This window comes from Heterodontus francisci, chromosome 15, assembly GCF_036365525.1.
Source record: "Heterodontus francisci isolate sHetFra1 chromosome 15, sHetFra1.hap1, whole genome shotgun sequence".
Lineage (NCBI taxonomy): Eukaryota > Metazoa > Chordata > Chondrichthyes > Heterodontiformes > Heterodontidae > Heterodontus > Heterodontus francisci.
Genome location: NC_090385.1, coordinates 50,275,639 through 50,563,996, shown reverse-complemented (window position 1 = coordinate 50,563,996; position 288,358 = coordinate 50,275,639). Strand labels below are relative to the sequence as shown.

Here is a 288,358-nt window from a genome sequence, read left to right as displayed (position 1 = left end):
GCAGACAACTTTCTGATCTGTTTGACCCTATGCCAATTTGCACGTGACACAAGTAGTCATCCAGAGATTGCTACCTTTGAGGTTCTGCTTATTAAATTGGACACTTATGTTGTATGATCGCCTTAAGAGTTATGTCCCTTTAAGATCTCAGGATGCTAAAGTGCAAAGTACCAGAATCTAGTCATCTGCCTACAAGCCAGAGCCACTCTGCAACTCATTACAGCCTTGGTTCAAACATGGACAAAAGAGCTGAACTCAAGAGGTGAGGTGAGAGTGACTGCACTTGACATCAAAGCAGCATTTGACCGAGTATGGCATCAAGGAGCCCTAGCAAAACTGGTCAATGGGAATCAGGGAGATTCTGCTGGTTGGAGTCATACCAAGCGCAAAGGAAGATGGCTGTGGTTGTTGGAGGTCAATCATCTGAGCTCCAGGACATCACTGCAGGAGTTCCTCAGGTTAGTGTCCTACGCCCAACCATCTTCAGCTGCTTCATCAATGACTTTCTTTCAATCATAAGGTCAGAAGTGGGGATGTTCACTGATGATTGCACAATGTTCAGCACCATTCGTGACTCCTCAGATACTGAAGCAGTCCGTGTAGAAATGCAGCAAGACTTGGACAATATCCAAGCTTGGGCTGATAAGTGGCAAGTAACATTTGCGCTACACAAGTGCCAGGCAATGACCATCTCCAACAAGAGAGAATCTAACCATCTCCCCTTGACATTCAATGGCATTACCATCACTGAATCCCCCACTATCAACATCCTAGGGGCTACCATTGACCAGAAACTGAACTGGAGTAGCCATATAAATACCATGCCTACAAGAGCAGGTCAGAGGCTAGGAATCTTGTGGCGAGTAACTCACCTCCTGACTCCCCAAAGCCTATCCACCATTTACAAGGCACAAGTCAGGAGTGTGATGGAATACTCTCCACTTGCCTGGATGGGTGCAGCTCCAACAACACACAAGAAGCTCGATGCCATCCAGGACAAAGAAGCCCGCTTGATTAGCACACCATCTACAAACATTCACTCCCTCCACCACCGACGCACAGTGGCAGCAATGTGTACCATCTACAAGATGTACTGCAGCAATGCACCAAGGCTTCTTCGACAGCACCTTCCAAACTTTCGACCTTTACCAACTAGAAGGATAAGGGCAGCAAATGCATGGGAATACCACCACCTGCAAGTTCCCCTCCAAGTCACACACCATCCTAACTTGGAACTATATAGCTGTTCCTTCACTGTTGCTGGGTCAAAATCCTGGAACTCCCTTCCTAACAGCACTGTGGGTGTACCTACCCACATGGACTGCAGCGGTTCAAGAAGGCAGCTCACCACCACCTACTCAAGGGCAATTAGGGATGGGCAATAAATGCTGGCCTGGCCAGCGACGCCCACATCCCATGAATGAATAAAAAAAACTGCAACACCCAGATGAAGGTTCTGGAAATAGTTTGCTCTGTAGTGTATTTAATAGTTTGTCTGTAATAAATCTGTAAGAGATCTTCAACAAAGTGGGCTCCATGCATCTCATTTATGTTGCATAAGACAATATAAAAACTCATTATATGGTGACAGCTGTGGTGAAAAGACAAAATCTAAGTTGAAGACCACGGGTTAAAACAGCTGTGAAAATGACCCTTCCTATAACCACAAGAGAGAAAGTCCAAAAGAAATACTGGCCCAAACAGTGGAAAGAAAAAGAACTTACCTCCAGCTGTAGAAGACAAATCTCAGAACGGCAGGCTGTAAGTAAATTCCTGCGGTTGGATAAGTCATTGTGATGACGGTCAAGGAATTCCCATTAAAAAAAAACTTTGAAGTGCTTAAAAATTAATTTTTTTCCAAAGGCTCCATTACAAAAGGGGGAAGACCCGATTCCTCTCCCGGGCTGATCAAGGTTGATAGCATTACAGGAGACACTCGATAGCAAAAAGCACGAGAAAAGTCCGAACACTGCAGTCTCCAATCATCAAGCCAAAGTTTAAAAAATTCTTGAAACCACTCAAGTGTGAAGAAGAGTCCACATTCACACAGCCAAAGTTTGAAAAAAACATTAGACCACTCGAGCGTGAAGAACATAAAAGAACTCTAGCAGGGATTATACAAACTCAATGGCCGGAATTTTTCGCATGGCAGACGGGAGCCATCCACCAACCGAAAAGTCGGTGGCGATGCCGCCTCTGCCAGGCCTGGGGATCCAGTCTGAATTTTACGGTCCCCTGGGCCTTAATTGGTTTTAGGCAGGTCTTCCACCTCATTGAGGCAGGAAGTCCCACCTAATGGAGCTTCTGGCCAATCAGTGGGCCAGCAGCTCTTAGTCCCAGCAGCGTTATTGGGAGCAGTGGCTTCCACATGAAGAGGAACGATGTCCCCAGAAATGATAGGTTTTTGAGGCCTTGCTGGGGGTGATTGATTGGATCCCGGTGATGCAAGGGATGTCGATTAGGGGCGGGGGGGGTGGGAGGTTTGGGGGCGTGTTGGGCATTAGATGTGTTTGGTGCATCGGGGACAGCCCTCTGTCAGACACAGGGTGCCCAATCAGGGTTTCCCGCCGCCGCCCCAGGTAAAATGGCGGTGGAGGTGTGCGTGGGTTGGGAAGGGCCCCCTGAGCCACCCACTCCATATAATGCCCCCCCCCACCACCATCAGACTGCTCTTTGGGGGGTTAAAATTCTGGCCAATACTTCTGGCTTATCTGAAGAGGAGCAGAAAGATCCTGCAGTGATATGGAAAGTATTAGAAGATCACCTCCAATTAAGAGTGAATTTTACAACTCACTGCCTGGAATTGATGTCCTACAAGAAACAGCCGCAGTAATCAGGAGATTACTTTCTCAGTAGATGCCGTAGCAAGAGCAACGAATGAGATTTTTCAGAAACTGAGCTGTCAGAGCGACTAATGGAGCTGATAATTGTCTCAGCACTCATTGAAGCATTCCAGAAAGACCTCCTGGGGAAAAAGAAAGGTCACAGCATTGATGCGCTGCTAAAAGATGGCAGGAAGTACAAAGCCATTGTAGCTGGACAACAGCATCTGCAAGCACTCGGTGCAACCAACAATATCAGCATGATAACCGGGGCGAAAAGAGCAAGCAAACTGTGTGATAAGTGCAGTTTGTCCCACTCACCACAAAGTTGCTCTGCATTTCAAGATCTGTGCAAGGCGTGGGGTGCAAAAGGACACTGGGAATGCCTATACAAGACATCTGGCTCCAAAGACATGGCCAGAAGTCAAAGCAGGACACAGACAGACAGAAGGTAGTGCAACAGCAGCAAGGAGAGTGCCAGAGACCTGCGTAATCACAAGCTGATACATGAAATCCACAGCGAAACAGATCTGAGATAAGACTCAGGGTGGAGCAATTCTCAGCCAAAAGACGAGCAGGCATTTCACATTGTGACCCTGACACATTGTGTTGATGAAGTCAAACAAATGGTAGATTTCGTTAGTATTAACATCACATGCCAAAAGAAAGTTAGTAAACACACACTCAGGGTTATGATTGACACTGGGGATAGTGCAAACATCCTACCAGTCTGGATCCTGAAGGAAATGTACCGGAGTCATTGGAAATTCATGATATAACCGATAGCTGCAAATTTATTTGCATACAAGAGGTCACCCATGCCTTGCAGTGGCATACTGACAATGTAATGCAGCTACGGAAAGTCAGCATGGAAACCACAAATATTTTACCTGGTAGATATGAGCGGACCAGCAGTGGCAGGACTACCAGCGTATAAGGGCCTCAACATTGTGACCATCCACGAGGTCACCAAAGTACCCATTACAACAGGAGAGACCAAGGGTACCCACATTGAGTCACAGTTCCTCCAGTATCTCAGTGGTTCTGGTTTGGAAAGTATCAGCCCCTTCTTAGAGACACCACACCAAGAGAATGAAGATCCATATTGAGATGGTGCAAATAGTTTGTCAACAGGCAGTATTTCCTCGCGCTGCAGCGACTCAGAAGAAGAAATTGACGTTGTAACCGCTGAGAAGCAAAGTTTGGCAGTGGGAAGCATTCCCAAGGGGAAATCTCCAAAGACTGGAACCCGCTCACAGACTCTGTCCAGCATCAAACGGTGCAGTCTGGACATCCAGCGACAGCACAATTATGCCACACCCTCACCTCTGCTATCCAGAGAACCACCAGCACCACAACGAGCCATAACGGACAGGTACCGCCATGAGGCCAAGTACTCCTCAGCCAACACGTCCTCGACCTTGAGCCCCAAGCCTTCAGATGCAGAGGATGAAGAGAGGCGAAGGACACGCCATGTCCTGAAGAGGCAGAGGAGGAATGAAGCATTGTCTGTTAGCTCTTCGAGATGAGGTGCCGGAAATTTCCAAGAATGACAAGGCCTCAAAAGTGGTCATCCTGAGAAAAGCAACAGAGCATGTTAGCAGGCTGAAGGCAGAGCAACAGAAACTGAATGCAGACAGCGAGAAACTTCAGAAAAAACAGCAACAGCTGACATGCAAATTCTCTGAGCAAGAGTTATCAAACCACCAAAACGATATGTGGACTCTTAAGCCTCTACACACGTAAATTTTATAATCTCTATCCCTGTGTAACTAGTTTTGATGTTATCTAATTTTATGTGTTTTAACTTGTAGCATGCGAGACTTAGCTTTGGAAAGGGGATGTTGTATGATTGCCTGAAGACTGATGTCCCTTTAAGATCTCAGTATGCTAATGAGCTAAGTACCAGGATCTAGTCATGTGACTACAAGCCAGAGCCACTCTGCAACTGTAACACCCAGATGAAAGTACTGTAAATATTTTGCTCTGTACTGTATATAATAGTTTAGCTGTAATAAACCTATTAGAGATCTTCAATAAATTGGACTTCACGCATCTCATTTATATTGCATAAGACAACATAAAGAACTCATTACATCTAGTTCCTCAAACCCTCAGCAGAACCTCATTCTCATTCCAGTTGGTTCCTTTGTAGATAATGGCAACTGGATCCTCCCCTCCCACTCCAAGTTCTTTTCCAGTCACGAGAAGATGGTCTTAATCCAGGCACGAGGCAGACAACACAACCTGCGGAACTCCCTGTCGTGACTGCAGAGAACAGTATCTATCCTCCTCACTATACTGTCCCCTTCCACTACTACCACATTCCTTTTCACTCCCCAACTTCTCATGGTCAGTTTACTCATCCACCCTGCAGACTTTGCCCTCATCTGCACAGTCAAAAAGAACCTTGTATCTTTGGATAAGGGCAAAAACTCCCCAGCACTGCACCTGGGGTCCCCTTACTTGCTTGATTCATAGTCACACCCTCCTGTCCATGATGACTATCCAGATCTGTACTATTTCTTATCCTAAGAACCACTGTGACTACTTCAAAGTGACTACTTCTGATGTCCCGCAATGTCTACACCTGGGACTCTAACTCAACAACTCTGAGCTACGGTTCCTTGAAACGCAGACAGTTACTGCAGATATGCTTCCCCCGGCTCGCAATGCTCTCCACAATCTCCCACATGCTGCAGTTCCAACATACCACCTGCACTGCCATCCCTATCTAACGTTGTTTTATTTATTAAATTAATTAAAGTTTATGTACATAATGAACTTAGCTTACAGTTTTTAGTTTTTTAAACTAATTACTCGATTTAGTTCAAATTACAGACAGATTAAATTATTTAGCAGTAACACAAACCACAACAGGTATTGAAGTAAAAAGCAGCATCTCCTTCCCACTCTCACCAAATTCCCACTCTCACCAAATTCCCAACTTTTACACTCAGTTTATGATGTCCACTGTTTATATCCACTCTGTGCATTAGCAGGTAACTGTTTACTTTTATACACCTTTTCGAGCAACCCCCCCCCCAAGTTACAAGTGCTCACTCAGCTTCCTGCTCATAGCAATTAACCCCTATTCTGGGAACCATTTACAGCTGATTGACTGTTATCTGTTAGCTGCTGCCTACAGGCAGTTTCTGTTAAGTATTGACTAACATGTAATTTCTTTTACAGCTTTTAAAGCTCAAAATGTTAAGCTAAATTTCAGTTGTTGGGATTTCTTTTTGAAAGAGCTGATACAGGCTCGATGGGCCAAATGGCCTCCTTCTGTGCTATACTTGGATGAGGAAGTCGAAGGGTGGGTCAGTAAATTTGCAGATGATACAAAGGTTGGTGGAGTTGTGGATACCGAGGAGGGCTATTGTCGTCTGCAAAGGGACTTGGATAGGTTGCAGTGCTGGGCTGAAAAGTGGCAGATGGAGTTTAACCCTGAAAAGTGTGAGGTCGTCCATTTTGGAAGGACAAACACGAATGCAAAATACTGGGTTAACGGTAGGGTTCTTGGGCATGTGGAGGAGCAGAGAGACCTTGGGGTCTATGTGCATAGATCGTTGAAAGTTGCAACTCAAGTGGATAGGGCTGTGAAGAAGGCATATGGGGTGTTAGCGTTCATTAGCAGAGGGATTGAATTTAAGAGCCGTGAGGTGATGATGCAGCTGTACAGGACCTTGGTAAGGCCTCATTTGGAGTACTGTGTGCAGTTCTGGTCGCCTCATTTTAGGAAGGATGTGGAAGCCTTGGAGAGGGTGCAGAGGAGATTTACCAGGATGTTGCCTGGAATGGAGAATAAGTCTTACGAGGAAAGGCTGAACATTCTAGGCCTCTTCTCATTAGAACGGAGAAGGATGAGGGGTGACATGATAGAGGTTTATAAGATGATCAGGGGAATAGATAGGGTAGACAGTCAGAAACTTTTTCCCCGGGTGGAGCAAAGCGTTACAAGGGGTCATAAATTTAAGGTGAAGGGTGGGAGATATAAGGGGGATGTCAGGGGAAGGTTCTTTACCCAGAGAGTGGTCGGGGCATGGAATGCCTTGCCTGGGGAAGTTGTTGAGTCAGAAACTTTAGGGACTTTCAAACGGCTTTTAGATAGGTATATGGATAAAGGAGAATGATGGGGTATAGATTAAATTGTCCTTGACAGAGGACAAAGGATCGGCACAACATCGTGGGCCGAAGGGCCTGTTCTGTGCTGTATTTTCTATGTTCTATGTTCTATATACTATTCTATGATACTATGATTATATTGCTATTGTTGGCCAAAAAACTTGTTTTATTAAATGCTTTGTAAACCTGTTGTGCAACCTTCAACGATTTGTGCACAAACACACCCAGATTTCTCTCTTCCTGCACCCCCCTTTAAAATTCTGATATTTAGCTTGTATTATCTCTCCTCATTCTTCCTACCAAAATGTATTACCTCACATTTTTCTGCATTGAATTTCATCTGTCATGTGTCCACCCATTCCTTTTGCTTGTTCATGTGCTCTGAAAGCCTATTACTATCTTCCTCACTATTTATTATACATCCAAATTTCATGCCATCTACAAATTTCAAAATTGTACCCTGTCCCCATTAGTCCAAATCATTAATATATATCAATAACAGCAAACTGAAATTTAAGGAAATCCACTGTATTCCTCCATTCTGTCTGTGAAACTGCCATTCACAGCAATGCTCTGTTTTCTATCAATTAGTTGATTTTGTATCCATGCTGTTACCGCCCCTTTATCCTACAGATTTCAACTTTGAAGCCATGTCTAAGATAAGAGCAGCTCTGACAGAGACTGTGAAACTGTATCAACCAGCTATGCCAATGCTATACCAAGTCCAGACTGAAGGTTTAGGAATAGAGACTCCTGACTCAGGTAAATCAGGTCAAAGTGGACTACTGTGCGTTGGATTGCGAGGTTTCAACAGTCCTAGCATATCACAATGGACATCTCCATTGTAGAGTGCCCTGGAGTAGCTATGTTCCCCAATGTAGGAGTGATACAAGATGCTGTGAGCTGTTCAATTTTGTCAGATGGTCATGCACAGATGTGTGCTGATGATTTATCCATAGATGCTTCCAAATTGTGCCAGCTGCTTGGTTAGAATTTGAGACTAATGTTGAGCCACCAAAATGCATTTTTAGCTAGGCTATATCCCTGGGCTCAGCAACTCCTGCAATTCTACATGCATTGCTGCTTTTCATTGTGTCCTGTATTTCGTCATGCTTCCTCCTGACTTCCCTCAGCCACGGAAGATATCTGGACCCTGTCACTGGAAGAGTGGATGACATTATATATTTCAAGGTGCTTGTTGAGACAGTACTTTGAGTTCTGTCACCTTCTGCTCCACTGCATCTAGAGGGAGCAGCGAAAGAAAATATTTGGAATGTCAACAGTAAAACATTGTTTGAAAGAAAGCTTTTCATGCAATATGTTGCTGTGAGTTAGGCTTTAACGTTGTAGTTGAAGACATCTGCGTATGGATACTAAGATTGCCAAAGGAAGCCATAACAGAAAGTTATAATGTCTCCCTGAGGGAATTACTGAGTAAATAGAGAAGGATAGGAAATGACAAACAAAAGATACTAGCTCTGAACATGGGTCAGGCCCGGGACTTCCGCCTCCCTGTGGGGCGGCACAGTGGCGCAGTGGTTAGCACCGCAGCCTCACAGCTCCAGGGACCCGGGTTCGATTCTGGGTACTGCCTGTGCGGAGTTTGCAAGTTCTCCCTGTGTCTGCGTGGGTTTCCTCCGGGTGCTCCGGTTTCCTCCCACAAACCAAAAAAAAGACTTGCAGGTTGGTAGGTAAATTGGCCATTATAAATTGTCACTAGTATAGGTAGGTGGTAGGGAAATACAGGGACAGGTGGGGATGTTTGGTAGGAATATGGGATTAGTGTAGGATTAGTATAAATGGGTGGTTGATGGTCGGCACAGACTCGGTGGGCCGAAGGGCCTGTTTCAGTGCTGTATCTCTAATCTAATCTAATCTAATGTTCATTATTGTTTCTACACCAAGAAATTCTATAGCCTGGATTTTCTCAGGCCCATGTTGATGGGCTTGGAACTGGGGAGGGCCAACAGCATCGGGGCAGCTCTCCAACACATTCCCGCTGCCAGGGACGTTGCCCAGGATTGGTCTAGGAAGTGGATCGTGTGCCCGTTGAATGAAAGTGGGCAGAAAATTTATATAATTAAGGCCCTTATTAGGGGCAATTTTGAGGCACCTCCAGCTTTGCTGGTGGCTGAGCAGCCCATCCAGCCATGTGTGCAGGCTGCTAGCTCCATGGAGATGGCCTCCCTGTGGCGGGCAGAGTGGACATCGGAGCCAGAGACTCCATACCCTAAAGAGGAGGCCACTAGCAGGAAAGGCCACAGTTGTTGTGGTGGATTATAATCCTAGCCCCTTTTTGAGCCTATCCCAGATCAGGCGCACATCTCAGGTGATCACTCTCAACTTAAGGTTGAGAAAGGCAGCTCCTAAAGACATGGAATGGGTCTGAAGGACTGATCGAACTCTCCCTAAAGGAAAGGAACCAGCTGAGAATATTATAGTACTCCAGATAGCCTTCTTAACAAGTTTCAGCCAGATCACATAATAACCCGGATATTATGAGTGTCCGGGAATCTGTCCTCAGTAATGTACCTCCCCACCAAAGAGTGTACAGAGACAGGTTCACGAGTTAGCAATACAGAAGACTATGAGAGACAATATAAATTCTAAACTATATTAAAGTTTATTAAAGAACTGAACATGTGATTCACAGTTAGAGAGACAGTCAATTGCAATGTTAATAGTTCTAGGAAAAGATAAAAAGTATAATCTTATTCTAGTAGAGAATTCAATTTTTAAATCCAAATATTGTTACAGTAAAATATTTAAGTCGGATAACCATCAATTATTAAAGTAACGTTTACCTTAAATCCCTGAGTAGAAGATACCTTTGTCCCAGTTAAGGGCAGAATTATCATTGCCTCACTCCAACAGTTATACAATTACCATGAGAGACACTGGCGCAAGTCCAACAAATCTAAAAATCCAATGTGTGCTTCCAATATTGTTTTTCAAGTTGCAAAAGTAATTTCTTATATATAGGGGTATTACCTCAACTATAAGTAAGTTTGTCCCTTTTTATTTCCCATATAAAGTTGTATAACTCTTAATTTCTGGCAAATGTATGATTCCTAAGAAAGGTTGTATAAGTAGTCATTTGGTAGTACAGAACTTGAGAATTGCTGAAAATAAAGACCTGTTGTCGAAGCTTTTCATCTTGCACTCATCAGGACAATCACAAGAATAGCCAATGTAAGGGAAAACAACAACTTACACTGCACGAGAAGAGTATGCTGATTGGTTGGCAAGTGAACCTGATTGGTAGAGATGTTGCCATGGAGAATGCTCCAGTTTACGGTGACTGACAGTTAACTGCCAAGATTTGTTTGAAATTTAAACCAAGCGGCTTGGTTCTGATTGGTCAAGGCATTGCCCCGAGGAGTAAACCTGTGAATGGCTGTCCCTTATTTCATTCAACTATAACAGGCGCAGTGTGTGTACATGTTCTTTCTGTCTGCAAAGAACTGAGCCCTGTGTATTAATATATGTAGCTTCCAGTACGTGCAAAAGCTTCAACAACATGTCTCTATTTTCAGCAATTCTCAAAGGTTGTGTAACTGCTAATTTCTAGGTAAGGTCTGTGAGTCTGATATCTAAGAAAGCCTAGCTGCGAGCCTCATAATGTTAAATTTTTCATTAGTTATCTAACTGTGTTTCAAGATTATAATCCCATTTTTTGGGTTTAGTTAGTTTTGTCAAAAATTCAGTTGACTGTGCTTTAGGGCTATCAGCATAAAGCCATCTTATCAAATATTACATTGTGGTAGCTTTTGTGACAGTATGCAAAACTATGTTAGCAATGTTTTACCATGGGTGAGGTTTGTGACATTGGGAGCGGATCCCTGTTATCAGAAGCTGCCTTTATCATTCTAAGATGAGGCAAGCTTTTTAACACAGGCTCATGTCCATTTGGTATTATAGAGATGAACCTTTTTAAAAAAAAATGTAATCCCTCATTCAGAGGAAAATAACTCTTTTAACCTTATAACCCCTCATTATAGCCAGATTCCTTCACACTGTGGCCCAATCACTTCCGCTGGAGGAGTTTTCCCTCTGCTCCAGTGGGTTTACTGGCTTGGTTCCTCTGAATTTTTCATTTAGATTTATGCCTCCGAGTGCACCTCTCTTGGTGGGGCTGCTGAGGCTCAAGAGCTGCCGGCCCACCCACTGCCCTTAATAGGATGGCAAGCACGGAGGCAGCCAATTAGAAGGCCACCTCCAGGAAGATTGCAACACCAGTCTTGCTCCTGGCAAGTGCAGGCTTGGGACCCCCATTTGATCCTGACATTAGGGTTCCAAAGCCTGCAGGAAAATCCACCCCTTTGGCTCTCTCCAGATGAGGAATCATGTTTTAATGATCCTCCTTTTGTCTGCTTGCATTGCCCCCTTTTATGTGCAGCTTTCCTCTGCAAGCAAATAAGAAAGGACAAATGTTGGCAAGAGAAATGCAAGAATAGACCTTTGGACACCGTGAAACGCTTCACAGCCAATGAAGTACTTTTGAAGTGTAGCCATTGCTGTAATGTAGGAAACATGGCAACGAATTTGCTCACAGCAAGCTCCAACAAACAACAAATGACCAGGTAAGCTGTTTTAGTGAGGGATAAATGTTGGCCAGTATACCAAAGAACTCCAACGATATACCAGGAGAACTCCCATTCTCTTCTTCAACAAGTCCATGGGATTGTTTCTGCTATCTGAAAAGCCAGACATTTAGTAGAAGAAGAAGGGTCACTGACCCGAAACGTTAACTCTGCTTCTCTTTCCACAGATGCTGCCAGACCTGCCGAGTGATTCCAGCATTTCTTGTTTTTGTTTCAGATTTCCAGCATCCGCAGTATTTTGCTTTTATTTAGTATAACATGTCAGCCAAACAATAGAGAGCCAATCTTTGAAAGCATATTAAATAATTATTTTCTAGAATAAGTTGTTTTTTCATAAGTTCAAAAGTCTTTGATAGTCAAATGCTTTGCCAAGTTTTATTGTCATATTGTCCTTTAGTTGATATAGAGACACACATAAATGAAACAAAGCCTAATCATTCATACATTTCCATGCGTGACTCATCCGTTTCTTGAGTCAGAACATAAGTAAGTCACCATGACCTGGGAAGGGGAGGAGACCTCTATCCAACACATGGTATGGTACAACTGAGAAAGGCATGCAAAGAAGTATGCAACAGAGCAGGTCCTTTGTGTGCACCTGAGGAAGAGGCAGGGAACTCCTAATAAAACCCCTAATAAAAACAGAAAGTGCTGGAAATACTCAGCAGGTCAGACAGCATCCGTGGAGAGAGAAGCAGAATTAACGTTTCAGGTCTATGACTTTCATCAGAACTGGCAAAGATTAGAAAAGAATTAGGTTTTAAGCAAGTGAGGGGGCAGGGGGAATGGTGGGGAAGAGAACAAAAGGGGAGATGTGTGAGAGGCAGAAGAGATTAAATAACAAAGCTGTCCTGGGACAAAGACAAAAAGTATGTTAATGCTTGTGATGAAAGACAAAGCATTAGTCCAGAAAGAGTGTTAATAATGGAATAATAAGCAGTTCTGTCTACATGAAAAACAGGCACGTGGTTAAAAAAAAAAATTTTTTAAAAAGGCCAGTCATGCTTTGAAGTTATTGAACTCAATATTCAGACCGCAAGGCTGTAGAGTGCCTAATTGAAAGATCAGGTGCTGCTCCTCAAGCTTGCGTTGATGGTCGCTGGAACACTGGAGCAGCCCCAGGAAAGAGATGTTGGCATGAGAGCGGGGTGGGTGTTGAAGTGGTTAGCGACTAGAAGCTTGGGGTCATGCTTTTGGACTGAGCGGAGGTGTTCCGCAAAGTGGTCATCTAATCTGCGTTTGGTCTCCCCAATATAGAGGCAACCGCATTGTGAGCAGCAAATAAAATATATGGCGGCACAGTGGCACAGTGGTTAGCACCGCAGCCTCACAGCTCCAGCGACCCGGGTTCGATTCTGGGTACTGCCTGTGTGGAGTTTGCAAGTTCTCCCTGTGGCTGTGTGGGTTTTCGCCAGGTGCTCCGGTTTCCTCCCACAGCCAAAGACTTACAGGTTGATAGGTAAATTGGCCATTATAAATTGCCCCTAGTATCGGTAGGGGGGATGTGGTAGGAATATGGGATTAATGTAGGATTAGTATAAATGGGTGGTTGATGGTCAGGACAGACTTGGTGGGCCGAAGGGCCTGTTTCAGTGCTGTATCTCTAAATAAATTGAAGGAAGTAGAAGTAAATTACTGCTTCAACTGGAAGGAGTGTTTGGGGCCTTGGATGGAGAGGAGGTAAAAGGGTAGGTATTACAAGGGTATTAAAAGGGTAGGTCAATTCCGAAGAAGGGTCACTGACCGGAAACGTTAACTCTGCTTCTCTTTCCACAGATGCTGCCAGACCTGCTGAGTGGTTCCAGCATTTCTTGTTTTTATTTCAGATTTCCAGCATCCGCAGTATTTTGCTTTTATTTTAGGTATTACACCTCCTGTGATTGCGTGGGGAGGGGACAAGGGTGATTGAAGAGTGGACCAGGCTGTTGTGGAGGGAATGATCCCTTTGGAATGCTGACAGGGGAGGCGAGGGGAAGATGTGTTTGGTGGTGGCAGAAATGGTGGAGGATCATCCTTTGGATATGGAGGCTGGTGGGGTGAAAAGTGAGGACAAGGCGAACCCTGTCGCAGTTCTGGGAGGGAGGGAGGGACAGGGGTGAGGGTAGAGGGTTGGACACCGTTGAGGGCCATGTCAACCACAGTGAGGGGGAATCCTTGGTTGAGGAAAATGGAAGACACGTCAGAAGCGCTGTTGTGGAAGGTTGCATCATCAGAGCAGATGCGTCGGAGATGGAGAAACTGGGAGAATGGAATGGATTCCTTACAGGAAACAGGGTGAAGAAGTGTAGTCAAGGTAGCCGTCACAGCTTATAATGAATACTGGCAGACAGCCTACCCTCAGAGATGGAGACAGAGAAGTCGAGGAAGGGAAGTGCTTGAAATAGACAATGTGAAGGTGACAGAAGGGTGAAATTGGAAGCAAAGTTGATGAAGTTTTCCAGTTTGAGGTGAAAGCAGGAAGTGGCACTGATACAGTCATCAAAGTACCGGGAAAGGTGGTGATGGAGGGGGTCTTCCTTCGATCATAAGATCAGAAGTGGGGATGATCGCTGATGATTGCACAATGTTCAGCACCATTTGCAACTCCTCAGATACTGAAGCAGTCCGTGTAGAAATGCAGCAAGACCTGGGCAATATCCAGGCTTGGGCTGATAAGTGGCGAGTAACATTCACACCACACAAGTACCATCTCCAACAAGAGAGAATCTAACCAGCTCCCCTTGACATTCAATAGTGTTATGATCACTGAATCTCCCACTATCAACATCCTGGGGGTTACCATTGACCAGACACTGAACTGGAGTAGCCATATAAGTCTGTGGCTACAAGAGCTGGGCAGATGCTAGGAATCCTGCCGTGAGTAACACCTCCTGACTCCCCAAAGCCTGCCCACCATCTACAAGGCACAAGTCAGGAGTGTGATGAAATACTCTCCACTTGCCTGGATGGGTGCAGCTCCAACAACACTCAAGAAGCTCGACATCATCTAGAACAAAGCAGCCCCCACGATCGGCACCTTGTCCACAAACATTCACTCCCTCCACCACCAATGCACAGTGGCAGCAGTGTGTACCATCTACAAGATACACTGCAGCAATGCACCAAGGCTCCTTGGACAACACCTTCCAAACCTACGACCTCTACCAAGGCCAGCAAATGTATGGGAAGACCATCACCTGAAAGTTCCCATCCAAGTCACACACCAACTTGACTTGGAACTATATCGCCATTCCTTCACTGTCACTGGGTCAAAATCCTGGTACTCTCTTCCTGACAGCAGTGTGGGTGTACCTACGCCATATGGACTGCAGCGGTTCAAGAAAGCAGCTCACCACCACCATCTCATGGGCAATTAGGGATGGGCAATAAATGCTGGCCTGGCCAGCAATGCCCACATCCCATGAAACGAATAAAATTAAAGGACTGGAACATGGAATGTTTGGCATATCCCACAAAAAGACACGCATAACTAGGACCCATATGGGTATCTATAGCAACACCTTTTATTTGAAGGAAGTGAGTGGAGTTGAAGGAGAAGTTGTTCAATGTGAGAACAAGTTCAGCCAGGCGGAGGAGGGTGGTGGTGGATGGGGACTGGTTGGGCCTCTGTTCAAGGAAGAAGTGGAGAGCCCTCAAACCATCCTGGTGGGGGATGGAGGTGTAGAGAGATTGGACATCCATAGTGAAGAGGAGGTGTTTGGGGCCAGGAAACTGGAAATTGTCAAAATGGCATAGGGCCTCAGAAGAGTCACAGATGTAGGTGGGAAGAGAACGAACCAGCGGAGAAAAGATAGAGTCAAGATAGGAAGAAATAAGTTCAGTGGGGCAGGAGCAGACTGACACAATGGGTCTTTTTAGAATTAGAATTAGAATTAGAACATTACAGCGCAGTACAAGCCCTTCGGCCCTCGATGTTGCGCCGACCTGTGAAACCATCTGACCTACACTATTCCATTTTCATCCATATGTCTATCCAATGACCACTTAAATGCCCTTAAAGTTGGCGAGTCTACTACTGCTGCAGGCAGGGCGTTCCACGCCCCTACTACTCTCTGAGTAAAGAAACTACCTCTGACATCTGTCCTATATCTATCACCCCTCAACTTAAAGCTATGTCCCCTCGTGTTTGCCATCACCATCCGAGGAAAAAGACTCTCACTATCCACCCTATCTAACCCTCTGATTATCTTATATGTCTCTATTAAGTCACCTCTCCTCCTCCTTCTCTCTAACGAAAACAACCTCAAGTCCCTCAGCCTTTCCTCGTAAGACCTTCCCTCCATACCAGGCAACATCCTAGTAAATCTCCTCTGCACCCTTTCCATAGCTTCCACATCCTTCCTATAATGCGGTGACCAGATCTGCACGCAATACTCCAGGTGCGGTCTTACCAGAGTTTTGTACAGCTGCAGCATGGCCTCGTGGCTCCGAAACTCGATCCCCCTACTAATAAAAGCTAACACACCATATGCCTTCTTAACAGCCCTATTAACCTGGGTAGCAACCTTCAGGGATTTATGCACCTGGACACCAAGATCTCTCTGTTCATCTACACTACCAAGAATCTTCCCATTAGCCCAGTACTCTGCATTCCTGTTACTCATTCCAAAGTGAATCACCTCGCACTTATCTGCATTAAACTCCATTTGCCATCTCTCAGCCCAGCTCTTCAGCCTATCTATGTCCCTCTGTACCCTACAACATCCTTCGGCACTATCCACAACTCCACCGACCTTAGTGTCATCCGCAAATTTACTAACCCACCCTTCTACACCCTCTTCCAGGTCATTTATAAAAATGACAAACAGCAGTGGCCCCAAAACAGATCCTTGCGGTACACCACTAGTAACTAAACTCCAGGATGAACATTTGCCATCAACCACCACCCTCTGTCTTCTTTCAGCTAGCCAATTTCTGATCCAAAGCTCGAAATCACCTTCAACCCCATACTTCCGTATTTTCTGCAATAGCCTACCATGGGGAACCTTATCAAACGCCTTACTGAAATCCATATACACCACATCCACTGCTTTACCCTCATCCACCTGTTTGGTCACCTTCTCGAAAAACTCAATAAGGTTTGTGAGGCACGACCTACCCGTCACAAAACTGTGCTGACTATCGCGGGTCTGCTGGGACACTCCCGTTTGTAGATTTTGGGAAGGAGGTAGAAGCGGGCTGTCCTGGGTTGTGGGACTATGAGGTTGGAAGCCGTAGAGGGAAGATCTCCATAGGAGATGAGGTTAGTGACAGTCCTGTGGACAGTAGCTTGATGTTTGGTGGTGGAGTCATGGTCCAGAGGGAGGTAGGAAGAAGTGTCTGTGAGTTGGCGATGAGTCTCTGCAAGGTAGAGGTCGGTACGCCAGACAACAACAGCACCATCCTTGTCCGCAGCTTTGATCACAATGTTGGGGTTAGACCTGTGCCTCAAGTTCAGAGGGGGACAGGTTAGAGTGAGTGAGAGGGGCAGAGAAATTGAGATGACCAATGTCTCACCGACAGTTTTCAATGAGTAGGACTAGAACGAGGAATGTTCAACATATTCTACAAAAAGACAGGCATAACTAGGACCCATGCGGGTACCCATAGCAACACCTTTTACTTGAAGGAAGTGAGTGGAGTTGAAGGAGAAGTTGTTCAATGTGAGAACATGTTCAGCCTGGTGGAGGAGGGTGGTGGTGGATGGGGACTGGTTGGGCCCCTGTTCGGGGAAGAAACGGAAAGCCCTCAGACTGTCCTGGTCAGGGATGGAGGTGTAGAGAGATTGGACGTCCATACTGAAGAGGAGGCGGTTCGGGCCAGGAAACTGGAAATTATCAAAATGATGTAGGGCGTGCGAAGAGTCACAGATGTAGGTGGGACGAGAGTGGTCCAGAGATAGAGTCAAGATAGAAAGGAGTAAGTTCAGTGAGGCAGGAATAGGTTGAAAAGATGGGTCTGCCAGGACAGTCCTGTTTATGGATTTTGGGAAGGCGGTAGAAGCGGGGTTGTGGGACTATGAGGTTGGAAGCTGTAGAGGGAAGATATCCAGAGGAGATTAGGTCAGTGACAGTCCTGTGGACAGTAGCCTGATGTTCAGTGGTGGGTTCATGGTCTGAGGGAGGTAGGAATAAGTGTCTGTGAGTTGGCACTGAGCCTCTACAAGGTAGAGGTCGGTACGCCAGACAACAACAGCACCATCCTTGTCCGCAGCTTTGATCACAATGTTGGGGTTAGACCTGAGAGAACAGAGTGCAGCAAGTTCAGAGGGAGACAGGTTAGAGTGAGTGAGGGGAGCAGAGAAATTGAGATGGCCGATGTCACACCGACAGTTCTCAATGAAAATATTAAGAGTGGGTAACAAGCCAGAGGGAGGGATCCAGGTGGAGGGAGAATGCTGGAGGTGGATGAAAGGGTCTGCTGGTTGGGGGGAGGACTCCTGGTCAAAGAAGTAAGCCCAGAGGCAAAGACAACGGACTAAGAGCTCAACGTCACGCCGAGTGTAAAATTCATTGAGGTGGGGGCGTAAGGGGATAACACTGAGTCCTTTGTAAAGTACGGATTGTTCAGCATCAGAGATGGGAAGGTCAGAGGGTATTATGAATACATGGCAAGGGGTCAGATTAGGAGAAGGGATGGGGTCAGAGGTAGGTTTAAGGGGAAGAAGGATCTCGAGGGGCATTGGTACCCATGAGTTGCTGGAATTTGCTTCTGCTTCGCTCTCCTGACCTGCTGAGTATTTCTAGCACTTACTGTTTTTATTTCAGACCTCCCCTTTTGTTCTCTTCCTTACCATCACCCCACCCCCAAACACCCTTCACTTGCTTAAAACCTAATTCTTTTCTAACCTTTGCCAGTTCTGATGAAAGCTCACAGACCTGAAACGTTAACTTTGCTTCTGTCTCCACAGATGCTGCCTGACCTGCTGAGTATTTCCAGCACTTTCTGTTTTTATTTCAGATTTCCAGCATCTGCAGTATTTTGCTTTTATTAAGAGCAAACCCCTGGCTGATTACTCACTCTTGAGCCATGGTGATTTTGAACACTATTACAGTCACCTTTGCTGAGATCAGCTCATTTACCATAGGCCAGAATTGACCTGAAGCTTTCTTAGTTTGTATGGTCTCTCTACCACACTGCATCATGCCTTTACATACTGAGTTGCAAGTGGAACAATTACCCACTTAAACCAACTTTATTTTTTTCTTAAACAATAGGCTTATGTTGGAGGTTCTCTGTTCCAGAGGAAAGACTAGTTACTTTAAATATAGAGAGTGAGCAAATGACAGCGAGAATCTCCTCCAGGTTTTTCTCAGACGCCTCCTACAACTGGTTCTTAATACTATTGGTGAAAGATTGGAAGTTTGCCTGCTCAGTCACAGTTGATGCATTTCACAAAGAGACCAGGAAAGAAGAAACAAACACCTGAAAGAAAAGGAAGTCTTAACCTTATTTTTTTAAACTTCATAATTAAGTTGTTAAAAGCAGCGTGTAACTGAGCTACATAGACTAGCAAGGTTCAGATTTGATGGTTAGACAGTGCTGAGTTAACTGATTTCAGCTGGAGAGATATTTGGAGTGCTACAATTGGCTTCTGGAGTGTTGGGATAGGAGGGGAAAATTCAGCCAATTTCTGATCCTGATCACAATTCATTTGCTGCTGCTGCTGCAAAGTATTTCTCTGCTGTAGTGGTTGTTCAGCTCTTGTTCAGCACGGTCCTTCTGTCTAGCTAGATTGTTCCCACAGCCTCTGGCTGGATACTGGCTTTCTGTGATCTTAAGCTTGATCTTCCCTCTGTCTCCAGAGGGCAACCTTTTAAGGTAAAAATCCATCATATTTGAGTCTCTGTTAGGTGTCACAGGGCCCTCTCCCCTGATGTGATCACACAATGGTCCAGGATATGGAATCCATGGCGATCTATTGATGTCTGAATGTGGACCGTTCTGTTATACCTATTCATTTTGGTTTGGGTTGTGAGCCAGTCTGTCTCCAGAGCCCTTTGTTAGTTCATTCATATAGATAGGAGCCATCAATATGCAATGATGCTCCTTTCAATTTCAATGGGTTCTCCCCAGAGCGATTTCAGACGAGGTTAACAAGTTTCATCCTCACAGACAGAGGCATGTATTTCCAGTACAGGAGGGGGTCACCTGACCACTACTCCATTTTTTTCTGTGGCACAAGAGTCCATGTTCTTGTGCTTCAGTTTAGCGGTTGACTTTTTATTTTCATAATTCCTCCAATTCATTGTTTATTTCAGCATGGCTCCTTTGGGGCATGACAGTACATTTGGAGGTTTTAAGTTCCTTTCACACAAGTGACAAGTATATATCCATTTTCAAACTCTCATTTTAACAGCCATTCAATATGGTCAGGTGAATGATTAACTTTCCTCTTTCATTCACTGTTACACAAACAACATCAAAGACTTCACTTAAAAATGCTTCCTCAATCCTAAGCACAGTGAATCCCCCAAGCAAAGTATCAATTTCATAATATTTTCAAACTCCTACTTCCTCGCATTATACAATTTTGCAAATTGTATCTAAACGTCATTTTGACTAAGTACAACTGACATAGTCACCTTGTTACAGATTTATCAGTGACTCATATTTACAATATCTTTACAACTGAGCTCAAAAAAGCCTTTGTTATATTTATTGTTGTGTTCCTTTTAAGCAAGTGGGAGAACAAACAATAGTTTTATCAATCATTGTCACTGCAAACGATTGTTAAATAGCACGCAGTGACCGAGAAGTCCTAACGTGCTGCTGGAATTTCCAGACTCCATTGAAAGGGCAGCAATAAAGGGACTGTGTCATGGAGTTTCAGTTCTTGAAACTATCAGTTTAAAAACTTTCTGGTGAAGAACTGCCATTTTAGTCACAGTAACAAATTCACATTCAATATTGAATCAGGGTCATGGACTCATCCAAATTAACATAAGTAAAATAACAGTAATGAAGAAATTAATGGCACTAAACAAGAGTGACAAATCCCCAAGACTAGATGGTTTCCAACCGAGGGTTTTAAAGGAAGTAAGTGAGAACATTGCAGGTGGCCTAACTATAATCTTCCAAAGTTCTCTCATTTTGGGTATTGTTCATTTAGATTGGAAAATTGTGCAGGTCACACTGCTATTTAAAAAAGGTGAGGGAGGGATATCAGGGAATTATAGACCAGTTAGCCAACATCTGTTGTCAGAAAATTACTAGAGGCTATAATTAAGGACAAGGTGACTGAACATCTTGAAAATTTACAGCTGTTCAGAGAGATCGAGCATGGATTTATAAAGGGTAGGTCATGCCTGACAAATCTCATTGAATATTTTGAAGAGGTGACTAAAGTAGTGGACAGGGGAATGTCTATGGGTGTTATTTATATAGACTTCCAGAAGGCATTTGATAAAATATCTCATAAGAGACTAAAGTTGAAGTTCATGGAATTGGAGGCAAATTATTGACCTGGTTAAGAAATTGGTTGAGTGGAAGGAGACAGATAGGAGAAATAATGGGCAGGTAGGCAAATTGACAGGAATGTGACTAGTGGTGTCCCACAAGGATCTGTGTTGGTGCCTCAACCATTCATTGAATTCATTAATGACTTAGATGTTGGGATAGAAAGCCACATATCCAATTTTCCAATAACACAATGATGGGCAACATAGTAAGATGTGTTGGTGGAAGTGTCACATTACAAAGAGATATGGACAGGCTAAGTGACTGGGCAATGCCCACATACACTCACATCTCACTGCTCACAAACTGCTAGCTATTCAATCATGACAGCCATATTACCCAAAGGATTTCACAACACTCCCTGACACACTTCCAGTTCTCTTGCAGGACAAGGTGATGCACAACTGAGACAACAAAAGCTAACTGGAAGGGGACAGGTCTGCCTGCATGTCATGACCCCCATGGAGGAGAGTGTGCTGGCCATTATTGGGATGGCTGTTGCTGAGGCTGTGGTCAGGGGCAGGTCTGATTTTTTCTATTCATTCGGGGGATGTGGGTGTTGTTGGCCAGGCCAGCATTTATTGCCCATCTCTAATTGCCCTTCAGAAGATGGTGGTGAGCTGCCTTCTTGAACTGCTGCAGTCCCTGGGATGTAGGTACACCCACACTGCTGTTAGGAAGAGAGTTCCAGGATTTTAACCCAGTGACAGTGAAGGAACAGTGATATAGTTCCAAGTCAGGATGGTGTGTGGCTTGGAGGGGAACTTGCAGGTGGTGGTGTTCCCATGAGTCTGCTGCCCTTGTCCTTCTGGGTGGTAGAGGTCGCAGGTTTGGAAGGTGCTGTCAAAGGAGCCTTGGTGAGTTGCATTGAAGGTGATGGTATCCTCAAACCTAATCCTCCCTCTCACATCCCACTTGCCACTCATTCCACACTCTCTCCTAATTTATAAGCTTCAGATGGTGTAAACATACACCTCTTACTTTTTCCTCACTCCCTGCATCACAACCTTAGCCTTGTGCCTTTTTCCTTTCAGATACTTAAGAATTACAACCTGGCCAGGCAGTGGAGCAACACTAAGAAGAGAGTGATGATGAAGACACAGCACTGTCAGTTGATTTCGTACTCACAGCCACTAGCTCAGATACTGACACTGCATGTATCTTAGAGGATAGATTTTTCATAGTCATAGAGTCATAGAGTTATACAGCACAGAAACAGGCCTTTTGGCCCATCGTGTCTGTGCCAGCCATCAAACACCTAGCTATTCTAATCCCATTTTCCAGCATTTGTATGCTATGGCATTTCAAGTACTCATCTACATACTTCTTAAATGTTGTGAGAGTTCCTGCCTCTACCACCTCTTCAGGCAGTGCGTTCCAGATTCCAACCACCCTCTGGGTGAAAAACATTTTCCTCAAATCCCCTCTAAACCTCCTGCGCCTTACCTTAAATCCATTTCCCTTGGTTATTGGCCCCTCCGCTAAGGGAAAAAGTTTCTTCCTATCTAACCTATCAATGTCCCTTATAATTTTGTGCACCTCAATCATATCTCCTCTCAGCCTTCTCTGCTCGAAGGAAAACAACTCCAGCCTTTTCGGTCTCTCTTCATAGCTGAAATGCTTCAGCCCAGGCAACATCCTGGTGAATCTGCTCTGCACCCTCTCCAGTGCAATCAAATCCTTCCTGTAGTGTGGTGACCAGAACTGTACACAGTACTCCAGTTGTGGCCTAACTAGCATTTTATACAGCTTCATCATAACCTCCCTGCTCTTATATTCTATGCCTCGGCTAATTAAGGCAAGTATCCCATATGCTTTCCTAACCACCATATCTACCTGTGCTGCTGCCTTCAGTGATCTATGGACACGTACACCAAGGTCCCTCTGACTCTCTGTACTTCCTAGGGTCCTACCATCCGTTGTATATTCCCTTGCCTTCTTAGTCCTCCCAAAATGCATCACCTTACACTTTTAAGGATTAAATTCCATTTGCCACTGCTCCGCCCATCTTACCAGCCCATCTATATCATCCTGTAATCTAAGGCTTTCCTCCTCACTGTTTACGACACCACCAATTTTCGTGTCATCTGTGAACTTACTGATCATACCTCCTCTATTCACGTCTAAATCATTAATGTACACTACAAACAGCAAGGGTCCCAGCACCAATCCCTGTGGTACACCACTGGTCACAGGCTTCCACTCGCAAAAACAACCCTCGATCATTACCCTCTGCCTCCTGCCACCAAGCCAATTTTGGATCCAATTTGCCAAATTGCCCCGGATCCCATGGGCCCTTACCTTCTTAACCAATCTCCCATGTGGGACCTTATCAAAAGCCTTACTGAAGTCAATGTAGACTACATCAACTGCTTTACCCTCATCTACACATCTAGTCACCGCCTCGAAAAATTCAATCAAGTTAGTCAGACACGATCTCCCCTGACAAAGCCATGCTGACTATTCCTGATTAATCCCTGCCTCTCCAAGTGGAGATTAATCCTGTCCCTCAGAATTTTTTCCAATATTTTCCCTACCACTGACGTTAGACTCACTGGCCTGTAATTACCTGGTTTATCCCTGCTACCCTTCTTGAATAATAGTACCACATTCGCTGTCCTCCAATCCTCTGGTACCTCTCCTGTGGCCAGAGAGGATTTGAAAATTTGTGTCAGGTGCCCTGCAATCACCTCCCTTGCCTCACATAACAGCCTGGGATACATCTCATCTGGGCCAGGAGATTTATCCACTTTTAAACCTGCTAAAACAGCTAATAATTCCTCCCTTTCAATGCTAATAAGTTCAAGTATATCACAATCCCCCTCCTTGATCTCTACACCTGCATCGTCCTTCTCCATAGTAATCATTTAAAACCTCACCTGTGTCCTCTGGCTCCACACACAGATTGCCACTTTGGTCCCTAATGGGCCCTATTCTTTCCCTGGTTATCCTCTTTCCCTTAATATACTTATAAAACACCTTAGGATTTTCCTTTATCTTGCCCGCCAGTGTTTTTTCCTGTCCCCTCTTCGCTCTCCTAATTACTTTTTTAAGTACCCCCTACACTTTCTATACTGCTGTAGTGCCTCCACTGTTTTCAGCACTCTGAATCTGCCATAAGCCTCCTTTTTTTTACTGATCCAATCCTCTATATCCCTTGACATCCAGGGTTCCCTGGACATGTTGGTCCTACCCTTCACCTTAATGGGTATGTGTTGGCTCTGAACTCTCACTATTTCCTCTTTGAATGACTCCCACTAATCTGATGTTGACTTTCCTACAAGTAGCTGCTCCCAGTCCACTTTGGCCAGATCCTGTTTTATCATCTTAAAATTGGCCTTAGTCCAATTCAGTACCTTTATTTTCGGTCCATCTTTGTCCTTTCCATAACTACCTTAAATCTTATTTGAGGCAGGATCTGTAGCTGGTGAGACACTGGATACAAGTGGGCTGTAGCCAGAACGGGGCAAGGATAGCACAGGTACCAGTTCGCTGGAGAGTGAGTTTGCACCCAGATTTTGCCACCGAGGACTCAGATGAGGACTTGATGGGGCAGCCTACAGAAGAACACTGATGTATATACAATGAAATATTTGGCGCATTGGAAAACTTGCCAGAAAACCTTCGGTCAATATCAAAGAACATGGAGGAGTCAAGCATCAACATGGTACAAGGCTTTGTGCAGAGCTTGGAGTCCATCCTTCCCAGCATGAAAGTGTTGACCAACTCTGTTCACACACTTGTAGACCCAACCATGATGCAGCATCTGATGGCTGATGCTGCAGCTTACATTGCCGCACAAACAGAAACCACCTGACATCTAAGCGCTGCAGTGGAAGCTCAGGCTGCTGCATTATGGCTGTGGGTCACAATGTAAAAAAGGGCTTGCAGGGTGTCACAGCAGTCCAGTAGTCTCTCCTCCAACAGATTACTAGGATTGCTGAGGTACCATCCCAGGGGAGTGGCAGTAGCTCCATAAAGTATGAACCTGCTGTCCTCTCCAAGGATAACAGCATTTGTCCTCCCATCACTGTCACTCTGCCAGTGTCCTTGCAGTTGTCTGTCAGCCAGCCAGCCCAACCTGTTGCTGCCCATGCCAAGATGGTGCAGTTCGCAGCTAGGCTTTCTAGGCTCAGAGCTGCTTGAGGTTGTCCTCCAAGGCCATCTGCAGTCTCCTCCACTGAAAGTAATCAGTCTTCCACTAGCCATGCTGCAGCCACTGGGGTGGCACTGTGTAGGAGCATGAGGACAGGCAAAGGCACATGGAAGACAGACACTAACGGAATGCACAAGGGGATTAGTTATTAGTTTTGTATGCAACGTGGCATAATTTAATATATAAATTTGGTTTGTGGTGACTTTTACTGCTGCATTGTGGCCAAGTGGATGCTGTGAAGGTCAGTGTATGCACGCTATGCACTTGTGTGTTGGTTGTGTGCCAGAGTCATTAGGTATGTTGTCAGCAGATGGCCCTTGTTGCCCAGAATCCATCTTTTAGTTTAGTTTCGAGGATACCAGGCACTGACCTGTTTGATGCACTCTCTATGTTTACACAAAGCTAGACTTTGCAGAAGTGGAATCCCTTTTGGTTCCAGGATATGTCAGAGTTTAGCACCGCAACCTCACAGCTCCAGCGACCCGGGTTCAGTTCTGGGTACTGCCTGTGTGGAGTTCGCAAGTTCTTCCTGTGACCGCGTGGGTTTCCTCCGGGTGCCCCGGTTTCCTCCCACATGCCAAAGACTTGCGGGTTGATAGGTAAATTGGCCATTGTAAAAATTACCCCTAGTATAGGTAGGTGGTAGGAGAATTGAGGGAAGGTGGGGATGTGAGGAAAAAATGGGATTAATGTAGGATTAGTATAAATGGGTGGTTGATGGTCGGCACAGACTCGGTGGACCGAAGGGCCTGTTTCGGTGCTGTATCTCTCTATGACATGTGGTGTGTGTGCAGCCAATGGTACCCTGCACCATCGGGAAGCCTGTAATCCTAGGGAAGCTGTGTGTTTGCTCGGCCTAAAGGCTGGCTCGGGTCTGCAAGTGAAACCCGATCTGAGCCCGACAGAACCACATCCGAGCTGAGCCCAACCCGGCCTGAGTCCTTTCAGTTTTTCCCGCGCCCGACCCGACCCAACCTGACCACCGGAATGTTCAGTTAACCTAGCTTCCGTTTTTCACTTTGTTGCTTATCTGCACAAGCTTACAAAAACTGTTACTAAACAAACTTTAAAGTCCAAAAAGTACATTAACATTGGAGCCACTTACCTGAGGTTGTGACAGAGAATGTCCGACCTGGCCAGACCCAAACCGAGCCCGAATGCCGGACCCGGATGGGCAACCCGAACCTGACACGTCATCAGGTCTAGTCAGGTTCGGGTCGGGTAGCCATGCTCTAGCTCAGCCTGCTTCTCACTTGGCAAGAGAGAATGAGATGTAATTAGCTCTCAATGAATTGATAGCATCAGTGATCGCCCTACAAAAACTAAGGCGTACCATATTGCAAAGGCCAGTGGCAGGCTGGAAGATTGGGAAACTTTTAAACATCAATAAAGGGTTACTAAAAAAATAATAAAAAGAGCAAATGTAAATTATGAAAGAAAACTGGCGCAGAATATAAAAACAGATAGCAAAAGCTTCTATAAGTATATAAAAGGGAAGAGAGTAGCTAAAGTGAATGTTGGTCCCTTGGAGGTTGAGACTGGGGAGTTAATGGTGGGGAACACAGACATGACGGAGACACTAAATCAGTATTTTGCCTTAGTTTTCACGGTGGAGGACACTAGTACCATCCCAATAGTAACAAGTAATGCAGACGTTATAGGAAAGGAGGGACTTAGAACAATCATCATCACGAGGAAAAAAGTACTGAGCAAACTATTGAGATTGAAGGCAGACAAGTCCCCAGGGCCTGATGGCCTACATCCTAGGGTCTTAAAGGAAGTGGCAGCGGAGATAGTGGATCCATTGGTTATAATATTCCAAAATTCCCTGGATGTGGTAAAGGTTCCAGTGGATTGGAAAAATGCTAATATAACACCGTTATTCAAAAAAGAAGGGAGGCCGAAAGTAGGAAACTATAGACCAGTTAGTTTAACATCTGTCATTGGGAAATTGTTAGAATCCATTATTAAGGAAGTATTAATAGGACATCTAGAAAGTCAAAACGCAATCCATCAGAGTCAGCATGATTTTATAAAAGGTAAATCATGATTGACTAATTTGTTAGAGTTCTTCGAAGATGTAACAATCAAAGTGGATAATGGGGATCCTGTAGATGTAGTATATCTGGACTTCCAGAAGGCATTCGATAAGGTGCCGCACAAAAGGTTAATACACAAGGTAAGTTCACCTGGGGATATTAGCTTGGATAGAGGATTAGAAACAGAAAACAGAGAGTTGGGATAAATGGGTCCTTTTCTGGTTGGCAAAATGTAACTAGTGGGGTGTCACAGGGTTCGGTCCTTGGGCCCCAACTATTTACAATCTATATTAATGACTTGGATGCAGGGATAGAAGATACTATAGCCAAATTTGCAGATGACGCTAAAATAGGTGGGATAGTAAGTTGCATCAAAGAAATAAGAAATTTACAAATGGATATGGATAAGTTAGATGAATGGGCCAAAATTTGGCAGATGGAGTTTAATGTGGATAAGTGTGAGGTTATCCATTTTGGTCAGAAGAATAGAAAGGCAAATTATTATCTAAATGGAAAGAAACTTCAGAGTGCTTTGGGGCAGAGGGATCTGGGTGTCCTCGTGCATGAATCACAGAAAACTAGTATGCAGGTGCAGCAGGTAATAAGGAAGGCAAATGGAATTTTGGCATTTATTGCTAAAGGAATAGAATATAAAAGTAGGGAAGTGTTGCTGCAATTGTACAAGACATTAGTGAGACCAAACCTGGAGTATTGCGTACAGTTTTGGTCCTCATACTTGAGGAGGGATGTAGTTGCATTGGAGGCAGTTCAGAGGAGGTTCACTAGTTTGATTCCAGAGATGAAGGTTTTGTCTTATGAAGAGAGATTGAGCAGTTTAGGCCTTTACTCTCTAGAGTTTAGAAGGATGAGAGGAGATCTAATTGAGGTATATAAGATGATTAAGGGGATTGACAAAGTAGATGTAGAGAGGATGTTTCCTCTGGTGGGGCAACCTAGAACAAGAGGTCATAGTTTTAGGATAAGGGGTAGCAGATTTAAAACAGAGATGAAAAGAAATTACTTCTCTCAAAACGTAATGAGTCTGTGGAATTCACTACCCCAGAGTGCGGTGGATGCTGGGACATTGAGTAAATTTAAGGAGGAGAGAGACAGATTTTTAATTAGTAAAGGGTTGAAGGATTATGGAGAATGGGCAGGAAAGTGGAGTTGAGGCCGAGATGAGATCAGTCATGATCGTATTGAATGGCGGAGCAGGCTCGAGGGGCTGAATTACCTATTTCTGCTCCTAGTTCTTATGTTCTTATGTACACAGGTGGCCTTGGAGGGCAACCACAAGCAGCTCTGAGCCTAGAAGGCCTAGCTGCGAACTGCACCATCTTGGCATGGGCAGCAACAGGGCTGGCTGGCTGACAGACAACAGCAAGGACACTGGTAGAGTGACAGTGATGGGAGGACAAATGCTGTTATCCTGACAGAGGACAGCAGGTTCGTACTTTATGGAGCCACTGCCACTCCCCTGGGATGGTACCTCAGCAATCCTAGTAATCTGTTGGAGGAAAGACTACTGGACTGCTGCAAGCCCCTTTTTACATTGTGACCCACAGCCATAATGGCAGCAGATGAGCTTCCACTGCAGCACTTAGATGTCAGGTGGTTTCTGTTTGTGCTGCAATGTAAGCTGCAGCATCGGCCATCAGATGCTGCATCATGGTTGGGTCTACAATTAACTCTCAATGAATTAATAGCATCAGTGATCTGCCTACACAACAGTGGACAGCAAACTGCAAAATGTTGAAAATATCTCCAGCTGCAGCCTGGGAGGAGCCAGGTGCATAAAAGTTCATCACCCGGTCATCTTCACAGACACAGGCAATGCAGGCCTTGCCCTCCTCTGAGGTTGCAGTTTTGGCTGCAGCAAGTGGCAGATTTCAGTGAGGACCACCTTACTGAAGCACAGATCTCTCACACATTGTCCCTCGCTGAGGTTCAAATAAGTGAATTTCTCCCTTCACACCCTGGGAAGAAATAGCCTCCTGCTGAGAGCCCTTCTCCTCCTATTTCTCCTCCCTCTTCCAGCAACTTGACCTGCTCCGTATGCCCTTTGTTCATTCTCCAAGTCATTTTGTATTCCAAGGGAAATGCCTACTTGTGCACCCATGTATGGGAGCAACAGATTTGTGCAGAAGCCTTGAAGTCAGCAAAATGAGAAGGTGGCATAGTGGTAATATCACTGGACTAGTAATCCAGAGGGCCAGGCTAATGCCCTGGGGACAAGGGTTCAAATCCCACCACGGTAGCTGGTGGAATTTAAGTTCAATCCACTAATAAAAATATGGAGTTGAAAATTAGTCTCAGTTATGGTGCCATGAAACTATCATCGATTGCTGTAAAAACCCATCTGGTTCATTAATATTCATCCTCTGAAATGGCCCAGCGAGCCACTCAGTTGTTCAAGGGTAATTAGGGATGGGCAGCAAATGCTGGCCTTGCCAGTGACGCCCACATCCTATGAAAGAATAAAAAGAAGTCCTTCAGCACCTGCCACACCACTCCCTGTAGACTTTGGCAACTTAAACAACCAGAGAAAGTGCCAAACACATAGAATTATAGCATTAGTCAGAAGAAATTAACCAGCAACAAAACTGTAAGTAGTTGATGATCCCTTTAAATAGCGCTAATGGGAGGTCCTTCCTGCTGCTGATTGCATATTCCGCTGTTTGAGGTTAAGAGAGGACGTTAGCTGGAGCATTGAGCTCCAAAATGGCACCGCTGGCATTAACTCACTGTAGCACGCTGATTGATTTCAATCTGCCTGCTCTACATACTTGCAGTGGATGCTCCCTGTGCGCTAACTCCCTCACCAATATGGAATCTGGTGTGATTTGCCCCACAAGTGTGTGTGCGTGCTGCTGACGCTATTTTGGAGCTCCAAGGGCATTCATAGCACCCAAAATATGGACACTAACAAGCCCAATTTTTCACCCCCTTTTTTTCAACCTGTGACATCAGCCATGATGCATCCGATCTGTGAATGTTTGATGCTGACACCAGACATCTCAACTGGAAAATGTCAGACTTCGCAGCATTGACCCCTTCACTATAAAGAGCTCAAGAAAATCATTGAAAACAACTTCCTCGTAATATTTAGAATTAAAATAACTCATCTATTTAACTTTTGAGATTGTAATTTTCTATTGTAAATGTAATTTCTTTTCCTTTTGGTATTTCTGTGCTAGATACTACCAATGACTAAGGTGGGATTGCCCCAGTACAGCACTGAGTTCATTTCCTAGGAGATGTACAAGAGAATCCTAAAGTAACTCATCTTCTGATTTTTTTCTCCCTCTTTTGAGGAAACACATGCCTGCCCCCAAGAACTCAATGGGTGGAATTTTGTGCTGGTGGTGGGGTTTCGAAATCAGGGGAAACTGACACTGAGATCCCTATGCCAGCTCTTGTATGGAAGTCCCACTAAATTTAGTGCCAATCAGGTACTTAACTGGACAATGGCGGGCCTTCCGTATGATTTAGGACCCACGCTGCCGGAAGTCCGGCCTTGATGAGCTACCAGCCAATCAGAGGAGGTGGTGGCTGCTGCTGTAGCTGCAGCAACCAGACACTTAGCAGCGGTGACGGAACCAGGATCAAGATAGGTTAGGACGGGAGGGGTCTTGTTGGGGGGGCGGTGGGTGTTCGCGGAGGAGGGGTGTAGGGGGGTCAGCAGCAAGGGCAACGGATGGCCCCTCAGCGGCCCACTACCCCCACCGCCCTTGCCCTTGCCGATACCAGGTCCCTCATTTAGGTCCTGAGTGCCTTTGAATGAGGGACCCCGTCCCCCTGTAGCTGGGAAGCAGCCCGCTCGTTTTTTTGTGCCGTGCTTCCTGTGCTGCGACAGGGCCACCCGCCACACAGGTAATTGTGGCTGTGGCAGGACGACCCCTCCCGCCCTTAATTAAGAGTAAATTACCCAGTTAAGGGCTTCAATAGGCAGTGGGGCGGGAAGGCCTGTGAATGGCCTAAATTATGGCCAAGACGGGTTGGTGGCGGGGACCCCACCCCCATCCCCCCGTATTTTATGCTGACCCTGTCTCCAAACCTACCATGGGGGAGAGCATAAAATTACATCCAATGTGTGTAGAATTGTGCCACATCACATCCATCTCTGACAATGGCATAATACCTTTAAAAATATTTTTTTCTCTTTCCTTCCTCTCTTCCTGGCATTCAGTTAATTCCTTGCTTTAGATTATTTCCTTATTGTGGTTCCATGTCAGCCAGTTGCCCTACAGTATCTTTTTATTTGCTGCATTAGCCATGGAAGCACTTATAAATCCATCTGAAGCAGATTATAAGCATAAAACCATAAAATCAGCTGTGAATATCACACGTTTCATTGGTGTAATAAAGATACAGCCCATCTAGCAATATGACAATCAGAAACCGCAGGGATGGTAATTGATTGACAGAGTTTATAACAATAGTCTCCAAGGTAACAATAAAGCTACTCGAGAAATCTTTTAACCTCTTTTTTCCTCTATATATTATTTAATGAATTTTATGCTCATTAAAGCTAGGGAATGAAGTGTAGAAAGCTAAAATATGGCAGATTTATTATTATAGCAGAGGAAGAGTAGTTTTCTAAATTCTAGTTTTGCCACCCAATGTCAGAGTTAAGCATGCTCAGGTGAGTTACAGCATGGTCTAGACATAGGGTAAAACTTCCTTTATACAACCCATGAAACACTTGTAGGTGCAGCTTGGTTTAGATGAAAAGTAAAGCTCCCTTTACTTAACTACCTGGTCTCTGGTGAATTTCAATTCTGAGTGTAATTTATGGCTTCCTGTCACATTTTTAAAACAACTCTTGCACTGTTCTCCTGAAGGCATCCAAAAAAGGCTACAACAGGAACATTACAGCTCTATGATTGCATTAACTTTTACAACCAGTTACAAAGGTCATTTCAAATGATAAGAGTGTACATTAAATTGGTTATAAATTAAGCATTATGTGAGACATTTGATGGACTATGCATTCCCATTTAACATTTATATTGCTTCATTACTGAACCCATGTAATTGTGTGCTGTACTAATTTGGCTCCCTTGCTTCTTAACCCAACTGATCTAATTGAATACACTTATTTACATGATATGTTTAATTGCTTGAGGATTTGCTCCTGACATCGATTGCTGAGATTCTATTAGTCAATTTTACGCTTATCTCTCTGGATCTGGTATCAATTCATTAAGATGCTTTGCTGTGATGACCCTGCACTGTGAGCTGAACAAACAGGAGATCTCAAGAAACACAATTTAGATGTTAAAATAAACATTTTTTACATCAATTTTGGATAGCACTTTTACATTTTGCAGTCCAAATTCAAAAACTGTATGGATTCTGGGAAATTTGGAGAGAACCAATAGACAACAAAGAGAGAGGATAAAAGCAAAACACTGCGGATGCTGGAAATCTGAAATAAAAACAAGAAATGCTGGAACCACTCAGCAGGTCTGGCAGCATCTGTGGAAAGAGAAGCAGAGTTAACGTTTCGGGTCAGTGACCCTTCTTCGGAACTCACTTCGGAACCCTTTCTTCAGAGAGAGGATAGTTTGTTGCTATTTATTTCATCATAATCTTTTGCAATCTTGAAGATCTCTATCAGGTTACCTCTTAACCTTCTCAGTTCCAATAAATAAAAGTCTAAACACTTCAAGCAGTGCCCATGTAAATGTTGTTTTATGCACTAGATGCAGTGAAGTTTGAGACAGTGGGTCTAGTCATATCAACTCCTCTTTCTCCAGCACCAAGCATAGAGGAGACATTGATAGCCAAGACACTTCTGCAGCTGGTGCATGACTGCAGATCTGATGTAACCACTGCAAGTTTATCAAAAAAAAATTCTGCTACTACCGGCAACTAACATGATCAGTTCATGTAAGGGATGATCTTCCTCTTCCAGTGCTGTATGGAATCAATTATTGCAGAATGTACTGGAAGTGCACCCCACCAGACCAGGAGCGGAGTATCTGAACTTGTTCTAGGGTCTAAGTTAAATAAAGGAGGCAACACATAGGGTGTGCAGCCATAAAGTGAAGAGGAAGTCTGGGTGCTTCCCGGTCTATAAAGGTGTCAGCAGCATTAAAGGATCCAGTGCAGTTAAGAGCTAGAAGGGAGAGCCAGAAGGATATTTTTTTGGCTGGTAATGAGGCAGGATTATTATCTGGACACCTTCAGATGACAAATGGTGAGCTTTTAAATAAATGTTGGTTTATGTACCATATGCTTAAATTGTATGTCACTACTCTCTACGTTTCTTAAAGGTCCCTCCTGCTGGGCGGCACAGTGGCGCAGTGGTTAGCACTGCAGCCTCACAGCTCCAGTGACCCGGGTTTGGTTCTGGGTACTGCCTGTGCGGAGTTTGCAAGTTCTCCCTGTGACTGTGTGGGTTTCCTCTGGGTGCTCCGGTTTCCTCCCACAGCCAAAAACTTGCTGGTTGATAGGTAAATTGGCCATTGTAAATTGCCCCTAGTGTAGGTAGGTGGTAGGAGAATGGTGGGGATGTGGTAGGGAATATGGGATTAATGTAGGATTAGTATAAATGGGTGGTTGATGGTCGGTACAGACTCAGTGGGCCAAAGGGCCTGTTTCAGTGCTGTATCTCTCTATGACTCTAAGATTGGCACAAACAATCAGGAGGAGAAGAAAGCACCTAACGTATATTATATATTCCTTCTTTAAGTATGAAAATTAAAGTCTCAAGCCATGTAACTGTCAGTCATGCATATTAGGCACAGCATCTTTAATAACATGCAATTGTGGAAGCTTTTCAATTCTTAATGTAATTTATACTCATGCCATGAAAATGTTTTCAAAGAAATAGAAAAGACATTGCAGGTTTCAGTTAGGATAATTTTTTACACTGCTCAAAACGTTTTAATAAAACAAAATAAAAATTACTTTATTTCCTACTGCACCTAAAATTCTGAGTTTAATTTTGCACCCATTTTGAACCAGTGTAATTGCAGGAAATTTGCATGCATGGCTCATTAGCTTGGTAGCAGAATGTTCATAATGCATCGATATGCAATGCATTCAGGTGCAGGGATCCAGAGGCAGGTGTAAAAGTGTGAAGAAATTTGTGTGTAGCATAATTATGTGTGTAACATACTTGAACCTGAGTTTTCTTGATCTTTTGCACTGGGTATTTGCTTTATGGCCCATTGACATGTATCTCTGTGTGTTAGTCCACAGGAAATTCCACCCCATTATTGGTACCCATTGAACCATCTGTCAATTTCCATATATTTTGTTTGAGTACTGATAACATCAGCAGCAGTTAGTAAACCTGGACGCCAAAAGAGATTGATGCTATTTGCAGAAGTACTCACAAATTAAGGGATACTTGAATTGAGAGCTCCCTCACCTTGTTAGGCTTAGGAAATAATACTGGAAGTAAATCAACTAAAATGAGTTCTCTTCAACTGTTTAACTTTTGCAAGGAGACTGACATCTCCAAAGAACCTATTCAAAATTATGTTGTCTTTGTTGTAGTGTATATCTCCTTGGTCATGCCTGTGTGTCGAAGAAGTCAAAAAATATAAAATGGGTGCCTGGAGGAAAATATACCACCTGGGGACCAATAAAAACAGCTCTACCGTGACTGCTGTGAAAGTCTGAAAATGTTTGGAATAAAGCAACATTCTGATGAAAAAATGCTGCTGTGCAGGCAATCCCGGACCCAAGAAAACAATATTCCACTGACTACAAGATAGATTAATAAGTAAAATGGAAGTTGCCTCCTTTAGCCTGGATTGTAATCTGTAAGGTAGGCATTGGGCCCTTCCAACATACATGTGTACAGAGCTCAAGAAGATGATCCACAATCAGGATAAGACGGACAGCAATGGTTCTGACATGAACCAGGGAGCTCAATAGACCACTACCACAAGAAAAAATGTGAAAATGGGGATTGTGTGAGCTGGAATTCACATCTTGGAGAGACAAAAGCAGTACAATGAGGGACAAAAGACAATCTTCACAATGGAACTAAAGATGGTGTTGAATGTCTCTGCAACTGTGACTGGGAAGCAGAATGAGAAGGTGCTTAGGAATGAGTAAAGCACCAAGCCAAATAGAGAAAGGCAAGGGCAATTTATTTAGAAAAAAACAAAGTAAAATTATTGATTGGGTTATCAGATGTGGAATAATTTATCCATTTATTTCTTCTGACACATAAAATGGAAAAGAATCAGAGAAGACAATAAACCATTCAGTGATTCATGTGTAGTAAGCAAAATACTATAATAAGAATGTACTCATTAACTGCAAAGTAGTTATTTAGCCAGGGAAATGCATTTATTTAATTTTGAATAAAAGATGGACAGAAGGAATAGTAACTATTATTAAGGGCAGGATGAAATTGTAGAATAAATTAGCTAATTCGCTTATTAATGTGGAAGACAAACTGGATATTAATTATTAACGAAACAAATATGAGAAGAGATGACAGGCCTCACTAAAGTACTGTTTTACTGACCACAAAGTGAGAACATCATCAAATTATTCAAGAGATATATCTTCCTGATAGAAGCAAAGACTGATTAATGCATTCATTTGTTGATGGGTGCTACAGCTTCCCCACTCAGGCCACAGATAAAATTGTAGTCATGGCCCAATGATCTGCATAGGTAAAGAAAAACCCTGCCGGCCTCAGATAGGTGCTTAGGAGAGTAGGGTTAAAGTAGAAGATGGCGAGATACAGATGGGACTTTATTTTATCCTGTGGGATCACATTGCAATACACTCACTGACACTCTTCCCTCTCTCTTGCAGGAGAAGATTGCACATAACCATAGGGAGCAGCAGAGAACCAGCAGGGTACAGGGCTGCCTGGATCTCATGAGCCCTTTGGAGGAGACAGTGCTTCATATTATAGGCTAGAAGTGGCTGAGGCTGTTGCATCTAGCCCTATAATGCAGAGAACATTCAGGATGATGGTATGTTCCTGTTTTATGTACCTTCTCAACCCCTACCACACTCATCCTGCTATCTGGCATGAATGGAAGCTGTAGTGTAACCATGGGCCTTCTGCTTTCCATTCCGCTCCTTCCCATTCTCCAACCCTCCCCTTCTCCATTTTTGCTTCTAGCTACGCAAGGCTTGTCCAACCAGTGCAGCCTTACCATGAAGGGCACAAGCAACAGCATAAATCTGATGAAGAAGTGGCATCACTTGATCTGACACTTGTAGACACCAGCTCAGACACTGGCACTGTGTGTACTTTAGAGTATAGAGTCTGCATCTGTGCATGGTGAGTCACCAGGCATGAGTGGGCTGCAGCCAGGGCAGGGGGAAAGGATAACCTGTGTGCCAGCTCACTGGAGGGTGAGGTCGCAGTCGAGATCTGCTGCAGGGGACACAGATGAGGACTTTGATGGGGCAGCATACAAGAGAAGGTTGATGGATATGCACAATGAAATGTTTGATCCATTGGCAGGTCTGCCGCAGAGCCTGTTGTCACTATCAAGGAGCATGGAGGAGTCTGGATCCAACTTGGCACAGAGCTTGGAGCCCATCCTCTCCAGCGTGGATGTGGTGACAAACTCCATGACAGCACTTGCAGACCCAGTCTTGATGCAGCATGTGTTGACTGATGTCTCAGCTTCCATTGCAGCACTGGCAGAATCCACCCAACATCTCAGTATTGTTGTGGAAACTCAGGCTGAGGTCATGAGATCCATGGTTAGTGCCACATAGGCTCAGACTGCTATCATCTTGGCTGCGGATGAAAGTGCTCAAAGGGGCCTGAGCTCTCACAGCAGTACAACAATCTGTAGTGCAGCAGATTATTAGGTATGCTGAGGCACCACCCAAGGGAGTGGCAGTGGCTCTGTGGAGCACAAACCTGCTGTCCTTTCTCAGGATGACAGCATTCATGCTCCCACCACTGCCACTCCATCAGAGCCCTTGTTGCCTCTTTACCAGCCAGACAGACCTCTGCCGTCCATGCCAAGGTGGTGCAGTCTGAAGCCGGGCCCACAAGGCCCAGAGCTGCTCTAGGCCATCTGCAGCCTTCTCCACTGAAAGTCAGCAGCCTTCCACCAGCTATGCTACAGCCACCGGGGTAGCACTGTGTAGGAGCACTAGGCCAGGCAAAGACAAACACTAAGGGAATGTACAAGAGTGAATAGTTCATTTTTGTATGTATTAGTGAAAATACATTGTTGGATAAAGTTGTTATGGAATGGTTTATCAGGGTGTCTTTTCTTTCAGGATTTTGGCCAACGGAATGCTGTGATGGTCCATTGCAGAGGGTTGGAAAAGTGGGGAATTATGGAGCAGTGGTGATGAGATTTTAGGAGAACTGGAAAAGAAAGAAAAAGAAAGATGTCTCAAAACACTTTACAGCCAATGAAGTACTTTTTGAAGTGTAGTCAATGTTGTAATGCAGGAAACATGGCAGCCAGAATGCACCCAACAAACTCCCACAATCAGCGATGTGATAATGACCAGATAATCTGTTTTTTTTTGTGATTTGATTGAGGGATAAATATTGGCCGGGACACCAGGGATAACTCCCCTGATCTTCTTCAAAATAGTGCCATGGGATCTTTTACATCCACCTGAGCAAGCAGATGAGGCCTTGGTTGAACACAAGGTTGTCCTACCTTTTCGGGTGGAGGACCGCATTATGATTTTTGCTCAGCCCAGGGGGCTGGTGAGCAAATTGCGAAAGATAAAGGCATTAAAAATTTATCTAACTAATAAAAACAACAAATGTGCTTTTTTGTGAGGAAGCTTTAAATGAGAAAACTAATTTATTGATTTACCTTCTCGTCACTATATTGAAAACTGATTTAGTGACATACCTGGCATTGTTTTTGCTTGCATAAGTAGTCAATCTCTGCCTGCACACTTGATGTAGCAATGCAGAGCATTCTGGATAGATGTCCATCTGTCAGGAGTTATCTTGATCTCCATCTCTGTCTCTGCCTCTGTCTCTCTCTCTTCCTGTGTTCCCCCTCTCTGTGTTGTTCCCCCCTCTCTGTTTTGTTCCCCCTTCTCTGTGTCATGCTCACTCTGTGTTCCCCCCCCTCTCTGTTCCCCACTCTCTCTGCCACACTCTCTCTGCCCCCCCTCTCTGTCTGTTCACCCCCCCCCGGCCCTCTCTGTCTGTTCCTCCCTCCATCTGTTTTCCCCTCTCTCTCTGTTCCCCTTTCTCTCTCTCTGTTCCCCCGCCCCTCTCTCTCTCCCTCTCTCTGATATTTGCAGGGAGCGGGAGCGCTCAGCAAAGCGGTTTTGTAGTTGGTCAGTTCGATTTAAAACATCGCGCTGTCAGTTTCACAGCTGACAGCTGCTGATGCAGGAACGCGCTTTCCAACATTGGACAGATGCAGGGATTTCCGGCGGGCTTTTAAAAATCTGTCTGGTTTTGGGAAGTGCATTCCTTCTTCAGCAGCTGTCATCTGTGAAACTGACAGCGCAATGTTTTTAAAAAGGCCACTCTGCAAGAAGACGATAGAAATTTCCCATTTCCAGACACGGAGCTCTGTAAGGATGAGGAACGGCCCTGGATACAGTTTATAACCGTGGGCCGGATGAGAACCTTTGGCGGGCCAGATCCTGGCCCGCGGGCCATATGTTGGACAACCCTGGTTTAACATCTCAACTGAATGACAGCACCTCTGACAATGCAATGCTCCCTCAGTACTGCACTGGAGTACCAGCATAGATTTTTGTGCTCAAGCAACGGGGGTCTCAACCATTGGCTGAAGAGCCAGCGATAGCCCCGCATCGCCTCCTCTGGGGATGGCCCACCACATTATGTGCCAATTAGCCACTCAAGTGGACAGCGGCGGCCCTTCCCCAGGATTAAGTCCCACCCACTGAGAGCTGTGGGCTAATCAGAGGCCGGCAGCTCTTTTGCTGTGTAGCACCACCACGGAGGCAGTGGCCGCTGCTTGTAATGCACTGGAGACCAGGAGCATCGAGAATCCCAGGCCACAGGTGAATCATGGGGGGAGGGAAGGTTTCGCAGGGTGGGGGGGGCGTTGTAGGGGGTTCAGCAGCAAGGGCATGAGCTGAGGCTCTCGGCAGGCCCCCCGCTTCCCGATACCAGCTCCATCGATCAGGCACTAAGGTTCACTAATGTCCTTTAGGGAAGGAAATCTGCTGTCCTTACCTGGTCTGGCCTACATGTGACTTCAGACCCACAGCAATGTGGTTGACCCTTATATGCCCTCTGAAATGGCCTAGCAAGCCACACAGTTGTATCTAACCGCTACAAAGTCAATAAAAAGGAATGAAACCGGACGGACCACCCGGCATTGACTTAGGCACCGGAAACGACAATGGCAAACCCAGCCCTGTCGGCCCTGCAAAATCCTCCTTACTAACATCTGGGGGCCTGTGCCAAAGTCGGGAGAACAGTCCCACAGTCTATTCAAGCAACAGCCTTACATAGTCATACTCACGGAATCATACCAGACAGACAATGTCCCAGACACTGCCATCACCATCCCCGGGTATGTCCAGTCCCACCGGCAGGACAGACCCAGCAGAGGTGCGGCACAGTGGTATACGGTAGGGAATGAGTTGCCCTGGGAATTCTCAACATCGACTCTGGACCCCATGAAGTCTCATGACATTAGGTCAAACATGGACCAGGAAACGTCCTGCTGATTACCACCTACGGCCCTCCCTCAGCTGATGAGTCAGTACTCCTCCATGTTGAACAGCACTTGGAGGAAGCATTGAGGGTGGCAAGGGTACAAAATGTACTCTGGGTGGGGGACTTCAATGTCCATCACCAGGAGTGGGTTGGTAGCACCACTACTGACTGAGCTGGCCGAGTCCTAAAGGACATGGCTGCTAGACTGGGTCTGCGGCAGGTGGTGAGGGAACCAACAAGAAGGGAAAACATACTTGACCACCTCCTCATCAATCTGCCTGCCGCAGATGCATCTGTCCATGACTGTATTGGTAGGAGTGACTACCGCACAGTCGTTGTGGAGGCGAAGCCCCACCTCACTTTGAGGATATCCTCCTTCGTGTTGTGTGGCACTACCACCGTGCTAAATGGAATAGATTTCAAACAGATCTAGCAATGCAAAACTGGGCATCCATGAGGCGCTGTGGGCCATCAGCAGCAGCAGAATTGTACTCAACCACAATCTGTAACCTCATGGCCCGGCATATCCTCCACTCTACCATTACCATCAAGCCAGGAGACTAACCCTGCTTCATTGAAGAGTGCAGGAGGGCATGCCAGGAGCAGCACCAGGCATACCTCAAAATGAAGTGTCAACCTGGTGAAGCTGCAACACAGGACGATCTGCGTGCCAAACTGTGTAAGCAGCATGCGATAGACAGAGCTAAGCGATCCCATAACCAACGGATCAGATCTAAGCTCTGCAGCCCTGCCACATCCAGCCGTGAATGGTGGTGGACGATTAAACAACTAACTGAGGAGGTGGCTCCACAAATATCCCCATCCTCAATGATGGGGGAGCCCATCACATCAGTGCGAAAAATAAGACTGAAGCATTTGCAACAATCTTCAGTCAGCAGTGCCGAGTTGATGATCCATCTCGGCCTCTTCCTGAAGTCCCCAGCATCACAGATGCCAGACTTCAGCCAATTCAATTCATTCCACGTGATATCAAGAAACGACTGAAGGCTATGGGCCCTGACAATATTTCGGCAGTAGTACAGAAGACCTGTGCTCCAGAACTTCCCAGGCCCCGAGCCAAGCTGTTCCAGTACAGCTACAACACTGGCATCTCCCCTGCAATGTGGAAAATTGCTAGGTATGTCCTGTACACAAAAAGCAGGACAAGTCCAACCCTGCCAATTACCGCCCCATCAGCCTACTCACAATCATCAGTAAAGTGATGGAAGGTGTCATCAACAGTGCCATCAAGTGGCACTTGCTTAGCAATAACCTGCTCAGTGATGCTCAGTTTGGGTTCCGCCAGGACCACTCATGACCTCACTACAGCCTTGGTTCAAACATGGACAAAAGAGCTGAAGTCAAGAGGTGAGGTGAGAGTGACTGCCCTTGACATCAAGGCAGCATTTGACTGAGTATGGCATCAAGGAGCCCTAGCAAAACTGAGGTCAATGAGAATCAGGGGGAAAACCCTCCGCTGGCTGGAGTCATACCTAGCACAAAGGAAGATGGTTGTGATTGTTGGAGGTCAATCATCTGAGCTCCAGGACATCACTGCAGGAGTTCCTCAGGGTAGTGTCCTAGGCCCAACCATCTTCAGCTGCTTCATCAATGACCTTCCTTCAATCATAAGGTCAGAAGTGGGGATGTTCGTTGATGATTGCACAATGTTTAGCATAACCATGAATGAAATAAAAAAAAGTGCCTTTGAATGAGCGACATTCCCCACCACCCCCCAGAGCCGGCAAGCAACTCACACAGGTTTGCTTGGTATGCTCCCTGTGTGGTAACAGGTCCACCTGCCACTGGGCTAACACCAGTAGAAGCAGGATGAGGCCCTTAATTGGGCATTAATTTCCCACTTAAGGGCCTCAATTGACAGCAGGGAAGCAAGGCTGTCCACAGACTTAATTGGGATGGAGGCAGGAAGGTGACAGGGCTCCAACGCTCCCCCCCACCCCCAGCCACTACCCGCCACCTGATTAAATGTTCTCTCTGCCTCCAAACCCGCCGTGGGGGAGAGCATAAAATCACACCCCTGGAGTGGGACTTGAACCTGGAACTTTGTAACTCAGAGGCAAGAATGCTACCAACTGAGGCACAGCAGTTTGAAAAGCTGCTTATAGCCTGTCTGAAACTCGTGGTGGGTTGGGGGGGTGGTCCTTCACGTAGCTGAATGCATGTTTGGATTGGAGTGTTTAAGAGAGGATGTTGACAGGATCTGCAAAGTCCAAGATGCCTGTGTTCATGTCCTTACAGTCATGGCCCCTCTCACAGGCCACACCAGAAGTGGCTGGAAGTGGTGCAGGTGCCATATTATGAGCTCCAAGATTCTGTAGCACCAGCCCCAGAAGTGCTATGGAGTCGAATTTTGCGGCCATATGTAACTTGTGAAATTATTTAGGGTATTAGCCAGATAGAGTTGTTCCATTTTATCATGTTGCTCTGTTCCACAAGGTCATTGATTGCCCTGTGAGCTCCAACAGTGAACTCTTTGAATTTTCTCTCCACTTTTACTCACTTAATTTTTAAATTGTCTGTGCCCCGCTGCAAAGGATTCTTCAGGTGAATGCTAACTCTGCAGGCAACTATCATGATACCTCTCTGCTAAGGAATTCCTGTATCCTTGATTTAATTGAGAAAAAGAGTCATTGCTCAGGCTGACTTTTGGTCAGTAAGAATAACAACTTACTGAAAAGATCTCTGAAAAGACACAAAACCCATACTGCCAAATTGAACAAGAAAATATGAATCATAGATGGGAAAATGATGCCCTTGATGAACCGCTTTAGGGTAAGGACGCATTACTCTCTGTTTGGCTATTTGCTGGATCTCTGACTACATGGTGCCAGTGCTGGTATTTTTCCAAAATGTGACACTTCGACCAGCTCAGATGGAGAACTGGGCAGGGCTTGGTTAAAAAAAAAATGCCAGCGGTTGAACCTGTTGCCGACACAATGTTGTATCTGCATCAATGTTGATTATACATAGGGAAGACTTTTGAATTCTGTTGAACAATACTAGTTGTTGTTCAGAAGCAGCCAACCATGGTAAAGGTACATGCTATAGCTTATTCCTGATAAAAGATTTATAGCTACTATTGTCCATTTCAGATTTCAACCAATGCATCTTTGACAGATGTAAGACAGCTTTTCTGATTACCTGTAATAGATAGACACCCTACCTCATTTTAGCAGTAAACACAACCACAGTAGTTCCACCTCATCACCTTTACATATAATCGTATCACAAAATATGATGGAAAGCTGGGCCCTTGGGTCATTTGACTCATTTGTAATGGTAAGTACTTTATATTCTGTGGTTTCAAACACAATGTTCCATCTCTTACCTCACTGGCAGAATGCTTTGGAATCCTGCTTCAAATCTAACGCAGTGTTTTCTGAGTAAAGCATAAATTATGAGATTGAAGTAATGGAACACATGACAGATGTCATTTAAGTGCGCAGCAAAAATGCTTGTCCCAGGATACTTCATTGAGGAACACCAGCATTCATTTTACATGCTGTAAGAATTAAACCATTCATGACAACTCAGCTGGAACAGTTTGACAAATGTGAATTAATCCACTTATGCAACTGGTCGCAAATACCATGATGTTAACTTGACCTTCAAACTTTGGTGGCATGCATGCCAAAAGCCCCTTGATATCAAGTATTACAAGTTTGATGTCATGCCAATAAGTAAATGGCTCATACATATTTTCATTTTCACAATAAAATTAGCACATTTGATTTATTCTATGTGGTTGCTAAAATATGAAGTCTATCAGATGGTAACAAATAGATGTTTATGTAAAGAATTGTTGATGATGTACCCCATTATATTGTTAACAGCACTCAAACATTCTATGCGTTATATTGACTCCTTTCAGACTTCAGTACTGGACCATCTAATACTGACCAGCAGTATTTAATGTTGACAGTCAGCACCTTGGAACCCAGAGGGCAGAATTTTGGTTCTTGCGTCTTGATCCCACTGTGATACTGAAATGTAGTCGGGAACCCGGAAATGCTGGCGGTGAGGCCCTGAAAGTGATTTCTGAGTAGGCAACCAATTAAGTGGCCTCCTCCAGAAGGACAATGGACAGGCTTCCAAGTCTGGAGGGTCAACAGGAGGCCATCCAGCACTGAAAGATTAGCAGCAGTAGAGGTGGGTGCTGCTGAAGTATGTACGGAGGCACAAGGGTGACTGCATTCCCAGTTGCCAGCCACAAAGGGGGAATTAAAGAAGGGTCAAAAGGGAAAGGGCCATCGGACAGAAAGGGGAGAGCACCCCCACAGTAATTAGCACTGCAAGGGGTGTAATTGGCTACCCGCCATGGCCAGTCAGGTAACCAGGCCTGCCATCACCCCGCCTCCTGCAGAATCCCGTGGAGGCGGGAATGTATTGTTGACCCGCCTTCAAGGGCCCTTTAAAATTCTGCCCTTTGTCTCAGTGTTTTCTGACAAAAATCAGTACCAGCCAGGTCTATCACCCATCAAGACTCCAGAACAACATTCAGCAAAGAGTGGTAAAAATTCTAATCACTCTATCTACAATTACCTCATAATACTGGGGGGAGTTTCCATCCGACTAACCCTCTCTTTATGCAAAAAATGGAGTGGTAGGCAAACGAAAGTTTAAAAATAACCCCCAAGACCACCACCCCGAATCTATTTTTGAGTAAACCTTGAAATGGGTAGAAATCAATCCTGCATGCAATATTACACTATTTAAATCAGGTCCTGCACCCAGGACCACTGGAGGCCACTCCAGAAACATTGTTGTTCTTCGATGTCCTCTTCGGGATTGCTTCCCCATCTTTTGTGAATACACTTGATCGGTTCTGTGGAGCAGCGGCTGGATTTCCCGCTCACTTCTCCTCCCCCACCCCCTTTCAGTGCTGGCCGCTCGCTGATCATACTCAAATGAAATCGACCATGAATATGGTTTGGGCCTTTCACTTATGCTATTGGGCAGAGGGTTCAATTACTCTGCTCACCGTGCTCCCATGTATGCTATAAATGAAAATGAGGCACATTATCCTTTATGCCAGCTAAGTTAAGATTATTTTCCTTGATTACCTACCCCACAGACCACCAGCTTTTCAGGCAGGAAATTGCTTCCCAGGATATGTAGTGAGATCCCATCAAGACCAAGAGCCTTCCTGATGTCAAGGCCACACAACTTATAATGAAGATCCTTTGGTCTGAATTGGTACTGTTAAGTGCATGTATTATTTTTAATAGGACGGAAAGAACGTCATCTACAACTGTATAAATGTTGGAACTGTTTTGGGAAACGATGCTGTTATGACCTCCTGCTACAGCCTGAAACTTAGTCCTGGGTCCTTGTTATCGGTGCCCTTTGAAGATATACTTGTGTTTACCTCAAAAAACTTTTCTTTTTCTGTTGGAGAAGACTGCGCCTGTAAAAATACAATGTCACCTGATGAAATTTTAATTTAAATGCTGCCACTATGGGCATATCAATCAGTGACCCAGCTTTCAACCAGCATTCATTTGGAAATAAAAAATGAAACATGGAATGCCCTTCATTGAAGGTTTCTCATCAGATGCTTATTTTCAATACCCTGCCATTGTAAACACATCTGTATTACCGACCATTTAAGTTGGATGGTTTTTGTTTGGGGAGGAGCTTTCACTTCCTGTTGGCAATAATGACAAGTGTCTACGTGGCACTGACTGTATGTTCTCCAAATCAGATCAACCATGTTAGAAAATAACTCAACATGAGAACTTTGAAATTGCAGCATGTACTTGTTTCCAAACTTCAAAACTATCAAATAAATGAGGAAAAAAACAGCAAAATCTAAAAATACTGTACAACATTATTAGAAAGTGACATCACACTACAGCTTCTAAAAGAAATTTTTCTTTGAAGCATTATAACTAAATTATGGCAACACTATGATGATTTAATGAAAAACTGTGTGTACATATTATATATACATATATATACACACACAGCATATACCACACCATCCTCCTCTAATGCTTCTCCTGTCCAGCTACATGGAACTGCACTCACCTGGTTCCTTTATTTTACATCTTTTTCTTATTCACTCATGGGATGTGGGCGTCGCTGGCCAGCCCAGCATTTATTGCCCATCCCTAATTGCCCCTGAGAAAGTGGTGGTGAGCTGCCTTCTTGAACCACTGCAGTCCATGTTGGGTAGGTACACCCACAGTGCTGTTAGGAAGGGAGTTCAGGATTTTGACCCAGTGACAATGAAGGAATGGCGATATAGTTCCAAGTCAGGATGGTGTGTGACTTGGAGGGGAATTTGCAGGTGGTGGTGTTCCCATGCATTTGCTGCCCTTGTCCTTCTAGGTGGTAGAGGTCGCGGGTTTGGAAGGTTCTGTCTAAGAGGCTTTGGTGCATTGCTGCAGTGCATCTTGTAGATGGTACACACTGCTGCCACTGTGCGTCGGTGGTGGAGGGAGTGAATATTTGTGGATGGGGTGACAATCAAGTGGGCTGCTTTGTCCTGGATGGTGTCGAGCTTCTTGAGTGTTGTTGGAGCTGCACCCATCCAGGCAAGTGGAGAGTATTCCATCACACTCCTGACTTGTGCCTTGTAGATGGTGGACAGGTTTTGGGTAGTCAGGAGATGAGTTACTCGCCGCAGGATTCCTAGTCTCTGACCTGCTCTTGTCGGCATAGTATTTAAATGGCTACTCCAGTTCAGTTTCTGGTCAATGGTAGCCCCTAGGATGTTGATAATGGGGGATTCAGCAATCATAATGCCATTGAATGTCATGGGGAGATGATCAGATTCTCTTTTGTTGGAGATGGTCATTGACTGGCACTTGTGTGTCGCCAATGTTACTTGCCACTTATCAGCCCAAGCCTGGATATTGTCCAGGTCTTGCTGCATTTCGACATGAACAGCTTCAGTATCTAAGGAGTCACGAATGGCGCTGAACATTGTGCAATCATCAGCAAACATCCCCACTTCTGACCTTATGATTGAAGGAAGGTCATTGATGAAGCAGCTGAAGATGGTTGGGCCTAGGACACTACCCTGAGGAACTCCTGCAGTGATGTCCTGCAGCTGAGATGATTGACCTCCAACAATCACAACCACCTTCCTTTGTGCTAGGTATGACTCCAACTCCCTGATTCCCATTGACTTCAGTTTTGCTAGGGCTCCTTGATGCCATACTCGGTCAAATGCTGCCTTGATGTCAAGGGCAGTCACTCTCATCTCACCTCTTGAGTTCAGCTCTTTTGTCTATGATTGAACCAAGGCTGTAATGAGGTCAGGAGCTGAGTGGCCCTGGTAGAACCCAAACTGAGCATCACTGAGCAGGTTATTGCAGAGCAAATGCCACTTGATAGCACTGTTGATGACACCTTCCATCACTTTGCTGATGATTGAGAGTAGACTGATGGGGCGGTAATTGGTCGTGTTGGACTTGTCCTGCTTTTTGTGTACAGGACATACTTGGGCAATTTTCCACATTGCAGGATAGATGCCAGTGTTGTAGCTGTACTGGAACAGCTTGGCTAGGGGCCTGGCAAGTTCTGGAGCAAAGGTCTTCAGTACAATTACGGTAATATTGTCAGGGTCCATAGCCTTTGCATTATCAAGTGCCTTCAATGGTTTCTTGATATCACACGGAGTGAATTGAATTGGCTGAAGTCTGGCATCTGTGATGCTGGGGACTTCAGGAGGAGGCCGAGATGGATCATCAACTCGGCACTGCTGACTGAAGATTGTTGCAAATGCTTCAGCCTTATTTTTCGCACTGATGTGATGGGCTCCCCCATCATTGAGGATGGGGCTATTTGTGGAGCCACCTCCTCCAGTTAGTTGTTTAATTATCCACCACCATTCATGGCTGGATGCGGCAGGACTGCAGAGCTTAGATCTGATCCGTTGATTATGGGATCGCATACTCTGTCTATCGCATGCTGCTTACGCAGTTTGACATGCAAGTAGTCCTGTGCTGTAGCTTCACCAGGATGACACCTCATTTTGAGGTATGCCTAGTGCTGCTCCTGGCATGCCCTCCTGCACTCTTCATTGAACCAGGGTTGGTCTCCTGGCTTGATAGTAATAGTAGAGTGGGGAATATGCCGGGCCATGAGGTTACAGATTGTGGTCGAGTACAATTCTGCTGCTGCGGATGGCCCACAGCGCCTCATGGATGCCCAGTTTTGCATTGCTAGATCTGTTTGAAATCTATTCCATTTAGCACGGTGGTAGTGCCACACAAAACGATGGAGAGTATCCTCAACGTGAAGGCAGGACTGTGTGGTGGGCACACCTACCAATACTGTCATGGACAGATGCATCTGCGGCAGGCAGGTTGCTGAGGATAAGGTCAGTATGTTTTTCCCTCTTGTTGGTTCCCTTACCACCTGCCGAGAACCCAGTCTAGCAGCTATGTCCTTTAGGACTCGGCCAGCTCGGTTATTAGTGGTACTACTGAGCCACTCTTGGTGATGGACATTGAAGTCCCCCACCCAGAGTTCATTCTGCTCTCTTGCCACCCTCAATGCTTCCTCCAAGTGATGATCAACATGGAGGAGTACTGACTCATCAGCTGACGGAGGGCGGTAGGTGGTAATCAGCAGGAGGTTTCCTTGCCCATGTTTGACCTGATGCCATGAGACTTCATAGGGTCCGGGGTCGATGTTGAGGACTTCCAGGGCAATTCTCTCCCAACTGTATAACCATTGTGACGCCACTTCTGCTGGGTCTGTCCTGCCAGTGGGACAGGACATACCCAGGGATGGTGATGGCAATGGTTGTGGGATCGCTTAGCTCTGTCTATCGCATGTTGCTTATGCTGTTTAGCATGCAAGTAGTCCTGTGTTGTGGCTTCACCAGGTTGACACCTCATTTTGAGGTATGCCTAGTGCTGCTCCTGGCATGCCCTCCTGCACTCTGCATTAAACCAGGTTTGATCCCCCCCCCCGGCCACTAATCGTAGCCAGAGTATCACTTGCAAGGCTTTTCTTCCTGCTCCCGCACCATTACCTCTGGTTCGCCCTTGGCCCCCTTTTATTTCTCATCTACATGCTGCTCCCCGGCGACATCATCCGAAAGCACAGCGTTAGTTTTCACCACCAGTTCTGTCCAATCCTCCACTGTTGCAAAATGATCAGACTGCTTATCTGACATCCACTACTGGATGAGCAGTAATTTCCTCTAATTAAATATTAGGAAGACTGAAACCATTGTATTTAGTCCCTGCTCCAAATTCTGTTCCCTGGCTACTGACTCCACCCCTCTCCCTGACAATAGTCTGAGACTAAGTCAGTCTGCTCACAACCTTGGCGTGATATTTGACCCTGAGATGAGCTTCCCACCTCATAATTGTGTCATCACTAAGACTGTCTATTTCCACCTCTGTAACATCGCTCGAATTTGCCTTGTCTCATCTCATATGCTGCTGAAACCCTTATTCATGCCTTTATTACCCCTGGACTTGACTATTCCAATGCACTCCTGGCTGGTCTCCCACATTCTACCCTCCATAAACTTGAGGTCATCCAAAACTCTGCATCCCATATCTCAACTCACACCAAGTCCCATATCCCCTATCACCCCTGTGCTTGCTGGCCTACATTGGCTCTCAAGCAACGTCTGATTTAAAAATTCTCATCCTGGTTTTCAGATTCCTTCCTGGTCTCGCCCCTTCCTATATCTGTAATCTGCTCCAGCCCCATAACCCTCCAAGATCTCTGCGCTCCTCTAATTCTGGTCCCTTCTGCATGCCTGACTTTAATCCCTCCACCGTTAGTGGCTGTGCGGTCAGTTGCCTAGGCTGTAAACTCTGGAATACCCTCCCTACACCTCTCCACCTCTCTAACTCACTTTCCTCCTTTAACACACTCCTTGAAACCTACCTCTTTGACCAAGCTTTTGGTCATTTGATCTAGTATCTCCTTTTTGTGGCTCGGTATCACGGTTTATTTTATAATGCTCCTGTGAAGCACCTTGGGACGTTTTATTAAAGGTTCTATATAAATATAAGTTGTTGTTTTATGTATATAACAGAGCACCTTATCACAAATCCTAGAAACTTCTCAAAACACTCAATACCGTTAACTATTTTGAAATGTCAGCCTTGTTTCAATGGTAGCACTCTCACCTCAGTCAGAAGGTCATGGGTGGCAGATCTCACATTGTCGATCTGCTGTTGTAAATCTCCGGAAGAAACACAACTTCTGGACTGCTGCTGTAAATTGAAACTTTATTATCCACTCCCTCCAGTGGCACGTACAATGTACGTCACATGTACGATGGCCTCAAATAAAACAATACACAACATATCAAATGAACAGTAGATGAGCAATACAATCGGTTCAAGTCCTACTCCAAAGACTTAAGCACGTAATCTAAGCTGACACTTCAGTACAATACTGAACCAGTGCTGCACTGTTAGAGGTGCCCTCTTTTGGGTGAGAAATTAAGCTAAGACTCCGTCAACTGTCTCGGCTGGATGTACTTTTATAGAAAAGCCGAGGCATTTTCCTCAATGTCCTAGCTAATATTTAACTCTCAACTAACTAAAACTCACTAAATTATGTGGCCATTTATCTCATTGTTGTTTGTGGGATCTTGCTATGCACAATTGCCTGTGATGTTTGCTCACATTACATGAGTGACTACAATTTAAAAGTATGTCATGTGAGACATCCTGAGGATTTGAAAGGCACAATATAAATGGAAGATAATTCATTCAAATGCAGTGACTGTCACGTAGGCATACTCAGCAAGATCCCACGAATAGCATTCAGGCAATTGTCTTTTTATAGGCAGATCTTTTCTTTGTGTAGCCATTCATTTTCCAGAGGCACAGGATGGACAGGAGCAGAATATTATCAGGGTGTGGAGGGGGGGCAGGAAACCAACCTGCCACATCTCTGTCCATTTCTGCCCTTGTCGTGATTTTCTGGTGTAATTTTCACTGGCCGCGTAAATGCCAATCCAAAAACTAAAAGGTATATTCAAATAAATCTTTATTTGTTGTGTGAATTCATACATCACACATTTCATCACTAATGTCTTAGCAATGCTGGCCTTTAGTCTTGCTGGCATTTTACGGGTGTTCAAAGTTTTTAGGGTCAGTGGGGAAGATTTAAATTTTAAATATTTCTCCCCAGCAAGATTGGGCTGGTACACTTTGAGCTTATGGTGACTGACCCCTTTAACCTTCTGCAGACGTGACACCATTGGAGTCCTGCAGCAACAACTGTGTTCCTCTCTAACCCTCCCTGGAATGGTTGAAAACATCTCCTAGAATCTAGCAAACAAATTGCATATGGAAGACCCCTTTAAGATTCTCCAGGGTCAGCAGCGAGTCAGTTGGGTGGCACAAACCCTGCTATGCCTGAATGCTGGTGATACCAGGGAAAGGGCAACTTGTAAAATTCTGCTCTTAGTGATGTTGGTCAAAGGATGAATGTTAGCTTGGATGTAGGGATAACTCCCTGCTCTTCTTGAAACAGCACCATGGGATCTTTATTATCCACCTGAGTTATCAATTTAACAACTAATCTGAAGGAAACAGCATCTCTGACAATGCAACATATCTTTAGTAATGCACACAATGTGCTGATCTCATGAAGTGAGTGCGAAATCTCAACCTTCTGAGGTGAGAGTACCATGTACTTAGCCAAGCTGACACATGATGAGAAATCAAAATGCTTATCATGACTTACTCAGCTTGTTGAGATATTTCATATTGCACCTCTCGTGCTGACATCTCCTAGGAAAACTAACCTCCTGCATATTAAGGTTGTGGTGTTTGGACAGGCTTGCCTTAAAGTCATAACCAAAGAGGGTTGAATGTAATCACTCACTATGGTGCAATGTATTATCTGGGTTCTCTGCCTTAAATTCTTCACACTTTGCGTCTTGTTTAAAGTGTTGGGAGGGTTCACAGACTGAAAGAATCAAACTTGCAATGCACAATGTGTGCTAGCCTAATGAAAGTGCTCCTCATTGCACTGCAAACCTCGTCATTCCTATTCTCAAAAATGCTGAACAGGATTTTGCCAAAGATGCCAAGACCTCATCTATTGCCCATCCCTAGTTCCCCAATAAAGGCAGTGATGGGCTTTTCTCCTTGAACTGTTTTTTTTATTCATTCATGGGATGTGGGCATCGCTGGTGAGGCCAGCATTTATTGCCCATTCCTAATTGTCGTTGAGAAGGTAATGGTGAGCTGCCTTCTTGAACCTCTGTAGTCCATGTGAGGTAGGTACACCCACAGTGTTGTTAGGAAGGGAGTTCCAGAATTTTCACCCAGAGACAGTGAAGGAACTGCGATATTGTTCCAAGTCAGGATGGTGTGTGACTTGAAGTGGAACTTGCAGGTGGTGGTGTTCCCATGCATTTGCTGGCCTTGTGCTTCTAGTTGGTAGAGGTTGCGAATGTGGAAGGTGCTGATTAAGGAGCCTTGGTGTATTTCTGCAGTGCATCTTGTAGATGGTAAACACTACTGCCACAGTGCTTCGGTGGTGGAGGGAGTGAATGTTTGTGGACGGGATGCCAATCAATCGGGCTGCTTTGGCCTGGATGGTGTCGAGCTTCTTGAGTGTTGTTGGAGCTGCACCCATCCAGGCAAGTGAAGAGTATTCCATCACACTCCTGACTTATGCCTTGTAGATGTTGGACAGGCTTTGGGGAGTCAGGAGGTGAGTTAGTCGCCACAGGATTCCTAGCCTCTGACCTGCTCTTGTAGGCATGGTATTTATATGGCTACTCCAGTTCAGTTTCTGGTCAATGGTAGTCCCTAGGATGTTGATAATGGGGGATTCAGTGATGGTAATGCCATTGAATGACAAGGGGAGATGAGCAGATTTTCTTTTGTTGGAGATGGTCATTGACTGGCACTTGTGTGGCACGAATGTTACTTGCCACTTATCAGCCCAAGCCTTGATATTGTCCAGGTCTTGCTGCATTTCTGCACGGACTGCTTCAGTATCTGAGCACCACAAATGGTGCTGAACATTATGCAATCATCAGTGAATATCCCCACTTCTGACCTTATGATGGAAGGAAGGTCATTGATGAAGCAGTTGGAGATGGTTGGGCCTAGGACACTACCTTGAGGAACTCCTGCAGTGATGTCCTGGAGCTTAGATGATTGACCTCCAACAACCACAACCATCTTCCTTTGTGCTAGGTATAACTCCAACCAATGAAGAATTTTCCCCCTGATTCCCATTGACTTCAATTTTGCTAGGGCTCCTTGATGCCATACTTGGTCAAATGCTGCCTTGATGTCAAGGGCAGTCACTCTCATCTCACCTCTTGAATTCAGCTCTTTTGTCCATGTTTGAACCAATGCTGTAATAAGGCCAGGAGCTGAGTGGCCCTGGCGGAACCCAAACTGAGCATCACTGAGCAGGTTATTGCTAAGCAAATGCCGCTTGATGGCACTGTTGACGACACCCTCCATCACTTTACTGATGATTGAGAGTAGACTGATGGGGCGGTAATTGGCCGGGTTGGACTTGTCCTGCTTTTTGGGTACAGGACCTGGGCAATTTTCCACATTGCCGGATAGATGCCAGTGTTGTAGCGGTACCGGAACTGCTTGGTTAGGGGCGCGGAAAGTTCTGGAACACAGGTCTTCAGTACTATTGCCGGAATATTGTCAGGGCCCATAGCCTTTGCAGTATCCAGTGCCTTCAGTCATTTCTTGATATCATGCGGAGTGAATCGAATTGGCTGATGTCTGGCAGCTTATGGTTCACAATGGTCTCGGGTAGGGAATTCTAAGATATGGAGCTAATGATGATGAAGCAGGGTGTGGTACATGTTGAAGTCAGGATGGTATGTGACAAGGAGGGGAGCTTGGAAGTGATGGTGTTCCCGAAACACTACTCTTTTTCTCCTTTCTGATAGCACATGTCCGAGGTGAACGAGATGTTGTCTAAGTAATCTTGATAAGTTGCTACAGTGCATACGGTGGATACTGTAAACTACAGCCACAGTGAGCCAATGATGGAGGTGGGGGATATTGAGTCCCATGGCAGGGGCAGCGATCAAGCAAGCTTCCTAGTGTAAAAAAAGCAGTGTGTCTTTATCAAAGTTAACAAAATTGCAAATATTCAAACATTTGCAATTTAAATTAAGAAGGGATTAATAGTTACCAGTATGTTTTTGAAATCAAAGAGAGGTAGCTAGTGGCAACAAGGTGTCAGAGGAGCACCATAGAGGTTGATTAATAAGTACCAGATGAGCACTGGGGCGGAAACTAATATAACAGCGCCAAGTGAGCGTGGGACAGGGAGTGACAGCAAAGAACAGTGTGAGGGGACGCCCTGTTGAACACAGCTAGTATGTAAGTGGTAGAGTATAGAATAGCGGCAACCTTGGGAGTTGAAAGGACTGGAGGGGTATTGAAAAAGGTAGGAATTAATCCTGGAAAAATTCACTGAAAGAATGATGAACTGATTTAAATTAAACTGATTAAGCTTTAGAAAGGTTCATTATGTACAAACTAGGAAAGAATTGAAACGTTTACCATTAAATTGAATTGATATCTGTATGCCAGTCTGTAGTCTGATAATAACCTATTAGTCCGTCTGTAAAACTAAGACTAAAGCTTTGATTTTAACTGGGGCTGGGAATCAGAAGCTGAAGCAGGCAGCAAACATCAGTTTACCGGAGCATGAGGTGCGGGAGATTTTAAATCTCAGGCCTCATTTGAATGTTCCGACACTGACTTCTGCCTGAAGCCAGTGGGGGTAATGTTAAGGGTGAGAGTGGAGGTTCATGCGGGGTCAGGTTGCTAATGGAAATGGTCCCCAGCAAGGTAAGTAAGGAAAGGGGGAAATCGGTAAAGTGAGCAATCAGAGAAGCGCTCCTAGTGCATCGAGCTCACAAGGAACCTTTAAAATGTAAACAAAATGCCTAGATATATGACACCTGCCACCAGCTTACGCTGGAAGATTGAGACTGTGCGGGCCTTAGTTAGAGTCATAGAATCATTTACGGCACAGAAGGAGGCCATTCGGCCCATTGAGTCCATGCTGGCTCTCCGCAGAGCAATCCAGTCAGTCTCACTCTGCCGCTCGATCTCCATAGCCCTGCAAGTTTATTTCCTTCAAGTACCCAATCAATTTCCTTCTGAAAATTAGTGCGCAGTTAAAATAACATGCGCACCCTCATGGGTGGGCAGCCTTCCTGCATCTGATTTCAAGTAAATTAAGATGGTGATGGTTTCTGGAACACATTTAGAATGTGGCACGAACTTCCCCTACCATGTTAATCCAGCTCTCGCTTGCACCATTCCTGCTGGGATAGGGAGGAGGCTTTATGACTGCTATTGGGATGAAGAATCAAATAAACTCTATTGCATGTAAACACTCTGTTACTGAACTCCCTATTTAAATCCACCCAGTCTGGAATCTACCCTTACCACAGCATATAAACAGCCCAAGCCAATGTCACAGTGACATTGCCTGTGACTATGCTGCATTATTACTCTTTGTCCTTCTCGATCTTTCCAATTCAAAACCATTGACCACTGTCTCTCCTGCATCATCCTGCTCCATTGGATTGAACTTGCATGATTCCATTCCTACCTAAATGCCAGAGCATTTCCAGCAATCCCTTCTCTTGTCTCCCACACCATTCTCTCTAGAATTGCCCAGGGACCGAGATTTGATCCTTTCCACTGATTTCATCTCCTTCCCTGGCCACACTCTTAGGCTGAACAAGACGATTTGTATGCTTGGTGTCCTGTTCACCATGAGCTGAGCTATAAAATTCACATCCTATTCCCCATCAACACCACTTACTTTCACCTTTGCAACACTGCCTTGTCCAGCATTGCTCTTACCTGAGCTCCTCTGCTACTGAAATTCTTATATTGGCCTTTGTTATTTCCAAACTCAACAACTCCAATGCCAGCCTCTTATCCTTCTCGCTCAATAAATTGCCCAAAACTGCAGCACATATCCTGTTCAACACTACGTTTGCTTGCCCTACACCCATGTCCTCGCTGACCTACATTGACATCCTGCCTCCCAATGGGTTAAATTAAAAATCATTGTTCTTATCTTTTAATCTCTGCATTCCCTTCCCTTATCTCTTCAATTTCCTACTGCCCTCAGTAAGCTATTTTAGCATTATAGTCAGTTCCAATCGTGCATTCATCTGATGGTCACAGACATCAGGGTCAGTGATAATAAACAAGAGTGAATCCCTGGCTGATTTTTTCACCCTTAGTCTAGGAAAACTGTGGTTGTTTGAATAATCTCCACTGCTGTGTCAACTAAGTTGAAAAAAAGATTTTTAAGATTGAGTCCCAAGCTATACAAAGGAGTTTTTACAACATACGAAGAAGACTGTAGCTTTAGTACAAATTATGTGTACTGTGGACCCAGAATATAATATCTGTTTACTAACTACAATAAAAAGTCCATTTCCTTTTAGAACTTGGCTTTCTAATTAACTTTGGACACAATTTCAGTGAATGTAAAGTCAACAGTTTAATTCTGGTTTCGACAACCGGTGTGTATGTGTGCCTTTCAACATGAAAGAGAAAGAAAGAAACAAAGAGAATTTATATAACAACTTTCATATTCTCAGGACATCCCAAAGCATTTCACCGCCAATTACTTACTTTTCAAGTGTAGTCATCGCTGTTATGTCGGCAAATGTGGCCGCCAATTTGCACACAGAAAGATCTCACATACAGTAAATGAGATAAATAGTCTTTTTTTGTGCAGCATTGCTTCGGGAATAAAGGTTAGACAGAAAACCAGGAGAACTCCCCTGCCCTTCTTTGAATCGCAGAATGGGATCTTTTATGATAAGAAACACTGATGGATACTTATCTCAACACAGCACTACTGTATATGTAGATGTCTTTTCAGCATGAGTAGTCCTGCAATATTCCTATGGCCTTAAGGTGCTGGCTTCTCCACACCCCTAATGACCCCCATGGAAGTCTGGCAACTTGGCTACACAGAGCAGGCTAGAGGGCCTAATACTGCTCTTATTTCTTACATTTCATCTCTTGTGCCATCCAACATAACAGGACGGTGGCAGTGACATAGCTCTTATTGCAAGTCGCAACTCAGCCTCCAAGCTAACTCTTTAGCATCCTGCTTGTCTCTTGCTTAAAATCATCATGTACTGCTCGCCCAAATGGCATGTCCAACTCCTCAATGCAACCTTCTCTCTTAGCTTCAGCAAGGAGCAACACCTTGTGCTCAATCTACAACTAAATCCTATCCCCCACAATCCCTTTATCTCACAATGCTATTTAGTTTCATATAAACACTCCCAGTCATTGGGACTCATGCTGGGCCTGAAGAAAGACTGCTGCTCCTCCTGGACCACAAGCAGTGCAATAAAGGTACTTACCAAATAGCCCTTCTCGCCTCCTTTTACTTGCTGGAATTCCCGTGGCCCAGGAATCTCCACCTCCATGAGTTAAAAATAAAAATATTGTTAAAATAGAGGCATGCAACCTCCTTGAAAGATTTTAGTGACCAGCCTGCCTTCTGAGAACAGGTTGGTTGCTGCCTCCAGTGGAACTGAAAGTGAGCAGGTTGTGATCAGGTTTGAGAATTTAAAACATTTTACCTTCCCACCCGTCCCCAACCCACCTGTCTTTGGGGGCTAAAACTCCCCATGTTGTTTCCATCAAACCATTTACGATCTCCCACCCCTGCCCTTCCCTATATTACAGTACCCATTTTGGCTCCCCTAATTTTGAGGGCTGCAAATCTGATTGCATCTGGAGCACAACTGATTTTATTCATTCATCGACAGTTCTGGCTCAACCATGTTAAACACTGCCATTTCTCAGTCAAATCCTCATATTACCCCAGGATTATTCTGGAGGGCAGGGACAACCCAGGGCTCCTTCCCGACATGTTGAACCACCTCTTCAAATCCCTTGGACCTCTTCAAACTTTCCATTGCAGTATGATATGGTCAATCATGCTGTTCTCTTCCATAGCCTGTCCTCTGTATTCCAACTCTGTGAAGCTGCCCTTACATAGGCCCACTCCTTTTTATCCCAGCACAGTCAGTGTACCTCCAGCAGTGTCTCTCTTCAAGCACCTGGACATTCACCTCCAGTATCTCCAGAAGACCGGGCCCTGGCCCTCTACCTTATCTGTGTGCTACTCCTCAGGAGCATCTTCCAAAAGCATGAAGTCAGCATTTATATTGTGCTGACAGCAGCCAGCTCCATCTCCTCACCACTTCTCTCAATCCCACAATTTCCTCTGTCAAACTGACCTTACGCTATGGATGTATCAAACTTTATTGCAACTCAACACCAGAAAAAAAGAAAGTTAGCCTGTTTGCATTTATGTAGCATTTGTCACGTCCTCAGAACATCCCAAAATGCTTTATAACCAATGATGTACTTTTGAAGTGTAGTCACTATTATAACATAGGAAAAGTAGCAGCCAATTGACATACAGCCAGCTCCCACAAACAACAATGAAATAAAAGACCACATAATTTGTTTTAGGTGTTGGTTGGTGGTTAAATCTTGGCCAGGACACTGGGTGAACTCCCTTGTTCTTCCATGAATAATGCTGTTGGATCTTTCACCTGAGAGGGTAGATGGGAACTTGGTTTAACATCTCATCCAAAAGACTGTACAAACAGATGTGTCAACTTTGATTTTGTACCCAAGTCTTTGGAGTGGGATTTGAACCCACAACCCTCTGATTTAGAGGTGTGAGTGTTACCACTGAAACGAGGTTTAGTTTAGTTTAGAGATACAACACTGAAACAGGCCCTTCGGCCGACCAAGTCTGTGCCGACCATCAACCACCCATTTACACTAATCCTACACTAATTCCATATTCCTACCACATCCCCACCTGTCCCTATATTTCCCTACCACCTACCTGTACTAGGGGCAATTGCTAATGGCCAATTTACCTATCAACCTGCAAGTCTTTGGCATGTGGGAGGAAACCGGAGCACTTGGAGAAAACCCACGCAGACACAGGGAGAACTTGCAAACTCCACACAGGCAGTACCCGGAATTGAACCCGGGTCGCTGGAGCTGTGAGGCTGCGGTGCTAACCACTGCGCCAAAGCCTTCATTTTTTGATCTCCCTCATTAAATCTTCTCCCACTGTGGCCACTTGCTCAGACTATAGCAGGCTGAGTGAAACCTTGGTTGCTTTTTTAACTCAGAGCTGAGCTTCAAACGCCAGGTCCTTTATATTACCAAAAGCACTTACTTTCAACTCCACAACATTATCTTCCTCTGCCTTTAGCACATCATCACCATTGGCAAAACTCTAATTCATGCCTCTGCTGCTTTTAGAATTGATATCTACAACATCTCGCTTGTTAGCCTCCCTTCATGCATCCTCGTTAAAGTCCAATTGGTCCAAACTCAACTGCCACTATCTTGTCCCACACAAAGGGTGGAATTTAATGCCCCCCACTCCCCGAATCGGGCTAGGAGGTGGGGGACCTACAGAATTGTGACAAGAGGTAGGGGGGAGGGCGGGGTGCCTGTCACCTTCCTGTCACATCGCGATGAAGTTGTGGGCTGAAGATGGCGGGGGCCACTGTCAGTACTGCAGGAGGCCTGGGAGCAGGCCCAGTGCTGCAGAGCTTCCTATGCAGAGGGCAATTGAGGTCTTTAAGTGGCTACTAATTGGAATTAATCCAGCGATGGGGGAGCCATCCACCACGCAGGGAGGTCACCCAGTAAAACAAGGCGCCCTCTCTGCAGGCTTGGGAGTGGGGGGGCCTCTTCCATGGCAATCTGTGGCCCATGGAAGGCTCCTGATGGCAAAGGCCACCACTGTGGCAACACCCCCTCTGCCCTCAATGCTCACCTCCTCCCCCCAATCGCCAGGCCCTGCCGGACTGGCCCCGGTGACCGTAACTCAGTTAACCCCCTCTGCGAGTCTGCAGCACTGGGCCTGCTCCCAGGCGTCCTGCAGTAATGACAGTGGCCCCCGCCTCTGGTGACGCTGCCAATACTACTGAGCTGCCAGCCCTCTGATTGGCTGGCAGCTCTTGGAGGTGGGATCCCCTTCCTTAAAGGGACGGGGATCCCGGCACAAGGTTACTTAAGTGCCTGAGCGCATTGAATCACATCGGGGTGGGGGGGGGGGCGCGGAGGTGGGGGACTCTGAAAGGCTGAGGCGGGTTTTCCATTGCCTTTTTGGCCCGGTGCCTGAAGCCTCGCTGGCATGACTATATTCAGCCCAAAATTGCACTTGCCTTTCAGCATCATGCTCAATGACACAAATTTGCTCCATCTCCAATGCATTCAGATACCTCCATAACCTTGCAACCCAGCCTTAAATCTCTCATATACCCTTTGATTCTTTGACTGACCATCTATTCATCTTCCTTCCCTTGAACTGCCTTGGCTGTACTTTCTGGAATTCCCTCTCTAAACCCCCTAAGTCTCTTTACTTCTCTTTCCGCATTTAAAAGCCTTCTTATTCTATCTTGATGACCAAGATTTTGAACAACTTTCCGAGATTTTCCACAATGACTTAGCATCCTGTTCTCTTATTTATTTATTGCCTTCATGCTTTAAAGCATTTTGGGACACTTTGGTGGTGATCTTTACAGAACACTTTAGGTGCTAAAGAGGTAAGAAGGTGGCCAAGATGGAGTCTTAATCTGGAACACCTGTTTGGCCCACATTTAGGGCAAAACATCATCTTGGTAAAGGAGTTGAGGCCTGTGCCAGGAATGGTCATCCAGAGGCTTCATGTACAGCCGATCGTCATTTAAAATGTTTACTAGCGCTCATTAAAGAGGCTGCACGGCATTTTTGTGGCTGTCGCTTCAACCACTGCCCTTTCCTAACAGCAACCCAGTGCTACTTAAAGGGATTTCTTCTTTTTCTTCTTCGTCGGCCTCCTTGTCTCGAGTGACAATAGGTAAGCACTTGGAGGTGGTTTGTGAAACAGCACCTGGAGTGGCTATAAAGGCCAATTCTAGAGTGACAGACTCTTCCACAGTTGCTGCAGATAAAATTGGTTGTCAGGGCTGTTACACAGTTGGCTCTCCCCTTGCGCTTCTGTCTTTTTTCCTGCCAACTGCTAAGTCTCTTCGACCCGCCACACTATAGCTACGCCTTTATGGCTGCCCGCCAGCTCTGGCGATCGCTGGCAACTGACTCCCACGACTTGTGATCAATGTCACAGGACTTCATGTCGCGTTTGCAGACATCTTTAAAGCGAAGACATGGACGGCCGGTGGGTCTGATACCAGTGACGAGCTCGCTGTACAATGTGTCCTTGGGGATCCTCCATCTTCCATGCGGCTCACATGGCCAAGCCATCTCAAATGCCGCTGGATCAGTAGGATGTATATGCTGGGCATGTTGGCCGCCTCGAGGACTTCTGTGTTGGAGATACGGTCCTGCCACCTGATGCCAAGGATTCTCCAGAGGCAGCGAAGATGGAATGAATTGAGACGTTGCTCTTGGCTGAGATACATTGTCCAGGCCTCGCTGCCGTAGAAGAAGGTACTGAGGACACTGGCTTGATACACTTGGACTTTTGTGTTCCGTGTCAGTGCGCCATTTTCCCACACTCTCTTGGCCAGTCTGGGCATAGCAGTGGAAGCCTTTCCCATGCGCTTGTTGATTTCTGCATCGAGAGACAGGTTACTGGTGATAGTTGAACCAAGGTAGGTGAACTCTTGAACCACTTAGGGATCACTCACCACTTAAGAGGATACTTATCACTTAAAGGGTTACTCACCATCATTGCTGTTGGAACTATGAAAAGGACCTCTGAAACATATTGAGAGACTTTCTGGGATACTTTGTCAAGATTTCACCAACACTGTAGCAACATTTGTTCCAGAAATTCTCTGAAGACTTCACCTGAAAGAGGTAAGTGCTGTGCTACTCCATCTTACTGGACACTTTATAGGAGTCACCAGGATAAAGGGAATGCTTGGTCATGGGCATCTTGCTAGGGGTCCCCCTTGGCCTGGACAAGGAATGGGAGGAGGGCAGGTAGAGCAGCATCAGTTGCTGCAGGATACAGGGACAGGAAGTTAAAGAAGGTGAGGTGGTGTCCTTCTCCCCTGTGGGTACAGGACAACTCTTCTCTTCTGGACCTCCTCCACCAGGATTTCCAGTGCCACATCCTCTCCCTTGGTCCCTGAGCCACCCTGCAATGTGTCACTGTGTGCAAGCCAAAGCACTCCACACCTTCAGTGGAAGTGGGTGTGTGGAGCCCACATATACTGCTCCATCAAAATTCTGTCTAATCCGCACTTGACTGTGAGCACCTCCAGGCAAGTGCAAATTATGGTAATCAGCAATTAGGACTACAATTGTGTCCTAAATCAAACTGGCCAGTCTTATCAGCACTACACCCATGGCTGGACTTTCATGATGAGGCGGTGCTATTTTGCGTAGCTCAGGCAATTAATTGTCTGCATTCGTGGCTTCTTCCCCTCTGAGGCAGGATATCCCATCTCCAAGAGCTGTTAGATAATCAGCAGGCTGGCAGCTCTTCAGTCATTGCTGAATGGTATTGGTTAACAACTGTTTCTCCAAGTGTTTTGTAATTTCATCCCACATTAGAAACTGTAGATAAAAACAAAAAATGCTGGAACCACTCAGCAGGTCTGGCAGCATCTGTGGAAAGAGAAGCAGAGTTAACGTTTCAGGTCAGTGACCCTTCCAGTTCCGAAGAAAGGTCACTGACCCGAAACGTTAACTCTGCTTCTCACTGACCCGAAACGTTAACTCTGCTTCTCTTTCCACAGATGCTGCCAGACCTGCTGAGTGGTTCCAGCATTTCTTGTTTTTATTTCAGATTTCCAGCATCCGCAGTATTTTGCTTTTATTTTAGAAACTGTAGAGTTTGATCTTATTCTTTGCCACAAAGTTAGTGAATCTTCATGTGGATCCTGCCTGCCCTGGATCTGCATTCCTGGCTCCAGTCCATTTCTTGGTGTAATTCAAATAGTTGGAGTGTCTCCTGGAACCATTTACAGCTCTTCTGGGGTATGGAGCATCAACCCAGGTGGATGGGAATTTGATCTTGGTCATCTTTTTAACCTTTCTGTGTCTTTATTATTTATTCTTCTGAAATTACTTTCTCTTTGGAACTATCTATGCCTTCTTTCTTTGCCTCACCCTGACAAAGAAGTATTTTAAAGGATCCCTCACAACACTAATTAATATCTCCAGAAAGGCAGCACAGTGGCGCAGTGTTCAGCACCGCAGCCTCACAGCTCCAGCAACGCGGGTTCAATTCTGGGTACTGCCTGTGCGGAGTTTGCAAGTTCTCCCTACGACCGCGTGGGTTTTCGCTGGGTGCTCTGGTTGCCTCCCACAGCCAAAGACTTGCAGGTTGATAGGTAAATTGGCCATTATAAATTGCCCCTAGTGTAGGTAGGTAGTGTGGGATGTGGTAGGAATATGGGATTAATGTAGGATTAGTATAAATGGGTGGCTGATGGTCGGCACAGACTCGGTGGGCCGAGGGGCCTGTTTCAGTGCTGTATCTCTGAAAAAGAACTTCACCTTAGCTGCATTTTGATGTCAGTTGTCCATTGATACAGCTTACTCCTCTCCCACAACTGTCTGAAATTCACAGAAAGCTGAACCCTTAACTCCTCCACCACATCTCTAGCCAAACATCCACCTCCCCAATCTGGCTGTTTAAGAACTGGCTACCCTGACATTGGTCAGAATTTTGGCCCCACCCACCGGCCAAAATGTCAGGGACCAGCCCGCCTCCGCTGGGCCTGGGAGCCATGCTGCAATTTTACGTGGCCCAGGCCCTTAATTGGACTTGGGCAGGACTTCCACCTATTTGAGGTAGGAAGTCCCGCCTAATGGAACTGCCAGCCAATCAGCAGGAGTGGTGGCCACTGCTGGGACTGCACCCAGCCAACAGCAGGATTGTGGACGCCAGCCCAAAAAAAAAGTATGTCCCTGGGGCTTCACCAGAGACTATTGGCTGGGCCCTGCCCAGGCAAGAGGTGTTGGTGGGGGGGGGGGCGGTGGTGTTGTTTAATGGGGTGGTTGGGCCGTGGGGGGTGGCCCTCTGTGGGAAGCACGGTGCCCAATCAGGAGGGGCCCCCCCCCACCCCTTGCCTGCAAGGAGGCCACCAGATTTTACCTAGTGACCTCTTGGGGGACCTCAGCCGCCTGTCTGTTGTTGGTAAAATACTAGTGGTGGTGGGAGGTGGCCTTAAGTGGCATTCATTGGCCACTTAAGGGCCTTGATTGGCCTGGGGCGGGCCGGCCATTTCACACTGTCGCCACCCCTGGTAAAATTGCCGTGGGGACAGGAAGGCATTGGTAATGGCACCCCTCTTCCCACGCAATTTTACGACCCTCCCTGCCACCAACCCGCTCCTGCGGTGGTTCATAAAATTCCGGCCATTTTCTTTGAGCCCATGCTTCTTAAATCTACTTGCTAACTTCTGGCACTTTTGCAGGACTCTAATCTTACCACTTCCAATGTTATTGGTTCCAGTATGGACCATGACTACCAGCTGATTCTCACTCCTCTCAGAGACTTCTGTACCTGGTCTGTTCCATACTTTACCCTGGCACCTGGGAAGTAACACAGCTTTTTGGTACTTCACTCTTCCTCCTAAGGCAACCATTTCTTCCATGATGTTGCTTATGAAGTAGGTATTCATTATTAAAAATGTATCTGCCAAGGCAATGCTCTCAGAGGACCCCTACATCTCCTTTCTACTCCTTGGTTCAACTTAATGCTGCTTCCAAGCTTTGTCTTCTACCACTCTATCTGCCTAAGCATTGACTACCTCTTGGAATGTGTGTTCCAGAAATAACCCTCCCCCAGCCATCTCTCAAGCTTAATGTCTTTGAGTGTGAGTAAATACAGATGGAGACACTTTGTGTAAGTGTACATGCGCTGGTTGCTAAAACCACCCAGGAATTCCCCCACGCAGCAAGAATCTCAAAACATTGTAACACTTCGTATTGCATTTAAAATTACAATGGATCAGAAGTGGCATGCCAAACAATGTCTGGCCATTGTAGCTTTTAAAATCTTCATCTAATTTAAGCATAAAAATATAATTTGGATGCAGCAACCAATGAACAGAATCTCCAGTGGACCAGTAACAAAGACTCATCACTATAGAAACATTTTAGAGCTTAATCAACAGTCTGTTACAATCGTTTTAAGAAAGCGAGTGTGCCTGAAAACCCCCCAATATACCCGTGGCTTTCATTAAACATTAAGATTCAATATGGCAGCACAGAAGCAGGATGTGTTGGAACTCTGTATTCTGCAAGATTACTAATGCGGCCTGCACAGGCCAGGACATACTGTATGGAGCCTGCAACATTTCCTGCATGGGGATGGGGCAGGGGAAGCAAAGGAAATCAAATGGAGGTGTCCTGCTTTATTGGGAACTTGCACCTCTCAGTGTGTGATTGAAGGGGGCAGTGTCAGAGGTTGGGGACAGGCCTTCTCAGCAAAAGAAACAATATTCAAGTGAACTGAAAAATGTTAGTTAACTTACATAGGGGAAAATTACAGATGTTGAAAACAATCCAAACATATTTTTGGTAGAAGGACAAGTGAGTAGTTAAATTAGATGAGGTCAAACTCAAGAGTATCTTCTGAGATCTTCCTTCGCTAATTTTGATGAAGTCCATTTGCCTTGGAATGGGTCCCAGCAAAATCACTGGCATGGAGCAATAAATATTATAAACAAAAGTGGACAAACACCTATTGCGAGCTCTGGCTGATACGATTAAGAAGCTAAACTTGTTACTGTTGCATGAGCATGTGACGGAGATTAAAGAAAAACAATCTTTCCCACAACAAATTAACCATTTAAGTACCAAACTTCATTCAACATTGCCATTTAAAGAGAGAAACATGTTTTCGCATCAGCTAACTTAAGAAAACCAGGCTCCAACGACTGTTGATTAATATAGAGTTACAAATTAGGGTAAAATGCACTCTGCATTAAAATATTTAACTTTCTGGTGGTGCTTAGTGTATTCTGTATTACAGTATATAGAGCACAACAGAGGATTTAGAGGGATAAGAAACATCAGTGATCTACACATAAAGAAAGGATTTTAAATCACTTTCACTAATCATGAATTAACGCATTAATGGCAAATATTTTGTAACTTTGAACAACATCAGAAATTTACATGCCAACATTCATGGTTTTCAAAACTTGCAACAATTTAAAGTTTGCAGTAAATGTGGTGCTTCCCCATCTAATCTGTTTCAGAAAATCTTTATTTTAAATTATTTTAGGCACACATAGTATTGAATACAGTACTATGGTTTGGTACTAGTTACTAATGGGTAGTAAAATCTTGGCAGTCGACCTCTGTTGCTGCTTGGGTGCTACCCAGGACCATCCAGAGACTCGTTTTAAATTGCAGTTTCCTCACCGAGGCCCGTACGAGGTAAGCAAAGCTTGTTCTCTTTTTGTCCTAGATTAAATAATAAACGAGTGATAATATATTTAGAATGAAGCATAATTATGCTTGGCGTGTTGTAAGCTAAAGCATCCAGGAGCAACAAACTACATAATCCATAAAGTTGTAGGGGTTTGTATTAGGTTTTCAACAACGAGAGAACATTGAATTGCAGACTGGAATCCTCTGTTAAGTGCACAGAAACCTAGCAAAGGGACAATTTAGGATAGATATCAAGAAGGACAGCTTCATGCAAAAAGTCATGCACATTTTTGGAATAGTCTTCCAGATAGGGTGGTAAAAGCCAAAGCCTTAGATTAATTCCACAAACAGTGACATGATAGGATGAATGCATGTCAATGGGCCAAATAAACTAACATACGAACATATGAATTAGGGGCAGCAGTAGGCCACTCGGTCCCTCGAGCCTACTCTGCCATTCAACAAGATCATGGCTGATCTGATTGTAATCTCAACTCCACATTCCCCCTCCTACCCCCAATAACCTTCCACCCCCTTGCTTATCAAGAATCTATCTACCTCTGCCTTAAAAATATTCAAAGACTCTGCTTCCACTGCCTTTCGAGAAAGAGAGTTTCAAAAGCTCACAATCCTCTGAGAAAAAAAAATTCTCATCTCTGTCTTAAATGGGCAACCCCTTATTTTTAAACAGTGATCCCCAATTTCAGATTCTCCCACAAGGGGAAACATCCTTTCCACATCCACCCTGTCGAGACCCCTCAGAATCTTATATGTTTCAATCATGTCAACTCTTACTCTTCTAAACTCCAGCGGATATAAGTCCAACCTTTCCTCATAAGACAGTCTTGCATTTACATAGCACCTTTCATGACCACCGGATATCTCAAAGTGCTTTACAGCTAATTAAGTACTTTTGAAGTGTAGTCACAGTTGTAATGTAGGAAATGTGGCAGCCAATTTGTACACAGCAAGCTCCTACAAACAGCAAAGTGATAACGACCAGACAATCTGTTTTTGTGATATTGATTGAGGTATAAATTTTGGCAAGGACACCAGGAAGAATTCCTCTGCTCTTCTTCAAAATACTGTCAGAGAGATGGACTGGGACTTGGCTAATATCTCATCCAAAAGACAGCACAGTACTCCCTCAGTACTGCACTGAGTGTCAGCCTTAACTTTTATGCTCAAGTCCAGGAACGGGACTTGAACCCACAATCTTTTGACTTGGGGGTGAGTGCTACCAATTGAATCATGGCTGACACTTTATTTTAAGTAAAATACTGACCCAGCCCATTTCGATCATGAAGAACAGAGTGCAAACAGTCTATCTATTTATCTTATTTTCTGATATTAAGGTTGAATTTCCATGGGGGTTTTCCTGCTCTACCACGTAATTTGACTGAAAAACCACAGACACCCTGGACACATGCAGATAAGTGAGAAAACCTTCACAGAAATTAGTCTTTAACTGAAACAGCATGCTCTTCTCCTACCTGCTTTAATACAAGCTAAGCCTGAATATTGTACGAGAGTCCATAGTTTTTGTTCAAACTTTGAATCTATATTTTTAAAAACTAGAAAAATGATTTCATGGACATTGAAACATCTGGAGATAGCTGAACTTTATGGTTGCTTTCAATAAAAAGCAAGCTCAACAAGAGGTTCCTGGATTTGACCAGTAAACAAATACTGGAAACCAGGTAACTTCGAAGAAACCACAAGGGGTTTGACTTAAGAGCTATACTTTGTTGTGACAATACAGCATTTATGACTAGCATGAGACCTGCTTGGAAAAGCAGTTTCACTTTTAACTGTTAATAAATACTGGCTTTTGGACTGCTAAAAGCAGTCAGGCGGAATCAGCATATGGGCCTGCCAGGAGATCAGAAGAAAAACCAGATAACTGTTACCTGCATCTTTAAAGAATCCTTGCTCTGGAAAAGAAAAAGCTTGTATGAAGTGGTACTGTTGCCTCCTTTAATTTTGAAGACAGCCTGAATACTTGCAGAAATCTTGCATTTTTAAAAAAAGGACTTTTGCATCGAATGTGTGTGAGAACTGACACCTCTGTTGCTGCATACTTGATAGATGACCTATGTGAAGCCTTCTGCCATTGAATTTCTTTGAACGCCTACCCAAACAGACTCTTCATTAACCTCGCCTGGAAAAATTCCTAGTGGCCACCAACTATTCGACTTTGGGACACCTTTCCAATAAAGGACTTCCATATCTTTTCAGTAAAAGTTTTTTTTATTCCTTTTATTCCTTTGAAACAGCCGTAAACAAAAATCCCTTTTTTTCTTGCTTAACCGGTTCTTGGATGTGTGTGCGTGTGCGTGAGGGCTAGGATAATAATATAGGGCTTCAATATTTCAATTCGCATATAGATTTACTTCATCATTGGTTAAAACTTGGTTTTATAATAAATGGATAATTTTATTGTTTATTAAAGAAACCTGGTTGGTGTGCTTTATTGTGGGGACAAATAAAGTATCGAATTGGCTGTTTCGGTAAGTGGGAAAATTTATTGATATGTTATGACCTGTGGAGAAGTGAGACTGAATGAATTAACAGTGCACTCCTCCCACCTCAGTCGTAACAATATATAGGAATACATTTGTTGGCAAATGACGTGTTATGTATTCACTTCAAAAACGTACAGTCAAGATTCCACCTCATGAATTTAATGGTAAATTTTATTTTATTCAGAGTGTATTATAGTTTCATTTATCTGTCTGTTTGTCCCCTTGTCTTGTTTACTAAACTCTTTTGCTCAATTTTATTCTGCTGCTAATTGCAGCATATGCATAGGGGAACAGTCCCGGCTCCAATAATAATTATATCTCTCGACTTGGATTGAAGCACGGTAAGAAACTATGCAGTGCACATTTAGTGGAATCCCTTTCTATTCTATTCATGTTCTTCGATCATTACCAGTTCTTCCATCATTACCACCCAACCACCTAATTTAAATATTAACACTGCTTAAGAAATGGGCGGAGGAAGCTGCCGCTTCCTCACCCAAACTAGAAATTCCATTGGTCTGAAAACAGGATGGCAATATGGAGAAACAGGTCCATATCCAATTTCTGCTGCAATAATGAATAATGCCCTGCCGCTATCACACTACAGCTGGGATTTTACCATGGCGGGGGATGGCTGGAAGATCGTCTGGCAGCAGCCAGTCACGGAGCCCGTTCCAGGAGGGCCGGGCCCGATCTTCCTGGCGACAGCAAGGCCCCGTGGCGCACCCCCGCACCCACCCCCCGCCCCGCTGTTGAGTAACTGGACTCAGATTAAAATATTCTAATTAACAGAATGCATAGATTTAAATAAAATTGACTCTCCAATCTTACTGTCGGGCTGAAATCTTCTGAGCGGCAGCAGGCACTCACACGCCTTCACTTTCCCGTCTGGGGAAAGCAGGCACCACACTGGTACGAGGGGGGAACTTAAGATTTTTAGTGTGGGTCGGGGAGACGGGGTCACATTTGCATCACTAATGTAGGAGACGGTAGGAAAGGCACTTTGTTCAGTTTGCGGGGGGCGGGGGTAAGGTCAAGTGTAAGTGTTTTGGGGGTCGGGGGGAGAGGGAAAATAATTAATTTCATTGCTAGTGGGGGGTGGGAAAGCAGCAGCAGATTTTAAATCAATACAGTGGGGGGGGTATAACTTCAAAAATTTAAAATAGCTGGCAAGGCTTTAAAAATGGCGCCAGCACCTGCGCACAGGCAGCTGATGCCATTGCTGGCGTCAGAGAGCCCACCCCCTCCACGTGATTGAGGGGGGGTGGCGGCCCAGCTAGCATATTATTGTGGGCGGCTGCAAGGAAGATCGTGGCAGCATGGAGGTGCACAGCCTGCACATGTGGGCCGCCATTTTTTCTGCCTGCCATTACTCGCAGCAGTGGGTGCATAAAATCCACCCCTATAAGTGCACTAACAATAAGGAGAGTTTTCCCAGTCAAGGTGATGCGGGATTTGGTGTGTGTGGGGAGTTAGCTCCCCTGAAATTATTGTTGGGTCGGGATCCCAACATCTTTCCATCCTCGGGCTGGATTTTATGCAGCTGCCGCTTGGAATGGCGGAGGGCGATAAAATGGTAGCCCGCATGTGTGGTCCGCGTACTCCCATACGGCCACGATACGCCGGTCAGGCCGCCCTTCACAATCACATGGAGGGGGTGGGCTCTCCAACGCTGGCAATGGCGTCAGCTGCCTGTGCGCAGGCACTGGCGCCATTTTTAAAGCCTTTCCAGATAAATTACATTTTTTAATTTATACCCCCTACTGTACTGATAAAAATCTGCCACCCCATTCCCACCCCCCCCCAATAACAATAAAATTCATTATTTGCCCTCTCCCCCGCATACCCCCACCAAAACATTTACCTTCCACACTTGACCTTCCCCCCCCAAACAGAACAAAGTGCACAGGTCACCTCTTCCCATCAGCTCCTGCACTAATGATGTAACTTTGACCCCGTCTCCACCACCCCGCACTAAAAATGTCCAGGTCCCCCCTTCCCCACTGCTGTGGTACCTGCTTTCCCCAGACGGGAAAGTGAAGACGTGTGAGTGCCGGTTGCCGTTCAGAAGATCACGGCCCGATGGTAAGATTGGAGTCAATTTTATTTAAATGCATTCTGTTAATTTGAATATTTTAATCCGGGTCCTGTCGCCCAGCGGCGGGGGTCTCCATGGCCACGGGGCCTTGCCACCACCAGGAAGATCAGGCCCAGCCCTCCTGGTGTCGGGTTTTCGTGGCGGGCCACTGCAGGAACGATCTTCCGGCCGCACCCACCTACCACAGAGCCCAACGTCTTTCGTTGCTTTCAAAGATCCCAGCCCTCCTCTGGATTTCCCCCGCGGTGAGTTCTGAGGCCAGCAGGAAACCCCCTTGGAGCTGGTGGAACCCAATTAAGGCAATTATGAACCTCTTTATCCCTGCGTTCTGACTTTTCCAGCCAGTGCATGGGTTAGCCACAGTGAAAGACTAGCGCTGACAAGGGCAGTTCTTTCAGCCTGAATTCACTGATTTCTTTGGGAACAGCAACTTTGTCCAGTGATTTCCGAGTGCCTTGGAGACTACTGAGTCCAATCCCAACTTCTTGCCTGCGAGACATCCTGCAATATGGGGGCTACCTATTCTGCAGTAGCTTGGACCTCTAAAGAGGAGCTCCAGCTTGCTCCAGCCCAGCAGCCACAGCAACAGGACCAGCAACTCCAGCAGCAGCAGCAGCTGCCTTCTCCACAGCCACATGCAGCTGCATGGGACAGAGGGGATAGACACAGAACTACACCTTGAAGGGGGCGATATCCCCCAGCACAGCATCTGTAGACCAAGGGTCAACTTCCCTGACCTCTCCGAACAACAGTGCCTCAGAAAGCTCAGTCAGTGCGACTGGTAGCCGCCAACATCTGAAGCCTTTTGGAAGCAGATCTCTGCCCAAGAAGAGCAGGTGGCCATGCATTGCCCCGGCTGTTAAAGTCCTCTGGTCTGGTTCCTTCCAAGGATCTGCTGGTGGCATCTGCAGGATTTCACAATCTGTAGCCCACAACTGCATCACCCAGATTACCAATGACTTCTTTACAAAGACCTCCAACACTAGACATTTTAACACAGACGAGACCTGTCAAACTGAGAGGGCTGTCGGCTTATCTTCACTTGCAGGATTTCCATAGGTTCAGAGGCCATAGACTGCAATGAAAACACCATCAGATCAGCCAGGCATCTTTGTTAATGGGAAGGGCTTCCACTCCTTTAATGTGTAGCTGGTGAGAGCATCATGCAAGTCTGTGCCAGGTAATCCGGGAGCTGCCGTGACTCCTTCATCCTTCATCTGTCACATGTACCACAGGTGTTCTCTGCACCAAACAGCCACAGTGGGTGGCACTTGAGAGAAAAGGGATATCACTCAAGACCTAGCTGCTGACCCGAGTGAGGAATGCAGCCACAGAGGGACAAGAGAGATATAACAGGAGTCCATGTCAACAATAAAGCAAGCCATTGGCTTATTCAAGATGAGGCGACAGATGTGGAGGTGCCCTTCAATATTCCCAGCAAGGGTCTCCAGGATTGTGTGGTCTGCTGTGCCCTTCAAAACATGGCACTGCAGAGAGGACTGGAGCTGGTGCAAGAGGAAGGTAGAGAGCTCCTGGCATCCAAGGAGGAGAAGGAGGAGGAACCAGATGCCCCGTTGGTGCCTGCAGCTGCAGACTTGGCTGCCAGATAAGCCAGAGACAGACTCACCCAGGCATGCTGCACTTGAAAAGTGTGCTTGCAGCATTGTAAGCTTTCCATTAAGACCCCTGTGCAACCACCGCCTCCAACCCCACCTCAACAAAGCTCCTTCCAACAGTCACCCAGTCAACCATCACAGTCATACCATTTCCTCCTCATCAAGGCTGCTCATTCCATTCACCAGAATGAAACTGACCATAAACTCACTCCTTCATTCAAAACAGACCATTAATGAAACAGTAACTCTGTAATAAGCAACCAAGTAAATCCCTTTGTGCAACTAAGACATCTTCCTCTCACACTTTCTGTTACATCTATGTGGTGCTAACCCTGTGGCCTCAGATCTGGAGGTAGGCTACTCATTCCCCTGTTCTGACACATGAGATACCCATCGCAGACTTCCTTTGGGTTTTGATCCCATCAGGATCCTGCCAGAGACTGTTCCATCTGCACCTGGTCATCAGGACAGAAGGCAGCATGCGCAGCTCTGCCTGCAGGAAGGCCAAGGCCCGAGAGGTGGGGGCCCCGTGAGAAGAGTCCCCGTTGCAATCAGCCCTTTCTCCATCTTCTCCCTCAGGGTCTACCTGCATTTCCCTGTTAACCAAGGCACCTTGTTCAATCTGCAAGTTCCCCTCCAAGCCACACACCATCCTGACTTGGAACTATAGCGCCTTTCCTTCACTGTCGCTGGGTCAAAATCCTGGAACTCCCTTCCTAATAGCACTGTGGGTGTACCTACCCCACACATACCCCTACCCCACACCTACCCCTATGGGGAGGCGGTGGCCTAGTGGTGTTATCACTGGACTAGTAACCCAGAGACCCGGGTATTGATCTGGAGACATGGGTTCGAATCCCACCACAGCAGAAGGTGGTATTTGAATTTAATTAATAAATCTGGAATTAAAAGCTAGTCAAATGAAACCATTGTCGATTGTTGTAAAAACCCATCAGGTTCACTAATGTCCTTCAGGGCGGCACAGTGGCGCAGTGGTTAGCACCGCAGCCTCACAGCTCCAGCGACCCGGGTTCTGGGTACTGCCTGTGTGAAGTTTGCAAGTTCTCCCTGTGTCTGCGTGGGTTTCCGCCGGGTGCTCCAGTTTCCTCCCACATGCCAAAGACTTGCAGGTTGATAGGTAAATTGGCCATTATAAAATTGCCCCTAGTATAGGTAGGTGGTAGGGAAATATAGGGACAGGTGCAGATGTGGTAGGAATATGGAATTAGTGTGGGATTAGTATAAATGGGTGGTTGATGGTCGGCACAGACTCGGTGGGCCGAAGGGCCTGTTTCAGTGCTGTATCTCTAAATTAAATAAATAAATAAATACATCTGCTGTCCTTACCTGGTCTGGTCGACATGTGACTCCAGACCCACAACAAAGTGGTTGACTCTTACATGCCCTCTGAAATGGCCTAGCAAGCCACTCAGTTGTACCTAACCGCTACGAAGTCAATAAAAAGGAATGAAACCGGACGGACCACTTGGCATCGACCAAGGCACCGGAAACGACAACGGCAAACCCAGCCCTGCAAAGTCCTCCTTACTAACATCTGGGGGCTTGTGCCAAAGTTGGAAGAGCTGTCCCACAGACTAGTCAAGCAACAGCCTGACATGGTCATACTCACGGAATCATACCTTGCAGACAACGTCCCAGACACTGCAATCACTATCCCTGGGTATGTCCTGTCCCACCGGTGGGACAGACCCGGCAGAGGTGGCGGGACAGTGGTCTACAGTAGGGAGAAAGTTGCCCTGGGAGTCCTCAACATCGACTCCGGACCCCATGATGTCTCATGGCATCAGGTCAAACATGGACAAGGTAACCTCCTACTGATTACCGCCTACCGCTCTCCCTCAGCTGATGAGTCAGTACTCCTCCATGTTGAACACCACTTGGAGGAAGAACTGAGGGTGGCAAGGACACAAAATGTACTCTGGGTGGGGGATTTCAATGTCCATCACCAAGAGTGGCTCGGTAGCACCACTACTGAACGAGCTGGCCGAGTACGAAAGGACACAGCTGCTAGGCTGGGTCTGCGGCAGGTGGTGGGGGAACTAACCCGAGGGAAAAACGGACTTGACCTTGTCCTCACCAATCTGCCTGCCGCAGATGCTTCTGTCCATGACAGTATTGGTAGGACTGACCACCGCACTGTCCTTGTGGAGACGAAGTCCCGCCTTCACAATGAAGATACCGTCCATCGTGTTGTGTGGCACTGTCACCGTGCTAAATTGGATAGATTTCGAACAGATCTAGCAATGCAAAACTGGGCATCCATGAGGCGCTGTGGGCCATCAGCAGCAGCAGAATTGTACTCAACCACAATCTGTAACCTCATGGCCCGGCATATCCCCCACTCTACCATTACCATCAAGCCAGGAGACCAACCCTGGTTCAATGAAGAGTGCAGGAGGGCATGCCAGGAGCAGCACCAGGCATACCTCAAAATGAGGTGTCAACCTGGTGAAGCTACAACCCAGCACTACTTGCATGCCAAACTGCATAAGCAGCATGCAATAGACAGAGCGATCCCATAACCAACGGATCAGATCTAAGCTCTGCAGTCCTGTCACATCCAGCCGTGAATGGTGGTGGACAATTAAACAACTAATTGGAGGAGGTGGCTCCACAAATAACCCCATCCTCAATGATGGGGGAGCCCAGCACATCAGTGCGAAAGATAAGGCAGAAGCATTTGCAACAATCTTCAGCCAGAAGTGCCAAGTTGATGATCCATCTCAGCCCCTTCCTGAAATCCCCAGCATCACAAATGCCAGACTTCAGCCAATTCGATTCATTCCACGTGATATAAAGAAACGACTGAAGGCACTGGATACTGCAAAGGCTATGGGCCCTGACAATATTCCTGCAGTAGTACTGAAGACCTGTGCTCCAGACCTTGCCGCATCCCTAGCCAAGCTGTTCCAGTATAGCTACAACACTGGCATCTACCCGGCAATGTGAAAAATTGCTCAGGTCTGTCCTGTAGACAAAAAGCAGGACAAGTCCAACCCGGCCAATTACCGCCCCATCAGTTTACTCTCAATCATCAGTAAAGTGATGGAAGGTGTCATCAACAGTGCCATCAAGCAGCACTTACTTAGCAATAACCTGCTCAGTGATACCCAGTTTGGGTTCCAACAGGGCCACTCAGCACCTGACCTCATTACAGCCTTGGTTCAAACATGGAAAAAAGAGCTGAACTCAAGAGGTGAGGTGAGAGTGACTGCCCTTGACATCAAGGCACCATTTGACCGAGTATGGCATCAAGGAGCACTAGTAAAACTGGAGTCAATGGCAATCAGGGGGAAAACGCTCCGCTGGTTGGAGTCATACCTAGCACAAAGGAAGATGGTTGTGGTTGTTGGAGGTCAATCATCTGAGCTCCAGGACATCACTGCAGGAGTTCCTCAGGGTAGTGTCCTAGGCCCAACCATCTTCAGCTGCTTCATCAATGACCTTCCTTCAATCATAAGGTCAGAAGTGGGGATGTTCGCTGATGATTGCGTAATGTTTAGCACCATTCGCGACTCCTCAAATACTGAAGCAGTCCGTGTAGAAATGCAGCAAGACCTGGATAATATCTAGGCTTGGGCTGATAAGTGGCAAGTAACATTCGTGCCACACAAGTGCCAGGCAATGACCATCTCCAACAAGACAGAATCTAACCATCTCCCCTTGACATTCAATGGCATTACCATTGCTGAATCCCCCATTATCAACATCCTATGGGCTACCATTGACCATGAAACTGAACTGGAGTAGCCATATAAATACCCTGGCTACAAGAGCAGGTCAGAGGCTCGGAATCCTGTGGCGGGTAACTCACCTCCTGACTCCCCAAAGCCTGTCCACCATCTACTAGGCACAAGTTAGGAGTGTGATGGAATACTCTCCACTTGCCTGGATGGGTGCAGCTCCAACAACACTCAAGAAGCTCGACACCATCCAGGACAAAGCAGCCCTCTTGATTGGCACACTATCCACAAACATTCACTCCTTCTACCACCGATGCACAGTGGCAGCAGTGTGTACCATCTACAAGATGCACTGCAGCAAAGCACCAAGGCTCCTTAGACAGCACCTTCCAAACCCGTGACCACTACCACCTCAAAGGACAAGAGCAGCAGATGCATGGGAACATCACCACCTGCAAGTTCTCATCCAAGTCACACACCATCCTGACTTGGAACTATATCGCTGTTCCTTCACTGTCGCTGGGTCAAACTCCCTTCCTCACGGCACTGTGGGTGCACCTACCTCACATGGACTGCAGCAGTTGAAGAAGGCAGCTCACCACTACCTTCTCAAGGGCAATTAGGGATGGGCAATAAATGCTGGCATAGCCAGTGACGCCCACATCCGATGAATGAATAATAAAAAAAAACACAGACTGCGGCGGTTCAAGAAGGCAGCTCACCACCACCTTCTCAAGGGCAATTAGGGATGGGCAATAAATACTGTCCTAGCCAGGGATGCCAACATCCCATGAATGAATTTAAAAAAATCCTTTGTAAACTGGCAGCCAGCATGCACTTGGTGGCCAACTGCATCTGATTCTCCATGAGGTTGATCACTCTTTCCATGCAGGTGGTCATCAGCACAAATGCCTGAGACATCATGGCACTCACACTAGAGATGGACTCTTCCATTTTCTGTGCAAGGTTGCTCACTGCCTCTGGAAATGCTGACAGAAGCACACATATTTCCCACTGCTGCGTGCTGTCTGTTAGCACCGATACATGCATCTCGGTGAGTCCAGCTTCTCAGATAGATAGGGTGGCACATGGTGAGGCACACATCACATGTGAGCAGAAGCACACATATTTCCCACTACTGTTGCACAAGTTCACTTTTCATGGATGACCCCCGAGGCTCAGCATCTGTGTCCATCTGAACAGAGCTTGGAGTGTCCAGTGCCCTCCGACGGGGACTCTCCACTGCTGTCCCTGTTTCCAACACCAGTACCTGCTCACATGTGATGTGTGCCTCACTATGTGTCACCCCATCTATCTGAGAAGCAAGACCCACCGAGATGTATGTATCGGTGCTAATGGAGAACGCACAGGAGTCATGTGGCAATGCATCCTCAGAGTGCTGGTCCTCCTCTGAGAACTTCTTGGGCTCCTTCCTCATCTTCTCCGTCGGGATCCACGATGGAACTATGGGAGATGAAATAGAGTGGGTGAAATAGAGTTCCAAGTTAGCATTGTGCAGATCATGATATTTAATGTATTGATTCAATGTGAGTAACAGTTAAGTGCCAAATGGCAATGCTTCATTTAAAGCTGTCACCAGGTCTCTGGGCCACCCCCATCTCTCTGTTGCTAATAGCCTGTACTGGTACCACCCTGTCGATCTCAAATGTGATCCTTCATCGCGGTGTGAGTGGCCATGGCTGCAGGTCTATCCTTGGGTCTCAGCCTCTCGCTGGAGTTGTGGGCTTTCTTCTCCTGTAGACAGAAAAGGCAAGAGAGTTATGAGTGTGAGAAGTGAACTGATTGTTGAGGATGGAGGGTAAACATTTGAGGAGGGTGACTGTAAGGAATGGGAGTGAGAGGGCAATACGATGAGGGTGAGTTTGAGTGTTGTCTGCTGAGGTGGAAATTTGAGGAGGAGGCTGGAGAGAAAGGAATGTGTGTGACAGTAATGTGTGTCAGTCAGAGGAGTGCTGTGCAGGGGAATGCTGGGGAAGTGAGAGGTGATGGCTGCCAGCTGAGAGTTGCAGGACACTCACCTTTCCGGACGGAATGAGGTTATTAAACCTTTTGCAGCACTGGATCCAGGTTCTGAGCACCACACTCCTGCTGCTCACCACCTCTGCAACTCACAGGCCTCCTCCTCCTTCTATCCTCAGGAAAGAGGCCTTCTCTTTGTGCCCTCACTGCATTCAACATGACCTCCAAGGATGAGTCTGAGAACTGGGGGTAGCCCTCCCATGTCTTACCTCCATGCTGCGGTTGTTACCCCCTTCCTATTACTTTCTTGAATTCTTCACTCAGTGCTGCCATTGTGAGCCCTGCTGGGGTCCCTTTAAATAAAAATCCTTCATTGCTTGTTTAGGCACACCATTCCAGCCATCCTCCCTGATTAGCTGGGGAACCTGGAAGTGGGATGATAATGCCATGGCTCTGGGAAAGAGCCTCGCAAAGCCCGCTAATTAATCAAACAGGTTCCTGATCTGGAAATATTCCCGCCATTCCGGCAGTGAGTAAGTGCAGAAAATTCCACTCAATCAGTTTACTGTCGGGTCTCACAGTGTAATCTGGGAATCATCAATTGTTCCCTGAATTTTGGGGGACTAAAGCAACAACTTGCATTTATATAGCACCTTTTACGTAATAAAACGTCCCAAGGTGCTTCACAGGAGCATTGTAAACCACAATTTGACACCAAGCCGCATAAGGAGATATTAGGGCAGATGACCAAAAGCTTGGTTAAAGATGTAAGTTTTAAAGAGCTTATTAAAGGAGGAAAGTGGCATAGAGAGGTGGAGAAGTTTAGGGAAAAAATTCCAGAGTTTAGGGCCTAGGCAGCTGAAGGCATGGCCACCAATGGCGAAGCAATTAAAATTGGGAATGCTCAAGAAGCCAGAATTAGAATAGTGCAGAGATCTTGGAGGGTTCTGGGGCTGGAGCAGATTACAGAGATCGGGAGTGGTGGGAGGAAGCTCGTGTGGATCATAAACACCAACATGAACCTTAATTTAACTTCTCATCTTAAAGATGGCACTGCCAGTGTGGGCCAGACTCTCTCTGGGGTCAGGAGTAAGTTATTAATGATGCTGTGTGTGTATTAAAATTCTTGAATTCAGTTTTCCTATGCTCCAGGAATTGTGGTGATCAGTTACCTCCTTCAAACGTAACAAGTGAGAAACCACTTTTTTAAATGCTGAATGCAAATTGCACGGATGTAAGTGGATTGTCAGTTGGTAATAAACATCTCAGACTGTGGTGTACAACCCCCTCAGTGTGATGAGGGAGTTAAAGTTAAGTTAAAAGAGTTAGTGCTACCCTCGTTAAAATAAAAAGCAAACAATCCTCTTAAACTTTTCTTCTTTGAATATGAAACAAAACCTAATATCAGCTTTTTGTGGAAGTTCAATAAAGAACATTTACTATTTGCAAAGCTTAATTACTGCAGGTAATTGAAGGGCCAAGGTCATTTTTGCAGCTGTTATCAACAAATCTTTAATCTTTATGGTTTCAGAGAGACACATGAAGCCAGGTGACTAACGGGAGCAACAGGCATTTGAAGCAGAATTTTATATTGGAAGCATGCTGTAAGGACACAAGAGCTACTTTTTTTGAGTAAAACCTATTGAGTTTCACAATGGCTAACACTGCTATGCAATTGGTAGCCTTGATTGTGTGCATAATCGGCATGGTTGGAACATTATCAGCTACTATTATGCCACACTGGAGGATCACAGCGCACATTGGAGCAAACGTAGTAACTGCTATTGTCTATATGAAAGGGTTGTGGTGGGCATGTGCCATGTTCAGCACCGGCGTCTTCCAATGTGAAACCTACAACTCCGTCCTCGAACTTCCAGCAGATCTGCAAGCTGCTCGTGCCATGATGGTCATCTCAGTTGCTCTCTCATTGCTCGCTATAACAATCTCTGTGGTTGGAATGAAATGCACTGTGTGTGCTAAGGGTTCTCCAATAAAAGACAAGGTTGCTGGCACTGGAGGAGTCTTCTTTATCATCGCTGGGCTGACGGGTTTGGTGCCAGTAGCATGGACAATGAACGGAGTGATACTGAATTTCCACAACCCTATAATTCCAGGTGACCTTAAGTTTGAAATTGGTGAGTCCTTGTACCTCGGGGTCGTTGCTGCTATGCTGAGCGTCATTGGAGGAGTCATGCTGTCCCTGTCATTTATAGGTAGGAGAACTGAGTCCTACAGTAGACGACCAATGTCCTACCAGAATCCCACAGCAAACCGTTCCGTTCCTGTAGCATCAGCTGCATCTGTTCATTCAAAAGCTGCAAAATCGGAGTTCAACTCTTACAATCTGACTGGTTATGTGTAGATTTGGAATTGTGTATTCAGTGGCAGTTAGGTAACTCAGTGGAATTGCTTTATAGAGTAATGATAAAGATTATTCATTAGAACATGATAGCTTGCTTTGAGAGAATAATTTATATAATTTTACCGATAAAGATTAAAACTTCCCTCCACCCATACAGCATACAGGTGATAGTGTACTTTTTGCACTAAAAAAATCTGTCATCTCACTGTATTTGAAATTGAGAAAAGTACTTTACTGGGTTTGCAGATAACAGGTTGGTTAGAATGGAGCTTGAAGTAGTATAGTTTCTTCCTTTTTTGAGATCCTGCTTTTACTGCACACCATTCCTAGGTGGAGAGTTGGTAGGTGAAGGGTTCAGGGGGCTTGGCCATCTTAGAAATATCTTCAGGGTATGTGAATAGGTTGAATTTCATTTTTGCAAGGAAAAATCATGGATTTTAGGGCATATTTTCCTCATGGATGTATTTTTATCGGAGGTGGAGTTAAGGGGGAACATTGGGCGGAATCTTACCACCTTTGAAAATTTTTTGAGGTTGGAACCAAAAGCAGGTCCCAACCCTACTGGTGATGCTGGCGTCATCTTACTGGAAGCGGCAATTAAGAGGCCACCTCTGGGAACGCCATCCAATTAAGGATGGCGGACAGAACATGCATCTGGCTAGGCCTATGGGAGGGCCCACAGTTGTCCTGATGGCAACCCCACCAGGAGAGGTGGGCACTTCTGCAGCAGGCACAAAGGGGCTTCAAGATGGAGAAGCCCTCTGAAGATGTATGAAATCTTTTAAATTATTAGTGCTCACAGCTGCCAGGCCAGCATTGTGAAGGAGGACTCCCTCCAAAAGGATGACTTGTGGCTGCAGCTCTGGCCCTGTGGCAGAAGCGGCTCCAGGGGTGCAGGGATAAATAAAGGAGGCTTTGCTGCACTCCCAGCTTGCAGCCGAGAGAGCACCTCCAGGCACCTGCTGGGCTTTGCCCCCAGTTGGGACTCATTCCCAACCGGTAAGATCTTGGCACGTGACCAGTTAATTAGCACTAATTGGTTACCCGTCACTACCAGGCAGGTAGCCACTTCAGTTGCTCATGAGGTGGACTGACATACTATTCTGCAAATATTCCCCCCCCCCACCCCACCCCACCCCCTGCCTCCAAAACCACCTCCACGTAGCTGGTAAGATCCCGCCCATTGTGTCTAATCTGCATCTGTTCAAGACAATGTACACATGTAGCATAAAGAACCAGCATCTCATCACCCAACACAGAGGCCACTGGCTTCTACCTCCCTCGAAGGCAGTGGACAGCGCTCAACTGAGTCCACATAGAGCAAGGAAGATGTGGCCACCTGCTCCACAAGTGGAAGACCAGGATGACCTGCAGTGCGATTGTGGCCATGAGTCCCAGACCAAGGAACACATTACATCAACCTATCGACTAAGATATGTTATGGGAGGCACTTCATTTCTCCACTCAACATCTCAAGAGGCGATCGAATGGATAGCTAAGCTAGACATTCCATTGTAAGCTTTTCCAGTCATACGAAAGTAGTAGCCCAAGACAATTTAAAAAATATATTTTTCTTTCAATGTCTTCATGAGATAGGGTTTGGTCTTTTTTGGAAGGAACATATCAAAATTAAGGATTAAAGGAAAGCCCATTTGGCCCATTGAAGCTAATCCTCTAGTTTACTGATGCTCCCTTTTTAGCAAGCAGCTTCACCTTGAATGGCTTTAATGAATTTTCCCCTCCTACTTTCATTAGGAGACAGTTCTAAACAATTCGCATTTCAACAAAATGATTTTTCACTGTTTATTTAAAACAGTTCTTGTAAATTTAAATTTATATCCTCTGTTTTGAAGTTCCTGGCTGAATTTGAATATACAAAGTTTACCCTGTCTGTATGCTCTTCAATATTTCATATTACATATACACATTAAGGGCATCCTGTATGGCCTGATGCATTATGCACCTAACTTCACTTCTGATAAAGTCCTGGAAGTGGTGTCAAATGCTGGGGAACCAGTGTAACAGCTCCCTACCTAATCCTCCTGCCCTACCCATCCAAGTTACCCAGCCCCGCCTGTTCCAGAACCAAATGTTTTAGCTGGTTTAATTTCAGTTAACGGCTTGATCATTTTTCTAATTTAGAATATCTGATGATCTTACAATGTGGGACAGTCAATATTCCACCTTAATTACTATATGTAGAATTCAACAAAGACAGGTCAAGGTAATCTCATGGGAAGACTTAAATGTAAACATTTTTGTTAATTCAAAAGTTGGTTAGTTTGGTGACAATGTAAAAGAATTGCTAATCTTTTTAATTAAGTAATATTTGAATGCAACAGTGGAATATCAAGTTTCTTCATTTCAATTACTTAAACTGGCCACCTATGGTATTATTTGTACAATGATGCATGTGTTCAGTTGTATGGTGTCTTTTTGGAAAGCAGTCGAGCATTTTTATTAATAATTGTAAAATCTTACCACAATATTAAACATTACTCACATAATAAAAGTGGCTTTGGAGAACGTATCAATGGTTTAGTGTGTAATTGAACTGCATGTACAGTACTGAGCTATCCAGGGCTCAGGTTCAATCCCTGCTCTGTACTGATTTAACTGATCTCACCCAGGGTGACAGTATGTAAACTTTAGCTGAGAAAAACTCAACGGGACTCCTGCCCATGATTGGCATCCAATAATTTTTTTCTGAAATGGCATGGGTGTACACACTGGGTGAAGACAGGTGAGGCTTGAGTGAAGCCTGCTGCAGTTGTACAGTCTGGCAGTATTCACTGATAAAGATCACATGGATAAAATAGCCATTTGAGTGAAATTTTGGAGAGCCCTAATGCATATGGAATTGTATTCAGCTCGAGTGCTTCATTGAAGAGTGAGTAATACTTGATATCTGTGTTTCTGTTAGAAGTAAGCTGCTGATCAAATCTATAGGTTTTGTTACTGAGGCAATAATGTGTCCATAGATTCAGATGAACCATCATAAGTCACTCAGGGCTGGATTTTTTAAAGCCCACTAAGTGCGGGTGTGGGGGCGAGCGCGATTTAAAGATTGCCTTCCCGGGGCTCGGCACTGGGACCCACTGTCTCCAGAATATGAAGCCATTTTTAAAGGGATGGTCAGAGACATGGAATGTCAACCCTGCAAACCTTCAATTAATTGCCTGTTGAGCTCATTATGGAGCTCATTAACAGGCTTGCTAGCAGAAGATTTTAAAGGTAGCAAACGGTGAGAATGCCAAGTAGGGAACATGGCTGGGTGTACAAGATGTGAACACTGCGGACAACCATGAGGGCCATGGGAAGGGGTGATTAAAATAATGCTGAGGCACAAAATTAAGCTTAACTGCTTCAAAAGTGCCACAGAGTAGCCTTTGCCAGAGCTGTAAGACCAGAGGAGCAAAGTGGTGGGCTACAAGGGGAAGAAGGCATCACCCAAGACATTGGGTCTACCACCCAAGAGTCAGCTACCTGCAAATGATGGAGTGCCAGTGTCGCAGTAGGCTGTGACTATTCAGGCAGATGGTCTCAGACGTTTGTGCTCTGATCCACAATGTCCTGAGGCCTCTTGGCCCCCATGTCCCTTACCTGCAGTCATCAAGCTCTCCATCATCCTCAATTTCTATGCAACTGGGTCATTCCAGGGAACTTGTGCGGACCTTGGTGGCATCTTGCAGTTGGCAGCCCATCATGCCATCAGGCAGGTCATAGATGCCATACTCCGGAGGGCAGGGGACTACATCCACTTTGACACAGATGGACCAGCACAGGCACAGAGGGCGTTGCCTCCATTGCTGGATTCCCACAGGTGCAGGACATTAGTGATGTGGCCATCAAGGGATCATGTGATTGGCCAGTGAAATCCATCAACAGGAAGAGCTTCCACTCACTCAACGTCCAAGTTGTCTGCGACCACAACAAGAGTTTCCTCCATGTGTGCGCTCCCTTTCCGGGCAGCTGCCATGACTCCTTCATCCTCTGCCAGTCCAGGTTACCTTGGATCTTCACTCTAACCCCCAAGACGGGTGGTTGAGAACAAGAGATATCCCTTGAAGAGATGGCTACTCAACCCTCTAAGAGAGCCCAGACAGAAACACGGAGACGATACAACCAATGCCATCTACTCAACAGGCCAACTATTAAGCAGGCTATTGGGCTTCTGGTGCCTGGATCGGCTGGGTGGCACCCTCCAATACCCTGCTGCAAGGGTCTCGCTCGTTGTGGTGGTCTGCTGTGCTCTCCATAACATGGCCCTCCAGAGAGGTGTGGACCTTGAAGACAATGAGGCCTGGGAAGGGGACAGTTAATTGGGGGGTGGTGGGGGAGCAGGAGGCAAGAGAGGAGGAGGAAGAGGAGGTGGTGGGGGATAACACTGAACAGAGAAGTGCCCCTGTTGCATGACAAGGTGGCCTCCTCCTGCCACTCTCTGGGAAGAGGACCTCTCTGCTCTCACTCACGGCCTCCAGCATTAGATCCAGGTCAGCATCGATGAAGCGAGGGTCTGCCCTGTCCCTAGTGCCAGCCCTCCAGCTCCCCTGTGACATCTCGCTTCCCTCTCGTTCTGTGGAAGGCAGATCTCTCCCTCATGACAACAAACAGCTTCAGTGATGACTGCTGTGGGAGTCTACGAGTCCCACACATGATCTGACCCACCTCCAAGCTGGGCTCACTGCCTCTAAGTGGACACGAAATCTGTCTCAATACTAATTAAGGGCTTGCCCATTTGAAAATTGCAATCTGAATCAGTTTTCCACTGAAGGCGGGTTTCCCACCAGAGGCGGGTTTCTGACCCAAAACCAGACCCGGGGTTCCTGTTTCCCGTCTTCTTAACAAAAATCCAGACCTCAGTCTTTGTTTTTGTGCTTTGCACTGACAGAATAATGTCAAAGACAACATAAAACTTTCCAGGGCATCTATCATGTTATGTGCATTCCATAATGAGAGCCTGCACCACAGTTTATTCACTGGAATTCCCATGTCACAGTGACATGAATTGATTGCTCAACCAATTACAGCCTGGCCAACAACACCATTGTCTTAAATTCAATCCACTACTATAAAAAAACATGTTATGGCTGAATCTAATTTGGACATTATGTGATGTTCTTATATGTCTAAGAAGTACTTGGGTATGCATTTGTTCTGCCACTTTTCAACTGCACACATGGAATCCTCACCTCCTCACCCAAATTTGCCATCTCATGACTGCAGAGTTCTGGAGCTGAGTGGCTGAGATATTCTCTGTTGTGTACAGGAAACGAGAAAAGTCTGTCACGCAGAATTAAAAATGTGTGTTTTCCTTCTTAACGTATTTTTAAAAGTACAGACAAGAAAACAACATTAAATTAAGTGTACATGAATATTTTTAAAGGCCTTCTGAAAACAAACCTAACAATGAATGCTTATGATCAATTCCTCAGGGAAACAAAAGTGTATCTGGTTGATAATATAGATATTGAGTCAATGACTAGCATTCTCAAGACTTTTCAATACTAAAGGATCAGCAGGTTACATCAATTTATTCTATGAGCTCTAATCCATTTTTCATAAAATTTGATTTGAACTATTGAAAATCATAATGTTCCTTTTTTCTAGGCATAAGAAAAAGAGCTTCAAGATATTAAGCAGAACATTTTAAATGGACTAAGATTTTTTTATTAAAACTATGGGATATTCTGTTGTTACTGATTGGTTTAATTACCAAGTAGTATTGTTACATGAATGTACTTTGTAGTTTAATTTTTTTCACTTTCTGATGCTTTGGTTAAGAGAATAACATTATAAAAATGTAAAACTCATTGAAAATTAGCAATTGTAATCACCAATCTTTAACTGATTGCAATAAAATATTCTAATCATGGTTCTTGTTTTAAACTTGGATCATTTCTATGTCTATCACTGACTACTTAAATTAGAGTAGATACAGGTTCATTGAATCTGTTCCTCTTTGCCGCTGCAGATGGGTCAGGGGATAGATTCCCAGGCTACCTGCCCTACATTGAATCATGCGTTGGATTCCTTGCACTGATTCCTTCAATCAGATAAAGTTTGGGTTGGATTTCTGGAGATGTTTGTTGTGAGTGGATCATGAATTAAAACTGCAGGGCTGCCAACCTGTAGTCAGATATGCTGGGGGTGGAGAGCCCCCACTACTGCCAGTCAGATTGACAGGCCTAAATCAAACAACTTATGGGTGCCCTGTCCGCACAGATTATGGGTGACTTCACCTCACTCAGATTATGCTCATACTGATCATCAGGTGGCAGGCAGTAAAATCACTGCAATGTTTTGGCTCCAGGACTGCACATTATTTAGCACTGATGTTGAAAGTGTACTCTGTGCCCAATGAACTCAATGTCCAAATGCAGGCAGACAGCACCTAGCACAGTAGAATCTGCCACAACAAGAGCGCAAAAGGCTCATTAGACCTCAGAATTTATCTAAATTAGGGGTCCCTTGTAGTGTTTCTCATTTTCAGGTACAAATGGACAGGATGTCTGCTGCACATGTTTAGTTTAGTTTAGAGATACAGCACTGAAACAGGCCCTTCGGTCCACCGAGTCTGTGCTGACCATCAACCACCCATTTATACTAACCCTACACTAATTCCATATTCCTACCACATCCCCACCTGTCCCTATCACCTACCTATACTAGGGGCAATTTATAAAGGCCAATTTACCTACCAACCTGCAAGTCTTTGGCATGTGGGAGGAAACCGGAGCACCCGGAGAAAACCCACGCAGACACAGGGAGAACTTGCAAACTCCACACAGGCAGTACCCAGAATTGAACCCGGGTCGCTGGAGCTGTGAGGCTGCGGTGCTAACCACTGCGCCACTGTGCCGCCCAAATGATGGGCTGAACTTAGTGCAGATGTTTGGAGCAGGAATGGTAGCATGGGGGGACAGAGAATCACATCAGAAGCGTCCATCCGGAAATCCGGCATTGCAGCATTGGTTCCGGATTTAGTCAGCGGCAGAAAAACACCAAGGCGGAATCGCTGCCCCGACGTGGCGAGAATGTATTTTTACTTGCTGAGAACTTACTTTTGATATATTTGCATCTAATTCACGACACTTCAATGCGGGGGCTTGGGATTAACTGGACAACAGGCAGCACTCACGTGCCTTTAGATTCCCAACTGTTAAAAGTGGGCAGCACCGAGGCAAGGCTTCAGTGCCACGATGGGTGGGCAGCCATGTCCAGCACAGCATAGGGGAAGCGGGGGTACAGAGGCCATTGTCAGCCTGCAGTGTTGTGTGCTCTGCAAGGTGGGGGGTTGGGGTTGTCTGCTGCTATGCAATGGTGGGGTCTTGGGTTTGGGTGGCTGTATTGGGTGACCAAACTGTTGGGTGAGATGTTTCGTTGCCCATACTGCTGGATAAGAGGGTCAGCTATCAGCGAGGACGGGCACTGAGGGCCATCAGGGAGTCTGCCATGAGAAGTAGCAAAAGCTCAGTTGCCAATGCAGGGTCTTCTCTGCATCAACAGCGCTCTGTAGGCCCACAGGTCACCTGGCATCAGTCTCATACACCCTGTCTTCTTGGATCCCTCTGGTGTGATGCAGTGCCTCCGAAAGAGGGAGGGCCAAAAGGTAGCTGCACCTGCCTTAAAGCTCCAAGACGAGAGCAGCAGCAGAGGATATACCGGATTCAAATCAGCTACCTCCAAATTTCCGAAGAGCACTGTCAGCAAAGACTGTGGCTCTCCAGGGAGGCCGTCACCAACCAATGTGCCATGCTGCAGGACAAGTTGCGATCTATGGGATTTGAGGGTCACCCTATGCCAGTGGCCCTGAAGATCACACTGGCACTGCACTTTTACACATCTGGCTCTTCCAGGGACATATGTGGGGTCTCCCAGGCAGCAGCCTACCGTTGAATCAAAGAGGTAACCAATGCCCTGTTCAAGAGGGTCAGTGACTATGGTCGGAATTTTACGCTGGGCGGATGCGAGCCGGACTCCGACGTAAATGTCGGTGCCGATCCCACTCCTGCCCAGCCTGGGGATCCGTCCTGTATTTTACGGATCCCCCTGCTTCAATTGGCCCGAGGTGGGTCTTCCACCCACTTGAGGGAGGAGGGCCCGCCTCAGTGAGCTGCCGGCCAACCACCGGGAGCGGTGGCCACTGCTGGGACTTCAGCCCAGCCGACTGAGGAGGACGCAATGGAACCGGGACAGAAGGTAAGTTTGGGTAGCCTCACCAGGGGAATCGGTCGTGCCCTGGTGAGGCTAGGGTGGTCATTTGGGGGGAGGGAGGGGCGTCCTGGCTCCCAGGGTTGGGGTGGGAGGTGGGGGTGGCTCTCAATCGGGCACCCTGTGCCTGATTGTCAGCTCGCACCCCCCACTCCCCGGGGTGCGGAAAGGCCGACAGCTATGGCTGGGTGGCCTTTCACCTCCCCGGCACACCTGCTTGCCATGGGTAAAATACCCGTGGAGGCAGGCGAGGGCTCTTAAGTGGCCGTTAAGTGCCACTTAAGGTCTTGATTGGCATCGGGCCGGTGGGCCGTCTCTCACCCCGCACCCCCCCCCCCCCCACCCCCGGCTGGACCTCCGTATACTTGGTCAGAGGCGGAATCAGGGCGGTTAGACGTACCGCAGCCTGCCGCTCAATTTTACGCCGCCACCACGCCACCATCCGACCCACTGGGGAGGTGTAAAATTTTGGCCTATGTCCGCTGCCAGACCGACCCTGACAGTCAGCCCAAGAGGGCCATTGGATTTGGGACCATGACTGGATTCCTCCAGGTGCAAGGTGTGATAGATTGCATGCATATGACCATCAAGGTTCCAACGGACCAGCCAGTGCCTTCATCAACAGGACGGGTTTCCATTCAATCAAGGTTCAAATGGTCTGCGACCACTGAAAGTGTTTCCTACAGGGGTGTGTCCGCTTCCTGGGAAGCAGCCAAGATGCCTATACACTTCAACAGTCCCAGGTGCCACAGCTTTTCAGACTACCCACTCGCCTTCAGGGATGGATTCTCAGGAACAAGGGTTACCCATTGAAGACATGGCTACTACACTTGTGAGAAACCCTCACAATGCAGCAGAGGAGAGGTTCCACCTGAGTGACAATTGAACAGGCCAATGGGCTGCTGAAGATAAGATTCTGGTGCCTGGATCGATCAAATGGAGCCCTGCAGTATGTCCCAGCAAGAATTTCACATATCGTTGTCATCTGCTGTGCTCTGCACAATCTAGCACTGCAGAAGGGACAGGCCTTGCATGACGAAGACATGATTGAGCAACACTGCTCCCCCAAGTATGTCTAGGTGCTTTTCTTTATACATTTTCGAATGCTTCTACAAGGAGTGACCCCTACACTAGCAGCTGCGCTGGAGGCAGGCTCATTGGCCTGTGACGACTTTGATGGCCGTCCTCTGGCTGCCTGAGGCCTGGAGGGCCCCGGCTGCCTGAAGGTTTCCTGCATGGGTGCAGGACTCTCCTCAGGCATCATGGCTGCTGGAACTGGGCTTACTTGTGGAGGGCTGAGGAGCCACTGTCCGTACTCAGAGCACCCTTATGCGAGCCCCCTGTGGAGGTCAGCCTCTCCTCCTCCCTTTCAAGACTCACTTGAACCTTCCTGCTGACCAGAAAAGGATGAGGAGTTGAAGAAGTCCTTCTCTCGCCTTCCCACTGCTGAGTAGCGATCATGGCCAAGGCAATGGTGTACAGGTCTGCGTGTATCTGTGGGATCTGGCTCTCTATGAGGGTCACCAAACTCTTGATGGAGGAACCCATGTGCTCAAATGCCTGATACATGGCAGCACTCGACATGAATGGACTCCTCCATCGTCCGCTTATGGCTCCCCGTTGCCTCTGGCATCTCCGCCATATGTTGCCTTACATCTCTCTGCAACTCAGCATGCCCTGTGCTGTCGACACCAGAGGCTCATCATGAGTCTGAGGCTCAACCTGGGCCTGGCCACCCATGGTCCTCTGACTGTCAGAGGCCTTGGCTGTCTCAGCCTCAGCCAGCTGCTCGGGTGCGTGTGCAGTGCTCTCACCAGCTTCTGACCCTGATTCTACAGCCGAATGCAAACCCACCGAGGTGCAAGTATCTGTGCTGGTGGAAGGTGCCGGAGTGTCATGAGACAGTGCATCCTCTGAGTGCTCCTCCTCCTCCTCAGAGGTGGTGGCTGTCCCGCTTCTGCTTGAGTCTCCTGCAGGCGCCAAACTGCATGAGAGAACACAAACATGTGTGGGTTAGGCTGTGCAGATCTCCTTATGCCAATCAGACGTGATGTGGGTCTCCAGAAGTGAACTGCATGTCGATGGAAGCCAATCTCCACTCTCTTGCACGGAGTCTTCAGTCTCTCCATCTGAAATGGAGCGGCCGCCCTGGGTTCCTGCGAATTCTAGTACATCCTCCTCTGCTGTGGAGAGAGGACTGATGTTTAGGATGTCTCCGCCAGTCCGAGCTGTCTCCTTCCTGTTATGGGCCCTCTTGTCCTGAAAGTGGAAAGAGGGAGATAGTCATACTTTGCAGAGAGATTAACAGGATAGTTCTGCTCATGTCAGCCCCTTGTCCCCTACTGGGGTATCTGATATAGTGCTCCTGTCCACTCTCAGGGGGTTAATGGGGGTGATCTGTGAAAGAAGCAACCATGCATCTGTCAGGATTAGGTGCCGCCTAACATCCTCTGCCATCGCCGTTGTAGTGCCTCCCTCCCCATGTCCCATTTCCTCCTGCGTAGCCACATGTAATCACTAAAAAGGAGAGGTGTGGAGCATCGACCCTCTTGCGGCACTGTACCCAGTTCCGGGGGTGACCTCACGGCTGCTGACCACCTGTGCGATCTCCATCCAGGCTTGTTTGGTCAGCGGGGAGGAGAATCTTGAGGGAGGTATTGCGAAACCGTGGGGCCACCCTGCATCTTGCCTCTGCCATCCTGTGGGGTCTGCCTCAGGGTGGGGGGGAGGGGTCCAGAGTCACTGCAACACGTGTCTCAGTTTTGACAAGCTAACAGGAAATGAGTGCAAGTCAGCATTGCAAGCAGGGCTGGCAGGCCTTGAAATATGGCACCAGCACCTGCTCCGGAGTCATCTGACGTCATATTTGACGTCTCGCATCCCACCCCCGCTGCATGATCGGACAAGCCCTGCGCCTCCATTATGCATAATGGCAGCCTGTCATGTGATCATGATGGGGCGACCACCCACATGACTAGCAGCAATGGTGCCCATTTCCGGGTCCGCCTCCGGGGTTTCTAAATTCAGACTGACCTGTGCATTTGTACCAGGTAGTCAGAAATGTTTCCTTTAAAATTTAGTGTGTGCCAATTTTTTTTAGTGTGCAGTCCCTTTAAATTTTTTGCATGATATTATCCTGGAGTAAGACCTGCATGGTATCTTTGAGGCTGCGTGGCCATGTTTCCATGCAGCATAGTAGGAACATTGGTCATAATTAGGGCGGCACAGTGGTGCAGTGGTTAGCACCGCAGCCTCACAGCTCCAGCGACCCGTGTTCAATTCTGGGTACTGCCTGTGTGGAGTTTGCAAGTTCTCCCTGTGTCTGCGTGGATTTCCTTCGGGTGCTCCGGTTTCCTCCCACATGCCAAAGACTTGCAGGTTGATAGGTAAATTGGCCATTAGCAATTGCCCCTAGTATAGGTAGGTGGTAGGGAAATATAGGGACAGGTGGGGATGTGGTAGGAATATGGAATTAGTGTAGGATTAGTATAAATGGGTGGTTGATGGTCAGTACAGACTTGGTGGGCTGAAGGGCCTGTTTCAGTGCTGTATCTCTAAACTAAACTAAATAACCTAACCAGCTGTCTTTAAAAGGATTACTGAAGGCCGCTCGCAAAAGGGCCCAGGCAATTTACAAATGTATTTTGATCACCACAGGAGGAACAGGAATGCTCAGCCTGGACCAACAATAAAACTCCAACCCACTGCCGGCCCATTTGGGGCTACCCACCCCCACAACTAGGATTACCTCCCCAACCCCCAGGCCCAACCTGCTGGCTGCTTTAGCATAGGAGCTGGCCAATTTCCCATCCTGCCAGCATCATCGGCTGCAGTGGGGTGGAGAGCCAGCTTGGTGCCCACATCTTGCCAGCGGGATATTCATGAGGCCCAGACCTCAAAGTGGTTCAGGCCCCACGCCAGCATGGTCCACCGGGCAGGTGGACCAATGGCTCCAACAACTTCATGTCTGCTTTAGGAGCTCCTTTCAAATACTACCATTTCACTAAACATTCTAGTTGAAAGTGGCAACCGGAGGACAAATGCTGAGATATTAGACCAAGATGCCTCTCTGCTGTTAGTAGCTTCTTGGTAGGATCAGCAGCCAGAGTTCTCCAAAGAAAAAACAATGCTTTTTCTTCTTCATATAATGCATACCCAGTGGCCCACTACAACACGAATGCATCATGGCTGCTGCCTGGATAATGGCCACTGCCCTGCATAATGATGTTTTTGTGGTCCAATGTCATCTGAATTTGAATTGTGCAAACTTTTTCTCTTCATAAAGGGTAAGAGGTCAATATGAAGTGCCCTGATGCTTACATCAATTCCAGGTCCTGCTCTTAGGACTTGAGAGAACTTTGAGCCCAGTGAAAGCTACATGTTCTGTATACCTGATGCTTCCTTTCCACAAAAAATATGATGAAGGTGTTAGTCCTTGCAAACATTATAGTTGTCACTTCCCTGACGTGTGTGCATGGTAGGATGCCAGGTGTGGCAGAGGTGTCCTGCGGTGGCTTGGAAGGATGCATTGGCATGAAAGCTTCACATCTACAAAATGAGGAATCTCTGATCCAGATGTGTGCAGATTATTGAGTAATAGATGGCAGGGCCACTTGTGAACTAAACTTATCAAAGAGAGGCATCCGCTGATACATTTAGGTGCAGATCCCAGAATAGTGACCAAATTGGACACAATGCAAGCCTGCATCTGAGGTCAAAAAACCTGATTTTTGCAAGCAACATTAGCTGCATGAGAGACTGGTGGTACAAATCTCTGAAAATTTTGTCTTAAACATCAGAAAACAGGTTGATGAAAGTGGACATTGTAGGCAAGTCCCATTTGTTTTCACTAAACATCAATACTTTCCAACACCGAAGCCAATTTTACTGCCCAGTTACTATCCAGCTGAGATCAAAAGATCAAACCTAAAACCTCAGTCTGATTAGTTCAGTACCTTTTATCAAGTAGGCCAATGGAGCAGCAGGAGAGGAAAGGGTTAATGAATACATTTGAGTTAGAGGTAGATCCTCAGGGAGAATCAGAGTACATGTTGCAATTGTATAAGAACTCTTTGTACAGCAAGTTAAAACTGGAAGGTGTGGGCATTTATTGTGTCAAAAGCAACTCAATAAAAATAAAAAAACAGTGGAATCCACATACATCATAAAATTCCCTTTAACCACTGAACCTTGTGAGAGGAAAAAGTTCTCTCAAGTACATAAAAAAGGTTTTGACAAACAACTTTTTTTGAGGAGGAAAACCATTGGGAGCCAATTTAATCATTAGCCGAGTAATCATGACTGCACAAAGCGTCCTGCAGAGAACGTATTAGATGCATTTTGGTAGGAAGAATGAGGAGACGCAATATAAATTAAATGGTGCAATTTTAAAGGAGGTCCAGAAACGGCATATGTACACAAATCTTGTTGATAAGCTTGTTAATAAAGCATATGGGATTGTTGGCTTTATGAAGGCATAGGAAGCATGAAGCAAAGAAGTGATAGTAAACTTTCAAAATCATTGGTTAGGCCTCAGTTGCAGTTTTGAGTCCAATTCTGGGCACCACAATTTAAGACAACCTTGGAAAGGGTGCAGATGTGATTTATTAGAATGGTACCAGGGATGAAGGACTTCAGTTAGGTGGAGAGACTGGAAAAGCTGGCATTGTTCTCCTTTGAGCAGAGCTGGTTAAGCAGAGATTTAATAAAGATGTTCAAAATTATGAAAGGTTTCGATAGAGTAGATAGACAGAAACTGAGGTCACTGGCACAAGGGTCACTAATCAGAGGAGACAGTTTTAAAGGGATTGGCAAAAGAAACAGGGAGTGGATGAGGAGAATATGTTTTTTAAAGTGTGTTATTATGATCTAGAACAGTGGTTCAAACTGAAGACCACTTGGGGTTGGTAAAGACTTTCCAGGGGTCCATGAAATGAAAATGCTTATCAAACATTTAAGCGGGTGAGCAGCGGCAAGAGGCAGGTTTGGTTTGAGTCAGGCTGTGGCAGTGAAGTGCGGCCGTCACATGTGCAGTGCAGGTTGGGATAGCTGTCTTACCCGGGAGGGGAACGTGCAAGGATAGACAGACTCAGTGAGAAGCAGGCGCATCCATCTCACTGACACCTATTTTCTTAGAAGCATTATTAAAAGACTCGCTACATCCAGCCCATTCATATTATGAGTATTATATATTATTCTAATTTAGGTGGAGGGTGTCCATGATATTACTTAATCCATTTGAAAAGGGGTCATTCAACCAATAAATTTTGAGCAGCACTGGTCTAAAATGCACTGCCTGGCATTGTGATGGAAGCATATGCAATAGCATCTTCAAGAGGGAATTGCATATATATTTGAAGAGGAAAGTTTTACTAGGTTAGTTAGAGAATGGGACTAATTAGATAACTCTACCAAAGAGCCGGCACAGGCTGATTGCCTTCTTCTATACTGAATGATTCGATGAATATAACTACAGTGTATTCCAATAGAGCAAATCTTCCAATTCAAAAAATAAAGTGAAAGCATCAATAACTTCAAAAATGAGCAACTTTTGATACAGATCTGAGGACTTTTGTTTAGGTATTGTGAACTTTTTTTCCCTTTGTTTCACATAAACAACTTTCATCCCCTGGAAACGTACAATGTGAAATGGATGAAACATTTTCAAAACTCCAGTCATGACTCAATCATACCAATAAGATTTTACCTCTTTCACAAATTGGTTTGCTTTTCAAACTTGTGACTGAAACTGGATTGTTTTACTGCACACAGCAAAATGAGAAACTAATTCATGTGAATTGATCAATAAAATCATAAAATATATTTAATGATTGTTTTATCTTTATATCACCAATGCAACAGCACTAATGCACTATTTAAATCCCTCAGACAACCAGGGACATTTTGTACAGGCAATACCTCTTTCACCTCTAGTCTGTAATCTCTCCAACACAATCTACTTTTCCTCTCCCTAGCTTATCCCTAGTTTAAGCACTGCTCCATTGATCTTTCCTCTTTTGCTTCCCGAGTGCCAGATTTGCTCAAACACACACATCCGCTTCCCTGAAACTTCATTGCAGCTTTCTACTCTAAATCCTTCTCTTCTAGCATATCAAAACATGGGGTGCTTTATCTCCCTCAGTTTTTCCTTCTTGCTACTACTTCAAACTTTTAAAAAGCCAAACTCATTATTATCTTATCTTCTCCTTTTCTCTTTTCAGTCTTGGTGGTGTAAAAAGCACCTAGGATCCTTAATGGGGGAAAGAAAGTTCAAAACACACAAAGATTTTTTTTATGCGGAAAATATTCTGAAGAGATATCATACTGTTGAGAGCAAAACTTTAATTAAAGTATTCACATCTTCACAGGTTCTGTGGAATTGGGTTTGAAGGGCCTTACACAATGGGTGGAAATTTATGAGTGCCGCGGCATTCCCAACGGCGGGACCGGAAGTTGTTGTAACTTTCGCTTCCGCCACAAATCCTGTTTCCCACACAATTTTGTATTTAAATTAGCCATGCAGAAAAGGCACGAGGAACATGTGCGATCATGTGGCGAGGGTGGTCTTTCATTGGTGGAACCCGCCGTCGTTGCCCCATGATCACCACAGATATAAAACATTCTGTTCTTGCAGTCTTGAGGATCAGCAGCCTTCCTTTCATATAAGTATCTTCAGACTAACTTAAATTGAAGCTATTACTTAAATCAAAATGTTTTTGCCTCCCTTATTTTGTGAAAGTCACCACCAACTTCACATCATTTATTTTCCCTGCAGCCAAAGTGAATAAGTAGTCAGCCAGTATCCTCAATTTGCCCCACAGATACCTGACATTAACAGCGCTCATCCCTCCCTTTAGACCCTTGCTTAATATCTTCACACAATACTGATCTAATCCACCCACCACCCCCACAACCAACAACATGCATCTTCACCATCAACATCAACCATTCAACAACCTGGACGCTCCACTCTACCCTCCTCCGCTCCTCCTTGCACCTGACCAACCCCACCCTTCCCTCCTCGACTACCCTCCCTGCTCCTCCATGCATCCAATCAACCCCACCCTTCCCTCCCCAACTACCCTCCCCTGCTCCTCCATTTAGCCCCTGCCTCTCCATGTAGCCCCTGCCCATGCATTCATCACCATCCCCTGAGATGATTCACCCTTGCTGCTGCTGAGCCTGGAGAAAAACATCTATTCCAATGCTGGCGATGAGTTAAAGAGAGAAGAGCACCGTCCTGAGACTCGACTGCACAAATCCAACTGTTGCACGCCACATTGAAACATCCGTGAATCGGGTGGCATGGGAATATAGCTCACCGTTCAGTTAATCTGGCCGGTAGGTCAAAATTGTAACTATGTGTAGGGTAATGAGTATTCATGTTAGCTGCAATCCGCCACCGCACTGGGGGAACCCGAGATGCCACAAACCCACCGTCAACTTAATTCCTCTAAAATATCCTGTCGTTGGGAATCTGAGAAAACACCTCCCATCTAATTATAATATCCTGCACGCCACCAAATCTACCATGGTGGACAGCATAAAATTCCTCCCAATGCTTCCATTTGTTGAGCTATGTCTGCACCCCATTTTGTTTCTTCATCTTTTGAAGGTGGTGACTCACACAGTGGTACAGGGCAATGGGGAGTAGCAGCATTACCCAAATAACTATTCTCCATGTGTACACATGAACAATGCGTGTAAACAGCCAATTCAATTGTGATACGGGGTAAGTTGAGTCAGATTGTATTCTCGTTCAATACCTACATATAGATATTTCAGCAGCGCAACTAAATAATAATCCGTAATGCTTAATAATATTTCCCTGATTTTCCTATCGCTACCTGGAGTACACTGACTAACTATAATACCATCCTATCTGAGATCAGATCATTAGAAGCTACAAATAACACCTGATGATCTGTATGGTTCAATACTGTACTACATGATTTATTTATCCACTGAACCATTGGAACAGCTGCATTCTAACCATCTTTCGAACTCCCCAGTTCGATGCATTATTCCATGGCCAAGAGACCACAGACCTGAATTTCCACACCATTTTCAGTGCTTTATCCTGTGCAAAATGAGGCATCTTTTTGTTCTGAACAGCAAAAGCTATTAACGCAGGTTATTCACCCCAAGATTGAACACCTCAAGTTTCCTAATTTGATTTGGTTCACCCTGCAATCTGCCTGCTTGTTCCCCAGCCAGCTTATAATATATGGTAACGAGGGCCAGTGTTGTTGCAGCCTCAAATTTCCTGGTTTTATACTTGCAATGCACTAGGGATAAGTTAGAACAGGAGAGATAAGGCATGGAAACTCTCAGGATCAGCTGAAACACATGGAAGTGAGGAGTTTCTAAGTCTGAACAGTGTGGAGAGTTTGAGTTGTGATTACTTCAGTTGGAACAACTGTTTGGAGTGTGTTTTTAGTATTCTACCTACACAGCATTAAACTTGTTTCTAACTGCTTCTGGCAGTGCGAGTACACATGGAGATTTTGATTTCCTCCACCACAGTCATGTGTCTCAGTGAGTGATTCAAGGGAACAATAGGTCAGTCAGCTTAATATCAATGGTAGGAAAAATAATTGGATCCCTACTAAAGGATAAAATAGAGAAATAGTCAGAAACCAAAATTATAATAATGAATAGACAGCATGGATGTCAAAAGTAAAGTCTTGCTTGACCAACCTCATTGAATTCTTTGAAGAGGTAACAAAGAGAGTAGACAAAGGTACTGTAGTAGATGTAATTTACCTAGATTTCAAAAAGGCCTTCAATAGGGTACCACATAATAGACTAATAAATAAGTTCAGAGCATGTGGAGTTGGATGACAAGTAGCAAAATGGATAGCTAGCTTACTGCAAGGCAAAAAGCAGAGCTATTCAGAGTGGCAGGAGGTAGAAAGTGAGGTTCCTCAAGGATCAGTACTTGGACCACTGTTGTTCACAACTTATATTAACGATTTAGACTTTGGAATCAAAGACACAATTTCTAAATTTGCGAATGCCACATGAGCAAAACTAAAGGCTATCAATATAAGATAGCCATAAAAAAATCTAATGGAGAATTCAGAAGACTTCTTTACCTAGGGAATGGTGAGAATGTGCAATTCGATACCACAGGGAATAGTTGAGGCGAATAATATAGATGCATTTAAGGGGAAGCTAGATAAGCATATGACGAAGAATGGAGTAGAGGTTTATACTGATAAAGTTAGATGAGGAAGGATGGGAGAAGGCTTGAGTGGACCATAAATGCCAACAGGGACTGGTTGGGCCGAACAGCATATTTTTGTGCTGTATATTCTATGTAATTTTACTTAAGGGGCATCGGAGCCCAACTGACCATTGAAGTGTTCTGTTCTGTTCAATATAGTCTACCTTTGGCAATATTGTTCTAATTTCTCTCCCTTTACATTCGAACAAAGGACTAATCCTTCAATGCAGTGCCCATCCTAAGATATGACAACACTTCAGACATTTTTTAACTCCTGAATGATCAATGCCATTACAATCATCTGATTTATTCAATCAGTATGAAATGCATGCACTCTTTCCTGTATGACTCTAACCTCCATGAATAACAAAGCACAGCATAAGTGCAGATTCTATTTTGATACAACACTGGGTAAATAAATATGCCTTGTTTTCTCCAGTTCTAATGTTTCTCCAAGTGCAACCAAAGGGCCCAGTATTAAGATCTTCTTTAGCAACAGCGCCTTGACATGGTGGGAAGGTTTTTCTGCTCCGATCACCTCTTTAGTATTATAACCCTTGGTAGGTCCACCCAAGCCAGACAGATCGATCAGAAGTTAAAAGCTAGACTAAAGGCATTCAGCTGGTCCTTCTGGTAGGATGTTATACATTAGCCTAACGCCCTCCCCTAAAATGCCTTTTACTATGGAAACAACCCAGAGACAAAATGAGTCTGTTACAGACTTACAAAGATATATTGGTGATTCTTTCCCCAGAGCACAGCGAGAACCAATTTCTGCCCCATTGCCTCTAACTGTGAGTTCTGAATGAGTACTGGTGTAAACCAGATTCCAGCAAGCATATGTTGAATATGGGTGCAATTCAGACAAATATGGGAACCTTCCAGTATAAATTAGCAATTGTATTGGCAAATCCAAATGCCTAGAGGCTGCTGAGCCATATTCGTTTCTTCTGCCACCCACAAAGGCCTGGATTAAAGCACCAGGGCTCAACATAAACAAAGCTACAGAAGAATTTAAATATCTAAGACTTGTATCCCATCCAAATTAAAATATAAAATGTTACTTGCAGGTTACATATTACAGTGCAGTTTATCATCTTACAGCTCTGCAGAGAGGGTAACTGGGTGGCAGAAGAAACGAATATGGCTCAGCAGCCTCTAGGCATTTGGATTTGCCAATACAATTGATAATTTATACTGGAAGGTTCCCATATTTGTCTGAATTGCACCCATATTCAACATATGCTTTTAATGACCAAAAGTAATGGACAAAAGGCTTCCCTGTATACTGCTCATATCAGTTAAAAAAATTATTCATTTCTAGCATGTGAGTATCATTAGCAAAGCCGATCCCTAGTTGCATTTTATTCCACATCAGGTACAATGTAGGCTGCTCACAAAGGTGTTCCTTATGTTACCTTCTAATGCTTAAATGGTTACTTTATTCACATTTCAAAGCAGAAGGCTGCACATAACTTTTGAGAGTGAATGTAAGCTGGTGGCAGACCAGCTAACCTGTAACAAACAGCAGGCCGCACAAATAATTGGGATGGAGGCTACTGAAGGAATAGCTGCAGGAGGTTTTGTGTCAGCTGGACAATGTTTTGATGAAAGGTCATCGACCTGAAACGCGAACTCCACAGATGTTGCCAGACCTGCTGAGTATTTCCAGCACTTCCTGTTTTTTATTTCAGATTTCCAGCATCTGCTGTCTTTTGCTTTTATTTTAGAACAATTTAAGGGGGTTTGCTTGAAACTGCTCTTCTTGCCAGCATCAACTCACACTGGGTCCTAGCCTGCCCTGGGAGTTCCTGTATAAGGCCTATTGGTGTTTCCACTTGGCTCATGAGGCCAGTACACACACAAATCACTATCTAAAATCTTTAAAAACCCGTTGCTCCAGTGTTATTTGGCAGGCATAAAAAGAGAGGGAACAAGAAATGGCATTTAATCCATCAAGCATGTTTTTCCATACGCTATGTACAATATGGATCGCTGAGTAGAAAAGACAGACTTGTATTTATATAGCACCTTTCACGACCACCAGACATCTCAAAGTGCTTTACAGCTAATTAAGTACTTTTGAAGTGTAGTCACTGTTATAATGTAGGAAATACGTCAGCCAATTTGTGCACAGCAAGCTCCCACAAACAGCCATGTGATAATGACCAGATACTCTGTTTTTGTGATGTTGATTGAGGGATAAATATTGGTCAGGACACTGGGGATAACTCCCTTGCGCCTCTTCAAAATAGTGCCATAGGATCTTTTACGTCTACCTGAGTGTGCAGATGTGGCCTCGGTTTAACGTTTCATCCGAAAGATGGCACCTCTGACAGTGCAGCACTCCCTCAGACTGAACTGGAGTGTCAGTCTTGATTTTTGTGCTCAAGTCCTGGAGTGGGACTTAAACCCAGAAACTTGTGACTCAGAGACACATGCGGCCAACTAAGCTACGGCTGACGCACACTACTGAACGCATTTATTTTTGTGAGAAATGTGACTAACCAGAGATAATTCAATCGTGAAGATAAAATTCTGACCAGCCCAAAGGTAATTAGGTTAAACTCTAAAATATTAATCTAACATTATAACCTACATTGCACAACCTTGAACACACTATTCCACAGATGTCATTTCCGTGGCTCCAGCAGCACAGCAACTATTGCGTTCAAATTGGTAATAAATCATTTATGTGTATACTTACCAGTAAAACATTCAACTGCATTCTTAGCCGTAAAGGAGTTAATCAGTGAACATAACTGTATTTGTTGAGAGTTTATTACATATATCCAGCAGTCTGGGTGAACAAAATCCTGTTAATCTGTAGTTACTTGAGGTTCGTTGATTATATATCTATGTCTTTTGTTCTGCAATTCGTTTTAGTTTAAAAAAAACTATACATATACCCATATTGTCGATATTTTTCTTTGCTTTAATGTCCTTTTTTTATTCTTTCATGTGATATGGGCGGCACTGGCTAGGCCAGCATTTCTTGCCCATCCTTAATGCCCTTGAGAAGGTGGTGGTGAGCTGCCTTCTTGAACTGCTGCAGTCCAACTGGTGTGGGTACACCCACAGTGCTGTTAGGGAGGAAGTTCCAGGATTTTGATCCAGCAACAGTGAAGGAATGGCGATATATTTCCAAATCGGGATGGCATGTGACTTGGAGGGGAACTCGCAGGTGGTGGTGTTCCCATTCATCTTCTGTCCTTGTCCTTTTAGGTGAAAGAGGTCATGGGTTTGGAAGGTGCTGTCGAAGGAGGCGTGGTAAGTTGCTGCAGTGCATCTTGTAGATGGTACACACTGCTGCCACTGTATATTGGTGGTGGAGGCAATGAATTTAAGGTGGTGGATGGGGTGCCAATCAAGCAGGCTGCTTTATCCTGGAGCTTCCTGAGTGTTGTTGGAGCTGCACTCATCCAGGCAAGTGGAGAATATTCCGTCATGCTCCTGAATTGTGCTTTGTAGATGGTGGGCAGGCGTTGGGGAGTCAGGTGATGGGTTACTTGTTGTAGAATTTCCAACATTTGACCTGCTCTTGTAGCCACAGTATTTATATGGCTACTCCAGTTCAGTTTCAATGCCCTCTCTTCGCCATGAAAATAAGTTCGATCCTTTGGATCTTTCATGACTCCCAGAATTGTTCTTTTCACTTGTCTCTAATGTATTAGTGATTTTTTGAAAGCATGTTGCCTAAGAATTGAACACATTCTAAATGTGTTTTTAGTAATGACTCATAACAGAATTAAAATAACCTATTTCAATTAGTGCTCAAATGCATCCCACTACTTGGATGGCCTTTTAGATAACAGCTACAGATTGTTGGATTCCTTCTGTGAATAGTGCATGATTAGCCATGTTTGTTTCCTTTCCCACCTTTGCAATCAGATGTTATTTAACTAAAATATGCACTGTTTACCAGCTCACTGCCTGCCTTATATGATCTGTGGGTGCCCTGGGAATTTTTATTTAATTTGTTTGAAAAATCAATTTAGGCATTAGGTATATGGAGTTAGATCACAGATCAGCCTTTGAATGGTGGAACAGACTTAAGGGATTACATGACTTACTCCTGTTCCTATATTTCTAGGAGGGCCAGAGACTCCCAAAATGTTAGTGATGTTGCCCTTTTAAAGAGAAACATTTGATTGTGCTCTTGTGGGCCTAGTTTGTTCTGATTCTACATTTCCACTGACATATTACAAAATAAGATCTCTTAATCTGCTTATATTAACTTTGAATTGGTTAAAAATCAGTTTAGAAATCTTGGTGGTTTTGCCCCTTTAAGGGAGACATATGATTGTACTGTGCTGGGTCTGTGGCGCTGGGCTCACCACAATTCCATTGACCTATTTCAAAACAGAACAAGTCAACTAACACATGCAGTGTCTTCTGGCTCACTGCATGCCTTATGTGGCCAGTGGGCACTGCATGAAACTTTTGTATTCATTTCTCCTGATTCTGCTGTTTTGATTTCATTTCATTATTTTGTAACTTTTGTTCGGTTCAAATCCCTCCCTGTAAATTTAATGGCATTGCCCATTTTGTTTGTTCTGTAAAAAATGAGTTTGAGTGGACAAACCCCTCCTGAATCTAGTGGTATTGACCCTTAAATATGTATGTATCCGGGTAGAGCTGGGTTTAGTTCACTCCCAGTATTTGCTTCCTGTCTTAAAATAGGACCCATTTATTATGCCAAATATGCATGTGGTTAAATTGGGTCACATAGTGCACATTTTTCAGTCCCTACATGGTTCCTAAGGCCCCAAAATGACAGACAAAATGTTCTGACTACCAGTCCCCCGATCATGCTCACTCCACCCCAACTCCAACCTCCTCAATTTCCTTCCCTCCTCCCCAGCTCCGACATCCAGGCTCTCCAATTTCCTTCTGTCCCTCCCCACCACCGACCTCCAAATTCCCTGATTTGCCTCCTTCCCCACACGCAGCTCCGACCTCCAAGTTCCCTGATCTCCCTCCTTCCCCACACCCAGCTCCAACCTCCAAGCTCCAATTTCCTTCTTTCCCTCCCCGCACCCCTGGCTCCGACCTCCAAGTTCCCCGATCACTCAGGCTTTCCGATCTCCCTCCTTTCCTCTTCACCCCCACAGCAATCCTGAGCTTACCCAATCCACTTACCTGTGGACCTGCCTTCTACCACAGAATGGGGTCACAAACTGATGAGCACAGCACAGACATGCCCGAGTAGTTGATGGAGACAGTAACAGTTGAGACCACTCTCACAGAGGACTGTGGGAGGGACCAGTGACGCTCAGCTTCAGGCTGGTGACATGCCTCCGGAGTCATTAGCAAGGTGACAGATGCTGAAGCTGCAGCATGAGGTTTCGGAACATCTGGTGAAGCTTCCAGAGGCTGTGTGCACACACGCAGGGACGATGGAAGAGTTCATCCAGGCCATGAGTGCAGTCATGACTCTGGCATGTGTGCACTTGGCTTCCTCCATCGAGAGATTGGCACCCATCATGGAGAGCCACATCCAGCAAGCTACCCAGTGGATGCCAGAGATGCATGAAGATCTGCATGACATCGCCATCTCCATGAGTTCTGTGGAGCAATAGCTGTGTGAGAGGAGGACGCGATGCCTGGAGCCATCACCGGGACCTTGGACTCCTCAGGTGAGCAAGGAGGACAAAGTGTGCCCTGAAAGGGTGGAGGGATGGCTGTCTACAGCATCTGGGGCTTCCTCTCAGGTCTCTCTTGGTGCGGACAGCAGCTCTTCAGTCCCTCTGAAGGTGATACCAACACCTCACGAAGCCACAGAGACAGAGGGGGTTCCTGTACCAGTGCAGAAGGCCCTCAAAATGCCAGGGCCCTCCAGGTTTCAGGCAGCTAGAGGACGGCCCCCACAGAGCAAAAAGGTCAGCAGCCTGCCTCCACCTCAGCTGACAAGAATAGGGGGAGCACCATGTAGTAGCACTCTCAAACACATGGAAATGTCCACCTGGCTGCACTTGGGTTGCATGAGGTTAGATCTTGATGTTTGATGTCATCTTGACGTGTAATTATCTGAAAAATTCTGCAAACTTGAAAGAATCCTTCACTGGGCCATTAACAGTTTACTGGCTCCCGCAAAGGGTGTGATGGGAAGGAGCACATTGAGTGAGGTCACGGCATTTCCTATGTTGTTGTCTCATGCGATAACGGCTGCAGGCAAATGTAAGGGCATTCAAGAAAAGGACAACAGGTCTGCAGAAGGTGGAAGATTTATTGGATTGACTGGAGGTGTAAGTAAGACTCATGTGAAACATACCTGTATTAGTGCAGCACACTCCCCACCAGCCTCCACATCCAAAAGATCATCCTCTGCCATTTCCGCCACATTCAGCATGATGCTACTACCAAACGCATCTTCCCCTCCCCTCCCGTCAGCATTCTGAAGAGATTGTTCCCTCCGCGACACCCTGGTCCACTTCCTCTATTACCCCCAACACCTCGGTCCGCTTCCTATGGCACCTTCCCATGCAAACACAGGAGGTGTAATACCTGCCCTTTTACCTCCTCTCTCCTCACTATCCAAGGCCTCAAGCACTCCTTTTAGGTGAAGCAGCGATTTACTTGTACTTCTTTCAGATTAGTATACTGTATTCGCTGCTCACAATGTAGTCTCCTTTCCACTGGGGAGACCAAACGTAGACTGGGTGAGCACTTTGCGGAACACCTCCACTCAGTCCAAAAGCATGACCCTGAGCTTCCGGTTGCTTGTCATTTCAACACACCCCCCCCCCCCCCCCCGGCTCTCATGCCCACATATCTATCCTGGGCTTGCTGCAGTGTTCCAGTGAACATCAACGCAAGCCTGAGGAACAGCAACTCATTCACTGATTAGGCACGCTACAGGCTGCCGGACTGAACATTGAGTTCAATAATTTCAGAGCGTGACGGGACCCACTTTTTATTTGTAGTTATTTTTTCCTTTTTATTTCTCATTTTATTTTATTTTAATTCGTTTCATCTTTCATTTTTTTTTCACCATGTGCCTGCCCACTGTTTTTTGTTCACGTTTGCGCTTTGGACCAGAGTTGTACATTTTTCTGTCGCTTAACACCCTCTCTGCACTAACGCTTTATCTTTCACCACACCGTTAACATACTGTTTGCCTTTGCTCTATGACCTTCTGGTAAGTTATTCTCTGTGACCCCCACCCCCTGCTTTATTTGCTTAAAACCTATTACATTTCTAACCTTTGCCAGTTCTGATGAAAGGTCACTGACCTGAAATGTTAGCTCTGCTTCTCTCTCGACAGATGCTGCCTGACCTGCTGAGTATTTCCATCACTTCTTGTTTTTATTTCAGATTTCCAACATCTGCAGTATTTTGCTTTTATTTTAGTGCAGCAAAAGTCTCCCTTTTGGGTCTCTCATCGCCTTTGCCTGCTGTCTATTGCATCTGGTCACCATCCCCCTCCATATCCTCATCCTCGGAGGAGGTATCGTGCTCCTGGATGTCCTCATTATTCAAAGATTCTCCCTCTGCAGTGCCAGGTTGTGCAGAACGCAGTACACCACCACGATATTGCAAGACCCTTGCTGGGGTATATTGAAGGACCCCACTAGCTATGTCCAGGCATCAGAACTTTATCTTCAGACGTCCTTTGGTCTGCTCGATGTCACTCGAGTTGTCCTGTGGCAGCTGTTGTTTCTTTCCTCAGCATCAGTGCTTAGGTTCCTCACAGGCTTCAGTAGCCATATCTTCAGTGGGTAGTCCTTGTCACTCAGTATCCATCCTTGAAGGTGCACGGGGGGGCCTAGAAATGTTGGGAACCTGTCATTGCCTTAGCATGTAGGTGCGTGGCAGCTTCCCAGGAATCTTGTACAGACCTGAAGTATCCGTTTGCAGTAGTCGCAGACCAGTTGCACTTTGAACGAGTAGAAGCCCTTCCTGTTAATGAAGACTATTGCCTGGTCTGTGGCAGTATGCAGCAGCCTTCATGCATTCAGTTGATAACATCCTGCACCTCGGGGAATCCAGCGATGGTCCCGAATCCAACGGTCCTGTCAGCTTGACTGTCTGGATCAGTGAGAAACCACATGTACTGGCCGGCTCTCTTGAACATGGCATTGGTGACCATCTTGATGCAGCAATGAGCCGCAGACTGGGAGATCCCATAGATAGCTCCAGAGGGTGCATGGAATGATCTTGAGGCATAGAAAGTAAGTGCAGGATGACCTTCAATGGGACAAACATTGGGTGCCCGCCCCTCTCCCATAAGGCTCAGCTCATCCACCATCATGGCACACAGCTCGCTAACTGCCTTCTTGAAGATATGCAATCTTGGGTGACACTGCAGCTCTGACATTTGCAGAAAGTTGAGCCTCTGACGGTGTACCCTCTCTTTGGGATATGCTCCTCTGCACGCAAGAGGCTGGTTGCGTGCCACTCTGCATCCTCCTTCTCTCTGACCCCCCCTTCCAGGCTCCTGATCCTGGTGCCCCTATGGGTGCTGCTGCTCCTGTGGTTGCAGCTCTCTCCCTCTTTGATGCTCCTCCTCTCTGGAGATTTCGAAGCCTGAGTGAATGAGGCCCATGGCAAATGGCCACGCTCAGATCTCAGAAGCCCCCTCCCACCCCAAACTCTGTAGATACCAGTGCCAAGTCCGAGAGGACACTCAAGCGGAATCCCCCTGCTGTGGTAGGTAAGTTTGCCCCTGCTCCTGATTGCTATTTCCGCTGTCGAACTGCTCCACCCTCCCTGCCAAGCCACATTACCGTTCACAATGTCTGTCGACTGAAGCCAACACTGACATTCTGCTCAGCTTCCGCCTGGTTATAGCTGGCAAGGTTTTGAAGCCCCATTGTTCCCATGCACTCGTTGAAAAATTTGATAAACCTGGTAAAATCCCTGCTAATTGCTTGTTTAATTACCTTCCTGCCTTCAGTGCAGCCTCCTCCCACCAGCTCGGCCACCTTTGGTAATATTCGGTTGCAACATAGAGACGTTGGGCTTCCGTCCTGACGCCTTTCACCACCATTTCACCACCTCTCCTGCCTCCCAACCAATGGGCTGGTAAAATTCAGGCCATCACCATATTGGTACCCAATCTCTTCTTAAAAAAACTATTTGATCTTTACGACTGCATTCACTTTACACATAACTAATCTATAGTTTGTCTTTCTAACACTGTCATATCCCTTCTCATACTACTTCGTTTCCCCAACTGCATTTTCTCAGTTTTCATCACTTTTTTGTTTCCTGTCTTTTAACATACTTCTGCTTTGCCCTGAGGTTATTTCTGATCTCTTTATTGAGCTGTTTTGGTAAAGGTCTTGCTGTTTCATGTTTTCTCTCTGGGACATATTTCATTTTCCTATCTATAGAAACACACTGTTTTCTTACTTAGTTTTACTTTTGTGCTGTTTCTCACTTTATCCTCCCTAGGACTCTTATCAAATGCCCAAAATATGTGCTTCTGAAGGCTTACCCGCTTGTATTATTGCATTTGATCTAATTATTATATATATGTGAAAATATAATAATCTTTGGGACCTAGCTGTTCACCCACTTTCAGATCAATAATCATTTTTGCCTGACTGTTGCATACAACATCCAGTTTGGCAAGGACCCTGATTCATGTGGTTACTGACTACCTCTTTAAAATTCACCCAGCCCTTCTGTCTGTCACAAGTTTGTCCCAGTTAACTCTGTGAATAGTTCAGGATTACACTAATTTCCTGCCACTTTTCTCACTTACCTAATCAGCTCACTATTAACCCGTTGATCCGGAGTTGATGATCGATAGCAGTTGCTAATTATAACTTTGTTGCCTTTCTTTTTATTAATGTTTCTATGTTATTAATGTTATTAATATTGTTTCTGCCTTCTCCCTTTTGCTCTTATTTTACCATTTTCTTCACTGTTACATAATTCCCTATTAATAACACCACTCCTCTACCTTATGTCAAGGACTTGCATTTATTTTTCTTCTCGGATTAAAACAGTGTGTGCCTTTAAGACTGTTAAAAACAGTGCACCTTTAAGGGAGAGAAAGTTCTGGAATTTCTAAGGCACAGTGTACCAGCTGCTGCACTTGTTACCCTAGGCAAGAGGAGGAGAGAGGTCACATGGTTCAATGTTTCGATTTGACGGTGTGTAAAACTGGCAAAAACCAGTCTGAATGGGTTATTATTTGAGAGTCTCTCCAACAAGGTCTGCTACTGAAGAGAAGAAAGCTGTCTATTTTCATTCAGCAAAAATTCTACAGGGAGCTATGAGCCAAGTTAATTGCCTAAAGAAGAAAAGCCTCCTTTATTCAAGAAACCATTTGTATCACTGAAGGAACTATTGATGCCGACTGCAGCCAAAGAGTTTGAATGCCTATTAAGAACAGAATATTGCATCAAATCCATGTGAAGACTTGGAGTGGCTTTTAACTATTTTCACATTAGAATACCTCATCCATCAGAAACGTAAACCCACAAAGACTTACTTATTTTATTTATTTTTAAGAGACAGCTAATTTTCAAAAACACAATTTTTTAGAACAAATTAACCACTGTTATTTTTGAGTGTATGTGTGTGAATGGGGGAGTTAGATTAAAATAAGAAGTTATAAGGTCTTTAGACATTGGTTTAGCTGAATTGTGTTGTCATGCAAGCCCCCATCTGCCAAGAATGAGGCACACATTATTTTGCCACATGAACATTAAAAACTTTAAAATGTTGCTGGGAAGAAAAAAGGGCCTATCACAAGGAATTACCAGGCCCCTTGCCGGAAAGACCTTTTTTGCATACTAGCAGACAGTGTTGGAACAAAGGACCCAGTCCTTGCTTCCCCAATACACAGAAGACCTGGTCAGACCAGTTTAGTCACATGACTAACTAGCAGTTGGAGTTTTTTGAATTTGAACTTGCCACAGAGTTTTAAAACTCAAAGTTTTTTGCTCCTGGACTGAAAAGATCTCTCTCCTGCCTGCTCTCATCTCCTTCTCATGGAACTGAAAAAACCATGGAAGACACATGAACCCCAAGAGAGAAAAGTCTCCTACAGTGAACAAGGTTTAAGAAGAATACTGGGCCCCAATGAAAAGCAAGAATTACCTACAAAATGACAAGACAGTGAGCTCGAAGCACAGTAAAAAGATATTGCCTCAGACCATTCTACTTACCTTTTCTTCTGCTTTTTTCTGTCTCTATTTGCATGTGCGTATCACATATGCATGCTAGCGTGGGCGCGGCGTGTATCCATAGGCATTAACCGAATTAGAGTTTAAGTTTAAGGTTCAATAAAATTTCACTTTTCTTCTTTAAACCTAAGAAAGCCTATTTATGCTCATTTCTTTGCCTTGTAATTGGAAAGTGGTGAACAAGGATTCACCAAGGGGAAGCTCAAAACACAGTGTGTTTAAAAAGTAAACCCTGTTACAATAAGACCAGGTGAAGACAGTAAAAGACCCCTAGACACCTTTCTCACCTGGTTTTAATGGTGTTTTAAAATATAGTTTTTAATAAATAGTTAATTTGTTGTTGTCTAAAAATGCCTGGTTTGGTTTGTTTTATTCTGGGGATGACTAGAGTGTTTAATTTGGCTGTTTTCTGGTTGGGTGGATAGCTTTCAATAATATGCTGCGACCTGTGGAGCGACGGGACTGAATTGATGGCGTATTGCTCCCGCTTCGGTCGTAACAGTTATTTAACAGGACTATATTTGTGCAACGTTCTGTACACTCTTAGCTCCATCTCTTTTCCATCTTCCACTGGCAGCCACTTCTCTGTGAGGGGCTAAATTAAATATAAGCAGAATAAAGTAAATGAAGTCACTCTGGTTATTGCTGATAAATGTTCAGTCTATTATTTTGAGTTTGTTGTTCCTGACTCATTTCTGAGGAACTTGTTTCGGGTGATAGTGCAGCTTTTTTAAACCACATTTCTCCATTCAGCATCTGAAATGGGAGTGTACAAATTATTCATCTATGAACTGCAACTCAGTCAGGGTAAACATTACACAATCTCCCTGACAAAAACTGGCCTAAAGTTAGAAATATAAACAGCATGAGGCCTAGTTCGAAGTTTCACTTCCAGCAAGAAATAATCAGATTTTTTAGTCAGGTTGTTTCTTGTTGTCTGGTCAGAATACATTATTTGAATTATTTAACTCACAAAACATCAAGAGTCACACACTATGGCCAGGATTTTCAGCCTCCATTGAAATCAGGAATGGAGACGGATGGAGCCTGAAAATACCATGCCAGTTTCCTGATCCCATTCCTGGAGCTAGCTATGTTTGCCAAGGTCAGTTCGGGGATGGCAGGGCTATCCGCCCCCGTGAAGTTGGACAGCTATTTAGGCTCATTAAGAGCCTTGACACGGGCAGTTAAAGGAGGAACAGGCCTACAGACTGTCCCTGTCTGCCTGGATGTGGGTGAACCAAACGCCACCCTGTAGAGGGATTTTCACCCCCTGCACCCCCAACCACTGTGGTGGCCTGGCTGCTTTCTCTATTTTTACATGTTTTTTTGAAGTTGGTGACAGGATGCCTTCAATATTGAAGCATCCTCTCAGTTACTTACCCTTTACCGCATCCTGCTGCTCCTTTCAAGCTGGAAGGCCTCTGATTGACCCTCCAGTTTCGAGAGCCCACCTGCCACCCTTAATTGGACAGGGAACCTGTCTCCATGCCAGTTAATGGGACAGCCTGGTCAAAATCCCAATCAGTGACTGTTTCTCCCACCCCATGGGCAGGCTCGGGACCTAGAAACAGTCCTGACTCCTGTTTCCTGGCCCCAAAGAAAAACTTCATCCCCATGTCAGCAGTGAAGCTATGTATGCATATCTAATCCAATAATTTGGGGCTGGGTGGTTATATCTCTTCTCATCTGCAGATTACCACCCTTCTGACACCATCCATCTCCAACAAAGCTTTAAGTGTAGTCATTTTTAAATATTTCCCAGTAGTATCACGGGCTGAGTCAAAATGGGATTTAGCATTACTCTCAGCACTGTATGAGGAATATTAGAAGCAGGTGGTGATGTTTGTAGGCCCACTCTGCTTTACATAATATACCAACAGTAGTTTCAAGTCCTGTGGGTCACTGGGAGCTGGCTTATGTTTCTACACACTTACCACCTGGTATAATTTTGCACCACTGGTGTGATGATACTAATTCTCATGTTACCAAATAAGTTTATTTTTGTAGTGTAGTTCACTGGTACTCAAAATAAAGGTCATTTGCAGCCCATCTGCACTAAACCTGTGGCTTTCAGCAGAGTTGCTGCTTCATATCTCTTTGGGTGTTTATTCACAGTTTACCTAGCTGTGGAATCTTAGGTGAGCTAAAATTCAATGCAGTTCTCTTTCTCTTGTTCTCTAGCCAAAGAAGGCTGAGGGATGCTTTAGGAGGTATTATCCTAACTTCCCAATGGAAAAAAAATTACCAAAAATATAGCTTTTTTTCCTCCTGTCCTTGAAATGTCCGCAGTAGCTTGATTGAAATTGAGACCTCACAGCGTAGAAAATCACAAATAGATACACATCACATCACCCCATGGTGTAGTAACCAGAAACTAGTTGTAATTAAAGCATTGGTTGGGAATATTGTTCTTGCATCTCAGATCATGTCTATTGTTCATGGATGGATGTTAACTATAAATAATTAGGACAAACTCACTGATATGAAGAATACCTACTGATACAGCATGGGTAGAATTGCATTGGTCTGCTTATCTGGAGTCAAACGTTGCTATTATACTCTGCGAATCACTTTGAGAATATGTGCATAGAAAGTATATTAGCTTGCAAATGTTAACACATTCTAATGACATACCAACATCACAATTTTAACACAGCCATGACTCCATAATTAAATGTTTTTACTCTGAGTACATGCCTGTAAAACACAAAAACTGCTATTGGTTGATTGGCACAAATATCCCATTGACTAAATGAGGACCAATTAAAGCAATGTCATTCACTTGACAGATAGGAATAGTTATAAATCGACAACTGCAAAATTAACCAATCACATTGCTCAATTGTTTGAAAGTTACCATTCCAGAATTAGCAAATCCGACAAAACTAAATCAAATCGCTCAAACAATTTGTTTAGGTTCTTTGAACGACCATATTATTTTCTTAAACAGCCAGATACGTATCTGGAAAAAATGAAATTGGGATTGTGATAAATACAGGAACATAAGGCATGTGAAAATAATGGGTAGGAAAGATCTGCTGGTTGTTCAAGTTTATAAGGCAAGGGTATTAAGCGATTGTGGAGCAAAAGTGGTAGAGTGAACATGCAGAGCAGCCATGATCTAATTGAATTGTGGAACAACCTTGAGGGGCATACTCCTGTTCCTATGTTCTTTTTATCAATGTTAAAAGTGACACACAGTGTGATACACAGTAACAGCTATTTTATAGTAAGAGCATAACACCGTGTGTGCAATCTTACCATCAAGTTTCCTGATATCACTTAAAAAGATTTCTGAAATTATTTCAACTAACATTTCTTTTCTCAGTAACTGAAAATTCCAGTGTCTACAATGAGAGTTGAACAGAAAAAATATATGTTTCATCCTATGGTGCTTAAACCAATTGTCTTGTTATATCTTTACTTTTGCTTGAAGGGCCCCAACAATTGCAAAAAGCCCGAGTTTGAACTTGATGATTTTGCCAGAACTGTGACCCTGTGAGCTGAATTTGCATTGTATATTCTGAGCTTGTGTTGTGCACTTAATTGTCTGGGATGCATCAGTAGTCAGCTGCATTGCTGCAACGTTTTGGTTTTGCACTCTCTGCCTAATAGCTTTTCTTCAAAGAGTTTTGAAGTCATCAAACTTCAAAAGTTTTACTGAATTAAATTTCATGGAGTCATTCTTTAAAAAAAAAAGAGTTGGTATGCGACTGAGTGAGACAATAAATTAGTGTTCTGATGAAATAGCTTTTGTTTTTCTTTGTCCTATAAGCTTTAACAAGCGTATTAAGCAGAGACAGAAATTTCTTCATGATGTTACTTCAATTTGAAAATGGCATCAGTTGAATTTTGAAGCCAACTGATTATCTCCAACTGACTGAAAAGGTCAACGTTAATTTTTTACCCCTATGAGACTGAGATTCTATTTTATAACAAGAAATAGAAGGAAAGAGAGAGAAAGGCAGACAGTTTTCCCTCTCATTCTAGTAGATCTTTAATAAGTTGAATTCTGAATGTAAATAAGTCTGTCTGAGGTAAATAGAGAATAAGCGACAGTAGGAATGGGAGGGAAAGAGGGGATCTCTGGCCTCTTGGCACCCACTGTTGTTTGAGTGAGAGACAGTGAACAGAGAACCAAACAAGAGTGACAGTGGAATAAGTGGGAAGGGAAGATAAATGGATTAAATAGTACAATGGAAAAGGTAAGGATGGAGTTAGGATTGAGTGGGTGGTTAGACAGGGAAGTGGGAAGCAAAGGGTTGGGAACTAATGGGAGTAAAGAGACTGGATGGAAACAAGTAATTGAGGTGTAAGTAGGAATGGTAGTTAGAGATTTTTTAAAATTTAAACAAAATCTTACTTTTTCTTTCCTCTCGCTTAATCAAAGTTTTCTTTCCTTCTCTTTCTGTACCCGATTTAAGCAAATTTATCCTATTTATTTCTCTGTCATTCCTCTGCCTCTTTCTCAATACTAAATCTCATTGGTTAAGGAGATAGACTGTTGACGCTATTGTTCACCAAGGTCCCCGATGCCCTGTTATCAGCTCGCTCTTCCAGCAACTTACAGGGACTTTTTCCCTCAAGCTGATGACTGAGGAAAACAGTCTAACTAAAGGGCCCCACTCCAGCAAATTTTGACCTTGTGCCAGTCATGTGCTACATTGCTTCAGTAATTTTGCTGTTTTACAGCAATGGACGAACCGCTATCAGTTAGGCTATTGTGACGCTTTAGTCAACACCAGAAATTGCATTCTGGTTCCCAAACTACCTATGGGCAACCCCATTAGGGGCTTATCAGGTTAAAATAACTAGTTAATTCCTTTGTTAAAATCGCTGAAAATAGAATTTTATAGAAACACATTAGGCATTGTACACTAATAATGCAAACAGTAATTCTTGAGTTAGCTCAGTGAGGAAAGCTGCACAAGACAACAGCGCCACTTGGTGAACAAAATGTAGCATTACAACAACTGTACAGAGTTTGGCTAGACTTCTCCATTTGCTGGTAGTTTTAATAATGCCATTTACTGAGTAAATCACATAAAGATACACAATTACTAAAGCCACAACAGTCCGGACCTCAACACTTACCCTATCATACTCAGCAGCAGAGTACTGTGCACCTGTCTGGCATAGGTCATCACACATACATCTTGTTGCTACTCAATTGAATCCAACAATGCGCATAACTGGAACCCTCTGCTCAACACCCTTCCCCTGGCTTCCTGTCCTCACAAACATCACTCCCCCTTGCATCTGCTGCCGACTGACAAAAAACCCACAAGCTGGTTGAAACCATCCAAGCAGCACCTCACTTACCATTCCATACTGACCGCCTTCCATCTTGGTGCCCCATATGGAGCAACCTTCCTGAGCAAGATCTACCAGCAGACCTCCTTTGGATCAAGGAATGGGAAACACGGGAAGTTACTAACAAGTTCCTTGTGACACAGCTCATCTGTCGAATGGCAGGCTTTGAACTACCCCGGCGAAAATGGTCCTTGCCAAACAGTTTTAGGGCCCCTACGCAGCCAATCTCCACTGCTGGGGCCTCAGTATCAACCCCTTTTGCATTTGTGGAGAGACATAAACAATGCTGCACATTACCAAGGAGTGTCCCCTGTACAGACTAAGTGGTGGACTAATCACCTTAAACTCAGTAAATGAGGAGGCTATTGCTTGGCTCCGGGGATTTGAATTTGCTAAATAATAATTATATTAAAATAGGAGCATTTGTTTCAATGCAAACTTATTAGTACCGGTCAAGAATATACAAACTGCTGACCAGACAGACATGAAAAGATCATGTGGCCCTTTGAGCATGATCTAAACTGCCAAAACACAAAAGGCATTCTGACTCCCAGTGTTCCTTTCCACGAGTAGTCATGTAATCTCCCGAAATGGAAACAGATTAAAAAAACCTCAGCCAACGAAAGAAAGTCTGGGAAATTCCTCTCCAATCCCCTCAAGCAATTACAAACAAGTTATAGAAGAGGTGAGTGACCATCAGGTACAAACCCTTGTCCCACTTATCTTCTGTGCATAGGGCTATCGGCCACAACGAGGAACCCATCCAGCCCTTTCTTGAACGTCATGCCGGAAAACAGTGTAAACAGGCTCCTGCATTCTAATACCATAAACGTCTTGTACACATTCTCCAAACACTGCCTCTAGGTACAAGGGTATAGAGCAATGTTGTCCAACATACGACCCACGGGTCAGATTCCGACCTGCCAAAGGTTTTCATGTGGCCCGTGGATGTAAACTCTTCCTGGGGCCGTTACTCATCCCCATTGTGACTGGAGAAAATAAATTTCCCTTTGTCAGTCCAGCTTTTAAACTATTGCGATCAGTTTCACAGGTAACAGCTGCCGTTTCCCAACAAACTCTGGGTATTCTGGCGGGTTCTGACTTTTTTTTTGATAGCCCAGTGGAAAACCCCGAGTCTGTTGGGAAAAGCTTGTTCGCGACGGCAGCAGCAGTCACCTGCGAAACTGACAATGATTTTTTTTTAAACTGACCAACATCTGCTGAGCGTTCCTGCTCTCTGCAACTGAGAGAGAGAGGGGGAAACAAAGAGAAAGGGGACGAGAGAGAGAGAGGGGGGACAGAAAGAGAGAAGTGGGGAGAGAGAGAAAGAGGTGGGGGCAGAGAGAGGGGCGCGGACAGAGAGAGGGAGAGGGGGACAGAGAGAGAGAAAGGGGAAGAGAGAGAGACAGGAGGAGACGGAGGACAGACAGAGGGAAAAAGAGATAGCGGGAAGCAGGGAACACTGGAGACAGGGCATGGAGGGGAGGGGAGAGATACAGAGAAAGGGGGTGGAGAGGGACAGAGAGAAGGGGGAGAAGGAGACAGAGAGCAGGAGAAAAGGAAACAGAGAGAGGGGAAGAGGGACAGAGAGAGGGGAAGAGGGACAGAGAGGGGGGAAGAGGGACAGAGAGGGGGGAAGAGGGACAGAGAGGGGGGAAGAGGGACAGAGAGGGGGGAAGAGGGACAGAGAGGGGGGGAAGAGGGAGACAGAGAACAGGAGAAAAGGAGACAGAGGGGAAGAGGGACAGAGAGGGGGGAGAGGGAGACAGAGAGACAGGCGGGGGAGAGAGAGGGGAGAATCAAAGAGTCATTTATTTACGGCACAGAAGGAGGCCATTCTGTCCATCAAGCCTATGCCAGCTCTCCACGGCGCTCGCTATACAGTCAGTCCCACTCCCTGGCTCAATCCCTGTAGCCCCGCAGGTCTATTTCTCTCAGGTGACCATCCAGCTTCCTCTTGAAGTCATTGATCATCTCCACTTCCACCATCCTTGTGGGCAGCGAGTTCCAGGTCATCACCACCTATTGCATAAAAAAGTGCTTCCTCATATTTCCCCTGCATCTTTTGCACAAAACTTTTAATCTGAGTCCCCTGGTCCGAGAGGGGAGGGAAGAGAGAACGAGACACACACACAAAGCATGGGGACAGGGAGGAGAGAGATCAAGGTCTCTCTTGAAAGGTGGACATCTATCCAGAATACCCTGCTTCACTACATCAAGTGTGTGGGCAGAGGTTGACTCCTTATGCAAGCAAAAACAATGCCAGTTATGTCACTAAATCAGTTTTCAATATAGTGTCGAGAAAGTAAGTCAATAAATTAGTCTTCTCATTTAAAGCTTCTTCACCAAAATGCACATTTGTTGTTGTTTTTATTAGTAAGATAAATTTTTAATGTCTTTATCTTTAAAAATTGGCTCATGGCCCCCCAGGCTGAGCAAAAATTGCAATGCAGCCCTCCATCCGAAAAGGTTGGACAACCTTGGTCTAGAGTTTCTGCTCGATTGCGCTGTTTATTTTGCCACAATTCCCTCAATATCAATGTAACCGCACAAAACATCACGCAATTTTAAATGCAAATTATGTTCCACGCAACTCAACTTTCTATGATCTTTTGCACTACTTTTAAAAACATTGTGCCAAAAGCCACAAAACTGGCCATGCCCCAGGGTGAATTAATCACCATTGAGAGGTTCTGCTAATTGGGCTCAACTGAAGGCCTTCAAGAAGGCTTCAAAAATTAAGCTGGATATTTTGGGCTCAAGGACACTAATAGATATGTTTTAAAAGGTTTTGAATGAAATTTCTTAAAATTTATTAAGCAACTGACTAATGTACCCCAATCTAACTCGAAAATAATTTTAATGAAAGCAAAATACTGCAGATGCTGGAAATCTGAAATAAAAACAGAAAGTGCTGGAAATAGTCAGCAGGGCAGGCAGCATCTGTGGAGAGAGAAGCAGTTAACATTTCAGGTCTGTGACCTTTCATCAGAACTCATCAGTTCATCAGGTCTAGAACTTCCTGTAGAAAATATATATATATTTTTTAACGTTTTCAGTAATTTAAAATCAGGTTACTCACAGGTAGTGGGTTGGCAACAAGATTTAAACTGCTTATTTTTTTGTGATACTCAATTTCGGCTGTATTATTTAAACTTTACCAAATTACCACTCAAATGTATCAGGGAATTTTTTTTGCAGCCATTTCTTTTAATAAAATTACATTTTAAAATGCTGCCTAATTGCACGAGTTCATGGCAGATTTTATGTTCGGCAATGAGCAGAAACTCATGGAAAAAAATCTTTTCAAAGCAGGCAGAATTTGCACCTAAAGTGAAAAGTCTACCTCAAACTATCCAACTCAATTTCTCACCTGTCACCTTTGAGAACTCCTTTTCATATACAATTTATCTTTAACGCTCATTAAGAAAAGGCACAACTGAAGCTTCAAAACATGTTTTATTAGGATTTCTAATGTCAACTTGAACCATAGCAACAGTTAGACAGGAATTTGGTTTAACATCTTGACTGAAGGAAAACATCGCCAAAAACCAAGCACTTCCCCAGTAGTATAGCGGATTGTCAGATTATGTCCTACTGTGAATTTTCCTCTAAACTTCACCAGCGTTACCAATCTTCAAACACCCAAGTTCATTTCCACTCTAAATCAAACATAAACTGATTACTTTCCGGCATTGCTAATTTGTGTTGGAAAACTTAAATTGTCCACAATTGTGCTTGAGAGCATGATTGACAGCACTGTAGTGCTAGATGTCAGTGCCTGGATGCATTATTTATATACCTTCTCCACAGCAAGTTCCCAATCTTGGACATCATAGCATGTGTGAATACCAAAAGAAAAAGTGTAAGGGAAAGCCACCTGAAGTCATTCGTGATCTCTGTACAAGGATTCTAAATCTCTTTGGACCTCCACTGTTCCTAGATTTTTACTATTTCAATAATAGTTGGACCTATCCTTATTTGGTCCAAAATGGATCACCTCACAACTACCTGTGTTGAAATCCATCTGCCAGTTTCTCCCACTCACTTAATCATCAAGGGTAAGTTTTCTGCAGATTTATTTAAGTAGAGGCCTCAGGATTGTTTTCCAAAGTGTACTAAGGAATATAATGAGCAATGTGGAATTCTAATTAGTTATGAATTCCTGCACAGCCATTATCACTAAAAAATTTAATGTGGTACAATCAAGCAACGACTGATTGAGAAGCATCATTCAATAAGCGTAAGAGCGGAATCATAGCTTTAAAAATTCACTTTGAAGGTGGTTACACAATGTGATGATTTATTCCCCCCCCCCCCCAAAAGATGCCTGTGCCCAAATTTTAATTCTACCACTGATAGAAATATCATACAGATAACTTGCATTTATATAGTACCTTTAAGATAGAATGAATTGATCAAAAAGGAGGAAATTTCAATGATTAGGGCCTAGATTACTGAAGGCACAGATGCCAATGATGGGGCGATGAAAGGAGGGGCATACACAAATTAACTAGATTCAAAAGCAGAGTTGGTGGGCAGAGGTGCAAAGGGTGTTGGGCTGGAGGAAGTTAAAGAGTTAAGGAGGGCAAATTCATTTAAATACCAATTTCAGACTTTTACTATTGGAAACACTGCAAGAATTTTGAATGAGGTTTATGGGGGATGGGAGGCCTGCCAGGAGAGTATTGGAATGGTTGAGTATGGAGGTGACATAATATATCAGTGACAAATTAAGGTTGGGGCAGTGACAGGTGATGTTACAGAAGTTGAAGTAGGTGGCGTTTATGATGGAGAAGATATGGGGTTGAAAAGGATATCGAAGTTGGCAAACAGTCTTGTTCAGCCTGAGACAATGACCGGGGTGGGGTATGTAATCTGTGGCTGGGCACGGGTTTTGTAGTAAGGGATGAAGTTCAATGGCATTGGTCCTCCCAGTCTTTAGCAGGAGGAAACTGTGGCTTGTCTAAGGCTAAAGGTCAAACAAACAGTCTGACAGCACAAAGGCAGTGAAGGACAAAAGAGAGGGAGAGCTGGGTGTCATCAGCATACATATCTACAGATGATTTTACAAGATAATGGTGCATAGCTGAGAGAGATTGCAAAGCAGTGATCTAATTGGGAGCGGCTGAACATGGGTTAGAATGGGCCAGATCAGTCCAGAGCTCTGCCTTGGTTCTTAGTTGCTTAAGTACTATAATAGTTTCCTATATCAGTGTTAACAGGAAGCACTAACAGCTTATACTGGCATCTACTAACCAGCACTGGTATTTCTACTGAGTAGCTTCAGATGAGTGAAAGACAGAACCTTTCAAATTATACATTTTAAACTGAGAACAAAAAACTATATAGGAGCACTGCTGTTGATCTTTACACTGGAAATCCAAGGAGTGGCCCTATTCCAGTCTTGATGCCCTATAAAAGCACCAGTTTTGTATTGTAAGGTCACACACACAAGATACTAGTAGTAGTTTTCCTTCCACTAACAGAAGACAGAATTGTCACTGTCTCCAAGAAGCCTGAAACATTGACTGATGCTGTCCATATAGACTTTTTCACCCATATAAAAAGATGACAAGAATATTCCTTATGCCATGTGGTTCCATTCCTCTTTATTTACATTACATATTTAAACTGAAAAAAAGTCGTGTTTGCCAGAATCATAACCCGACTGCAAGATGTATTAAATCATGTTGCTGTACATTTGAACCAAAAAAGGAAATTTAAGTCACAGCTGTTTCTAGTGTTCCTGTTGGGAAAGTACTGTGTCACAGGTTTAAAACAAACAGGAGGGCCGCGTAATCTAGTACAAAATAGGGATTTTTTTACCAAACGTGTGAGAGTTTAAGGGCTATAGTTTTTACATTTTGATTCAATATATAGCTTTGCCTATTTGTAACAACAGGTTTTCCAAACACTTTTTGCACAAACACAGTATTCTTTTAAAAGCTGCTCCTTTAGCTCAGTGAGTAACAATTATGGATGCAAAATATTAACCGTCAGTGTTCCGCAACTCCTTAATGAATTCTCAATACAAGATAGCTCTGCAGCGAACATGCCACATAGAAACAGACTGCTTTCCAAACAATGCAGAACCCAACAAAACCCTCTGTAAATATCAAATAATAAATATTAATTTAACAGTAATAACACAAACATTTTATTTCATTCATTTTTTTCACACATTTTAAATACTTGAGAGGAAAAGACTGTGTAGAAATTGCATTTCTATTGGTGAGAAAGATTGGTATGACCCAAACACATAGGGCTGTCATTTGTCTGAGTTTGGATGACACAGTCCAGTTGAGCAGACTGAAAATTTCTGAAATTTAAATCAAACAGAAAAAGTCTAGCCTTTTTAATAAAACACAGACGTAATTTTCATGATATTCTTTAGGTTTTCATTTAATTTGTACTATCACCAAAGCAAAACAGGCCATGATTTTCTCCCATCACAAATTCTTGCCAGATTTTAGATCAGTTTAGATCCCTACATGCAAATGGTTTTGTTAGAATGCTGGGTGGTCTGCCTCATTTTTGAAAGGCAGCTATAGTTGGTACAGTCCTTTCCCTTCAAATTTTCTCCATCTATTGGGATCCTACAATTTTACATTTCTGAATTTAAAAAAGAGAAAATCTACAAGTGATATGGTGCAATATTCGAATCCTTTGCTGCCTCATGTGTGCACCTCGTTTGCTCAACTGAACTGATTCACAGATATTAGGTACTGGCACACAGAAAATCAAATTAATGCTTTGAATAAAGACACTAATCTACCCTGCCCCATTTTTACAATGATTAGATGAGTAAACAATTTTCACCTGAGTTTGTAAGATGCAATGAAGTATCAACTGGTTTGTTTCTATTTTTCATTTCTCATTAATAATTTGGATATTAAAAGATATTTTAAGACTATAGATTATATAGATTATATGTTAAAGATTATAAAACCATTTGTTTGAAATACTTTCACTTCAGCGCCTTCATATGGCATGACAAACACATTGTAACAAAATATATATATGGTTAAAAAATATATCAACATCTTACCTTTTGTTAGAGAACATTCTCAGTGTATTGATAACATGAACCTTGAAAAGAACGCAAATGGCCCCTTCATTATTAATATTGTTGGCATCCCACCCATGCTTAAAATTGTAACTGTTTCTGGGATGAAATTATCTCGGGCTGACTGGAGGATGGTGAAAGCAACAAGGTACATTGAAAACCAACATCTCTCTACGTTGATATTCAGATGCCTACAATTCTATGGCAGTACCTTACATATAAACATTAGATGACACTATCTCAATATTTTTTAATCTCCTGTTTGTGGCTCATTAGCAACATTTTGCTATTGACCATTAGGCCCATATTTTGTTGTTTTGAAATGGTGTCCTTGACTAGCTGCTTTTGCTCGTGAGGTGGTCTTTTGGATTCCATAAGCTGCAGGTGCACATTACTGGGCATCTGCTGGCCAGTTATTTAGAGGCTCAGATTTTACTCAACCATCTACTTTACAAAATTTACATCCTCAGGATGTGGGTATCACTATTATGGCAGGCATGTATTCTCTACCATTAGATGTTCTGACAAGGTGATGGTGGCCCTTCTCCTTGAAATGCTGCAATTCTTTGTAGCAGCTTAATACAACTGAAACATCAGAAGGCTGTTAAGACTCAACCACATTGATGTGGGACAGGTATCATATCTAGGCCAGACTGGATGAGAATGGCAGGTTTCCTTCCCTAAATGACATTAATGAACCAGTTGAGTTTTTGTGACAATCTGACAACTTCATGAATCAGATTTTTTAAACTGAATCTAAAAACTCTCAAACTGCTGTGAACATACACGCTCTGGATTATTAGTCTAGGCCTCTAGGTTACTAGCCCAGGAACATAACCACTCTACCTACTCATTGAGTTTTGTCAGCTCTTGGTTGGGCCACGAGGCTGGACTGTCCACTGTGAGGAAAAAAAAATCCTCCAATTCCCCCTCGCTCCACTATTCAAACAAGAAGTAGGTCTCTTTAATAATATCATTTGTCTTTGGCATAAGGGCCACTAAAAGCTCCATGGCTTCTAACATGGAGAGGCAGAGTTGGGGAAAGAGCTGAGCTGCTTGCTACAGGGGGAGCAGAGTAAAAATTTAACCCTTTCCAACATTAGTGAAAGCAGAAATATCTACTAAACAGGTTCAGAAAAAGGCTGAGAATTAAAAAGTAAAAATGAAGATATCCATAACAGAACATAAAGTTCCTTGCATAATATTTATTCCACATCCGGTTCCTGCCTCTACGACACATTTTTTAATCTATATTTTCTACTTAGATTAGGCTACTAAATAATGCTTTAAAATCTTAGTGAATTAATTTCAGATGTATTCTCTAATATCATCTACTGTTGTAATAACTAGTTTTCCCAAACACACCAACATTTAGCATTGCTGTGTGCTTATCTCAAACATAGAACTCTGGACTTATTTTAACAAAAATAGAAAAACTTAAAGTATTATCCAAAACATTTTAACCTCTTGTCTAATTTTTGATGAATAAAGTATTAAAATATAAACAGAAAATTCATAAATTGTTCAGTTAAAAAAAAAGAACAATGTGAAAAAATGAGCAGATAATAAATATGTAACACCTGTGTCATGCCACAAAATCTTCTTTTGCATCTCTATTAGTAGAATTACAGCAAAACAAGTCAATATATTATCTTCCAACTATATCCTCTCTCAATTGCCCCTTTTTGTCATTTTCTAAATGAGGTGTGCTAGTGCAGGGAAACAGAACACTTTCCATTTCAGACATCCATTGTTTTATCCAGCGCTCCCAGATGTCCACAGCACAGTTAGCTACACAGTAAAGCTCTCCTCTATTCTCCCAATCTAAAAGTCACTCCCTACTGGGATTTATTTTCTATTTACCATATCAGCAATACTTTGCTTTCTAGAAATAAAATCAACTTTCTTGTTCTAACTGACATGAAATTGGGTTGCTGAGAAAAGCTGCTGGTGACAAGACTCCAAAGCTGGCAGATTTGCTGGCTGCACTGATAACTGTATTCCTGTTTCAAATGCCAACCTTAAGTCCATAATTCCAGTACAATGAAGTTTGAAAGGTATGGGTCTACTAATGATGAGAACTAGAGATAATGCTGATATACGTTTTTCATCCAGTGTTCTTTTCCTCATTCCCAAATAAAACACCAAGATCTCACTGGTTTGGTAAATGCGTTCATTTTGGCAGTAACTATTGTTATTTGTATTGCTACTCCCCCAGAAGATTGCCTTTCAACGATGAACATGAAGAACTTGCAACCTGAGCGCATTAGTTGCCACTACAATTAATTGATTTATAGCTCATCATGCAACTGAACTTGTTGAAGAATTGTATTCAGGATAAGAGATTGGTAGTGGGAAATTTAGCTGGGGAGGAGAGCATAGGAGTAGGCCTTACTGCCCAATTTTGTTCCCTTTTCCACCAGGGGCAGGATACTGGAGGTAAATCCAGCCCTATATCTTCATTACATGAAAAATTAGAATGCTCCTCTTTATGGTTATCAATTTGATTGTGTCTATCTGGTTTACCTGTGAGCAATTTTTGGGAATGTTCTGATTGAGGAAATAGGAAAATACTGAGGTAGTTGCCCATTTCATTTGTTGACAGTGCTTTCAATAAGGAGGACTGGAAAACTTTCTGAAAGGGAGGGGGTCCTAGGTGGCTTACAAGTGCATTCCTTGGAAAATATTCTTTATGGTCCAACTGTTGGAAAAATAATTCCTTTCACCAGTTTCCAATGAAAACACTTTTAGAAGGCAGGCCAATAGCACCTCACACTGCCCTTTGATTTTTCTATATGAAAATTCCATTCCTCGCTTTCAGAAAGGTACACTATAACTCCAGTTAACACTTTTATTACTGTTTCTATATGTTGATTAATACTGGGTGTACCAAACTGAGGAGGCTTTGTTTGATGGATGTAAAGCTAATTTGCAATGGTGGTGTGACAATAGCTGATTCTGAAACAAGGCCACTAGAGAAAAGCTCAACACAAATTGTATTAAAAAAATACTGTAAATCTCTAAATACCAGTACAACAGTTTTCATTTCTTATCTGGCATAAAACAGATATATCTTTCCACAGGTAAAACTAATCCAATTTCTTTCTAAATTTAACAAAAAAAAATGTATTATTTTTTCTTAGTTATCCTACACTTAAGAACAAATTCCATTGGAAAAAGGGTAGAAGAAATTATTTTAGGTATAGCTTAAGAACATGTTAGCATTAGTACACAAGTTATCCTCTAACTAAATCACTAAAATTTTACGAGCAGTGCCATGGTCATAACTGGCATGACTACACAATAGGATATATAAACTTTAAATCCTGTTTACTTAATGTTCCAACATATTACAATGAAATAACATTCCAAATCCTGATTTGGGACATAATGATACATAAACCAGATATAAATACAGCAAAATAAAATATCTGGGAAATCTGTAAGGAACATTTGCTGAGAGTTTTCAAACTTCAGGACAGTGTTGCATTGGGTTTTCTGTGAAATATTATATTTGTAGAGAATTGCAATCCAATAAATCACGATCAATCTGCACTGAATGGAATCGCTTGGATTTTTAGTTTTTACTTTTTAAAAAAATTAAACTGAGGGATGTTAGAATGGGAGCTGGAACACTTGCTGTTTTGAGCAGCTAGAATCCCAAGTCACATATAGCATGGCTAGATGTAGAATAAAGCTCCTTCTACTGTGTCTAAAATGTGTCTCAGCCTCAACTTCAGAAGTTCCCCTAATGTTAGCTTTTCAGAATTTGCTTGCAGAATCTGGGTTAAACGGACACAATTACTGCCCTGAGAAGATGGTGATTCTTTTTCTTAGGCTATTGTTCTTAGAACTGAGTGTCTACCTAGGCCACTTCAGAGGGCATTAACAGTCAAGCATGTAGTGTCGGATGGAGTCATGTATAGTCAGACCAGATAGGAGCAGTATGCTCCTTTCTCTGAAGGATATTGATGAACCAATTGAACTTTTAATAGTAAACAGCAGCTTTTATGATCATTTCTTTTTAATGAATTCCATTTCACAACTTGCTATGATGGGATTCGAACTCATCACCTCTGGAGTGTTCGTCTGGTACAATAACCATTACACTACCAACCCCCTCCATGAAACCTGCTGAGTTGGAAGGTTGTGCAATGAAGGTACACTCCACATGTCTGGCACATAATCCAGACTGATACTTTACTGGAGAACTGAAGTAGTGCTGCATTGTCTGTGGTGCTGCCTTTTTGGTGAGACATTAAAGCAAGAACACCTCTAGCTGTTAAGAGGGACATAAAATATACCACAACATTATTCAGGGAAGAACACTCAGTTCTGCCTGTGTCCGGGGTAACATTTGTCCCTCAATCAACACAATCAAACACAGATGAACTGTTTATCTCATTTACTGTCTGTAGAACTTTACTGTACACAAATTGGCAGCTCAATTTTCCTACCTAATAACTAACTGTGCATCCAAAATGAATGAATTTGTTTTAAAGCACTTGCAAATGTATTGAGAATTTGATCAGTTGCAAGTTAGTTCTTCCTTTCTTTCTCTGAATAAGATGCAACATTAGTGCAGTTTTGTGCTATGAGCCCAACTGAATTTTCACTGCCCAAAACATTTCACACAGAACTGTGGGTGTATATCTACATTTGTCCACTTCCGTTTGCCAGGTAGAATTATCGGTCCTGGTTATTTTCTCACTGCATAGAAAACCCAAGAATTTCACAAATATTCGACAGGCTCTTATCACCCGCGACACCCATACAGTCTAAAGATGGAAGGCTTAATAATAGGACAGTTTTCGCACTACTCATGGTGAGGGCTGCTATGCCGATATTACTGTGAAAAGTCTGTTTGCATGTTGCCATCAAGACTGCACCAGATTAAATTTAGCATGAGTTAATGCAGAATAAAGCTCCCTTTGCACTTTCCCACTGAGGTCTGGTATAACAGTCTGATGCAGAGTAAACTGCCCTCTACTAGAAATCAACAGGGTATCTAACAGTAATAACTGCATCAGTGGGACATTTCTATTTCTCAGAACAGCCATCTTTACTGCTTCTTCAAGCATGATTGCCATTTTGGTGCACTCATATTCAAAATGGGTTGAAGTTGCCCAAACTCACTTAATTTAGAACTTTCATAGTGGTCAGAGATTAAACTCCCATCTCACCAGTCTGCAATTTATTAGAATGTAGATCCCAAATGTTAAGGGGCACTGTATGCTTTGCAAACCAGCTGTGAATCTGCACTCCTCTTGATGTGGAACAAAATAACAATTAGAACCATTTATTAAAAAGCAACTGTAGTGCGCTTTTCTCAAAAATAATGCTAATTTGTGATTCATCATTTGAGGGGGTGTTCTTTGCAGGAGGTTGAATCAACCTCAAGTAAATAACTAGGAAATCAGTTGTAAATAAGTGACTTAGTCAGAGGTATAGTAGCAAAGGCAATGTTACTGAGGTATTTAAAAAAAGCATTTGAGCAAAGACCCAAACATCAAAGAACTGATCATAGGAGCCGAACTCTATTTTCCCAGGCCTCTGTTGAGTGGATGCTACTGATGTGCCCTTACAGGGGCCAACGGCTGATCTGATCCACAGTTTGGGAGAAAGGGTCTACAATCGGCTTCGTGGATGGCCAGGAGTTCTACTCTGCCACATGTTCATCAGTCGAAGGGCCTTCTAAAATTTCAGGCCTGATATCTAACACAATAATGTCGCATTAAAAACAGAGTACTCCAGTAAGTTCACTGGATTTACATTCATGTTTTGAAGATCAACAATTAACTTCTTTTGTGCCCTAATAAATACGAGCATATTACACTTAAACAGCCACAAGACATTGAACCACCCTCGGAGTCAAGATACACTTAATTTCAGCAGTTCAGATGACACTATGGAGATGAATGTCTTTTGGAGTTTACGCAGCTCTTCTGCCAAAGTTACAGTGGATGATGGTGAAAACTTCCATGGAAATTCACCTTCTTTGCTCACTGTTGGCTCAAATCTGTACTCAGTAATCTTATGGCAAGGGAGCTTTAACCCAGGAATCTGACTGAATATTTCAAATTCAAATATCATAAGCCTATTTTTCCCCACACTATAAAGTTAACATTTTGCAGGAACCAACATGTATTAATATAACTGGATACTTCCAAGTAGCTCAAACTCCAAATTTTTCACGGACTCAGGTTCAAGTCTCAGACGCAAAAAGCATATTTGACCCATTTATCACAAATATGATGCATTCCATTGGAAAGAATGGAAAAATCCAGCAGGAAATGAACAGCATTAAGAAGGCTGAATTTTAGAACTATACTATTTCTCTTTGGAGATACAGGCACACGTTTACATACAGTTGGCAGCTTTGTGTAACCATTCTGTTACTCAATCTTAGCAGCACCAATCTTTCAACTGATTTAAAGGCTCACTCACCTGATCAACTGGTTACTAAGAGTAAAAAAAAAATGATTTTCATTGATATTTTTCTCCAGTCACTACAGCTTGAACAGGACAGCATGGTCAGAAAATCACTAAAAGAACAATTTCTTACCCTCTTGTTATTTTCAATAGTTTCAGAAAACATTTAGGCTTGGGCTAATTAGTGGCTGGTAATATTTGCACAACACAAGTGGCGGGCAATGACCACCTCCAACAAGAGAGAACCTAACCACTTTCCTTTTGCATTCAGTGGCATTACCATCATCAAATCCCCCACCCACCAATATCCCGGGGTTACCACTGACCAGAAACTTTACTGGACCAGCCACATAAATGCTGTTACTCCTAGGGCAGATCAGAGGCTGGGTATTCTATGGTGAGTGACTCACCTCCTGAATCCCCAAAGCCTGTCTACCATCTACATGGCACAAGTCAGGAGTGTGATGGAATACTCTCCATTTGTCTGGATGAATGCAGCTCCAACAACACTCAAGAAGCTTGACACCATCCAGGACAAAGCAGCCTACTTGATTGATACCCCATCCACTACCTTAAACATTCACTCCTTCTACCACTGGCATGCTGTGGCTGCTGTGTGTACCATCTACAAGATGCACTGCAGTAACTCACCAAAGCTTATTCAACAGCACCTCCCAAACCTGCGATCACTACCACCCAGAAGGATAAGGGCAGCAGGCGCATGGGAACACATGCAAGTTCCCCTCCAAGTTACACATCATCTTAACCTGGAAATATATCGCCATTCCTTCATCGCTGCTGAGTCAATATCCTGGAATTCCTTGAACAGCATTGTGGGAGTACCTTCATTATGCAGACTACAGCAGTTCAAGAAGGTGACTCACCACCACCTTCTCAAGGGCAATTACTGATGAGAATAAATACTGGCCATGCCAGTGACTCCCATGAATGAATTAAAAAAAAGCTGTCATTGTGACAATGGAATATACATCTCAATCGCATGTTATTAGATCTAATAACATATTATAAAAGTTTCAGCAATGTGCTGGTTTGGAACTGTAAAAGTTGCTGGCATCAGACATTTGATTCTACAAGTACATTACAAATGGTTAGCTTAAGGCAATGCTGTATCCTTGGTTTCACTCTTCCAAAATCAATAGATTAAGCTTATGTATTCAGACATATTTTCAATCATGTTACTGGGACACAACTTTTTGTGCTGGAGTATTCACTTACAAAAAGAGGCAAAAAAAAAAAAACACACAGAGCAGCAGTTTGTGTCATTTACCAGCAGCTCTGATAAATTTCATTACAAGTGGACAGATTTGATCAGATGCATGGTTATCAAAACAGTCGATTTTGTACCTTCAGTAGTAGCCGTTGTTGCGAATACTTCCTGTACATTACTATCACTTGTTTCTATTTTTCTGGGATATGCACATTTCAAAAACACACACGAGTTGCTCAAACACATTCATCAGAAATTGGTGAGGTCTTTTTCTTAGCATGTTTTAAAATGGAAGATTTGGCTCAGAGTTTATTTGCTTCTATAACCTTTTCTAGGATTTCATCGATTGTGTCTGTTTCGAAACTGATGTCGCTTAAGTCCAAGTGTGGCAGAACGGATCCCAACAGCTGTCCAACCTTTACTCGCAATGACTTCAGCTTTGCCAGTACACTGTTGAAACACAACATAGGTTATTTGGGTCTGGTATCATCAAATATTTAGTTCTTTTTGTGTTCATTGTCAAGGTGAGAGATGTGGCTAGAAAATGAAACATGTTCCATCTTGGACACCCAATGTTAGCATCAAGTACTCTCAGTTAAGTGCAGAATAAAATGCTTCTCTTGAACCTCCGAAGAGTACTGCCAACTGCAAAATAGTGAGACTTTTCCATTTCATTAACCACCCTATAGCCTCTTTGAGTTAGACTGCCAAGTTGGTGCTCATTAGGGAGAGCCCAAGATTGAGATTGAGATTACCCAAACTCATTTCATTTAGGACTCTTACAGCCAGAATTTCATGCCATCAGTAAGGCCTGGATTAACAACAACAAACCAGTGATGAAAAGGCAGCATCTAGACCACTACAACATTCGGTCCCCTCAACAAACAAGTCTTCAGAATAATTCAACTTTGTAATTATTTATTAACACACTGCAGTGAAATACTGAACAACTTTTGGAGAGCTGATGCAAAATAAAACAGCATTGTAAAAGAAGTTTTAATGGTTCAGTTTGCTTTCTTTTCAATCCAAAGTGGTGTCTTAATTTCACATTTCTGATCAATTTTCTCCATGTGCTTATTGTTACGACTGAGGCTGGAGCAATGCACTGTCAATTCGATCCTATCACTCCACAGGTCACAGCATATTATTAAAGTTTTCACACCCAACTGGAAAACAGCCAAATTAAACACTTTATTAACCCCCAGAATAAAAAAAAAATCAAACTAGGTATCTTTAGATAACAAATTAACTATTTATTAATAAACTAAATCTTAACACTGTTAAGATAAATTTATGTCGAAAGACCTTATAACTTCTCATTTAATCTAACCCCCATGCTCAAAACCTAACGGTTAACCGGTTTTAAAATGTTTTAAAAATTAGCTGTTTCTTAAGAATAAATAAATAACTGGGTTATAAGTCTTTGCGGGTTACATTCCTGATGGGTGATGTATCCTAGTGTAAAAAAAAAAATCAGATGCCACTCGAATTCTCCATGTGGATTTGATGAACAGTCTTTACTTGATAGGCACTCAAAGCACTTCGGTTGTAGCAAGCGTCACACAGTTCTTTCAACACAGGTCTACTTGTGGATTTTAAAATTGGTGGTCTTTCAGTCGAAACTTTACTGCGAATTCCAGAAAACACAATCAGTCAAGAGAGAGTCAATCTTGAAGCAAAGACTTCTTGGATTGGAAGTAAAGAAAAGGAATTTTGCTACTTCCAGCAATACAAATGTTCTCTTCAAAAGAATTTTTGCTTCTTCTTAGGCAATTAACACAGCCTGAGAGTCATTGCAGAATTTCTGCTGAGAGAAATTCTCTTCCTTCAAGGCAAGCATGCTTCGCTGGTGTCTCTTTCAAAACTGGTTTTAGTTGGTCTTTACACACAGTTAAAAGTTACAGTACCCCATGTGACCTCTCTCTCCTACTGTGGCCTAGGGAACAGGTGCAGCTGTGGCACACTGTTCTCAGAAATCTAAAACTTCTCTCTCTGTCTTCAAGGTACACTGTTTTTCACAGAGTCTTAAAGGCACACTGTTTTAAACAGAGGAAAACAAATAGTTAGGATAGTTAGATTATCTACCTTCTCCTATTGTTTTCCTCACTCTTTGCAAGTAATAGTCTAGATTTCCTGGTGTGTTCTGCCTGACAATGAGATGATAATTGATGGGAACAGGCAGGAATTGGGGGTACGGATCATTTGTACCAAATCACTGTTCAGTTTAGCCCCCATCAGAGTTTCTGATATAATTTCTAGACGATGGTGGAACCACTTTCCGATTTTTACATGAGTTGATAATAATGTGGTGATGTTATACGCTCAATTTTCCATCATTTTCACTGAGTCTTAAATTTCAAACATTAAACACGGAGTGGCTGCAGGACATCCTTCTGGGGGAGGGTGAACAGCCAGATGTCGTGGTTCACATTAGTACCAATGACATAGGTAGGAAGAGGGATGAGGTCCTGAAAGCAGATTTTAGGGAGTTAGGAAGGAAATTAAAAAGCAGGACCTCAAGAGCAGTAATCTCAGGATTACTCCCAATGCCACGTGCTAGTGAGCATAGGAATAGGAGGATTGATTGATTGAACACATGGCTGGAGAACTGGTGCAGGAGGGAGGGCATCAGATTTCTGAGGCACTGGGACCTGTTCTAGGGCAGGTGGGACCTGTACAAGATGGACGAACTACACCTTAACAGGACTGGGACTAATATCCTCGCAGGGAGATTTGTTAATGCTACTGAGGAGGGTAAACTAGCTTGCCAAGGGGATGAGAACCTGAGGGGTAGCTCAAATTGGAAGGAGGAAAGCTGGTAACAGGAAGTAGAAAAGTAGCAAGCGAAATTAGAAGGCAGGCGAAACAAAGGCGAGCATCAACTAGGCTGAGAATGCAGAATAATGTCAAAAAGACAAGGTTAAGGGCACTCTAGCTGAATGCACGCAGCATTCAAAACAAGGTAGATGATTTAAAGGCCCAAATAGAGGTAAATGGGTATGATCTAATTGCCATTACGGAAATGTGGCTACAGGGCGACCAAGACTGGAAACTGAATATTCTAGGATATTTGACATTTAGGAAGGATAGGCAAAAAGGAAAAGGTGATGGTGTTGTGCTGATAATAATAATGGGATCAGTACCTTGGTAAGGGAGGATCTCAGATCGGAAGAACAAAATGTGGAATCTGTTTGGGTGGAGCTAAGAAACAGCAAGGGGCAGCAAACATTGGTAGGAGTTGTTTATAGGCCACCAAACAGTAGTGGTAGTGTGAGGCATGGTATTAATCAGGAAATTAGAGAAGCATGTAGCTTGGGTAATACAGTAATCATGGGTGAATTCAATCTGCATATGGACTTGGTAAACCTAATGAGCACTAATGCTGTGGAGGACGAGTTTCTAAGGACGGTTTTCTATCGCAGTATGTTGAGGAACCGACTAGAAAACAGGCTTTTTCAGATCTAGTATTATGTAATGAGAAAGGGCTAATTAATCATCTTATCATAAAAATGATCTGATTTGGGCATAGTCAACTTGGATTTATGAATGGGAAATCATGTTTGATGAAGTTGTTGGAGTTTTTTTGAGGATGTTACAAACAGAATTGATAAAGGGAGTCGGTGGATGTAGCATACTTGGATTTTCAGACGGCTTTTGATAAAGTCCCCCACAGGAGGTTGGTTAGCAAAATTAAAACACATGGTATAGGAGGCAATATACTGGCACGGATTAAGGATTGGTTAACAGGCAGAAAACAGAGTAGGAATAAATGGGTCATTCTCACTTTGGCAGGCTATGACTAATGGGGTACCGCAAGGATCAGTGCTTGGGCCCCAGCTGTTCACAATATATATCAATGATTTGGATGTGAGGGCCAAATGTAATATTTTCAAATTTGCGGATGACACAAAACTAGGTGGGAATATGTGTTGTAAGGAAGATGCAAAGCAGGTTCAATGGGATTTGGATAGGCTTAGAGAGTGGGCAAGAACATGGCAGATGGAATATAAGTGAAAAATTTGAGGTTTTCCACTTTGGTAGGAGGAATAGATGTGCAGAGTATTTCTTAAATGGTAAGAGATTAGAAAGATGATTGCACAATGTTCAGCACCATTCGTGACTCCTCAGATACTGAAGCAGCACATGCAGAAATGCAGCAAGACCTGGACAATATCCAGGCTTGGGCTGATAAGTGGCAAATAACATTCACGCCACACAAGTGCCAGGCAATGACCATCTCCAACCAGAGAGAATCTAACCATCTCCCCTTGACATTCAACAGCATTACCATCGCTGAATCCCCCACTATCAACATCCTAGGGGCTACCATTGACCAGAAACTGAACTGGAGTAGCCATATAAATACCGTGGCTACAAGAGCAGGTCAGAGGCTAGGAATCCTGAGGTGAGTAACTCACCTCCTGACTCCCCAAAGCCTGTCCGCCATCTACAAGGCACAAGTCAGGAGTGTGATGGAACACTCTCCACTTGCCTGGATGGGTGCAGCTCCAACAACACTCAAGAAGCTCGACACCATCCAGGACAAAGCAGCCCGCTTGATTGGCACCCCATCTACAAACATTCACTCCCTCCACCACCGACGCACAGTTGCAGCAGTGTGTACCATCAACAAGATGCACTGCAGCAATGCACCAAGGCTCCTTAGAGAGCACCTTCCAAACCCGCGACCTCTACCAACTGGAAGGACAAGGGCAGCAAATGCATGGGAACACCACCACCTGCAAGTTCCCCTCCAAGTCACAAACCATCCTGACTTGGAACTATAATCGCCGTTCCTTCACTGTCGCTGGGTCAAAATCCTGGAACTCCCTTCCTAACAGCACTGTGGGTATACCAACCCCAAATGGACTGCAGCGGTTCAAGAAGGGAGCTCACCATCACCTTCTCAAGGGAAATTAGGGATGGGCAATAAATGCTGGCCTGGCCAGCGTTGCCCACATCCCATGAATGAATAAAAAATAAAAATTTCCTATGACCTATATAAAATAATTAAGTTCTACGTGCTACCTTGAAGATGAAAGTTAAGTTCAAAGGGCCAAGCTTATTCAGTTTCAGTTAAAACCTTATTACTTGTTATTTTTGTTTCTTTTTTGCTGTTGTCACCTACATTCTCATCTGCCTAGGTGCCATTTATTTATTTAGAGATACAGCACTGAAACAGGCCCTTCGGCCCACCGAGTCTGTGCCGACCATCAACCACCCATTTATACTAATCCTACATTAATCCCATATTCCTACCACATCCCCACCTTCCCTCAATTCCCCTACCACCTACCTATACTAGGGGCAATTTATAATGGCCAATTTACCTATCAACCTGCAAGTCTTTGGCTGTGGGAGGAAACTGGAGCACCCGGCGAAAACCCACGCAGTCACAGGGAGAACTTGCAAACAGGGAGAACTTGCAAACTCCGCACAGGCAGTACCCAGAACTGAACCCGGGTCAATTTGCTGAGGGCTACCATTTTTCCCTATGCCTTTTTGGAAAACTCACAATGGGATGACTTTTATCCCAATGGCAGGGAGTTTCCAGTGACGGTCTGGAAGGTGCTGACCCCGTGTCAGCCTTGGTTTGGACCCCTGGCCGAATTTGTCAGGGTCCCCATCCCTTCAATGACCAGGACCAGTGCTGGAGCCCCGAAGCTCAGTTAAGTGTGACAGGCTCAAAGGTGCCAGTCCAGCAGGCTCCGGTGATGGGTGGGGGGAGTTGTTTGCGGAAGGGTGGCCTTTTCCGCCGGGGGCCCTCTGTGGGCCACAAGATGACCATGGAGGAGGCCCCCACCACCCCCCAGCCCACAGGGAGCCAGTCTTGTTTTACTGGGTGATCTCCCCAGATGGCAGAGGCACCCCTCTGGTAAAATACCAGCGGCGGTGGTAAGAGGTCCTTAAGTAGCCATAAATTTTCTACTTTTAAGGGCCTCAATTGGCTTCTGGACGGGAAGGCTGCCCTTGGCCTTTTCCACCGTAGTCTAACATCCAAGGCATTGGGAAGGCAAAGGGCACTAATCCCCGCACCTTCCCACGCAATTTCATGGGTCCTATCCCTAGGATTCCTAGCTCAATGGATTTGCTATTATGGAATCCCACTATCTTTGTTTCGTGGAAGGGGAGGAGGATCAATGGAGGGAGGCCAAGACTGATGAAGTTGCACCAGAGGTACATGACATGTATAAGCAGAGGCACTCCTACTTGCATTTGGCTGAGGAGAAATGTCTGTGAAGCTATCATAGATTTATGCCATGTGCTGTTTTCTTCGTGGTTATTCAGGTCACCATCATCCTTAATTTCTAGAACATATGATTCCATCAGCTTCTGCATGGACAACCACACCGAGTGGCAAGTAGTTGCAGATAAGTAGTGAATGGCACCCAAGTAACCACATATGATTCCTTTATCAATGGCCAGACATAGGTCAATAGGAAAGGAAAACATTTTTCCAAAGTGCAGCACACCATTATGCAAGTGAATGCTTACTTCCCTGGTAACTTCCACAAATCCTCTATATTGAAGAACTCCACTGTAACAGTACTTTTAAACTCAGAAAGCAAAGCCCTTGGGTGCTTCGTGAAGATACAAATTATCCTGTATGGCCTTAGCTGATGCAGGGACCACAACTGGGCAGCATTAACAATATCCATTTGTCCACCAGGATTATTACTGAGTTGAAGATACATTTCAGGTGTCTGGATCAACCTGGGAGAATCCTGAAGAACTGGGCAGTGTGCACAGCCACTGATCCGTATGAAAGCAAGTCTAATGGTACAGGAAGATTGGTGAAGGCTTGAGTGATATTCGGCAGAAACTGATCACTAAAGTCGTCCAAATCCAAAAAGACTACATTCTCCAACCCTGCACTCAAGGCCTCCATGGCAGAAGTCTGAGCATCAATGCAGGAAGTAAGGACTACACTTTGCTGTAGAGGTTCCTATATGCCATGTTACATTGCAAAGATCATAAATGGTTCTCCAATATGCTGCATAAACAGTTGGTGAACTTCTTCACCTGTGCTGCCATCCGCAACACACAGTCTAATATGGGACCCAAAGACTGCACCAACATTTGATGCTGTCCAAACATGTACACCCATCAGCTGTAGTACTCTAGGTTCTTTAATCGAAAGATGACACCTCATAACTGTCCAGCCAAAATCTTCCTCCTCATTTACCATCACCAGCTGCCTCTGATCACACATGCTCTCTATGTGTCAACCTGCTCAATCCTAACTTCTCCAATCTATTTTTCTCTTTTTCATTGACTAACTTCACCACCACCCCCCCCACCCCCCCGCGGGTGGATGGATTTGTGCTGTTAACTGGGAGGAAGGGATAGAGTGAATGAGGGTGAGTGCTGCAAACTGTTGGTATAATTAAATGCAGAGGGACTTGTATCATCTCGGTGTCATGGCACATCTAAAGAGGGAAAAGAGAAATCGAGGTTATTTCCAAGGAGGAGAGATCATGTCTTTTTTAATTGAAGAAATAACAAGGGTGTTTCATATGACTTGACAGTTAAATGGAAGAGAAACAGAATGTCCTGACAAATCTTCAACTGGCACAGCTCCTCGTACTTCTCCATCTCCAAAACTATCAAAGGCCTTTCTCCCCAGCTGGGTAAAGCTTCTTCCTCTGAGCGGAAAGATGATCTCAATTTTGGGAGTCCACCAGCTGTTGCCAATTTCTCTCAGCTGTTATGGGGTGTCTTCTACTTTGAAATGAATGCAAACGAATGGATACCTTGAGATGCAGCAAACCCCAGGTTTGCAGCCATACGTGGAGGGATGACAGGAGTATGTACAAGCAATTAGATAATTTGTGAGATTATTAATGTAAGGCTGTGACTGAAGGCATGACCAAGTATAGCATCAAGAAGCCCTAGCAAAACTAGAGTCAATAGGAATCAGGGGGAAAACTCTCTGCTGGTTGGAATCGTACCTAGCGCAAAGGAAGATTGTTGTGGTTGTTGGAGGTCAATCATCTCAGCTCCAGGACATCACTGCAGGAGTTCCTCAGGGTAGTGTCCTGGGCCCAACCATCTTCAGCTCCTTCATCAATGACCTTTCTTCAATCATAAGGTCAGAAATGGGGATGTTCGCTGATGATTGCACAATGTTCAGTACCATTTGCGACTCCTCAAACACTGATGCAGTCCATGTACAATTGCAGCAAGACCTGGACAATATCCAGGCTTGGGCTGATAAGTGGCAAGTAACATTCGCGCCACACAAGTGCCAGGCAATGACCATCTCCAAAAAGAGAGATCTAACCACCTCCCCTTGACATTCAACCGCATTACGATCGCTGAATCCCCCACTAGCAACATCTTGGGGGTTACTATTGACCAGAAACTGAACTGGAGTAGCCATATAAATACCGTGGCTACAAAAGCAGGTCAGAGGCTAGGAATCCTGTGACAAGTAACTCACCTCCTGACTCCCCAAAGCCTGTCCACCATCTACTCGGCACAAGTCAGGAGTGTGAAGGAATACTCTCCACTTGCCTGGATGGGTGCAGCTCCAACAACACTCAAGAAGCTCGACACCATCCAGGACAATGCAACCCACTTTATTGGCAAACAGTCCACAAACATTCACCCCCTTCACCACCGATGCACAGTGGCAGCAGTGTGTACCATCTACAAGATGCACTGCAACAACGCACCAAGACTACTCAGGCAGCACCTTCCAAACCTGCGACTCTACCACCTAGAAGGACAGGGGCAGCAGATGCGTGGTACCACCAACTGCAAATTCCCCTCCAAGCCACACACCATCCTGACTTGGAACTATATCGCTGTTCCTTCACTGTCACGGGGTCAAAACCCTCAAACTCCTTTCCGACAAGCACTGTGGGTGTACCTACACCACATGAACTGCAGTGGTTCAAGAAGGCAGCTCACCATCACCTTCTCATGGGCAACTGTGGATGGGAATAAATGCTGGCCTGGTCAGCGATGCCCACATGCCATCAAACGAATAAAAAAAACTTTCAACAACAGCAACAAAAACTTGCATTTATATAGCACCTTTAATATAGTAAAATGTCTATGGTGCTTCACAGGGGTGATTGTCAAACACAATTTGACACTGAACCACATGAGAACATAAGAAATAGGAGCAGGAGCAGATCACATGGCCTGTTGAGACTACCCCGTCATTCAATATGATCAAGACTGATCTTGGGCTTCAATTCCACCTTCCTGCCTGCTCCCCATATCCCTTGATTCCCTAAGAGACCAAAAATCTGTCTATCCCAGCTTTAAACACATTCAACAATGGAGCATCCACTAACCTCTGAGGTAGAACATTTCAAAGATTCACAACCGTTTGAGTGAAGAAATTTCTCCTCATCTCACTTCTAAATGATCGCCCTTTATCCAGAGACTGTGCCCGTGTTTTAAATTTCCCAGCCAGTAGAAACAACCCCTGTGTCTACCCTGTCAAGCTCCCTCAGAATCTTGTAAGTGTCAATTAGATCACCTCTCATTCTTCTAAACTCCAGAGAGCATAGGCCCAATTTACTCAGCATTTCATCATACGACAACCCCCTCATCCCAGGGATCAATCTAGTGAGCCTTCGCCGTACTGTCCCCAATGCAAGTATATCCTTCCTCAAATATGGAGACCAAAACTGCACACAGTATTCCAGGTGCGGTCTCATCAATGCCCTGTACAATTGCAGTAAGACTTCTTTATTCCTATACTTCAACCTCCATGCAATAAAAGCCAATATGCCATTTGCCTTCCTAATTGCTTGCTGCACCTGCATGCTAATTTTGTGCATTCCTTGTACGAATACACCCAAGGCTCTCTGAACATCAACATTTACAAGTTTCATGCCTTTTAAAAAATATTCTGCTCTTCTGTTGTTACGACCAAAGGAAATAACCTCACACTTCACATTATACTCCATCTGCCAACTTGTTGCCCACTCACTTAACCTGTCTATATCTCTTTGCAGCCTGCGACATCCCCACAGCTTGCATTTCCACCTACCTTTGTATCATCAGCAAACCTAGATATATTACTCTGTCTCTTCATCTAAGTCTTTAATAATAATAAATTGTAAATAGCTGAGGCCCCAGATCCTTGTAGCACTCTGCCAGTCACAGCCTGCCAACTTAAAAATGCCCCATTTATCCCTACTCTTTGCTTCCTGTCCATTAACCAATTTGTATCCATGCTAATATATTATATAAGTCTTTGCTCGAGTCGCTCCAAACAGGCTCCAGAAGCTGGCCGAGCGCGTCTACCCTGAGGCACAGTGTGGCTTGCGTGCAGAGAGATCGACCGTTGACATGCTGTTCTCCCTTCGTCAGATACAGGAGAAATGCTGCGAACAACAGATGCCCCTCTACATTGCTTTCATTGATCTCACCAAAGCCTTTGACCTCGTCAGCAGACGTGGTCTCTTCAGGCTACTAGAAAAGATTGGATGTCCACCAAAGCTAAGTATCATCACCTCATTCCATGACAATATGAAAGGCACAATTCAACATGGCGGCACCTCATCAGACCCCTTTCCTATCCTGAGTGGCGTGAAACAGGGTTGTGTTCTCGCACCCACACTTTTTGGGATTTTCTTCTCCCTGCTGCTCTCACATGCGTTCAAGTCTTCTAAGGAAGGAATTTTCCTCCACACAAGATCAGGGGGCAGGTAGTTCAACCTTGCCCGTCTAAGAGCGAAGTCCAAAGTACGGAAAGTCCTCATCAGGGAACTCCTCTTTGCTGATGATGCTGCTTTAACATCTCACACTGAAGAGTGCCTGCAGAGTCTCATAGACAGGTTTGCGGCTACCTGCAATGAATTTGGCCTAACCATCAGCCTCAAGAAAACGAACATTATGGGGCAGGACGTCAGAAATGCTCCATCCATCAATATTGGCGACCATGCTCTGGAAGTGGTTCAAGAGTTCACCTACCTAGGCTCAACTATCACCAGTAACCTGTCTCTAGATGCAGAAATCAACAAGGGCATGGGATAGGCTTCCACTGCTATGTCCAGACCGGCCAAGAGAGTGTGGGAAAATGGCGCACTGACACAGAACACAAAAGTCCATGTGTATCAAGCCTGTGCCCTCAGTACCTTGCTCTATGACAGCGAGGCCTGGACAACGTATGTCAGCCAAGAGCGACGTCTCAATTCATTCCATCTTCGCTGCCTCCGGAGAATACTTGGCATCAGGTGGCAGGACCGTATCTCCAACACAGAATTCCTCGACGTGGCCAACATCCCCAGCTTAAACGCACTACTGAGTCAGCGGCGCCTGAGATGGCTTGGCCATGTGAGCCGCATGCAAGATGGCAGGAGCCCCAAAGACACATTGTACAGCGAGCTCGCCACTGGTATCAGACCCACCGGCCGTCCATGTCTCAGCTTTAATGACGTCTGTGAACGCGACATGAAGTCCTGTGACTGATCACAAGTCGTGGGAGTCAGTTGCCAGCGTTCGCCAGAGCTGGTGGGCAGCCATAAAGGCGGGGCTAAAGTGTGGCGAGTCAAAGAGACTTAACAGTTGGCAGGAAAAAAGACAAAAGCGCAAGGGGAGAGCCAACTGTGCAACAGCCCCGACAAACAAATTTTTCTGCAGCACCTGTGGAAGAGCCTGTCACTCTAGAATTGGCCTTTATAGCCACTCCAGGCGCTGCTCCACACACCACTGACCACCTCCAGGCGCTTACCCATTGTCTCTCGAGATAAGGAGGCCAAAGAAAGAAGATATTACCTCTATTTCTTTAAGCCCAGCCCTTATCTCACCTATTACCCTTTTGTGTGGCACCTTATCAAATGCCTTTTGGAAATCAAGGTATACTATATCCACTGATTCTTCTTTATCTACCTTACTAAATATATCCTCAAAAACTCGAATAAATTTGTCAAACACAATTTTCCTTTCTTAAAACCATGTTGACTTATTCTAACTGCTCTATGCTTTATTAAGGCCATGGCTAAGATGCAATAAAACCCAGGAGTCTACATAAAGAGATGTTAGGCCAGGTGACCAAAAGCTTTGTCAAAGTGGTACGTTTAAGGCGCACCTTAAAGTAAAAGAGAGGGGTATAGAGGTTTTCGATGTGGCGGGTTGGGGAGGGGGGGGGGGTGGTACATTTCAGAGCTTAGGGGCCGGGCAGCTGAGGAAACAGCTACCAATGCTGGAACGAAGAAAATATCAGGAGCGCGCAAGAGGACAGAGATCTCGAGGGTTGTACGGCTGCAAGAGGTTACAAAGATAGGAAGAGGTGAAGCCATGGAGGGATTTGTAAACAAGGATGAGAATTTTAAGATCGAGGCATCATACTCCCACACGACTATCTATGTCTGCAGCTTAGTAACCTTATTTATCACACTCTGTGCATTCACGTACAGGCATTGAAAATCTACTTTAGACCTTATTGCAATTCCCTCTTGCTCTGACCCCACCTAATACCTTACTATGTCTTATTCTATTATTGTTTCTCACAATACTTTGTGCACCTTGTCTTTCCTCCCTAATTATATTACCTCTTGGTTCCAATCCCCCACCAAGTTAGTTTAAATCCTCCCCAATAGTATGAGCAAACCTCCCTGCAAGGACATTGGTCCCGGCTCTGTTCAGGTGTAACCGTCCACCCGTATGGATCTCATCTCCCCAAGAAGTGGTCCCAATGTCCCAGGAATCTAAAGCCCTCTTTCCTGCACCATCCTGCCAGCCATTCATTCATTTGCTCTATCCTCCTATTTCTATACTCACTAGTGCATGGCACCAGGAGTAATCTGGAGATTACTACCTCTACGGTCTTGCTTGCTGGTTTCTTTCCTAGCTCCCTAAATTCTGCCTGCAGGACCTCATCACTGTTTCTAACTATGTCGTTGGTACAGATATGGACCATGACTGCTGGCTTTCACCCTCAACCCTCAGTTGCTCAGTGACATTCTTGACCCAGGGAGGCAACATACCATCCTGGCTGCAGTAACGCCTGTCTGTTTCCCTAACTATATAATCCCCTACCACTATTGTTTATCCCATCTTCCAGCTGTTCCTCCCTGTGCAGCTGAGCCATCCTTGGTGCCATGGATTTGGCTCTGCACTCCCCAGAGGAACCACCACTCTCACCAGTACTCAGAACTGAATATCAGTTGGACAATGAGATGCACTCCAGGGACCCCTGCACTACCTGCCTGGTCCTCCTTGACTGCCTGTCGGTCACCCATTCTCTCTCTGCCTGCATACCCTTAAGTTGCAGGGTGACCACATCCAGATATGTGCTATCGACTAAACTCTCAACCTTGCGGAGGCACCACAGTGATGCCAGCTGCTGCTCAAGCTCCGAAACCCAGAGCTTGAGCTGCTCCAGCTGACGACACTTCCTGCACATGGTTGTCTTGGATATGAGAAGCATTCTGGAGTTCCCACATGGAATAGGATGTGCACGCCACAGGACTGAGATGCTCTGCCATGGCCCTATTTATTAGACTATTAACTGACTTAACTGAAATAAATTTAAGACTCAAATAAATACAGACTCCCCAGCTACTCACCCATCAGTTGCTTCACTTGTACTGATCTCCCTTAATTTAACAAGGAGTTAACTTAAATGTTTTACTTAGTTGTAGTTTTATTAATTACTTTAACTAGCTAAGTTATAAATTTAATCCAGTACTTTACTGCGCAAGTTTAAAGGGAAAAAGTCCTTTATACTCACCAACCAATCACCTACCTGCTGTCCTGGGACGAGACTCCTTGATTTTTTTAAAATGTTGATTTGTTCTCACAGTGTTCTCTCTCAATGTCACTGTTTTATCCCACCATGCTCTCTGGCCTCCCGCTGTTCCCGCAGTTCTCTCTCTCTCTCTGGCACTTCTTTATCCTTGCTGTGCTCTTGGAACACCCGCTGTTCACACAGTGCTCTCTCTGCGCTGCTCTTTTATCTCCACTGTGTTCTCTGACCTCTCGCTGTTCCTGCAGTGCTCTCTCTCTGGCACTCCTTTATCCTCGCTGTTCCCACTGTGCTCTCTCTCTTTCTGCTGCTCCTTTATCTCCACTGTGCTTTCAGACCTCCAAGTTCCCACAGTGCTCTCTCTCTGCCACTGCTTTATCCCCACAGTACTCTCGGACATCCCGCTGTTCTCAGTGCTCTCTCCACCTCACTCTCTGACGCTGCTTATCCTGGCTGGGCTCTCAGACCTCCTGCTGTTCCCTCGTCTTTCTCGTTCCCGCTGGAGGACTTCCACATTTGTATCAGCTTGGATTTCAGTCTCCTGCAGTAGACCTTTCAGATATTCCATGCAGCAGATCTGAGGAAGGATGCCTCATTAAGCAACATATTATTTCCTGCCCAAAAGAATGAGCTCCTAGTTAGATGTGTTTCAAACAACTGGAGCTTGCCTGAATTATGCAAATCCCACTGATCCTAGATAGTCTCACAAGATACATTTGAATTTGTATAGCCCAAGTAAGAAAAATGGTGGTTCAGCTGCCTTTAGAAACAATCCGATGAATTTATGACAGAAGTTCCTAAAATAGCTACAAGTAAAATGAACTTATTTAGTGAGGCCAATAGGATTTTAAAAAGCGTCCTAATAGGCAAGAGATTTCTGATGAGCAAAACTTTTGAGAGAGGTTTTTTGATAGACAAGACACCTTCTTTAATCACTATGCATGTGTTTTCATTACCTGTTGGCCTGTGCAACTTCTTGGCTCGTGGAAGGGTCCCATGCTTCTTTATATACTGCATTACATCTCAGGGCCTCTTCCAACTTCTCCTCCAGCTCTACCTTCTGTCCCTTTAACTTCTCAATCTCCGTCCGCATTAGCTCCAGCTCTGAGTATCTGTACGCAGCAGCTGATTTTTTGGTCCAATAAAAATCTTCACCTTTGTTTGTGCTAGCTTTGATATCCTGTTTCATTTTTTCATACTCAGATCTGAATTGGTCTCGTTCTTGCTCTATTTTTCCAATCTGTAAAAATAGAAATAATTTATTTCTTATATTTTCTTGAGCTAATTTACAGCCTTTTCAATATAACATAAGAACTCGAAAAGGCATATTATTGAAATATGAAGGTTGCATTTTCCCTTCAAATCAAATATCTTACTCATAATATAAGTAAGGCAAGCAAACAGATGAAAATCACAAATAATGGCTGTCTTTTTAAGATATTTTTGTAATTGTTCCATAAGGCTTCTCCCTTCCTTGGCATCCTACAAAATACCTATACTTTAACTTCAGTTTCTTTATTTAAAAAAGGCGACCAAGAGTCATAAGATTAGTGAGATTTTGTTTCTTTTACATTAACCTTATTAGCAGCTACTAACAACAGGTTAGTAAAATGCCACTATTTGTAGCAAAATTATAAACTCATACTTATTATATGTTTATGGTTTTGCAATAAACAGCAGAGAAAATCTTACCCCATTGAATTTTATGCATTGGTGCCCAATCTTCTGAGCAGTCATAGGTCTCCCTCCAATCCAATCCCTTGCTAAATCTAACTGTGGGTTAGATGTGCCCATAGGTCTGAGTGACCTTGCACTTGAAAAATCTAAGTAGTAAACTAAAATCTTTTTCTACATGTTTACTAGGATAATTGGCAACTCTTGTCCAACTTGTGTCTCAGATGTCCTTTGTATTATAAAAGCATTCATTGTGGTAAGAAAGCTGGGTGTTGCAATTTGACATGTAAATTACACAATATTTTGGTACATTGCTTAGCCTCTGTAGATGCAACAAACAATTACATGAGTTGAGACACAGGAGAATGTTTGAATAGCTATTGTAAGGAGGCCTTTGCCATTAGCTCCAGGGCTGTGAGCTGGCTCTTGCAAGGTTCTCTAGCACAGCAGGGAGATTACCAGTTACTTCTGTGGTTTCAGAATATGCTACTAAGGTAGGAAAACTAAGAAAGTTTTGAATATAACACCTGTATTTATGAAAAATTTCAAAATTGGTCACCTTTCAATTCACCAGAATCTCAACCGCTGAAATGTGACGAGACAGCCTTCTGAGAGTATGCCCTCACTAGATAGCTAACAAGGTGTGATCAGATGTACAGTCCTTGCCAATGGAAATGTTTATAGCATCAAGAAAACTGGAGAACTAGGATTTAAAAAGTCTACTACTCCATGTTGCTAGAACATATCCACTAGTTGGAAATGTGTTAATTTTCTATAACTATCCTGGATAATTAAACACAGGTATCTATGTTTTAAATACAAGGCATCTAGCTAGCTTGCTGAATATATTACAGAAAAACAGTAACCATTATTGCCCAATTGAATATTCTCTTTAGTCTTTCAGAGTTTTCTTTAGCTTTATGAGATTCTTAAAACAGAAGCTAAATCTGCCAAACCAGAAGGGTTCCTTCGAAATACAGATTCACCCCCACAGGACACAGGAATCCTAGTTGGATATATCAGCCTTTTGAATCCTTGTTAGTACAAGGTTCTGAGCTGATCTAAGAGTCAAAAATATAAAGTGCCCCTGAAAGACATGTACAGTTTATTCACTCTTGATGTAATTATTCGCTGCATGGACCTCTCCTGCAGCATCTGCAAATTCAGCATCTAGAACCCTGGACATGAAGGAAACATCGCCACTTTTTGCATTGTGGTCCTTCTGACATTAAACTTAAAAGTCAGATGGCTATGATGTGAAATACTTAGAACTGCAACAATTATGCATCCGAATCTGATGCCTCCCTTTCTTTGTCATTGAATTCTCAGATCTACACCGATATATGGTAAAGTAGCATTTAGATCAAGGTGGCTGATAACTATGTAATCATGAACCAGCAAAAAAAAAGTGTTCTTGCTTCACTTATGTAGTGATTTAGAAGTGAGGCACATAACTCATTTTTGATCTACTTGTTAAGTATAAGGAACAAAGTCTGGAATGGGATGTTCAGATTTTCTACATCCTTACTAGATGCTTCCTTAGTGTTAAAACAAATTCTGGCAGGGTAGAGATGAGGATTTTGACCAAACTTGTATATTCCTGGAAATACTCAGCAGGTCTGGTATCATCTGTGGAGAGAGAAGCAGAGTTAACATTTCCTTAACTCTGCTTCTCTCCTCACAGATGCTTCCAGACCAGCTGAGTATTTCCAGCACTTATTGTTTTTATTTCAGATTTCCAGCATCCGCAGTATTTTGCTTTTATTCTTGTATATTCCTTCCTGATCACCATCTGTTTTCTTGAATGGAGCATGAAGAGGAAGATTCTTGGGAGGACATAATGTGATTTCCAGAGTTACTTTTTTTAGCTACTCGAGTCTCATCAAACCACTGAATCTTTGTCCTCTTAGATCAAACTTGGAAAGTTTGACAGCACTTACTGAGAAACAAATTTGTGGTTTATACAAAGTGATTGTAGAAAAGACCTTACTGGAACCAAAAAAAATGGATGATAAAGAACAATTCAAAGACTCTCCTCTCTTTCACATGTAACTCGTACTGTCAATAATGGGGAAAAATAACAAAATTAACCATGTACAAAGTATTATACGTGGGGTAGGAAAGAGAAGCCATATGTTGCAAGAATATACAATGTTCAGAAAAACAATTACTGTTAATAAGGCCTATTGGATTACAGAAAACTCTACTATTTAACTTGTACAACATATTTGCAATTTTGATTTGTAAAGAAAGTATACTTTATCAATAAACTTATTACATTCATAGTAGCTTTCATCAAACCCACGACTCTACCACCTAGAAGGACAAGGGCAGCAGAGCATGGGAACACCACCACCTGCAAGTTCCTCTCCAAGCCACACACCATCTTGACTTGGAACTATATTGCCGTTCCTTCACTGTCGCTGGGTCAAAATCCTGGAACTCCCTTTCCTAACAGCACTATGGATGTACCTACCCCACATGGACTGCAGCGGTTGAAGAAGGAAGCTCACAGCCACCTTCTCAAGGGCAATTAGGAATGGGCAATAAATGCTGGCCTAGCCAGCGACGCCCACATCCCAGGAACGAATAGAAAAAAAAAAGAAAAACGTTCTTTCCTTCTAGTTTGTCAGTGGAGTACAATTCCAGCCTCTGCAATTTATAGCAAACATCCAGCCTTAATTTTACTGTTGGGCTTTTCCCTCTTCTAACAGCTTGGTGTACTTAGCATCTCAAGGGTAATAATACCTGAATGCCTCCAGTTACCAGCACATTAAAATACTGTACTTGCATCTGACATCAGAAAGTATCAGTGGCAGAAGAGATCACTACTGGAGTAGCTAGGTGACCATTCACACAATTTCCCTCCTTGCACCACCCATACTATTGTGACACAATAGGGCCGATTTTAACTGTGGCCTCATGACAGCGGCATTAGGCATTTGGTGGGTGCTCACTGCCTGCCATCACCCACTCTTCATCAATGGTATGCTGTACCTGTGTGTTGGAATTCCGTCGTCTGATGGTACAACATATGCAAAGAGGCTGGTCCCTCCAATTCCCGATGCAGAGAGATCCTGATTTCAACTGTGTAGCCATAGGGAGGCAATGGAGGCTAGAAATGTCCCAACAGAGGGAGTGAAAGCCACTCTCATGCATTTCCTTTGGACTGTGCAAAACTATGAGGGCTGGGAACAGGTTTCCAGCTTCTCCTCTTGGCTGGTGGCTCACAGCATGAGTGGAGGTGGGGGTTTCAAAGGAGAATAGGAAAATATGAAAATAAGAAAATAGTTCCTCATTCTGATGTTCCATTTCAGTTATTCTCGTCTCAAACTGAGCAAATACTTACCTGTTCTTTCAACTGATTTCTTTCTGATGAACAGTTTTCCATCCTCTTTACTGCATCTTCTAACTGCTGGGCCAAGGCATCACGTTCTTGCACTATTTTCTTGTAATATGCACTCATCTCCTTGAGGCTCCAGCCTTCAGGCCCAACAGCCTCCAGGTTTTCCATTATTCTAGGTCTTGGTGCAGGTTTAACTTGTTGCTGTCTTTCCTTTCCTTGGTACTCCATCAGCTGTTTCGTTATTTGCTCTATTGTGATGGCCTGGTCTTCATTTTCCTTTCTATAGCAATCTCTTTCTGTGGTTGTTTCATCTAATAAGTTCCTTGCATGATCCAGTTGCTTCTCCAGAAAGTGTACAGTGGCTGCAGTATACTTCTTTGTTGTATTTAGATCAATCTCATGAACTGTGTTTGTTAAAACATCTCCTTGAGATCCCACATTAGAATGGGAGTTTGTGGACTCACTGGTGCCACTGGGACTTATTTCAATTTTCTTTATAACAGTAAGTTTATTGGTCTGTGTTCCTTCTGAAATAAGTACTTTTTCTGCAGAAACATGATTAACTGGTCCAACATTGTTAGAACCATTCTCCTTAACTATGTTATTGTCATAAGTATCCTCAGTGAGGCTAGGGATGTCCATTGGTTCGTTTTTTTCCTGCTTGGTGCTTTGCTTAGTAATGCTGTCTTTAAGTCCTTGTATACCCCCATCATCTATGATGATGAGGTCATCATCGCTGCTGTTGACTTGTCTTTCTCTGGTAGAATTCACCATTTCATATTCTATTGATTGGGCTGTATCAGGAGTATCTGGAATGTCTAATCTTCCTGCTATTTCTTTAAAGCGCTTTTTATTCCAGCTCTTATTTTTTGGACTCTGTTTTCGTTTGTTACTATGGGGAGGAAAATAAAAATCACATAAGTTATTCCATAACAATTCATATACCAGTCATTGCTTAAAGTTTGTTAGAATTTATCTGAGACTTTTTTGTATTCATTCATGGGATGTGGGTGTCACTGGCAAGGTAGTTTTCACCGGGACACCATACTGACATACTTCTTTCAAGTTTTCTATTAAAGCTGCTGATTCATGCTGGTGTACTGTTCCATGTGGCACAGCTGCACTCTGATATCTTAAACAAGCAATCATTTGTTCGTAGATGAACCCAAACATACAGGGGTGAATTCCACGGGGATTATTCTGCTTATCCACAGCAGCTTTGGTAAAAGAACTGTTGAAACACTGGAAAAATGGAGCAACAATTGGTTGCACCATTTTTCTGGGGTTTCTGCAACAAAAACAGGGAATTCATCCAGAGTGGCTCAGCTTGCTTTTACCAACCATGTCATCAGGGAGCCTCAAATATTTTTCAAAACAACTTGTATGGTGTAATTAATACTCTTTTGTTTTTAACGAAACATTCTGAAATGGTTCCTGTAACTTATACCAAAAAACATATAATGCCAGAAAAAGATGCAACACCAAATCATCAACCTGCTCAGTCCAAGGCTGGAAGATACAATGCGTTCTTCGTTCACATTGTCTGAATAGCCAGATGCTGTGCTGAGACTGGTGGAGCATGATCTTGTTCTGCAGCCTCCTTCTTCTTCTTCCTGTTCCTCTCTCTCTTCCTCACTTTCTCCTGTTTCCAAGTGACCTTTTCTCTGCCTTATAGATGCCAACTGGGACTGCTGCTGCCCAGGTAACCATAAAAAATACAGAAAGCAAACAAAAATTTCAGAATCTGTGGAAAAAAATACAATTTCATAGCTGAACAAGTGTGCTGTGGGCAGCTACACTAGCTCCAGATATTGTTTTCTCTTCTAGAGACCTGCAACTAAATACTGGTCACACTACAGCAGCCAAATCACTAGACTTAACTATGTGGCTTTTAAGGATAAAGAATTTAGATTACAATATGCAGTGACATTAAAAAGTAAAGCACAGTATTTCTAGCAAATTGTAAACTCATTCAAAAAGGGTACATTTACAATTTTACTAGAAATATATGAATCAAAAGAAATTTTCATTAACATATTTCATTTGCATCTACACATTATAATCAGAGTAATTCTTCTCTATGGGTCACTTAAGAGATGTTAGTGAACTAAAAGCATGTTCAAAGGCCCTAAACAGGTTTTATTTTACTGGGGTCTAATTAATCCATCAGTAAAAGCTGCCCTCAGAAATTCAAAGGTTGTAATGTACCTCTTCAAAAACTAGCATTTGATTGATTGCTGTAAATAGTTCACCTGACATTCCAAAAACCACAGCACAGACCTCGCCCAGTTTCTTTGCTCCAGCTAAGACAAGTATGGATTCCAAATCTTAAAAGAATAGAAACACGCACGATATTTACACTGTCATAATATACTTTTACGCTGAGTGTAAGAATAAAATGTCCTGGTGCTGACTCTTGCAAAGATACCAGTTGCATTCTGGTACCCCATTCAAGTGGCTATTCTTCATGTGTAACAACGTATTAGACGACAAACTGAACATGGCAAGATCACAGTTGAGCCTGCTTTTGTTCACATGTTTATTCGTGCATTTTCCAGCATAAGTGATCAGGAATGGATTACCATTTCCTTTACATTTGTAGCCCAGGAACGCTGCGACTCAACATACCACCCCTAGAAGGAGCAAATGAACCTGGGATCTTCCAGTTCTGTATGGATGCTCCACCTCACATGGTACATTTACCCATCTGAGCCAGACACAGCAGGAAGATCTGTGAGGGGATGGAAGCACCTATAACTCTTTGAAAACTGAAGGATTCTTTTAAAGGTTTAGGGTGGCAGGGTTTTTTTTTAGATTAGAGATACAGCACTGAAACAGGCCCTTCGGCCCACCAAGTCTGTGCCGACCATCAACCACCCATTTATACTAATCCTACACTAATCCCATATTCCTACCAAACATCCCCACCTGTCCCTATATTTCCCTACCACCTACCTATACTAGTGACAATTTATAATGGCCAATTTACCTACCAACCTGCAAGTCTTTTGGCTTGTGGGAGGAAACCGGAGCACCCGGAGAAAACCCACGCAGACACAGGGAGAACTTGCAAACTCCACACAGGGTATGGGGGGTAGTTACAAAAAAGGATTTTAGTTCTGTTTAAATTTAATTTTCTAGTACATGCTGGTGTACTATACATAAGGAAACAAAATAAGCAAAGTTTAAATCCAGACAATGGGCTGGATTTTGTGCTGGAGGCAGGGCTCCCGGCACCAGGCCGAAAAGGTGGGGGCAGCCCACCTCTGCCTTTCCGTGCCCCCTCCACCCACCCTGAGCGAACCTCCGGTCTTTTTAAATCAACATTTCAGTAGGCGGCATCCCCATCCCTTTAAAGTCTTGAAAAGGATGGGGATCCTGTCTCAAACAGCTGTCGGCCAATCAGAGGGCCGGAAGCTCAGCAGTATCGGCAGTGCCACTGGGACTAGTGGCCAGTACCGGTACTGCAGAGGCCTTGGAACCAGGTCCAGTGCTAGAAATCTGGAACAGAGGTCGGTGAGGCAGGGTGCTGGGGCCAGTCCGGAAGGCCCTGGCGAGGGGTGGGCGTGGTCCTGCATTCCAGGGGGAGGGGTTCCCGGGGTGTAAAGTTGTTCCCAGTGGGGACTCTCTGTTGGCCACAAATTGCCCATGAAGGAGGGCCAGCTCTCCCCCCCACCGCCCCCCCCCCAAGCCCGCAGGGAGGGCACCTCATTTTGCAAGGTGTCCAGGCATCCTCCCTGTGTAGTGGAGCTCCCCCCACCCCCACCACTAGTAAGATCTCAGCGGCAGTGCGAAGAGGTCCTTAATAGGCCACTTAAGGGCCTCAATTGACCTCTGGGTGGGAAGGCCATTGTTGGCCTATATTGCCCCCGGGAAGATTGCTAGGCGCCGGGCCCTCTTCACACCCCGCACCAACCACCCTCCACCCCCACCTCCGAGAGCCTCATAAAATCCCGGACAATGATGCTAATGTATAATTTGAAGAAACAAGCAAAAACATGCAAATCTGTGTTATTTTCTGCACCAGGTGCAGAAATTCTACCAGTCCTTGGAGGTTCATTAAAAATGATGGAGTTTAATTTCCTTTGGTAGGGCACAGCTTAATGTACTTGCAAAACTCCTTTGGGTGCTATTTTAGCATACTTGTTGACCTATAAACAGGGTAATGACAGAGGTAAAAAGTGCAAAGAAATTCAACATGATTATGCTAGGGAAATTTAACACCTCCATGTGTATTCTAAGTCTGAAACTCAGTTGGTACTACCTGCATAAATTATTGCCAATGTGGAACAATTTTTTTATATAACATTTCACTCAGTCTTGCACCAACATAGCATCCATAGGACATTTGTTGTAATTCAATTAACAATTTTGTAACATAATTACATCGCACAATCTAAAATAATATATCTATTTCCTTCTTCAGTCTGTCAATCTACAGCACGCTTGAAAACAAAAATGTGAAGAAATGCAGAATTTGTGAATGACACCTACCTGTGATGAACAACAGCCTTTAACTGAGGCACTGAGATGTTATTAGAGAAGAGAACAAGCATTCAATCAATCACAGAATTTTCTTCAAATACTAACACTACACAGGTTAACCAAAGGCAATGACTGTGAGATTCCAACTCAATGCTAAGTTCAGGGAGCAATGTGCCTCCACTTTACCTCAACCTAACAGTAATTTTAATGCACTAAAAATCTCCTAATTTGGCTGCCAGGAACAAAGACACGTGGTGATAACAAAAACCCCAGAAGTAATTTTGACCTAACCCGCCCTGTAGAAAACTTATGGGATTGAGTCAAATGCTGGTTTTACATCCTGTCCCACTTTACTCTCCATTGACGACAATGGAGTGTAAAATTGGGCTGCATGCAAACCTTACATTTGACCTGATTCCATCAGTTTTCCCCAGAGTGGGTTAGGTAAAATTAACCCCATTGTGCTTCATTTCTACAGACCAACAATTAAATCTGAAAATTTAACTATCAAAGTGTTTCGCGAATGAAAATTGTTATAACTGGAAGTTTGTGGGGGTTGGGGGCGAGGGCACAAGAAGCACAGGAGGAGATAGGTGATGGTTTCACAGCTAATACAGTTCCAATTCTAACATCCTCCAACACTCCAGCCAGCTTGGAATATAGCTAATTATAATCCCGCTGCCATACAGAAAAACAATAGATTTGCTCACCAGAAAAGAGAAAAGAGTGTCTCTTCGCAGGTATCCAAACCACTTTATTCCAATTTTGTTCCAGGCGTTTTTGCATAATTTCAGGCTGACCCAAGTTGGGAACATATGTCTTTACTGACGATGTACAATAATGCACTGTGGGGCATTTACAGTTACAAGGCACTGAATCTTTGTTACGGTATGGAGACCGTATTAGCAAGCAATTTAAGTGTGAGGTGCACACAAGACCATTCGACCCATCGAGTCCATGCCAGCTCTTCACGGAGCTATGCAATCAGTCCCAATCCCCGGCTTGATCCCCATAGCCCGACAAGTCTATTTCTCTCAGGTGGCTATTCAACTTCCTCTTAAAATCATGAATTATCTCCACTTCGACCGCCCTTGTGGGCAGCAAGTTCCAGGTCATTACCACTTGATGCATAAAAAGTGTTTTCTCATGTTCCCCCTGCATCTTTTGCCCAAAACATTCAATCTGTGTACCCTAGTCCTTGTACCATTTGTTAATGGGAACAGTTTTTCTTGTCTAACTTATTTAAGCCTGTCCTAATCTTGTACACTTCTATAAAATCTCCCCTGAATATCCTCTGTTCTAAGGAGAACAAACAAAGCTTTTTCAACCTAACCTTGTAACCAAAATCCTCCATCCCAGGAGCCATTCTAGTAAATCTCCTCTGTACCCTCTCAAGGGCCCTCACATCCTTCCTAAAGTGTGGTGACCAGAACTGGACACAATACTCCAGTTGGGGCATAACCAGGGCTTTATAAAGGTTCAGCATAATTTCCTTGCTTTTGTACTCAATGCCTCTATCTATAAAGTCCAAGATCCCATATGCTGTACTAACCACTCTCTCAATATCTTCCACCACCTTCAAAGATCGATGCACATGCATCCCCGAGGTCCTTCTGTTCCTGCACACTTTTTAGAACTGTGACATTTAGTTTATATTGTCTCTTCCTATTCCTTCTGCCAAAATGCATCACCTCACACTTGTCATTGTTAAATTCCATCTGCCATTCTGCTAGCCTATCTATGTCATGTTGCAGGCAGTTCATATCATCCTCACTGTTTGCCTCACTTCCAAGTTTGGTGTCATCAGCAAATTTTGAGTTTCTACTCTGTATTCCAATATCCAAGTCAGTTATATATAGCAAAAAAAGCAATGGTCCAGGACTGACCCTTGGGAAACACCACTGTCTACCATCCTCCAGTCTGAATAGCAACATTTATATTGATTCACTGTTTTCTGTCCTTAAGCCAATTGTTTATCCAAGTGGACACTGACCCTCCTATTCCATGAGCCTCAATTTTGTTAACCAGCCTTTATGTGGTACCTCATCAAATGCTATCTTAAAATCCATATAAACAACATCCACCACATTTCCATCATCAACCTTCTCTGTTACTTCATCAAAGAATTCAATTAGATTAGTCAAGCATGATCTGCCTTCGACAAATCTGTGCTGGCTATCCTTAATTAACTCGAACCTCTCTAAGTATCCATTGATGTTTTCGCTGATTGTTTCCAAAACTTTACCCACCACTGATATTAAACTAACTGGCCTGTAGTTGCTCGGACTGTCCTTACAGCCTCTCCAATCCTCTGGCACCTCCTCATATCTAGGGAAGATTGCAAGATTACGGCAAGCCCTTCCGCTATCTCCATCCTCACTTCCTTTAGCAACCTGGGATGCAAGCCATCCGGACCTGATGACTTATCAATCCTAAGCATAGCCAGCCTTTTAGTACCTCCCCCTCTCAATTTTTATCCTATTCATTGCCTCTACTCTGTCAACAATACCGATATTTTGGCAGCTTCCATTTCCTTAATGAAAACTGATAAAAAGTACTCATTAAGTATATTTGCCTTGCCCTGCACCTCTAAGCATTTATTACCCCCTCTGTCCCTAATAGACCCCACTCCTCCTCTTACTACCCTTACTACTTAGATGCTGGTGGAAGGTTTTTGGGTTCCCTTTTATGTTGACTGCCATTCTATTTTCATATTCTCTCTTTGACAGTCTTATTTTCCTCTTCACCTCTCCTCACAAGTTATTGTATATGGCCTGGTTCTCACTTGATGAGTTCACCTGACATACATTACTCACCTTTTTTTTGTTTCATCATCATCATCTCTTTCTCCCTCATCAACCAAGGAGCCCTGTTCTTGGTTTCCCTACCATTTGCCCTTGTTGGAATGTTCCTAGTCTGTAACTGAAACATCTCTTCCTTAAAGAAAACCCACTGTTCCAATACAGCTCTTACTGTCAGTCTTTGGTTCCATTCTACCTTGACTAGATTCCTTCTCATCGTGTTGAAATTAGCCTTCTTCCAATCTAGACATTCAACCTTATTTTCTTCTTTGCTTTTCTGCATTACCAGTTTAAATCTTATGATACGATGATCACTCTTACCCAACTGCTTCCCCCCATAGACACTTGGTTCACTTGGCCCACTTCATTTCCCAGCACAAGATCTAACAATATCTCCTTTCTAGTTGGGCTGAGAATATACTGATCAAGGAAGCTCTCCTGAACACATTTGAGGAATTCCTCCCCCTCCTTACCCTTTACTCAAAAATTATCCCAATTGATATTTGGGTAATTAAAGTCCCCCAATATCACCATTCTATAGTTCTTGCACATCTCTGAGATTTTCCAGCAGATTTTGCTCCTCTATCTCTCTCTCACTATTTGGAGGCCTATAGGATACCCCTACTAGCGTGATATACCCTTTTTATTCTTCAACTCTAGGAATGGATTCTGTCCTTGCCCCTTTAAGAGCATCCTTCCTTTCCAGCATTGCAATATCTTCCCTCATCAGGACTGCTACCCCACCTCCCTTTTTCCCTTCTCTATCTTTTCTGAACACTTTATATCCTTGTATATTAAGCACCTAGTCCTTGTCATTTTTAAGCGACGTTTCCGTTATTGCCACTATATCATATTCCCATACTGCTATTTGTGCTTGTAGCTCACCAACTTTATTCACCACAATTTGTGCATTTACACACGTGCATTGTAATCCTGTCTGCATTCCTCGTATACGGAACCACTCCTCTAGTACTAACACTCTCACTCTGACCCCACCTAGTACTTTGCTCTTTCCTACGCTAGTGCTGCCTGTCTCTTCCAATTTTTTGTGCACCCTGGGGTTCCTCTCTTGTATTATCTCCTGGTTCCCACACCCCTGACAAGTTAGTTTAAACCTGCCCCAATAGCACTAGTAAATTGCCCCGCAAGCAAATTTGTCCCAGCCAAGCTCAATTCTGTCCTCATTGAACAGCTATATACATAATTATATGCACTTTTCAACACGAAGTCACTGACTGGTGAGATGCAGGGACCACGGCTAATTTTTCTCCTCCCAGGCCTATGGGCACTGAGGGCATTCCTTGCACCCCAATTGCTTCCTTGGCAAAGATCAGTTAACTCCATATAGAACAGAGATTGAAACTGGGATATTCTGTATGGTCAAGTACCACAGTGAGTAATGCCTTTAAGTCAATGAGGACACTACATGTTGTTCTCTAATCTGCATTAACTGACAGTGCAGTCATACCTTATTCTATGTTGATTTTGATTCATTCTAAATTACCATCCAAAGCACAATCAATGTGCATTGAAAAGAAACAGTCTCACATGCTTGATATGGGAACTAAAACAAAAATAAAACCAGAATCAAGTTGTAATCCACCTGAACATTGCCTTGGTAAAAGATTGTTTTTTTGTAGTTCTATAGGCAAGCAGCAAACAACAGCAACCGTTCCGTGGTGGAATGAACAAATTACATTTCATTATTTTCCTCATTGTTCATTCACATCTTAGCTACATGGGGAGCGGTAAGAAAGCTTTTTGGTAGAAAATGTGGTAACATTCTTAATGCAAAGACTTCATTAGGCATGCCACAGTGGTTAGGAATCTCCGACAGTCAGGGAAAGGTTCTCTCCAAACATGCAAGGCAGCAGTAGCATAGCCAAGGGTTGTTAATGGCGTGAGTGAGTAAAGGAGACTAAAGGAGGAATGATAGAGCCATTCTGAAGAGATTAACTTCACCATTGTTCCCAGACAGTGATTCACAGTGTGGAGTGTGGACTCGAAGTTCAGAACTGAAAGCAGACCTTTTAAGTGGCAAAGCATCTTGAGCGAAAACTGGGCTGAAAACTCCAAACGGGAGGAAAGGGGCAGGACACCTCTCTAAAATTGCCTGTAAATTCAAAATGCTAGGGTTTAACAAGTGAAAAGGAGAAATCACAAGGAATTTAGAAAAACAATGACAAATGAGTGAGTGAGAGAAAAACACTGAAAAGGAGGTAAAATTGACTGGAAAAAAGGAATGCAGGGAGAAAGACAGAAGTACAAAGGAGAAGAGTAATTTACAAACTTGTATGTAAGAAAAGAGGTAGGAGGGAAGGGAGAAAATACAGCAAAAGAGAAGTCTGTTAGCATTTGAGGACTTACACAGCAATCATTCAAAATGTAACTGATTAAAAATAAACTAATTTGTTGTTCTGTACTTTACTTGATTTTGTTCAAAGATTTCCTTTTTGTCTCCGTTTTATAACAGAAATTGTACTTCAAAAGTTGCTGCCACGTAGTCCTCAAAGGCTGAGCACAAGTATTTCCAAAATCAGAACACAAACAGTTTTTGAAATATAAAAAAAAAAGAGCAAGAAATATGCAACTAAATGAAGGTTCTTTTATTCTTATTAACAGCTGTGTGGCTTTTGTGCAGTATGGAGCACGAGGCTACTGGTACTGTGCTTGAGGAACTATACAAGCAGAGTTAAAACAAAGCTACTTGAGAACTCTGAAGATGATTGTTTTTCTACATCAGCCTCGCAATTAAGTACTACTTATTTTATACATACATTCCTTTGTAATTCAACAATAACAGATCAACTTGTATTTAAAAATTGCCGTTAACATAGGAAACATCCCAAGGGACTTCACAGAAATATAATCAGACAAAAACTGATACCGATCCAAAAGATATTAGCAGAGTTTTAAGGAGGGTCTTAAAGGAGGGAAGAAAAGTGCATAGACAAAGAGGTTTAGGGAGATAATTCAAGTATACATTACAGACAGAAGTTATGTGGTAACATTTTTAGCATTATGTCCAGCAGATGTGTGTAGAGCAATTTGATATACACCCAGTAAGAACAGATTAGTTTGTAATGACTACCTGACATATGGGGTATGCGGCATCTGTTGGGCACAGGATACAAAACATTTCCAGATCCGTGAAGGTTTTGTAAAATCTACTGGCATGTTGAAATATTGAGGTGACTCAAAATAAATTGTGTGTCTTTACTCCTTTCAGTGCTTCCTCCAAGTGATGGTGTAATGGAATAATACCGAATGGTAACTGGGGGCAGGAAGAAAGGTAATCAGCAGGAGATTTCCTTGTTATTGTGTAACCTGAAACTATGATGCTTCATGGGGTCCAAAGTCATGTTTTAAGATTCCCATGGCCATTACCACCTCACTACAGCACTATGGTGGATCTACCTTGCTCTTGAGACAAACCAGAACCAGGAAGGGTGATGGAGGAATCTAGGATGTGCGCTGAGAGGTATGACTGAGTATCATGAGATCAGGTTGTTCCTTAACTAGTCTATCGGACAGCTTTCCCAATTTAGGCACCAGTTCCCAGATGTTAGTGAGGAGGGCATTTGCAGGACTGTCAGCTGAGATTGCCCGACTCTTACCTTGGTAGGATAGCTGGGTCATTACAATAGGTCCATGCAATATTTTTCTTCAATTTTTTGCATCCCCATGATTGTTTGTACAGCGGAGTGACTTGCTAGACTACATAAAGTCAACTATGTAGTGTTTACTTGAATCAGACGAAGTAGGACTAGCAAATTCCCCTCTCTAAAGGACATTAGTGAATCAATTAAGTTTTTAATGATAACCCAAACATTATCACAAATTACCATATTTATTGAATTCAATATCAGAAGCAGCCAAGGTACCTGTTGGTAGCTAGTTTGATATCATAATGACTACACTATCACATGGACCAAGAGTGGCTGTGTAGCATTACCACTGACCAAGCTAGTCAAGTCCTGAAGGAGTTAGCTGCAAGACTGGGTTTGTGTCAGGTGATGAAAGCCATCGACCTACCTGTCAGACACATCAATCCGGGTAATAATAGTAGAGGTAATCATTACACATTTGTTACAAAGACACACTCCATCATATAGTGTTGAACAGTACAACGACTAAGGATAAATTTAGTAGCCAAAAAACAGTTATCCATGAGGCAGTCCAGGCCACTGGAAGCTGAAGAAGAATTGTATACCACCACAATCTGTAACTTCATGGCACATCCCCTGACTTCTCCATTAGCAGCAGGCCAGAAGACGAACCCTGATTCAATGGGAAATGTAGAAGGACGTTTCAGGAGTAGCATCTTAGAATGATCTGACAACCTTGTGAGCATGCTATACACCAAAAGTAGCATGCTAAAAATCAAAGCCAAGAAATCTGACATCAAGTTAAGAAACCAACAGGAGGAGGAGTCTCTATAAGCATCCTCAGCCTTAGTCATGGTGGAGCTCAGCATGTGCACAAGAGACAAAGTTGAAGTTTTTGTAAGTGTCTTCAGTCAAAAGTGTTGAGTGCATGAGCCTACTCAGCCTCTTTGAGGAGTCCAATACCATAGATACCACTGTCCAGCTAATTTGGTTCACTCCATGTGATATTAAGTAGTCGCTGAGTACACCGGATACAGTGAAGGCTATGAGTGGAGACAACATTTCAGCAGTAGTGTTCAACATCTGTTCATTAGAATTAGCTGCCATCCAGTCAAGCTGTTCCAGTGCAGCTATGAAACTGGCATTTAGCTCACAACACAGAAAGTTGCTCATTCAAACCAGCTTCTTCCCAATCTTCAACAACGCAATGGAAAGAGTCATTAATGGTGCCATCAAGCAGCTGTTATTCACATACAACTTGCTCAACAATGCTTATTTTGTGTTCCGCCAGAATCAATTGGCTTGAGCTAGACATGAACTCAAGAACTGAATACAAGATGAAAATAACTGCTCCTGGCATCAGAAGTTGAAACTATGCTCAATAGTGGTGAGGAAGAAAATGCTCCAGTCATATCTGATGCATGGGAAGATGGTCTTCAGGTGCCAATAACTGTATTGCCTCAGCATCACTACAGGAGATCGTCAGGACAGTGCCCTTGGCCAAAGTGTTTTCACCTGCTGCTTCACCAATGATTCTCCTTCAGAAGGTCGGAAAGAGAGCTCTTTGACGAATATTTGACAGTATTCAGCTCCTTTCACAACTCTGATAATACAGCAGCTATTAGCCTGGACAACAACTGGGTTTGAGTTAACAAGTGGGAGGTAAAATGTACACCACATTCAGTGCCAGATCATGACCTTTTGCAACAAGAAAAAAACACAACCAACATTCCACGGCCTTCAATCGCACCATTATCACCAAGTATCTCACCATTAACTCCAGAAATGGGATTGGGGCCAGTATCGACCAGCTATATCAACATCATAACTACAAGAGCAGGGCAGAAGCTAGTTACTCTGTGACGAGTGGCTCACAAGCTGCCACCTCAAATCTTCTGCACCCATATACAGGTTTCAAATCACAAGTGTGATGGAAAAATCAGCACTTGCCTGAATGGGTGTAATCACACCAACACCTGGCACTAAGCCAGAGCAGTTAACTTGATAGGCATCCCTGCCATAGGACTCCATATCTACACAGTCCGCCACCAGCACACTTTGGCTATTGTATGCACTATCTGAAAGATGCACTGCAGCAATTAACCAACCTCACGATCTCTACCACTAAGAAGGACAAGAGTAACAATTCATCATCATCTCTATGTCCACTGCAAGCCACATCCCGTCCTGACTTGGGCATATATCTCTGTTCCTTCAACTGAACTGGGTCAAAATCCTGGAAGTTTCTACCTAACACCATTGTAGGGGCATCATCATTCTTAGGATTACAGCAGTTGAAGAAAGGTAGCCTGCCACCACCTTCTCAGGTCAGCTAGGAATGGACAATAAATGGGACCTTGCCGGTGTTGTCCACATCTCAAGAAGAAGAAGAAATTATTTGCATTAGATGGATCCACTGTGCCATAGTGGCTTTCCTATCCATTTTTGGGGGCAGGATAAATTGAAAATTAATTCAAATTTATTTCTCATTAAAATGTAGAAGTTACATTTATTTTCACAGTCCTATTTTTGAATGTAGTCAAAGTACTGTGCTTTCAGTTTTTATTTTTGAACACCAAAAAATTCCAATGTATTTTTGGGGGTTTACTTTGGATTTTTGAAAAATAATTAAAAATTGGCAGGAAAAAAGTAAGACTTTTGAAACTGGATATAAAAATGATCTTAGCAGTTGAAAACATTATTTGTATTTCATCATCACCATTTGTTGTCTGCAAACGTCAGTGTAAAAGAAAGAAAGATCTCGTCACATCCTGCAGATGTCCTAAAATGCTTATGTGGACAAATGCTGCAAGCATTTTATACCTACCAAGATCCTGCAGCAGAAAATGAGAAGTCAATCTGATTTTGGCAGCACTAGTTGAGGGAGAAATTTTTACCAGGACATGGAGGAACACTGCTCTTTGAATCGTGCCGGAGAAACATTTTCATTCACCTGAACCACTGGAACAGGCAGACAGCATCTTGGCTTAATGACTCATCTGAAGGAAAGCAACTCTAATGACACAGTCTTTTAGGATTGCAAAGCAGCATTAGATGACACCACATGTTCAAGTCCTGAAGTGGGCCTTGAACCTGCAACCTTCAGTGTCAGAGTAGAGAAATATATCAACTTAGCCAAGCTGTTCTAAAAAGTAGAGGTATTAATCTAGGCCTCCCCAACAATCGATTGCAGCACAGAAAAAGAGCATGAGATTTTGATAATCCAGAAACACCACTGCAGTTGAAATCCTGCTATAACAACCGGAAATAATGGGTTTTCATCATAAGAATTGGCAAAAAAAAATCACCAAAAAATTCAAACACATGGAGGGGAAAAAAAAACTGATTTTTCTTGGTAAAAATCAATACAAACTAAGGGCAGAATTTTCATACCCAGGAGCAATAGTGGGTCAGGAACCCGTTAAAAGCTGGAGCGGGCTTTAACTGAGCCATGGCATTAGCATATCACCTCCGGTTCCCTGACCAATCAGGCAGGAAGGCGGACGGGTGGGGGGCGGGGAATGACATGCAATTCTGTCAAAGGAATGATTTCTAATTCAAGGGACTCTAGCATGGGTTAGAATGGCTGAACTGGACATGGATTCCTGAGGCTGCAGCAGGCACAGGAATAGAAAGAAGCCATGGGAAGACTGCTCCTCAGGTCTCTCACTCTTAACTGGAGGTCCTGCTGTGGGATCTGAGGGACTGTAGTAAGTGATCTTTTTCAAGGAAGGGAAGAAAAGTACACCACTCCAACCAAGTAGGCATTCATGAAAATGGCCAAGGGTGTCAGCAGTAGAAGTGTGGTCCCTCCAACCAGAGGCAGTGGACCACGGGTATCCAGGACCTCAGGATGGCAGTTAAGATGAGTGACATAGCAATTTCAGATGCCAAGCCCCACGTTCTTATTTTCCCAGCAATCACCTGCAAAGCACTCCTCAGAATATCACAGCTTGTAGCTGCACTCATTCCTCTCTCTCTCGGCACCCCACATCCCCATCTGAGCAACTAACACTCTTACTCATCCTATTGCTCTCTTGCACTGATGCCTCAAAGTCACCCTCCACAAATGTTGCCCTTTTTGCTATCCACACAAGCCATTACGAATACTCATAACAGAAGTGAAAGCACACAACCTCGTGGAGAGGCAGAGACTTGTGGAGGTGGTGTGGGGAAGGTCCTCCAACGACAGGCACCTCAAGGCCACTGCCAATGCGTGCCCACCGGCTCCATTTGGAAGGTAGTCTTGTTCCAGGAGGCTGCAGATGGCAGCAATGAAGTAGTTCTTCCCGCTGCGCATTTTCCTTGGTGACCCCGGTGAGTTCCACACAATTTGGAAAATAGATCCACTGCCTGTTAAATCTAGAATCCTTGGTCAAATCAGAAGTTAATTCCTTATTAGAAAACTTAAATGCCTTATCCGACAGCAGCAGGGGGGCTCCACCCCCCACCCCTCCTCCGCCTTCAAACCTGCCCGAGGGGATGGGTAGGAAGAGGGCAAGATGATGTTGGAATCTCATCTCATGAAAACCTAAGCCTCCTGAAACACTGGTGCTCACAGATGTCAAGAATGCTGATCTTCTGCCCTGTAGACCCTGGGTTGGGGGTCTTCACGTCTTGGAGCTGGAACTCTGTGTCCATCCCCTATGCCCTGTAGAGGGGCATGTGGCTGAGGAGAAGGCAGCTGGTGCTCCCACCCCGCCTCCGTATTCAAACCCACCCGAGGGGATGAGTAGGAAGAGGGCAGGATGATGTTGGGATCTCAATCCGACATCACCTGTAGGGGATTTAACTCCCGAGACATCCCAAACCTGCCTCCCCTTGCCCGGGAAAATTCTCCCCAAAGATTGCAGAGCTCTAAATATACCCCATTTATTTTCTCCTTTTCACAACTCGAATTGAAAGCTATACTACAAATTGTTTTAAGTTTAGAATTGTGCATTTATCAAGGTGATGTAAATTCTCAAAATGGAACAGCCTACAATGGACACTTAGTGTTCAACTTCAAGTATTCGCAGGCCAGCTATGAAAAATAAAAATATAACTCATACTATATGTGCCTGGCCCAAGTGAGGGATACCAGATAACGTTGACTTGCTTGCAGCACCAAGATTACCTTTTCTGCACAGTTTGGTCACTTCTGTGTCACCTGAAATGTGGATCAGCAATGACCTACCTTGTCTATTTGCAGTGGTGCCTGGCATTTTAGAGAAAATGGAAACATCACTGCCATGTGTGCAGCAACCACAGCTAGACACAAGTTACATCTCCTTATTTGCTCAAGCTCACTAACCCAAGTGGTTAGATTTTTGGCAGTAAATAGGCACAGCCTGGTTATAATGTCTATTGTCAAATGTTCTACTCAGAGCACACTGTGCAAAGTTCCAAGGCTGAAGGTCTCATAAGAACCTATGAGTGGGCCATGCATATGTCATATGTTACACTATTTTATGTACCTGTACAACATACACCTTATCAAATGTATTACATCTTCTTGTATATCCCCTGTCATTCTGAACAGTAGCAATGTTCAGTCATCCAGATGTGGGATAGCGAGAAATGGACTTTTTCCCCTCCCTATTCAGTTATCATTATTTCTCTTCTGAACATGGTGACTCATGGCCATCCTCCAGTACCTCGCTCAAGGGACTCTTCTTATTATTGAACCCTAAACAGTGAGTCACAATCCAGTCAATCACAGGGACATCACAACTGAGAATACAAATATTTTTCAATAAGAGTCACCAGGCAGAAGCACAGGCCAAATTTTTCCCCTGCTACCTAACATGAGGGTACTAAGACCTCATTATAGGACCTCAACTGTTGCTCAGGGTGAGACAGCTAATTCAGTACAGACTGCACACTGAACCAGGACCCTTTCTAATCTGTATAGGTCAGTTCAACACTGGGAAATGCACTTACCAACTGAGCCATTGAGTAGCTACAAGGTCTTTTGTTGTAATACAATAACCTTTACTGAAAAGTGCCAGTGTTATATATATTTGATGATGATAAGAGATGATGAACAAGGAAATGTAACAAATGTACACAGTAATTTCCAACTGGCTGAGAACACAATAACAGTTATTATGTTCAAGTTACTTAAACCTCTCCTCACTGATCTGAAGGAGGCAAGGCCCTATTGAGTGCCTTATATTAGCCCTGGTCAAGTACCACACAAGGAACATCTGTACAACTAATAGTTTTGATGCTGCAGAACACCAGAGGAGCCAACCCCATCTGAATCTTCTATATTAAATTCACTTTGTTCTGAAAACTGTGTGTTTTCCTCTTAATTATTTACACTAAGGGCTGTGTACTGTATTGATTAGCAAATAGGCCACACTTAGTCAAGCAAAAGGTTGAGTTAGGGCATGACCTTCACACAAAAACAGCCTTAAGGGTTCTCTATACTGGGCTATATTAGATGTTACTTTTTACCTATATAATTCCTTACCATGAGTCTCTCTTGTTCCAAAGACTTCCTTCTCTTTCTCTCCAGACTTTGATCGCTAAGAAAAAACAATGTATATGAAAAAGAAAAAATAAGTAACTAACTGAAACGTCTGAGCGGTTATTTGGCCATTGTCGACCAAAGGAGATCTGATAGAGGTGTACAAGATTATGACAGGCTTAGATAAGTTAGACAGGGAAAAAGTGTTCCTATTAACTGATGGTACAAAAGACTAGGAGACACAGATTGAAGGTTTTGGGCAAGAGATCCAGGGGGATTGTGAGGAAGAACTTTTCAACGCAGCAAGTGATAACGACCTGGAACTCGCTTCCCACAAGTTTGGTAGAAGCTGAGACAATCAATAATTTCAAAAGGAAATTGGATGGCCACTTGAGGGAAATGAACATGCAGGGCTACGAGGATTGAGGAGGGAAGTGGAACTGACTGGATTGATCTGCAGAGAGCTGGCAGGGACTCAACAGGCCAAATAACCTCCTTCTATGCCATAAATGACTATGACTCCTGAAGCTATGCACCAGCTTCTGGTGGTGAAGAGGTCATTGGTTATGTCTGAGCTTAAACAGTGAATTTCAACAGGCTATTCAACCTAGGGGATCAAAGCCATGCCTCATCACTACTTAACAGATGAACAAACATATCCTTTTTAGCAAGGTTGTATGGGTGAAAAATTGAGGCTATTTTCATTAGAGATTACAGGGTGATTTATGCTCTATTCTGGAAAGCCAGTTGCTGAAGGATTATACTAGAGCCAATCTTTACTCAGTCTTACATTTATTTACAGAGTGAAACATTACAAATATATACCTCCTAACTCAACCACACTAAGGTTTCAGTAAGTGTCTCTTGGTATCTGCTCAAGTGAAACTCCAATTAATGCCCTCCACCTGCATATAATTAATCACAATTGATATATAATTAGCAATTTAACAGAACTGTTTAAAATCGTGAAGGGATGGGACAGAGTAGAGAGAAACAAACTCTTTTCAGTGATTGAAGGGTCTAGAATGAGGGCATATAGATATAAAATTGAATATGAGATTTAGGATAGAATCATAGAATGGTTACAGCACAGAAGGCTGCCATTTGGCCCATCGTGTCCGTGTTGGCTCTCAGCAAGGGCAACTCACCTAGTCCCACTCCCCTGCCTTTTTCCCATAGCCCTGCAAATATTTTCTCTTCAAATAATTATCCAGTTCTCTTTTGAAGGCCTCGAAAGAATCTGCCTCTACCACACTCTCAGATAGTGCATTCCAGATCATAACCACTCCTGTGTAAAAAAGTTTTTACTCATGTCGCTGTTGCTTCTTTTGCCAATCACCTTAAACCAGTGTCCTCTGGCTTTGGATCCGTTAGCCAATGGGAACAGTTTCTCCCCATCGACACTGTCCAGACCCCTCATGATATTGAGCACCTCTATCAAATCTCCTAATCTTATCTTCTTCTCCAAGGAGAACAGATCCAGTTTCTCCAAACTATCCATGCAACTGAAGTTTCTCATCCCTGAACAGTGAGCAGGAGAATTTTTTTTTATGCAGATGGTTATGAGGCTGTGGAAGACATCACCAGACTTAATGATTGAAGCAGAGGCATTGTCATCATTTAAGAATAGGTTAGATAGGTGTTTGATGAAATAAGGGCCTAATATGAAGGAAAGGAGCATAAAGGGTCTGGGAACAGAGAGGGCAGTTGGGAATAGGACTACCGTTCACGTGGAGATAAACAGCAACGTGGGCTGGTGGGGTCAAACAGCCAGTTTCTGTCTTGCAAATGAAACAGTGCCAGCAATGATACTTAACTGTTTTTTAGATGTTTTTTCGTAACTGGGTGTAATCTCATCATCACTTTCCTCTGGTTCCTCAGGTATAGAGCAGTCCCTGAAATTAAAGAAGTCCAAATGTTAGGATTTTGTGGCTACATCTTCACCTACTTGGATAGATTTAACTTTTGGGCAGATGACTGGTGGAGTGCTCCATCTGCCTGCTTGTTCCTTCAGTGAAGAGGCTGGAGTCATTTTGACACTTGGCGTCCTGATGCAGCTTGCTGGCAAGTGTCATTCAAAACTAATGTTTTTTTAGGGCCTTTCTGGCTGTATTGACAGTAAAACTGTTCTGAGAGTGCACACTTTCCAATCAGTTCTGTCCTAAAATGGCAAGCAGGGTACTTATGTACAACATAGAACCCCAGCTTGCATATTGAACGCAATCTACTGCTTGAACCAGGTAGGTGCATCGGCCACTTAGCGGTCGGCCCTTGAAAGTATTCATGGCGGTCAGAGTAACTGCCTCATCAGCGTGGATTTCTGCAAGTTAAAATTGGTCCCTGACTTGAGTCCAAGCTGAAAGACAATTCTACTAGTACATGACCACCCCCCACCCCATTCAATCTTTTTTATTTATAAAAATAATAATTTTACCAATTAGATGTAAGAGACTCATGTCTGCTGTGATGGTATGTTCTGATTCCTCCTTACCTGAACTTGGCGTCAGGGTTCATGTTACAGTACCAGTTTTCTGGTAGTGACTCTGGGTCAACTTCTGGTGGTAACTTGCGCCATTTCATGCATGTCTCACACTGAACCCAAGCTTGGTCAGGGGCAGTTCTGAGTGCGAAAGCAACACAATAAAATGAGCAAATGTATGTTTTAAAATTCTTAGTGTAAATGTAATAATTTTCAAATGCTAAATGTAGTTGGGATGAAAAGCCACTGTCCCAAGTGTTACAGAAGCAATTGTGATTGCATTAGAATGTGCAAAGACAAAGGCTGAGGTCCCATTGTAAAATAATTTATTTCTATAATCAAGGCAACAAATTAATGATTTATGAAAAATGTAGTTAATATCTGATAATACATATAAATTTTTAAAAATGTGGTAACAGGTTTGGTTACACTGCTTTCTGACATCAGTTTTGCCTGCCAATGCCCATTAGAAAGATGAAGACTACCATCAGCTGTTTTAAAGCATTTTCCACTAGGTCCCCCAGAGCTGTGACAGCACATCTTTGTGATGCACGTCATAGTCCAACAGTATGTGAAAACCACTCGAGCAGAAAATCTCAGCTAGGAAACAACAAAAAATAATTCTAAAAAAGTCTAAATCATACCTCCGTGGTCCACAATATAAAAGTATGAGGAAAATCCAAAATTATTTGAAATCTACTAATTGAAACATGTAACACTATTGAGATTCGTGACTGCAAAATGTTTTCCAATGACAGTGTTGTTATTTATACAGCTGGGGTTGGTGGAGATCATGAGGGGTTGGATGAAATGCTGTTAGGACACACGGTACTGAAAATTTATTCAAAATAGCCTCAGAAAGGGAACTGCAGCCAGAAATCTCACCGTGGCTCTTCTACCATCTCTGTGCTATCTGCTTCCTCCTGGCTTCTCTTGGTTTTCTTTTCCTTCCAGTAATCATTCAGCTTCTGCCCCAATGCCTGCATTGTCAATCTGAAAAATAATCATCTTAGGTATTAGGATGCAGTACTATTTAAAAAGAAATTATGCAGTACTAATGACCCCTGGTGCTTCACAATTTTCATAAGGAGCTACTATTCCATGAAAGGGAACTGTTACTGGAGTTGAATTTTTCAGGATTAAAAAAAAATTTCTGAAAAACCAGGCGAAGGCATGCTCTATTATGATGTCCTTCACGGTCAAGTAGTCTGCAGACGCTCCAGGGTTTATTTCTCTAGGGGTTCTCGCGCTTGTCCACTGTAACTTCAGCGTTAACCTCAAATTAACAGCTCGAATGGCAAATGTTTCACTGGGGTTTCCACAGCTATTCCGCTGAAGCTACATCAGACCAACAGGAGAACCCTCCACCCATTCACGAAGAATAATCACTTAGGAAAGGACTGGAGGTCTCTTTGCTGCCTGCACAATCGTGCTGCAACATCTTCAGGAAGCTCAAGCTAGAAAAAAAAAATGATTTGATGGATATTTCTACAAATGTAAATGACAATAAACAACATTAAATGGTATCTACTTTCATGAATCATCGAAACAGATCAGAGGCTGGGAATTCTGTGGCAAGTAACTCACCTCCGGGCTCCCCAAAGCCTGTCAGCCATCTACAAGGCACAAGTCAGGAGTGTGATGGAATACTCTCCACTTATTTGGATGTGTGCAGCTCTAACACTACTCAAGAAGCTCGACACCATCCAGGACAAAGCAGCCTGCTTGATCAACACCCCATCTACCACCTTAAATATTTACTCCCTCCACCACTGGTGCACAGTGGCAGCAGTGTGTACCATATATAAGATGCACTGCAGCAACTCACCATGCCTCCTTCGACAGCACCTTCCAAACCAGTGACCTCTTCCACCTAGAAGGACAAGGGCAGCAAATGCATGGGAATACCAACACCTGCAAGTTCCCCTCCAGGCCACACACCATCCTGGCCTGGAAATATATCGCCGTTGCTTCGCTGTCACAGGATCAAAATTCTGGAGCTCTGCCCCCAACAGCACTGTGGATGTACCCACACCAGATGGACTGTAGCGGTTCAAGAAGGCAGCTCACTACCACCTTCTCAAGAGCAATTGGGGTGGGCAATAAATGCTGGCCTTGCCAGCAATGCCCACATCCATTAAACAAATAAAACAAAACTAAACTTAGCAATGTGCTACTGACCATCTAGTGGTGTTAAGTTTGTCTAGAAGCACCTTATAATTGTGTGGTACAATCTGGTGGTTTGCCCATTTGACATTTATTAACAATGAGTTTCTGTATGCTGCAGGGCTTTAGCAGGTACCATTTTATCTCTGTGGAACCAAACAGCTCTTTCAATTCTAATAGTAAAACTGTTAGATCCTACAAAAATGCTCTAAAAATACCACAGGTGCTGGAAATCTGAAATAAAGACAGAAACTGTTGATAACACTGCAGATCAGACAGCATCTGTGGAGAGAGGAAGGTAGGGTCAATGTTTCAGATAAATGACCTTTCACTGGACTCAATGCAAGCTTGAAGAACAGCACCTCATCTTTCTGTTAGGTACTTTACAACCTTCTGGCCTTAACACTGATTTTAGCAACTAAACCACAGCTCTCATTGTCTCTTGTGCAGCAGATGCTGGAAAAATAGGACGGGTGTACCAACGTTTCCGGGAATAGGGGAGGTTATGGGCAGGTGCTTAGGATGAGGAACCCCTAGCGGTACGTGATCCGGATCCATGGTGTCTTCCACCATTCTCCTACCCACTGGAGCTTTCTCCAGTTTGCCAGATTTTCTATATTTTCCTCCCCTTTTGGTATTCTGTTGTAACTATTTACACATCACTCTGGTGTCAGATACATCTTAGATTATTCTAATTTCTCCCATTATTGCCCCCTTTTGTCATACCACTATCACTTCAGTCATCCAAGGGTTTTAACGAAAGGTTAGCAACCTGAAATGCTAATCCTATTTTTCCCTCGCCAGATGCGGGCTGACCTACAGAGTATTTCCAGCATTTTCTGTTTTATTCCAACTGACATACCACTGTTTCCCAGCACTTAAGACAACAAGCATTAGATACATAAAAGCAAAATACTACGGATGCTGGAAATCTGAAATAAAAACAGAAAGTGCTGGAAATACTCAGCAGGTCTGGCAGCATCTGTGGAGAGAGAAGCAGAGTTAACGTTTCAGGTCTGTGATCTTTCATCAGAACTCAGTCAGAACTCATCAGTTCTGATGAAAGGTTACAAACCTGAAACGTTAACTCTGCTTCTCTCTCCACAGATGCTGCCAGATGTGCTGAGTATTTCCAGCACTTTGTTTTTATTATGCATTTGATACAATTTGCAGGTAATGATTTTTTTGAATGGGAAAACAAGGGGAAGTGTCAAGATCCATAGTGCAATACACAACTAAGGTTTAAAAGATTAGGCGATCAAAGGTAAATCAGGAAATTGCAAATTAAATAACACAGAACAGTTACTCTCTAGTATTTAATTCCTAAATGCTAGCTAGAACTGCAAAAATCCTACTCTATCTTCAAAACTTCTTTTTGCTGGTCCATGACTAGCTTCTAACAAGTCTTGCAAACAGTTTAGAACTGAGAAACCACAATGTAAGACAAAACCATAGTGCAGGACAAGACTGAAATGAGTAAAATGGAAGGCAAGGTAAATCAGGAAATGGTGAGCAGGTGATGTCCAGCTTGGATTTTAATGGCTTATAGACTGAGGGAGGTACTGAATGCTACAGCTTTAAAGACCTAGGAGAGAATGACACCAGTTTGATTGCCATTGATGGCTGAGATTTTCAATTTGTGTACTGCAGTATAATCCTGCACTAACATTTGGTATGTTGAGGATATTCCCTTGTCCCCCTCTGTTCCTTATTTACATGCTGTTCTCGGTCACATCATCAGCAGACACAAGCTCATGCGAAACATCAGCTTTCTCTCACCAGCATCTCTCTCAATCTCTTAAGTGACTTTGTGCTGTAAAACTGCATCAGTCTTGGATGAGACATAATTTCCTCCAGCTCAACATTCGGAAGATTGAAGCCATCATCCTCAGCTTCCACGATATTGTTTGCTCCTTTGCCACAGACTCCATTCTGTGGTAGGCTCTGTAATGTTCCATATCTTGACTTCTAAAAGGTTTCTGATAATTTTTCACATGAAAAGCTATTAATTGAACACAAAGCTATGGGGTGTCAGAATAAACTCTGGGAATTAATAAGAAATTGGCTTAAGAATAGAAAACAATTAGTACTCGTAAAAGGCACTATGTTGGAGTGGAGGAAAGACTGAGTGGGGTGCCTAAGGGCTTGGTGTGGAGACCAGAACTACTTCTAATCTATAAAGATGCCCTGGATTTGAAAACTCAATGCTAAGTGGTAAAATTTGCAGATGATGCTAAACTAATAGAGGTAGTGAGATTGAAGGAGAAAATTAAAATTACACAAGTTGGACAAAATATTTATGTGGTAAGAACAATGGCAGGTGAATCTAATGCAGACAAGTGAAATGTGTTACACATATGAAGGAAAAGTAGATGACACATGTAATTCACGAACGGTGTTGAAATAGCTAAGGGTAAAGCAGAAAAGAGACCTAGAAGTCTTAGCAGACGCAACGCTAACCATCTGCAACAAATACAGAACAGCAAATAATAAAACCAATAGCATGTTGAACTACAGTAGAATAAGTCAGAGGACGTAATAATAACATATTATCGTGCTTTGCTTAGTCTGAACCTTGAATATTATGTGCAGTTCTGTTAGATAAGAAATAAGAGAAACTCAAACACTGAAGGCAGTTCAGAGAAGAGCGATTAGCTTGATCCCCAGTGTCAGGAGTATAAGTTATGTGAAAATATTGCAGAAACCTGAGCTTTTCGGCCTACAAAAGGGGCATTTGAGAGGTGATCTTGCAGAGAAATAAATGATTGTTAAGGGTATAGCAAAAGGTAACTGAGAATATTACTTGAAATTAAACTGGGAAAGTAGAACTAAGGGCCACGGATTCATAATTTAGGACCGATACCAGGAAATTATTCTTTGCGCAGAATTATCAATTATAAATAAGGTAGTGGAGGCAAAAAACCCTGTAATAATTTACAGATATTACATTGAAGCATCATTAAGATCCCAGCCCAGCAATTTGGTCAGACAAGCAGCAGAAGTCTGTGATTAAGAATTAGAAGCCAGTCTGACTTCTCTCTTATATAAAAGCAAAATACTGCGGATGCTGGAAATCTGAAATAAAAACAAGAAATGCTGGAATCACTCAGCAGGTCTGGCAGCATCTGTGGAAAGAGAAGCAGAGTTAACGTTTCGGGTCAGTGACCCTTCTTCGGAACTGACCCTTCCGAAGAAGGGTCACTGACCCGAAACGTTAACTCTGCTTCTCTTTCCACAGATGCTGACTTCTCTCTTGCCTATCCCATGGGCATTGGGCCTAATTAAAGCATTGGGGGAGGCAGTGGCGTAGTCTTAATGTCACTCGACTAGTAACTCAGAGTCTCAGGCTAATGCTCATGGGAGAGAAGTTCGAATCCCACCATGGCATATGGGGGAATTTGAATTCAATTAATAAATCTGGAATTTAAAAAAAGCTAGTCTTGTGGTGATCATGAAACCATTGTCGATTGTTGTTAAAACCCAGCTAATTCACTAATGTCCTTTAGGGAAGGAAATCTGCCATCCTTACCTGGTCTGGCCTACATGTGACTTCAGACCCGCAGCAATGTGGTTGACTCTTAAACGCTGCCTGAAATGGCCGAGCAAGGCACTCAGTTGTATCAAACTGCTACAAAGTCTAAGAAAAGGAATGAAAATGAACAGACCACCTGGCATCGACCAAAGCACTGGAAACGACAATGGCAAACCCACCCGTCAATCCTGCAAAGTCCTCCTTACTAACATCTGGGGGTTTGTGCCAAAGTTGGGAGAGCTGTCCCACAGACTAGTCAACCAACAGTCATACTCACAGAATCATACCTAGCAGGCAATGTCCCAGACACCACCATCACCATCCGTGTCAGGCCAGACCCACCACAGGTGGCGGCACAATGGTATACACAATCAGGAGGACTGGTATACAGTCAGTATACAGTCAACATTGACTCATGACCTCATGAAGTCTCATGGCATCAGGTCAAACACAGGCAAGGAAACCTCCTACTGATTACCACCTACCGCCCCCCCTTAGCTGATGAATCAGTGCTTCTCCATGTTGAACATCAATTGGAAGAAGCAATGAGGGTAGCAAGGGAACAAAACGTACTCTGGGCGGGAGAGTTCAATGTCCATCACCAAGAGTGACTTGGTAGCACCACTACTGACCAAGCTGGGCGAGCCCTAAAGGACATAGCTGCTAGACTGGGTCTGCTGCAGGTGGTGAGGTAACCAACAAGAGAGAAAAACCTACTTGACCTCGTCCTCACCAATCTACCTGTTGCAGATGCATCTGTACTTGACAGTATTGGCAGGAGTGACCACCGCACAGTCCTTGTGGAGACGAAGTCCCAAGTTCACACTGAGGGTACTCACCACTGAGTTGTGTGGCATTGCCACTGTGCTAAATGAGAAGGATTTCAAACAGATCTAGCAACTCAAAACTGGGCATCCGCGAGGCGCTGTGGGCCAGCAGCAGAATTGTATTACCGTCAATCTGGGGGACCAACCCTGGTTCAATGAAGAGTGCAGGAGGGCATGCCAGGAGCAGCAATAGGCAAACCTCAAAATGAGGTGGCAACCTGGTGAAGCGACAATACAGGACTACTTGCATGCCAAACAGCAGAAGCAGCATGTAATAGACAGGACTAAGCGATCCCATAACCAACGGATCAGATCTAAGCTCTGCAGTCCTGCCACCTCCAGCCGTGAATGGTGGTGGACAATTAAACAACTAACTGGAGCAGGTGGCTCCTACCCACCCTCAACGATGGGGGAGCCCAGCACATCAGTGCAAAAGACAAGGCTGAAGCATTTGCAACCATCGTCAGCCAGAAGTGGCAAGTGGATGATCCATCTTGGCCTCCTCCTGAAGTCGCCAGCATCACAGATGCCAGTCTTCAGCCAATCCGATTCACTCCACGTTATATCAAGAAACGACTGAAGGCACTGGATACGGCAAAGGCTATGGGCCCTGACAATATTCCGGCAACAGTACTGAAGACTTGTGCTCCAGAACTTGCTGCGCCCCTAGCCAAGCTGTTCCAGTCGTCACAACACTGGCATCTACCCTGCAACGTGGAAAATTGCCCAAGTATGTCCTGTACACAAGAAGTAGGACAAATCTAAATCGGCCAATTCCGCCCGATCAGCCTACTCTCAATCATCAGTAAAGTGATGGAAGGGGTCGCCGACAGTGCTATCAAGCAGCACTTGCTCAGCAATAACCTGCTCACTGACGCTCAGTTTGGGTTCTGCCAGGGCCACTCAGCTCCTGACCGCATTAGAGCCTTGGTCCAAACATGGACAAAAGAGCTGAACTCCACAGGTGAGGTGAGAGTGACTGCCCTTGACCTCAAGGCAACATGTGACCGAGTATGGCATCAAGGAGCCCTAACAAAACTGCAGTCAATGGGAATCAGGGGGAAAACTCTCTACTGGCTGGAGTCAGACCCAGCACAAAGGAAGATGGTTGTGATTTTTGGAGGGCAATCATCTATGTCCCAGGAAATCACTGCAAGAGATCCTCAGGGTAGTACCTTGGGCGCAACAATCTTCAGCTGCTTCATCAATAACCTTCCCTCCATCATAAGGTCAGAAGTAGGAATGTTCGCTGATGATTGCACAATGTTCCGCACCATTCGCGACTCGTCAGATACTAAAGCAGCCCACGTCCAAATGCAGCAAGACCTGGACAACATCCAGGCTTGGGGTGATATGTGGCAAGTAACATTTGCCCCACACAAGTGCCAGGCAATGACCATGTCAAACAACAGAGAATCTAATTATCTCCCCTTGATGTTCAACGGCATTACCATCGCTGAATCCCCCACTATCGACATCCTGGGGGGCTACCATTGACCAGAAACTGAACTGCACCAGCCACATAAATGCCGTGGCTACAAGAGCAGGTCAGGGGCTGGGAATTCTGCAGCGAGTAACTCACCTCCTGTCTCTCCAGTGCCTGTCCACCAACTAGAAGGCACAAGTCAGGAGTGCAATGGAATATGCGCCACTTGCCTTGATTAGTGCAGCTCCAACAACACTCAAGAAGCTCGACACCATTCAGCACAAAGCAGCCCACTTGACTGGCATCCCATCCATCACCTTCAACATTCACTCCCTCCACTACCAATGCACAGTGGCAGCAGTGTGCATCATCTACAAGATGCACTGCAGCAACTCACCCAGGCTCCTTCGACAGCACCTTCCAAACCAGTCACCTTTACCACCTAGAAGGACAAGGGCAGCAGATGCATGGGAACACCAACAACTGCAAGTTCCCCTCCAAGCCACACACCATCCTGACTTGGAACTATATAACCGTTCCTTCACTGTCACTGGGTCAAAATCCTGGAACTCCCTTCCTAACAGCACTGTGGGTGTACCTACACCCCAAGGACTGCAACGGTTCAAGAAGACAGCTCACCACCTTCTCAAGGGCAATTAGGGATGGACAATAAATGGAGGCCATGCCAGCGACACCCACATCTCCTGAACGAATAAAGAAAAAAAATCCCATTGTGCCCCAGCTATGATCAACTAACTTAGCACAGACCGGGCCTAGTCGTTTGGTCCTTCCTCATCTGAACAGCTTATTTCCCCACTAGATAGTAAAGTCATTGGAGTACGAATGGTGGGTGGGCAACTAGATCCGTAATTTGAAGGCATAGCAGTTCTGCATTTAACAATCTGCCCTTGTGACTTTTACTTTTTTTTTAATTTAGCAAAGTAAGCTTTATTGAAGCTGCATCAATACATTAGAGCAAGGTATTTGTGACAACCAAACAGGCATTCTACATGATTTAGCTGGGTTGCAAACACTGTGCCATTACAAACTTTTTGTGTGGTGATAAATTTATCTGTAGAAAGTGCACAAGTACTTGCTAAGTGTTCATCTGACCTAGAGCATAATTTACTGACAATCTTGCCAAATATGTTTGCACAGCATTTGGTAAATTTCTCTATCTGCACAAGGCAACACTTGTGGACAGTGAGAGCAGGATATCCTTTGTTGCTCAAGTTCCTGTCCAAAACCACATCAACACCCAACACAATGCTGTTTTTCAAACTCAAAAGAGCTTGAGACGTTTTTGAGCTGTGTCACTTGATGCAAAGCAACAGGCAGAAAGCAGCAATAAAAAGTTAAACACCAAGGCCAATCAAAAAATGAGAATTATTACTCATTAATTACCCATTAACAATAAAAAAAACCTCTGAAATCATTCCAAAATATCAGAAACAAATGCAGAGAAAAATGCATATTTAAGTGCAAACAGAACTCCAGTGGTGTAACATTAACTTAAATCACTATTCATTTTTACTTTCCTGGATTTTTTTCCCAAACCTTTCAATACAAAAAAATTTGCTGCCTTTCCCCTGAGCCATTTTATTTCGAGATACAACACTGAAACAGGCCCTGCAGCCCACCGAGTCTGTGCCGACCATCAACCACCCATTTTATACTAATCCTACATTAATCCCATATTCCCTACCACATCCCCACAATTCTCCTACCACCTACCTACACTAGGGGCAATTTACAATGGCCAATTTACCTATCAACCTGCAAGTCTTTGGCTGTGGGAGGAAACCGGAGCACCCGGCGGAAACCCATGCGGTCACAGGGAGAACTTGCAAACTCCACACAGGCAGTACCCAGAATCGAACCCGGGTCACTGGAGCTGTGAAGCTGCAGTGCTAGCCACTGCGCCGCCCACTATTATTTTTTGTTTTCTACAGCATCTCCAAATTTCTCTAATTATGGAGATTCCCAGTCATGCTGAAACTAATTTTGCTCATCCATCTTATATAAACTCAGATAATGAGCTTCAGCAGGCTATTGAAATGCTGGGGTATATCGATCCCCGAGCTGCCTCAGCAGCGCCCACCTTTCCCGATGGGACTGCCGAGGCTCTAGAGATGCTGGCCTTCTGATTGGGCCGGCGACATCCTGAGTCTGCCGACCATCCTTAATTGGACGGTGAGCCCAGAGGTGGCCAATCGGGAGGCTGCCTCCAGGAAAATCGCTGAGCCAGTTTCGCTTCCAGCAAGTGCAGGCTCGACACCCCAATTGTGTGCTGACATTGGGGTCCCAAAGTTGGCAATAAATCCTGCCCATTGTGTATAATGCTTCGTTTATGCTACAGGACTGGTTCCAAGATCAACTGCAGAGCCAACTCTGTGACACTGGTGCTTTTATATAGTACAAGACTAAATGCAAGAGCCTGGCAGCACTAGAATACAAAGGACACAGTGCCACTGTTGGAGATATTAGAAACCTTCCTCAGATGTGCTAGCAGCAGCAAATCTAAATGGCATTTGCCATCATGCCCAGTTGAAGAGCGGAGGCATTATCCCCCGTGTCCTACCAACATTTATCCCTCAAATCAACAATGGAGAAAAAAAGATTATCTGATTATCATATTACTGTTTATAGGAGCTTGTTGTGTGCAAACTGGCTGCTGCATTTCCTACAACAGTGACTACATTTCAAAAAGTATTGGCTAAAAAGAGCATTGGGATGTCCTCAGGTTGTGAAAGACGCAATATAAATGCAAGACTTCCTTTCTTTCAATTCTCTGGGTGATCTCTAAGCTACTTGTACGAGCCAGTGCTGCGTTTTCCAAGTTGTCAATCTGTCAAACCTTCCCCCAACACAGGGAAAGTTTCAGCCATACTGCCCTCGCATAAAAGAAGATAGTTATGGTTGTTGGAGGCCAATCATCTCAGCCCCAGGACATCACTGCTGGAATTCCTTAAGACAGGGTCTTAGGCCCAACCATCTTTAGCTGCTTCATCAGTAACCTTCCTTCCATCATAAGGTCAGAAGTGGGGATGTCAGCTGATGATTGCAGTGTTCAGTTCCATTCACAATGCCTCAGATCATGAAGCAGTCCATGTCCACATGCAACAGGACCTGGACAATGTTCAGGCTTGGGCTCAAAACTAGCAAATAACATTTGTGCTAAAGATTTTTTTGATATATATAAATAAATGACTTGGATATTGGAATACAGAGTAAAATTTCAAAATTTGCCCATGATGCCAAATTTAAATTTAAAACAGAGAAGTGTGAGGTAATGTATTTTGGCAGAAGCAATAAGAGAGGCAATAGAGACTAAATAGTACAGTTCTAAAGAGTGTACAGGGACAGAGGGACGTGGGGTTTTATGTGAATAGATCTTTGAAGGTGACAGGACATATGAGACAGTAGTAGGCAAAGCATATTCATGAATAGAAGTTTTGAGTCCAAAAGCAGGGAGGTTATGCTGAACCTATACAAATCTCTGGTCAGGCCACAGCTAGAGTATTGTGCCCAGTTCCAGTCACCCCTGTTTAGGAAGGATGTGAGGGTCCTTGAGAGAGTGCAGAGAAGGTTTACCAGAATGGTTCAGGGATGGAGGATTTTAGCTGCAAGGTTAGGTTGGAAAAGCTGGGATTGCTCTCCTTGGAGCAAAGCAGATTGAAGGGAGATTTGTTGAAGGTGTACAAGATTATGACAAGTTTAAATGAGGTAGACAAAACAAAGCTGTTCCCAGTAGCTGATGGTATAAGGACTAGGGGACACAGATTTGGGCAAGCAAGAGATGCAGGGGGCATGCGAGGAAGAACTTTTTTATGCATCGAGTGGTAATGACCTGGAGCCCACTGCCTATGAGGCTGATGGAAGCGGAGATGCTAACTGATTTCCAAAGGAAAATGGATGGGCACTTGAGGGAAATATACTTGCAAAGCTATGGCAATAGAGTGTGGGAAATGGGACTTATTGGATTGTTCTACGGAGAGCCAGTATGGACTTGATAGGCTGAATGGTCTCCTTCTGTGCCATTATAACTCTATTGCAAGTGCAATGACCATCTCTAACAAGAGAGAGTCTAAGCACCAGCCCTTGACATTCAATGCATTACCATTGTTAAATCACTCACTATCAACATTCTGAAGACCACCACTGACCAGAAACCTAACTGCACTAGCCACATAAATATTGTGGCTACAAAAGCAGGTTAGAGGCTCGGTATTCTGTGGCAAGTGATTCATCTCCTGACTCCCCAAAGCTCTTCGACCATCACAAGGCACCAATGAAGAATGTGATGGAATACTCTCACTTGCCTGGAAGAGGGCAGCTCTCAAAAAGATCAATCCCATCCAGAACAAAGCACCTCATCCACCACCTTAATCATTTACTCCCTCCACCACTGGCACAATGTGGCTGCAGTGTGCACCATCTACAAGATGCACTGCAGCAACTTGCCATGGTTTTGACAGCATAGCCCAAACCCACAACCTCTATCAGTTAGAAGATCAAGGGCAGCAGGTACATTTGAACACTCCTACCCTCCAAGTCACTCACCATACTGACTGGAAGTACATTGCCATTCTTTCATTATCATTGGGTCGAAATCATGGAACACCCTACCTAGCAGCGCTGTGGATATACTTTCACTACATAAACTGCAGCAGTTCAAGACAGTGACTCACAACCATCTTCTCAATGGCAATCAAGGATGGGCAATAAATGTTGGTCTTGCCAGTGATGTCACATTCGATGAATGAATAAAAAAAAATCACAGATGATTTAAATTCTGAGCAATTGCTCGTACACAAATCTTGTACACTCACAGTTGCTCCAAACTTGTTTCCCTAGCCACTGGCTCCATTCCTCTCCCTGGCAATTCTCTGAGACTTAACCAGACTGTTTGCAACTTCAGTGTCATGTGATGCTGAGATGAGCTTCTGACTACATATTCATGTCATCTCAAACACCGCCTGTTTCCACCTCCGTAACATTGCCCGACTTCGTCTCTGCCTCAGCTCATCTGTTGCTGAAACCCTCATCCATGTAGTTCTTCCCTCTAGACTTGACTATTTCAATGCACTCCTGACTGGTGTCCCACATTCTACCCTCTGTAAACTTGAGGTCATCCAAAACTCTGCTGCCTGTATCCTTATTCGCACCAAGTGCCGTTCACCTATTACCCCTGTGCTTGCTGACCTACATTGGCTCTCGGTCATAGAATCATAGAAAGTTTAAGACACACAAAGAGGCCACTTGGCCCATCGTGTCTGTGCTGGCTGAAAAATCCAACTATTCTAATCCCACCTTCCAGCATTTGGTCCGTAGCCCTGCAGATTGCGGCAGTTGAGGTGCATATCCAGACTCCTTTTGAATGAGTTGAGGATTTCTGCCTCAACTACCCTTTCAGCCATTGAGTTCTAGACGCCTACCACTCTCTGGGTGAAAAAGGTTTTCTTCATCTCCCCTCTAATTTTTCTATCAATCACTTTAAATCTATGACCCCCTCGTCATCGACCTCCCTGCTAAGGTGAATAGGCCCTTCACCTCCACTCTATCCAGGCCTCTCAACATTTTGTATATTTCAATCAGATCTCCCCTCAGCCTTCTCTGTTCCAAGGAGAACAACCCCAGCCTATCCAATCTTTTCTCATAGCTGCATTTTTCCAGTCCTGGCGACATCCTCATAAATCTCCTCTGTACACTCTCTCGTGCTAATTACAGCCTTTCTGTAATGAGGTGACCAGAACTGCACACAGTACTCAAGTTGTGGCCTAACCAATGAGTTATACAGTTCCAGCATAACCTCCCTGCTCTTGTACTCTATACCTTGGCTAATAAAGGAAAAGACTCCATATGCCTTCTTAACCACCTTATCGACCTGTCCTGCTACCTTCAGGGTTCTGTGAACATTCAGTCCAAGGTCCCTCACTTCCTCTACACTTCGCAGTATTTTCCCATTAATCATGTATTCCTTTGCCTAGTTTGACCTCCCCAAATGCATCACCTCACACTTCTTCAGATTGAATTCCATTTGCCACTTTTCTGCCCATCTGACCAGACCATCAATATCTTCCCGCAGCCTATAGCTATCCTCCTCGCTATCTACCACACGGCCAATCTTTGTGTTGTCTGCAAACTTCTTGATCATGCCCCCTACATTTACGTCCAAATCATTAATATATACCACAAAAAGCAGGGGACCAGTACTGAGCCCTGCAGAACGTATCTGGAAACAGTCCTCCAATTGCAAAAGCACCCGTCAACAATTACCGCTTGTTTCCTGCCACTGAGACAATTTTGTATCCACCTTGCTGCATTTCGCTGGATCCCATGGGATTTTATTTTTTTAACCAGTCTGCCATGTGGGACCTTGTCAAAAGCCTTGCTAACATCCATGTAGACCACATCAACTGCACTACCCTCATCTATCTTCCTTGTTACTTTTTCAAAAGATTCTATCAAGTTGGTCAAACAGGATCTTCCCTTAACAAATCCATGCTGACTATCTTTGATTAACCTACGCCTTTCTAAGTGACAGTTTATCCTGTCTCTCAGAACAGATTCCAATAATTTGCCTACTACTGAGGTTAGACGGACTGGCCTGTAATTATTTGGTCTATCCCTTGCTCCCTTTTTAAACAGAGGTATGATGTCAGCAGTTCTTCAATCTTCCAGCACCACACCTGTATCCACTGAGGACTGGAAAATGATGGTCAGACCTTCTGCTATTTCCTCTCTTGCTTCTTTTAATAGCCTAGAGTACATTTCATCCGGCCCTGGTGATTTATCAACTTTCAAGGATGCTAATCCCATTAATACTTCCTCTCTCCCTATGTTTATCACATCCAATACTTCACACTCCTCCTCAACTACAATATCTGCATCGTCCCCCTCTTTTGCGAAGACAAACGCAAAGTATTCATTAAGAACCATACCGACATCTTCCGCCCTTGCATATAGGTAACCTTTTTGGTCTTTTATGGGCCCTACGTTCTCCTTAGTTATCCTCTTACTCTTAATGTACTGATTTATTTGTTTTATTTATTTAGAGATACAGCACTGAAACAGGCCCTTCGGCCCACCGAGTCTGTGCCGACCAACAACCACCCATTTATACTAACCCTACAGTAATCCCATATTCCCTACCACCTACCTACACTAGGGGCAATTTACAATGGCCAATTTACTTAGCAACCTGCAAGTCTTTGGCTGTGGGAGAAAACCGGAGCACCCGGCGAAAACCCACGTGGTCACAGGGAGAACTTGCAAACTCCGCACAGGCAGTACCCAGAATCGAACCCGGGTTGCTGGAGCTGTGAGGCTGCGGTGCTAACCACTGTGCCGCCCCCCTCACCTATGTCCTCCGGCTCCATACAAAGATTGCCACTTTGGTCCCTAATGGGCCCTACTCTTTCCATGGATAAAACATCAAGCAACATCTTGATTTTAAAACTCTCATCTTGTTTTCAAATTCCTCCATGGCCTCGCCCCTCCCTAACTCTAATCTCCACAAGCTGCACAAGCCTCCAAAATATCTGCGCTCCTCTAATTCTGACTTCTTGATCATCATCGATTTTAATCGCTCCACCAATGGTGGCTGTGCCTTCGGTTGGCTAGGCTCTAAGCTCTGGAATTCACTCGTTACACGTCTCTGCTTCTCTACTTGCTTTCCTCCTTTAAGACATTCATTAAAATCTACCTCTTCAACCAATCTTTTGGTCATCTGACCAAATACCTCCTTGTGTCATATTTGTTGTTTAATGTTCCTGTGAAGTGACTTGGGACGGTCTATTAGGTTAAAAGTGCTACATAAATATAAGATGTAGTTGTTGTGTTGACAGAATTGCCTTACTTTGTAAGCAGCACAGATGTGACAAAGGGCCAACTGAGTTACAGAATTACTTTATATTCAAAGTGTTCCTTATTAAAATGGAATGTAAAAATTGTGTGTGTGTGTATATATATATATATATATTCAAAATTAAGAGTTTATCAAGAACTTCTTGACTTTGTACATAATACTTGCAAATTTAAGTCTGGGCATTATAGGTACATGAAATCATAGAATTTCAATGTAACTGGAATACAATATATCATCAATATAAAGCTGCTTGGCAAATTGGTCATCCATTGATTAGGCCATTAGGCAAGGTAAAGCCAAAACTCCTTTGCATACAAACCTCATTTCCTTCACATACCCCCAAAAAGTGGTAAAGTTGGGAGCAAGTTGACAGCACATGGAGGAAATCAACATTATCATGTCTCTAGCACCATAAAGACTATATCTAGCTGATTTAATACAACCTTTTGGGGTAAAATATACCCTGTTAATCACAGTAATGTTAGTTCCCATCTATGGTACACTAAATACTGTTCCAGACTGTGGTGGAATGCACCTAATGTATTCTGAGGTTCCATTAAAACAGTCCCGTCAGGTTTCCCAAGTAACGTGCTGACACCATTTCTACTTAAATTGGAAGTAAGGCCCAGATGTGGGAGTAGCCTATGGCCCTCCTCAACAGTGAAATTAAAATGCTGTGGATGGTTTAAGGCAGAACTTCAGCCTTTTGTAATGTATGACTTTCGGCTAGATGCAGCTATCGATAATGCAGTGACCTAATAAGCATTCTAACTAGCCATGAATACATGGAGAAACCTCATTAGTCTAGAAGGTCAAGGTATCACTGATATAAACTGAAGCTCTACAGACTAGAAGTTTCAAGATTGAATCGTCGTCTGTGCTGATTTGTTGGTTTTAGGCACTACAGTACTCCTCAGTGCACCTGGATGAAGGAAGAAATTGTTGAACTCAATGCTGAGTCCAGAAGGCTGTAAAGTGCCATGACCCTCATTTTAATTGATTTTTTTCTCCCCGCACGTACTGGTCTTAAACTTGTTTTTCATGTTTTTGCTTTCAGACAGAGCTGTTCATTATTCTGCCATTAACACTCTCGCTGGACAAATGCTTTGTCTTTTACTACAACTATTGCCCCTCCCTTTGCCCTTATTTTCATGACATCTTTGTCATTTCATCTCTCTCGCCCTCTGCCCTATCACAGACAATCCCTGTTGTTCTTCTCTTCCCTCCACCACCATAACCCTTTCACTTGTTCAAAACCTATTACAATTCTATCCTTTGCCAGTTCTGATGAAAGGTCATTGACCTGAAACACCAACTCTGTTTCTCTCTTGCTTCTCACAGATGCTGCCAGACCTGCTGATATTTCCAGCACTTTCTGTTTTTCTTTCAGTTTACCAGCATCCAAAGTATTTTGCTTTTATTTTAGGAGACGGGGTGCTGTTATATGATCCAGAAACCCAAAGTACAGATTTCCCAAATGACCACTTTTTTGTTTCCCCCTCACACTACATTACCCAAAAATCTAGTCTTGGCCTCTCCTACCTCTCAGCTACATGCTACCCCTTGGCCATATCATCCGAAAACATGTCAAGTTCCACATGTACGCCGATGACACTCAGCTCTATCTCACCACCACCTTGGATCCTTCAACTGTCTGATTTCTCACATTGCTTGTCTCACATCCAACATTGGGATGAGCAGAAATTTCTTCCAAGTAAACAACAACTTACAATTTCATAACGCCTTTAACGTAATAAAATGCCCAAGACACTTCACTGGAGTGACAGAAAGCTGAATTTGACACCAAGCCACATAAGGTGCATATTAGGGCAGATGACAAAAAGCTTGGTCAAAGAGGTAGGTTTTAAGGAGAGTCTTAAAGGAGGAAAGAGAAGTGTGAGGTGTAGGGAGGGAATTCCAGAGGGCCTCGGCAATGATGGAGCAATCAAAATCAGGGCCAAAATGAGATGAGCGTAGATATCTCAGAAAATTGTGGGAAGTGCTAAGTGCAGAATACTTGGGGAGAACAGGTGACTTTGGACCTATGGTTCCCAAATCTTCCCACCACTAGAATTTTCCTCTCCTCATAACCACGTCTGCTGTAGCCTAATTGATAGAGATTGATTATGATTAGTCAACACCACTGGCATTGTATTACCTAACAACAGGAAGGTCGGGGGCATGCTGGGCCTAAGGGACTGTTTCTGTGCTGTATAACTCTGACACTGGACAGTCTTGAGAACTTTCATCATATCGGAATTCCTCTGGTCTCTTGGCTCAGTCAGGACTCAGCACATACCTCAAAAGGCATGTGGAGGCATACTGGCCTACAGATCAGTCAAAGTGGGCCCCATGGGGGCCAAGAAAGCAGCCTGGACCCTCAAAGAAATTGAATCTTTTTTTTAATTGAAAAAAAGATCACCCCATCCCTCTTGCACAATAGGTCCTGGAGATGTACCTATTATGGCTAATGGTGCCTACCTACCCCAAGAAAACTAGGTGCCATCCTATTTGTCCCAAAAACTCTGGTGGGGTCAGTGCTGGTGAGCATAATCCCAGAATAAATGTTGGAACTGGATCCCAAGGAATTGGGAGATGGGATGTTTTGTGCTTCAATTTAATTCTGTGACCTGGCTAACACAGAACTTGAACATGCCTGGATTATCAGAATAATATTTAGAATTGATAAATATTTTCGATTTCTTATCTTTCACATAGGGTTGAATATGGTACAAGCTAGTGGGGGAAAAAAGGAACAGGATCTTTTTCTTTTTTAAAAAAATACCATATTTATACAATAGTTGCAATCCTTACAACAACCTCTTGTATGGATTTTAACAATATCGAAAGATAACAGCAGTAGTACAAGGGCCAGCAAGTAACAGCAAACAACAGGTTTTCTAGCCACAGGTGGAGTCAGAAATGTAACCTGCTCAATTTACATTCTTCCAGTGGGGGTTAATTTCATCATTGAAGAAAAAGGATTCAACAGTTACAAAGCAATACATTCCAAGGGTATCACATGGGCATTTAGATGCTATTAATCTCATCAATATGATAAGAGTTGCATCTAGGGTGGATCACTTGATCAGAAATTTATCCGAACAATCCTTTTTAAAATTACACTTGTGCAAAAATACTTCGAATCTTTGAAAAGTTAAAAGAGAATCTATTCAAACTTCTGTACCATACCAGGGAAGAAGATAAGTCTGACTTGCAGAATTTTATCTGATCTTATAATATTTTATTTTTAAGATTGAGTCGAACTGTTGGGCGATAATGAAAGAGCACACAGCTACATTTAAGCAAAGTCACACAGCTGTAACCACAAGGTGGTAGTTCAGTTTCAAGAATTGAAAATAGATGCAGAGAGTGTGGAAACAGTCAAGAACCACATGGTTTAAACATATTATGATTCCAGATTACATTACTTACATTTCTCCCAACAAATTTGCATTTTGGGAGAGGTGAAAGTTGGTATCAAATTTTTAAACTTTCTGAGAAAAGTACACTGAACTTTAAAATATAATTGGCGGTTGACAAGTCTAATCTCTTTTGTCGTAAGTTCCTACCATGCACATTACATATCATTAATTTTAAAACTCTGAAGGGCATTCGTCACAGAAAAAATTAGTGCCAGACGTGGGGCTTCACTGCCTTAAATGTCACTCTGTGAAGTCTTACGAACATACGAATTAGGAGCAGAAGTAGGCCATTCGGCCCTTCTAGCCTGCTCCGCCATTCAATAAGATCATGGCTGATCTGTGTGTCTAGAATTCCACACTCCCATCTACCCGATAACCTTTAATTCCCTTGCCTAACAAGAATACATCTACCTCCACATTAAAATTATTCAATGACCCTGCCTCCATCACCTTCTGAGGCAGACAGTTCCAAAGTCGCACAACCCACAGAGAGAAAAAAATTTCTCCTCTCTTCTGTCCTAAAAGGGCGACCCCTAATTTTAAAACAGTGCCCCCTAGTTCTAGACTCCCCCACAAGAGGAAACATCCTTTCCACATCCACCTTGTCAAGACGGTTCAGGATCTTATATACTTAAATCAAGTCTCTCTCCTAAACTCCAGTGAAAACTAGCCCAGTCTGTCTAACCTTTCCTCATAAGACAACCTGCTCATTCCAGGTATCAATTTAGTAAACCTCCTCCGAACCGCCTCCAACGCATTTACATCCTTCCTTAAATATGGAGACCAAAACTGCACACGGTATTCGAAATGTGGTCTCACCAATGCACTGTATAACTGAAGCATAACATCCTTACTTTTATTTTCAATTTCTCTTGTAATAAAGGATAACATTCCATTAGCCTTCTTTATTACTTGCTGTACTTGTATACTAACCTTTTGTGAGTCATGCACTAGAACACAGAGATCCCTCTGCACCTCGGAAGTTCTGCAGTCGTTCTCTGTTTAAGTAATACTCTGCTTTTTTATTCTTCCTGCCAAAGTGAACTCCACATTTTCCCACGTTATACTCCATGTATCAGATTTTTGCCCACTCACTCAACTTATCTATATCAGTCTGCAACCTTCTTATGTGTCTTCACAACATACTTTCCTACCTATCTTAGTGTCATCTGCAAATGTAGCTACTATGCCATTGCTCCCCTCATCCAAGTCATTGATATAAATTGTAAAAAGTTGAGGCCCTAGCACAGACTCTGCAGGACTCCACTTGTCACATCCTGCCAATCAGAAAAGGACCTATTTATGTATACTCAGTTTTCTGCAAGCTTCTATCCATGCTAATATGTTACCCCCTACACCATGAACTCCTACTTTGCGCAATAACCATTTATGTGGCACGTTGTCAAATGCCTTCTGGAAATCCAAGTACAGTAGTACGTCAACGGGCTGCCCTTTATCCACGGCACATTATTCCTCTTATGAACCATGAAAGAGCAAAGCTGTGGTCAGTTTAAGCTATTCTTTAGTTTTAAGTATCAAGCTTTTCATCTAACTTTTTCAAAAGAATGCTCACTCATAATACTTGCAGCCTGAAATTGCAGAACAAATCTATATATTCAGCATTACGTCTGACACTCATCCATAGTGTTAAAAATTTATTTTGCTTGACCAAAACGGGACACAAAACTTAACATGTCATTTGACCAGAGCATTCCACATTTCATATCACGACAGCAGAGCACGTTCCTAGTTTCTGCTGGTTATTATATGACAACAACTTAAAATGATAACATAAAGGGTATGGACTAGAAGCCCATAAATTGTAAAACTGAATTCATTTGACAATTTGCACGCTGACACCAGATAAAATAACCATGAAAGGTGTCAGCTTATCATAAAAACCCCATGCATTTCACCTGTTCCTATTCTGACCTACTTGCGACTCCAGTCTAAATTAGATTGGCAGGGGGATGGGAACCTGAGAGGGAGCTCAGATTGGAGGGAAGCAAAACTGGTAACTTCTCAGGGGTGTGGGAACCAGGAGCAGATATTGAGACAGGAATACCAAGGTGCACAGAATACTCAGAGATAGATAGCACTGAAGTAGGGAATAGTAAGTTATTAGGTGGGGTCAGAGTAAGTGAGAAAGTAATAAAGTCTACATCAGGGTTAATGTGCATGTATGTACATCAAGAAGATCGCCCCCCTCAAGTCTAAATCAGGGGAAACGCTCACTGACCAATGCAAGCAAATGGACCGCTGGGTGGAGCACTACCTAGAACTGTACTCCAGGGAAAATGTTGTCACTGATACTGCTTTCAATGCAGCCCAGTCTCTGCCAGTCATGGATGAGCTGGACGAACAGCCAACAAAATCGGAACGCAGTGATGCCATTGATTCTCTAGCCAGTGGAAAAGCCCCCGGAAAGGACGGCATTACCCCGGAAATAATCAAGAATGCCAAGCTTGCTATACTCTCAGCACTCCATGAACTGCTTTGGCCTGTGCTGGGATGAGGGAGCAGTACCACAGGACATGCGTGATGTCAATATCATCCTCTAGAAGAACAAGGGTGACCGCGGTGACTGCAACAATGACCGTAGAATCTCCCTGCTCAGCATAGTGGGGAACGTCTTCGCTCGAGTCGTTTTAAACAGACTCCAGAAGCTGGCTGAGCGTGTCTACCCTGAGGCACAGTGCGGCTTTCGAGCAGAGCATCCACCATTGACATGTTGCTGTTCTCCCTTCGCCAGCTACAGGAGAAATGCTGCGAACAACAGATGCCCCTCTAGGTTGCTTTCATAGATCTCACCAAAGCCTTTGACCTCGTCAGCAGACGTAGTCTCTTCAGACTACTAGCAAAGACTGGATGTCCACCAAAGCTACTAAGTATACCTCATTCCATGACAATATGAAAGGCACAATTCAGCATAGCGGTGCCTCATCAGACCCCTTTCCTATCCTGAATGGCGTGAAACAGGGCTATGTTCTCACACCTACACTGTTTGGGATCTTCTCACTGCAGCTCTCACATGCGTTTAAGTCTTCTGCAGAAGGAATCTTCCTCCACACAAGATCAGATGGCAGGTTGTTCAACCTTGCCCGTCTAAGAGCGAAGACCAAAGAATGAAAAGTCCTCATCAGGGAACTCCTCTTTGCTGACAATGCTGCATTAACATTCCACACGGAACAGTGTCTGCAGAGACTCATCGACAGGATTGCGGCTGCCTGCAACGAGTTTGACCTAACCATCAGCCTCAAGAAAATGAACATCATGGGACAGGACGTCAGAAATGCTCCATCCATCAATATCGGCAACCATGCTCTGGAAGTGGTTCAAGAGTTCACCTACCTAGGCTCAACTATCACCAGTAACCTGTCTCGCGATGCAGAAATCAACAAGTGCATGGGAAAGGCGCCTGCTGTTATGTCCAGAGTGGCCAAGAGGGTGTGGGAAAATGGCGCACTGACACGGAACACAAAAGTCCGAGCGTATCAAGCCCGTGTCCTCAGTACCTTGCTCTATGGAAGCGAGGCCTGGACAACGTATGTCAGCCAAGAGTGACGTCTCAACTCATTCCATCTTCACTGTCTCCGGAGAATCCTTGGCATCAGGTGGCAGAACCGTATCTCCAACGCAGAAGTCCTCGAGGCGGCCAACATCCCCAGCATATACACCCTACTGAGCCAGCAGGGCTCGAGATGGCTTGGCCACGTGAGCCGCATGGAAGATGGCAGGATTCCAAAGAACGCATTGTACAGCAAGCTCACTGGTATCAGACCCATCGGCCGTCCATGTCTCCGCTTTAAAGACGTCTGCAAACGCGACATGACATCCTGTGACATTGACCACAAGTCGTGGGAGTCAGTTGCCAGTGATCGCCAGAGCTGACGGACAGCCACAAGGCGGGGCTAAAGAGTGGCGAGTCAAAGAAACTTAGCAGTTGGCAGGAAAAAAGACAGAAGTGCAAGGAGAGAGCCAACTGTGTAACAGCCCCGACAACCAATTTTATCTGCAGCGCCTGTGGAAGAGTCTGTCACTCTAGAATTGGCCTTTATAGCCACTCCAGGCGCTGTTCCACAAACTACTGACCACCTCTAGGCGCTTACCCATTGTCTCTCGCGACAAGGAGGCCAAAGAGAGATGCGAATGGACGGAGTGTGGTAAATAAGATTCGTGAGGTACAGACGCAGATTGCTATGTGGAAGTATGATGTTGCGGCTGTAACAGAGACCTGGCTCAAAGGAAGGCAGGACTGGGTGTTAAATATTCTTGGATACAAGGCTCTCAGTAAAGATAGGAAAGGAAAAAAAGGGGGAGGGCTGGCGATATTGGTTAAGGACAGCATAGCAGTGTTAGAGAAAAAGGATGGCCCAGAGGGGCCGGAGACAGAATCAATTTGGCGAGAGCTAAGGAACAAAAAAAGTGTAGTTACATTGCACGGTGTTGTCTATAGGCCGCCAACTAGTGGGAGGGCAATGGAGGAATAGACTTGCAAGGAAATTACATAGAGGTGCAAAGATTATAGGGTACTTATAATGGGGGACTTTAATTATCCAAACATAGACTGGGATAATAGTAGCGTAAAGGGCAGTGAGAGGCAAGAGTTCCGAAAGTGCGTTCAGGAAAATTTTCTACAACAGTATGTTGCTAGTCCAACGAGAAAGGAGGCACTGCTCGACCTGGTTCTTGGGAATGAGGTGGGCCAAGTGAATCAAGTAGAAGTAGGAGAGCATTTAGGGGACAATGATCATTGTATCATAAGGTTTAGGCTGACTATGGAAAAGGACAAAGAACAATCCAGAGTAAGAATAGTTAACAAGTGGTAGAAGTGTCAGTGGGGAAGCATTTCGGGGATAGTGACCGTAACTAAGATTTAAGGTAGTTATGGAAAAGGACGAAGAGAGACCGGAAATAAAAAGTACTGAATTGGGGAAAGGCCGATTTCAATATGATAAAACAGGATCTGGCCAAAGTGGACTGGGAGCAGCTACTTGTAGGAAAGTCTACATCAGACCACTGGGAGTCATTCAAAAACGAAATAGTGAGAGCTCAGGGCCAACATGTTCCCGTAAAGGTGAAAGGTAGGACAAACAAGTCCAGTGAACCCTGGATATCAAGGGATATAGAGGATTAAAGAAGGGAAAAAAAGGAGGCTTATGGCAGATTCAGAGCGCTGAAAACAGCGGAGGCCCTAGAGAAGTATAGAAAGTTGAGGGGGATACATAAAAAAGTAATTAGGAGAGTGAAGAGGGGACATGAAATAACACTGGCGGGCAAGATAAAGGAAAATCCCAAGGCGTTATTAAGGGCAAGAGGATAACCAGGGAAAGAGTAGAGCCCATTGGGGACCAAAGTGGCAATGTGTGTGTGGAGCTGGAGGACATAGACGAGGTTTTAAGTTATTACCTTTCATCTGTGTTCACTATGGAGGACGATGTAGATGTAGAGATCAGGGAGGGGGATTGTGATATACTTGAACAAATTAGCATTGAAAGGGAGGAAGCATTAGCTGTTTTAGCGGGCTTAAAAGTGTATAAATCCTCAGGCCCAGATGAGATGTATCCCACGCTGTTATGTGAGGCAAGGGAGAAGACAGTAGGAGCTCTGACACAAATTTTCAAATCCTCTCTGGCCAAAGAAGCGGTACCAGAGGACTGGAGGACAGCGAATGTGGTACCATTATTCAAGAAGGGTAGCAGGGATAAACCAGGTAATTACAGGCCAGTGAGTCGAACATCAGTGGTAGAGAAACTATTGGAAAAAATTCTGAGGGACAGGATTAATCTCCACTTGGAGAGGCAGGGATTAATCAGGGATAGTCAGTATGGCTTTGTCAGGGGGAGATTGTGTCGAACAAACTTGATGGAATTTTTCGAGGAGGTGACTAGATGTGTAGATGAGGGTAAAGCAGTTGATGTCGTCTACGTGGACTTCAGTAAGGCTTCTGATAAGGTCCCGCATGGGAGATTGGTTAAGAAGGTAAGAGCCCATGGGATCGGGGAAATTTGGTAAATTGGATCCAAAATTGGCTTAGAACATAGAACACAGAACATAGAACAGTACAGCACAGTACAGGCCCTTCGGCCCACGATGTTGTGCCGAACCTTTAACCTACTCTAAGATCAAACTACCTACCTACCTTCATTCTACTATCATCCATGTACCTATCCAAGAGTCGTTTAAATGTCCCTAATGTATCTGCTTCTACTACCACCGCTGGCAGCGCATTCCACGCACCGACCACTCTCTGTGTAAAGAACCTACCTCTGACATCTCCCCGAAACCTTCCTCCAATCACCTTAAAATTATGCCCCCTGGTGATAGCCCTTTCCGCCCTGGGAAAAAGTCTCTGGCTATCCACTCTATCTATGCCTCTCATCATCTTGTACCCCTCTATCAAGTCACCTCTCATCCTTCTTCGCTCCAATGAGAAAAGCCCTAGCTCCCTCAATCTTTCTTCGTAAGACATGCCCTCCAGTCCAGGCAGCATCCTGGTAAATCTCCTCTGCACCCTCTGTAAAGCTTCCACATCTTTCCTATAACGAGGTGACCAGAACTGAACACAATATTCCAAGTGTGGTCGAACCAGGGCCTTATCGAGCTGCAGCATAACCTCGCGGCTCTTAAACTCAATCCCCCTGTTAATGAAAGCCAACACACCAACACGCCTTCTTAACAACCCTATCAACTTGGGTGGCAACTTTGAGCGATCTATGGACATGGACCCCAAGATCCCTCTGTTCCTCCACACTACCAAGAATCCTGTCTTTAAGCCTGTATTCTGCATTCAAATTCGACCTTCCAGAATGAATCACTTCACACTTTTCCAGGTTGAACTCCATCTGCCACTTCTCAGCCCAGCTCTGCATCCTGTCAATGTCCCATTGCAACCTACAGCAGCCTTCCACACTATCCACAACTCCAGCAATCTTCGTGTCATCGGCAAACTTGCTAACCCAGCCTTCCACTTCCTCATCCAAGTCATTTATAAAAATCACAAACAGCAGAGGTCCCAGAACAGATCCCTGCGGAACACCACTGGTCACCCAGCTCCATGCTGAATACTTTCCATCTACTACCACCCTTTGTCTTCTATGGGCCAGCCAATTTTGTATCCAGACAGCCAACTTTCCCTGTATCCCATGCCTCCTTACTTTCTGAATGAGCCTACCATGGGGAACCTTATCAAATGCCTTGCTAAAATCCATATACACCACATCCACTGCTCTTCCTTCATCAATGTGTTTTGTCACATCTTCAAAGAATTCAATAAGGCTTGTGAGGCATGACCTGCCCCTCACAAAGCCATGCTGACTGTCTCTAATCAAACCATGCTTTTCCAAATAATCATAAATCCTGTCTCTCAGAATCCTCTACAATAATTTGCCCACTACTGACGTAAGACTGACTGGTCTATAATTCCCAGGGTTATCCCTATTCCCTTTCTTGAACAAGGGAATAACATTTGCCACCCTCCAATCATCCGGTACTACTCCAGTGGACAGTGAGGACGCAAAGATCATCGCCAAAGGCACGGCAATCTCTTCCCTCGCTTCCCATAATAACCTTGGGTATACCCCGTCTGGCCCCAGGGACTTATCTGGCTTAGTGGCAGGAGGCAGAGGGTGATGGTCAAGGGTTGTTTTGTGACCAGTGGTGTACCACAGGGATTGGTGCTGGGACCCTTGCTGTTTGTAGTGTATATTAATGATTTAGATGTGATCAGTAAATTCACAGATGACACGAGAATTGGTGGTGTGGTAAATAGTGAGGAGGAAAGCCTTAGATTACAGGACGATATAGATGGGCTGGTAAGATGGGCGGAGCAGTGGCAAATGGAATTTAATCCTGAGAAGTGTGAGATGATGCATTTTGGGAGGACTAACAAGGCAAGGGAATATACAATGGATGGTAGGACCCTAGGAAGCACAGAGGGTCAGATGGACCTTGGTGTACTTGTCCATAGATCACTGAAGGCAGCAGCACAGATAGATAAGGTGGTTAGGAAAGCATATGGGATACTTGCCTTTATTAGCCGAGACATAGAATATAAGAGCAGGGAGGCTATGATGGAGCTGTATAAAACACTAGTTAGGACACAGCAGGAGTACTGTCTACAGTTCTGGTCGCCACACTATAGGAAGGATGTGACTGTACTTGACGAGGTGCAGAGGAGATTCACCCGGATGTTGCCTGGGCTGGAGCAATTCAGCTATGAAGAGAGACTTGATAGGCTAAGGTTGTTTTCCTTACAGCAGAGAAGGTTGAGAGGAGACCTGATTGAGGTATACAAAATTATGAAGGGTATTGATCGGATAGATAGGAAGAAACATCTTCCCTTAGCAGATGGGTCAATAACCAGGGGGCATAGATTTGAGGTAAGGGGCAAGAGTTTTAGAGGGGATTTGTGGAAAAAAAAAAATTCACCCAGTGGGTGGTTGGAATCTGGAACACACTGCCTGAAGGAGTGGCAGAGGCAGGAACCCTCACAACATTTAAGTAGTATTTCAATGAACACTTGAAACGCCATAGCATTAAAGGCTACGTGCCAAGTGCTGGAAAATGGGATTAGAATAGATAGGTGCTTGATGGCCGGCACAGACACGATGGGCCAAAGGGCTTGTTCTGTGTTGTATAACTCTATGACTCTAACTGGGGAAAAGCCAATTTCAATGGGGTAAGAATGAAGCTGGGGCAAATAAACTGCAGTCAGAAATTGGCAGGAAAAACAGAAGCTGAACAATGGGCTACCTTCAAAGAAGAGATAATTCAGGCACAGTCAAGGTATGTTCCCTTGAAGGGGAAAGGTCGAACAAACAAATCCAGAGCTCCCTGGATGACAAAAGAGGTAGAGGTTAAGATGAAGAAGAAAAAGTGTGCTTATGACAGATGCCAGGTAGAAAATACTATTGAGAAACAGGCTGAATATAGAAAGTCCAGAGGGGAAGTGAGAAAGCAAATCAGAGGAGCAAAGAGAGAGCATGAAGAGAGACTAGCAGCTCGCATTAAAGGGAATCCCAAAGTTTTCTATAGACATAGAAATAGTAAAAAGGTGGTAAAAAGAGGAGTGGGGCCAATTAGGGACCATAAAGGGGATTTACACATGGAGATAGAGGGCATAGCTGAGTATTAAATGAATACTTTGCATCTGTCTTTACCAAGGAAGAAGATGCAACTCAGGCAATGGTGAAAGAGGAGGTAATTCAGACACTAGATGGGTTTAAAAATTGATAAAGAGGGCATATTAGATAGGCTGCCTGTACGTAAAGTAGATAAAGCACCAGGACCAGATGAGTTGCATCCATGTATACTGGGGGAAGTGAGGGTGGAAATTGCAGAAGCACTGGCCATAATTTTTCAGTCGTCCTTAGACTTGGGGTGGTGCCAAAGGACTGGAGAATTGCAAGCATTACTCCCTTGTTCAAGAAAGGGTGTAAAGATAAGGCCAGCAAGTACAGGCCAGTCAATTCAATTTCGGTGGTGGGGAAACTTCTAGAAAAAAATAATTCGGGACAAAATGAGTAGTCACGTGGACAAATGCGAATTAATTAAGGAAAGCCAGCATGGATTTCTCAAGGGAAGATTATATTTAACTAACTTGCTGGAGTTTTTTGAGGAGGTAACAGAGGGCTGATGAGGGCAATGTTGTTGATGTGATGTACATGGACTTTCAAATGGCACTTGATACAGTGCGACACAACAGACTTGTGAGCAAGATTATAGCTCATGGAATAAAATGGACAGTAGCAACATGGATACGGAATTGGCTGACTGACAGGAAACAAAGAGTATTGGTTAATGGATGTTTTTTGGGCTGGAGGCAGGTTTGTAGTGGAATTCCCCAGGGGTCAGTGTTGGGACCCTTGCTTTTCCTGATATATATAAATGACCTGGACCTTGGCGTATAGGGCACAATTTCAATGTTTGTAGATGACATGAAACTTGGAAGCATTGTGAGGAGGATAGTGTAGAACTCCAAAAGGAGATAGACAAGTTGGTGGAATGGGCAGACGGATGGCAAATGAGGTTCAATGCAGCGAAATGCGAAATGATTCATTTTGGTTGGAAGAACATGGAGAGACAATATAAAACAAATGGTCCAGGAGCAGGGGCACCTGGGTGTACATGTGCATAAGTGGCAGGACAGGTTGAGAGAGTGGTTAATAAAGCATACAATATCCTGGGGTCTATTAATAGGGACATAGAGTACAAGAGCAAGGAAGTTATGTCGAACTTGTATAAGACACTTGTTCGGCCTCAGCTGGAATATTGCGTCCAGTTCTGGGTGCACATTTTAGAAAAGACATGAGGGCATTGGAGCGAGTACAGAAAAGATTCACGAGAATGGTTCCAGGGATGAGGAACTTTAGTTATGAAGATAGATTGGAGAATTTAGGACTGTTTTCCTTGCAGAAGAGAAGGCAGAGAGGTGATTTGATAGAGGTATTCAAAATCATGAGGGGTCTGCACATAGAGGTATTCAAAATCATGAGGGGTCTGCACAGAGTAGAGAGAAACTGTTCCCGCTCATGAAAGGATCGAGAACCATGGGGCACAGATTTCAAGTATTTTGTAACAGAAGCAAAAGTGACATGGGGAAAAACTTTTTCAGGCAGCAAGTGGTTAGGGTCTGGAATGCACTGCCTGAGAGTGTGGTGGAGGCAGGTTCAATTGAAGCATCCAGAAGGGAATTAGACAGTTATATGAAAAGGCAGAACGTGCAGGGTCACAGGGAGAAGGCAGGGGAATGGAACTGAGTGAATTCCTCTTTCAGAGAGCTGATGCAGACACGATGGGGGCGAATGGCCTCGTTCTGCACTGTAACAATTCTGTGATTCAGTCCATGCTGTGTTTTTAATGCCCTCAGGGGTAACTAGGACCAGGCAATAATTGCTGCCTTGCAAATGCTACCCACATTCGAAGAAAAACAAATTAGTATAAAAATACCACTCCTTCAAACAACAATTTGCATTTATACAGCACCTTCAATGTAGTAAAATGACCCAAGGTGCTTCACACGTTATCAAATAAAATGTGACATAAGAACAAAAGAAATAGGAACAGGAGTAGACCATATGACCCCTCGAACCTGTTCTGCCATTCAATACAATCATGGCTGATCTTCTGCATCAACTCCTTAACCAGTTCCCTATATCAGCAACATAAGGAGATATTAGGACAAGTGACCAAATGCTTGGGAAAAGAGGTAGATTTTAGGGAACATCTTAAAAGAGGGGAAGCAGAGAGTAGGAGAGGTTTAGGAAAGGAATTCCAGAGTGTAGGGCCTCAGCAGATGAAGGCACAGCCACCAACAGTGGAATGATTAAAATTAGGTATGCACAAGAGGCCAGAAGTAGAAGAGTGCAGACAACTCATAGAGCTCGAGGAGGTTACAGAGATAGGGAGCGGTAAAGCCATTGAGGGATTTGAAAACAATTATGAGGATTTTAAATTCGAAGCATTGCCACATCAGCAGCCAAAGTACCACAGGGGCGATGGGTGAATGAGGCCTCCTACAAAACGTTGTTGAAGGATTAAAAGATGCTTTTCCTTTTCTTGAGTAAACATTTGCACTGGACAAAATTATGCCTCTTTCTCTGAATACCACTGTAAAATTGAATTTTGCTTTGATCCTAAAACTACCACATTTTGTATTAAAATCACTGCAATGGGAAAACCTGGGAAAGGAGGCACAGCTGAGTCAAGATGCCATTATAAGGAATGAGTGCCATTTTCACAAACACTTTTGAGTACAGTCACACTTTCCTCATTTTAACTTGAAGTGACATATAACGGGAAGTAAAGGTTTTCCTAAAGATCGGCAGCAGTAAAAACAGGAAATCGCTCATTACATAATAAATAAAAAAAATCTATAATGATCAGCTTTTACCAAAAGATTTGATGACTCATATCCAAGAACTTTAAGGAGATTTGAATAAATTTCCTGAACAGTAAGAAACCAGTCTTTTGCTACTTGTGGATGTCATTTGTTACCAGGCCACTGGATAGTTTCACAGATAGCAGCAATACTAACTGCCCATAGACAGTTCAGAAAGGCAGACTGTAGGCGTCACCACAATCTCCCCCATTCCTAACGTCTGGGCCAGATGTCTTGCATTACGTTGACACATCCTCTTTTGCTAAGATGGGAGGGTATTCGTTTCAATCACAATAAGGAAGTTAACCTCCATCCAGTCATTCTGCTTAAAAGCAAAGACTTCAAAGTTGGTACAATTCAGGAACAGAGTTTCTAACAGTACCATCTTGTAAAATACTTTTGCTCAATTCCTCCAATTTTCTCACTTACCTTCAGAAAGAACTGAGTAGAATATGGTTCTGTGTGCATTTGCAGCCCTCCAGTATCCTGACCAAGTGGCCATTCATCATGTGTGAATCTAGACAGTGAGTGTCATCAGGCTATTTCACTGAGAGGCATGATGCCTTAAGCTTACCCAATGTTCATTCTCCAGTAAGCATCACTGTTTAGCAATCTTGACTGAGAAATCTAATTGATTTTCCCTCCCCTATGTCAGGGTTGCCACTTCCATCCCAAGTAAAATCAGCTAATTCTGTAGACTAGTGACTGAATCTGGGAACTTCCTGACCTATATGGCAGAACTACTCACTGCCATTGGGAGAAGTCTACTTTGACATTACCTACCAATAAACACAAAAACACTTCTCAACTGAAAATTAACAGAGAAATAGGTTTTCAGTCAGTACATGAACAGCAGGTTAAAGATCTCCCGAGATGGTAGGTCTAAGGAAGAATTCAAGATGGTCTGCATGCTTCTAGCTAACATGCATACTTCATCTTATGATCTGAAATGTACTGCTTGAAAGAGTAGTCGAAGCAGATTCAACAGTAACTTTCTGAAGGGAACGGTATACTTGAAACAGAAAAGGCTGCAGAACTATGGGCAATTGGCAGAGGAGCGGGACTAATTGAATAGCGCTTTCAATGACACAATGGGCCGAATGATCTCCCTCTCTGCTATAAGATTCTATGATTAACATGCACTGACTGGACCTCAATTGTGTTTCAGCTAATTTACAGTCAACAACAAACCTCAAATCTTAAAGCCAGAAATTTGACTGTGATGAAGAAAAGCAGTCATATGAGTCACTCAGAACTCCACCAAACATAGTGATTTGAACATGAACTGTGATATGTGTAGCACAGCAAGTACGATTAAGGCAAACCATCTCAATACACCATCATCAATATAAAGATTAATCTCAAGCCAGCTTTTCTTCTGAATGGAACTGGTATTATCTGACATTTTTTTATTCCTCCATGGGATGTGGGCGTTGCTGGCTAGGCCAGCATTTATTACCCATCCCTAATTGCCCTTGAGAAGGTGGCGGTGAGCCGCCTTCTTGAACTGCTGAAGTCTATGTGGGGTAGGTACATCAACAGTGCTGTTAGGAAGGGAGTTCCAGGATTTTGACCCAGCGACAGTGAAGGAATGGCGATATAGTTTCAAGTCAGAATGATGTGTGGCTTGGAGGGGAACTTTCAGGTGGTGGTGTTCCCATGAATTTGCTGCTCTTGTCCTTGTAGGTGGTAGAGGTCGCGGATTTGGAAAGGTGCTGTCTAAGGAGCTTTGGCAAGTTGTTAATGGTACACGCTGTTGTCAATGTGCGTCGGTGGTGGAGGGAGAGAATGTTTGTGGATGGGGTGACAACCAAGCGAGCTGCTTTGCCCTGGATGGTGTTGAGCTTCTTGAGTGTTGTTGGAGCTGCACCTATCCAGGCAAGTGGAGAGTATTCCATCATACTCCTGACTTGTGCCTTATAGATGGTGGACAGGCTTTGAGGAGTCAGGAGGTGAGTTAGTCGCCGCAGGATTCCCTGCCTCTGACCTGCTCTTGTAGCCACAGTATTTATATGGCTACTCCAGTTCAGTTTCTGGTCAATGGTAACCCACAGGATATTGATGATGGGGGATTTAGTGATCGTAATGCCATTGAATGTCAAAGGGAGATGGTTAGATTTTCTCTTGTTTGAGATGCCACTTATCAGCCCAAGCCTGGATATGGTCCAAGTCTTGCTGCATTTCTACACGGACTGCTTCAGTATCTGAGGAGTCACGCATGGTACTGAACATTGTGCAATCATCAGCGAGCAACCCCACTTCTGACCTTATGATTGAAGGAAGGGCATTGATGAAGCAGCTGAAGATGGTTGGGCCTAGGACACTACCCTGAGGAACTCCTACAGTGATGTCCTGGAGCTCAGATGATCGACCTCCTACAACCACAACCATCTTCCTTTGTGCTAGGTATGACTCCAACCAGTGTGGAGTTTTCACCTGATTCCCATTGACTCCAGTTTTGCCATACTCAGTCAAATGCTGCCTTGATGTCAAGGGCAGTCACTCTCACCTCACCTCTTGAGTTAAGCTCTTTTGCCCATGTTTGAACCATGGCTGTAATGAGGTCAGGAGTTGAGTGGCCCTGGCGGAACCCAAACTGAGCATCAGTGAGCACATTATTGCGAAGCAAGTGCCGCTTGATAGGACTGTCAATGACCCCTTCCATTACTTTACTATGATTGAGAGTAGACTGAAGGGGCGGTAATTGGCCGGGTTAGATTTGTCCTACTTTTTGTGCACAGGACATACATGGGCAATTTTCCACATTGCCGGGTAGATGCCAGTGTTGTAGCTGTACTGGGAGAGCTTGGCTCGGGGCGCAGCAAGTTCTGGAGCATGCCTTCAGTGCTATTGCTGGAATGTTGTCATAGCCCATAGCCTTTGCAGTATCCAGTATCTTCAGTAGTTTCTTGATATCACATGGAGTAAATCAGATTGGCTGAAGACTGGCATCTGTGATACTGGGGGCCTCAGGCAGAGGCCGAGATGGATTACCCACTCGGCACTTCTGGCTGAAGATTACTGCAAATGCTTCAGCCTCATCTTTTGCACTGATGTGCTGGACTCCCCCATCATTGAGGATGGGGATTTTTGTGGAGCCATCTCCTCCAGTTCGTTGTTTAATTGTCCACCACCATTCACGACTGGATGTGGCTGGACTGCAGAGCTTAGATTTGATCCATTGGTTATGGGATTGCTTCGCTCTATCACATGCTGCTTACACTGTTTGGCACGCAAGTGGTTCTGGGTTGTAGCTTCACCAGGTTGACAGCTCATTTTGAGGCATGCCTGGTGCTGCACCTGGCATGCCCTTCTGCACTCTTCATTGAACCAGGTTTGATCCCCCGGCTTGATGGTAATGGTAGTGGGGGATATGCCGAGTCATGAGGTTACAGATTGTGGTTGAGTACAATTCTGCTGCTGCTGATGGCCCACAGCACGTCGTGGAGGCCCAGTCTTGCATTGCTAGATCTGTTTGAAATCTATCCCATTTAGCAGGGTGGTAGTGCCACAAAACACGATGGAGGGTATCCTCAGTGTGAAGACGGGACTTTGTCTCCACAAGGACTGTGTGGTGGTCACTCCTACCAATACTGTCATGGACAGATGCATCTGCGACAGGCAGATTCGTGAGGACGAAGTCAACTAAGTTTTTCCCTCACCACCTGCTGCAGACCCAGTCTAGCAGCTATGTCCTTTAGGTCTTGGCCAGCTCCGTCAGTAATGGTGCTACTGAGCCACTCTTGGTGATGGACAGTGAAATCCCCTACCCAGAGTACATTCTGTGCCCTTGCCACCCTCAGTGCTTCCTCCAAGTGGTGTTCAACATGGAGGAGTACTGATTCATCAGTTGTGTGGGGGGGGGGAGGGGGGGCAGTGGGTAGGTGGTATTCAGCTAGATGTTTCCTTGCCGATGTTTGACCTGATGCCATGAGACTTTGTGGTGTCCAGAATCGATGTTGAGGATTCCCAGGGCAACTCCCTCCCGCCTGTATACCACTGTGCAGCCACCTCTGTTGGGGATGTCCTGCTGGTGGGACATGACATACCCGGGCATGGTGATGGCAGTGCCTGGGACATTGCCTGTAAGGTATGATTCCGTGAATATGACAGGCTGCTGCTTGACTAGTCTGTGGGACAGCTCTCCCAACTTTGGCACAAGCCCCCAGATGTTAGCAAGAGGACTTTGCAGGGTCAACAGGGCTGCGTTTACCATTGTGATTTCCATTGCTGTGGGTCTGAAGTCACATGTAGGCCAGACCAGGCAAGGACGGCTGATTTTCTTCCCGAAAGGACATTGGTGAACCAGATTGTTTTTTACGGCCATCATTAGACTAGCTTTTAATTCCAGATTTATTAATTGAATTCAAATTACACCTTCTGCCATGGTGGGATTCGAACCCATGTCCCCAGAACAATACCCTGTGTCTCTGGGTTACTGGTCCAGTGACAATACCACTATGCCACCACTTCCCCGTTTGATCCTGATCTCATGTGTATGACAAGATGCTTAAAAAGCCAGTGTTTTCTGCTGTGAGTTTCTGTCAGCTCAGTCTGGTATTCCCAAGGCTAAAGAGGCAAAGACAGAAGGTGAGGCAAATCAAGAAACAGTTGAGCGATGCCAGCCTTGGGTTTTGAAAGCTTGTAAATTGTCGGAGGAAGTGAAGATTGAGGGAAGCAAGAAGTCCACAGTTTTGATGTACAGGGATACAATGAGTTAGAGCAGGAGTCTCTATTTCAATACAGTGAGGATACAGGGAGGATAAAGAGCATGTAGGCGGGCATATCTAGAGCATGGGAGAAACTAGAGAAAGTGGAAAGCAACAACAAATGGCACAAGTCAATTGACACCCACTGTAAAGAAACAATGGGGCTTGGATGTGATATCCTGCATATCGTTAACATGCCAATCAAATCAATAATCCTCCTCCCAAATTTAGCACAGTTTCACCCCTCCACACCATCCCCACAACACCCTCCTCCCCACCCATCCCAGGATTCCAAGAGCCTGATGATAGTCACTGTCAATGCTCAAAATGAATACTGGTCATTTGATTATCAAAGGGCTAACCACTCTAAGTGAAATGTACTTGAGCAAGAAGTAAGCCTTCAGCAGAAGTGTGGAGAAGATGGTACATGGAGTAGACTTTCAGCACCATCAGTTCAAATTTTGTTTGCACTGTTTTAGCACCGATTTGAATCTGAAGTGCTAATAGCACAAAATGGCATGGTTCCTTTCTCCGCCTTCTTTTGCATACTATTATGAAATTCCTGCCCAATTCAGGTGAGAGCTTCAAACGTCAGCCGCAGGCCTGACTGGAAGATCAAGGAGGACAGTCCTGGTAGACCCATCGTTTCAGCCTGTTCCTGCTCCGCTGAACATATTTCTTCCCACCTTGACTATTTTTTCTCCCTCGGTCCAGTCGCTTCCCACCTACATCCGTGACTCTTCTCATGCCCTACGTTATTTCGAGAATTTCTCGTTTCCTGGCCCTAACTGCCTCCGTTTCACCATGGATGTCCAATCTCTCTATGCATCCATCCTCCACCAGGACGGTCTCAGGGCTCTCCGCTTCTTCCTTGAAGAGGCTCAACTGGTCCCCATCCACTACCACCCTCCTCCACCTGGCTGAACTTGTTCTCACATTGAACAACTTCTCCTTCAACTCCACTCACTTCCTCCAAATTAAAGGTGTTGCTATGGGTACCTGCATGGGTCCTATGCCTGTCTTTTTATGGGCGATGTCGAATATTCCTTGTTCCAGTCCTACTCAGGCCTCCTTCCCCAACTCTTTTTCCAGCATATTAATGACTATCAGTGCAGTTTCCTGCTCTCGCCCCAAACAGGAAAACCTCATCAACTTTGCTCCAATTTCCATCCTTTACTCCCCTTCATATGGTCCATCTCTGACACTTCCCTTCCTCGACTTCTGTCTCCATCTTTAGGTATAGGCTGCCCAATAATATTCATTATAAGCCCATTGACTCCCACAGCTATCTTGACTACACTTCCTCACACCCTGCCTCTTGTAAGGACTCCATTCCATTCTCCCAGTTTCTCCGTCTCCGACCCATCTGTTCAGATGATGCAACCTTCCACAACAGCGCTACTGATATGTCTTCCTTTTTCCTCAACTGAGGATTCCCCCCCCCCCACTGTGGTTGACAGGGCCCCTGTGACCAACCCATTTCCTGAGCTTCTGCCTTCATCTCTTCCCCTCCCTCCCAGAAGTGTGACAGGGTTCCCTTGTCCTCACTTTTCACCCCACCAGCCTCCACATCCAAAGGATCATCCTCTGCCATTTCCACCACCTCCAGCGTGGTGCCACCACCAAACACATATTCCCCTCCCCCGTCAGTATTCAGGAGGGACTGTTCCCTTCTCAACACCTTGGTCCACTCCTCCGTCAATCCAGACACCTCGTCCCCTTCCCACAGCACCTTCCCATGCAGTCGCAGGAGGTGTGATACCTGTTCTTTTAAATCCTCTGTCCTCATCATCCAAGGCCTCAAATACTCCTTCCAGGTGAAGCAGCGATTTACTTGTACTTCTTTCAATTTAGTATACTGTATTCTCTGATCACAATGCAATCGCCTCTACACTGGGGAGAGCAAACGCAAATTGGGTGAGCGTTATGCAAGCTTGACCCCAAGTTTTCAATCACTTTCATTTGAATTCAGCACCCTGGTCTCATGCCCACATTTCTCCCCTTGGCCTGCTACAGTGTTTCAACAAAGCTCAATGTAAGCTTGAGGAACAGTACCTCATCTTCTGATTAGGCACTCCACAGCCTTCTGGACTCAACATTGAGTTCAACAATTTCAGAGCATTACTGCCATGTTTCAAAAAAAAAAAAAAAAAATTTTTTTTTACATTTTTTTAAACCTTTGGCCTGTCTTAAACTTGTTTTTTTCATGCTTTTGTTTTCAGACACACTGTTCATTTCTGCCATTAATATTCTCTCTGAACTCATGCTTTGTCTTTTACCACTACTATTAGCACTCCCTTTGCCTTTGTTCCGTGACATCTTGGCCATTTAATCTCTCCTGACCTCGGCCCTATCACACACCTTTCCTTTTGTTCTTCTTGTCACTTGCTCAAACCTTTTTACATTTCCAACTTTTGCCAGTTCTGATGAAAGGTCACAGACCAGAAACATTAACTCTGTTTCTCTCTCCACAGATGCTTGCAGACCTGCTGAGTATTTCCAGCACTTTCTGTTTTTAGATCAAGAAGGGCCTTAAATCCATGGGAAGCCAGTAGAAATCAACTCCATTGGAATTTATGACCTCTAGTATCCCTTAGCTCCAGATCAGGGCACTACGCAGATGAAAAATAGCCCTTAAATAAGACAACATTCTCTGAGTGTGACCATGAGGCATTATTCCCCGCCATCCTTCCCAACCCCTCTGAAACATTTGATATAGTTAAATGTCTCTCTTCCAATGTCCAGTTCAGTGGAACTACCCTCACCTGATTCCTACTACCTATTATATTGCAAGTATATTTCCAGCTTCATCTGCAGACATGAATCAGCTTCCATATGCATGATGATGATATCCATTCTGTCTCTCCAACAGCTCTCCATCGCTGCCTCTGTGTTGTCAGACTGCTGGTCTTACATTCACTCTTGGATGAGCCGCAATTTCCTCCAGTTAAACATTGTGAAGAATGAAACCGTTTTTTTTTCCCCCCTGCCACAAGCTCCCTAACACTTTCCAATTATCCCAAACCCTGCCCTGTTACTGTCTCTGACTGAACCGAACTGTTTGCAACCCCCACAACCTATTTGACTAAAAGCTCAGCTTCCAACCTGTATCCTCAGCATCATAAAGTCTGCTTACATCCCCGCTATAACACTCTCTACTTTCAGCCAGCCGTGAACTTGGCTGGGAGAGAGAGGAAAAGGAGGAAATTTTGGAGAGGAAAATCTGTCAGTGAAGGTGATCAAACAATTTCCACAAAATCACAGTGGGGAAAAGACAGCCACAAATACCTCACCTACCTTTTGTAAGCTATGAGTCAGCCACAACTAGGAACCCATTCAGCTTCATTTGCAGAAAATGCGCATTCACTGAACAAGGGGACTACTTATTCCAAAGACTGGTGATTCTCGGTGAGCAGAAAATCCACCTAACATCTTAACCTACTTCTATGCTTATGCAACTCATATCCTTGGTCCTTTACACCCTATCTAACTTAAATAGCCCACCCATTTAGACCAAATATAATCCTTTCATTATCTTAAAAGCCTCAATCAAATTTCCTTAAAATCTACACTTTGCTAGAGTAAAAAAGACACAGCTCTCTCAGCCTATCAAGGTAACTGAGAGACTTTAAACTAAGTATCAAACTTTTCAGGGCCTCTATATAATTTAACATGCAAAGGGACCAAAACTGGAAATAGTATTCTAGACAAAGCCTAACCACTGTTTTGGCAATTACACATTCTTTAGGCCCAATCATCTTGTTTTCACCATGGAGTTACAATCCCATTACACCCCCATCCTTTGCGTACAAAACTTGTGCTCCAAGCAAGCTTTTGACTACCAGACACTGTTTTGTCCTGATTTTAGTGACAGTGTTTCAGCTCATATTATTGTGACGAAGAGTTTTTCCCCATTTAGGTTTTGGGCATCATTTTTTGCGCTTTTCTGATCTTACCTGTATTCTTTGGTGTATTCAAAATCTTGTTTATTATGTGCTGGTTTGAGAAAATTGCACTCAATAATTCCAATTACACCAACGCCACATCCTCTGCTGGTTGACTAGAGAAAAAAATGCAAGCACAATGATTGGTTTATTGTTTTATGCAGTTGATGTTTTTCAGGTGCATTGTCCTCTCCAAAAATAAAGTTAATCCTTACTTAAAATAGCTTTTATGGGGAATTATTCTGCTGTTCTATCCAGAACCTGGTGCTCAAGGAACTTATAATTCTGAGTCACCATTTATGAAGTCAGACATTCCTTGTCCTTTTCTTTTGCATTACATACATTGTTTCTGCAGGCATCTAGCTTCATGTCAACTCTAAATCCACGCTTTTTTAGAGAAAGGCATATGAAGCTGTGCAGATGGTCTACTGGGTTCAGAGATTGAATCAGGATTGAAGTTTGAAGAAGCACTAAGCCACACAGACCAAAAGGCTGCAGGTTCATTTCCTGGCCTGTGTTAGCCGGCTTCAACTCAGCAACAAGTTGCAATGCTATAATTGATCTCAACACTTCAGGTTTAAAAAGAAAGGTCAACTGTATGGTGTTGGTCAAGTACAAGATGGAGTTCCAATGTTGAAGGTTGACTGACATTCACTGGGCCGCGTCATATACCATAAATGGGTATTTTGGCAAGTTACTGGAACATTTAACTGTCCATGGAAATGTAACCCAGCAAGAATCATCACCACCAGATCATCAAATGGTAAAAAAAAAACAATTTCAGCAGGCAAGATGTGTATTCAATTGATTTCATTCCAAACTAGGTGAATATTAAATCCTTACCTTTATCTGGCATCCTACTTTCTCATAGGATTTGATGAGCCGATTTTTGTTGTACATCATTATCCCATAGTGCTCTTGGTTTTTGCAGTTAAAACCAAAGGTTATTTTTACACGTTTATTCTAATTAAATCATTAAGGTAAAGAACATATTAGATATGGAATAAAAAATGAGCTTGAGCACCAAACTATCTAACTATAGGTGCCTTATCCCTGCTGCATTTGCAAAGTAAATCACATTGAGGATTTATTTACAGGATTTTTTTTACAATAGTGATTCAATTTTGCAGCATGCTTTGAGTAACAAAATAAAAGATTGCTAAAAAAATTACATTATTCAGAAGTATTTTTGATCCATGTTTGGTTAATAGCAATGCTTTGTGCATGAGATGCTCTGGTATTATTAGTAATAAATCAAGCAGTGCATTTCAATGAAGCAGAACTGACATCTGGTTATTTCCTCTGCTGAAATGAACAATTTTAATTACGGAGACCGGAATTGGAATCGGTAACTTTCTGTTTGGAATGGAATTACAATTAATTCCTAGCTGGCAATAGAATTGTCAACATCAGTGACTCTCTGGTTAGGAGGCTAAGATATTAATGAGCCAGGCCACCATGACGAGACATTAAGCAATTCACTAATTGTTGTTTGATTGCATTTCTATGGAACATCTTGGGATGTGCAAGTGCAAGTTATTGCAATAACCCATCTCATATATATGCATATCCACTATGATAGGAATAATTCTATTTTTGTGAGCCTAGCATGAAGTGCCTGCTGAGAAAACACACTTGGGAGAAGGGGAAGTCAGTTTGGTTTACAGGCAGGCTGGTCAATCCCTGAATAGGGCAAGAGTTGGACAGATCACCCTTCCATTTCCTTTGAAAGCAAGCAGAGAAAAGAAGATATTTATATGCAGTCTGTCAACTGGCAAGGTCTGAGAAAAAAGCTTGGCATAGTGAGGGAAACTCATTCATCTCAAGCACAGAGCTGGTCAGAACCAGAAGACTAACCAGGAAAAGCTAAGGGAGCCCACTAATCTGGATAATTTGCCCTATTTTTAGAATTTTTGTTTTTCTAAAGTTTAGTAAGGTCATGTTTCATTATAACTGCTACGCTGTACATTAACTTTTTTTTTATTCATTCATGGGATGTGGGCGTTGCTGGCCAGGCCAGCATTTATTGACCATCCCTAATTGCCCTTGAGAAGGTGGTGGTGAGCTGCCTTCGTGACCCTCTGCAGTCCATCTGGAATAGGTACACTCACAGTGCTATTAGGAAGGGAGTTCCAGGATTTTGACTCAGTGACAGTGAAGGAATGGCGATATTGTTCCAACAGGATGGTGTGTGACTTGGAGGGGAACTTGCAGGTGGTGGTGTTCCATGCATTTGCTGCCCTTGTCCTTCTAGTAGGTAGAGGTCGCGGGTTTGGAAGGTGCTGTCTAAGGAGCCTTGGTGCATTGCTGTAATGCATCTTGTAGATGGTACACACTGCTACCACTTCGTGTTGGTGGTGGAGGGAGTGAATGTTTGTGGATGGGGTGCCAATCAAGCGTGCTGCTTTGTCCTGGATGGTGTCGAGCTTCTTGAGTGTTGTTGGAGCTGCACCTATCCAGGCAAGTGAAGAGTATTCCATCACACTCCTGACTTGTGCCTTGTAGATGGTGGACAGGCTTTGGGGAGTCAGGAAGTAAGTTACTCGCCGCAGGATTCCTAGCCTCTGACCTGCTCTTGTAGCCACAGTATTTATATGGCTACTCCAGTTTAGTTTCTGGTCAATGGTAGCCCCTAGGATGTTGATAGTAGGGGATTCAGCGATGGTAATGCCATTGAATGTCAAGGGGAGAAGGTTAGACTCTCTCTGGTTGGAGATGGTCATTGCCTGGCACGTGTGGACAAATGTTACTTGTCACTTATCAGCCCAAGCCTGGACATTGTCCAAGTCTTGCTGCATTTCTACATGGACTGCTTCAGTATCTGAGGAGTTGCAAATGGTGCTGAACATTGTGCAATCATCAGCGAACACCGCCACTTCTGACCTTATGATTGAAGGAAGGTCATTGATGAAGCAGCTGAAGATGGTTGGGCCTAGGACACTACCCTGAGGAACTCCTACAGTGATGTCCTGGAGCTCAGATGAGTGGCCCTGGCGGAACCCAAACTGAGCGTCACTGAGCAGGTTATTGCTAAGCAAGTGCCGCTTGATGGCACTGTTGATGACACCTTCCATCACTTTACTGATGATTGAGAGTAGGCTGATGGGGCGGTAATTGGCCGGGTTAGACTTGTCCTGCTTCTTGTGGACAGGACATACCTGGGCAATTTTCCACATTGCAGGGTAGATGCCAGTGTTGTAGCTGTACTGGAACAGCTTGGCTAGGGGCACGGCAAGTTCTGGAGCACAGGTGCTTTCAGTACTATTGCCGGAACATTGTCAGGCCCCATAGCCTTTTCAGTATCCAGTGCCTTCAGTCGTTTCCTGATATCACATGGAGTAAATCAAATTGGCTGAAGTCTGGCACCTGTCATCTCCTCTGGAGGAGGCCGAGATGGATCATCAACTCGGCACTTCTGGCTGAAGATTGTTGCAAATGCTTCAGCCTTATCTTTCGCACTGATGTGCTGGACTCCCCCATCATTGAGGATGGGGATATTTGTGGAGCCACCTCCTCCAGTTAGTTGTTTAATTGTCCACCACCATTCACGGCTGGATGTGGCAGGACTGCAGAGCTTAGATCTGATCCGTTGGTTATGGGATCGCTTAGCTGTCTATCGCATGCTACTTACGCAGTTTGGCATGCAGATAGTCCTGTGTTGTAGCCTCACCAGGTTGACATCTCATTTTGAGGTATGCCTGGTGCTGCTCCTGGCATGCCATCCTGCACTCTTCATCGAACCAGGGTTGGTCTCCTGGCTTGATGGTAATGGTAGAGTGGGGGATATGCGGGGCCATGAGGTTACAGATTGTGGTTGAGTACAATTCTGCTGCTGCTGATAGCCCACAGTGCCTCATGTCTGCAGAATAAAGCAGTTTAAAGATTTTTTTATCTGGCCTTGTTTCACTAAAATGCCTTCAGTTTACCTACTGGGTAGATGAGAGAAGCATGTGAGGGCACATGTGAAAGACACAAAATACAGTTCAGCTCAAAAGGGTACTTTTCTTACACCCCCAGGTTATATGGAAATAAAACTCTCTTCCAACTGATAGAACTGCACTTACAAAATCTCAATTATCTAGCCTTTGGCTCTCTGTTCATCACATTTCTTCAGCAGCTACTGATTTGCTCAGCCACATTTAAATCAATACACTCTCTCATGCTGGTCCTTTCTCCTGGTGCAGCCTTCATCTCTGATCCCTTAAGTCCAAGGGATACAGACTGGAACGTATATGGCAGACAACTGGGTAAGCCATTCATTGCCAGATCTGGCTAGAACACACAAAGCACTATCTGGCCCTGCTCTCGCCTTCCAAAACTCACTATCCCAGGATAATCCTTAGTGTTGAATTTGACCCCAAGACGAGCTTCCGATCACCAACCCAGGCCATCACTAAGACTGTCTATTTATATCTCTGTAACATCACTCAAACTCTATCCCTGCCTCAGTTCATCTGCTGCTGAAACCCTCATCCATGACTTTGTTGCCTTTAGAGTTAATTAGTCTGTTGCACTCCTGGCCAGCTTCTCATCTTCCAACCTGTTTAAACTTAAGCTCATCCAAAGCTCTGCTGCCTGTATCCGAGCTCACACCAAGAACCGTTCACCCATCTCATGTGCTCGCTGGCCTACATTAGCTCCCAGTTAAACAACACTTCAATTTTAAAAATCTCATCCTTGTTTTCAAATTGGTCCAGAGTCTCACCAGTCCCCATCTCTGTAGCCAGCTTCTTTTGTCTACTGCAAAACATCTTAAAACCCTCACCTCCACAGTAAGTGCAAGGAGCTCATAGACTTCTTGGTCACTAAGATCAAGACCATCTGTTCTGCCTCTGCCGTTTCCCTCTCTTCCACTAGCCCACCAGGCCAAATTTTCTTCAAGGTGTCGTGCTCCCCTTCCCTAGCCCTGAAATTAAATTTAGTTTAGATTAGTTGTACAGCACTGAAACAGGCCCTTCGGCCCACCGAGTCTGTGCCGACCATCAACCACCCATTTATACTAATCCCATATTCCTACCACATCCCCACCTGTCCCTATATTTCCCTACCACCTACCTATACTAGGGGCAATTTATAATGGCCAATTTACCTATCAACCTGCAAGTCTTTTTTTGGCTTGTGGGAGGAAACCGGAGCACCCGGAGAAAACCCACGCAGACACAGGGAGAACTTGCAAACTCCACACAGGCAGTACCCAGAATTGAACCCGGGTCGCTGGAGCTGTGAGGCTGCGGTGCTAACCACTGCGCCACCCTTTCTTTCTCTAGTTTCACTCCTTTCCCCCCACATGCCCTCTCTGAGTTCATCTTGTCATGAGACCCACCTCCTGCTCCCTTGCCCCTATTCTCATTAAACTGCTGACCACCTAACTTCCCCTCCTGATACCTACGTTAGCAGATATTAATGGTTTTCTCTGTTCGGGTGCTGTCCCTCTCTTTAAATCTGCTGCCATCAACTCCTCTTGAAAAAAATCTAACCCTTGACCCCATCCATCGTGCAAGCTACCACCCCATCTCCAACCTCTCTTTCCTCTCCAAAGTCCTTGAAGGCTTTGTCATCAACGTACCCTGTAACTTTTGTTTTGTAATTCATGTCCGATTTGTTTAAGTGTGCGAGCTCTTTAAATTACTTTGGCAGCCGCATATGCATGTAAACTTAAAGGGGGTGACATGTGCGAAGCCTGTGCGGAAACTTTCAGGTTGCTGCACAGCCTAGAGGGAGCATTGGTTGTCGCCTCTCAAATCCGTACCCATCTTTCCCAGAATTCTGTATCAATCCCTCCAATTAGGCTTCTACCCATACCTCAGAACTGAAACAGCTCTTATCAAAGTCATAAATGACATCCTATATGACTGTGACAAAGGCAAATTATCCCTTCTCGATCTGTCTGCAGTCTTTTACACGAATGACCACGCCATCCTCCTCCAACGCCTCTCCAATGTTGTCCAGCCAGGTGGAACTGCACTCGCCTGGTTCCATTCTTATATATCTAATTGTAGCTAAAGTATCACTTGCAATGGCTTCTCTTCCTGCTCCCGCAAAGTTACCTCTGGTGTCCCCCAAGAATCCATCCTTGGCCCCCTCCTATTTCTCATCTACATATAGGCCCTCAGCAACATCATGTGAAAACACAGCATTAGCTGGATGAGCAGAAATTTCCTCCAAATAAACGTTGGGAATACTGAAGCCATTGTCAAACTCTGTTGCCTAGCTACTGACTCCATCCCTCTCCCTGGTAAGGGTCTGAGACTAAACCAAACCGTTCGCAACCTTGATGTCATATCTGAACCCAAGATGAGCTTTTGACCACGCTATCACTAAGACTGCCTATTTCCAACTCCACAGCATAGCCTGACTTCATCCCCAACTCAGCTTATCTGCTGCTGAAACCCTCAACCATGCCTTTGTTACCTCTGGACCTGACTATTCCAACGTAATCCGGGCTGGTCTCCCACATTCTATCCTCTGTAAAGTTGAGGTCAGCCAAAACTGTGGTGTCCATGTCCTTACTTGCACCAATTCCCGTTCACCTATCATCCCTATGTTCGCTGACCTACATTGGCACCCCATCAAGCAATGCCTTGATCTTAAAATTCTCATTTTGTTTTCAAATCCCTTCAGGGCCGCGTCCCTTGCTATCTCTTTTAATCTCCTCCAGGACAACAATGCTCCTAAAGATCTGCGCTCATTTAATCTAGACTCTTGAGCATTCCCGATTTTAATTGGCTCCACCACTGGTGGCCGTGCTGTCAGTTGCCTAGACCCCAAGCTCTGGAATTTCCTGCCTAAACCTCCCTCCCTCTCTTTCCTCCTTTAAGACACTCCGTAAAACCTACCTCTTTGACCAAGCTTTTGTCTCCTTATGCGGCTCAGCGTCAAATTTTATTCAAAAACACTTCTGTGAAGGACCTTGGAAGTTTTATTATGCTAACAACAATTTATATATATATATAGCATCTTTAACATAATAAAACGTCCCAAGACACTTCACAGGAGCATTATAAAACAAACTATGATAGAGAACCACAAAGGAGATATTAGGTCAGATGACAAAAAAAGCTTGGTCAAAGAGGTAGGTTTTAAGCAGTGTCTTGAAGGAGGAGAGGTACAGAAGCAGAGAGATGTTGGGAGGGTATTCCAGAGTTCAAGGTCTAGGCAACTGACCACATGGCCCCCAATGGTGAAGCAATTAAAATCAGGGATTTAAAAAAAAAATTCATTCATGGGGTGTGGCTGTCACTGGCTAGGCCAGCACTTATTGCCCATCCCCAATCGCTTGCTAGACCATTTCAGAGGGCATTTAAGAGTCACATGTAGGCCAGACCAGGTAAGGACAGCAGATTTCCTTCCCTAAAGGACATTAGTGAACCAGATGGGTTTTTACAACAATCGACAATTGTTTCATCATAACATTAGACTAGCTTTTTTAATTCCAGATGTATTAACTGAATTCAAGTTTCACCAACTGCCATGCTAGGATTCGAACCCATGTCCCCAGAGCATTAGCCTAGGTCTCTGGATTACTAGTCCAGTGACATTATTCATTATGCCACAGCCTCCCCCAATGCTCAACAGGCCAAAATTAGAGGAGCGCAGATATCTCGGAGGGTTATGGGGCTGCAGACATTACAGAGATAGGGAGGTGCAAGGCCATGGAGGGATTTGAAAACAAGGATGAGATTTTTAAAATCAAGACGTTGCTTGGCCAGGAGCCAATGTAGGTCAGCGAACGCAGGGGTGATAGGGGAATGGGACTTGGTGTGAGTTAAGACATAGGCAGCAATTTTGGATGACCTCAAATTTACAGAGGGTAGAATGTAGGAGACCAGCCAAAAGTGAGTTGAAATAATCAAGTGTAGAGGTAACAAAGGCATGAATGAGGGCTTCATCAGGAGATGAGCTGAGACAGGAGCAAAGTTGGGCGATACTACAAAGATGGTCTTAATGATGGCACGAATATGAGGTTGAATGTTCATCTCAGGGTCAAATGTGACACCAAGGTTGCGAAAAGATTGGCTTAATGTCAGACTGTTGCCAGGGAGAGGGATGGAGTCGGCAGCTGGGGAACAGAGTTTGGAGCAGGGACTGAAAACATTGGCTTCAGTTTTCCCAATATTTAATTGGAGGAAATTTTTGCTCATCCAGTCCTGGATGTCAGATAAGCAATCTGACAATTTAGAAATATTGGAGGAGTTGAGAGAGTTGGTGGTGAGGTAGAGCTGGGTGTCGTCGGCATACAAGTGAAAACTAATGCTATGCTTTTGGATAATGTTGACAAGGGGCAGAATGTAGACAAGAAATAGGAGGGGGCCAATAGATCCTTGGGGGACACCAGAGGTAACGGTGTGGGAGCAGGAGGAGAAGCCATTGCAAGTGATACTCTGGCTATGATTAGAGAGATAAGAATGGAATAAGGTGAGAGCAGTTCCACCCAGCTGGATGATAGTGGAGAGGTGTTGGAAGAGGATGGCATGGTCAACCATGTCAAAGGCTACAGACAGGTTGAGAAGAAAGAGGAGGGAAAGCTTACCTTTGTCAGTCACGTAGGATGTCATTTGTGACTTTGATGAAAGCTGTTTCGGAACTGTGGCATGGGTGGAAACCTGACTGGAGGGATTCAAACACAGAAAGCATAAAGGCATGATATAAATGCTAGTTGCTGCTGTCGCATCTGCTGACCATTGCCTCAGCGTCCCATGTTGGTGGTAGGTAGCATATCTGAGACGACCCTCAAGCAACACATTCGCTAGGATTATGAGAAAATGTTAAAACAGAAACAATGTTCCAAGATATGCACACATTCAAAGAACAAAGAAAATTACAGCACAGGAACAGGCCCTTCGGCCCTCCAAGCCTACGCCGATCCAAATCCTCTATCTAAACCTAGACAGACAGACAGACATATCCTGAAACAGGCAATCCTATCCTGCTTATCAGATAAATTAGAAAGCTACAAGGGTCTCTGTCTAACCTGTATCTGTAGATTTGTTGTGTATGAGGTAGAATTAAGGTTCTGTTTAGTGGCAGTGAAAAGGGGGAATTAAATGGGATTTTACTAATAATCAAGGCTGAAACACTAGCACTTATATAAAACTTGCATCAACAGGACACAAGAACAGGCAAGGGTATTGGTTAACATTTTATAACAGGGTGCCCTTTGTTCTGCTGTGCTTAGGGTTCTGAAATAAACAATTTGCTCAGCCACAATATAAGGGATACAAAAATCTGTTGACAATGGCAAATTGCATGATTGCCATAAGGAATGCCAGAATGTTTTTTTTTTATTCTTTCACAGGATGTAGGCATCTCTGGCTAGGCCAGCATTTACTGTCCATCCCTAATTGCCTTTGAGAAGGTGGTGGTGTGCCGCCTTCTTGAACCGCTGCAGTCCATGTGGTGTAGGTACACCAACAGTGCTGTTAGGAAGGGAGTTCCAGGATTTTGACCCAGTGACGGTGAAGGACCGGCGATATAGTTGCAAGTCAGGATGGTGTGTGGCTTGGAGGGGAACTTGAAGGTGATGGGGTTCCCATGCACCTGCTGTCCTTGTCCATCTAGGTGGCAGAGGTCGTGAGTTTGGAAGGAGCTTTGGTGATTGGTGCAGTGTACCTTGTAGTGGAGGGAGTGAATGCTGAAGGTGGTGGATGGGGTGCCAATCAAGTGGGCTGCCTTGTTCTGGATGGAGTCGAGCTTCTTGAGAGGTGTTGGAGCTGTACTCATCCAGAAAAATGGAGAATATTCCATCACACACCTCACTTGTGCCCTGTAGAGGCTTGACAGGCTGTGGGGAGTCAGGTGGTGAGTTACTCGCCGCAGAATTCACAGCCTCTGACCTGCTCTTGTAGCCACAGTACCTATATGGCTGGTCCAGTTCAGTTTCTGGTCAATGGTAACCCCCAGGATGCTGATAGTAGGGGATTCAGTGATGGAAATGTAATTGAATGTCAAAAGGAGATGGTTGGATTCTCTCTTGTTAGAGATAGTCATTGCTTGGCACTGAAGTGGCAAGTTACATTCGTACCACACATCAGCCCAAGCCTGAATGATGTCCAGGTCTTGCTGGATATGGACATGGACTGCCTCAGTAACGGAGGAGTCGTCAATGGTGCTGAACATTGTGCAATCATCAGCAAACATCCCCACCTCTGACCTTATGATGGTGGGATGAAACAGTTGAAGGTGGTTGGACCTAGGACACTACCCTGAAGAACTCCTGCAGTGATGTCCTGGGACTGAGATGATTGACCTCTAACAAACACAACTATCTTCCTTTGTGCAGAGAAGTACTCAATTTTCTCCAGATCTTGTGCAACGTACTGCAGTACAAGGTATGGAGAAAATGGAATTCTTCTCTGCAGCCATACACATGAATAGATGGTCCAGCCTCCAGATAATACTGCAGTTATGCAGAGTTCATAGAACCTTGACCAACTGGAAAGTTAATTTCTCTCTCTACCTCTGGCTTCCATTCTGACCAGCAAGTTCTATACATCTGTGTGCTTATAGGTCATCCACAGTCCAATGTCAATACTAGAGCTACTCCTTGTCCATCTTAGTGCAGTTAGTTTAAAGGGCTATCCCAATGTGTGAAGCAGCACTGCTTATCCTCGGAACAATGCCACAGAATTGAAATTGGCTGAGGAATGGGCCACACTGGAACACAGAATGAGCTGTCTTGTGAAAACTGGAGATAGGTGTATTGGCAGCAAATCAAAGGTAGACGCATGTGAGGGGGAAAGCAGAGGGACCCTTTTAAGCAAAATCAGAGGCTCCCTTTGAGAAAGCAGGTGAGGAGAAGAATCAAGAGAAGGCAAGGGAGGAAGATGCATGTTTTCCTAAATAAATTTAATTCCATAATCGATGCAACCTCCTATACAACTGCCTTAGTTATAATCCCACATTTGCCAATACGGGGTGGGGAATCTAGAGAAGTAAATCTGGATTATGGATTTGAATGCAAGAACACAAGAAATAGGAGCAGGAGTGGACCATATGGCGCATCGAGCCTCTCCGCCATTCAATACGATCATGGCTGATCATAGGCTTCAACTCCACTTTCTCACCTGCTCGTCATATCCCTTGATTCCCTGAGACACCAAAAATCTGACTATCCCATCCTTAAGTGTATCCAACGATGGAGCATCCACAACTCTCTGGGCTACAGAATTCCAAAGATTCACAACCTTTTGAGTGAAGTCATTTCCCTTCATCTCAGTCCTAAATGATCGGCCCCTTATCCGGAGACTGTGCCCCCATGTTTTAGATTCCTCGACCAGCGGAAACAATCTCTCAGTGTCTATCCTATCCAGCCCCTTCAGAATCTTGTATGTTTCAATCAGATCACCTCTCATTCTTCTAAACTACAGAGAGTATAGGCCCAATTTACTCAGCCTCTCATCATAGAACAACCCTCTCATCCCAGGGACCAATTTAGTGAACCTTCGCTGTACTGCCTCCAATGCAAATATATCCGTTCTTTACTGTGGAGACCAAAAATGCGCACAGTACTCCAGATGTGGTCTCACCAAATTGCTGTACAATTGCAGCAAGACGTCTTTATTCCTGTACTCCAATCCCTTTGCAATAAAGGCCAACATATCATTTGCCTTCTTAACTGCTTGCTGTACCTGCATGCTAACTTTCTGTGTTCCTTGTACAAGCACACCCAAGTCTCTTTGAACATCAACATTTACAAGTTTCACACCTTTTAAAAAATATTCTGCTTTTGCTATTCTTACATCCAAAGTGAATAACTTCACACTTCCCCATATTATATTCCATCTGCCATCTTGTTGCCCACTCACTTAATCTGTCTGTATCTCTTCGCAGCCTCTCTGTGTCCTCCCACAGCTTACCTTTCAACCTAGCTTTGTATCATCAGCAAACATAGATATATTACTCTCTGGCTCTTCATCTCAGTCATTAATATAGATTGTAAATAGCTGAGGCCCCAGCACTGATCCTTGTGGCACTCCACTATTCACTGCCTGCCAACTTGAAAATGCCCCATTTATGCCCATTCTCTGCTTCCTGTCCGTTAACCAATCCTCTACCCATGCTAATATATTACCCCCAATTCCATGAGCCCTTATCTTGCCTATTAACCTGTGTGGCACCTTATCGAATGCCTTTGGAAATCCAGGTATATGACATTTACTGGTTCTCCTTTATCTCCCCTACTAGTCACATTCTTAAAAAACTCTAATAAATTTGTCAAACAGGATTTCCCTTTAGTAAAACCATGTTGACTTGTTCTAATCATACTGTACTTTTCCAAGTGCATTGTTAAGACTTCCTTTATAATAGATTCCAGCATTTTCCCAATGACTGATATTAGACTAACAGTTCACTGTTTTCTCTCTCCCTCCTTTCTTGAAAAGTGGCGTAACATTTGCCAACTTCCAATCTAATGGGACCATTCCCGAGTCTAAGGAATTTTGGAAAATCATTGCTTATGCATCCACTACCTCTGCAGCTATCTCTTTTAGTGTCCAAAGGTGTAGGCCATCAGGTCTTGGGATCTGTCAGATTTTAGTCCCTTAAGTTTCTTCAATACTTTTACTCTGCTGGTATTAATTTCCTTCATTTCCCCACTCTTTTTAGCCCCTAGGTTACCATCTATTTCTGGTATGAAACTTGTGTCTTCTACTGTGAAGACAGACACAAAACATCTGTTCAATGCTTCTTCCATTTCCTCATTCCCCATGATAATTTCTCCTGTCTCTGCTTCTAAGGGACCAATGTTTAATTTAGCTACTTTCTTCATTTTTATATACCTATAAAAGCTCTTATAATCTGCTTTTATATTACTGGCTAGTTTACTCTCATTCTATTTTTTCCTTTTATATCAATTTTTTGGTGGCCTTTTGTTGGTTTCTAAAACACTCCCAATCCTCAGACTTGCTACTCTTTTTTGCAACATTGTAAGTCTTTTCTCTTAATCTAATCCTATCCTTAACTTCCTGAGTGAGCCACGGATGGGTCTTTCTTGCTGAGTTTTTGTTTTTCAATGGAATTTGTTTTGTTGAACATTTTGAATTGTTTCTTTAAAGGTTTACCACTGTTCATTTACCGCCATATCATTTAGGCTATTTACCTAATTTACCTTAGCCAGTTCTCCCCTCAGACCTACGTCATTGGCTTTGTTTAAATTTAGGATTCCTGTTTGTGATTGGAGTACGTCATTTTCAAACTTAACATGGAATTCAATGGTATTATGATCACTATTTCCCAGTACATCTTTTACTATGACATTACTAATTAACCCTGCTTCATTACCAACACGAGATCTAAGACAGGTTTATCCCTAGTCGGTTCCACAATGCATTGCTCCTAGAAACTGTCCCGAAAACATTCTACAAACTCATCTTCTAGATCACTCTTGCCAATTTCATTGTCCCAGTCTATATGAAGATTAACGTCCCCCATAATTTCTTTAATGCATGCATGCGGCCATATTTTGATTGTGGTGTGCTTGTTGAGTATCCCTAGATGGTAGAGAAATAGGAGTCAATATTTGTATCGCAGTATTTAATTCACTGGGAAGAATATAAAGTAAGCAATTTATTCCTCCTTCCTCATTAGTTTAGTTCGGTAAAGCAAGTGTTCAGATGGCAGAGTTTTTTTTTTCATTAAGAAATCAAGGCCAATACTGGAGGACACCACCAATGTTGAAAACAGTGGAAGAGAAGAGGTGAACAGACAAGTAGTAATGTTTAGGTGAAAAGATTGGCATTGAAAAACTTGCATTCTTTACAATGAAGGAAAGAATAAAGGAGGTAAGAAGTTCCAAAATATTCAGGTCCTTGGAATGAATGATTTAGAGCAGGAGATGACGCAATGTATCACAATTCAAATATTGATGATGAAGGGAAAAAGAATACAGCATATTTGAGCTTAGGAAGAACAAGAGAGGACAGTTCAAGGAAGCAGTGAACGCAGAAGTATTGATTAAATAGAAACAAGGAAGATAGTTTGTTCAGAGCTTGTTCAAACATTAGAGTGATGCTGAGTACTGCATTATAAATGCACAATTGAAATCCAGCAGAGTACTCAATAAGCATAACATTGGTCTAGAATTTCCCAATAAACTGCACCATATGCATCTGTGGTGTATGCCATTATTCTAGTGCAAGGAAGTTAAGTCGTGAGATTTATACCAGTTTTTATGGGATGCCAAAATATACTGGGTCATTTGCGCCACTTTGCTGGAACCATTCTGGAAAACCTAAAAATTAGATTATACAAGCTCTACACCACCCCCCAAGCACCACACACACCCCATCTCCCTGTAGCCCGTCAACATTCAAGACAGCGACAATCACTAATAATTGCAAAAGTTAGTTCTGGGCACAGGAAAGAGTTCTAATCCTTTTGTCCCACTCAACTGTAAGGATCTGGAAATTGAGCAGCTTTTTAAAATAGCAACAGCATATTGTAATCATAATGGCAAAGCAAGAGTGCTGACCATCACTAAATCCAAAAAGGATACATTAAAATTAGGTCTGTAAACATCATATTCAATGTGAGCCAGGCTCTTTGTGATGAGCTGTGCTTTGATTTTCTTCTTACACAGGATGATCTGCATGCGAGGTTTCAGGTACAAAATGCTACAATATGCCTATCACAAGATAAAGAAAATTAGCAGATGGTTTGTAATCTTGCAGTCCTCACCTTTGTTAATGATCCTCATAGCTTCTTGAAACAAGTAGCTAGTCAATGCAGCAGTAGTTCTTATTTACTTAAATCAGGAAGCATCTCTGAAAGAACAATTGTTTTACCAAACTGCAGACTCCAAAGTAAGATTTCAGTACTAACAGGTAAGTATTTACAGTGGAACCGCCATGATTAACCAAATGGAGAGGATTTTCCCATTTCTACCCCTGCCAAAGCATTACGGAAATTGTCAGATAATTGAGAATCCCCAAAGTCTGCTCTTACAAAAATGGTACAGAAATACACATGGCATAGAAATGAAAACAAAGGCACACTACAAAATAGCAAAAGGGACAATAGTAGATTGTGCAATGAAGCAAGATCTCATGAAAGGCTAAATCCTGTGAAAATTCTGGAAGATATTCAAGATGGTAGTGCAGATAATGGATGTTTCACTATATAGAGAAAACTTTGCTTTGAGATGGTAAGTGGCACTGTTGTCTCATGTACCACGAAGCAACAAAAACTAATTATTTTAGAGCAGCGGAGACTTAGAGGTATCCGGATAGAAGTATATAAAATAATGAAAGGGCTGGATGACATAACTATTGATAGATTAATTCAGTTTGACAGACTGGGGAGGACCAGGAGACATACATTTCAACCATGCAAGAGTAGGAATAGGCCAGATGTTAGGTGGTTCTTCTTTGTCCAAAGATTAATGAGCCAGTGGAATGGGTTGCCAGCTTATGTGGTGTGTGATGACTCTCTGTGTGCCGACTCTCTGTGTGCCTTCAAAGGGGAGTTCGGCTGGTTCTTGACTGGGCAAAGATTGCATGATATAAAAGGTAAGGTGGTTAACAGTTAGCTTACATTGGTCAATGTGATCCCCTGGACTGATTTTGATGATCTGATGGTATCGGAGAGGAAATGTGCAGATTTTCTACCCCCAGCCCTTATTGACCCTGGGTTTTTTTCCCCTCAATTCTTGGCTTTCTCTGCAGATTACATGGATGTGGTGGGTAGGAAATGGCGAGTCATGATCCTCCAAGGGCTGAAAATGTGAGGCAAGCTTGATGGACTAGCTGGTCTTATCCAACCTGCCATTTTTGCATGTTCATATTATTAGTGCAGCCAGCACATGGATTTGAGCTCAAGCGATGCGTTCTATGCAATGAGGTTTGGTTACTAACAAAAAGATTGCATTAAAGGAACAAAGCTGTGATTTTCTTGCCTTTACCAGCAGTATTTTTTTTGCCCACAGTAGGCTGTAGCTGTCCAACCTTGCACTGTCAATAAGTATCTGATGACCAAGGTTCAGCAAAGGTGAGCAGTTGACAATGGGCTGTTAGATGGGTAGTAGAGTTCCAACCCTACCACTTTGAACAGGAGCCCACCATAATGGGTGATTGGTCTCCTGAGTACTGCTGCTGGCGACTAGGGAGAAAAGGTCCTTGCTATGGGCAGTTTGCGCATGCACAGTACCCAGGCTGTGTCATTTTGCAATTAAAACTTGTTGTCCGAGCACTGCTATTTGGAAACACGGTTACACTGCCGGTAAAGAGGACGATAGCATTGGGGCCAGTAAAAACCCCCTGGAAACTCTAAGTCCTGAGATAACAACAGGGGGAGGGAGAAACACAATCTGAAATGAGAGTTCACGTCAGCCTGAGATGTGCTCTGTTGTATAATGTGCTTTTTAACAGGAGTTAGGCAGTATTGGAGCTTCTTCCTGAGGACTGAGCTTCATCTCCCTGATGCTGGATTTCCAAGGTGGGCTGTGGAGTCAGTGATAATAAAAACAAGAAATGCTGGAACCACTCAGCAGGTCTGGCAGCATCTGTGGAAAGAGAAGCAGAGTTAACGTTTCGGGTCAGTGACCCTTCTTCGGAACTCAGTGTTCCGAAGAAGGGTCACTGACCTGAAACGTTAACTCTGCTTCTCTTTCCACAGATGCTGCCAGACCTGCTGAGTGGTTCCAGCATTTCTAGTTTTTATTTCAGATTTCCAGCATCCGCAGTATTTTGCTTTTATTACATTGTGGAGTCAGTGAATTGAATTAGATTAGGTTTGATTAAATTGTTTTGGTTTTCTTTATTATTTTTATAGCTTGATGTGTATTGCAACATGTCATAAAATTGTACAAATACTTTAGTTAGAAGTTATTTATATCAATGATGTTTCTCGAACCAATGGAATTTAATGCTGCTTCCCACTGCGATCAATGCTGTGGAAACAACTACAACAACTTATATTTATATAGTGCCATTAACATGATAAAACATCCCAAAGTGCTTCACAGGAATATTATGAAACAAAGTATGACATGGAGCCACAAAAGTAGATATTAGATTAAATGACCAAAAGCTTGGTCAAAGAGGTAGCTTTTAAAGAGTGTCTTAAAAGACAGGTGGAGAAGCAGAGAGGTGTAGGGAGGGTATTCCAGAGCTTAGGGCCCAGGAAACTGACAGCACAGCCACCAATGATGGAGGGATTAAAATCAAGGATGCACAAGAGGCCAGAATTGAAGCAGCGCAGATATCTTGGAGGGTTGTGGGACTGGAGGAGAATACAGAGATAGGGAGAGGCAAGGCCAGGGAGGATCTGAAAACAAGGATGAGGATTTTAAAAGAAAGACGTTGCTTGACTGGCAGCCAACGTAGGTCAGAAAGCACAGGGGTGATAGAGAACAGTCTTGGTGCGACTTAAGACATTGGCAGCAGAGTTTTGAACGATCAAGTTTATGGAGAGTAGAATGTGAGAGATCAGCCAGAATTGAGTTGGAATAGTTGAATCTAGGGGTAATGAAGGCATGAATGAGGGTTCCAACAGTAGATGAGCTGAGACAGGGCAAAGTCGGGCAATTTTACAGAGGTGGAAATAGGTAGCCTTAATAGTGGCATGAATATGAGGTCAGAGGCTTATCTTGGGGTCAAACGTGACACCGAGGTTGCGAAAAGACTGCCTAAATTTCAGACTGTTGCTAGGGAGAGGGATGGAGTCAGAAGTTAGGGAAAAGAATTGGAGTGGGGACAAAAAACAGTGGCTTCAGTTTTCCCAATATTTAACTGGAGAAAGTTTCTGCTCATCCAGTACTGGATGTCAGATAAGCAATCTGATAATTTAGAAACAGTGGTGAGGTAGAGCTGAGTAATCAGCATACGTGAAAATTAACTCTGTGCTTTCGGATGATGTCACCGAGGGGCAGCATGTAGTTGAGAAATAGGAGAGTGCCGAGGATAGATCCTTGGGGGACACCAGAGGTAATGGTGTGAGAGCAGGAAGAGAAGCCATTGCAAGTGATTCTCTGGCTCTGATTAAATAGTTAAGGATGGAACTAACTGAGACCAGTCCCATCCAGCTGGACAACAGTGGAGAGACTTTGGAGGAGGATGGTGTGGTCAACCGTGACAAAGGCTGCCAAAAGGGTCAAGGAGGACGAGGAGGGAAAGTTTACCTTTGTCACAGTCACAAAGGATGTCATTTGCGACTTTGATAAGAGCTGTGTCAGTATCATGGCAGGGGTGGAAACCTAATTGGAGGGATTCAAACATGGTGTTCTGGGAAAGATGGGAACAGATTTGGAAGGCGACATCGTGTTCAAGGACTTTAGAGAGGCAAGGGACATCAGAGATGGGATGGTAGTTTACAAGGGCAGTGGGGTCAAGGGTATTTTTTTTGAAGAGAGCGGTGATGATGGCAGATTCACAGGAAAGAGGAACAACACCTGAAGAGAGAACCATTAACAATATCAGCTAACATAAGCATCATATTGGCTGATCAGCAGTTTAGTGGGAATAGGATCAAGGGAACAGGAGGTGGATCTCATGGACAAGATGAGCTCTGAGGGGCAATAGGAGGGAAACTAGAGAAGGATGCAAGTTCAGGGCAAGGGCAGGGGGAGAATTATAGGAAGTTTGGCCAAGTAGGCTAGTACAAGGGAGGGACGCGGGAGAGGCAGCTGATCGGATGATCTCAATCTTAGTGACAAAGAAGTCCGAGATCTCTCTGCACTAATTGCTGGAGGTGAGGATGGAGGGGACAGGGGAGAGGGGTTTAAGAAGAGGATCTGCAGTAGAGAAAAGACAAATAAGTCCAAGATCTCTTTGCATTCCAAGTGATCCTGGAATAGTGAGCAGTTTTAGTAGATGAGCGCAGAACCCAATAGTGGTTTAAGCGGTCTAGCTAGATCTGGCAGTGGATGGCTAAACCAGTTGTCTGCCATATCCTTTCGAGTCTGCATTCCTTGGACTTAAGGGAGTGGAGATGAGGGCCGTACTGGGGGGAAACAGCTAGCGTGAGAGAGACTGATCTTTTTATTGGAAACTAGGGCATCAAAGGTGGAGGTGAGGGTGCAGTTGAGCAAATCAATGGCTGCAGAAATGCTGTGGCAAATGGAGGGCCAAAGGCGAGACAGTGGAGATTTTGAAAGAGCAGTTTTAAGTGAATAATGAGATAGTATTTTCTCCAGAGACAGATACAGAATGAGGTAGGTTTGGGGTGTGGAAAGGGAATGTGGGTGGAAAATGATACAAGGAAGTGATCAGAGGTGGTCTTATCTGTAACTGATACGATGGGACTAGCAAGACCACATGAGATGGCTAGGTCAAAGGGGTGGCCATGAATATGAGTTGAGGAGTTTACATGCAGAGAGAGATTTAGGAAGGAAAGAGGGCAGTGAACTCAGAGGAGAGGAAACATGATGAGTTGAGATGGAGATTAAAATCACCGAGGATGAGAAGTCATTCAATGCAGAGGCTCAGGGAGGAAAGCAGTGAAGATAACTCAGTGATAAATTTTTTATAATCACAGAAGTAGCTTTTGTTTAAACATTACTTATCCTTATATCTTTTGTGCTCTCTGATTTATACATTGTTATTCATCTCACTATAAAACAATTGTACTTTATTCAGGAATTGGTGATACTGAGGCACTCAGTAAATGTAAGGTAAATACAATAACATTAACAAACAGTGGGCAAATGTCACACAATCAAATGTCATGTGATTAAGCATCATGAGTGGTGTCACATTATCAAATGCCATTTGATCAAATGTTACATGATAAAATCTCCAGGAATATGTCAAACCAGAGATGGCAACTCTGATGGAAAGAACTATCCACCACTCAATTCAGACTTTTTTCTTCTAAAACCTGCCAAACAAAGTTTTCACACACAAATAGGTACTTACCCTTAATGAGTAGTCACTTTCAGGAATGTGCTGGTCCTGCCTCTCAGGCCGTCTGTAAGTTTTCTTCTTTCCTGCACTGTCTTCACAATTGATATCTGGGATTCGGATGTCAAACTGGTCTGTTTCAAAATCCAGCTCAGGTTTTCCATCCTTGTTCCTGAAAAACACAAAAGCCTTTAATCAACAAGAAAGGGAGCATTGGAAAACTCAGAAGTTGATCCCGCTGTACTGTGAAAAATATCTGTCAGAAATGTCTCTCCAGATCAACGGTAAGGCATTTCAGGAACAGCAACATGTTCTTTGAAACTGCTTAGCAAAATCAGCTCACTAGAAGATGGTTGTAGTCATTTGAAGGAAAAGACAAAGAATAGCCCATGAGTATCTAGTTAAAGGCATGAATAAGAAGTGTAAGTCAAGTATGGAGACAGATAACAATGTAATGTGTTAAATGGTTGATCCAAGCTGCCAGGACCATAGAAATATCATGTCAAGGCTGAATAGTTTTGCATGTGGAGAATATAAATATTCTGAGAAAAGGTCATCAATCTGAAACACTGGGATGCATTTTATTCTGGAGACTGGGTTCCTGGTGGCGGGCTGGAAGGTGGGGGAGACCGTGCCTCGGCCCTCCGTCAGACCCTCATAGCTATTTAATGGCAGCAGCCAATTAACTGCCCGCCGTTGGGGATGCCGTTCCATTAAGGGACGAGCTCCCGCCTCCAGTGCTGCTGGCCAATTGGAAGGCCAACAGCTCTGCAGTACCAGCAGTGCCACTGGAAGTGGTGGCCGCTGCCAGTACTGTATATGTCCTGCAGTACTGAAGAGAGAAAAGACCTCGTGAGGGGTGAGTAGGGTCAGGGTTACCAGGGCCATTCAGGCAGACCCCAGTGATGGGGTGGGAAGAGGGGTTGATGAGGTTGGCAGGGGGTAAGCGATCACCGCTGCGGTGTGGGGGGGGGGCCCTCCCCATCCCAGGATGTGGCTGCCAGAATTTACCAGGCAGCATCTCCACACAGCAGCGGGCCCCTCCACCTTCAATAAAATTGAAGTAGAGGCGGAAAGAGGCCCTTAAGTGGCTATTAAATGGCCACTTAGAGGCCTCAATTGGCCTGGGACATGAAGGCCGCCCAAGGCCTTCACCACCATTTTCAAAATGGCAGGGTTCCCAGGCAACGTCGGGAATGGCGCCCCCCTCAACTCCGTGCCCGTCTCTAAGGGAAGTATAAAAATCCTGCCCATTATCTCTCTCTCTCTCTCCACACATGCTGCCTGACCTGCTGATTATTTTCATCATTTTCTGTTTTTATTTAAGATTTCTAGCACATGCAGCATTTTGTTTTTGTATTAGATATTCTAGAGTTTTATTTGATTTACTTTTTTTAAGCTTATCACTTCTGTGTAGATAACACCTGTTAACGATAGGTACATCTAACAGATGATACATTGGGAGAAACTATTTCCATTAGGGGAGTCTAGGACTAGGGGACATAATCAAAAAATTAGAGCCAGACCTCACAGGAGTGAAATTAGGAAACACTTCTCCATGCAAAGGGTGGTAGACGTTTGGAACTCTCTTCTGCAAATGGCAATTGATGTGAGATCAGTTGTCAATTTTAAAACTGAGATTTCTAGATTTTTGTTAGCTAAAGATATGAAGGGCTATGGGGAAAAGGCAGGTATATGGAGTTAAGTCACAGATCAACCACAATCTCATTGAATGGTGCAACAGGCTCAAGGGACTAAATGGTCTAATCCTGTTCTTATGTTCTTCCAACATGCCTTATCAAAGAAAGGTTGAATCAATAACTTTCCACATTCCAAGATATGCAACTCATTTGGGACCCCAGGGTGGCAGGGGGGGGAATGTGCAGAAAGGAAACCAGATACCTTCTCCAAACCCCAGACACCATCATCACCATCCCTGGTATGTCCTGTCCCACCAGCAGGACAGACCCAGCAAAGGCGGCAGCACAGTGATATACAGTCGGGAGGGAGTTGCTCTGGGAGTCCTCAACATTGACTCCCGACCACCTGATGTCTCATGGCATTATGCCAAACATGGGCAAGGAAACTAACACCCGCAGTCAGATGATGAATCAGTACTCCTCCATGTTAAACAACACATGGAGGAAACACTGAGGGTAGCAAAGTTACAGAATGTACTCTGGGTGGGGGACTTCAATGTCCATCACCAAGAGTGGCTCGGTAGCACTACTGAAGCACATATCTGCCAGACTGCACCTGGGGCAGGTGGTGAGGGAACCAACTAGAGGGAAAAACCTACTAGATCTTGTTCTCACCAATCTACCTGTTGCAGATGCATCTGTCCATGACAGTATAGGTAGTGTCATGCAGGCCCCCACCTGCCAAGAATGAGGCACACATTATTTCGCCACGTTAACATTAAAAATTAAAACTGCTGCTGGGAAGAAACGGGGGCCCATCACAAGGAATTGCCAGGCCCCTCACCGGAAAGACCTTTTTTGCATACTGGCAGACAGTGTTGGAACAAAGGACCCAGTCCCTCCTTCTCCAATACACAGAAGACCTGGTCAGGCCAGTTTAGTCACATGACTAACTGGCTGGAGTTTGAACTTGCTGAGAGAAAGAACTCAGAAAGCTGTTTGCTCCTGGACTGAGAACACCTCTCTCCTGTCTGCTCCCATCTCTTTCTCATGGAACGGAAGACCCATTGAAGACACGTGAACTCAAAGAGAGAAAAGTCTCCTTTCTGAACAAGGTTTAAGAAGAATACTGGGCCCCAACGAAAAGAACTATCGAGAATCAAAGACTCTACGTCGAGCTGGAGACACAAAAACAGTAACAAGACACCCCACTTCAGAGACTGCCTCAAACCTCTCTACTTTATTTTACTTCTGCTCTTTTCTGTCCCTATTTGCATGCATGTATCAGGTGTGCATGCTAGTGTGGGCGTGTCATGTATCCATCGGCGTTAACCGAATTAGAGTAAGTTTAATAAATTTCACTTTTCTTCTTTAAACCTAAGAAAACCTGGTGTGCTCATTTCTTTGCCTTATAATTGGAAAGTGGTGAACAAGGATTCACCAAGGGGTAGCTTAAATCACCGTCTGTTTAAAAAATCAAACCCTGTTACAATAAGACCAGGTGAAGACAGTAAAAAAAACCCTAGACACTTTTCTCACCTGGTCGTAACAGAAATTTGGGCGCTAGCGTCCGGAATTTTACCCACAGACAAACGAGACAAATTGGAAGTGGGAAGCCAAATTGATCCCAATCAAAAAACAGCAAGATTATTACAGGTTTTCCTGTGGTTGTGTGTGATCGAATACTAACATGTCTGCAACTGAAGCAAGTAGCTCTCCAAGCCAGGGTGAAGTAACTTGGGATAAGTTAAAAGCACTGTTTATGGAGTTGTTGAGGAAAATGGCTGAGCAGTGTGGGATCACTGTATGTGGCAAGACTAGCAAGTCTGAATTCCTAAGGCTAGTGGCCAATCATTTTTCCCTTGAATCTGAAGCAGAAGCAGTGTTAAAAGCAGATTCCGACAAGGTATTGTTAGCAAAGATACAACTGGAACAAAGGAAACTTGAATTTGAGGAGAGAGAGAGGGAGAAAGAGTCATCCAGATGGAATGTGAAGAAAAACAAAGACAGGAGAGGGAAAAAGAGAGAAAGACAAGAGAAGGAACGAAAGAGAGAGAAAGAATATTCCAGAAAGAATCCGAAGAGAGAGAGCTGAAAAGGCTTGAGTTAACTAGGGGGGGGCGACAGAGCAATCCCCAGTGAAAGCATGGCCAATTTGGAGGAGCATAATTCAGGGCTGGGTACAAATAGCTAAAACCCACTCAATTAATTCCAAAATTCAATGAGGAAGATGTCTTTTGAGAAACTGGCAAGGCAACTAAAATGGCCAGCTGTGACCTTGTGTCTCTTACTGCAAAGCAAACTAACCGGAAAAGCCCATGAGGTTTATTCCTTGCTGCCAGATCAGAGTTCATCAAATTATGAACTGACCAAAAATGCTATCCTCAGGACATATGAATTAGTACCCAAAGCCTATTGCCAAAAGTTTAGAACCCTCAAGAAGCAAGCTAATCAAACTTATCTGGAGTTTGAAAGAAGTAAGCAGCTGGATTTTGACCAATGGCTGAGGGCTCTTAAAATACAGCTCAGTTATGAGACTCTCAGAGAAGTAATCCTGTTACAGGAATTGAAAAACTCTCTCCCACTCTCAATAAAGCCCCATGTAGAGGAGCAGCGGGTCCAGAGAGCCTGGCAAGCAGCTCTTCTGGCCGAAGAGTTTGCTTCATTTTCGAAGTTGGTTTCCCAGGGGAAAACCTCTCTTAATCACCCCTACAAATCTGACAAGACAAAGGGTGAGAAGGTGATATCCGCCCAGGCAGTCCTGGAAGAGAAAGGAAAGCAGGAGACACAAGGGGCCCTCCTCCAGCCAAAAAGGAAGGTGCTGTGAGTAACAGTGAAACCTAGAGACCTGTGTGCTTCCATTGTAATAAGGCAGGGCATTTAAAAGCTGACAGCTGGAAACTAAAGGGAAAACCAGTAGGGTTAATCAGGGCACACCCACTCAGTGAAGATGGGACCCTGATGGAAAATACAGAACAAGCTGTGGCTTTAACTGCAGTGAAAGTGCAACCCAGGAAGCTTATTATGGCCAGTGCAGGAAAAGTTAATAGGATTCCTGAAGGTTATCAGGGTTTTGTGTCTGAAGAGAAAGTAACCTCATACCCCTCTAGTGGGGCAAGGAAGCCCATAGTAATTCTCAGGGACACAGGGGCAACTAGATCCCTTTTACTGGGAAAAGGCCGAACCTTTTCCACAGAGGGTGCAGTAAACACCAAAATGGTGATGAATGGTATTGGAGGGCAGCGTATGCCTGTACCTTTACAACGGGTGCACCTGGAATGCGACCTAGTTTCGGGACCGGTGACTGTAGCGATTGTCCCGAATTTGCCTGTGGATGGGGTTAACCTGTTCCAAGGTAATGATCTGGAATTGCCAGGCCCTTGACCGAAAAGATCTTTTTGCATACTGGCAGACAGTGTTGGAACAAAGGACCCAGTCCCTGCTTCTCCAATTCAAAGAAAACCTGGTCAGGCCAGTTTAGTCACATGACTAACTGGCTGTTTGAGTTTGAACTTGCTGAGAGAAAGAACTCAGAAAGCTGTTTGCTCCCGGACTGAGAACACCTCTCTCCTGTCTTACTCTCATCTCGCTCCCACCAGCTTCGGAAAACATTGAAGACACATGAACCCCAAGAGAGAAAAGTCTCCTACAGTGAACAAAGTTTAAGAAGAATACTGGGCCCCAACGAAAATCAAGACTACTTACAAAAGGACTATTGTGGGCTCGAAGCACAGTGCACCAGAAACTCTTCTGATATTGCCTCAAACCTCTCCATTTTATTTATCTTCTGCTCTTTTCTGTCCCTATTTGCATGTGCGTATCGCGTATGCATGCTAGCATGGAGCGCGGCGTGTATCCGTAGACGTTAAGCAAATTAGAGTTCAAGTGTTAATAAATTTCACTTTTCTTCTTTCAACCTAAGAAAGCCTGTTTATGCTCATTTCTTTGCCTTATAACTGGAAAGTGGTGAAGGAGGATTTACCAAAGGGGAACTGAAAACACAGTGCGTTTAAAATTACATCTTGTTACAATAAGACCAGGTGAAGGCTGAAAAAACCCCTAGAACACATTTCTCACCTAGTCGTAGCAGTAGGAGCGACCACTGCACAATTCTTCTGAAAACAAAGTCCCGTCTTACACTGAAGATACCCTCCATCATGTTGTGTGGCACTACCACCATGCTAAATGGAATAGATGCAGAACAGATAGAGCAGCTCAAACCAGGCACCCATGAGGCGCTGTGAGTCATCAGCAGCAGAATTGTATTCAACCACAATGAGTAACCTCATGGCCTGGCATATCGCTCATTCTAACATTATCAAGCCAACGGATCAACCCTGGTTCAATGAGGAGAGCATGCCAGGAGCAGCACCAGGCATACCTCAAAATGAGGTGCCAACCTGGTGCAGCGACAAAGCAGGACTACTTGAATGCCAAGCAACAGAAACAGCATACAATAGACAGAGCTAAGTGATCCCACAACCAACGGATCAGATCTAAGCTCTGCAGTCCTGCCTCATCCAGTCATGAATGGTGGTGGACAATTAAACAACTAATTGGAGGAGGAGGCTCCACAAATATCCTCATCCTCAATTATGGGAGAACCCAGCACATCAGTGCAAAAGAAAATTCTGAAACATATGCAACCATCTTCAACTAGAAGTGGCAAGTGGATGATCCATTTCGACCTCCTCCTCCTGAGCATCCCAGCATCACAGATGCCAATCTTCAGCCAATTTGATTCACTCCACGTGATATCAAGAAACGGCTGAAGGCACTGGATATTGCAAAGGCTATGGGCCCGAACAAAATCCTAGCAACAGTGCTGTAGACTTGAGCTCCAGAACTAGCTACGTCCCTAGCCAAGCTGTTGCAGTATAGCTACAATACTGGCAGCTACCTGACAATAAGGAAATTTGCCCAGGTATGTCCTATCCACAAAAATCAAGACAAATCCAATCCGAACAATTATGTTTTATTCATTCATGGGATGTGGGCATCTCTGGCTAGGCCAACATTTACTGCCCATCCCTAATTGCTCTTGAGAAGGTGGTGGTGAGCTGCCTTTTTGAACTGCTGCAGTCCATGTGAGGAAGGTACACCAACAGAAGGGAGTTCCAGGATTTTGACCCAGTGACAGTGAAGGAACGGCGAGATAGTTCCAAGTCAGGTTGGTGTGTGGCTTGGAGGGAAACTTGCAGGTGGTTCTGTTCCCATGCATCTGCTGTCCTTGTCCTTTTAGGTGGTAGAGGTCACGGGTTTGGAAGGTGCTGTTGAAGGAGCCTTGGTGAGTCGCTGCAGTGCATCTTGTAGATGGTACACACTGCTGCCACCGTGCGTGAGTGGTGGAGGGAGTGAATATTTGTAGATGGGGTGCCAAACAAGCGGGGTACTTTGTCCTGGATGGTGTTGAGCTTCTTGAGTGTTGTTGGAGCTGCACCCATCCAGGCAAGGGGTTAGTATTCCATCACACTCCTGACTTGTGCCTTGTAGACGGTGGACAGGCTTTGGGGAGTCAGGAGGTGAGCTACTCGCTGTAGAATTCCTAGGCTCTGACCTGCTCTTGTAGCCGTGGTATTTATATGGCTACTCCAGTTCAGTTTCTGGTCAATGGTCAGGATGTTGATCGTGCAGGATTCAGCGATCGTAATGCCATTAAATGTCATGGGGAGATGATTTGATCCCCTTTTGCATGAGATGATCATTGCCTGGCACTTGTGTGGCGCGAATGTTACTTGCCACTTATCAGCCCAAGCCTGGATATTGTCCAGGTCTTGCTGAATCTGGACATGCGCGGCTTCAGTATCTGAGGAGTCGCAAATGGTTCTGAACATTGTGCAATCATCAGCGAACATCCCCACTTCTGACCTTATGATAGAAGGTCATTAATGAAGCAGTGAAGATGATTGGGCCTAGGACAGTGCCCTGAGAAACTCCTGCAGTGATGTCCTGGAGCCAAGATGATTGACCTCCAACAATCACAACCATCTTTCTATGTGCTCGGTACGACTCCAACCAGCAGAGAGTTTTCCCTCTGATTCCCATTGACTCCAGTTTTGCCAGGGCTCCTTGATGCCATACACGGTCAAATGCTGCCTTGATATCAAGGGCAGTCACTCGAGTTCAACTCTTTTATTCATGTTTGAACCAAGGCTGTAATGAGGTCAGGAGCGAAGTGGCCCTGGTGGAACCCAAACTGAGCATCACTGAGCACGTTATTGCTAAGCAAGTGCTGCTTGATAGCACTGTCGACGACTCCTTCCATCACTTTACTGATGATCGAGAGTAGATTGATGGGGCGGTAACTGACCAAGTTGGATTTGTCCTGCTTTTCATGTACAGGACATACCTGGGCAATTTTCCACATTGCCAGGTAGATGCCAGTGTTGTAGCTGTACTGGAACAGCTTGGCTAGGGGCACGGCATATTCTGTAGCACAGGTCTTCAGTACTATCGCCAGAATGTTGTCAGGGCCCATAGCCTTTGCAGTATCCAATGCCTTCAGTCGTTTCTTGATATCATGCGGAGTGAATCGAATTGACTGAAGACTGGCATCTGTGATGCTGAAGACTTCAGCAGGAGGCCGAGATAGATCATCCACTCAGCACTTCTGGCTGAAGATTGTTGCAAATGCTTCTGAATTTTCGTTTGCACTGTTGTGCTGGGCTCCATCAGTGACAATGGGGATATTCGTGGAGCCACCTCCTCCAGTTCGTTGTTTAATTGTCCACCACCACTCACTACTGGATCAGGCAGGACTGCAGAGCTTAGATCTGATCTGTTGGTTGTGGGATCACTTAGGTCTGTCTATCGCATGCTGCTTATGCTGTTTGGCAAGCAAGACGTCCCGGGTTGCAGCTTCACCAGGTTGACACCTCATTTTGAGGTATGCCTGGTGCTGTTCTTGGCATGCCATCCTGCACTATTCATTGAACCAGGGTTGATCCCCCAGTTTGATGGTAATGGTAGAGTGGGAGTTATGCCAGGTCATGAGGTTGCAGATTGTGGTTGAGTACAATTCTGCTGCTGCTGATGGCCCATAGCGCCTTGTGAAGGCCCAGTCTTGCATTGCTAGATCTGTTCGAGATCTATCCCATTTAGCATGGTGGTAGTGCCACACAACACGATGGAGGGTATCCTCAATGTGAAGATGAGACTTTGTCTCAAGGACTGTGCGGTGGTGACTCCTACCAATACTGTCATGGATAGATGCAGTTGCGGCAGGCAGTTTGGTGAGGACGAAGTCATGTATGTTTATCCCTCTTGTTGCTTCCCTCACCACCTGCTGCAGACCCAGTCTAGCAGCTATGTCCTTTAGGACTGAGCCAGCTCTGTTAATAGTGGTGCTACTGAGCCACTCTTGGTGATGGAGTACATTCTGCACCCTTGCCACCCTCAGTGCTTCCTCCAAGTGGTGTTCAACATGGAGGAATATTGATTCATAAGCTGAGGAAGGGCAGTAAGTGGTAATCAGCTGGAGGTTTCCTTGCCCGTGTTTGACCTGATGCTATGAGACTTCATGGGGTCTGGAGTCAATGTTGAGGACTCGCTGGGAATCTCCCTCCTGACTGTATACCAGTACCGTCACCTCTGATGGGTCTGTCATGCCGATGGGACAGGACATACCCAGGGATAGTGATGGCGGTGTATGGAACATTGTCTGTAAGGTATGATTCAGTGAGTGTGACTATATCAGGCTGTTGCTTGACTAGTCTGTGAGATAGCTCTCCCCACTTTGGCACAAGCCCCCAGATGTTAGTAAGGAGGACTCTGCAGGGTCGACAGGGCTGGGTTTGTCGTTGTCGTTTCAGGTGCCGAGGTCAATGCCGGGTGTTCTGTCGTATTTCATTCCTTATCGACTTTGTAGCAGTTTGATGCAACTGAATGGCTTGCTAGGTCATTTCAGGGGGCATTTAAGAGTCAACCACATTGCTGTGGGTCCGGTGTCACATGTTGGCCAGACCAGGGAAGGACAGCAGATTTCCTTCCCTAACGGACATTAGTGTACCATCCCATACTGCCCCATCAGCCTCCTCTCGATCATCAGCAAAGTGATGGAAGATATCGTCGACAATGCTACTAAGTGGCACTCACACAGCAATAACCTGCTCACTTATGCTCAGTTTGGGTTCTGCCACGGCCACTCGGCTCCTGATCTCATTACAGCCTTGTTTCAAACATGGACAAAAGAGTTGAACTCAAGGCAGCTTGACATCAAGGTAGCATTTGACCGAGTGTGGCATCAAAGAACAACAAAGAACAAAGAAAATTAAAGCACAGGAACAGGCCCTTCGGCCCTCCAAGCCTACGCCGATCCAGATCCTCCATCTAAACCTGTCGCCTATTTTCTAAGGGTCTGTATCTCTTTACTTCCTGCCCATTCATGTATCTGTCTAGATACATCTTAAAAGACGCTATCATGCCCGCGTCTACCACCTCCGCTGGTAATGCGTTCCATGCACCCACCACCCTCTGCGTAAAGAACTTTCCACGCATATCCCCCCTAAACTTTTCCCCTTTCACTTTGAACTTGTGTCCCCTTGTAATTGAATCACCCACTCTGGGGAAAAAGCTTCTTGCTATCCACCCTGTCTATACCTCCCATGATTTTGTACACCTCAATCAGGTCCCCCCTCAACCTCCGTCTTTCTAATGAAAATAATCCTAATCTACTCAACCTCTCTTCATAGCTAGCGCCCTCCATACCAGGCAACATCCTGGTGAACCTCCTCTGCACCCTCTCCAAAGCATCCACATCCTTTTGGTAATGTGGCGACCAGAACTGCACGCAGTATTCCAAATGTGGCCGAACAAAGTCCTATACAACTGTAACATGACCTGCCAACTCTTGTACTCAATACCCCGTCCGATGAAGGAAAGCATGCCGTATGCCTTCTTGACCACTCTATTGACCTGTGTTGCCACCTTCAGGGAACAATGGACCTGAACACCCAAATCTCTCTGTACATCAATTTTCCCCAGGACTTTTCCATTTACTGTATAGTTCACTCTTGAATTGGATCTTCCAAAATGCATCACCTCGCATTTGCCCTGATTGAACTCCATCTGCCATTTCTCTGCCCAACTCTCCAGTCTATCTATATTCTGCTGTATTCTCTGACAGTCCCCTTCACTATCTGCTACTCCACCAATCTTAGTGTCGTCTGCAAACTTGCTAATCAGACCACCTATACTTTCCTCCAAATCATTTATGTATATCACAAACAACAGTGGTCCCAGCACGGATCCCTGTGGAACACCACTGGTTACACGTCTCCATTTTGAGAAACTCCCTTCCACTGCTACTCTCTGTCTCCTGTTGCCCAGTCAGTTCTTTATCCATCCAGCTAGTACACCTTGGACCCCATGCGCCTTCACTTTCTCCATCAGCCCACCATGGGGAACCTTATCAAACGCCTTACTGAAGTCCATGTACATGACATCTAAAGCCCTTCCCTCATCAATCAACTTTGTCACTTCCTCAAAGAATTCTATTAAGTTGGTAAGACATGACCTTCCCTGCACAAAACCATGTTGCCTATCACTGATAAGCCCATTTTCTTCCAGATGGGAATAGATCCTATCCCTCAGTATCTTCTCCAGCAGCTTCCCTACCACTGACGTCAGGCTTACCGGTCTATAATTACCTGGATTTTCCCTGCTACCCTTCTTAAGCAAGGGGACAACATTAGCAATTCTCCAGTCCTCCGGGACCTCACCCGTGTTTAAGGATGTTGCAAAGATATCTGTTAAGGCCCCAACTATTTCCTCTCTCGCTTCCCACAGTAACCTGGGATAAATCCCATCCGGACCTGGGGACTTGTCCACCTTAATGCCTTTTAGAATACCCAACACTTCCTCCCTCCTTATGCCGACTTGACCTAGAGTAATCAAACGTCTGTCCCTAACCTCAACATCCGTCATGTCCCTCTCCTCGGTGAATACCGATGCAAAGTACTCGTTTAGAATCTCACCCATTTTCTCTGACTCCACGCATAACTTTCCTTCTTTGTCCTGGAGTGGGCCAATCCTTTCTCTAGTTACCCTCTTGCTCCTTATATATGAATAAAAGGCTTTGGGATTTTCCTTAACCCTGTTTGCTAAAGATATTTCATGACCCCTTTTAGCCCTCTTAATTCCTCGTTTCAGATTGCGCCTACAATCCCGATATTCTTTCAAAGCTTCGTCTTTCTTCAGCCGCCTAGACCTTATGTGTGCTTCCTTTTTCCTCTTAGCTAGTCTCACAATTTCACCTGTCATCCATGGTTCCCTAATCTTGCCATTTCTACTCCTCATTTTCACAGGAACATGTCTCTCCTGCACACTAATCAACCTCTCTTTAAAAGCCTCCCACATATCAAAAGTGGATTTACCATCAAGGTGCCCTGGCAAAATTGAAGTCAATGGGAATCAGGTGGGAAATGATCCACTGGTTAGAGTCATAACTAGAACAAAGGAAGATGTTTGTGGTTGTTGGAGATCGATCATCTCAGTCCCAGGACATCGCTGCAGGAGTTCCTTAGGGTAGTGCCCTAGGCCCAACCATCTTCAGCTGCTTCATCAATGACCTTTCTTCAATCATAAAGTCAGAAATGAGGATTTTCGCTGATGATTGCACAATGTCCAGTACCATTTGCAACTCCTCAGATACTGAAGCAGTCTGTGTTCATATGCAACGAGCCCTGAACCACATTCAGGCTTGGGCTGATAAGTGACAAACATTCATGCCACAAAAGTGCCACGCAATGACCATCGCTGACAGGAGAGAATCTGATCGTCTCCCCTTGACTTTCATTGGCATTACCAATGCTGAATCCCCCACTATCAACATCCTGGGGCCAGACCAGAAACCATTGACCAAAAACGGAACTGGACTAGCCATATAAATACTGTGGCTACAAGAGCAGGTCAGAGGCTGGATATTCTGAAATTGGCAACTCACCTCCCAACTCCCCGCAGCTTGTCCACCATCTACAAGGTACAAGTCAGGAGTGTGATGGAATATTCTCCACTTGTCTGGATGAATGCAGTTCCAACAACATTCAACAAGCTCGACACCATCCAGGACAAAGCAGCCTGCTTGATCGGCACCACATCCACCAACTTAAAACAGTCACTCCCTCCACCACTGACACACAGTGGCAGCTGTGTGCACCATATACAAGATGAACTGCACCAATTCACCAAGGCTCCTTCAACAGCACCTGCCAAACCCTTGGCCTCTACCACCTAGAAGGTCAAGGGCAGCAGATGTATGGGAACACCACCACTTGCAAGACCCCTCCAGGCCACACCTTCCTGACTTGTAACTACATCGTCATCCTTTCACTGTCATTGGATCAAATTCCTGGAACTCCCTTCCTGACAGCACCATGGAGGTACCCGCACCAGATAAACTGCAGCAGCTCAAGGCGGCGGCTCACTACTGCCTTCTCGAGGGTAATTAGAGATGTATAATAAATGCTGTTGTTGTCAGTGATGCCCACATCCCATGAAAGAATAAAAAAGTCTGCCACCTGTTTGGTGGGTTGGGGCGGGGGGGGGGGGGGGGGGGGCGGTGGGGAGAGCTGGTGAAGAAAGACAGAGTTACAGGAGGAGAGGTGCAGGGCTGGAGGTGGGAGAACAGGAACTAGGAGGTCGCGGCAGGACAGGTTAGTGACCAGGAACCGTGAGGGTTGGGGAATTGGTTAAGCAGCAAAATGGTCTCGCAGCTCTTGAAATAGTTTGCTAAAAGATTACTGCTTAAGTGACTGGATTCTCTACCTACCTTCTGATGTTCCAAATAATAATCCGGGTTCCTTTTTTGCTGAGAATGGCATCAAATTCTGCCAGCAGCTCCTCTTGCGATTTGAAGATTGAATGTTTTAAAATGGCCTCCAGACTTGGCACCGAGTCTTCAGTAAGTATGAGGTTCTGTGCTTCAAGTGGGTTAAGTAGTATCCATAAGAACCTATTCCTACTGTCCACTTCAATGACTTTACTTGATAACTTATTAACAATGCAATAACTCCTTGTGTAAAAATTATCCATCTGACCTGCCTTCTTACATTCACGTTTCCCTGGTATTTGAAACCTTCACCATAGTGAACAATTTGCCAGGAATCAACTTTGTCAACCCTCTGAAAACATCATCTTTCTTTATGTAAATAAACAGAATGGTAAAATATCAGCCTTAGATTAAATGTAAGTCTCTAAACAAAACAGCAGAATAATAATCTTAGACTGAAAGCTGCACCTCATTCTGGGACCAATCTTCAAATCAAGCAGAGATAAAAGTCTCCTATCACCACTGACTACTGGTAGTTCTTCAGCAACTTAATGCAATTGTCATCACTGATAATAGACTATTCTTTGAAATAGTATTTTCTGAGGAATCAATGATGGTCAGTCAATGTTTTGTAAGATTAAGAAAGGTTTTTATATTAAAGCTGTTTCTTTGGGGATTTTTAAAAAATTAAGATATCTCCTTTCCTTTTAAGAGATTTTGGTGCTTGGAAAATCAGAACTGGGACTAATGCTTGACATGTGCAAAGTTTCCTTTGCATGAAAATCATGACAGGTATCTTGATGGGTACGCCCAACTGGCAGATGACCCATGAAGTGTCTGGCAGACCTTCAGTAACACGTTTGATTATGAAAATGAACCCTAGCACATTGTAATCCCTACCAATTCAATTTTTTTTTGAAGATACAAGTAGGTCTTGACCCAGTACTATCCAAGCCCTGCACCATCCCTCATTGTCCCCTTTGCATGACACTGCCCCTCTGCCCTTCTCCCTTTTGTCCTTCCCATCCACCCATCTACCTTTGTCCTCTGGCTTTGCTCTGGTCCTCCACTTCTCAAGGGCAATTAGGGATGGGCATTAAATGCTGGCCTAGCCAGCGACGCTCACATTCCATGAACAAATAAAACAATTTTCTCATCCATTGCACCTTCCTTTCAATAAGAAAAAGAACCCTTCATATTGCCCGCAGTCCACCACCCCCATTGTCCTTTTGTCATCGACCTTTCCCCTTTTCACAAAGAACCTACCAGCTTGGGTTGTTATCCTCTCGACTTCTAACCTTGTTTAACCTAACAACTGCACTTCTGTCTTGACTCCCCGGGGTCAATTTTGAATGCCCTTGCATGGCATTAAGAGGGTGACAACAGCCTCAAAATGGGTTCAGTAGCCATACTGCCCCATTAACACCTGCAGTGCAGCCAGCTTCATTTTAAAAGGCCCTACCATCAGTGTCCAAACACCTATCTAGTTCAGTCAATAAAAATGTGGATATAGCTGAAGTTAATGAAGTTGATGTGTAGACCAGAGGGTTGCACAGTGCCCAAGAGAACAACATAATATTGTTCCTGAAGTTTGCATTCAGCTTTGTTGGAACAGTGTACAAGGCCAATGACGGAGCAGTCAGAGTTTATCTACTTCAATGCTGATGTATACTTTTTCCACCATGTTCATTTACTTCTTAAGAGTTTTCTTGTCAGTCCTCCCAGTACTGATTTGGAAGTCAAACAACTGTATATGCGCAGTGGATCCCATCCAACAAGAAAAAAGAGAAACTGCTTGCCATGGCAATTCTTGTCATTTGAAGGAGGGTTCACCATACATAAGGAACCCATCCCTTCTGACATCTCTCATTAGCAAATTGGTGCCCGGAAGAAAAACTGTTCAAGGTTAGTGGAGCATAGTTATACAGGGATGAAGTCATTGATCATGCAACTCAGTTTGTAACAGTGAATCAAGACTTCTTTTAAAATTGTGGCTCATGCTCTATATAATGAATGGAATATTTCAGGGAGCAGTTATATAAACTAAAGATTGTATTACACAGGAGATGTAGAGCAATAAAACATTTAGAATTAGTTGTCCATTATGTAGGAGCTGTATATCATAACACTATGCTTGAGAAATTAAGTACAGCACAACAGTGGGAGCATTCTAAAGCAAAAGTTTGCATCACATAGGGGAACCCTGTGGAAAGAAACTGTCTGATATTGAAGGAAGCACACTGAATTAAAATAAAATGTATTAACTATGAAAAATCCATGACATTAAAGGATATTATTCTGTTGGTTGAAAGGCACAATGGGGATGATTACTGCTTGTGCGTTAATCTGTTCCAGGTAGGTCTGTGATAGGAGGCCCACACTTAAAGCTCCGCCATTCTTGGTGAAGACAAGAGCATCCTTCCCCAACCTCATGGAGCCTGATTTAAATCCATTTCCGTATACTCCTATCGGCAAGTGGCTTTTACTCCCTGTTTTATTTGTGAAGCCAAAGCTGTGAAACAAGTGAGAAAATAAGTAAAAAAAAAGACATTCAACAATAAAAGTTTTTTTTAAATACAGAATTATTTCTATTTCAATGACCAACTGTTGCAAAATTAATATGGTTTCTCTCATTTGTTGCCAGGCAGAACCAGACCATTTTTGCAAGGGAAGGAGAGCAGACACAAAACATTTTCAACCAGGAAGTCCCGAGTTCTGAGGGCTATTTGTAATTTGAATATATGCGAAGTTCAATTTGCCTCCTCAAACTGCACCTGCCACTTCGAAAATTTGCCAGTCAAGAAATCCACAGCCCTGACTGTCAAGGCCTAGCTCCTCTTCCTGCCTCCATGTATGAAGTGGAAAGAAAGGGAAAGGGGGAAATAATAAACATTTTTTTAAAGGTTTGAATAAAGAAACCTTATTTGTTGATGTCTTCAGTAAGCGACAAATTAATTTACATCAGTGAAATTAAGGCAAGTTCACAAATCAAAATTCAAAGCCAACATTTTTGTTTGTTCTTTCCCAATTTTGCTCCCCTCCTTTAATGCACTATTTTATGAATGGATACAATTTCATAGACACTGGAGATCCTCGCCCAATGCGTGGGTAGTGTAGCTGACTGGAAACCAAAAACCTAATCTATTTGCACCCGACATCCACATGTGCACTTTCCAGCAGGAATCAAACGATCATTATTGGAAACTGGTTGATTTTCCTCTTCCCTACTTCGGGGCAATGTGGTCAATTGCTGCACATCCATTCTACCCTGGCTGAGATCACCAGACTTCACACAGATCAAATATCGATCAGAAGCTCTTCTAGTCCCTAACTCAGCCTCTTCATCAGGAGGTGCATTTTCCCATAAAACTGTAATGTGTCTGCAATAAGTTGCATTAAAACATTTTTTTTAGATGTCTACACATCTTAAAAGACAGGCAACGGGAAATATGGTGCGAGTAGCCTGTCTCCCTGTTTTTTCCTATTCTGTAACTGAAAGACGGTTCTCAGACATGACCTTCCTTTGTATTGTGTAAATTAAACATTTTGCATGTAAGCATTCCAGGTGGTTTATGTATCCACTACAGGCAGTCAAGGGACTGGAATACAGTCATGGGGCTGAATTTTTCCTCTGGGACAAGAAAGAGGAATCAGGTCTGTTTCCAGGCCTCAAACCCACCCCCAGGGGGAAACAGTCACTCTTTGGGATTTTCATGGAGACGCACCCTTAATTGGCAAGGAGACAGGCTCCCTGTCCATTTAAGGGCAGCAGGTGGGCTGTCAAAGCTGGAGGGCCAATAAGAGGCCTTCCAGCTTGAGATGCAGCAGGCTGCAGTACAGAGTAAGTAAGAGGGTGCGGTTTCACCAACTTTATTAAAACTTCAGACGAAAAGCAGATTCAACAGCCGGGGGGGGGGGGGGGGGGGGGAGGAAATCCCTACAGCATGGCCTTTGTAGGCCTGCCTGGAGTGCTGCCCCAACCTCCCTCCACCCCACCCCAGCCTGCCACTGGGTGCCCAACTCCATGCAGTTAAACTAACCTGTCGGGAAACTGGAAGCTGACTAGAAAATCCCAGTCAGCCTCATTTAACTATGGTTAACAAGGTTTTTTTAAACTGGCTACTCAATATGTACCAGAAAGCCCTATGAACTAAAGCAAGCTTTAATTTTCTAGCTTCGGATCAGTAGCACCCAAGCTGAAAAGTCTGGCATTTTTCCAGTATTGTTTTGCAGCTCCTGTAAAGTGTGATATCTGGTGTGTATCTTTTAAATCTTGTGTGTAGTACGTGTTGCATACGAGACATCACACTGGCTACCACCCTCATGGGGCGAGTAGCCCTGCCAGCCCTGAACATGCCTCAGCAAAAATGGCCAATGCTGGGAATGGGGTTGGGAAACCAGCATACCAGGCGACACCAGTATTTTTCGAGCCCCGTTCACCTCTGTTCCTGACCTCAGCGGGGCCCATACATTCAGCCCACGATGTCTGGCTGCCAAACTGACCTATATCTTTTCGGCCACTGCTCTAATGTAGCAAAACAAAGAAATGGTAGCTATATAAAAATCGCCTGGGTCAGAGGAGGGTTGTAAGTGTTTTTATGTTTCAGGTTCCAGATCAATGAAAGGCTTTGTGTGATGTCTCGTATGCAACACAAGCTGCTCTTGGACTCTTTGGTGGGGTGGTAGGGGGGGTTGGATCCAGGGGGAGAGAGTCGATTCCAATGAAATACTGACACTGCAGTCAGGTTTTTAACAAAGGAGACACAGACACTAAAAAGGTAGTTGGCTTTTGAAAACAGAACTGTGTGGGCAGTCAGGTAGCAAATGGCTTCAATGAGAGCAGGCCTTTCCTCAGAACTGTATGACAGGATGCAAAGGAGTTATTCTGTTTGAGTTAAATAAGTTGGCCCAGTAAAGTGAGATGGTGTTGTGCACTCATAGTTTCTATCATTAAACAAGTGCAAGTTATACTAATTGAACTGAATGATTCTCATTATAATATTGCACCGTATATTTCACATTAATGTGGAATAAAACAGCTTATGATTTGAACCAAATTTTGCCTTATTTACTGTTAACTTAGTCAGCTTTTGGAAAGATTAAAGAAACATACATGCAAAAGACACATTTATCCAGTTCAGGTTACAAGGGCATTCTTCTGTTGCTCCTCTGGGTCCCACTATTGTACAAGTAGACATAGGGCAGTGTGAGTCAAGTCCCATAAAGGCAAAACACAGATTGCACACAGCAGCAACAAGAAGGTATTTATGAGACCTGAATTTGTAGCAGTGATGCTGATGGAACTTCTCAGAGAATCACATCCCACCAATGCTGTAAACTGTAGTAAAACAAGGGGTTGTAACAGATCTATATTTCAAGAATGACTCAAAGGTCATGACTGAACAAAATAATTCCTTCTATTTATGTAGCAAAGTCCTTCATTCAATAAATTACTCTTGCAGCTGTTCTGTACACAAACGTGGCAGCCATTCCATTCCAGCTATATCAGACAAGTATTAAGGTGAATAACCAGTCCGTCCGTTTTTGCCAGTATTTTCTTAAAAGGGAAATGCAAGCCAGGACACTCTTTGAGCATACCTGAATAGGTAGACACGATGCCGGTTTACTGCCTCATTGAAAAATTGCATGTCTAACAATGCAACACTCCTTCAGTAATGGATTAGCTTGTCAACCTAGAATATGTGCTCATACCCAAAACATTCAAAACAGAGAGAAAGGTCCTGGAAACTGAGCAAAGCTGCCTCACACAGCTATCTTGAAGTCAGTGGGTGCGTGCATTATCTTATTGATGGAGCACATTAAAGCAAAATATGCTCAACAAAAAGTGCAACAAAATCACAGATCTAGCTTTATAAAACCTACAGGGTTTATTTGCTGGACATAATCTGCATATTCAAATTAATTAGATTAGAAGTTTCCCTACAAGACAAATAAATGCTCCATAGTGACACTAACATAATTTCAGACCTAGAAGAGTCTAATTTGTTAATATCACTTCATATTAACTTTCATAGATATGCTTTTTAGTGAATTAGAACACAAAATAATTAGCAAATGGATTCTGATATGAAGAATCTGTATCATTGTTTTGGTTGCATGAATAATATGTCAAAATTATGAGGAACATTCTCAAAAACGCTAATCACTTTTTTGCTTTAAGAATATTTTAAGGCATTTGCAGGCCCTTTGAATAAGATCTTACCAAATTTACAGTCAAATTTCACAGTCACAGCAATTTAAGAATTGTGAATTTCACAATTTCATGTATTTAAATCGTAAATTTCACAGTGTCACAACAAACCACGAAAATGATCTATTTAAAACAAAAAAAGACAAGGAGGTTTCTGGTTTCAAATGGCATTTATTGTATACTCAAGACATATTGTAAATAGCTGACTATAAGCAGGTCACATTCTTTACTCACTGAAGTCAGTGGTTGAATGCGGGCAAGGAGCAACCTGAAACTGTCTCTTCCTTCATTCCGTCTCTGAACTATGAAAACTTGTCAGTGTTTAGACACAGCTCTCTCTGCGGCCAGTTGGAATTGCCAGACAGGCCTGCGCTAGACTTGCAAGGTGGGGGATTCTGCATGCCACAGAGTTCCAAAACTGCAGCACAGGCAAAGCACAATCTGCTTCTTTTGCAATGCTTTTATAAGCAGGAATCTCAAGCCTACAGTTCTTGTCAAAGCCAGGTATCGCATCAAACAAGTTTAAATCCACCATCAACAGGTGCATTTGTGCAGGTCAAAGATATGCACAGCTTTCAGGAATGCTGCAGAAGGTTTTTGAAACCTCTGAGCTGCTTTTTCTTCACTGCTTGACTCTTCCCTGTAGCAGTAATATTGTTTGAACTTATTTGCCATGCAAGAAAGCACCTGTTGAGCATAGGCATTTAATTCAGCATCATCAGAGTGTTGTTTGTTTGACTGTGCTTCAGCCTAAACAGTACCTCCATTCCTTTATTGTAAACATTGTGGATTGTGACGTGTCGAGATTCAAACCAAGTGATTAAATCCATCAATCATGTAGCATTCTTGAAATAAACTGAACCTCCTCATTAAGCTGAGTTTTTTTTTTTAGAAAGGTTACATTGTCTGTTAAAAGCTGCATTTCAGTGTCAGTGTAAGCTCTTCGGAGATGAAGTCTGAGTAATATTTCAGGTGAGCTGCATAATACTGCCCAAAACCAAGAATTCCAACGTGTAATTGCTGGCTCTGGAGAAAGGGCAATGTTTTGTTCCCCAATTTCAGCCATTTCAGCCGCATTTGCAATGTGCTGCCTGTATCGAAGCTTGCGGGGCAGTGTTTCAAGATCTTTTTAAAGTAACTGACCAGTTTGTTGACTTTACCAAACTCGCTTTTCCACAGCTCACTGACAAAAGAAATTACATGTGTATTACATGTAATATGGACAGCATTAGGCTTCACTCCTTGGAGCACGATTTGAAAGATTTTGTCATGAAAGTTGCATTGTCACCAACGAAAATAGACACATTGTTGAAATCTGCACCATAGTTTGAAACGGTTTTAATTATCTCTTGGGAAACTGTGGTGTAACTAACAGCTTCTAAGTGGACGCAATCTGCAAGCACTGATGTTAGCTTTCCTGACTTACACTTTTGGCCTTACCGGACATAAAATCAAACAAAACATGTAGCACACAGTTGTCTTGTTTTACGGTGGACTCATCTCAAATAATTGCAAGTCACATGCGTTAATCTGAGACTTTATCTCCTCACAATGTGTGTAAAAACTTTCGATAGGTAGTTTATTTGCGCTTAGCAATCAGCCACCATTTTGAACAGCTTTAGGTGATCAAATTTTTCCAATGGTATGTGGCACTTGCAAAAGCATCCACAAGTTCCATTGCAACCAACCGACGATTTTCTGAGCCCTCTGTCGACTTCTCAAAAACGAAGAAATCAGATTTTTTTTGCGTGTTCATTTTCCAGCAGTGCGGTGTCAGATGCTCTCTTCCTGCTGCAATGACTTTCAGGCTCCAAGTGGCACTGAACGTGTATGATCCAACAAAACATTCCACATCAGCATACAGAATTTGGCTTCCTAATTCTTTCAATCAATGTGCTGCAGTAATGGTTATGGCCATTTTTGATTTGCTCATTCCAGCATTCTCATTTGTTTGCTAACCCTTGGCTTCCGATGTAGTTTTGAGAGAAGCATTCCCTCATCTACTAATCAGTGAGTTGAGCCTCGTGTCACTCACAAAAACACGTGATGCTCTCAACATGCCCAGCAATCAGTAAGGTGAGCCATGTGTCAATGAATAAAACATGTAAAGTTCACAAAATGGCCAATTTCACAGAGGACCTGAGATTTCACGGTCCATGATGTAATTTTCACAGCCACGAATTTGGTAGGGCCCTACCTAAGAAGCAGTAAAATAGCTTATAAATTACCCGGTTATTATAACCGGGATATAGTATGCCTACTGGAATTACGATATGTTTCTACAGTCTGATTATGTACCATTTACTTTACATTGTGTTGTGCTATGTTACACTCTGCTTTACTATTCTCTGTTCCACTCTGCTGTATTGTATTGTGTCCTGCTTCACTACATTTGGTCTGTATCATGTGCTTTATGTTCTGCTGCACCAGAATTATTCACTAACTGTTTGCCAAAGGTCAAAATCCCAACCTATACCTTTATAAGGATGCCTCTCTCAGGAATGATGCAACAAGTTGTACCAATGGCAGAATGCAGCTCAGCACCTGTGAATCTTTATACAGTGAGTTCCCGATTTCAATCATGCAGCATTTGCCAAATGAGGACCAGACACTGCCCACACCCCAAAATAAACAAATGAAAAAAATTTAGGTCTATAATTCTGTTAAAATAGTTCTACTTTAGTGGAATCCTTTCACGTGCTCTGTGCCTTTTAATAGGTATTCCCATGTATTTTATGCACAAAAAAATTCATACTTCTCCTAAGGATTCCTAGTCCAAATCAATCATTCACAAATGTTGTGAAGAGCGGGGGGTCCCTGAACAGATTTTTCAGGTATTGAACCTCTACTTGAGGTTGGGCAGGCTGTAAAAGAAAACCTAGAGATAAATCAAGTATACGGAGGGTCATAGATGGAGACCACAGATGGCTTCTAGACTCCAGTATGAGTACATACACTACCTAATCGTGCTTAGTGCACTCCAATGCAATTTACAGGTCCAGTGATTTGTCAAATTTTGTGTTACATTGCATGATATTGTGTTGTATATCACTGCATTTGACCAGAATCACGTATTTTGTTTTGCTATGCTACACGGTGCTTAGAACAGTCATATGCTTATTGTGTTGTAAAACACCAGGTTTGGTCTGTTGGTTGTGCTACACTATGTATGGGCTACATTGTATATTTATTGTGTTGTGCTTTGATCTGTTGTGCATTTTGTTGGGTTTGCTCTATCCTGTACCACAGAAATCTCTTCTGGAACTCTTTCTGGATCCCAATTTATAATGTTTGTTAATGATGTGGAACAGGGTATATACACTAGTATAATTAATATTTGCTGATGACATGAATCTATATGGCAAGTAATGAGTAAAAGGATTTTTTCAGAGAGACTGGACTAATTAAATAGATAGGATCATTCATAACAGATGAACTTTAATTGTCCTGAATGTACAGTAGTGCATATAAGAGGTAACAGCAAATATGGTTTTGAGTCATAATTTATAATGGACCAATGGATTGCATAATTTCTTAAAGCTCCATCCCACCGAGATACATCATCAGGAAGAACATCACTAAAAATTTCAGGAGGTGTTCACCCACCCAATTGATAATAGCAAAACATAAAAATATAAGGCGGCAAGATTGGAACAATAATATATTTGAGAAAATCAAACTAATGATATCACATTGGCTGCAGAAGACATTCCAGTCAGCCAGTAGTCACAGCACATTAGCACTGAAAGGTCACCTGAATATGTAATAACATGAAAAGGTTCTATTCTGAAATATGCCAGTGAATTGCAGGATTGTCTAAAGCGCAATATCATGAGGATGCAGTAAGTACCTTCACATAAAGGAAAGATGTCATTAAAAATTCAAGGAGGACTGGCTCACCCAAATTTCCTTTTCAAACAAACAAAGAAATCAGGGGAAAATGAAACAAAAAGCATCATGCATTATTGATAGATAAATGGATTTTAAAGCTAAATAATCTTTCAATAACAATTTAATTATCAAGTTTACTCCTCTTTTTTTGCCTCTCCCAGTAGAATGCATGGTCAATTTATTTTATATTCGTTCTTGGGATGTGTACGTTATTGATTATGCCTAGTTCTTGAACTACATGCAGTCCATGTGGTGAAGGTACTTCCACAATGCTGTTAGGTAGGGAGTTCCAGGATTTTGACCCAGTGATGACGAAGGAATGGCGATATATGTCCAAGTCTGGATGGTGTGTGACTTGGAGGGGAACGTGGAGGTGATGGCGTTCCCATGCACCTGCTGTCTTGTCCTTCTAGATGGTGGAGATTGTGGGTTTGGAGGTGCTATCAAAAAAGCCTTAGCAAATTACTGAAATGCATCTTGTAGGTAGTGCACACTGCAGCCATGATGCACCAGTGTTGGATGTTTGTGGTGGTGGGCTGCCGATCAAGCGTCCTGCACGGTGTCTAGCTTCCTGAGTGTTGTTGAAGCTACACTCATCCAGGCAAGTGGAGAGTATTCCATCACACGCATGACTTCTGCCTTGAAGGTGAAGGCAAGGTTTTGGGGTGTCAGGAGGTGTATGTATGAACATCACATAGATGCAGTGGGCTGGATTGGCCTGGTGGTCTTTTCCCACCCTTATTTTTGTATGTTTTTAGTTATTCTCGCTGCTTGACATTTTTCAGAAGAAGCAAGTGAAGGGACTTAGTGATATTTAACTTAATAAATCAACAGGTGTAAGAAGGAGGTTCATAATGAACTCAGAACGGTGAGAATTGATAAACTAAGCAGTTTTTATATATTGTGGTTCTGTTCTGCACTACCTTTCACCTGTTGCATACTTTGCTGTTCTATAACATATTTTGTCTCGTATTTAGTTGTGTTTGCACTTGCTGTATTTAGCTCACTAAATAAATTCTAAACTGCATTTTGTATACTTTCCCCTTTATTTTCTTTGACAATATATCTTAATAAAATGTTGTTCATTTTGTTCACCCTTAAGCACTTTACCTCAACATTTTGTGTAGCTTAATTGGAGTCATTCCATTCCCATTATCAGTGAAGGTCAGGCACAGCTCATTTTTAATCTCAGTCACGTCAATCCACATTTGTTTGGCACACACTCCTGGATCACATGCATTATCTGGAATAGTAAAGGGACTTATCATGAAATCAGTTACTTGCTTCTCGCAAACAGAAAGTGGTTGGGCAATAAAATGAAACTATACACAAATTCTCATATACATTTGTTACCCATCTGTCAACTTATCTCAAAAATGGTCATGAGAAAGAAACAGCCATTCCAGCATCATGAACTCCACATCTTCAAGATATTTTGGAGGGAAATGCATTTAAATATTTAATATGTATGTTTATAATTCACATTTAAAGGAGCTTGCACATGATTCACCATTAAAGACTGAGATTCCCTTATGTCCTATTTGAACAGTTCTTCTGCCTGTTATCCTGTAAATTTCACCCTCACTCCCCTGAAGGCTCTGGCTTATGACTTATACAGTTCCATAGATGCCAGTGATTCGTGAATGCCTCATGCATGTGGTCTTTTCTCAGATGGCAAGTGTCAGCAGGCAATTCAATCACAGAGGACTTCACAGCAGAGATCAATCCTATTGTCACAGAATGTATACACACACTTTCCTGCAGGTGCCAGGCTCCTGTTTGTTTTTTCAACTCTCCACCACAGACATGCCAAGACCCAAAGTGATGCTCCTCCTTTAGTCTCGTCTGATATGAGAAAATTTAGCAAAGGCTCAAACCGGGACCTATTGATACTTATGTCCTCATACTACAACAGTCTGTTATTCCAGCTGCTCTATGTTACAACAAAAATACATTCCTTTAATGCACAAAAACCCAGCAAGGAAAGTATTCCAACCGTGGCTAACAAAAGGAATCAGGGATTGTATTACAGCAAAGGAAGAGGCCTATAAAGTTGCCAAAAAATGGGAAGCCTGAGGATTGGGAGCATTTTAGAATTCTGCAAAAGAGAACCAAGAAAAAGATTAATAGAACCATTAAGAAAGGGAAAATAGAATACGAGAGTAAACTAGCGAGAAACATAAAAACGTAAAAGCTTCTATAGGTATGTAAAAAGGAAAAGATTAGAAAAGACAAATATGGGTCCATTACAAGCAGACTCAGGAGAATTTATAGTGGGGAATAAGGAAATGGCAGAGAAACTAAACAAATACTTTGTGACTGTCTTCACGAAGGAAAATATTAAAAACCTCCTAGAAATAATGGAGAATCAAGGGACTAGTCTAAATAAGGAACTACAAGATATTAATATTAGCAAAAAAAAAACTAGAGAAATTAATGGGACTTAAAGCAGATAAATCCCCTGGACCTGATGATCTACACACCAGAGTGTTGAAAGAGGTGGCTGTAGAGATAGTAGATGCATTGGTGGTCATCTTTCAAAATTCGATAGACTCTGGAATAGTTTGTGCAAATTGGAAGGTGGCAAATGTAACCCCACTACTTAAAGAAAGGAGGGAGAGAGAAAACAGGGAACTACATTCCTATAGCCTAACATCAGTTGTAGGGAAAATGCTAAAATCTATAATAAAGGATGTGATAACAGGACATTTAGAAAACTATGGTAGGATTGGGCACAGTCAACATGGATTTATGAAAGAGTAATTATGTTTAACAAACCTGTTGGAGTTTTCTGAGGATGTAACTAGCAGAACAGATAAGGGGGAACCGGTGGATGTGCTATATTTAGATTTTCAGAAAGCTTTTGATAAGGTCCCAACAAGAGGTTAGGAAACAAAATTAGAGCACATGGGACTGGTGGGGGGCGGGGAATATACTGCTTTGAGAACTGGTTAACGGACAGAAAACAGAGAAGAATAATAAATGGGTCATTTTTGGATTGGCAGGCTGTGACTGGTGGGTTACTGCAAGGATCAGTGCTTGGGCCCCAGCTATTCACAATCTATATCAATCATTTGGATGTGGGGATTAAATGTAACGTTTCCAAGTTTACAGATGACACAAAACCAGATGGAAGTGAGTTGTGAGGTGGATGCAAAGACGCTTCAAGGGAATTTGGACAGGCTAAGTGAGTGGACAAAAACTTGGAGATAGAATACAATTTGGAGAAATGTGAGGTTATCCACTTTGGTAGGAAAAACAGAAATACAGAGTATTTCTTAAATGGTGAGAGGCTGGGAAGTGTTGAATTTCAAAGGAACTTGGGTGTCCTTGTTCATGAGTCACTGAAAGCTAACATGCAGGTACAGCAAGCAATTAAGAAGGCAAATGGTATGTTGGCTTTCATTACAAGAGGATTTGAGTATAGGAATAAAGATGTCTTACTGCAATTATATAGAGCCTTAGTGAGACTGCACCTGGAGTATTGTGTGCAGTTTTGGTCTCCTTACCAAAGGAAAGATATGCTTGCCATAGAGGGAGTGCAACAAAGGTTCATCAAACTAATTCCTGGGATGGAGGGATTGTCCTATGAGGAAAGATTAAATAAATTGTGCCTTTATTCTCTGGAGTTCAGAAGAATGAGAGGTGATCTCATTCAAACATACAAAATTTTTACAGGGCGTGACAGGGTTGATGCAGGAAGCATGCTTCCACTGGTTGGGGAGCCCAGAACCAGGGTACACAGTCTCAGAATTAGGGACAAGCCATTTAGGACTGAGATGAGGAGGAATTTCTTCACTCAGAGGGTGGTGAATCTTTGGACTTCTCTGCCCCGGAGGGCTGTGGAGCTCAGTCCCTGAGTATGTTCAAAACTGAGATCGATAGATTTCTACATGTTAAAAACATCAAGGGATATGGGGATAGTGCAGGAAAGTGGCATTGAAGTAGATCAGCCATGATCTAACTGAATGGCGGAGCAGGCTCAAAGGGCTGAATGGCCTACTCCAGCTCCTATTTCATATGTTCTTATGTTAGGGGGCACTAAGAAAACATGCTTCAACTCACATTATAAAGCTTAATTGGCTTCCACTCTTTGCCTTACAATAATTTTGTTACATAACGGTTTCCTAGTAATCTCACAGAGCTAGAGTTACTTTATAGCTAGCTATATAGCCATGATGCTGCTGACTAGAGACTAAAAATAATAGAAAATGCTGTGCACAGCAGTTCTGCTGAAATCCAGAGACAGAAAAGACAAGCCAATGTTGGATAATAAGTTGAAATTACACAACTCTTCTCATCTCAACTCTTGCAAAGACTCCACTCATTTCTCCCAATTTCTGTTTTTGTGAAAACTGCTGTGATGCACTTTTTGTACTAGAGCTTTTGAAGCATTCTCCTTTTGCCTTAGCTGATTCTTTGAGCAAATGTTCTCGCTCATCTTGGTTGACACAGCTCTTGAACAACTCTGCACCGTTTCTTGTGTCTCCACTCTCATTCCCTCTACTACCCAATACGAAAATGATCGGGTTCTGTCTGGCTACATCTTTCACCCCCCTCACTTCTGAATTCACTAGATTACCATCTGCCATTTTTGCTAGCTACAACATGATCCAACCACTATGGAAATGTTTCCTTCCCATCTCTGCTTTTGTTCTCAGAACTGTTCGCTCTGGGATACTCTGACTTCTATCTGCCTTTCTCACACAAATATAAACAGACGCTATGTCTCATTTATGAAACATTTACTTCTTCCCATACCACTGCCAGGGTCCCAAATATTTCTTCCATGTGAGGCATTAATTTCCATGTACTTCATCAAATACAGTGCAAGGTATTTGCTGCAGATAGTATGGTTACATTTACATTGCGGAGACAAAATGCAGGCTGGGTAACCAAGCATCTGTCCATCTGCAAGTGTTATCCTGACCTACTTACATCAGGGTCAATTCAATTCCTTTCCATTACCATTTTGTCTTTAACCACCTATATTTTTCCAACTAAGTTCAATGCAAACTTCATGAACAGTTTGGTAGTTTTCAGCAGCTTCCTGGTCTGAACAGTGACTTCAGCAATTTCACGTCTTAGCCTTATCCCTCACTTTCTTTCCATTTTCTTCCATCTACTTTGAAGCTTACCCTTGCCTTTCCACTGCTTTTGGGGTTCTTTGTTCTTTTAATGTTTTTTCATTGCTTCCCCGAGATGATCTTTGAATACTCTTCACCAGTTTTTCAACTCTTTCCAACTTGTTGAAAAGCCATTAATTCCGTCTCTATATCAAGAGTCAGCACACCTCACAAAATAGCTTTGGAAGAAAACAACCTATCTGCCCATTTTATCTAATTCCTCCAGAATACCAATCCTACTGCATCCTACAAATGCAGCAGCTGTCTCTTAAGTGAGTCCCATGTACTGGGATGAACCACATTTCCTGAAAACCTCTTCCAACTGTTCATAACCCTTTCTGTAAAAATGTATTTCCTAACCTCTGTCTTAAATTTGTCTTTCATTGCCTAAATAGACGCCTTTTTATCCTGCTGTCCTTTTGGGTTTATTTTTTCTATCCCAAAAAGGATCTTAAATATCTCCACAAGATACCTTGAGACACCTTTTTTTTGATAAACAAGATTATAGGATAACTACAGGTGAGGAAAGAAACTTGCCCCATCTTAGTTCAACCATCCAGAATGATCCTGAAGCCTATACCAACACTGCAACATTTAAGTTTGTTTGAACAATTCCTGGGTTCTCACCTCCACCATTCCATTTGTGAGTCCATTTCATATGATCACTGTACGGCGCAAGTTTCCTGATATAATGTACCTGATTACCTTTTACCAGTTAAAACCTGTCACTCTGTTGTTCTACTCTCTCAGTCCAAATTTACCTTATGTTTACAAACTTTCTTACCTCTAAGAAATCTCTCAGATATCTCTTTTCAAAGTTGAAAAGATGTAGTTTCCCCAGTCTTTCCTCATAATTTAGACCTCTACGACTGAGGATCAGGCTTGTGGCCCTTTGCACTATTTCCAATCATATGTATGCCTCTTTTCTATCTCGGCAACTAGATAAGAACATAGCATTCAAGATGCAGTTTGATCATGACTTCCTCTATTTTGTGTTATACTGTTTTGGCCATCTAGTTCAACATTCTATTGGCTTTGTTGATTGCTGATCTGCATTTCTTGGACAAGTGGAGACAGACTACTCAGACTCCTAGTTCTCTGTCCACTTCACCTTTCATGATTTCAACACCGTTCATGGGGTTATGCATGTTGACCATTTTTCCTTATATGTAGTACTTTACATTTCGCTAAATGAAATTTTATCTGCCACATGGGGGCACAGTCTCAGAATAAGGGGACTGAGATGAGGAGAAATTTCTTCACTCAAAGGGTTGTGAATCTTCGGAATTCTTTACCCCAGAGGGTTGTAGATACTCCATCATTCAGTATATTTAAGGCTGAGACAGAAAGACATTTGGTTTCTCAGGGAATCAAGTGATATGGGGAGCGGGCAGGAAAGTGGAATTGAAGCCAAAGATCAGCCATGATTGCACTGAATGGCAGAGCAGGCTTGACGGGCTGCATGGTCGACTCCTGCTCCTACTTCTTATGTTCTTGTTATGCCTCTTTACATGTTTTGTCCACCTTATTCTGTAACTTGAGGTGCTTCTTTCAATTGGACTGTTCCTTCTAGTTTAGTATAATCTCTAAATTTGATCAGGTTGCATTAGGGTTTCTCAATTTAGCTTCACTGATACAAATTAGGAAAATTAATGAGCCAAAGACCAAACTCTGAGGTACCCCACCCAGCACATCTGTTAACCCAACATAACACCTCTATGAAACACCTGTTGTTTTTTTATCCATCAGCCAATATTGTTTGTACTCAAGATATATCCTGAATGCCCTCAGCTTTGCACTTTTTTGTGTGGAACTTTGTGAAACGCCTTCTGGAAGTCGAGGTACAAAATGTTGTAGGATTTACCAAAGTGCACCTTGAATGTCATTTCCTCAAAAACAGAGAGATCTTCCTCTTTGGGATCCATGTTGACTGTTGCTAAATAAGTTATTGTTTAAACATTCCAAGCTCACATCTGAGAATGGAACACATTATAATACATGGGATTGAAGTAGGGCTATTGGGTCTGCAGTTGCCTAAATTGTCACACTTGTTCTTAATTCTTAAAGGCACATTGGCCTATTTCCAAGTTGTTGACACCTCCCGAGTGTCCAATGACTCCCTCATAATGATTGCCAATGTCTCACAGAACTCCATCCTAATCCCCTTCAAAACAAAAGAGCCCCATCTTAGCAAGCTTCATCCTCATAGTTCTTTCCTGAAACTAGAAAATCAGCCTCATTGCTCACCTTTACATGATCTCTGCATGGTTTCTATACATCACAGTAATCAGATATGTATGCAGTACACCAAATGTGACTTAACTATAGCCCTGTATGGTTTCAGCCTGAACACCTGAGTCTCAGCTGAAAGGGCAGTATAATACAGTATCTTATTTGCTTTGTTTATTGCTACCACACTCTGTTTCGGTATGGTGAATTCATTATTCCAGTTTAGTAATAGCTTCTAATTTAATGACTTTGCATTAACACTTCCATTTAAGTTAATTTATGTATACAAGGAACAGGATGCCAAATCAATACTTCTCCCCAAGGTAATCTATTTGCTCTTATGATGACCCTCTTTTTCTTGCCCTTTGGCTATTTACTAATCCCCAACCATGATAGCCTTAGTTTGTAAAGGGATCTCTCATGTATTACTTTCGTAAAAGTCTTTTAGAAGTAAGGTTCCCTACATTATATGGTTGCTTCCTCCTGTTAATTTGAAATGTCACCTTAAAGTCTATGAAGTTGATGAGGCAAAATCTAACCATTCTAAAGCTGTGCTGGCTGTCAGTTATGAAGTTAATTTCATACAGGCATTCCCCGGTTTGTTTTTGCTCATCAATTCCACTGGTTTTTGATTATTGAGGGTAACCTATTGAGACTTTAGTTGCAAGGTATACATCCATTATCTTTTTGCAGATGTGAACAACATTTGCCCGTTTCCAATCTGTTGGAACCTCTGTCAAGTGCATCAAAAATCTCCCTCCCTTGTCCCTCTAAGTACCCAAGGATTCAGTTTAACTGCCTAATTGGCATTTAGCACCTGAAGCCTATCTAAAGTCTCTGTTTCATTAATGTTAAAGTCCCAAAGCACCCACAATGGGAGAAAGATATTGACATTATGTTAACACTGGGGTGCAGCAGAACTAAAGAAAAGAATGACTAGCATTTATATAATGCCTTTCACAGCCTCAGGACATCCCAAAGTGCTTTACAGCCAATGACGTACTTTTTGAAGTGCAGTCACTGTTGTAATGTAGGAAACATGGCAGCCAACTGGCATACATCAGCTCCCATGAAAGCAATGTGATAATGGCCAGAATGTTTTTCTGATGTTACCCCAATATCAACTTATGAGATGGGCCAAGTGGATCAAGTGTCAATAGGAGAACATTTAGGGGACAGTGATCATTGTAACATAATGTTTAAGCTGACTATGGAACAGAACAAAGAAAAATCCAGAGTAAGAATAATTAGCTGGGGGGGAAGTGAACTTCAATGGGGTAAGAACAGATCTGGGACAAATAAATTGGAGCCAAAGGTTGGCAGGAAAAACGATAGCTGAACAATGGGCTACCTTCAAAGAAAAGGTACTTCTGACACAGTCAAGGTATATTCCCTCAAAAGGGAAAGGTAGGGTAAACAAAGCCAGAACTCCATGGATGATGAGAGAAATTGAAATTAAGATAAAGATGTGTTTATGACAGATGTCTGGTAGAAAATGCTACTGAGAACCAGGCTGAATATAGAAGGTTCAGAGGGGAAGTGAAAAAGCAAATAAGAGAAGCAAAGATAGAGTATGACAAGAGATTGGTAGCTAACATAAAAAGGAATCCCAAAGTTTTCTATAGACATATAAATAGTAAAAAGCTGGTAAAAAGCAGTGGGGCCGATTAGGGACCAAAAAGGGGATTTACGCATGGAGGCAGAGGGCATAACTGAGGTATTAAATGAATACTTTACACCTGTCTTTACCAAGGAAGATGATGTAACCCAGGCAATGGAGAAACAGGAGGTAATATATACACGAGAAGGCTTTAAAATTGATAAAGGAAGAGATATTGGATAGGCTACCTATACTTAAAATGGATAAGGCACCAGGACTGGATGAGGTGCATCCAAGGATACTGAGCGAAGTGTGAGTGGAAATTGCGGAGGCACTAACCATAATTTTTCAGTCTTCCTTAGCCTCAGGGATGAAGTCAGAAGTCTAGAGAATTGCAAATGTTACATCCTTGTTCAAAAAAGGGTGTAAAGATAAGCCCAGCAACTACAGGCCAGTCAGTTTAACTTTGGTGGTGGGGAAACTTCTAGAAAGAATAATTTGGGAGAAAATTAATAGTCACTGGGACAAATGTGGGTTAATTAAAGAAAGCCAGCATGGATTTCTTAAGGGAAAATAATGTTTAACGAACTTTCTGGAGTTTTTTGAAGAGGTAACAGAAACGGTTGATGAGGACAATGCAGTTGATGTGGAGTACATGGATTTACAAAAGGCATTTGATACAATGCCACACAACAGACTTGTGAACAAAGTTACATATCTGAATAAACGGGACAGTCGCAACATGTATATGGAATTGGCTGAGTGACAGGAAACAGAGAGTAGTGGTTAATGAATGTTTTTCGGGTTGGAGGAAGGTTTGTAGTGGAGCTCACCAGGGGTCAATATTGAGACCCTTGCGCTTCCCGACATATATATTAATGACCTACATCTAGGTGTACAGGGCACAATTTCGAAGTTTATGGACGATACGAAACTTGGAAGCATTATGAACTGTGAGAAGGATAGTGCAGAACTTCAAAAGGACATTGACAATTTGGTGGAATGGGTGGACAAGTGGCAGATGAGCTTCAATGTGGAGAAAGATAGATTGGAGAAGTTAGGACTGTTTTCCTTGGAGAAAAGAAGGCTGAGAGGAGATTTAACAAAGGCATTCAAAACCATGAGGGGTCTGGACAGAATAGATAGGCAGAAACTGTTCCCACTCGTGAAAGGATCGAGAACGAGATGGCACAGATTTAAAGTTAAAGTTATTGGCAAAAGAAGCAAAAGCGACATGAGAAAAAACTTTTTCACACAGCAAGTGGTTGAGGTCTGGAATGCACTGCCTTAGAGTGTGGTGGGGCTTAGACTGTTACACGAACAGGAGGAATGTACAGGGTTATGGGGAGAAGATGGGGGAATGGCACTAACTGAATTGCTCATTTGGAGAGCTGGTACAGACATGATAGGCTGAATTACCTCCTTCTGCACTGTAACAATTCTGTGATTCAGCTCAGTGTCAAATTTTGCTTATAATGCTCCTATAAAACGTCTTGGGACATCTTATTAGAGCGTTATATCAATACAACTTGTTGTTGTTGTTGATTGAGGGATAAATATTGGCCAGAACACCAGCGATACCTCCCCTGCTCTTCTTTGAAATCGTGCCATGGGATCTTTTACGCCTACCTGAGAGGGCAGACAGGGCCTCCATTTAATGTTTCATCCGAACGACAGCACCTCCAACTGTGCATCACTACCTCAGCACTATACTGAGGTGTCAGCCTAGATTTTTGTGCTCAAGTCTCTGGAGTAGGACTTGAACCCATAACCTTCTGACTCAGAGGCAAGAATGCTACCAACTGAGCCATGGCCGACATTTGTGGTAATGATACTATACGAGTAACCCAGAGATTGAGAGTTCAAGTCTCACTATGGCAGATTAAGTTGAATTCAATAAATGTGGTCATTTGTGGCCAAGCAACAGCAAAGGATTACCATGAAAAATGCTGGCTTGTTGGAAGAAACCAACTGGTTCACTCATGTCCTTCAGAGATGGGAACCTCCTTTCCTACCTGCATTAGTTTACCTGTGATTCGAGTTCCATATAATGGAATTAATGTAATCCCATATGGGATTAATGTAGGATTAGTATAAATGGCTGGTTGATGGTCGGCACAGACTCAGTGGGCCGAAGGGCCTGTTTCAGTGCTGTATCTCTCTCATGACTCTCTCTATAATGTATAACTTTTAATGCCCTCTCAAGTAGCCTGGTGTGGCAGGGATAAATTCAAAAAGTTACAAGAAAATGACTTCTCAGAGCAACACCAGGTGTACAATATATGTGGCCTTGCGACATCACCCAGATCCTGAGCACAATATTTTTGTTATTTTCCCTGCTTAAAACTCCAATTAGTTGTCATTTGCAATGTTAACTACTACGGGTTATTAAACTGAAATAAAAAAAATTCTGGACAACATGTTTCATAACTGCAAGACTTTTATAAAAAACTAAAGCAATAACAAAGAGGTACAGTAATAACCTATAACAACAAAAACTTGCATTTGTAAATGTCTTTAAGATAGAACATCTTAAGACATTTCACAAATGCGGATTCAGACAAAAATAGACACCAAATGAGAGTAAGAGATATTAGCGCTGGAGGCCATAAGCTTGGTCAAACAAGTAGATTTGAAAGAAGCAAATAAAACAGAATTGGAGAGCCCTAGAGGTTTAGGGAGGGAATTCTAGAGAGGGAGAGTTGGGTGCTGTCATCGGACATTGTGTGTTCAGATGATGCCAGTGAGGGGTAGGATATAGATTACAAATAGAAGGAGGCCAAAGATAGATCCATGGGAGACTCCAGAGGTACTGGAGTAGGGCTGGGAAAAAAAACCATTGCAGGAGATTCTCTGTGGCTGTGACTGGATAGGTAAGAGCAGTCGCACTCAGCTGGACAACAGCAGAGAGGCACTGGAGGAGGATGGTGTGGTTAATTGTATCAAAGGCTGCAGATAGGTCAAGAAGGAAGAGGGGGGATACCGCACAAGGTGTCACGGGGACATAACTGTGACTTTGATTAGGTCCATTTCAGTGCCGTGGCAGCTGCAAAACTTGACTGGAGAGGTTCAAATATGAAGTTGTGGTAAAGATGGACACGGATTTGGGAAGCAACAACACGTTCAATGACTTTGGAGAGGAAAGGGATGCTGAAGATGGGGTAGTAAGTATGCAAGGACAGAGGGGTCAAGGGTGGGGTTCTTTGAGAAAGAGGGTATGACAGCAGATTTGAAAGGGCGAGGGACTGTACTTGATGAGAGGTAACTATTTACAATATTAGCTGGAGTGGGAGCCAGGAAGAGAATTTGGCTGGTCAATTGTTTAGTGGGAATAGGGTCAGGAGCAGCAGGTGAGTCTCATGGACAATATGAGCTCAGAAAGGCCATCTATCATGTAAATTGAAAATGCTTAAAATATCCAAAGAGCTACCTTGAAGGCTAGACTAGACTCTAGGCTGACAGCATTAATATTAATAAGGGGCAAAACCAAATGCTACTCCATTACATGCACAGCGCTTTTATATAGTGGGAATGGGAGACCATATAGGTAAGAGTCACTCAGTGTCAGCACATGTCAATGTCAAAAAATATCACTGGGTACTGTCCATCACTTAGCTGATCCAGACAATGGTGCAAGTCTGATCTAATTCCAGTGGATTGCAGAGGATGCTGAACAGAACTCTTTTGCCTCTATACCATTCCATAGACATCACTGCCGGGGTAACCTGGAGCAGCCACTTTGGAAAGAGAAAGGGTTACAACTCTGGATAAGCCCTGGAGCTGCACGAACCCAGAAAACCCTCCAGAACAGCTCTTAGATTGATCTGGAATTACAGCCCTGTTTTTTCCCTGTGACAGTGCTGTGCCATGCGTCAAGAAGTGCCTGGCAAGAGGATCAGCATGCTAACATTAAAATTGAAGTTTAAAAAAAAAATCAAGATTCTCCCGAGTTTAATTCTTCATATAAAAAGATCTGGAAGTATTTTGAAAGAAAAATATTTTCCTTTCTCATTAAAGGTTAATGTTACCTTGTGATAGTTCACACATTATGTTTCAAGTCTCTTTAAACTACAGATATGCAGTAATTGGATGACTACATTCTCTAACCTGGCAAAATACCCTCCAACTGATTATTTGGCTTTTTTTTTAAGAAACAAGTAGCTGACAAGGATCACAGTAAACTGATAGTAACAGCAAATACAGGCCTGCTAAAACAGCAACAGGTATAAGGAGTTGTAACTTAAGAAAAATCTGAAATTGTTGCCCAGTTAAGCCTAATTACAGATAGCCAGGTATCAAATTGGATTGCAAATTATAGTTTTTAAAAAAATTGAGAATAATTTTTTTGGGCACCTCACAAGAAGCTTGAGCCATCCAAAGAACCCTGCGTCTAGTAACAGTCAGTCTGACACCTATTCTGTCCTTTGTAAGTGCAACAAAGTCGACATTGATGAGATTGGCTGCCAGATGCAGACTTGAACTGTTGAACATGGATATAATTAGAAATATTGGGCTAGCGGTCAGTCAGCTCACATAATCCAATTGCTCAGAAGAGTCATTAAATGAACTTTGATGCAGCCAAAGTGATTATTCCATTCAACATGAATTGCAGGAGAAATTGTGAGAAAATATTGAAATCCAGTCCAAGGATAACTCGATTAATTCCAAAGATGAAATGATCTCTACCTGCTTGTAATGGAGTTACTTAGGTAATGACTTGAGGCTTTTAGTTAACTTGTAATCCATTATGTCTGCTGTTTCAGCAGCTCTGCATTTGCTATTATTTAACAAGTTAGCTCATTAGCTTCATCACCTCCAAAGAAACTACATAGAAAAGCAGTTTTACCTTTCGTCCTTTTACTTTCCCTTCTCAAATAATTCTATATGACCCCAAATAAGTTTGTAAATACCAGCAACTTTATTTCTAATAAAGTTGTCAAAGGAAGCATTGTACTCACTGATATGCAGATAAATACTCTTTCCTGTTCAGTGTTGAATTACAGTAATATTGTGATTACATCACAGATCATGTGAAATTCACAACTAGGGGGAAAATACACAGCAGACCTGATTTATTTTTATGGTTAAAAGTAGCACTTCTGAATGGAGAATGGGGCTGAAATGATTTCAGCTCAGCACAAAAAAGACTACCGCTTCAGTATTTCTTTTGGGCCTCCTTATCTCGAGAGACAATGGATACGCGCCTGGAGGTGGTCAGTGTTTACAGCTCATGATTCCCATCCCAACCCCAAAATCTTATTTTCTTGTAATTGCATTCAACCACCTGTTATTATTCCTCATGAAAAACTGGAGTGTCCACAGTCAAACAGGCTTAGTCAGTTTCAAGAAGAGTAGTATTTGTTAAACAGTCGGGGAGGTCGACTGTACTTCCCCCTCCCTGTGAATCTTTGTTATTCATGTATCTACCTGCCTCGATTCATAGTCTGCCTGTTGTGGAATCTTGAGAGAGCTGAGATTCAGCACTTGGTTCCTTGTTCCGAACAACAGGAGACAAGGAAATGCTAGGGCCTACATTGGAGTATTATCAGGTTAAGTTTCACAACGCAATAAGCTGGCATGATGCAAATAAAACCTTACAACTGACAACCCATACACAAATATATTTACCTATTGATAATTGCTACATGGCCCGTTGTTCCTGTGCTGTGTCATACTGTATTCAACATTAGTATACACTTAAGTGTTACACAGTTTGTGGTCAACGTGCACTAAAGTGTTAGAAGATGTAGGTCAGTGGATTCAGATGTGCTCTTCCTATTCCTACTTTGAGATGTTAAGGGGTTAGCTATTTATTTTTTATTTATTTGTTTAGAGATACAGCACTGAAATAGGCCCTTCGGCCCACCGAGTCTGTGCCGACCAACAACCACCCATTTATACTAACCCTACAGTAATCCCATATTCCCTACCACCTACCTCCACTAGGGGCAATTTACAACAGCCAATTTACCTATCACCTGCAAGTCTTTGGCTGTGGGAGGAAACCGGAGCACCCGGCGAAAACCCACGTGGTCACAGGGAGAACTTGCAGACTCCGCACAGGCAGTACCCAGAATCGAACCCAGTTCCCTGGAGCTGTGAGGCTGCGGTGCTAATCACTGCGCCACTGTGCCGCCCATAATGTGTTCACTCTCTCTCTCTCTATATATATATATATATATATATATATATAGAAGTGTTAAAAAGTGTTAAAAAGTTTGAACTGCAGTTAGATCATTTACAGTTGGTTGAGATCAGACTATTGCCAGAGAGTTAATTGTGCATTAGCTTCTGGGCAATAAAAGATTATAAATTATCTGTAAACTGCTAGAATGTTTCCTTTCAAAGTTGCTTTTACACTGTTTATTTTTAAATTTGTATGCTGGGAGGCTTGCATTTGGGAGCCAGCTGTCAGCACTTACGTTGTTACATCTGTTTTCTGTAGTCTAGCAGCATATCTACATTTTGTAAGTTTAAAACCTTTTTAAAAAGCTGTCAATTCTATTACCAGAATCATCTTCCTCCCTGCCGGGCACTGAAATAACGTTAACTATGAGGAGCATCCCACAGTGGCTCAATTGCAAACAACAAAGGGCTTGAATAACTCTAACAGGGCTGAGATCCATTCCACAACCAATAATCTCCGAGATTCAAACAAATTGGTGCGTGCAGATTTCCAACCCTGCCGGCAGCTTTAGAGCTCTTTTCAAATGAGTAACTATTCCAATGCTCTCCTGGTTTCTCAAACAACTATTCCAATGCTCTCCTGGCTGGCCTCCCACCTTAAACGTGAACTCATGCACAACTCTACTGCCTGTATCCTAACCCACATCAAATCCCATTCGCCCATCATCCCTGTGCTCGCTGACCTACCTTGGCTCTTGGCAAGGCAAAGCGTCAATTTTAAAATTCTCATCCTGGTTTTCAAATTCCTCCATGGCCTCGTCTCTCCCCATCTCTGTAACCTCCTCCAGCCCTACAATCCTTAGAAATCTCTGCAACCCTCCAATTGTGGCCTCTTGCTCATCCTGATTTTCTTTGTTTCACCACTGGCGACAGTGCCTTCAACTACCTAGGCCCTAAGCTCCAGAATTCCCTCCCTAAACCCCTCTGTCTTGCTACATCTTTCTCCTCCTCCAAGATGTTTATTAAAACCTACCACTTTTAGTCACCTGTCCTAATATCTCCTTATGTAGCTCAGTGTCAAGTTTTGCTTGATAAAGGTCCTGTGAAGCTCCTTGGAATGTTTTACTATCTTTAGAGCACTATAGAAATCAAAGTTATTGCTGTTGTTGTCATATCGCCTCGGCCCGTTTCTTTTTAATTGAGCTGTTCTAGCACAATTGGGAGCATTCAACAGTCACAACTTGGATTATTGTGGGGACTTTAACAGTGTCACAAGATACTTTACAAAGTGGAGAGAAAAATGATGGGAACAGATGCCAATTTATGGAGGAAGATTAGGATCAGTGACCGAAAGCTTGGGGAAAAAGAAGAGTTTTGAGAAGGATTTTAACAAGAAGTTGTACTCATGTGGTGCATTTAATGTAGAAAAATATTCCAGAGACAAAAATGGATGCTGAGCCAAAGAAAGAGATATTAGGAGTGGCTGCCAAAAGTGGTCAAAGAGATGGGTTTTAAGGAGTGTCTCAGAGGAAGAAAGAGTGGCAGACAGGTTAGGCAGGAAATTCCAGAGCAGAGGGCCAAGATGGCTGAAGGCACAGCTGCCAATAATGGTCGAAATGCACAAAAGGCCTGAGACAGAGCAATGGAAAGTACTGGGGGTGAGTAGTTGTAGATCTGGAGGAGGTTACAGATAAAGTTAAGGGCAAGGCTATGGAAGAATTTAAAAACAACAATGAAAATTGTTAGAGACAATAGTAGAGGAGGAAAGGGAGAGGGGTTCATGGACACAGTTGGTAATGGAGAAAAGAATTCAGGAAGGGGTTTATATTTGCTCTCCACATTGATCCCAGATTAGTGAGCAGTTTTGGTAGAGTGAGGCCTAATAGCATTTGATGTGGTCCAGCCAGATTGGTGATGGATGGTTAAATCAGTTGTCAGATAAGCTCAAGTTTACATCCTTGGACTTGAGAACAAAGATAGGGGCCTTACCAGGAGGAGTGACTGGGAAGCAAGAGGAACATAGGACTTAGAAGCAAGAGTAGGCCATTCGGCCCTTCAAGCCTGCTCCGCCATTCGATAAGATCATGGCTGATCTGGCTATGGTCTCAACTCCACTTTCCTGTCTGCCCCCCATAATCCTTGACTCCCTTGGTCTATCAAAAATCTATCTAACTCAGCCCTGAATAAATGTAAATGTTTTGCTGGGGGCATAAGAGAATTCAATTCAGTATTCAATTCAGACTGTTCTGACCTTGGATTTTAAATCTGTCCTTATTTTCTTGGCTCCACAGGTTGTTGGTGGATAAGGTGGTACCAGGTGATCTCTGGAAGGTGGGTGCAGTTAACGCTGCTCCAAGTTGAGGAGATTACCTCAGAGGGAAAGTTCCTGCTGAGAATAAACCCAGTGACTCCTTTAACTTGTTCATTATGTTCCAACTTTGAGAGGAGACAATTGGAGGCTTCAGGCCTTGCACTGAAACCTCACTTTCCCTAACCTAACAGGTGTTTGCTTCAGTGCTGAAACTGCCAGCTGGGCTTTCAAATTTGCTTGCAGCTTATTTGCATCACTGGGTATGTAGGGTGTGGACCAGTATAGCACATAGCAAATTAAAAAGGAATGATAACTTTTGCCTAGTACCATATAGCTCCTGTGCCTCATTGTCAGCTCCTGTACATGTACAGTGGATAGGAGATTGACCTGAATTAATGAATTATCAACCTGAAACATTGACTCTATTTCTCTCTGCAAACATGTCAGCTGACTGAGTATTTCTAACATTTTCTGTTTATATTTCAAATTTCCAGCATATGCAGTACTTTGCTATGGATTCACTCCTATCTGGTACTGATTCGCTCCAGTCTGGTATTTTAAAGTTGGTGACTGTCTCGTTTTCCCCTATACTTGTACAGTAGACAATAATAAGTCAGTATGAGGAACTAGGCACCAAATTAAGCAGCACCTCAAAGGTAATAATCTCTGGTTTATTACCTAAGCCACGTGCAAATTGGCATAGGGCAAATAAGATTAGAGAAATTAATGCATGGCTCAAAGACTGTTGTGGTAGAAGTGGGTTCCGGTTCATGGGGCACTGGCACCAGTACTGGGGAAAGTGGTGGCTGTAACGTTGGGACGGTCTACACCTAAACCGTGCTGGGGCCGGTGTTCCAGTGAGCCGCATAACTAGGGAAGTAGAGAGGGTCTTAAACTGAATAGTGGGAGCAAGGGATCAAATTTGGGAAGATATGGTAAATCAAGGAATAGAGACGAGGCAAGAGAGAAAGGTATTAATATGGGAAATGATAAACAGACTGTGACAGGAAAGGACTGAGCATACAAATCTAAGAGTAAATCAACAAATAAGGCTAGAGGTTACAAAAATAAAGAACAAAACTAAAGGCTCTGTACCTGAATGCACGTAACATTCGAAACCAGTTGAACTGAGAGTGCAAATAGTGGCGCAGTGGTTAGCACCGCAGCCTCACAGCTCCAGGGACCCGGGTTCGATTCAGGGTACTGCCTGTGCGGAGTTTGCAAGTTCTCCCTGTGTCTGCAAGTTCTCCCTGTGTCTGCGTGGGTTTCCTCCGGGTGCTCCGGTTTCCTCCCACATGCCAAAGACTTGCAGGTTGATAGGTTAATTGGCCATTATAAATTGCCCCTAGTATAGGTAGGTGGGAGGGAAATATATAGGGACAGGTGGGATGTGATAGGAATATGGGATTAGTGTAGGATTAGTATAAATGGGTGGTTGATGGTCGGCACAGACTCGGTGGGCCGAAGGGCCTGTTTCAGTGCTGTATCTCTAAAACTAAAAAAAACTAAAACTAAATAAATAAGAACGATCTGATAGCCATTACAGAGACATGGCTGCAGGACGACATAGATTGGGACTGGAATATTGAAGGGTACATGGCATTTAGGAAGGACAGGAAGCTAGGAAAGGGTGGAGGGGTAGCTCTGTTAATTAATGATGGTATTAGCGCAATAGAGAGGGATGATCTAAGTTCAGGAGATCAGGATGTAGAAGCAGTTTGGGTAGAGATGAGGAATCATAGAGGCAAGGAGTTATTTGTGGGAGTGGTGTACAGGCCACCTAACATTAACCACACCGTAGGATGGGGTATAAAGGAAGAAATAATGGCAGCTTGTCAGAAAGGTACAGCGATAATTATGGGGGATTTTAATCTACATATAGACTGGAAAAATCAGATGGGCAGAGGTAGCCTAGATAAGGAGTACATAGAATGTTTTCAGGATACTTTCTTGGAACAATACGTTCTGGAGCCAACCAGAGAGCAGGCTATACTAGACCTAACATTGTGCAACGAGATAGGATTAATTAATGACCTCACAATTAAGGCGCCCCGAGGTAGCGGTGATCATAATATGATTGAATTTTACATTCAGTTTGAGGGACAGAAGAGTGGGTCCAAGACTAGCATTTTAAACTTAAATAAGGGCAATTATGAGGGCATGAAAGCAGAGCTAGCTAATGTGAACTGACAAATCAGGTTAAGGGATAGGTCAATAGAGATGCAGTGGCAGACATTTCAGGGGATATTTCAGAAAACAAATAGATACATTTCAACGAGAAAAAAAAATTCCAAGGGTGGGACCCGCCATGCGTGGTTAAATAAAACAGTTATAGATAGTATCAAACTTAAAGAAAAAGCATATAACTGTGCAAAATTGGGTGGCAGGTCAGATTGGACAGAATATAAAAAACAGCAAAGAATGACTAAAAGATTGATAAGGAAGGTAAAATTAGAGTACGAGAAAAAGCTAGCTAAAAATATAAAGACAGATAGTAAGAGTTTCTATAGATATTTTAAAAAGAGTTAAAAGTGAGCATTGGTCATATGGAAAGTGAGTCTGGGGAATTCATAATGGATAATAAGGAGAGGGCAGATGAACTGAACAGATATTTTGCATTGGTCTTCACTATTGAGGATACAAGTAACATCCCAGTATTAGTTGTAAGTCAGGAAATGGAAGGGAGGGAGGAACTCAAGAAAATTACAATCACCAGGGAAGTGGTACTGAATAAATTGTTGGAGCTGCAGGCTGACAAGTCCCCGGGTCCTGTTGGACGTCAACTTAGGGCGTTAAAAGAAGTGGCTCGTGAGATAGTTGATGCATTAGTTTTAATATTCCAAAATTCCCTAGATTCGGGGAAGGTTGCGTTAGATTGGAAAATAGCGAATATAACTCCTTTATTCAAAAAGGGAGACAACATCAGGAGAAACTACAGGCCAGTTAGCTTAACATCTGTCTTAGGGAAAATGTTAGAAGCTTTTATTAAAGATGTTATAGCAGGGCATTGAGAAAAATTCAAGGTGATTGGGCAGAGTCAACATGGTTTTGTGAAAGGGAAATCGTATTTAACCAATTTATTGCAGTTCTTTGAGGGAGTTACATGTGCTGTGGATAAAGGGGAACCGATGGATGTATTGTATTTAGATTTCCAGAAGGCATTTGATAAGGCCACATCAAAGGTTATTGCACAAAATAAAAGCTCATGCTGTAGAGGGCAACATATTGCCATGGATAGAAGTTTGGCTAGCTAACAGGAAACAGAGAGTAGGCATAAATGGGTAATTTTCTGGTTGGCAAGATGTACCAAGTGGTGTGCCACAGGGATCAGTGCTGGGCCTCAACATTTTACAATTTATATAAATGACTTAGATGAAGGGACCGAAGATGTGGTTGCTAAATTTGCTGATGACAGAAAGATAGGTAGGAAAGTAACTTGTAAAGAGGACATAAGGAGGCTACAAAGGGATATAGATAGGATAAGTGAGTGGGCAAAGACCTGGCAAATGGAGTATAATGTGGGAAAGTGGGAAATTGTCCACTTTGGCAGGAAGAATAAAAAAGCATATAATCTAAATGGTGAGGGATTCCAGCGCTCTGAGATGCAGAGGGATCTGGGTATCCTAAAGCGTGAATCGCAGAAGATTAGTATGCAGGTACAGCACATAATTAGGAAAGCTAATAGAATATTATAATTTATCACGAGAGGAATTGAATACAAAAGTAGGGAGGTTATGCTTCAGCTGTACAGGGCATTGGTGAGACCACATCTGGAGTACTATGTACAGTACTGGTCTCCTTATTTAAGGAAGGATGTAAATGCGTTGGATGCAGTACAGAGAAGGTTTACTGGACTAATACCTAGAATGGGCAGGCTACCTTACAAGGAAAGATGGGACAGTCTAGGATTATATCTGCTGGAATTTAGAAAAGTAAGAGGCGACTTGATTGAAACATACAAGAGGGGTCTTGACAAGGTGGATGTGGAAAGCATGTTTCCCTTTGTGGAAGAATCTAGAACTAGGGGTCACTGTTTAAAAATAAGGGTTTCCCCATTTAAGACAGATAAGCAGAATTTTTTTCTCTGAGGATCGTGAGTCTTTGGAATTCTCGTCCTCAAAAAGTGGTGGAAGCAGAGTCTTTGAATATTTTTAAGGCAGTGGTAGATAGATTCTTGATAAGCAAGGGGGTGAAAGGTTATCAGGGGTAGGTGGAAATGTGGAGTAATCAGTTCAGCCATGAACTTATTGAATGGCGGAGCAGGCTCGAAGAGCCGAGTGGCTTACTCTTGCTCCCAATTTATATGTTCGTATGATAAGGACCACACTGCTACTGCAGCAGTTTGCGTGCAGCAAACGGTTGAATGTATAGTCAGACAGAAATTATCACCGTATGGGAAACTTCAGTCAAAGATGCTAATACAATCATCCAAGCACAAAGCTCTTGTTCGCGAGCTAATGGACATTGTAGAGGAGAAAGAGAGGGATAAAACTGGTATCTGTAGGCCAGTAGGTAGTGCAGATATGCAGAAACCATAACCCAGGACAAAATTTCACTTGAAAGATCATAGGTTAATAAATGTGTTAAAGAAAAATTGTGTTTGACAAACTAGATTGAGTTCTTTGATGAAGAGAAGGTTGATGAAGGTAGTGCAGTTGTGTACACTGATTTCAAAAGGCGTTTGATAAAGTACCACATAATAGACTTGTTAGCAAAATCGAAGCCCATGGGACTAAAAGACAATGGCAATGTGGCTAAGAAACAAAAGGCATAGAGAAGTGGTGAACGGTTGTTTGTCAGATTGGAGTGAAGTATACAGTGGTGTACCTCAAGGGTCAGTATTAGGGCCAGAGCTCTTTTCATGTATATTAATGACCTGGACTTTGATATGGAGGATAAATTTCAACGTTTACAGATGCCTCAAAATGTTGAAGTGCAGTAAACAATGAGGAGTATAGTAGCAAACTTCAGGAATACAAACAGACTGGTGAAATGGGCAGACACATAACAGATGAAATTTAATGCAGAAAAGTGTGAAGTAATGAATTTTGAAAGGAAGAATGAGGACACATAATATAAACTAAATGGTACAATTTTAAAGAGGTTGCAGGAACAGGGTTCACAAATGCAAATCTTTGAAGCAAAACAGGTTGAGAAGGCGGTCAAAATAAGCATATGAGATCCTGGGCTTTATAAATAGATGCTTAGAGTACAAAAGCAAAGAGCTTATACTGAACCTTTAAAAATCACTGGTTAAGCCTCAGCTGGAATATTATAACTCTATGTCAAATGCTGAGCACCACATTATAGCAAGGATATCAAGGCCTTGGACAGATTTACTACAATGTACCAGGGATGAGGAATTCAGGTAGGAGAGACTTACGAAGCTGGGACTGTTCTCCTTACAGCAGAGATAGTTAAGAGGAGATTTAATGGAGGTGTTCAAAATCATGAGGGGTTTGCAGAAAAGATTCCACTGCCAGGACGGTCGATCACCAGAGGACAAGATTTAAGATCAAGAGCAAAAGAAGTAGGGTGGAGATAACATTTAAAAAAAACAGCGATCTGGGAAGCACTGTCTGAAAGGGTGGTGGAAGCAGATTCAGCAGTTGCTTTCAAAAAGGAATTGGATATATAATTGATAAGGAAAAATCTGCATCACGATGGTGAAAGAGCAGGGGAGTAGCACTAATTGGATAGTTCTTTCAAAGAGCTGCCAAATGGCCTCCTTTTGTTCTGTAAGATTTTGTTCTATGATATGTGGAGAAAGGTAGTGATGGTTGTTCGATTTGCAGAGTCAAAAGGAATAGTGTTGAGTGAGGTGAGCAGGTCAAGAAATAAATTGGTGAGGCTAACCCCTAAGGTTCTGGTCAGAAGGTCGATGAGAGGGGAGGTTGGGCAATTGAGGTTGCTTGTAGGGAGGTAGGGACAGGAGAATGCCAAGAGAGATGCAAAGGTAGCTCTGGGCTCATCCAAGGAAGATTCAAGCCTGGAACAGTGGAAGGACAGTAGGAATAAGAAAAAAGAACATAAAAATAAAATGTTAAAAAAAAGGAAGTCAGTGATATGTTGGGGGAGGGTTTGGAGGTACACAGTACCAAGAGGAAAATAAAAGCTAGCATGACTGGGCGACAGGAAGGGAAGGAGACAGTACATAAGGGCCTAACGGCAGCTAACATAAGAAAGAATACAGAACAGATTCAGGTCCTGTGTGGCAGCCGAAATGCACATGAATGAACAGAGGGAATGTGTGGTACACAGGCATAGCAGAGATTAGAAGAAACATATCCTGATAAACAGAGAATAGTGAGGTTGTGAAATTCACATCCAGGGTTCCCCATATACAAGGTGTCTTATACCAAATGATCAAAAAATTATTATATTTGGTATATTTCACACATTATTACAATTATCAGATTAAGCAATCGCCAGCCCACAGCTGCAAAATTTCACTGGAACAATAATCTCACCAAACACTAAAGGACTCCACAAAGCAAAGCTGACAAATTTGCCAGAAGGTGTCCTTTTTATATATAAGGTGAGTCCCTCTTTACACATTCAATGTGTATAAGCAGCTCAGCCAGTGTTTAACCCACTCTCACTCTCAGCACTTTCCCATTCAGTGTATAGCTGCCCCTAGTAAGAGGAGGTGGAGGTTGTTTGGGAAAGTACAGTTAGTTCAAGTCAAGGGCTGAGGCAGTTGGGGTTCTGGGGTAAAGGGAGGGATTGATGCATAAAGAGCAAGAGTCAAGTCAGAATAGGTGGGAAGGGATATAACGCAGGACAATATTGCAGAGATATTATGGGATGAAGCAATGAAGACAATTTTACATGTAATAGGGGAACTGGAAGATCAGTGAGGACAACAATTAGGTCCTATGGGACCTAATATTTTTGGGCTTTTTGTTAAAAGGAGACAGGAAGGCCAGCACTAAAGACATTTATTTTCTAAAGTCCATCGATGATAAAGGTAAGCCTCATAATAGATTGGTTAATGAAGAGGGGTGGGAAGAGATTCGTGCAAAACACAAACACCAGCGTGAATCTGTTGCACCGGTTTCTGTGCCATAAATACTTTTAATAATTGAACACAGAGTAGACGAACAGGATGGGAAACTAATTCAAAGGTCACTCTGTTAGTAATAAATTGATGACTTAAACTAAAACTTTTGACGAAATTTCTTAGACTAGAGCGCACTTTGAACCGTAATTTTCCCCTTTGTTACCTCCTCAGTTCCGCTTTCCCAATTTGAATGCTGCCCGCAGACATCGCCCCATCACGTCACAACTGGCCCCAAGGTGGCCAATCACAACGCCCCGCGTGCTCCCGAGACATCTCCCAACCCGGAAGCTCAAGCTCACTCCCATTGTCACGAGGTGTTTGTTGTGATTCCGTTGCGTCCTGCGATTGGCTAAGAACTACAAATGGAGCAAAGAACGCTGCTGGCTGCAGTCAGGGGCTTGGAGGGACATCAAACACTCTCACTGCTCATCACTTTTCAATTCCCCACCAAAAAAAATCAGTGAATTCTCCCAGTTCGTTTATCATTCATCAACCTAAACAGTTCCTCATTCTCCCCGCCCTTCGCCAATTATCCTCAGCCAAACAACTTCAACCCTCATTGGTTGTTGCTTCTGTTAACTCAGCCTCGCGTCACCTCACAGGCGTTAACGACATTTCAAGTTCAAATTCAATTGGCTCGCGCCAATGCTAATCAACCGCTTGACCCAATGAAATGTTTCCAGGCCGCAGTCAGCTCATTGATCGCCGGAACCAAAGGTCAGACAGAGGCCCATTTGATGAACCCACCCCAAAATGGCGGAGCCACGGCTCGATTGGCCCAGTCATCCATCAGTCATCCGGCTGACCACACCCCCGCCACCCCGCGCAAGTTTGGTTGTCGCTGCAGTTGCGACTTTAGACATAATTAACTACAAAATATACGGGCGGCTGAAGCCCGGTTGCGATTAGCAGAGAAATCGGGCATTGGCACATGCTCCTGAAAGATTAGAATAATACGCGCCTGCCTTACCTATGAGCTCGGCAATTGCGCTGAAAGGCCAGGTATGACTGGTCGAGTTCGTGTGCAAGTAGGTGGGGCTCATCTGAAGAGCAAAATAAAATATCGTCAGCGTGATTTGGCAGATGTGTAACTCAGCTGTGTCTAATTCCGGGCGGTTGTTTTCTTATTTATAAGCTTACCGCACTGAGGCGAATCCCATGCTCACTCAGCCTCGCCATGTTTGATCAAGAGTTCTTCGTTTCCCAGGTGAGGGCGCAGCGTTGTCAACGGCGGTGGAATGCCGTACAGCATGGCGTCTCCCATCAATGTGCGCACTGACGTACAGAACTGTGTTTCCTGAGCAAGGATGCCGTACAACATGGCGAACTCCGTATGGTGCCGTTTCGTCAACGAATTACAAAAATAATTGGGAGAATAAAATAATATTCAGTTCCCTGTTTACCTTAAAATTTTAAATGTCTTTTAAGTGTTTTGGAAGTAGCAAATTTGTTTTTTTCCATTCATGGGCTTGGGCGTCGCTAGGCATTTATTATCCATCCTTAGAAGTACTTGTTGCTGAAGAGGACGGTTTAACAAAAAAAGTTGGTTTGTTTACACTCCCAAATCAATTGCCATAATACAAATCATATTGAAATGGATTAGGCCAGTGGTCAGCTGTGCTCTTGCCTCTAAATCAGAAGGTTGTAGGTTTAAGGTTCAGTTTAGGACTTCAGAAAAATCTAGGCTAACGCGCCAGTATTTCACTTTGTGCTGAGAAATTAAACTCAGGCCCATTTGCCCTCTCAGAAGGACGCAAAAGATCCCTTGGCATTATTTCAAAAAAACAGAGGAGTTATCCCAAGTCCTAGGCAATATATAACACTAAATCAGCATCACAAAAATAAATTATCTGCAAATTGGCAGTTGCATTTCTTACAACAATGACTACACTTCAAAAGTGCTTCATTGGCTGCAAAGCACTTTGGGACATCCTGTGATAGTGAAGGGTGCTTTAAATGCCAGTCCTTTTTGGGGTCTTGTGGCCCTACAGGGGTCTAGCACAGAAGGAGGGCCATTGAACCCATTACATCTTTGTCAGCTCTACTAGAATAAGCCAAAACTGATTGCATAATACTTACCAATGAGGAAGGCCATTCAGCCCATCTTAACTCATTCACTCCCACATTTATGTTTTCATCTCTATTACTCTACTTGGAAAGCCATTCCCAGTGTACAGTCACACTGTCAAAATGTCAGTATTTGTAGAGTCATAGAGAGATACAGCACTGAAACAGGCCCTGCAGCCCACCAAGTCTGTGCCGATCATCAACCACCCATTTATACTAAACCTACCTACCTAGGCTCAACTATCACCAGTAACCTGTCTCTAGATGCAGAAATCAACAAGCGCATGGGAAAGGCTTCCACTGCTATGTCCAGACTGGCCAATCAGTGTGGGAAAATGGCGCACTGACACGGAACACAAAAGTCCGAGCGTATCAAGCCTGTGTCCTCAGTACCTTGCTCTATGGCAGCGAGGCCTGGACAACGTATGTCAGCCAAGAGCGACGTCTCAATTCATTCCATCTTCGCTGCCTCCGGAGAATACTTGGCATCAAGTGGCAGGACTGTATCTCCAACACAGAAGTCCTCGAGGCGGCCAACATCCCCAGCTTATACACACTACTGAGTCAGCGGCGCTTGAGATGGCTTGGCCATGTGAGCCGCATGGAAGATGGAGGATCCCCAAAGACACATTGTACAGCGAGCTCGTCACTGGTATCAGACCCACCGGCCGTCCATGTCTCTGCTTTAAAGACGTCTGCAAACGCGACATGAAATCCTGTGACATTGATCACAAGTCGTGGGAGTCAGTTGCCAGCGTTCGCCAGAGCTGGCGGGCAGCCATCAAGGCGGAGCTAAAGTGTGGCGAGTCGAAGAGACTTAGTAGTTGGCAGGAAAAAAGACAGAGACAGGGAGAGCCAACTGTGTAACAGCCCCGACAAACAAATTTTTCTGCAGCACCTGTGGAAGAGCCTGTCACTCTAGAATTGGCCTTTATAGCCACTCCAGGCTCTGCTCCACACACCACTGACCACCTCCAGGCACTTACCCATTGTCTCTCGAGATAAGGAGGCCAAAGAGAAGACATTAATCCCATATTCGCTACCACATCCCCATCTTCCCTCAATTCTCCTACCACTACCTACACTCGGGGCAATTTACAATGGCCAATTTACCTATCAACCTGCAAGTCTTTGGCTGTAGGAGGAAACCAGAGCATCCGGCGGAAACCCATGCGGTCACAGGAAGAACCTGTAAACTCCGTACAGGCAGTACCCAGAACTGAACCCGGGACGCTGGAGCTGTGAGGCTGCGATGCTAACCACTGTGCCACCTGTACTTCTGTATTTTGAAGTATATTCAAGAGGGAGAAGTCAGTACTAACTACTTAATAAAGCACTAATTATACACATGTATACAGTACAATATTGTTATTAACAGGAAATGATACAAGCTCTCTCACCTCCTTTGGTTCCATTGCAGCATAGAAGTGGTAATTTTCCTTGTTACCTTGGATTTTGAACTGCTTGGATCACTTGAATATTGTTTGCAATGATATAAAATGTTTTAAGTATCTTTTTAGAATGAGTCAAAAATTAATGTTATTTTCACAATTTTACAATGAATTTTGATCCAGCAATTTAACATTGTGAAGGAATGGGACAAATGTAATAGAAACCTATGGTTTTCAACGACTGAGGGATCTATAACGAGGGGACATAGAGGTAAAATTAAATGCAAGAAATTGAGGACAGGAGATAATGTATATTTTTAAAAATGGTTGTGAGGCTACTACTGACATTAGTGGTTGAAGCAGAGACCTTGTCAACTCTGTTAGATGGGTGGTTGGTTGAACAGGAAATGGGAACCAGGCAGGCACATGGGATCAGGATTACTGCCTGCATGAGGATAAACACCAACATGCCCTTGTTGGTCTGAAATCTGTCCCTGTGCTGTAATTTCTGTACATTTCTGCACTCAAGTCAGGATGGGGTATAATAATGGAACTTAGGTACAGATGAATTGTGGCGAGTCGAAGAAACTTAGGATTTGGCAGGAAAAAAGACAGAGGCGCAAGGAGAGAGCCAACTGTGCAACAGCCCCGACAAACAAATTTCTCTGCAGCACCTGTGGAAGAGCCTGTCACTCCAGAGTTGGCCTTTATAGCCACTCCAGGCACTGCTTCACAAACCACTGACCACCTCCAGGCGCGTATCCATTGTCTCTCGAGATAAGGAGGCCCAAAAGAAAGAAAGAAAGGTACAGATGTAGGTCATGTAGCCCCTGGAGCCTGTTCCACCATTCAATGAGATCATGGCTGATCTGTGATCTAACTCCATATTCCGACCTTTGCCCTATATCCCTGAATATCTTTGGTTAACAAAATCTATCAATCTCAGGTTTAAAATTAACAATTGACCTAACAGCAGCAGCCATTTGTGGAACAGTTCCAAACTTCTATTACACCTTTGTGTGTAAAGATGTTTCCTAACTTTGCTTGTGAAAAGCCTGGCTGTAATTGTTAGGTTATGTCCCCTAGTCCTAGAGACCCCAACCAGCAGAAATAGTTTCAATCTACCCATCTGTTCCCCTTAATATCTTGAAAACTTATCTAAATTCCAGGGAATACAACCCCAGTTTCTGCAACCTCCCCTCGTAATTCCCCAGTACTGGGGAAAGTGGGAGCTGTATCGTTGGAACGGCCTTCACCTGAACTGCAGTAGGACCAGTGTCCTGGTGAATCACGTAACTAGGGCAGTAGAAAGGGCTTTAAACTAAACAGTGGGGGAGAGTTCACGAGGGGAGAGATTTGGAAAGTTAAAAAGGAAAGGACAAGTAAATAGTGCCAGGTGATGATACGGATAATGTGAACCACAGTGTGACAGGAAGGGACAAAGCCTACAAATGTAAGAGTGCACCAGGAAATAAGGCCAGAGTAGGGAAAAAGGGTGAGAAGACAGAATTAAAGGCTCTTTATCTGGATTCTTGCAGCATTCGTACCCAAGATGGATGAATTAATAGCATAAATAGAAATTAATGAGTATATGATAACCATTACAGAGACATGGTTGCAAGGTGACCAAGGCTGAGATCTAAATATTCAAAGGTTTGACATTTCAGAAGAACAGGAGGAAAGGAAAAGGAGGTGGAGTAGCTCTGTTAATAAAGGATGAGATCAATGCAATAGTGAGAAATTATCTTGGTTCGGAACATCAAGATGTAGAATCAGTTTGGGTGGAGATAAGACATAGCAAAGGAAAGAAGTCACTGGTGGGAGTAGTTTATAGGCCCCCTATCAGTAGCTACAAAGTAGCATAGAGTATACATCAAGAAATAATGGGGGCTTGCAAGTAAGGTGCAGCAGTAATCATGGGTGATTTTAATCTTCACATTGTCAATTTGATTTGTCCAAAGATAGCCTGGTGATGAGTTCAGAGTGTATTTGGGACAGTTTCTTACAATTAGTTCTAGAACCTACCAGGAACAAGGCTATTTTGGACTTGGTAATGTGTAACGAGACAGGATCAATTAGATTAATTAAAATGAACAAGCAGGCTGGATAAAGGGGAACCAGTAGATGTAGTGTATTTGGATTTCCAAAAGGCATTTGATAAGATGCCACATCAAAGGTTACCAAGCAAGATAACAGCACATGGATAAAGGACTGGTTAGCTAACAGAAAGCAGAGAGTAGGGATAAATGGGTCTTTTCTCAGGTTGGCAAGATGTAACTAGTGATGTGCGGCTGAGGCCTCAACTATTTACAAATTACATCAACGACTTGGCTAAAGGGACCAAGTGTACAGTGGCTGAATTTGACAATGACATCAAGACAGGAAGGAAAGTAAGTTGTCGAGAGGAGGTTAAGAGTCTACAAACGGATACAGATAGGTTAAGTGAGTGGGCAAAATTTGACAGATGGAGTATAATGTGGGAAAACATGGACTTGTCCACTCTGGCAGGAAGAGGAGAAAAGCTGTATACTATTTAAATGGAGAGCGATTGCAAAACTCAGTGTCACAGAGGGATCTGGATGTATTGGTACATTAATCGCAAAAGGTTAGTATGCAGATACAGCAAGTGATTAGGAAGGCAAATGTAATGTTGGCGTTTATTGCAAGGGGAAGACAGTATAAAAGCGGGGAAGAGAGTATAAAAGCAGGGAAGTTTTACTGCAGCTGTACAGGATCTTGGTGAGACCACATCTGGAGTACTGTGGTCTCCTTATTTGAAAAAGGATATAATTGCATTAGAAATTCAGAGAAGGTTCACTCGACTAATTCCAGGGATGAAGGGCTTATCTTAAAGGTTGAACAGGTTGGGCTTGTACTGGTTGGAGTTTAGAAGAATGAGGTGATGTTATTGAAACATATAAGCTCCTGAGGGGACTTGATAAGAGTGGATACCAGGAGGATGTTTCCTCGTGGGGGAGACTAAAATAGGGGACACAGTTTAAGAATAAGAGGTCTCCCTTTGAAGGCAGAAATTTTTTTTTTAGATTTAGATTTTTAGATTTAGAGATACAGCACTGAAACAGGCCATTCGGCCCACCGAGTCTGTGCCGACCATTAACCACCCATTTATACTAATCCTACACTAATCCCATATTCCTACCACATCCTCACCTGTCCCTATATTCCCCTACCACCTACCTATACTAGTGACAATTTATATAATGGCCAATTCACCTATCAACCTGCAAGTCTTTTGGCTGTGGGAGGAAACTGGAGCACTCGGAGGAAACTGGAGCACTTGGAGGAAACCCACGCAGACACAGGGAGAACTTGCAAACTCCACACAGGCAGTACCCAGAATTGAACCAGGGTCGCTGGAGCTGTGAGGCTGTGGTGCTAATCACTGCGCCACTGTGCTGGAGGTTTGGGTGGGGGGGGGGGGGGCGCGGAGAATTTTTTTTTCCTCAAAGGGTTGTTAGTCTGTGGAATTCTCTTCCCCAGAAAGCAGTGGAGGCTGGCTCATCCAATTTATTCAAGGCTGAGTTAGATTTTTGGTACGCAAAGGAGTCAAGGGTTATGGGGGCAGACAGGAAAGTTGAGTTGAAGCTACAACCAGATCAGCCATGATCAAATGACAGAGCAGGCTCGAAGGGTCAAATGGCTGACTCCTGCTCCTTAGTTCTATGTTCCTATAGCCATCCTACTGAGCACAGTACTCAAGGTGTGGCCTAACCAGGGCTTTGTAGAAATATATTATACCCTTTACCCCTTCTGTTTTAACCTAACCTTTTATTAGCTTTTTTGATTATTGTCTTACCGGTCTATAATATTTTGATCAAGTCTCCTTAGATCTCCACTGCTCCTAGCTTTCCACCATTCAGAAAGTACTCTTTTCTCTTCTTTTTAGATCAAAGTGGATGACTTCACAGTTGCCTGCATTGAAATCCACTTGTCGCAGTTTTGCCCATTCACTTAATCTATTAATATATCTTTCTCATTTTATGCTTCCATCTACGCTGTTTCCAATACCACCTATCTTTGTTTCAGTGGCCAACTTGGATATGTGGCTTTATCTCATTCTCCATGTCGTTAATAAATAGTGAATAGTTGAGACCCCAGTACAGATCTTTATGGGTCACCAATTGTCACATCTGACTACTTATCTCCTACCACTCAGCCAATTTCCTCACCAGGTCAATAATTTCTCTTCAGTTCCATGAGCTTCAACTTTAGTTAACAGTCTCTTAGGAGGGACTTTGGACTTTATCAAATGTCTTCTGGAAGTCCACATAAATAACATCCATAGGCATTCTCCTGTGCAGTATTTTAGTCACCTCTTCAAAACATTTCCTATGACCTACTCTCTGAAAACTTTCAGCTGATCAGAGACCCAGCATGGATTTGTAAAGCGTTCAGTCATTCTTCCCTTAATTATAGTTTCTAGTAATTTCCCAACAACAGATGTTGAGATAACTAGTCTATAATTCCCTGGTTTCCCCCTCTTTCCATTCTTAAAGAGTGACATGTGGAATTTTCCAATCTAAAGGAACAGTTTCCAAATTGAGAACACTTTGGAAGATTATAGTTAATGGGGTTTGCAACTTTCTCACCTTCCTTTAAAATCCTGGGATGGAAACCATCTGGATCTTGGACAACAGCTGATGAGTTTTATTCCTTAGTCTCCAAGCTAGCAGACTATAACTTTCTATTACTTTAGCTGTGTAAATTAATAACTATTTGACTAATTAAATAAGGTTAGCCATGGCAGGGCTGATGCTGTGTCATGACTGAAACATTTGGAAATCTGTGGAAAACACTGCAATCCCGGACAACCACAGTGGCGCAGTGGTTAGCACCGCAGCCTCACAGCTCTAGGGACCCAGGTTTGATTCTGGGTACTGCCTGTGCGGAGTTTGCAAGTTCTCCCTGTGATCGCGTGGGTTTTCGCCGGGTGCTCTGGTTTCCTCCCACAGCCAAAGACTTAGGTAAATTGGCTGTTGTAAATTGCCCCTAGTGGAGGTAGGTGGTAGGGAATATGGGATTACTGTAGGGTTAGTATAAATGGGTGGTTGTTGGTCGGCACAGACTCGGTGGGCCGAAGGGCCTGTTTCAGTGCTGTATCTCTAAAAAAAAAAAACCCATATCTGCAGTAAGTGTCTGCAACTTGAGCAACTTTGGCTCAGAGTTGCTGGGCTGGAGTCTGAGTTGCAGACATTGTGGTGCCTCAGGGAGTAGGAAGAGTTACCTGGACACTTTTTTCCAGCAGGCAGTCACATCCCTTAGGTTAGGCAGAACTTCAGAGTTGGTCAGTGGTCTGGGACAGGAGGGTGTGACAAGTCAGGCAGGTACGAGGAACCTCAGCCTCTGACTTTGACCAAGGTCAATGCAGGGAATAGTAGTTGTAAAATGAAATTAAAGGTTCTTTATCTGAATGCGTGAAGCATCTGCAATAAAATAGATGAACTATTGGCACAATTAGAGGTAAAAGGTTTAGATTTAATCGTCATTACAGAAACATGGTTTAAAGGTAACTAAAGTTGGGAAATAAATATTCCCGGGGACAATATTTCAAAAAGACTGCCTGAATGGCAAGGGAGGAGGGGCGGCTCTGGTAGTAAAGGTGGAGTTGCGGATAGTGTTGAGGATTGTCGGAGGATACAGATCGGTTGGAGACTTGGGCGGAGAAATGGCAGATGGAGTTTAATCCGGACAAACATGAGGTAATGCATTTTGGAAGGTCTAATACAGGTGGGAAGTAAACAGTAAATGGCAGAACCCTTAGGAGTATTGACAGGCAGAGAGATTTGGGCATACAGGTCCACAGATCACTAAGTGGCAACGCAGGTGTATACGGTAGTCAAGGAGGCATACGGCATGCTTGCCTTCATCGGTCAGGGCATAGAGTATAAAAATTGGCAAGTCATGCTGCAGCTGTACAGAACCTTAGTTAGGCCACACTTGGAATATTGCGTACAATTCTGGTTGCCACACCACCAGAAGGATGGGGAGGCTTTGGAGAGGGTGCAGAAGAGGTTTACCAGGATGTTGCCTGGTCTGGAGGGTATTAGCTATGAGGAGAGGTTGGATAAACTCGGATTGTTTTCACTGGAATGACAGAGGTGGAGTCATAGTCAGAGAGATATACAGCACTGAAACAGGCCCTTCGGCCCACCGAGTCTGTGCCGACCAACAACCACCCATTTATACTAATCCTACATTAATCCCATATTCCCTACCACATCCCCACCATTCTCCTACTAACTACCTACACTAAGGGCAATTTACAATGGCCAATTTACCTATCAATCTGCAAGTCTTTGGCTGTGGGAGGAAACCAGAGCACCCAGCGGAAACCCACGCGGTCACAGGGAGAACTTGCAAACTCCGCACAGGCAGTACCCAGAACCGAACCCGGGTCACTGGAGCTGTGAGGCTGGGGTGCTGAGGAGGGGCGACATGATAGAGGTTTACAAAGTTAAGAGTGGCATGGACAGAGTGGATAGTCAGAAGCTTTTTCCCAGGGTGAAAGAGTCAGTTACTAGGGGACATAGGTTTAAGGTGCGAGGGGCAAAGTTTGGAGGGGATGTGCGAGGCAAGTTTTTTTTTTACACAGAGGGTGGCGAGTGCCTGGAACTTGCTGCCGGGGGAGGTGGTGGAAGCAGGTACGATAGCGACGTTTGAGAGGCATCTTGACAAATACATGAATAGGATGGGAATAGAGGGATACGGACCCCGGAATTGCAGAAGGTTTTAGTTTAGACAGACATCAAGATCGGCGCAGGCATGGAGGGCCGAATGGCCTGTTCCTGTGCTGTCCTGTTCTTTGACATAAGGACATTAGAAAGGATCTGGGCTCAAGATCATGAAGTAGAATCAATATGGGTGGAAATTAGGAATAGCAAGGGTCAGAGAACCCTGGTGGAATAGTTTATAGCCCCCTAACGGTAGATACACCATTGGACAGAGCAATAAACAAGAAACTATTGGAGCTTGTAACAAAGGCAATGTAATAATTGTGGGGGATTTAAATCTTCATATAGACTGGGGCAATCAATTTGACCAAGAGTGATCTAGAAGATGAGCTTGTAGAATGTTTTCGTGACAGTTTCCTGGAGCATCCAATCACAAACAAGAATTCTAAACTTAAAGCCAATTACATAGGTATGAGAGGAGAACTGGCTAAAGTTGATTGGGTAAATAGACTAAAAGGTACAGCAGTAAACAAACAGTGGGAAGCACTTAAGGAAACAATTCAAAATATTCAACAAAAATATATTCCATTGAAAAAAAATTCAGCAAGAAAGACCAATGGCCAACTCAGGAAGGATAGTATTAGATAAAAAGCTTATAATGTTGGAAAGAACAGTAGCAAGTCTGAAGATTGAGAGTGTTTAAGAAACTAGCAGCCACCAAAAGGTTGATAAAAAGGGAAAAACAGAATGTGTAAACGAGCCAGAAATATAAAACCAGATTGTAAGAGTTTTTATAAGAATATAAAAAGGAAGAGAGTAGCTAAAGTAAACGTTGGTCTCTTAGAAACACAGACAGGAGAAATAGGGAATGAGAAAATGGCAGAGACATTGAACAAATACTTTGTGTCTGTCTTCACAGTAAAGGCAGAAGTTGCATACCAGAAATAGAAGGTAGCCTCGGGGCTAAAAAGTGAGGAAATTAAGGTAATTAATATCAGCGGAGAAAAAGTATTGGAGAAACTTAAGGGACCAAAATCTGACATCCTCAGGACATGATGGCCTATATCCTAGGCTTCTAAAGGCTACTGCGTCCACTATCGGAGTTTCCAAAATTCCTTAGATCAGGCCAGGTAGCCTGACATCAGCCATTGGGAAAATGCCAGAATCTATTATTAACGAAGTCTTAACAATGCACTTAAAACATGTCAACATGGTTTTATAAAATTGAAATCCTGTTTGACAAGTTTATTGAGGACGTAACTTGTAGGGTATATAAAGGGGAACCAGTAGATGTAGTGTACCTGGATTTCCAAAAAGCATTCAATGAGGTGCCACACAAAAGGTTAATAGACAAGATAAGGACTTGTGGAGTTGGGGATAATATATTAGCATGGCTAGAGGATTGGAAGCAAAGAGTAGAAATAAATGGGGCATTTTCAAGTTGGAGTGCTGCTGGGGCCTCAGCTGTTTTACAATCTATATTAATGACTCAGATGAAGAGACAGAGTAATGTATCCAAGTTTGCCGATACAAAGAGAGGTAAGCTCTGGGAGGTCAGAGAGGCTGCAAAGAGATATATAGACAGGTTAAGTGAGTGGGCAACAAGATGGCAGATGGAGTATAACGTGGGAAAGTGTGAAGTTATTCACTTTGGTCGTAAGAATAGAAAAAGCACAATTTTTTTTGAAAGTTGTGAAACTTGTAAAATGCTGATGTTCAGAGAAACTTGGGCATGCTTGTACAAGGAATGCAGGAAGTTAGCATGTAGGTACAGCAAGTAATTAGGAAAGTAAATTGCAGGTTAGCCTTTATTGCAAGGAGATTGGAGTACAGGAATAACGAAGTCTTGCTACAATTGTACAGCACTTTGAGACCACATCTGGAATACTGTATGCAGTTTTGGTCTCCATATTTAAGAAAGGATATACTTGCATTGGAGGCAGT

The 288,358-nt window shown here is 43.7% G+C and overlaps 3 protein-coding genes and 1 long non-coding RNA gene across 9 annotated transcripts; 1 reads left to right on the top strand and 3 right to left on the bottom strand.

The window, feature by feature from the left end:
• The first annotated feature begins 54,087 nt into the window (after positions 1 to 54,087).
• Positions 54,088 to 86,299, top strand: LOC137377646 (claudin-14-like). Of its 6 annotated transcripts, XM_068047521.1 has the most exons (4): positions 54,103 to 54,218; positions 66,063 to 66,217; positions 67,567 to 67,647; positions 79,666 to 86,299. In XM_068047521.1, the coding sequence occupies exon 4, from the start codon at positions 79,789 to 79,791 to the stop codon at positions 80,494 to 80,496; it is 708 nt and encodes a 235-aa protein (XP_067903622.1). In that variant the 5' UTR covers positions 54,103 to 54,218; positions 66,063 to 66,217; positions 67,567 to 67,647; positions 79,666 to 79,788; the 3' UTR covers positions 80,497 to 86,299. The 6 variants fall into 6 exon arrangements, with proteins under 6 accessions (XP_067903624.1, XP_067903622.1, XP_067903626.1 ...); XM_068047525.1 differs by lacking the exons at positions 66,063 to 66,217; positions 67,567 to 67,647 and having other exon boundaries at positions 79,666 to 80,269; positions 86,107 to 86,299; XM_068047520.1 differs by lacking the exon at positions 67,567 to 67,647.
• Positions 77,487 to 115,313, bottom strand: LOC137377647 (uncharacterized). The gene is made up of 3 exons (XR_010976451.1): positions 115,180 to 115,313; positions 77,752 to 77,909; positions 77,487 to 77,618 (listed from the first exon to the last, which is right to left on the bottom strand). It is a non-coding gene; the product is annotated as an uncharacterized lncRNA (long non-coding RNA).
• Positions 115,314 to 120,981: 5,668 nt separating this feature from the next.
• LOC137377417 (MORC family CW-type zinc finger protein 3-like) lies at positions 120,982 to 241,970 on the bottom strand. Its single transcript, XM_068046997.1, has 13 exons — positions 241,708 to 241,970; positions 228,316 to 228,472; positions 222,960 to 223,088; positions 209,312 to 209,431; positions 208,481 to 208,584; positions 169,574 to 169,681; positions 168,701 to 168,829; positions 168,027 to 168,104; positions 166,213 to 166,267; positions 150,356 to 150,555; positions 148,865 to 149,753; positions 144,798 to 145,081; positions 120,982 to 130,577 (listed from the first exon to the last, which is right to left on the bottom strand). The coding sequence occupies exons 1-13, from the start codon at positions 241,968 to 241,970 to the stop codon at positions 130,430 to 130,432; spliced, it is 2,664 nt and encodes an 887-aa protein (XP_067903098.1). The 3' UTR covers positions 120,982 to 130,429.
• A 1,742-nt stretch (positions 241,971 to 243,712) lies between these two features.
• Positions 243,713 to 277,856, bottom strand: morc3b (MORC family CW-type zinc finger 3b). Its single transcript, XM_068047518.1, has 4 exons — positions 277,405 to 277,856; positions 277,235 to 277,307; positions 252,920 to 253,052; positions 243,713 to 244,219 (listed from the first exon to the last, which is right to left on the bottom strand). Exons 1-4 carry the CDS (start codon positions 277,441 to 277,443, stop codon positions 243,991 to 243,993), a joined length of 474 nt encoding a protein of 157 aa, XP_067903619.1. The 5' UTR covers positions 277,444 to 277,856; the 3' UTR covers positions 243,713 to 243,990.
• Positions 277,857 to 288,358: the final 10,502 nt, after the last annotated feature.

What these genes read in the sequence shown, in the direction of transcription:
- morc3b (XM_068047518.1), bottom strand. Translation starts at nt 277,443, where the DNA reads ATGGCGAGGCTGAGTGAGCATGGGATTCGCCTCAGTGCG. An exon ending in ATGGGATTCGCCTCAGTGCG is followed by an intron (nt 277,308 to 277,404) that starts GTAAGCTTATAA and finishes TTTGCTCTTCAG; the next exon opens with ATGAGCCCCACCTACTTGCA. An exon ending in CGCAATTGCCGAGCTCATAG is followed by an intron (nt 253,053 to 277,234) that starts GTAAGGCAGGCG and finishes TTACTATTCCAG; the next exon opens with ATAATGCATGTGATCCAGGA.
- LOC137377646 (XM_068047523.1), top strand. Translation starts at nt 79,789, where the DNA reads ATGGCTAACACTGCTATGCAATTGGTAGCCTTGATTGTGTGCATAATC.
- LOC137377417 (XM_068046997.1), bottom strand. Translation starts at nt 241,970, where the DNA reads ATGGATAATTTTTACACAAGGAGTTATTGCATTGTTAATAAGTTATCA. An exon ending in AAAGTGACTACTCATTAAGG is followed by an intron (nt 223,089 to 228,315) that starts GTAAGTACCTAT and finishes ATCTTGTGATAG; the next exon opens with GCATATTGTAGCATTTTGTA. An exon ending in TGGAACAAGAGAGACTCATG is followed by an intron (nt 150,556 to 166,212) that starts GTAAGGAATTAT and finishes TTACCTGGGCAG; the next exon opens with CAGCAGTCCCAGTTGGCATC.